Source organism: Phasianus colchicus, chromosome 2 (assembly GCF_987193195.1).
Source record: "Phasianus colchicus chromosome 2, bPhaCol1.hap1.1, whole genome shotgun sequence".
NCBI classification, from domain to species: domain Eukaryota; kingdom Metazoa; phylum Chordata; class Aves; order Galliformes; family Phasianidae; genus Phasianus; species Phasianus colchicus.
In genome coordinates, this window is record NC_143437.1 from 35,240,967 (window position 1) to 35,529,324 (window position 288,358).

The following is a 288,358-nucleotide window of genomic DNA, read 5'->3' on the forward strand; positions in this document are numbered from 1 at the left end:
AAAGAGCTGCAAAAGACAAAAATTACATTCAGAAATATTCGTCACTTCTGGGAGAAATTGAAGCAAATTCTTAAACATACTTGACAACATTTTTGGGGTTAATAGTCAGTGCTTGGTTGCATTTTGATGTGTTTTGGAAGTGACAATTTAGCTGGAAAATATCAATGGCGAACTATTGATATAATCAACTGAAGAGAGTACGCACATCTTTGAAATCAATCCTGTTATATTGTGCCAGAATGCAATTAGCTGAGGCAGTCATTTTATCTTCTTTTCTTACCCAATTCATGAATTCCCAACTTAGTAACAAGTTGGATATTTCATCTAGAATTTAAGAAGTAAAATTAATAACTCCTTGGCAAATAACAGTGATGATGTTATGAGCACAAACAATCCAAAAATAGGTGCAAAATAAAGCTATCAGGTGTTGGGAACATTAGAGTACATATTGACTGGCTTTGTGCACATAAATTTCCATTTCCAATCTCCATTCCAGTGTGGTGGTTTTACAGTGATGTGCAGCTAAGCTCTACCACACCACTTTCAATCCTCCTCCTCAAAACATACAGGGAGAGAAAATATGATTATAAAAGGGCTCACAAGTTGAGATAAGACAGGGAGATCCCGACCAATTACTATCCCAGGCAAAACAGAGTCAGCATAGGGAAATTAATATAATTTATTGCCTATTGCTAGCAGACTAGAGAAGTGAGAAATTAAAAGCAAAATAAAAACACATTCTTCCCCATCCAAGTACTTTTACCTCCTTTCCCCAAACAGCAATGGGGAACAGGGAATGGGGGTTGCAATCAATCTGTAGGGCTGCAATCATTCTGCAAAACTTTGTCATCTGCTACTCTTTCATTGTTACTCTTTGCTCTTGGTCCATCTTGGAATCTCAGCCACAGGATGCATTCCTTCCTGAGTTGATCCTGCATGGGCTTCCAATAGGTTGCAGCTCTCCAAGCACTGCTCCAATTTGCATCTGTGACACAGGGCCCATCTTTCATTTGCAAATTGTACACAGGATGCAGTTCTCCCAGGCCTTCTGCTCCATGGGCTGTAATTCCAGCCCAGGGTCTGATCCTTTGGAATCTCTGTGGGCTATGGCCTCCTTCAGATCACATCCATCCAGCACCTTGTGCTCCTCCATGGTCAGAACATGGAGATCTGCTCTACCTTATGCACCATGGGCTGTAGTGGGACAGTCCGCTTTGCCATGGGACTCCATGGGTTGCAGGGGACTCCTACTCCATGCACGAAGCCCCTCCTGTCCTCCTTCCACACTAATCTTTATGTTTCTCTCACATTTCTCATTCTTCTCACCCAGCTGCTGCTCTCATAAAGGTGCTATCAGGACTGCTGATTGGCTTGGTTCGGCCAGTGGTGAATGACTTTTGGAGCCATCTAGAACTGGCTCTTATCTGACACAGGGCCACTTCTGGGCTCTTCCCACAGAGGCTAACCCTGCAGCCCTCTGCTACCAAAACCCTGGCACATAAGGCCAATACATCCAGCAATTAATATACTTTCAAATGTCTGACCTTGACCCTTGATTGACTTTACTAGTAGCGACACAGTGGATATATCTTAATGTTCAGACTTAACTGGGAGTAGCAGGTCTTGTTACTTTCAGGCTTGCTGATTTTCTGCCTTACCACAGGATTTCATCAGTCAGCTTATATCATCTGAAAGGGAGCCAGTAAGAATACTGATAACATTGCATATAACTCTCTCCTGTGGTGACAACACCTGTTTACTTTTCCATCCCTGCTGGCACTGTATTTTCCACTTTTAGATGCTATTAAGTGAGCACTCTGTACCAAACCATTTTGTGACACTGAACTGACTTCTCTGATATATCTGGCATATCTTTCCTCGTGCAGGGTTTAGTCCAAGAGAGTGTTTTCCAATGGAGCAGACAGTGAGTTGATAGATCTTTTTCTTTCCCTACTTATCTATTCACAACAAAGTGATGAGCTCTGTGTAATTGAAGAGTACTAGGTGAAGATGATGTTGTAGACCTGCTGAAAAGATTTTAGTGAACTCAGAACTGAAATAAATTCACTAGGAGTGGATAAACAAGGACAGAAGGAAAAACAATTGTCACAGCTTAAAAAAACAAGTGTTTCTTTAGGATATGCATAGGAAACAGTCGATTATTTTTTTCCCAACTTACACTCTCCTGAAGTGCAAAGTTGTAAATAGAATGAAATGTTTTCAGTGAATCTTTTTGCCCCTCTTTGTTTATTTGCGCTCATTAGCCCACTGTGAAATTGTTCATATTAGTGAATATTTTCAGTTGGTATGTCTGCAAAGATATGGGTGCAGTCTAGCAGTTTCTTTTTTTTTCTTTCCCTGCGTCACGTCACCAACATTAAACTTATTGTTAATATTGTCACTGAAGAAGCACTGCATATATAAAATATCCTCTGGCAACAGTGTCAACAAGAAGTTAATAGATATAGAAATTTAATTTCCTTATTACTGAAACTCATGAAGGCACAGGTACATCCATGGTAAGGAGAAAGCAGTTGTCACTTTCAAATTGAATCATGCGAGTCTGGACAGAACTTTTGTCTCCGGGAGTATTCATTTTGTTTGTACTCACAGACCTGCAGATTTACTTTATATTATTCTATCTGCTAAATATTTTCTGCTTTTAACTGCACAGGCCAATCTATGCTCCTTGAATCCACTCTAGAAATATTATTCTCTAGAATTAGTATGATCAGAAATGCACTTTCATAATTTGAATAGTATCAAAATTGAAGTCTCAAATTTAAAGTTCAGTAGAGTTAAAAAAAAAAAATGATGCTCAGAATAGAAATTTTGTGCATGCATGCTTGCTTTATCAACTAGTACCATTCGTTTCATGATATTACAATAACTATGAACTCAGAACTACATTGAATGATGTAGTTATTGTATAGTTATTTCATAACAGTCCAGCCTTGGTCTAGGACAAAGAGGTCTTTGAAACCATACGACTGAACATACACAGGACAATTGATTTCTCAATGTAACTTCAATTCGCAAAACTTCAGTTCAAACTGGTGTTTGTAGTAGAATTCAGATGTACAAAAAACACAATTTTTGAGTGTTCAAATATTTTCATTTCTTTTAATATGGATTTTTTTTGTATAAAAGCATAAGTGTGTTGACATAATAAGAGAAATTAAACTGAGAAATAAATAAAATGCAAAGCATTAGTGTTAGTGTTTTCGACTCCACAGCAAATACTTTTAGCAGTGACCTTTTCTCAAACACATTATTGATCCTGTCTGCTCTAAAGACATTAAGAATTTTTTTCTTAGATTTTGACTGGGACAGATTGTTATCTCTTCATAATTCTGATGAAGGATGAAAATTACAGGAAATTCATTACTAAATGCTACATAAATGTTTGATTATGGAATATGAGAATATGATGATCGTGCCCTGTTACAGTGTGAATATTTTTGTAAGAATGTGGGAATCTTGTGAATGTCCTTTGGCTAATTTAGCTATCCATTAATTCTTCTGTTAGCTACTTGAACTCCCTAACAACGTTTGTTCTCAACTATGCAAAGGAAATTTCTGATTATCTTTTGTTGATTTTTTTTCCCTAAAATTTTAATATATGTGTCTGTGATATTGCTTTTGTTAAGCTGCTGTTTTAAGTGGATGAACTGACTAGGATGATACTGAGAGTATGTCTTTCAAACTTGCAGTGATGAGCATCAAGTCAGTACATCATCTGTCTACTTTCAGAAACAGGATTACAAATTCTTGTGTTACCTTTTTTGCTTTCCAAATGGCTGCAAACATGATTATTAGCTGAGGTCTACTGAGAGTTTTGACATTTTTTGTAGTGGGACAAGAGGAGTAAAATTCTCACAAGAAAAAAGCTGGCTGAAATGCTTATTCTTTGCACAACATTTCCTCTATAGTATGTGCTATTTCTTCTGTAAATACCAATTAGAATGAAACATATTCTACCGCTTGGTGAACACACTGGAGTGGGAATGACAACCAGCCAAAATCTGACTGATATGTTTACTATGATAGATGAGCTATTTGAAACAAATGTTAGATTCTCCATAATTGTATTGACTCTTATTCAATTTATTCAGAAAGCTAAAAGGTATCAAAAGGCTATTTAGTTTTTTAATTACGTGGATTAGTAACAATCTCATTAGTATCTAGGTGTGTAAACTTCTACTTGCCAAAGAAATAATTCACAAATTCCTTCAAGTGAGGTAGGTCAATACAAATGTACAAGTTATAGAATTACTTGATGCTGGGTATGGGAAGTATAAACAGTGTTTTGTCCTAATACCAAATCTGAGGTAGCAAATGACATGTGGGAATTAAATGAGTTAATTGATAATGAGTTACAATGGAAAGTGTGTTGATTGTATAGAATGAAGAATAAAGATATATTTTTTTTTCTCCTACATTTTAAGAATCTTTTTGCCTGGTGCATTTATTTCTGCCATTTCCAGCACCTCCCAGTAGTCTGATTATGCTTGAGTGCTTAGGTATTGTCAAGGGAGGGCTCTTTTATTCCTGTAGTACAGAAATATTGTTCTTGATAATTTTAAAAAGTGTTTTACATATTAAAAATCTAAAGTATTTTAAACCTGAAAGCTAAATATATGTTATTAAGCTGTTTAAAAGATGACTACCTATGATATACTTCTAGTTTCACACTCTTGTGTGTCATAATATGAAATAATGCCTACTTGCCATGAATCTCCCACCTACTTGCTGTTAATATTTTGAGTAAACTTTTCTTTTTAAAATACATTTCCTTTTGAAATTGATCTAGTTTTTTACAAGTAATTGATCAGCAACATACATGATGAAAGCCCTCCTGAGTATTTCTGTGATTGCTCTTGATGCGTTGTTCTGTTGTTATGCATTTGTAGGTTAATAAGAGAAGATGTTGAATTCCAGAAATGACAAATCTTGCACAAAGAGTAACCTATTTTTCACTCTGTTCAAGCTACACTTCTTTTCTACTTGGTCTCTAGAAAAAGTAATCTGCAAATAAATTAGATGCAAAAGAAGGGCTAGATAAAATATTTAATGCGGCTTCTGTAGAGAATTCATATTGGAAAGAAATGGGCTAATATGAATCCTTTCTCAGGGTTTTCTGTGGTATGGAGTGAAAGCTGAAGCTGTTTAGCTACTCTTTACTCACCGTTGCATTAAATCAAGAAATAAATAATTAATGTGATTTTCTCTTTAGAGTGAAACATGGTGATTACAAAAGGAAAAATATCACTAAAATGCTGTGAGAAGATTTTGAGTTCTAATGAATGTTACAGAGAATATGTGTCAGGAATAGGAGTTATGGCATAGTAGCTACAAATTATTTGGCAAAAAAAAATCTAAGGTTCTCAGTGAAATGATCTTAAAAGGGATGCAGACAAAAGTGGGACAATACGGTACTGTTATGTGTTTCTGCTTCTAGAGTTCTAAGTGAAATACATTTTAATCAGTGCATGATTGTTTGTGGGGAATCATAGAATTGTAGGAGTTGGAAGGGACCTCTGGTGATCTCATCCAACTCCTCTGCTAAAGTAGGTTCTCTGTAGAAGGTTACATATGAAAGCGTCCAGGATGGTCTTGAATATCTCCAGAGGATACTCCACAACCTCTCTGGGCAGCCTGTTCCAGTGCTATGTGACCTTCACATAGTAAAAATTGTTTTCCTCATGTTCATATGGATCTTCCTATGTTCCAGTTTGTGCCCACTGTTCCTAGTTCTGTTGCTGTTGAAAAAAGCCTGTCCCCATCCACTTGACTCCCACCAGATATTTATAAGCACTGATAAGATCACCCTTCAGTCTTCTCTTTACCTGGCTGAAGAGTCCCAGATCTGTTTGGATTTCCTCATAAGGAAGATGCTCCAGGCCCTTAATCAACTTTGTAGTCTTCCAATAGACTCTTTCAAGAAGTTCTTCCTTGAACTGAGAAGCCCATAACTGGAGTCAGCACTCCAGATATGGCCTCACCGGGGCAGAGTAGAGGAGGAGAAAAACTTCCCTCAATCTACTGGCCACTCTCTTTTTAATGCACCCAAGGATACACTTTTAATGCACCCCACTGGCATTCTTGGCCACAGAGCCACACTACTGGCTTATGGAAAGGCACAGATAATCCAGAGCAAACGAACCATAAGACACAGCTAGTTTTTATTTCAGAAACCAATAGGACCAGATTCTGTTTCTACAGTAGTCAGTAGCTTTTAGTGGAAACAAGCATATTTCAAGTACACGTGTTCCAAGTATAACAGATTAATGCAGAATTTTGCTTAGTTGCAAAGTAGGTTGTTTTTAAAAAAATCTGTGGCAAAAATTACTTATGTGAGCATGCTAGCTTTCCATGCTGCTGCATTATTGCACCTCTATAAGACAAATATCTAAATTGTCTTTAGGCCATATATGTATTATGTATATGCATATAAATACATAAATATATATACTGTTTCTTTAGTGAGACAATTTTTTAGTAAATGCTATGATTTAACAGGCAAAAATTGCATTAAATTTACGTTCATTTATAATATTGCTCATGCATATTAATTTTTATGAAGATCTTGATTGTTCAGATCATTAAATGACTAATGCTAGTAATTGATTTTTATTATTGTTGTTATTTTAATTGCAGTTCCTTGGAGTAAACATTGCTAAAACATCTTAAATTAGTAAAGTCTGACTTAAATACACTGTAAATGAGAGTTTATCTGTGAAAATACTGAACATTACTTGGAACATATTCTTTTCCCTTATACGTTCATGATAAATGTAGGTGTATGTTAGTATAACATAAATGAACAGTACAATTCAAAATAGTTCTTGCAGTTTTATTAAATTGTAGGCATGTTTGCAAGTACAAAATCATGAGTATTGTGTTGATGAACCATTAAGAGGGTAGGCTAATAAGTCTTCACACTTTAAGCTATTTTGATCAGTCCAATTGCCCTTACAGTTTTGAATCAAAGCATTTGAAGTTGAGTACTGCCAAAGTCACGGGCAGAATCAATATTTTATCAATGTTATGTCTTAGTATATATGAGATAATCTCTTGGTTTTATAGAATATCAAGTTTTATTTATCGTGGTGTCTTCTCAAAAATATTTTTCCCAAACTTTTTCTGAGTTAACTAATCTTGTGATTTTGATGAGGTAAAAAAGTGTGATTCATGAAGCGCTTTTTCTCTGTCCCTGTTTTGAAAGTAAATTCAATTAACTTTTCATGCTGAAATGACAGTGTGTGATTGAGATTATATAGTGCTACATATTTGTAGTGCATTATCAACTTTCTTCTCTCTGATGCAGCTATTTCATTTCTAGTTAGTATGACATTCAGCTACTGTTTCTACTCTAAACAGTATTTAGAGATTTTCTTGGAAGGGACTTTTGGAGGACAGTATAAACCTCCTGCTTATAGCAGAGTAACTGTGCAGTCAGAGCAGCTCTGACCCTAGTGAAAATGAGTTTTGAATATTTCCAGGTACAGAGCCTTTCTGGACAGACAATTCATGTTTGACCCCATTTCTTTAGAGGATTATTTTTCTTTTGTTTGGAATATCCCTTTCTGAAACTTGGGAATGTTATTTCTCTTTACTGTGCAGTTCTGTGAAGATACTGTTTTTTTTTTTTGTTTTTGTTTTTGTTTTTTTGCTGCATTTTCTACCATAGCCATTCACTAGGTAGTTGAAAACTACAATTAGATATCCCCCTTCTTGTCTGAACATACGAAGCTCCTCCCTTAGCTTCTTACCAGTAAGTCATGATATCAATTTCTTCAGCTCCCCAACTATCATATTTGCAGTCCACTGGACTCGTTCTAGTTTGTATCTTTCTGAGATGTTGAGGAGCCCACAGCTAGACACACTGCACTCAAAAGTGTGTGATGTCCACTTACTGAGTAGTGCGTTTTCCAAAAGCGTAGAGCAAATGGAAAAGTAATCTTCCCTTATTGTTACCATCAATAGCAATTTAAACTTCCCAAACTAAACTAACAAAATAGTATTATTTGGTGAAGATGTTCTTTCTTCATTGACTTTTGAAGATTAGATAGCTAGGCTAGACTGGACACATTAGAGATAGCTGCATTTAAAATTATCTAAATGTAATTTGTGTGCTGCTAAGATTTGCAATGGCTACTACTGTTTTCGTTTCCAAGACAAAGATATTAAGAAGTTAGGACTTATCTCTTTAAAAGACAACATACATTCTCCTGTCGTCCTGCAAAATCTGTGGTAGCATCCTGCAAAAGCTGTGGTATGCAGAGCAACTATTATCTTCTTAGCCTAAGGCAATGGATACTAGGAAAATTGCATTTTCATTCCAGAGTCCCCAGCTTATAAAACCACTCAGCCCTTTTCTCATCCCATCTGAATCAGTATGGGTTTGTTTGAGAGCTTACTACCCTGTCCATCTAGCATTCCTTACTCTTCCATTTGAGAAGGGAAGGCAGGGTGGTAAATAAGCAGAGAACTGTTGTTTTGACAGGTAATTCCGTAATACTTCGAATCCACTATGAAGAGTTGAGAGCTGTGGTGAGGAAGAGAAATGCTGTTGAGTCTGAATTTTACTGAGGCTGATTATCCCTTTTGGCAGAAATGTCTAAGAATCTGTGATTTTGCGTATGTATTTGCTAGACATAGAAGTACACAAAATTCTTAAAAAATAATACAGAAACTCTGTCACTCATATAATTTTCAGTTGTAATAAAACACGTATTTCTTCTGTGTTCATATTTCAATTGCTCCAGATTTTATTGATACATTTGTTTATTGCAGGCGTACAAAATCTGTATTTAGCACTGATCTAAAGTGGAAAGAGGAGAAATATTGACTTAAAAAAAAGAAACTCAGATTGCCTTAGAAGATGGATTTTTAGCACTTAAATCTAGTGGAAGAATGTTCTGTGTAGTCACACTTCAAAAAATGTCTAAAATTATATACCTATTACAACTTTGTTGGGGAACTGGTATATATACTATTGCTGAATATATATATATGCTAATATACTCAATTTTCTGCTATTTCCATTCTGTCTTTCCTCCCAAACAGAAAGGTAGAAAGTAAAGTTCTGCTTGTATTGTTTTTTGGCTGAGATAGAGTTAATTTCCTTCATAGTAATTCATATGGTGCTATATTTCAGATCTGTGATGAAGAGCTGTTGATAACACACCGGTGTTTATGCTGTCGATGAACAGTATTTATTCAGAGTCAAGTTTTTTTCTGCTTCTCACACTGCTCTACAAGCAAATAGGAAAGGAGTGCACAAGAGGTTGGCAGGGAACACAGCAGGGACAGTTGACCCCAGGTGGCCAAAAAGATATTCCACACCATATCATATCAAGTTCAGGCATAAAGCTAAGGTGCAGGAAAAGAAGAGGGGAGAATATCCACAGTCATAGTGTTTGTCTTCCCAAGTAACTGTTACATGAGATGAAGCTGTGCTTTACTGGAAATGGCTAAACATCTTCCTGGTAATGGGAAGTAGTGAAGGAATTCTTTATTTTGTTCTGCCTTCAAGCACAGCTTTTGCTTTACATAATAAGCAGTCTTTACTTCAACCCACAAACATTCTCACCATTACTTTTCTCATTTTCTTCCTCATCCCACTGGAGGAGAGTAAATGAGCAGTTGTGTGGTGTTTAGCTGCCTGCAGAGGCTGAGCATTGGTAGAAAAGGTGAGTTCTCTGAGAAAAAAATCTTTCACAACCACTCTATAAAAATATTGGTAGGTCTTATTTTATTCTTAGTTTCCACCAGAAATACACTTTGTTTCTGTAGGATTATTAATTAGATTAGTATAATTTGTCGCTGCTTTTACTTCTTGATTCCTTTTTTGGCATAAGTCCATTAGTGATACTAAAAGGTCCCATTTTATCTAAAAACTAGGTTTGTGTTCTAAAGCAATGTCAAACTGTATTATGAGGATGGTTAGTATTTCAAATGTTGACTTGCTGATAGCCACAGAATTTGTACCTAGCTGAGTCAGGCCTCTTAACAAATGAAGATCTGTAACTAACGCAGTGTAGTATTGCTATACTAACTTCACTTTAAATGTGACTTTTCTCCATTATTTAAGCAGTCATCTGTAGCTCTTATTTTTTTCCTATTAGAAGCTGCTCTAGCACAACAGCCTAGTACAGTGACCTCATTTCACCTTACCTTTAAGATGAATTCCACAGTTAAGAATATAGAAAGAGGAGCATAACACATAGGATTGAAATAAAAAGTAAGTATTCATCAGCAGATGTAGTAGGAAGAGACTTTTTTTAGCATTTCCTTCCCTGGGGGGTGTTCTTGTTATGAGAATATGATCAGCATAGTCATGTAGTCTGCTAGGATGGTGTTGGGCTGTATGAAATGATCTTTGTTTCTAGTTTCTAGAGGATAGGTTATCCTCTCACCTCTAATTGGTAGGCTTATTTGCAGCCCCAGAAAAGGACCAAATAATGCTTAGGTATGGAGCTTAAAAGGCCAACTCATTTCTGCATTTAGCCACCAAGCACAGGAATCCTGCAGAAAAAATCTGTCTGGTTATTGGCTTTTCTCTCTTCCATGGATAAACACAGCTTCAGCTCCACCCTGTTAGTTTTTGAGAACATTGAATTCCCTGAAAAAAAAGAAAGCAGTTAAAGAAGCAGGATATTCTCAGCTGTTAGCTTCCTGCTGAGAAGACTGAGGCCTTTTGGAAAGAACACTCATGGCATTAGCTCAGGAAGTATCTAAAATCCTTACAATGAAGAAAGAGAACAAACAGAAGCAAATATTGAAAAGCATATTTTCACAAAGATATCTTCCAGTCTGCAGATGAGATACAATGAAAGCTAAATTTAGTTTATATATGTAATACATATTTCATTTTATTACTCATTTTTATTACTCTTCCATATTTCTGCAATTGAGTAGCATCTGTAAAAACAAAACAACAACAAAAATCAGATAATGGCTGGTCTGAGAACTATGTGGTTTAGACAGACATTGCTTCTTTTTCAGTTTGTAATATCTGACAGGTCTACCATGATTTTGTTTTTCACACCTACATAGGTATTTTTAGTCAATAGCTAATTAGTAATGTGAGTAATTAACAGTGATAGCTAATTCCCCTCAGATTTCAATAGGTATTTTCTGTAGATTTTTAAAATTTTATAAATCACTGTTTTTGGTTTTTTTTCCCCCTTTGTTAAAACTCTGGAAGCTATATTTTAAATCATAGCTTGGATAAAAATTAAAAACATCACTTAACTCTTATTCTTGTAAGGAATAAAGGAAAGGAATGAAAAGAAGATATTATTTATGTATAGATTATAGCCATTTAGGTTTTCCAGGGAAGGAAACAGAATCATCTGTACTGAAACATACATCTTTCTTATTCTTGCCCAACACTGTCTTAAGAATTGTTCAGAATCTTCTTCTCAACACCATAGCTAGTGAGAATGAATTCTTCAGTCCCTAAACCAAACTTGTGTCATAGGAGACAGGAGATAATATCACATTTCAGTATTAAAGGGAAAAAAAACCCACAATTCTAAAACCTCCAGCTTTTATGAGTTTCCTTAACTGTGCATCTGATATCACTGAACATGTCTATTGACTTACTGTTTTCTTGTGCTATCCTTAGGTCTGTCCTGACAGACCATTTAAAAATACTGTGTGTTTAGTGGACAAAATGCCAGGGAGATTAATTACAAACTGCCCACTTGAAATAAAAGAAAAACTGCTTTGAACCTTCCACTTCTTCTAGAAACCTAAAAACTGTTTCTTCCTCATCATGTTAATCTAAAATGTGACAGAATTGATCTAAATACAGGGTTGACAATAGATTTCAAATGAAAAAAAAAACAACAACAGGCAGTAATCAAAAATTCTGTTTGAAGGTACTGGCTCAACTCCGTTTTACTTTGTGGGAGAAAAGATTTCTATCCTCTTTTTCTTTGAATGCAGATATCAAGAGCTATATTTATATCTTCTGCTGAATCAAATTAAGTAGAAACAAAGAAAATGTTCTCTACTTCATCAGAACTCTTTATTTGAGTTTTCTCTTCAAAACCTATCACTGTCATGTCCTCTGATGGTATACCTCACACTAGAAGTATTTTATGCTTTTCTCTATCTTTTAAAGAGAAGCTGGAATCTCTTATAAGGGGTATTGCCATCTTAAAAAAAAAAAAAAAAAAAATCAGTATTTTTTTTCCAATGTGTAAAATTAGTCTTAATTCCATATAGTGCCTATTGCTGTTGAAACATGGATGACCAAAGGAAAGAATGCATCACTCATATTCAGTATGGTTGACTATCTGTGTTTGCTAGTTTGTGTATTTCAGGTATTTCTTAGGGACACACAAGATTGAAGGAGTGTTATACTTTAATAGAAATATAGGGACATATGCCTTTTTAAAAAAGTAAGTAGATGAAGTATGCCAATATTTTCATGGTGAACTCAGAAAAAGAAGATTGTGTAGGCAGGGGTACAAATGCTGTGGCAAAAAGATAAATGGAGATACTTGCAGTAAATGGGAATGTATTGAGGAACTTCTAGGAGAAAAGGATGAAGTTCTGAAGACAAAAAGAGTAATAACGAGTATGAGGCCAGAAAATTGGTCTGTCTGGATCTCTGATGGGAACTGTGGAGGATGAATTTTATCTCCCTGAGATGTTTGCATGTGTTCTTATGCATTTGAATCTCTCTGATTGCCATGTAGAACGTGGTATCTGTGGACATATGACCTTTTGCCACATCTTCCTCAGAACAGGACAGTCAATCTCTAATACCAAACTTGCATGTCAAACTACTACAATTTTAATCCATTTCATTTCTACTACATAGAAGAGTGAGGGTCTCTGATACTGCTTTACTTTCTCAAAACACTGTTTGGGTGATGATTCTAGTGTGAATCATCACAGTTACTTTCTGTAAATATGGCATGATCTTCTGTTAGAGTATATTCCAGAACACAGCTAAAATATTAAAAAAAAAAAAAAAAAAAGGAGGCAGTATTTCTAATCCTGACCTCATTATAATTTGTTTTCCCTGCTACTCAGCTCCATTGTACATTACCCTTTCATTGATCCTGGCTTTCTCAGAGAAGTTAAGGTGTTCTCAGCTTTGAAGGACAAAAGTAATTAGTTAAGACAACTAAAGTTGTTGAGAAGAAAAGGCAAATAAATTGGCAACATAATGAAAGATAAATTTCACTGCTGATAAATCCATCACAATCCATGCTAGATACTATTTGTAGATATTCATAGAATTGTAGAATCATAGAATGGCTTGAGTTGGAAGGGACTTTAAAGACTGTCTACTTCCAACCCTCTGGCGTAGGCAGTTGCCACACATTAGATCAGGCTGCCCAGGGCTCTATCCAACCTGTCTTTGAATGTCTTCAGGGATGGGGCATCTACAACTTCTCTGGGCAACCTGCTCCATCCAGTGCCTCATCGCCCTCTGAGTACATTGCCCCCTGACATCTAACCTAAATCTCTCCTCTTAGTTTAAATCCATTCCTCCTTGTCATATCACTATCAGATTCATGTAAAATTTTCTTCTTCCTACTTATAAGCTCTCTTCAAGTACTGGAAGACTGTAACAAGGTCTCCCAAAGACTCCTCTTTCCTGAGCAAAACAAGTCCAGCTCCCTCAACCCTTCTTCATAAGAGAGGTACTCCAGCCCTCTGATCGTCCTTGTGGCCTTCCTCTAGACCTGCTCCAACAGCTCTGCATTTCTCTTGTCCTGAGAGCCTCAGGGTTGGATGCAGTACTCCAGATGGAACCTCACAAGGACAGCATAGAGGGAGACAATCACCTCCCTGAACTTGCTGGCCACCCCTCTTTTGATGCAGCCCAAGATGCTATTGTCCTGGGCTGCAAGCGCACAGTGCTGGCTCACATTGAGCTTTTTGTCCAATACTCCCACATCCTTCTCTACAGGGCTGCTCTCAATGAGTTCTTCCCTCTCTCCCTCCAGTCTGTACACATATCTGGCACTGCCCTGATACAAGTAAAACACCTTTAACTTGGCCTCATTGAATCTCATTAGGTTCAAGTGGGTCCATTTTCCAAGCCTTTCCAGGTCCTTCTGGGTGGCATCGCTTCCTTCTATTGTGTCAGCTGCACCATTCAGCTTGGTGTCTTCAGCAAACTTGCTGAGAGTGCATTTGATCCCTGTCTGTATAAGGAATAAAGATGTTCTAGGGCACTGGTCCCAAGATGGGGACACCACTCATTACTGTCCACAATTTGGACATAAAGTTATTGACCAAAGGCATCTGGCTGTGACCATCCAACCAATTTTTTATCCACTGAATAGTCCAACCTTCAAATCCCTAACACTCCAATGTAGAGGTAAGGATGTGGTACAGGACCATATCACAAGTGGTATGCATAAGTTCAGATGACATCTGTTGCCCATACTTTGTCTACTAATGCTGTCACTCCATTGTGGAAGGCAATCAGACTGTTCAGACATGATCTGCCCTCTGTATAGCCATGCTGGCTGTCTTGGATCACTTTCTTCTCTCACTTGTGTTGCAACTTATCTTCCAGGAGGTTCTGCTTCATAATCTTCCCAGGCACAAACGTAAGGCAGCGTTAAATGACAATATACTTAAGTATATACACAGAGATGCTTGCTTCCCAGAGAATTGAAGAATACAGCATCAGCTACTGAAGCAAAGATTTATATTTAGAATAAAACAAAAACAATCCTGAAACTCATTAATCAGTAAATCTGCTTAAGAAATTGTGTGTGTCATCATGTGCAATATCATATGAAGTTTTAAAAAAAAGACAAAATGCAGTAGGAATTTCATTTTTATCCTGGGAAATATAAAAAATCTGAGCTGCTTAGTGTAGAGTAATGATTAATAAAGAAAATACTGTAAAAAGTAAAAACGATAAACATTGTAGGATGGCATTTTATTGCGCGGAAATGAAAATATTCTTCATTTTAATGAAAATGAGCAATGAGGAAAAGTAAATGTATAGCAGAAGGTATAAGTCATGATTGTAGAGGTGCACACTACTGTGAAGAATTGTGTAAGTAGACATGGAATGGACATGTGGCTTTGATTTTTCAGATTGAGATTAGTGCCAGTTGAACATCACAGCAAGCTGTTTTGGCATTAGTATTGCATTTTATCCTTGGTAAATTCATGAAGGAGCCTGAGACCTAGCTTACTGCCTACTTTGTAGATAAAGTTAGTATAGGAAAAATGTCCTCTTATAGACAAAGGTGCAAGCTCTGATGCATTCACTGCGTACCCTGACACATGGGTGGTGAGTCTTGGAATAGTCAACAATGAGACAAGAATTGTTTGTTGTCAAAGAGTAGACAGAGAGGTAGATCATCAAAGGAGAAAGCAGCTAACACGAGCAGCCACAAGGTTTTGTAAAGTGATTGCCACGTTGTTTTCATCTGCATGTAAGAAAGACATTTTATGGTAAATGGACATGCCTACTTTTTTATAATGCCTTTAGTCCATGCAGCAGAATCAAGAATAGAGTTATTTTTCTTCCCTGCATCACAAATGCTCAAAGATTACTCCATAACAACCAAATATCCCATGAATTTCCCCGCCTGCCTTTTTCTGAATAGTTCTCAAAGTCTTTGAAGTGTTCTTATTTGTCAGGAGAGGATGTGAAGATTAATTAATCATAATATTAAATACCTGTTCCTCACTTTACCCTTTTCCATGTCACCTTGTACATCCCCTCTTTTTTCAATCCATTGCATCTTGACTCTCACTGAGAGCTGTCCCCCAATCTCTTCTGTTTTTAATCTCATCTAGCCTTTGTCATGTAATACAGTGTCTTAACCTTGGTTGTGCATCCACAAAACAGAACAGTTCAGTGTGCTAACAAAGCAAAGACATAACGTAACTGAATTCATTCATTCATTTGTGTGAAAGCCATAGGGAACTTCTGTTACTCTCTCTCCTCTTAGCACTGTTCTTAGGACTTCATTTGGATGCAATTGATTTGGTTCAAACCTATTATTTCTCCATAGCCTTTCAGGAACATAACACCCATCAGCTAACTAAGCCATACTGCCTTACCAAAGTAGTTTGCTTTGTTTGTCTTTGTTTTTTAGAGGAGTATAACGGACTTGCTCTTAATCACAGTTAAGTCAGTAGCACAGATAGCTCAGAACCAAGAAGTCTTGGCAATAGCTACATATAAACATCAGGTTATATTTTCTCCTAGGTATAAACCGAGACTCCAAACAGGGCCTCAGCTGTGAGACCACACTCCTCCATAGTAAGTGCTGATCCTGCGCTATAGAACAAACTCCCCCTCCACATATTCCCCATACTTTGCAAACATTAACTAATTAGTTAATCTGAGGTCCCACTTAAAACCTAGATCCTTTTTTTAGAATCTGATTTAAAGCTAATTAATTAAGATGAGTTTCTGGCTTATTAAGCTCTTCATAATAAGGACATTATTTTGATTAGTCTGATGCTGCTCTCTCTCTTTCTGATTTTTTTACTCTGAATTCAGCATAATCCTCGATGAAAGAGTAAAAATTGCTTGTTGACAATCACAGATGATAAGAGCAGCAGGGAACAGGTTTGCACTCATCAAACTGGTACAGCAATTGTGTTTCCCCAGACTCTTTCAAAATATCATTAAATGCAAGACTAAGAACAGAAGTTCACAATATTTAGACACAAAAGTTCATAGATTCAGATGAAGGTTTTAGAATTTCTCTTCTGCCAAACATCATGCATGTCTTATTGCTCCATATGATGTAATTACTTCTTTTTTTCCCAATTCTTATAGGATCTATGGACCTTCTCTCCTCCTTCGCCTACATTCCATCCTGGCATAAAACTTGTAACTCTTAGCTCTTTTTATTTCTTCAGACTAATAGACATAATTAAATTATACTCTTGGCAATTTTTCATAAGACATTTGGGGTTTATTGTTTCTGTTTTCTGAGTTGAAAAGAGTAAAAACATTTGCAAAAATGCTTATCTATTTTTTCCATCTTAATCAGCTGATCCAAAAAATACAGCTCTTCTCCATCCAAACTATAACTGACATATTCTCTGCCAATGCAGAAACCATCATGGATTTTGGAAAGAGTGATATGACAGTTTTTTTCCCTAATCTAGTTACAATCTTAGTAATTCCAAACAGATCTACACAGTGAAATAAATTGGAACAGGGAAAGATCTCTGTATGTAAAGCCAAATTAGATGGGCTTAAGTCCATATCACTTTCGTCTGGTTCCTCCTAAAGCAGAGTAACACTTGGCCAAGGTGTTCTATTTTTTATTCACAGAATCACAGAATTGCCAGGGTTGGAAGGGACCTCAAGGATCATGAATCTCCAACCCCCCTGCCACATGCAGGGCCAATTCCTGTGGCACTAAAATATAATTCCATGTTCAAACAGTGAAATATTGTGAGGGATGTTCCACCAGAACATTGTTTTTATCACCTGGTACAGATTTTGTTTATCTCATGCTCAGAAGTGCTCTGGGTGCTGAGGATGCAGTGGTGGATAACTACGAAGGGTGGAAACCCATACAGTCTTCTGCTTTTCTACAGTGTGATCCCTGCTATGAATTATCCCCAAATCAAGTAAGAATGCTTTTGAGAAAACTAATCTGTTCACGGTGAAGACAAAGCTTAGGGAAGGAAGAACAGCTAAGCATTACACACCGTTCTGATTCAAGCAAAGGTTCGATCTCTTTCATTTTAGCGTTGCAAACATCCTTGAAGTTTCTCTGCTAAGCAATTTCACAAACTCTTCAAAAAATAAAAGGTTGGTAACACTGTTGGTGGAATATGTTATAGTAAGGCTTTGCAAAAGAGGGCAGTCAAAATGCTGTCTTGGAACAAAGAAAAATAGTTGGAGCATAACAAGAAGTGTTTTACTTCTTTCGAAAGAGCATAAATCGAGGGCGGGATGCAGAGGGCTGAAGAGAGAGACAAAGGTAAATAGAGACAAAGGCCAAACAGACTGTATATGAGAGAAGCATGTGCTAATAAGAATACCAGAGGAAGAAAATCAGACAAAATGAATCAAGATGGGAGAAACGTGGAAAGAACCTATAAAAGGTCACAGCAAAGTATGGTCATGGCGTTGAATGAGGTTTTCAAAATGAGGAAGATGCGAACTGAGTTTGCAGGTGAGTGGGAAGGAAAAAAGAGCAGTTATAGGAGCAGTAATATAAGAGGAGCTCTAATGTTAGTTTTTAATAAAAATAATAAGAAATTTGTCTCAGACTTGAAATTATCTAATTGAAAATATTTCTTGTTAGCTATAGTTAGCTCTTGGACTCTTTTGGTCTCAGGACTCTGAAGTACCACATGTACTCTGATGGCTTTCTTCTTCTCTTATTGATTTACTTTGAATCAAATTCAAGCTGTACCTAATGTATGTGCTCTACTTGCATGCTGACAGTAGCATAAAACAGGAGTCACAGACAGTGTACACAAATAGTGTAACAAGAGTCTAAAAGCTGGAAGCTGTGGTCAGTTATAAAGCGAGGGTAGAAATATTGTCTTTTACCACAAGCATCAAACAATCAAGTTGGAAATGACTCAGGCTGGAGCTCTCTCATTCAACTTGGAGATGTCCACCAATTGGTAGCTCTGCTGCTCCTCAGAATCAGCCTCTAGTCCCTCCAGTTGTTGCTGCAGAGTTTTAACATCTTTGTTTTAACATCGTTGAAGTTTTTCAGAAACCTGAAACATCTGACATCTTAAGCAAATGACAACAAAGATTCCAACAAAGAGAAACTCCAAAGTGAGGATGCAAGGATGATTCAGGGTAAACACACTGCTTTCAAAAATAATGCTGAAGTCCTTACCTTAGTATATTCTTAGGGAAATGCTGCCCAGCACAGGAAATTTGCAGCATCAAAAAATGGCTTGGATTATTTCTTGCTATATATATGACTTTATGACAATGTCTTCTGTCAGAATTAGTATCTCTTTTTTCCAGGCTTTTAATTTGTTTTTCATGGTCTTACATGTTTATATTTTTGTTTGCAATTGTCTACTCCAAGAAGCAGTATTTCTGAGATTTTGAGCTTGCTAGATCATACTATTGTGTGAAATCAAATCCTTCTCCTCCTCTTTTTTTCTCCTAAAATTTCAACTTAACAATGAATCAAGAAAAAAGTGAAAAAGATACTCCCCTGCATGATAACTTAACAAATGTGTACATTTAAGACAATTATCTGTGGCTCTGTCTTTAGATCTCAGATTACTCAAGGTTGCATTAAATACAAACAGACATCAGGTTAATTCCTGACATCAAAAACTCTTTCTTCATTAAAAGTTTCTCTATGCATCACAGAATCACAGAATCACAGAATGGCCCAGGTTGGAAGGGACCTCAAGGATCATGAATCTCCAACCCCCCTGCCACATGCAGGGCCACCAACCTCCACATTTAATGGTAGGCCAGGATGCCCAGGGCCCCATCCAATCTGGCCTTGAACACTTCCAGGGACGGGGCATCCACAGCCTCTCTGGGCAGCCTGTTCCAGTACCTCACCACTCTCACAGTAAAGAACTTAAAGTGAAAGCCGTGTTTCTGCCTGGTTACACAGGCAGATGTATTTACATACATGTATTTTAAGATGAGCTTGAATTCTTGTTCAGATGTAACTGGGAGAAGAGTTGTAGAAGGAGAAGTGCTTCTCCTGCTGTTACTCTCAGGAAGTGACATAGCTGTGAGATGTCATCACAGGCTGCTACACCACCCTATGTTCTAATCCTTGGCTTGTCTTACTTGTTTATCTGTTCTGGAAATCCCTATTAATCCACAGCAGCAGTCTGTACCAAATAGCAGTCATCCTATTTGTATTCCTTTGCTCGAAGAAAATAATTTTTAAATCCCTCGAAGTTCCTGAGAAATTTTCAGAAAATTGGAATGGAGATAAATGGATGTGGAACTGGCTGTTTGGCTGTAACACAAAACTCCTCGGTGTAGTCCTCATACTGATATCGGGATATAACCCATGACTGCTTTTGCTGTACTGGTGATTTAAGAACTGGGAAGAATTCAGGTTTTATGAGAAAGAGTCCATTACAGAAGAGTAGCAGACGGCTGTTTCTGAAGTGATTGGAGGCCAGAAGGTGGTATCTCACATTTGGCAGGGCAGGGGCCTCATGAGCCCAGGCCTACAATCACAACCATAACTCTAAGTCCTAGGCACTAGCATCTGGATTCAGATGGTCACTTCATTCTCTTTAATGCAATATGTCAATCACAGGTAGGAGAGATCCCTATCCTCCATCTCCTTTCCAAATTATTATTGGAAAGAGGCACATACACTGTTCTTTTGTAGGTTATGTGGGAAGATGTCTATAGTGTACTAGAGATATGTTCCTGTAGGACATCTTTCATTTCAGTTTCACTCAAAAACTCTCTTGCAGCTGCTCTATGGTGTGAACCAAAGTATGATACATATTGATAAACAGGAGATTAACTTCAAAAGCACACTCTTGAGCAAAACTGAAATGCTGGGTAAGCTGAGAAGGACTTCATAAATGCCACTGAATTCACATGGTGAATGAATGAATGTGAAGATGTGATATAGGCAATTGAACGCAGGATAGAGCATACACTTTAATCCAGACAAGGAGGCTCAAGAGCCTCCAAAAGAGAAGCTGACTACCATGATATAAATCTTTGTCAGTTGTAGTAGATATTCCTGAGCATTTCCTGTATTGGCGTCTGACAGACCCTGCTCACACCCCTGGAGTTTCATTTTTCCCTCGGTTGCACTGAAAATGCTTTAATCATACTTGTGATTGCCTTCTTAAGTGAAAAGGGGAAAAAGGAGCATAAATGACTGTTTTCATTTATTGTTTTTTAAATTAGGTTTATCTACAACACAAGCTTAATGGATTGAGTTGAGATTTATTATGAGTAAACATTAAGTATAAATAAATCTTAATTTTTAAATAAAGTATATGAGTGAATGGGAGTATTACTGTTAGTATAATTCCTTTGGATATAATGTGTAGAATTGAAATCTGGCTGTGGAAAGCTTCTCTGTTTTGTCTTTTCAGTTTGAGCCCTTGAAACAAACAGCTTTTCTTAAAAGCATCTCTGCTGGCTGGTTTCTGTTGATTGTGCATTCTACTAATACAGCAAAACTTTACCTTGATACACAAAGATTGAGCCTACTTACGACTTTCAGCTTCATAGACTCAGGGGGCAGTGAACTGGAGAAGTAATTTGAAGTATGCTGAGTTTGTTGAAGGATATGATTGTATAACTAAACCAACTGGCAAAACTAATTAAGAATGGTGTGTTGGAGGCCGTAAAGTGCTGAGTTGGAGAGTTCTTTGCCTTAAGAACGGTCATGTCCAATTAGGTTTATCTGAATGTGTTGCTTTCTCTTCTTTTTTATATCAGTATAAAGACAGCGTAATTCAGATTTAAAGATAGGTTGAACACTGACTTAAAGGCTTGATGAACAATGTGGAATACAATGTGCATGATCACTGTTATCTTGTAGAGTTTTTTGCAGAATTATTTACAGGCCATGACCAGCTATACAGGAAGGGACTTGTTAAGGCTCGAAAGTGATCTATGGAGAAGAGGGGGAGCAGGGAGTGGTTCAGAAAATACAGTGAGCATTCCTGCTTCATGTGCAAAGAGCATTTATACAAAAGGAAAGGAAGAGGACACATCTTGTAATTAGAGAATTCTTTGTTTTAAGTTTTGGAAAGACAAACATTCTTTGTTTTAGCTTAGATTCATTCTCATAAAAAATAAATCTCACAAGATCCATGGTATAATTTTCAATGCCCATATCCTACAAGGCTTGTTAACTGAGTCTATTAGGCCATCTAGTTCTTCTCTAGATCTTTTAGCTTTTTATCTTGTGCATACCATGGCTATGTTATTAATAAGACTGAAGGAGGATCGTAATCTACATAGGTTGCTCAGAAAGTATTGCCTTCTGTTTATTTACATGGAAACTACAACGGGTACAAAGAGCACATGGCTTGTCATTCATGTTGCTTTCATCACTGCTGAAATGCACTACCCACTGCCTCACTACACTCACATCCACTGTTTGGTCTCCAGAAACATGTAGCAATCCTCAGTGAATGTCAATTTTCCTCAGGGAGGATTTCAATAACACACTTTTGTTTCATACGCACTTCTATGTCAGATGCCATTTTGTCAGACAGTCCTCTGCTGCTATCTGACACACAGCAACAGCATGCAGTGGAATATTGGTGGGAAAATTCAGCTGCCAGTGTCTGCCATACCACCAACATCTGCCTCTGACATCTAAGGCCAACATAATAAAACAGGAGACATTACTTTCAGATCAGCCCTTGCACAGCATACATTGAGGCACTGCCTAAAATAAAATCATTCATCCAGTCCTACGATGAACTAGATGCACTTAATTATATGTGGAAGGATGCCAAAGAGTTTGTAGTCTGTATTCTATTTTCAGACTGCTTTTGCTTAAACACAAATACCTTGTCAATGGTGGAGTTTCTCCTACCTTTCCTTTTTAGATGACACTGCAGGGACAGTCTAAACTGTCTTTAGGTTAATGTCAACTTTTTCCCTTCTGTGATTTTTTTGTTTTGTTTTGTTTGGAGTTATTCTGAGGTGACATCCTAATCTGTTTAGGATATAAACAAATACCGTGGAATTAAGCTTTAATTTTTAAATGTACTCAGACGTGTTTCTGACTCTTCAGATCAACTTTTCAGAGTTTGTAATGCACAGATTATGACCACAAATAAATTCTTTCCATGGACATAGTTATAATATCATCATAGAACTCAAGGAAAGACTGTACTAGATATATTAGAAGTAATTCTTGGAAATTAGCTAAAATGTTAGTTAAAATTCTGTTGACTCAAATCATAGCCATTCATCACGTTGTTTAAATTTTCTGTTAGTAAAAAAAATAATTTAATTCCCTTTTCCATTTCATTTAATGTGTATCAAAATCCTGAATACACAGAATTTATGATTTCTGCACATAGCTGTTTATATCAGCCAAATCTAAATTCCCTTTCTGTTGTATAATCTTTCTGAGATTCTAATTCATTAAGATTTTAATTACATACACATGGCACTCCAAAAAATTACTGTGAAAATATATAATCTTTACTTAATTTTTAAGCCCAGAGAAAAAATTATGTCACTATGTTTTGGTAAGGTCATTAATACAGAAGACAAAGCTTAATCATAGCCTTTTCAAATACCAAATCAAAATTTGATGCACTGCTGAGCAGTATCTACTGAGAACATTAAGAAACAACTTTATAGAGTTGTCATAGAAACTCTTTTATGAAACTTTAATATAATATTGCAATTTTAATTTCTTTTTGCTTTGAAAAGTAAGTATTTACGTAACTGTATTCCACCTGGAAGCTTCAAAGCCTGCTTTTAGGTGAAGTATCAAATAAGAGGCAAAAAGCATTTCTTTCTGAGTTTATGTTTTATTTGTTGATTTTTGTTTCACGTCTTCATTAATCTAAGATCAAATTTCTTACTGACCAAATGTGCTTGTTATGAAAATCGTAGTAACTGACATAAGTAAAGTTAAAATAAAGTCGAACTTTATTTCATAGATATGCCATTTAAAAGACTTAAACACCTTTCATTTCGCTAGCATCAGTGATTTTTTGGATTCTTTCCTTTTCAGATTGCTTTGACAAATTAAAAAAGCCTCTGTTTGCCGCTTAATGAAGAATGATAGCCCTCTGTATGTGTTCCATATTATGTTAAAAACCTTTTGACATGACTGCATTGAATTGCCAGAAAAACTTAGTAGTTTACTGTAACTTCTAAAACCTTTATTTTGTAAGAATTTTCTAATGCTAAAAGGCCCATTCTACTTATTTTGTGCATGCAGGAATTTCCAATTAGATTAAAGGAAATTACTGAGTAAGTTTAGGAGCATGTAGATTTTCAGTAAGTCTTGAAAAGCCAATGCTACTAATTATTTATATTTTGCAAACAGAAAATGTATCTTCTATCAAGATGCCTAAATTTATAACTGAGTACTTACAGTGTAGTAACAGGCAGACCCAGAATTCTCCTCTGCATTGTATGAGTCACCTGAAGGGCAACTATGAAAATCCAGACTAACTACTTCTATCTGTAAAAAATAGTGGTAGGGAAAGCCAGTACAACAGGGAGCATATGTGTTGAATATGTTTTGGTTTTATTTATTTATTTATTTATTTATTTATTTATTTATTTATTTATTTATTTATTTATTTTCCCCCTTTAGAATCAGATACAATGCCTTATACTACTTGGATAAGTTAAAACTTTGTCTGAATGCAATCCTCGTGTCTTTAATAGTGACACAGATACTGCTTTTGTACTGCTCCCTAACATAGCATGTCATAATCCTGTAGATGTTAAATTTGTTTTTCACAATAACTTAAAGTGTTCTCTTTCAAGAGGTAGGCTTGCCAATACAAATTTCTCTTCTTCAGAGCCACGTTCATCATATGCAAGACTGAGATTGATTTTTATAGTTCCTGAACTGCTGCTGGTTATCAGTTGAACATTCTGGCTGCTAGGTATAATCTGATCTGATAGTTGTATTTAGAAGACATTTCTTCTACCCAGTCCAAAATCAGCTTAAAAAAAACCCATCTTTTTTAGGTATTACAGAAATCAATAAAGCTAATTGATATGATCACTAAATCATTCATGTTTGTGGGAACTTGATTATCTCCAAGTTAAAACTCAGCAGTTCATTAGTGTTGGATTGAGAGCCAATTGTTCACTTTTTTTTTTCTTTATCTCTCTTCTACTTGGCTCAGAGAATTAAATTTAGATTAGGCATTACCTGTACACAGACAAAAAAAGTTCCTCTTTGGTCAGACTTTCCTTTATTCTTCCCCTGTTCTTGGATCTATATAGACTAATACTATGGAGTAGCTTCTTCAGTTTTCAAGCAGGCAGTTTTAGATTTAACCAACGCACCATTTTACTTTACGAAACAAATTATACGGTTTGAGTCCAAAGGGTTAGTTAGGTATAGAGTTGCCATATGGTATTCTGTGAACAATTGTATCTATCATATGTACAACTGTAGCACAATTAGACTTTAATAGCAATTTGTATTCATGAACCATAGTAGTAGGAATATAGGAAGAACAAAAATAATTTCCTCCTGATTATGAGATGTACACAACTAAGTGATAACAGACCCAAATCATCATTGATTTGTTTTGTTCTTTATGTTAACAGTTCAGACAGGTTAAAATGATTTTGTTTATTGTGTTTGTAACCTGAAGTCTACAGGAATTCTCACATAAAACTACTTTCCAAATCCTGGCCAGAATGATCAAAATGCTACTTTATATATATATATACTTATAGTATATACCTGGGTATTCTGATAGATATAGGCTTGCTTAAACTTTCCTAGAAGGAAAATAAATAAATAAATAGATTAAGTAATACTTTTATACTGAGGCAAGTACCATCTGAATTCATTCAAGTCTATTCCTAGAAAAAAAAATGCATCTAGTTCTGATGAGATGCTGTGGTTTCTTTCAGTTCCGTCTTTCTGTTATGCTAAAATGTGTTTTTTGTTTCTTTCCTCATCTGACATTCTTTAGTTTTAGAAGATTGTTTCATCAATTATGTTTTTTGTAGCACAGGCACACTGAAATATTGTTAATTGTCATGGTATAAAATTTCTGCTCTCCTTATTGTTCACTGATGATGTTTCATAAATGTGAATGAATTAAAGCCATTACAGGGCCTTTGGGCTTGCCAGTTACTTCTTGTACTTGTAGACACATTTCACCAACAGCGATATTTATTTTGTATGTCCACGTCTTTGCAGAATTTAATTTAAAAAATAACTGTACATGCTACTTTTTTTAGCATATACTGAGTGATGCCAATTCTACCAGTGATGTCTTTCTTCCCATATGTATCATTCATAACTTTGTTGTGTTCCTCATCATTATGAACAGAATATTCTGTAGTAAAATAGTTTCCCCCTTTACTACTGTCCATCTTCTCCATAAGTACAGGAAGACTCACTGGGGCATCAAAGAACTGGCTAAATGTTAGCATGAAAGACTCTCATTAATATGGGTCAGTGGCCCTGCATTCTACAAATTATTTTCTAGGCAGTACTTCTTGATTGTGACCTATGTTTTCTGAGTGAAAAAGTAAATGCCTGCTAAAGTGCTCCAAGCATTATGTATTTTAGCTATTGGAAATATGTCATTTTGTGTTTGATGTTGTCTAACTTTATCTTTCAGCCTTTGAATATTCTTTTGCTTTCATCTACTGGACTAATTATGTTGTTTACAAAATACTTTTCAGAATGCTTATGTACTGTGTAATCAAGTTATTTTTGAGCAAGCTGAAATGATCAAATCCATAGAATCCCTCTGTAACTCTTCAGCTTTCTGGAGTAGGGTTTCTTGGACTGTGGATCAGAGAAGTGGGACCTTAGAACAACCTACCAACCCTATTGATGACAACAAACCAAACTGGCTGTATAAGAGAATTTACAGAATTAAAAGAGACATCCACGACATTTGCTTCCAGACAGTGAGGCACTGATCTATTCTTATTTCCGTACTCAACAGTATGGACTTGTGAACACGAGGTTGAAACTGTATTCTAGCCTTAGCTACCAATATATAGAGGTGACTAAAGACTCTGTCCTGCTAACCAAATGGATTGTCATTGTATCAAAAGTCTACCTTCATTTTCTACCATATTCTTTTCTTGTCATAAAAAGCAAGTCAAAAATAAAAATCTGAAGTAGACTAGGGCCAGAATTTAATTCTGTTACGGGAGAATCCAAATCAAAACAATTGATCTGATTTCACTAGAGCCAGCTGGAACTGTGCTTGAGGATCTTTTATCTAAGTTACCAATACATTTCAAAACCTGTAACTGAGCTTCAGTCTTTTGTGCAGTGTAAAAATTGTTTTGATATATTCACTTTACTTTTAGTCAAATTGCACTACTTCAACAAGTCTTGCTGATAATTCTATCTGCTAACCTTATGACCTGATCAATCAAAAAGATGTCTATTTAGTTTGACAGAAGTTATTTCTTCTAGCCTATGTGATAAGAATGACATTGCTGTACTAACCACATAGGATTTTTTTTTCTTTATAATATTTGTAGGCAGTGGGAATTTAAATTAACGAATGATAAATAAATTAATGTCTTTTTTGTGAAGCCACTTTTTCTCCTATCCTCTGACGTTCATCACCCTAAAACAAGTCTTTAGTGTTCTAAAATAACTAAGAGTGCTAAAATCCTAATTAAAACACATTTTCTTTGAAGACACTTAAACGTGCAGAGGAGTTGAAGATTACACTGTTCCATAGACCAGTTTCTCAGGTATGTTTAAAAGATTTTTATTTTCATGTTTCAGTTTTTATCAATGCATAGCTATTCATCTATTGTTATGCAATCATTTTACATAGATTTTAAAATAACTAATTCAGCATATTAAGAGAAAAAAATGTGTAGAATTTCTTCAAATTTTACACACCCTGAAACTACAAATTTTTCATTGTTCTCCTTACATGCACCATACAAGCATACATTTTTACAGTATGAGGATGGCATCTTTGCTGAGTAAAATGATTATCAATGAAACAAAAAAAGCATTAAAGGAACTGAGATCACATACATGTGAACTCTGGAGAGCATCATCTGTCACTGTTGTGACATTTTAATGAATTACTTAAGATAATTGATGCAATTAAAACATCCAAGCCTGATATTTTCTGTAAGGGTAATCTTCAGTTTAAAAATATCTAATGTAATTGTGTCATTTTTGATGAAGGACAAGTGTTAGATTATGCAAGTACTTTGAGGTCAAGCAGAGACTGAGGTTTCCTCAGAAAATTTAGTAATAGAATTCTTGATAATTTTTAAAACAAAAAGATTCTAGGCATACAGGTGTTACTAAGGAATCATAATTTAGATGATGCTGTGTTTCTGGTTTTGGGCAGTTGGGTGTGGATAGGGTGCCTCTTATTCTTACATGAATTATAAGGCCCCACACTGAGTTCTCCACTTAGGTCTTTTATTGAAATCAATTAAGCTCAAAACCTGGTCTAGTTCGTAGCTTTTGTGAACATGTAAATACAGTCTCTTTCACGTATTATACTGCAGTCTATAGAGAACGCTAGTATGAATGAGGGAAATAGACTTCATTTAGAACTCTAAGCTTGTGTGATTTTAGGCTTTTTTAAACATACTTTTCATGTTTTCAGTGACAATGTTGAACAAGAGAAAAGATCTCATGCTGACTGAAATCTGGTAAATTCTGACTGATGCCAGCCAAGATTTTGCAGTTTAATGAATTAAACTGCTGGATCACATTTAGAAAGCAAAGCATTAATATTCTGATAAGGTTATCCTTTCCTCCAAAATTTCTATTACTTATTTTCCATCATGCAATTATGGATCAATTAATTCTTAACACTTTTTAATACATCAGTGCTTTGTAATGATTTTAATTTAGCAAAGAGGAGGTGCAATCCATTACACATAATTAACATCGCTGCTATGAATACACCATGGCCAGTGCTGAGGAGGTCATTTAGATTACAGCAACAGCCTCTAATCATTGCTTGGCACTCAGCTCTCCTGGGCATGTATGAACTGCAATTGCATTTTTGAATCCCTCAGTATGCTTCTCAACAATTCTGCAGGCAGCATTGGATTAGATTTTGGAAAAAGTACTCTTGTTCTACAGACATTAAAGTTGTAGTTGTAATATTTGGCAATTTGTACTGCCTTAATGTCAAACAAGAAGAATTATGTGAACAAGAAGATTTCCAGCTCTAAAGCAAAATCGTAAGCTCTGAATAACTTCTAACACATTTTCTACAAAAGTGGTGGACCAAATTCAGCTGTGTGTAGTCTAAACTTCACTAACATAAGGAGGATTCACACTGCTTAGACTGGGCCTGAATGTCATGCAACATCATATTTTCCCTATCTCAACTATTTCTCGCTCCAATTTACAGAAGAGAGAGGAGGTTCTTTGATTTATGTATACCTGGCATGAGATTAAGAAACAGTGGTTCAAATGTTGGTCTGACCAGTTTATTTCAAATCTTAATCAGGGAGATGGGGAAGGGGAGAAGGGCGATAGAAAAGACAGGAAATAGAAGCAAGGAGTCTTTGTAGGAAGCAAGGGGGAGATAATCACCACCATGGATCCAGCGTGGCTCATAATTCAGTCACTGATCTTCAGTAGTGGTGGGTCACTGGGCATTGTTTTGTTGACGACGACAACCCCAAAGTGGTCAAGTGTGATGGCTCAAATCCAAAGTGGTTGAGTCAGCTCTCCTTGGAGTGGCAGCTTCTGGCTGTGAGATCTCAGCAGAAACTCCTTTGTTCCCATCTTCCGGGCCTTACCAGTAGATAAGAGGGAGCAGAGATATCCACCTGCAACCTGTTTTTCACAGGACACGATGGATCATTCCCCAGTTTTCCCATACCAAGCTGGAGCTATTTAGTCACAGGCCAGATCTTCCGCCAATAAACACTCCTTAGCACTCTCTTCTGGAGGCAAATAGCTCTGGAGGAAGATGCTTTCAAATGCTTGCAAAGTGATGTTGACGGTAGCAGACATCACTTGCCTCCTGAATAAATCAGTTAGAGACTTATCACAAGAAATACCTCAGGAAGCAAGCTTTGAGCCAAAAAAAAAAAAACAGGATTCTCACAATCTAAAATGTTATTTTTCAAAAAGTAGGTGTGGCTGTAGTTTGAGAAAGGTGTGTTCAAACTGTACAAGCCCTATGGGAATTTAAGTACTATGTTATAGCAGGTTGGTAGAATTCACAGTATAAGTCATGTCCTGATTTCAGGAGTATGAAGAGTAGATATCAGCATCATGTTTGAAGCCATGAAATTTGAAAAATACGCGTAAACATTTTTTCACCACCAAAAACAAAGTAAAATCTTCAGGTGGACAGCACTGAACTTTCTTATCAAACATATATTGTATCTGATAGTGAGGGGACAAGGGGGAATGGTTTTAAACTGAGACAGGGGAGGTTTAGGTTAGATATTAGGAGGAAGTTTTTCACACAGAGGGTGGTGACACATTGGAACAGGTTGCCCAAGGAGGTTGTGGATGCCCCATCCCTGGAGGCATTCAAGGCCAGGCTGGATGTGGCTCTGGGCAGCCTGGTCTGGTGGTTGGTGACCCTGAACATAGCAGGGGATTGAAAAAAAGATGATCACTGTGGTCCTTTTCAATCCAGGCCATTCTATGATTCTAAGTAGCCCTAAAAGCAATGCGTCCTATTTATATACATGGAAACTACAAAGCACAGTAATGCTAGTTGATAGAGCAAATTCTCTAGAGCTACCAAGCACTATTCTCCAATGTAGTCACAGTCATTAGCTATGCATTTTCAACAGCAAGGAACAAGAGCCTGCATGCTGAGCTTGGAAAAATCTGTCTGGCATCCAGGCTTGTCATTCATGTTGCTTTCATTACTGCTGAAAGGCACCACCCACTGCCTCACTATGCTCACATCCACTGTTTGGTCTCCAGAAACATTTAGCAAGCCTTGATGAATGTCAGTTTTCTGCAGGGAGGGTTTCAGTGACATACCTTTGTTTCATACGCACTTCTATGTCAGATGCCATTTTGTTAGGCTGCCCTCTGCTCCTCCCTATCACACAATAGTAGCATGCAATGGAATACTGGTGGGAAAATTCAGCCGCCAACATCTGCCTCTGACATCAAAGGCTAACATAATAAAACAGGAGGCATTGCTTTTGGAGCAAACCTTCTACTTTGTTTTAGTGCATCTATATTTAGAAATGCTGCTATCCTCATTATTTCATTTAGCATATTGTGCCAATATTTTGGCATGAAAATGTACTCATAAATACCACTTAAAATAAAAACGTCACATGCTTACAGCCACCAAAAATCAAAGTCATTGTCTCGCTCCATGTTTCTGTACTCTTTGATATTGTGTAGCACAGGGATATGAAACTGATTAAAAAACAAAGTCTCAAAATATGAGCTATCACACTGCAATGTATAGTATTCGTCATTACTGCTTTATACAAGAGATGTTGAGCAGTATGGCTTGTTCATTAGCTCTGAGTTGTGCAACACTCAAGTCCAGCGTTTGCCTCGTTTTCATAGGTACTTACAGCTTATAATGAAGTCTGTGTAGTCTTGCATTTGCTATACTGTTCTGTGAATCATGCCAGCAGCTTTCAATAAGGTTAGTCATTAAAAGGAGAATGGTGATATGATGTTTATTTTTTGATAAATGATAAATGAACTTCAGTGTAAGTAGAAATATATTCCTGCCACTGCATGATTCTAACAATTAATAACAAATTTAGCCAAAGAAAACGATATTCTATAGCAACAACAAAAAACAACAAAGAAACTCATCAATGTACATACATATATACCTATGTGTATTTCCTCTAGCCCCAGTGTACACTCTGCTTGTCAATCCACCACCATAGCATACTATCTCTACCATTTAAGCATTTTCCTTCAAGGTCAGTATTTCTAGTCCAGAGTCATAGACATTTCCCCTAGCTTCCACTGTGCATTCCTGCTCTCTCTGCAAACTGAGACCTGCAGCTCAACTCCTTAAGCCTCTTGCAGGAGTAATCCTTTTAGCTTCTTAAAGGAGCTGTTCTGGACCTACAACTTCAGTTATCACTGTAGTCATGAACAGTTTGTAAAGTTCTGGTCTTTACAACGACTCTGATTCTCACATTGCCTGAAAGTATGTTTTGTAGGCAGGGAAAGAAGCCAACAGTTTGATTTACCCACATCACTGAGATTGCAGCCTTTCATTCCCTGGGGAATTGGTTTGCTACTGTTTCTTCAACAGTTCCAGTCACTGCTCCATAGAGCATGTTTCTGACAGAAGGGGAATGTGATACATACCTGTATTGCTCTTCCCTTTTTCAGACAGCTCTGTTATGATGCCAACTGAAGCAACAGGAGTAGAATTCACATTCTCATTTTTCCCTTTTGCAGGTACGCAATGCAAATGTTGGTCTTGCTTCCAAATATGCTGCCAGCTGCCAAGGGAAACGTTTCCTTCAAACAGATGAAAAGCCTTTCAGAAATTGGCATTATTTTAATTGTGGGTCACTTGCTTATGTATAATTCTAACCAGACAGGAAATTCATATTATTACTAGAAGCATTAACTTTTGAAAATCATACAGATATATTCTGGCTGCTCTCTTTTTTCTTTTTTAAGAGGTATTGTATAAAGAAAAAAATATATAATCTGTAAAGCATTAAAAGAGTGAAAAATATTTTTTATATTTATGAAAAAAAAAATTTGATACATATTGCCAAGTGGGACCCACCATAAATTGAATTGGTATTTATCTTATTGATGATCTCTTATTTGTCAAAGTTCTTTGACAGTATTAGAAGTATCTTATTATAAGAATACAACAAAATTTATGGTTTACACTATGATTTTTATTTTTTTTTCAAAATGCTGGTATCCCAGCTGCACACTGGAATGCCTTCAAGCCAAAATGTACAGATTCTGAGTTAAGACTCTACCAGGACTCTAACAGGAAAAAGATGACATATTTTCTCTTAATGTCCAGGTCAGACTCCTCTCTGCTTCTTCTTCCTTTCTTCTGTGTTTGCCTTTTGTTTTACCACCACTACTGTCTGGGTGATGGTCCAGTTTCATTGACTGCTATGAATTAATCTCTGGTGGCCATCTCAGTTGTGTCTCCATGGAAATTTCTTGTTTACAGGCAAGAAAACAGTTCTAGTACTTTTACACCTCTAACCTGCCAGTATTTTCCTGATGCATCCAGAAATTATTCCAGTTTCTTAGAAACCATCAGGATCAATTTGTGCTTCTGAGGGCTGTGATTACAAGGACTTCATGAAAGGTGTTGACTCTTCCCACATGACATTGCAAGTGAACTACACAGCCATGAGATCTCGTTGGTGCATTTCAGAAATCTGAAGCATGTGTGAAAAGCTGCTGGCTCACTGGCTTTTCAACCACATTCTAGTCCAGCTTCAAGCTGTAGCATCCCACTGTTCCTTCTCAGTCTCTAATTGAGATTATGTCTTTGTTGGCCTTTGTTTTCCTACCTGGTTTCTGTTTTCCTATTAATTTCCCCATGGAGCCCTGTTCATCGTCTCCCTGTTGGTCTCAGTCTAATTACTCCTAACATAACACAGATGGCTCTCTCCTTGATCACCATCATACTTGTTACTAAATCCAATGGCATAGAATGGTGCTCTTGAAGCAGAAGGATATTATGATGGCCTGTGAACCTCATTTCCAAACTGTCAGATGTGGTGAGATTAAGATGACTGGCTGTAACTTTTGAACAAGAAATACACACCTATGTTCTCAGGTGGGCTATGCATCTTATACTGCAGACTCTTTGACAGTTAAAGAATTTTAGCTACATGACTCTGACTATCTAACGTGGAGATGGAGCCAGAACCATAGGTCTGGAAGGAGTACGTGGGATGAGTTTTGAACTGAAACGTATCTGCAAAATTGTTTTCACTTCCTGAAAATTAGACATGAAATGCGTTTGAACACTGGGAGGTAACAAATAAAATAATATACTTGTCAATAATTGGTGAAAGAGAAAGATGAACTACTGAATACCCTAGAGCTACGCATAAAGTTACTGGCTAAATTTAATCATCCAAATTAGGAAGTTAGTGTGGAATTCAGCTCACCCAACTTCAGACATTTTTAACGTATGCTGTAGGCATATACAATTAAGCAAGCTGCTTGAGGCTCCTTTTTAAGGTCAATGGGAGAAACAGAAAGTGATTCATTAGGCCTGTTTTAGACAGTCTTTTTAGAAAGAGATTTACTTCCTATTTCTCCCACTGTTTTAAAAGAAGAGCCTCAAGAGACCAGCTCTTCATACCTGGTTTTGCTCAGTTAAATCTCACTTCCCTGTATAGTAACTATTCACTACGCAAAACAAAGGAGGTAGGTCCTGTGAAGTGTCCTCTTGCTCACTACTGTCCACACAAGAAAAGTAAAGACTCCATTAAGTATTTAAGTTAGATATTTGCAAATTACACATAGTTAATTCTACTTTAATCATTTTCATGATTTATATTGATGACAATCCAAGAAGCAGGTATGTATTTTATGCTAACTAAGTTGGCCAAACATATAGATACTGTTTAGATTACTTACAAGTAGAAAAGGCTTGCTAAAACAAAACAAAACCAACAAAAAACTATATGGTTTGGCAAACAGAATTCAAGGAATAGAAACTTTGGCCACTTTAATGATTTTATCACAAGTATTAATAACTTTGACCAGAGCAGAACAGTGACTTAGATATTTTCATAGTTATTCTGTTTTTTCTTTAAATAGACAAAATTCATTCAGGTCCCAGAGTGAAGGAATTGAAATCTGTTTCAATTCATGTCTTTGGATTCTCATCACGGATTTTCTTAAAACAGAAAAAAGAATTTCAGTGGTGCTACTAATAAGAAATTAAGTGCAACCTATTACTTGAAAGTACACCCCATCTGTATGGGAACTGTTGAGTCATGGCCTGAACCACTGATTGAGCACCTGGGGAAAGAACCAGTAAGCCCTGGGAGCACAGGTGAAGGCAATTCAGCTGTGTGACCAGAAGGGGTGGAGCCTGGCTGCACCTCTCTTAGACCTCATTTAAGGGCTGACTGCCACTGGGGAAGGATCTCTTTCTGGAAATCTCTTCTCTGTGGAGTCTTTCCTGTGAACCTAGATCTTTGGAGTGAGCATTACAGGTGAGCATTCCTTCCCTGTTTGCTTCTTTTCCCATTTTTGTTGTGATGATCTTTCCAGCTATAATGCCAACTGTAACACTGCTGTGGTGCTGAAGATTAATAAATGAGAGTTCAATTAAAGAGGAAAAAACAAGACAGAAAAAAAAGTTTAAAAACAACAACAGTGTAGAACAGGGAAAAAATGGCAGTGCGTTTGTTGTTAATAAGTGCTACAATGTTTAATTGAATTTCAAGTAGTTAGAGTTAGTAGGCTTGAAACTAGGTGATGTATGCTTCTGGAACACAACTTGCCTAGGAAGATAATGACCCAATAAGAGAAGAAAGTTTTTAAGCTTGTGGAATAGCAATGTGTATTTAAAAATCAGATTTTCCCAATTTAAGGACTGCTCCACTCCAATAGATTTATTCCAGTTATAGAGTGAGTTCCCTCTTCCAAGAGAGCCAAAGCCATGTGCTCTTGGATATAATACAAAGCAAACACAGAAATCTCTGGAAAGACTCTGGAAATGGCATTTGGAAGTTATTTTGATGGCTTCCAGAATTATGGAATGTTCTAGCTTTCTAGATGAGTAAGTGTAAGTTGTAATGTCCTTCTCTGACAGTCAGTGAACACACTTCTTTGTGAAGGTAAGCAAAAAGGTGTCTGGCATACCATGTTGAAAAACAGGATGAATCTTGAAGTAGAGATTTGAACTTATTCCAGTTTGCTCATTATTAAGTTATACTGCTCTCCTACTGTTTACAGTGATTGGTTTTTCGTTTTCATTTTTTTAAAATGAGGAGGTAAAATTACTGTGTTGCTTTTTGGTTTTCTAAGAAAAGTGTATGGATTATTTCCAGACTTTGTCATAAAAAATACATATATACTTGCATTTGTCTTCATATTCTTCTGGATAACTTTTCAAATATCTTAAAGAAAAGAACATTATATGATATCAGTAGTCCCAGAAGTTTCAAATAAAACTTCTGTATTTCAGGGAAGGTTAAGGTTGAAGGCAGATCACACAAGCTCCATGTGTAGCTGGGCATATCTTTCGTATCTTTGAGGTCAGCCAAAGTTTTACACAGTCTCTTAGGAGGAAAGAAAATTTTCTTGTTTAAGTTTAAGAATTACAATTGAAAGATATGAATGTAAAGTCATATTTGTATCTTAAAGCGGTATGGGTTTCTAGTAGAAAATTATTAAGATTAAATAAAAAAAGTAGTAAATCCTCTATCTTTCTCTAAGATTCTAGGTGTGAAGAAGATATTTTATTAAGGGCTACCAGGAAAGAATGAAATCTAAGCTTATGGCAAATATAGCTGCTCTGCTGTATACATAGAAAAATGTGCCCATTATTTAAAAAAAAAAAAAAAAAAAACACCAACTCTCCCATTTTTGTGAATTTAAAGTACTCTGGGAAGGTCAGAGTCATCATCATGAACTTGAACTTGTAAAAGAAGATGAAAGCTGGCAAGTCTATAATGAGATTGAAACTTTGATTGATGTTCTTCAGTGGAGTAGGAATCATGATTTTATAATGCTATAGAGTGATATTTTTTTGTAGTTATTTATACAAAGGTGATGGAATTGGGATTTGTTTATATTTAGTATCTCCCTTTGATGCTTTGAATTGTTGTCTTATTCTACTGGCTGTGAAGTCTTCTAGATTAAATGAGACGCATAAATTAGAATACAAGGGAGGCTGGGGTTTTCTCCCGACAAAAAGTACTTTGAACTAAAACAGTCTAAATCTAGGTCAGTGCCTGAAAAGAATCTGTCAGCACTCCATGTAGCTTCTAACAGTTATCAGCAATAAGTGTAAAAGCTTGACCTACAAATCCACAGCTCAGCCTCCAGCTGTGACCGTGGTGAAACCACTTACAGGCTGTAGCTACTTCTTGATGGATCCATTTTGATTGCATCTTCCAGTTGGAGAGTAAAACCACATAAAACAAGTGATTCAACAAGCTTAAGAAACATTTTTGGTTTTGTTCTCTAAAGCAGACTTATTGCTATTTATCATTTGTATATAAATTTTTAACACATAGCAGTTATTTTACAACATGAGTTACAATTACTTACAGTTATCCAATAGAACTACCCAATTTATTTTCTTGTTAGGGATAAGTATAAAAAAGAAAATCAGTATCATTAGAGTAAAATCTAATTTCATCCTTTACTTTTGCATAATAATCCCATTTTATATATTCAATTTTTTTCTAGATGTACATATTAATAGCATTCATAGAAGTCAGATAAATATTTTAAATGTCTATTTAACCTTTGATAGAATCCATAAAAATGATTCTATACCTGACTTCATAAGATCCATTTGAGTGCAAGCTTTAGAAGAATATCAATCCTACTTTTAGAAGAATATAAATTCTAACTGCTGGCTCATATTCTATGATAGTCACTTTGACTATCTCACTATCATATACATTGCCTCTTCCAGTCTGAATTCTGCAAACTTCAGATTTCAGCAGCTGATCTGAATTCTGGCATCTCTAAAATACCTTTCATTCTCTTTATGATCTTAACAAGCTTGACATTTGCATCAGTGTGTTTCCCTCTGCGTCCTTTGGCCTGGCTGAAGGCCTTGCTCAGGACAGATAACACTGGCCTGCTAAATAGTGTGACTATTGCTAATTGTCCTACCCTATAAATAGTGAGCAGCTCAAGATCCCCTTGAGCTCTAATCCTCACAACAAGACTACATGTGACCTCCCCACAATATTTAGAAGGAATTCAAGGTTGACTATAGTTTCAGCATGAATTATGGAGAATAGTTATTGGAGGTAACATACAGGGATGTCTGCCTCTTAAAAGGAAATACAGTATTGAGGAAACATCAGCGTGGAATGTGGTGAATATGCAAGGAGTTTGTTCTGTGATATTTCCTTAGGTGACATAAGATCTGTAAATCTTAGATTGTTAGCAATTCCAAGGGAGCTTGGTATGCTGACTCTGAGAGATAATGGGAGGGTGGAGCAGGGCGCAAACAATGCAGCCAGGCTCTGTGATAACATCACAGGGGTGGGAACCTGATGGTACTATAGTACTGTTTAACATCACAGAAGTCATCTTGAGTTAGCAGCTCTTCAATTTTCTGTTGCACCCGTCTGTGGCAGGTGGGGTGGAAATTCACGATCCTCGGGGTCCCTTCCAGACACAGGCCATTCTGTGATCTCTAGTGTGCATTGTTTCAAAAGTCACTTCCCAATTCTCACCTTTATATTCAAATTTGCAGACCACTGCAGCACAGTTAATTGTGGGTTAGAAGATCAAGACATGACAAAGGCATGAGTTGAAGGATAGAAAGTGTGTTACAGAAAGAAAGGGCGTGGTTTGCTGAAATACACCTTGTTTCTGTAAGCACAAAGTCAGGATACATGTCTCACTTATATTATCATTATGTAACTAGGGTCTTTTTTTTCTCATGAAGAAAATACTTCCAGTCCTCATATACTGTTTACAAACATGCATGTATATACTTTAACAAATATACACAAACTCCTTATGATCTGCTTTTTCTGTGTTTTTTTTGTTTTGTTTTTAACTGACTGAATTCAAAGAGAACAAGGAAAATAATACACTGCTCTGTCATGTTCAGAACTCTCTTCATGCATGTTGTCTTGTGATGGTTGTCTTCTGGTTTTCTCTTCCTAATTTTGATAGGATTAAAATTCTACAGTGATGCTACAAGATGAAAATAGAGAAAGAAAAAAGATTGTAGAAGAAAATCTAAGAATGTTCTTACCAAACAGTATATCAGGTATCATTCAAACGTTTTACCTGAGCATAGTTGGAAAAAAAAAAATGATATGCATAACTTGTTGTTAGCAGGTCATAATGTAGTAATAAAAGAATCTTAATTTTCTCTCTGTTAAGTCTTAATTTCTGAAATCTACCCTCAAATTTGCCTTTGTTCCTGCAATTTTCACAGCACTCTTTTTACTCTTCACTTTTCCTTGTTCGTGCAGTGACAGGAAAAGAATGAAGATGCTCTATTTATTACTTTTTTTTGGAAAAAGCTGTGGAAACATTTTTCTTATCATTCTTCTTTTTGGCCCTCCAGCCATGCTCAAATTTATTGAACATGCCTCTTTTGAGGATCAAATGCTATAACTCAGGCATTTCTGTGATTAAAGTGCCTCTTCTTTCTCTGCGACTTTGGTCCTGGAAATAAATTGTAACATTTTGTTTCCCTTCATTCTAAACTTCATTTCTGATACTGCATCCCAGTCTTGCTAGCTGATAAGAAACGAAGCAGGCAGATTGCAGATGCGGTGGGTACCAACAGAAGACTCCTGATTGTAGGTTTTTGTAAATCTTATATCTGCTTCTGTGCAGTACTGCTGGTGGTCATCTCAGATGAAAGTTCAAAGCAAATTCAGTGTGTTCGCCCCAAAATGGAAACTAAAATACAATGAGAAAAATCTTCCTGTATGCCAAAGAGCAGACTAGATGACCTTGATTCACAGACATTTATTCATTCTTATGTGTGCTGAGGGGAAAAAAATCAAAATCTGTTAAGTAAGGACTATTGTTAATAATTGTTGAGAACATTTCTATATTAATTATCTTGGGCAAAGAACAATATATTGGAAATAATTTGTAATAGATTCATTTATGATAGATTTGTACCTGCATCTTAAATCAAAATAATGGTACATATTTTGTTGCAATCGCATTGAAGTAAATGGCATTATGCTATGGATAAAAATGATATATTCTTTTGTCCCTCATTTCAGACAGTGCTATTAAGTCTTAGTAGTATCAGTCTGCAGGATTTCACCTGAATTGAAATGATTAATGTAAAGTTCTTTCAAGCTACTTCTCCTGACTCTAGAAACACTCACTAGTTCAGTCTAGTAATAGCACAGTTTTTAACATGGATTTATGTGTTGTTTTTCCTGAGTGTGTTACTATTTATTTTACTAATAATAGTCGCAGTCACAAAACTCTATTGTGACAGATGTGGTAAAAACTTAGTCAGCTACACAAGATCAAAGAGTGAAGCTGCTTCAAAGTGCTAAAATGCCTCTCTCAGCTATGATGCCTTTTACTTTTTCTGGCATTCTTCAATGAAATAGATTACAAAAAGAGGTTGGTAGAAATACAAAGATTAGACTTGAACTATTTTTGCATCTGTAAACAGAGGGTAGCTGAAGTCAGAGGAAACTATTAATAAACTTGAGAGTTATGAGGCTGCTTACTACTTTTGTGTAAAGATATGGAAGTCTTGCATGACTAAAAAAATCTGGCCTCCATTACAGAATCTTACAAACCAGCACTGTGCATAGGAATAACAAGAAGCTTTCCACTTAATCCCCAGATTGATTCCATTATATGTTGTCTTGCTCTGTATGTCATTATTAGATCGATGGGGCACTAACCCAAAAAGACAGCTTGGGTTTTTATCTGAATTTACTCCAGTATGACTTAAGCCTGATAAAGAATTAATATCCCCTATGGAGTTCTTAAAGATTACTAAGTTACCAAACGGAGGAGATCAGATGTAGTAGTAAAACTGGCATCAAAAAAACAGGAACAACTCTGCTAATACAGTCAAACTCCTTTCTTGCTTGTTTGCTTTTCCCCCTTTCCTTCTTTCCTTTTCTTCATTCTTTCCCCCTTTCCTCCTTTCTTTCTTTCTGCTATATGGTTAAAACTCTTTTGAATTCACATGAGATGAAAATTAGGATTTGCATGCTTTTACTGCAGATACTACTAATGTGAACATGCACATATACAATGCCTTTGGTAATCAAATTGATTAATTATATTGATTTAATTTAATGTTATAGTTATTCAACAGATTCTTTTACCATGTCTCCTAAAAATGTAGGGAAGATAAATTCAAGGACCAGAATATTGGTGTTAGTTAACCTATGACATTTCTCATTTAAATACAGGTTTGAAGGCTTTCCTTCCTAACAGAAGTTACCACTAAGACTGCCAGTATTGTGGCTATTATTTCCTCTAAGGAAAAAGCTTGGAAGTACAACATATAATGATAATTGCTGTACTTTCTCTAGGTAAAGCACTTCTTAAAATGTTCACACTATGGATGAAACTTAGGTGTTAGACTGCTGATACTTTTGCACCCTGATGTTTGCTTGTTTTTTCTGTCAAAAAGCACAATTCTTCTGTTTTAAGTGGCTTCTGCCAGCTGCATTGCTTTGCAGCCAGCAGCTCATAAAGCATTTGTGTCCCATACAGAGTAGTAAAAAGAATTATCTTTTTTTAAAAATTAATTTCATTATCGCTTAATTTTTCTCCAGGGAACTAAAGCTGTTGTCTATGCACTAGGTACATACAGGTACAGTATGCTTTGCTGGGATGGTAATAGAGGGAAAGGTAAGGAACTGCATAAATCTTTCAGAATCATGTGACCAGAAACACATGTTTGGCAATAAAAGTGTGGCTATGGACTTAACAGCAGTCTCTGCTTTCACTTCTATGTCAGTTTATCTTCTGTAGGTGTGAAAAATGGCATTGTTTTTTTTTTTTCAGGTTTTTTTGGTTGGTTGTTTTTTTATTGGTACAGAAATATCACAGTGAATTAGTTATCTTTTGCCAGTTATAAGAAGTGATGTGATAGTTGTAGTTCTCATGGTTATCCACTCTGCTTTCCCTATGGCTAGGAATGACAGTTTCCTCTGGTGTTAAATCAGCTATACTGGATAGAAAATAAAAGCAGAAGAAAAGAGGGGGAAGATGTGATGTTTATGTTATCTGTCCTAGGGGAGGTAGTTTTTGTTTTATATATGTTTAGAGAATTGTAAGAGTTAAATCACAATTCCAGAAACTCACAGGAAGCACAGACGTATTCTTTCAGAAACATAAGAGAAGTGCCTAGAAGAACATAAAATAGTTTGTGAAATGTTCAACTACCTTCAGTTTGAATAATAAATATTTCTGACAATTCTTATGTGTTACTTCCTGACAATATGAGAAGTACATTGATATTCAAAAATCACATCTTTGAAAACTTCAAGGCAGTAAGAAATAGGCAGTAAGTAGCTGTTTATACCAGTCTCCATAAAAATAGAACTGTGCTCAGTTCTTCAAGGGAGGTCCTCTGCTTATGGACTGGAGAAGAATATTGTTAATCAAATCTGAAAAAATGTGGAGATTGATGCAGGGAAAGGTTGGCCTATATGATCTTGTATATCCTTTCCAACCTTGTGATTGTATCATTTTCTCCCATTTTTTTCTACCCGGTGTAATGAGTAGTCCTTTGCAATCACAGGCAAAAATGGTTAAGAAAACTTCAGTTAAAATCTGAACTGTTCTGAGTTGCTCTTTTTAAGAATAATTTGTGTATTAGGAACCAAGAGCAAACGAGACCTTTCACCCAAAAATAGATTGCTTACATCTTGTTTATTCCAACATGCATGTAGTTGTGCATTTGTATTATAAAAACTATATAGGGGGGTTTCTTCAACTACAGTTGAAGGTGACAGCAATCGCATTGCAGTGTGGTAATCAGTAACTAATTATCAATAGTAACCAGTAGACCACCTTCTTAAACATTTTTGTGGATTTGATTAAACCTAATAAGAGTAGCATTTCTAAGAAACTAAAGGAAACTGCAAAGAAACATCTGTGTATTTTTATTTCATTATGACTTTGAAATACACTTTAATTGCTTGATTAGGAATTCATATATTACAATCTAGAAATGATCACATGCTATTGCAAGTTCTAACTCTTTAGGAAGCTCAACTTCTGCAGAAAAACCTTTCTCCTTTCTGTCTGTAAAATGAAGATGAATGAAGAGAGGAAGTACAAAATACCACTTTGCAGGACTGCCAGCAATCTGACATTTCTTCAGAGAATTTTCACTTAGAGTTTTTGCCCTCTTTTGTCCTGTGAATCTATGTCCTACTTCCTCTTTTGCATCTTCAGGGAACAAAAAGGCTCCAAAAATGAGATGAGATCTTGGATGTACGTGGCAAGACTTGTGTTTTAAAATTAATGGGATCCACAGAGAGGAAAGCGCCACAGGCAGCAAAAGGCCATTTGCTTTCCTCTTGCAGGAGGAAAAGTGCAGCAGCACATTTTCTTTTTATGCTGTTGTTCTTCTCTCTTTCTTTCTTGGTCCCACTCCTCTGTGGTAGACCTTAAGGACAATAGGCAGAACATTGATCCAGTGTGCTGGAGAAAACACCAGAAGTTCAAGAAGGATGTCTAGTTCATGCATAGCTGTGAACCCATCTATAGCACTGTAAGGAATTGCAGCACACAGATTTTTGACTAGTTATTTACTGCTGCAGAAGAATCTTTCCTCTCATTCCTACAAAATGTTTTTAATTATGCCACATCTGTTTACTCCAGTCTAATAAAATTCTTTAGAAAAGAACCAAACCACCAGAAACTAGCTTAGATCTTAATAGGCAGAGGAGTATCTATTATATCATTTAACTTATGTGAAGATAAAGAAACTGAAGCCCAGAGGAAACTGCCTTAGAACTGCTGAGCACCAAGCACCTGTAGTTATCTAGGGATCTTTCTGTCAAAGTACTTACTGAAAAACCCCTTGCAATTTAACAGAAGCCCAAGCGCATACATTTTCGCAAGATCCATTTCCATTGATAAAAGTAATAAGGTTATTCCTGTCCCAAGCAGCCTGAGGACTTTGTTAACAAGATATTTCCCAGCTTTTCTGTTTAGTAATGCAGTTCTTACAGGGTTTCATCTCTATTTTCAGACTCTTTCCTGTTGTGTTTTCAGTGTCTTTTTATCTCTGATACCAAATGTCTAATTGGTGCCAAGCATAAGATTGACAAATGTTTGCATTTCTAAAGCTGGCTCTCTAACAAGCCCTGTATGTTTTTATCACACTATACAAAACTATGGAAACTATGAACTAGAAGAGTAACAGTATTGTTTCTCATTTCTAAAACAGACACTCTGGAAAACTGTAGGTTATTCTTTAGAACTGCTATTTATACCCTAATTTGTAAGATGAGCAAGAAGCTTAGGAAGTCTGTGTACTCTCCAGAAGAAAAAATCTTTTGTAATATTATAGGTAAATTCAATCATTTTTAAAAAGTGAATCATGCTGTACCTCCCCTCTCAAAACAACCAAAACACAGAATTATCTTTAAATTTGATGTCTATAGCTGCTTCTTTTTTTCTAAAGCTATGGGCTGCAGATAGGTCATATTTTCAGGGTTTCTTCTAGAAACATCCTTTACTGTCCTTCTTCCTCCAGATGTGCAACATAGGAAATTCTTTCTTGTTTTCAGAAGCTCTTTTGGATTGGGTTATTTGCTTGTTTGTTCCTCTTTTAATTGAATATTTGTGAAAGTCACTAGATCTTCCAAATTGTTTTGGGGTTAACCCGTTGTATTTATCAATCATCTATCAAGGGGGTCGTGCAGTAAAGACATGACAGAATATGTCTAAGGAAGAAGCTTGTAATTGACATAGAGTCTGCAGTAATATTCTAGGAATTGAGAACAGGCCATTCCAGGTTGTTTTTTAATTAATTGAAGTTTTCATATTTTATTTTCTAAACTATATGCTGAAGGATACTTCTAATTAAGAGAGTTGAGTAGAACAGCTGCCTTACAAGATAAATGGACAGCCTTCTATTTTTCAATTAGATCTTGTAAATATCCATTACTTCTTGACGTTTCTGTGTAATTTGACCCAAAGTTAGTAGAAAATACTTCATATCTTAATCTATTTTTTCCCATGAGGAATTATTTAGACTTTCTGAATGAGTAAAGCCAATAACAGGTTTAAGTATATTAGAAGTGGATATACTTCTATGTGCTTAGTAAGTTTATTTAGGATCAGTTTTCAGAACTCTCCTCTTTGAGTAAGACAGGAAAATGTGTTTTGTTTTTTCAGAGTTTTGTCTGTTTACCAACTTCAGAACTTCTCAGAACTTATCTTTAGACGTGTGCGGCCATTTTACTAGGAACCTGTGGCAGAATACCAGAGTTTGATTTTTGGAGTAGTGAAATAAAGGACTTCAAGTTCATAATTAATTGTTATCTAATCAATCTTTTTCTTTCTGCGAAGGCAATCTTGGAATTTTTGTTGGATCAAGTGGCTACTTCTACATAATAATTGTTCTAAATTGGTCCCTCTATCTACCTGCTACTCCTTTTGAACTGTCATAAGGCTATGGAACTGGGTGGGGTCCACCCAAGAGTACTGAAGGAGCTGGCAGAAGTGATTGCTAAGCTGCTTCCCATTACTTATCAGCAGTCCTGGTCAACCAGGGAGGTCCCAGACAACTGGAGACTTGCTAATCTGACACCCTTCTACGAAAAGTTTTGGAAGGAGAATCTGAGTATCTACAGGTCTATCAGCCTCATCTCGATATCAGGAAAGATTATGGAGCAGATCGTCCTGAGTGCAATCGTGCAGCATGTGTGGGGCAATCAGGGGAGTAGGCCTAGTCAGCATAAGTTCATGAAAGGCAGGTCCTGCTTGACGAAGCTGATCTCCTTCTATGACCAGGTGACCCATTTAGTGGATGAGGAAAAGGCTGTTGATGTAATCTACCTAGACCTCATAAAGCCTTTGATATTGTCTCTCAGTTTTCTCCTGGAGAAGCTGACATCCTGTGTCTTGGACAGACATATTCTTCATTGTATGGAAAAACTAGCTGTGTGTCCAGGCCCAGAAAATGGTGGTGAATGGAGTTAAATCCAGATGGCAACTGGGCATGAGCACCGTTCCCTAAGGGTCAGTACTGGAGCTAGTCCTGTTCAATATCTTTACTGACTATCAGGATGAGGGAAATGAGTGCACCCTCACAAAGTTTGCAGATGGTGCCAAGTTGGGGGGAGGTGTTGATATGCCATGGAAGAGGAGGGCCCTACAGAGGGATCTGAGGGATATGGATAGGCTGGATCAATGGGTGGAGTCCAATTGTATGAGTTTTAACAAATCCAAGTGCTGAGTCACGAGCTTTGCTCACAACAGCCCCTTGCATTGCTACAGGCTTGGGGCAGAGTGACTGGAAAGCTGCAGAAGAAAAGGATCTAGGGGTGTTAATTGACAGCTGGCTGAATATGAGCCAATGGTGTGCCCACTGACCAAGAAGGCCAATAACATCCTGGATTGCATCAGAAATACTGCATCCAGCAAGGTGATCATCTCTCTGTGTTCAGCACTGGTGAAGCCACGTCTTGAGTACTGTTTTCAGTTTTGGGCCTCTCACTTCAAGAAAGACATTCAGGCCCTGGAACATCTTCAGAGAAGGAATACAAAGCTGTGAAGGGTCTGGAACACAGATCTTATGGGGCTGGCTGAAGGAATTGAGATTGTTTAGCCTAGAGGAGGCTCATGGGAAACCTTATTGCCCTCTACAATTCCCTGTAAGGAGGTTGTGGCAAAGTGGGATTCAGCCTCTTCTCCTGAATAACTAGCAATAGAATGAGAGAGAATAGCTTTAAGTTGTGGCAGAGTGTTCAGGTTGGATTTTAGCACAAATTTCTTCTCAGATGGAATGATGTATTGGGAGCAGACTGTTTCAGGGAGGTGGTGGAATCACCAACATTGGAGGTTTTCAACAAAAGGGTAGATGTGACTTGGTTTAGTGGGCATGGTGGTGTTGAATTGATGGTTGTACTAGATGATCTTAGAGGTCTTTTCTAACATAATGATTCCATGATTCTATGATTGAACATATAATGAAATTTCATGCATTCCCTGTATTTTCCATATAGTTCTAGATATGTTCCCCAGGATACTACTTCTGCATGCTTTCCTACATTGTCTAGGTTAGCCATTTCTCTCTACTCAATTCTATGTTCTCTTCATCCCAAACATCTCAACTTTTTTTTCTGAAGAAGTATCTAAAGAAAATAACATAGAATTTTTCCTCCTACCAGCATCCCAAGCATCCTTTTCATGTTCTTTCTCACCTGGTTTCTTCTTGGCAGTACTGAAGACATATTAGAGGAGATACAGTGTTCTGCTATACCTGTCAGCTGTTGTTCGAGTCTTTGTGGATACTCTCCTTTTAAATGTCAGCTCCTCTGAAAAGTTAACACCATCAGAGTTAATGTCATGATATCTCAGGTTATGGGGACTCCGTAGTCAGGAGATTGCTGCCTACTAAACTTTTCTTAAAAATAATAGGGTATGTGAGAATCTGAGACAATATCAAGAACTTCATTATTTTTGTGTGTGATTTTATTACCATTATTTTAGTAACCTATCTCAAAATCATTTTATTGAATGAGCTCTCTTTGAGGCTTTTACAACTCAATTTAGAGGAAAAAACTCGTTCTTTGCTTGCGTTAATTTTTCATTGTTGCTAATTCTTTGCTACTGCGTTACTCATTTTATAACTGAGACTATTTTAACTTCTATTGTCCAGAGCAAGAGAAAATGCAAGCTGTACTACAACAGAAACGAATGATTAAAAATTGTACTGTATTAGAAAGATAAGTCAATTTCCCAATCTGTTCAGGCAACAGTACCTGGGTTAGTTTGTCCTGAATGTAAACTTCCTTGCAGCAAATTCCTGCCCATATCATTGTTTTTCCATGTTGTGGATGTGTCTGGGTACATCCCACTGCTTTTTCAGATGAGGTGCATGACATGTTTTTCCTATTTGGTTGTTTCAGTTCTACAGAGAACTTCTTTGGTAAGAACACTGAGTGTAATATGTCAGCTCCCAGTGACTTTGCACCTTTGTTTTGATAATTGTTGGTGAATAGCATGTTAGGCTGAGTTAGAGTTTAAGGTTCACCAACCCTATCACTTAAGTAAAGGTGCAAACCTTTGCTGAAAACATGCAGTTGCATCTAGATCTTAGTTCCTCTGTGTCGGCAGGGGGAGAAGAATGATTTGTTATAGCTAACAGTAGGCTACGAGCAATATGAACTGTGCCAGAAAGACATAGTGAACAGAAAGGTCATTTCAGCCCTCCAGAATGGTCTCATATGTAACTATGAGTGATGGAGAAGACAGGGAGAATGCCAGGAAGTGCCCAGGCAAAGGTAATCCAATACAAGAAAAAAAACAGAAGAACAACTTTTAAACAATTATGCCAGATTTGGAAAATTCTGAGACGCCTACCCAAAAATTATAAGAACAGATTACTAATATAAAAATACTGTTCTAAATGTTAGAATAACATTTAATGTTTGGTAACTGTGATACTGCCATAATTCGAAACTGTTTATCGTGCTTTTTTCTGTTTTGAACTGCTTTACAGCATATGCTATAAGAAGAAACTAAATAGGTTGACTGCTTTGCTAGATTTGCAAGATATGTTCATTATTAATAACCTAGTCTTTGAAAAAATTATTCTATGAAGAATTGTTCAAAATGGATACCCTTAACATATTCTTAAATATGCTGGTTGGTGCTACTGCATCACCAGTACAGAAATAGACACTAAATTCTTGAAGATTTTCATCCTTTTTAGCTGACAGAACTAAAGTATATGAAACAAGTTTGAAAGATGCACTTCTATTCTAGAATAAAATGTAAGTAATGAGCGTCTTATCTTGAGCTGTGGACCCCTCACCATGTCAGACTGAATAAGACTGATATTAGTATGAATAGACAAATACACAGTAGGCATACAATTAAATACTGTCATTCTCCCCATCCTCTTTGTTCACTCCAAGTCTCTTTTACCTCTCAATCCAATTGACAGATTTCATCATGTCACTCCATCCTCATCCTCTTTGTTTGCCACTCCTGTACTCTGTCATTCATAGGGTATTACTTGATACAGTCCCTCTGATCACACTAGCTAAGACTGAGATTATACTGTTTTTTGCTTCTATAATGGTCCAGCCTGAGAGTACTGCATTTGGCTTAGGTTAGAGTCACAGGAAAAGATTACGAATTTTATGGACATTGTTCTTTAAGACATTTGAACCAACAGTAGAAACTTAGGTTTGATTATAGCCCCAAAACTGGATGTACTGAATTCAAAAACAGAAGCATCTGTCTTGTCTAAAAGTTTTTTGTCTCTTCTGATCAAAAATACTTGCCTAGATTCCTAGAAAGCCAGTTCTACTTAACTTCTACTTCTCATTTCCCATTTCTAACCTTTCTTTCCCTTTTGAATTGCCTCTTGTGTCTTTTATATTTTATGGCTTATTATAAGCCGGAAAGTCTTTTCTAGTTCTGGTTCCCAAACCATGCTTAGTCTGTGATACAACTACAGAATTTCTTGGAATTTTGAGTGAGTTCTCTGAAGTGTTTAATGAGCATACTGTAGAAATTAGAAGTATAATATGGTCAATTCTGGATGGATTTTTACAGGAAGTGAGAAAGCAAATTCCTGATACAAAATCAGTGCCCTGTGAATTCCGTTTATCTTCCAAAGTCTGAGTCATATTAAAGCTTTTTAAAAATATTTGTAAAGTGCATTGCACAATCTGTTTTCCTAATCTTGTCATAAAAAATGTTTTAGCTGTGGTGCTAAGGGTTACAGTAAGTAATAAATGAAAAAGAATGTGAAAGCAAAATGAAAAATTTTAGCCTAAATTACTAAATTAAGAACATTGTCCAATAAGGAGAATTTTGTTTGGCAGCCTTAGTAAAGAGACGTACTTTGCCTTATTTGATGAATTCATTGAGAAGATAAGGAAAAAGCAATTAATACAGTATATCAAAACTTCAATTATGCTTAGATTCCATCTCTCATATTGTTCAGGTAACCAGACTAGAGAGAGAGTGAGCTGTGTCAGTTGTTTCAGTTTCTTTCTATTATCTTTCTATGATTGTTCCCTATTTTTTTTCCAGGGAAGGTGCATATTCCTTGTACAGCAGATGTACACAAGAAGTTTGCTTGTCTTATGTTCTCGCAATAATTATCTTCTCAAAAACATAACTAATAAATAAAATAGAACAGGGGCCCAACTGATTGAAAGAGTATACTTGGAAAAGCAGATACAAATATTCTGATGTAAATTTCAGTGGAGTTATCAAGTATCTAAGTGGTCTCCCTTATGCTCAGTCCTGCCACATATTTCCTTTCATATCAGTAATTATGGGGTGTCAATAACTATCACCAAGCTTGTGGAAGACTTGATTTTTTTTATTGCTGTAGAAGACAGGATTAGTATTCAAAATGAGTTTGACTTGGAGAAGTATTTTTGAAATGAATAAACTCAAGTTAATAAGGCTTTGCATTTCAACAAAAGAATCACAAGTCCACGCACAAAATGTAGCTGGTGACTGAGTGTGCTCCCATCCTGCAGAGGTTAATAGGCACTTCATAGGAAATCACAAGTGGAATGTAAGCCAACGAAGTGGTTCTATTGTAAACAGTGAATCTCTGTCTTTGCTAAAGAAAAAGAAGAGCTGCATACGAGTAACAAAATAAAAATCTGGTTGGACACTGCAGTATCTCAGCTGGAGTACTATGACTGTCTTTTTCACTGTTATTAGACAGTCTAACAACTGAAGTAACTAAAGAAGAAAACAATAAGAACATAGTGTTTAGAGGACACACACCTTCAGGAAAACAAAACAACTAAAATCCCAAAAAACTAAAATCAGTGTCCCTCTGAAGAGGGAACTAAGAGCAATGATAAGGAGACATGTAACCAGACTTCAAACATGGAAGGAGTATTATGCGAAGGACAATGACCAGTTATTCATTAATTGCTGTTAAGCAGTTACTAAAATAATAATTTATAGCAAAGAAGATGCTAATAAGCTAGTAAAGTATAGGGACTGTAAAGAGTAAATCACAGGAGCTGTGGAATCTTCCTCACTAAAGGAAGAGTGGAAAATTTGTGTTAAGCTGAATCTGAGGGCTTGTTTGGTTTCATTAGATGATAATGTAGATAATTGTTTAAGGTCTTTTCTGCCCCCAGCTTTGATTCTTTGCAATTTCACAGGAACCCCGAGACCTCTGCAGCATTGTTGTGACTTGTTTGCTTCTTCCACCATGCCTCTGAAGTTTCCTTCAGATATTTGTGGTCCAGACATCGATCTGATACAATTTAGTTATACCTTCCAAATACTGATACATTTTACTGTGTAGATCTTGTCTACATTGAGGAACGATCAAAATTGCAAATATTTTCTGCATTTCTGCATGAAAATTCTTACTGACAGAAGAAAGCAAAATATGTAGATGAAACATTTATCTCATATATGCTTATCTTCAAAGCAGTGTTTCAGTGAATTGTTTGCTGTACATTTGTTTAATCTAATCCTTGTGCAGTGTAGGAAGGGAGCATATTCACCACAATCAGTTTTCAGGAGAGAGGAATGCAGTATATCTTGAACACTCAAAGCAATTTCTAGGCTGTGTAGATATTCAACTTTTTACAATGTGGAATATTGATTATTTCTATTTCTCAGTCCCACAAAAAGTTGGAACTTTTTATTTCTAGAGTACAGTGTTTCATGACTGCACTTCTTCCATTACCTGTTTACTGTTCCAGGGATTTAGGAGAAGTTTTCCAATTTTCTACATTACAAGAAGCCTTTGTTTAAGCCACTGAGTGTATTCATTAGGAAACTCACTCTTCCCTTGGAAAACATTTGATGTGGATTTTATTAGAATGAAACAGATTTTGCACAGTCTGCAGAGCTGAACAACAAAAACAGCAACAACAACAAATTAAGATCAGCGTTGTTCATGTTGAAGCATATCTCAAGACATAGAGGTAATTGTGTGGATCTATGGTAGCGCTGCCTGTTGCAGCATGCAAGGACCTAACTTTGATACAATGGAAGAACACCTTGGAGGAATGTGTATGCCCGTGATCCCTCATTCATCTAAGTGAGAATACTGCTAAGCGAGGATGAGCTAAGATTATTTCTCTAAAGCTGTGGCTCTGAAGGCAAAATGCATTATGTTTAATTGCTTCCATCTCACCACAGGAATTAATACTGGTTTGTGAAAGTAAGACTATCCTAAGTTGTGAGGAGCCCACAGATTAATTCTTTCAGAACTGTAGCCAGCAGTGATCAAGCAAAGTGTTCGATCACCTGACTTCCACACAACTGCAGGTCAAAAAGCTTATTGCACATCAATATGGGAAAAAGAGTACATCCTTCAAGCTCCCCATTTCTCTGAAATGTGAAATAGTGTATACAAACATCAATCTTCAAAGCAGCTCTGCTGTTCTTGGTGGAAACTATATATCACAGACAGAAGTTCAGCTTTGGCTCTTAGCCCCGAATACAGCAAGCAACACTGCTGAAGTGATCTATACCAGGTGAAAAACTAGCAATGATATGTCCCTAGCATTACAATGCTTCGTTTTTAGTGTATGTATTATACTGAATAATATTGTTAAAAACCTGGTTCCCTGATAGTGTAGTTATTTTGTGAATCTCAGATTAAAACCAACAACAACAACAAACAAAACACAAAACCAAGGGATTTTCTGTCCCTCATAATGAAAGAAAAGGCTTGAAAATATCACATCAAGCATTTGTAAAACTCCAGAATAAAAAGTCCCCATTTATATCCCTTTAAATAGAAAATGTTGTGCTTTTTAAGCTAGTCTTACAATTTCTTGTCAATCTTCTCAAGGCTTATGAACTTTTGGGGATGACCCTTCCCACTGTTGAGTGAGCTAGCAAGAAAAGAATTATGCAATTCCCTGATTTACAGTTAGATCTGTCAATGAGTTCCAAGATTTGCATCTGTTCTATTCCATGAAATAGTTTGTCTCGGTAGAAATGCTCTAGCCTTCTAACAGTAAATCCTTTGCGCTGAGAATGTGCTTCACTTATTTTATTTTCAGTGTTGTTGAGGTAGGTGCATTTTCCTGATATCTGAACACTATTGTGTATTTGTTTTTTCTGCCTTTGGTTGTTACATTGCTGGCTTTTTATCATCCTTTTATGTGTTTCTTTTTCTGTTAGAATTTGGTACTGTTAGTTATTCCTTCCCACCTCTTTTCCATCTTATAAATAGCACTGCACGCATCCTGAATTTTTTTCCTATACCTTACTACTCCATCACTTTGTGTTGCTTTGTTTTCAGACTTCTTAGTGAAATAGTATAAAGGCTGTAAAAATAATTGAGCACCTGAAGAAGTTAATACAATGGTAAAAATTGTGTAACGAACATTAGTTCACTGGAGCACATGCTAATTTGACAGCGTATCTGTGGTATTTCCAGAACCCTCACTGCTATGATAGTAAAGCCCTTGCAGAGGAAGAGTGTGAACTCTTTTTCTACAAAAGAAGTGGCTCCAAAACTTCACCTGTGGTGTTTAATGATTAACACAAATGCACTGGTAGATCTGGCTAAATAGTGGAATGAGTACCAAGAGGCCATATCTCAATCTTTAGTTTTTCTTTAGGCTATTTAATAGCCTTGGCATGTCATGTGCATTCTTTGTATCTCGAATTATACCTGCTAAAAGTGGAAAAACATTTGTCCTTTTCTCTTTAAAAATGTCTGTCTTGTTCCTTTGGGTAGAGAACTTGAGAGACAGAGAATGTCACTAAGAGTACATCTGTGTAATGCCTTGCATAGAATCCCAAGGTCTCTGTCACAGTAACTTTGAATATAACAGTGGCTTTTAATTCATTTATATTGCACCTGTGCTATAATGTATGCTCATTACTGATGTGTACTTACCTTCCATAAAGCTTATCATATATATACAATCCCTACAGGCCAGTCATACTTCATATGAGGTACACATACTGGTAAGGACATGGTTCCTGTAAGTTGACCATTCTAAATCCTAGAATCCTAAGCTGCTGTAGCTCTCCTTCACCTTTCCTGAAAAAATATTGCCCTCCCATTCTGCTCTTCAGTACATAGCTGGTTTGAATGAAAGCCTATCACCCTAATTGCTGTTGGGTCAGCTAGATCAGAATAAATAGATAAGCATGAAGTTATAGAACTCATAGTGCCTATTGTCTCATGTCTTATTTCACCCACTTTTAGGTGCATTCACACCAGTAAACATCTTTCTGGTCACATAAGTCTGATATTTGTAACATATATCTTTTGGAGGAAAAAATCACTTCAGCTTTTTGTGATTTCACTTTCTATTCGTTCTCAGTGGGAAATATTCCAGTAAATAATGACCCTTACACCTGTATTTCATTGGAATCCAGCCTCCAGACTCTTTAAAACTCTTAACTGCAAAATGTTTTAAGACAACTGTATCTACAGTAGCAGTGCGAAACAGATAAAGATGAATTACTTTGTTGTCTAAGCTTTATTGCAAATATAAAAAAAAATTGTGTTAAAGCTTATGCTTCTGTAGCTTGCAGCGTTATGTTATTGATCAGGAAGCTTTGAGCTAATTTCCTAAAGGCAGTTAGAATTTAGGACATCTTTCTTTTGTTCAAGAAATATAGAAATTTCTTCAAATAATTGCTATCCTATGAAATTAGGTAGAAATACTGAAGAATAATTTGGAGGTACAAAATGTTCTGTTTAAGAGATTTCCAATTAATTTGAAGTATATTCTTTGGTATAGTAGAAACAAGATATTCTAGAAGAAGTCTTACATGTAAGAGATCTCTTTAGATACTTCCTAATGTAATACTACTTCTACTACAAATTTTCCTTAGTAAGAAGAAATGTATACTATAGATGAATTATATATACATAGATCATATATAAAAGATGAAAGAAAAAAGTCTCCATAGTGTTTTATTCTTTTTTGGAACATGCTTCTTCCTTTTTCCTGTCTTAATGTGTTATGAGAACATATCTGAGGAGTATTTGAGAATGCTAAACTTAGAGCACCTTCTTTCTCTATATGACCCTACCAATCCAGCCACAGAAAGCATTCCCAAATGTTCCCTTCCCCTTGTTGTTCTTCCACTCACCCACTAAGTGGATTCTTTTTTCTTTTTTTTTTTACATTATTTGCTGTTTATGTAGCAACATTCATAAAAGGTTCAATTTTTCTCTCCTCACTCCAAACACTTAATATTGTGTAGATGTAGAAAATATATCCCTTGTTATCAACCATAATTTATGTATGTGTTGAAAATAAAAATGAGAAGCATTCCATTGTCCCTGGAGATTGCTCCTTCTGCTTGTGCGTATCCCTCACCTGCCGTGCTTTCTGTTTCAGTTCATTAGAAAAAAAGCATTCCTTAAAAATACTTTATTTTTCCTCTGCTGACTAACAAACCCCTGGAACAATTTAAACTACTCACTTCAGAGTATGAGCACTCAAGAGCTTAGATCTTATCAGCAGTCTGCCTATTGCACTTAGCTGTACCAACAAGATAAACTCAGCATGAAGAGCCCAAGCTGAGACAGGCATGAACTTACCTGCCTGATAAACAAAGAGAAAGCCAGTGTCCTTCACACAAGTGTAAAGGGTCTCATTCCCGACACTGCTTGCTGCAGATTTATTTAAAGAAATGTAGGCTAAATTCTGTCCCCTGGATACAGTTATTTTTGTCTCTTGACTCTGATGGGGACAGAGAGGTGTAAAGAAGGACAGAATTTGGCCCCATTATTATGTGCCACTAATGAATGTTATTTTAAGATGCAAGATGAAACTTGTCTGGACAAGACTATTAAGGCCCACCTCTGAAAAAGAAGGGAGGGATGAAAGGGAGGTGAAAGAGTGGAGGCAGAGTTGGCCTTGAGAGGAAAATTATCATATGTTCTGTCACTATCCCTGGTGAAAGTGAGGGCATCCCAATCCACACTGATGTGTTCAGCGCATGATGAACCGAAAGGATCAGCTTTAATTGTGTGAAGATAAAAAGGATGGTATGGGAGATTAATTCTAGCCCTGGAGTTCTAGTTAAATTGTAAATTTTTTAAATGACGTTTAGAGTATAATTGTATATTTCAAATGGGAGATAGGCTAGTTGATATTTTTATTTGCCTTCTAAAGGAAATAAAGCTTATATAACTATACCGATTGTCTGTCAGTCCCAAACCAATGTGTTCTGAAACACATGACTGACTTCAACTATGTCTGACAGAGGGGAGAGTGATGCCCAGATGTTCCTACCTGGTGGTTGTCAGGTTTTGTGAAAACTGGCAGTTACAAATAGAGGAAAGAGTTTGGGCTTAAAGTTTGAGACAAGAGACACAGAATAATTTACTAGCTGGATTCATAAAGACATGGAGGCCTGAAACATAATAACAATATTTCCATGTTATTTCTGAGATAGGTGTCTGATGTGTTCATAACCTCAACTCTGAAGCTCCAAATTTTTGCTGTAACCTTAGCCTGACCCTACAATTATGTATTTATGACTTCAAAAACTGAAGATATGTTCTGTCCAAAGGCTGCACGTTATGTCACATGGGGCTTGGGAAAACAACAATATGGAAGTTACCTGTAACTAAAAGCACTCCATGTATACAAGTCCAGCTTTTTTCTTTTTTTTTTTCTGTTTCTCATGTAGTGAATTTTACTATTCTGACCTTGTGGATGGCAGCATAGGAGATCACACTATGGGCAAAATCTTCTCCCCTATGGTTCTTCTTTCCTGTGAGACCCACATTTCAGTTATTGCCAGATGCTTCCAGCTAGCAGAAATGCATTGCAAAGCTTTCAGCACAGAGGACACAGACCACTACAATGGATATTTTTCTTTGTACACTACTAGAATTCAGAGAGCCAAGCAGGAGTTGGCAATCCTAATGTTGTTTGAAAGGCTTGTAGCTCAAGTTAGGTTGTGCCAATGTTATAGAAGATGTTACAGAGATCCTTCTCTCCCCAAGCTGAGTCTTGTTGGCAGTCCCTAGGTGAAAAGGCAAGTTCAGCTGGGGCATTACCTTTTTGCCTGGCTGCCAAGAGCAGTGCTGCTGGTGGCTGACACAGCCCTTTGCCTGAGCACCAGGTGAAGCCTGTAGGCAATCACTGCCTGCTGCTCTGAGCAGGTGTAGGACATTAAAGTGGGCCAGGGTTTGTGCACTGTCTAGATCTGCAGCACGGATGTAGTGAGTCTAGTGCTTTGTGAAGAGGTCTTGAAGATATTACAGGTATTATTTTTTAAGAAAATACATCTAGATGTATGATATTTGCTGATTATTGATCTAATGTGTATGTAATGTATTGTATATGTGGCGTATTGCTTGAGTCACTTATCTAAAAATTCATTAGAAAGCTATAGCACAGGGAGTAACCTCTTAAAACTTGTCTGGGCATGACTTCTGGGGGGAAAGATCGTGGTGGTTTTTGTCTGTGGTATTTTAATTATATATTATACACTTACTAATCCTATCTGAAAAGTTTCTACCCATATCTCGATTCTTCTCATTGGCCTGAGTGAACACTAACCCTACAACGTATTGGTATAAAAGATGGAGAGCTCTGTAAGCTGTCTTGAAGGTATTTCTCTGAGTCTTGATGTTAAGGGGGGTGAAGAACTGGAGAAAATGGCAGTGTAAGCCACAATAAAGTAAAATAACATTACCCTCTTCTTGATTTGCATCTGTTGCTAGTGATGTAAATACAACATTTGTTTTCAGTCAGCCTTGCTGCTATAGTCACCTGGCTATAGAAGCAAAGGGCTTTCACAGGAGCAGGTGTTTGATAATTCTGGATAACGCATGAAAGAAAGACAGCAGCTGAATCTACCTCATACAGCCAATTGGAATGGCTGACCCACTACAGAGCTGATTGAATTTTAATGAGTTGAATTATCTCTGAGTTAAGCTGCATGCTATGCTTTTGGTCTGAATAACTTTGTTTATTGCATAGTTCCAAAGTAGAAATAAACTGGAAAGGAAAATCTGGAAAACAGCTCAAATTGAATTAACTGCTATGTATTAACTGAGATTCAGTATGCCTGAGCAAAATGTTAATGAAAGCACAAAAATGTAGCCATTCGACTAAGTTTTCCCACTAAAAATCTTTCCCGCTTAGGTTTAGGAAACAAAGGCTCAGGAAGTATAATGACTTGAATGCACTTGTTCTGTGTTTCTTTTTATCTCTAATTCCAAATCAGAAAAATACTGGGGTAATACAAATGTCAGTAATAGTAGCAGGAAGGCACATGGATAAAAGAGTTGGGTGCCAACTAAGAAAATATTTTGAAATATTCAAACTTACTTCATAGCCTAGGGATTAAAACAACATCAGCACTCCATTTTGTGACTGTTCTAGATAGGTAGAAGGAAGCTTATCTGGCAGATGAGGTTGTTGCTGGTAGAATAGCTAGGAAGATGAGATAAATTAATCTTACACAAAAAAACAAAGCCTGCATACTAAAATACATAGAGGAGTCTGACAGTGTATTGTCTTGAAGTACAGCGGCATATTGATTCTGATCTGTCACAGAGTGACCTATTAAAGGATGGGAAGGAAAGCAGGTGGCAGTTGCAGAGTGCTAATAACTTGTTTGCAAATCGTTGCACTCACCATAACCAAGAAAGCCGGAGGAACAAAAAAAGCGTTAGAGTGCTTTATATACTGATATAAAAATATTTCCTATGCAAATAACAGCATAACACAGGCTGTTCTTCTTTACAGCATACTTCTGTAAGAACTTCACACAGATATTTGTAGAACCTCCAAGTTGCCTGGATCCTTTTGTTTGCTTGGTTTGTTTCTTTATTTACTGAACATTTGAATGCATTCCTGTCCTTTGGTAATAGGTGCATCTGTGCCCATATAAATTTCTTAAGCGGGCATCAGCAGATAAAGCTTAGTTCAGAATGCTTTGAATCAGAATAGTCTCAAATTAAGATACTACTGCAGCTCTGACTTGCTGTATGTTGAATTTTAGATCCTTTAAGGGCATCTGGCATGCAGTGCTCAGGTGGACTTGATTTTTGCTCCAGGTGTCATGAAAACGCATTGATGGCCTTTTGAAGAGAAGGTTCTCTCTAGTTTTCTGTTGGAGCTGGGGAAAACCTGCAAGTCCTTTATAGTGGTAAAAATTATTTGTCTATAGCGGAAATGACTCTGTTTATAACTATCTTGTTCTTTCCATTCACGCAGAAGTAGGCTTTTCTCCAGCTGAAGTGGTAAGCTCAGGGCTCTTCTCCAGTGTTCTCATCCAACGATATGAATGATCAGCTTTAGCATGCAGAGGTTACTCTCAGTTAACTAGATGCAAGTGTAGACTTTTGAGTTCAGCTTTATCTGAATGACTGCATCAGTTCACTTCTCTGGCAAGCTGCAAATTGTCTACCAGCAAACAATCACCAAACTGAGTTGAGCTGAGTTCCAAAATTATCTCTTGGTGCTGTACAAGGAAAGCTTTCACATCATGGCTTTGCAGACTGGGCAACTACTGATGTGGCTTTTCAAAGTGTGAAAAAGAAAGGTTGTAGTTTTCTTTGTTTGTTTTCTCCTCCTGAAACAAGTTTCAGCTAAATAGCAACACATAGTAACTTCTACAAAACGAGATGGCACCGGGCTGTAAAAGCTACCACAAAGCATTTTCTACGTTGAGACAAATGCCAGCGTCGGGGACGCAGGTGTGCAGGCAGGCCGGTGCTGCCCGGCCCACGGCAACGGCCTGACGGCGCTTCAAGGCGGGACCCGGGCACGGGGCTCGCGCCGTGCTCGCCTCAGCCTGCCTCGGGGCGAGGACCGCCAGCTGCGGCTCCGCCGGGTCCCGGGAAGCCCCGGGAGCTCCCGCCCAGGACCGGAGCGTTGCTGCCGGGGGGACCCGGCAGCCTAAGGGCCACGGGCGAGCAAAGGCTCGCAGAGAAGGAGCCTCTGCACTCCGGGAGGAGGGAGGCTGCGGCAGCCGGTCTCCGGGAGCCGCGCGGCTTTGTGCTCTCGCAGGCAGCCACCTTCGGGGAGGGAGGCGGGGAGGAGCTCAGCCCGGGCGGGCGGCGGCCCCTCCACTGCGCCAACCTGCAGGCGGCTGGAGGCTGCGGCCCCGCCCGGCCTCCGCCTGCACGGGGCCGCCCTCCTCGCGCCGCCGTCCCGCGCGGAGCAGCACGCAGCCGCTCCCCGCGGCAAAGGCGGCAGGCGGCGGCGGCGGCGGCAGGGAGCGCCTTCATACCCCTCGGTCTTCTCAGTCCTCTGCCTCGTCGTACCTGCAGCCTCTCCTCCGCCCCTCCTTCCTTCCTTGCTATTCTCCTCTTTCCCCTTCTCTTCACGTTTTGTGTGTTGTTCTTTTCTTATTGTTTTTGCTTTCCTCTTCTTTTTCCTCCCTTTTAATTTTTTTTCTTATCATTTATTTATTTATTTATTTAGTTATTTATTGGACCCTCTTCCTCTAGTGTCCCTTAATTTCCACTTTCTTCTAATTTTTTTCCTTGGACTGTGCCTTGTCATGTCAAGATGGAAGTCAGGCATGACTGGCTTTCCTCATCCCCCCATGAGGGCTTCGAGCAGATGAGGCTGAAGAGCAGACCCAGGGAGCCATCGCCGAGCCTCACGAGAGTAGGTGCGAACTTCTACAGCACCGTCAAGCAGCAGGACTACAGTGCCAGCGTCTGGCTGAGGAGGAAAGACAAACTGGAGCATGTAAGCCAGCTTCTATTTCCCTCCCTTCTTTCTTTCCTTCTAGACCTCTGTGTGGTTGCTCTAGTAGGCTATCTCTATCAGCTTGGGCTCCAGAAGAGAGGTCTTGCGCAAGTGGTTGAGCATGGCATTTCTCAAGTGCTAGAGAAAGGAGCTACTCAGAGGTCCCAGGCTGGTCGGTTCCGAGGTAAATAGGATGTCAGCGCTGTTCCCAACCGCATGGAAGTTTTTCCCTCAATGGAAATATTTGTGAATGTTCTTGGCTTATTTTTCTGTTCCTCCAAATGTAGGAGGAGAAACATTGGGATGGTGCAGATGGAGGTTGGAGCTTTTATCTTGCAGTGTTTATAGTGTAGTTCTATAATTGCCAAATGAAAATAGTTTTTTTCTTCTTTTTTTTTCTTTTAATTATTATGTGTTTGTGTGGCTTTTTCCCTCCTCCTCCTTCCTGCATAGGACCCTGAAAATGTCGGTCTGTATGGAGTAGAGATTTCTTTCAAGGCATCTTTTTTTGCAGCGACAATACATGACTTAATTAAGTGCGTTTGAAACCATAGTTGAACTGATGCTGTGGGTAGCTGTAGTGAATATTTTATGAGAATTTAAGGTGTTTCTAAGTATTCCTGCCTCATGTGATATTTGAAAGCATTTTTCATGTTACTTCTGACAGGAAGGAAACGGATTGAGATGGCATGTATACTGTCTAAGAGTTTTCTGAGTAGCTTATTAGATTAATTCCATTGTTACAGTGTAATGTACAGTACAATCAGAACGTGAAAGTGGCTGCATGTGTACAGGGATGCAAAAGAATGTGGATGGGTTTGCATAATGCAACAATGTCATCCTTTATATTGGTGAATAACTTGTAATCAGTCACATTGACTTCAAGAGGCGCAGAAAAATATTTCCTGTGACACAGCTACCTGAAGTCTCTTTAGGTAGAAATGTTCTTATTACAAGGGTAAATTGATTTATTATATGAAAATCCTAAATGGCATGGTATAGTCCTTTAAAGACAAAACCTGAAAAAAACCTCAATCGAGTGGTTGATAGAGTATCACACCCACCCCTCCCCCCCACCTCCACCCCTCCCCCCCCGTCTACCCACCAACCTGCAGAATATCTTATCCTTGTTAGTGAAATCTTAAATTTGAGTTGTTTATGCTTCTGGGGAAATGAAGAGAACTGATAAACTGTTGGAAATAACACATTTCAAATTTTGACAAAGATATTGAATCCTATCTGCCTTCCCACACACGTTTTTGTGATTTTTTTCTCATGCTAACAACAGTGCTTCACAGTAGTAAGCTTGTAAGGAGAGCATTCTCCCATTGTGAATCAAGAAAGGCCAGTGCATTATCTCAGCACAGCTGATGGCTAAAACACAGGACACACAGCAGTCTGACCTCTGGCTTTTGTGGCAGGATTTTGCTGTGTGTGTCTACATGTTGATATGTATCAGCAAATGACTGATTATTCATCTGAGGTGGTGATGAATGATCTGTTAAGTTTCGTAGCTAAATACTGTTCTGGTAGCTGAATATTTGCATGTTCAAATATCTGCATTTGAAATCAAATAGGTGTTAGCTTGCTTGAGGATGACCAAGTGCTAAACCATTATTTTGGGAGGCATTTTTTTTTTTTCATTGGGATCTTTGGATATTTAGTCACAGCAATTATCTTGAATAACCCTGCAGCATTAGTGTGTGAAAAGCTTTTTCTGCTATCACTTGAATATGAATGCATGTTCTTCTGGGGATTTCCCTCTCATTTGATTCAGTTATTTTTATTCCCAGACCATACTTGAACCATGGAAAAAAATATATTTATAACATTAATATTTCTCTCTTTCAATGAAGTATTTCATTGGCACTTATTGTGAGTACCCTGCAGTGTGTTAGATGTGCCAACTTCAAATATGTGAAAATATTATTGTGGTTTAAAGTAACTACATTAGCCCTGTGTGTTGTAATAGACAAGGTATTGGGTATGTTCCATTAATGAATGTGAATAAAACGTGTGTTAATTTTTAGATTGCATTTTGCTTTTACACTTTTCTTGCAAGGTTATTTTCTATTTCAGATAAATCTTCAAGAGCTTCAGTGTTTTACTGCCAAAGAAATTACTTTCTACATCCCGCTCTTCCAGCCCAGAAGACAAACCTATTAATTAGAGTTGCATTGCTTTGAATGGTGTAGGCATTGATGGATGATAGCTTATGGCCAGTATTGGATGATGATGTTGTACAAACTTCAAGGTAGATGGCAGTCATGAAAAACTCTTCACTGTAGCCCCTCGCCCTCCTATGCTTTCCTTGAGCTAATTACACTATTTGATACCTACAAAAAAATCAATATGCAAGGAGTGAGCATTCACGTGGGCACCTGTGTTTTGAAAGTACGTCATAAATTAGGTGCTCTGTGATGGAGGGTATAGGCAAAAGAAGTTGCATATAGTTATAGTGAATACAGGTATTCTGTAAGCCTTGTGAAAAGATTTTTTTTTTTGTTTGTTTCATTGGAATTCTCTTAAATTGACCTCGTTGTGGTTGTAATAGGGATAAAATTATGCCGGTATATTTTGAATGCTATTTCCAGTAAATTCTGGTAGACCGCAGTAGATAAAATGTATTGATTTTCGTTAAAGTGAGTGGCATGACTTATTCATGTGTGACATTTATGAATTCATATATAGTTTGAGGGACCGAAAAACATTTTCTAAAGTCGGTTTTCAAATGTGTACATAATATGAAAAACCTCAAATGCACAGTTTACTTCTGGATTGCAAAACAAAGTTGGGGGTTTTGGTGTTGCTTCTTTTAAATGGGTCTAAATTTGAAGAGTGTAGTGAAGAGGTTCATAATTCAACTGTTGCCATAGCTTTTTAAATGCTAAAAGCCAAGAAGAAGTTGAGATGCACAAATATGATACAATTTCTTTAAGCTGTTTTTATTATTGACTGACTGTGGAAGTCAAAAGGTGAAATGTATTGCTGGCATCTTGCTAACTGTTTTTACATCAAATGACCTTCATACAATGTTTCATCACTGGTTGGTTTTTCATATGGGTTATCTTTACTGCAGATAAGAATAATGCAATCCATACCACACAGGTTCTGAGCCCAGCTAGATGGTTTTCTCCTATGAACTCAAATGATATCTTTAAGATTTTATAGGACTGCTTTAATGTGTTTAAAGACACACCAGTGAGCAGGTCTTCTGAGGCCTCTGTATACCTCTGTTGTAGCTAAATTTATATGTTAACAGAGAAAATAGAGGTCTGAGGAACTTTGCAGGTGTGACCACAGTGATGCTGCAGATGTTTGACTGGTATTCCTGCAGAGCTCAGGTTGTTTAAATTCATAGGTCTGCTTCAGCTGGTTCCAAATGCCTTTGGTGAAGTTATTTGTTTGCTACTGGAAATAACAGGAGTAGAAACTGTTATATGAAAAGCTCTTTTTGTATAGCATTTCTTTTGTTTGTCTCTGGTGTTGTCTTTTTAATCAGATGTGACTTGGGTAAGAGGGAGAGAACATGATAGAGAGGAATAATGACTAACAAGCTTTTAGCTGGTGGGAGTTACCTAGATCTAATTTAATTTGCAGCTGTTCTCAGCCATATCTGCGCAGTAATGATAAATATTGGACAGCTGCTTTCGTAGGAGTTCAGCAAAAAAGATTTTAGGTACCTTCACTTGTAAAAGAGAACATAACTAATAACATTAAAAAAGAGATTTCTTAAATCTAGCACAGATACGCTCCATGCATATAGTCTTTTCTTTTTACAAATACAGATACAACTTCTCAAATATTAGCAATCTTCCTTTAAACTTTTAAAGTTACTTGGTTACTCAATTGTTTAAAAAAAAAAAAAAATCTTGCGTTTTTTTGAATCAGATTCAAAATTTGGGTTGGGAGACCTGGCATTAGAGGAGTTGTACCTTCTTGGACATGCTCAATCTATTACCTTTAATATAGTCATAATGAGGAAAATTTTTTGATAGGTCTTGCATCATCTCTTGTTTTTACATAAGTTCTAATCAAGTGCAAAGGCAATGCTGGGATTTTCAGATTCAGATAAGTGCTCTTTTGCTAGGGGAATTGTCTGGACCAGTTGGTGCTGTGCAGTTGATCAGCACACTGCTGTTCCTTTGGATGCGTTATTGTTTGTGGAGGAAGGAGGTGATAAGGTAGAGGGAGGGCAATGCTGTATGGCAACAAAGGCAGATATCCAGCAGCACTGTGAATTCTCTTAGACCTAGCATGTCTGTAGTACTTCTCAGAGCCTTGTGACCAAAGCAAAAATGAAACGTGTTCCAAGGATGGTGGAAGATACCATTTGCATAATAATATGTAAACAGAGAAGGTGAATGTAGCTTAATGCACTCCTGTTACTTGGTTTACAACTCGAAGTGAAGCCAAGTCACTTTAACACATGGGAGGAAATTAAAAAGAATCTGAATTGGAATTCAGAAAACTATTCCACAAACTTCCAAAAAAAGCCTCTGTCTTGCTGTGAATGCAAACTCATCGGAGTTTTCTTGGAGTTCTTTTTTTGGGAAGGTGAGGGTTGGGGGGGAGTTTGTAAATTAGGTAGCTTTCATTAGGAAAGAATAAATAATGGAATAATACTTCCTGGTATCCAATGTTCCTTACATGAAGCTGCATGAATAGAGACCATTCATAGGAGTCAGAGGTGTTGGTTTAGAAGCTTTTCATGGTAGATTAGAATTCCAAATACTTACTGGTCTTAGAGATTGATATCTATATTTAGATTTTATCATTAAAGTCAGAAGATCAAACTCCATTACCTAGCGTGATTTTTTTTTTTTTTTTTTTTTTTTTTTGGCTCTTTCTCTACAAAAAGCTGACATTTGGAGTCGCCTGGCTGTACCAGTGTCATTAGCATGTGTTGAGGTCCCTGCTGAAGTAGCAGCACAGGGTTAGCTTCCCTGCTGTCAGGTGGACTGGAGAGGTTCATCTGTACAAACGTTTTTTTTTCTTTGCAGGCATAGACTTTTTTTTTTAAGAGAAAAAGAAACATTCTGAGAAGCACGGAGAAGGGGAGATAAAGATGCATGAACATACTAAGTAGTTTTAGGGTAGAAAATGTGAAAAGAGTTTAAATTCCCCATGCTACTTGAAAAATAGAGTGGTGGATTTACAGAGGAAAGAATTGACTTGAGTAGTTACCATACATAAACATAATTTAGTGTTCTAAAGTGTTCTAAAGACTGAAAATATGATACCTAGTAATTCATTTTTCTGTTGTGGTGAGTTGACCTTGGCTGGTTGTTAGATGCCCACCGAGGTGCTTTCCAGTCCACATCTCTCCTTCAACATGAAAGGGAAAAAATAAGATTAGGATGGGTTAAAATGAAGACAGGGAGTTCACTTAGCAGATTTAGACAAAGCAAACTCAGGGGTAATTAATTTGTTGCCAATTAAGAATAGAGTAGGATAGTGAGAAAAAAATCTAACCACCTTGTATCTCTCTCTTTCATGCTGTTGACTTTGCTCATTCATTCTTCCTTCACATGCTTTTCCACCCACTGGCAGTGGGGGGTAGGATCTCTGTCCAGTGTGTAACACTACCTCTGCTGTTACTTCCTCCTCATGCTTTTCCCCTGCTCAGAAGGAATGTATCCCCCTTGCTCCCGTGGGATACATTCCTTCAGGGAAAGAGGCATGAGAAGGTGTTACTAGACTATGTGACCTGTATGCCTAAGTTTTCAGGATGAGGAATAATGAATATGTACCTAGATGCCACCTTATCTGGTGCAGATGCAGTTGAACCACTTATTGAGAATTGAGGCCATCCCATATTCAGGTGTTTCAGAAGAAGCAAGTTAGCCTGCTGTTCTCTCAAAGAGAGCTAAAGAGTGAGTTTATTGTGACTGTGACTGTCTTATTGTGGTTTAGTAGGCAAGAGGGCCGCTCAGGTGAAAGTGAAAAAATATGTGCAAGGAGTTAGAACTTCTGGTTCAGAAGGAGAACGAGGGAATTGATGCCACTCTGATACAACTGATGAATTAATTTAATCTGTCATCTTTTATTACAATTTTGTTTTATTACAATTTTGTTCCTGTTTTTTGGATGCATATCTATCAAAACTTGCTTTGACTGTTTTTTTTCTTGTTTAGTACTCACAATTCTTTGAGTTTTTATAAATATAGATTTTTATAAATAAAGAATTAGAGTGTTTTTATGGTGTTTTGGATAATTTTTTTTATCACTGGGTTGAGTAATTTCACTGTATAGGTAATGTCTTGCCTTGGACAGAGAAATATCAAAGGTGTTTTTAGCATTGCTTCATTGACTTGTTCTTTCAACACAACCACAAATAAGCCTATTCTCCCATTTCTCTAGATGCAGTATTCAGTGTTTATAGATGAATGCAGTTGTACACTACTAATTCTTATTAAAACCAAGAATTTCAAAAAGCATAGCTACTACTGTTTCTGCCTGCATGATGTCAACATCATCAGCAGCTTGTTTTACAAATTATTTGATTGTTGTAGTTCAAATTATAGTCTTTCTGCTTTAATTTTGTTGCTATTCGTATTTCGCTATTTACAGTTACAATAAAATGTTTAATAGGATAAAAAAAAAAGAGCTAATGTTTTTGAGAATTGCTGCTAATAAAGCAAAGAGTGATTCAGATAATTCCTACCGTTCTGATAAATTAGGCTGGATTTCCCCAAGGCATTTTATGCCACTTGGAACAGAACCAAATGTGGAGCAGTGCTGAGAAGAGGATTTTGTCAGTGATTGATTGTAAGGCTATCAGTCTCAAGTTTAACTTTCATGACTGTGTTGATACCAAAGTAAAGGCAAATTTACTTGCTAACGGTTCTGTGAATGTTAGTATTTGTTGTAAAAAGCCTACCAGAATGAAAAATATGATTTTTTTTTTTTTTTTTTGATGCATGTGAGAGTTAGCAATGTCTCCAGTATGGTGTCTCAGTAGGGCTCTCAGCATTACAGAAATTGTGCTGCTGCTCATTAAGTTCTTTGTCTGATCCTTCTTAGGCAGGGGTTTGTTTTGTTTTCTTTTGTTTTGTTTTTTAGTAAGGTATTACATATGCTGAACCAAATTCAGGCATTACTTCAATTGAGGCTACCTACTAAACTTTGAGAATGATGTCAAAGACAACAGAGATTTGAACCCTACTTTCTCAATGCTGTTTGTGCACTTCTGCTTAGTTTTGTCCCAGAGCCATGGTAAGGTCTCCATTGACTTTGCTGTTACAGATTTGAGTTGTATATCAGCTCCTTGAGAGAAGACTATGGATCAGCTCAGCAATGACAAGCTTAGGGCAATAAAATGAAAGTGCTCTTGAAGAATGTGAAGCAGATAAAGGAGAAGTCTGGCTTAAGCTAGTTGCCGGGTAACTTACATAGAACAATTCCCTGGTAGCGTGGGAGAAAGTCCATTAAAGGCTATGAAAAGGATGGGAGGTATGCTGATTGTAACAGATGAGATCTAAGAAATTGTAACGTTTATGAAAGTATGCAGGAAATGAGGTAAATGACAACTAGGTCAAAGTTTTCTTTAAGGTGTTTCAGAGTGGGGAATATGGAATGAAATCAAACAAGTGTATTTGAACTTTCTCTTAGCTGAAAGAACAGTCAATTAATGGATATTTAAGGGTAACTCAGAAAAACAAAATTACTTGTGAAATGTTTTCTTTGCTTCCCATTAGACTGTGTACTTCTGGTCCTAATTAGAAAGTATGGGTGAAAAAGTGTCCATCAGGCTTAAGAAATAATAATTAAAATGATCACTTTAATGATAACAGGAATCATCTTTCTGTATGTGTTATGTGCTCATTTATGTAGAGATACGTGGGTGTTTTAAGGACAGGGAATAAAAAAAAGAACGAAAAACTAACTATTGCCTCACAAACAACTGTGGAAAATGAATGAGGTGAGCAAAGGGTGTGTGATGTGACTGGTGGCTGTAACAAAGACTTGTCAAATTCTGCTAATTCTACGTGGTTGTTTACTTGAAGAGAACCAATGATCATGTATAAAGTTTTACTCCTGGAACACTAAGGAAAGAAATCAAGTGATCAGATGATCTATAGGAACTTAGAATTAGCATCTTTCCTGAGGCTTTCTTGTGACTGTGGACAGAAGCTGCCCTGTGGTTAGCTGTATGATTGGTGGTGATGATACAGCCCATGATATGCTGGGAAGATGAGTGGAATAGAACTAAGGTGGGCCTGACTGTCTGTCAGTTTGCTTTAGGACCTGAACAACTCTGAGAGTCTGTGCAGTGTGATGAATGAGTGTTTTTTGTCCCTGTAAATGGAAGTTGATGTTCATTTGTAAACTTGTGGTGCTCACTTTTACCTTTTGGAATGAAGTTCTTCAAAGGTTTTGAGCAAATGATTGGCTGAGGTAGCCATCATGTTTTTTTCCTTTCTTCTCCTAAATCAGAATCTCAGATAATTTCTTCCTGCTCATTAGATAATGTGTTACGACCTGTAATAATGCATTTAGCATAACTTCATCATTAGAGTTTATAGGACTTTCTACTGACCATAGTGGTCTTTTGATGCCTTACAGGAAAAGCTGTTTCTCTGGTTTTTCAACAGAATATGAAATGTATATGTAAATACATATTCTGGTAGGGTAGTGAGCTTCTCTTTCCCATAGAGATGGCTTCAGTCACAGTTTGAAGTATTTGCTACACTGTTTTATTTATTCATGTGTCTTTTCATGGAAAATCAGCATTCTTTATAAAGAGTCAGCCTGTACTGTTTGCTAGATAAAAAGTCATTTGCATTCAGGCTTGCAGTCCTGTAAGTGCTGCTTGAAACAACACTGTATGGAGTATCTTCTGTGCTTCCTCTGTTGCATCTGCAATTTCTACATCCCTAAGAAGATGCATCTTTAGAGTAACTTGTGTTGCATAACTGAAGACTTCGTTGTCACTCTGGTTGGTGCAGATGATTGGGATGTTTGAAGGAATCATAACTTAAAAATGGCTTAAAACAAGTGAACATAAAAGAATATTGATGAATGAAGCCCCAAAATTTAACATTATCTTAAAATTCTTTTGTAGTGATATATTTGTGGAATTGACTTTTGCCAAGTCTGCTATGCTGAAGGCTGGCACGTATTTGGGATGCTGTGAGCACAAAAAGATCATAAATATACCAAATGCTGTTTCAGGCCCCTATAGGGACTACGATTTATTGTTTGAACAGTGACATTTCTTTTGGGCATAAGGAGAAACAAAGTCACTTAAGTGTTTTTGAAAATGTTACCCCTTTAAACAATGCACTTGTCTTTGTAAACATGAGCTTTTGTCTCTGCAGGTTTTTCTTTCAGTTCCCTATTGGGCATGTGGCAGGCAGATAGCACCTAGCCCTTTGTATTGCTTTATTCCATTTCATGTGGTCTGAGTTTGGTTCTCCTGGTTCAGGTGTAGCAAACTCCTGCTGTGAAAAGCTGGAATATATCAGTCTCTGTTCTCTGGATGTATTGCATGTGGTCTTGACATGCATCAGCCTAAACCAGTTTATTTCTGCAACTATATGACAACTGAAACTTTAGACTGAAATCTCAATTTTTAAGTACGTATAGTTTTAAGTTTGTGTACTTTATTCACCTAGCCTGTGTTTGCTGAATCTGTTCCAAGCAATTTATTTGGCTTTAAGTAATTGTTGCTTCTTATCTAGTTTCAAAAAATCTGCTGTGTTGTACAACTATTTCCTGCTTTACTTTTCCAAGGATAGCATTACCTACTTAAACCAATTTACTTGTCCAAATCAAGACTGTTATTTTTACATCTGTAATTTACTTCTATAAAAAATATTTCTGTAATTCTGTCTCATTGCTTCTTCCATGAAGCTGATAATTACTTTTTTAATACCCTAATACATGTTTCAATTCCCCCTCTCCCTCCCTCCCTCTGACTTATCTGGCAAGTCCACAGCCCTAGTTTAGGTATTGCATGTCACTTCCCAGCTGGATTTTTTTGCGTAGAGCTCCCACTGAAGGTATGGTGAGTGAAATAACTTTGTAAGTTCTACATATATGCTCTATCACAAGGGTTATATCTAACTCTTGAACTGCAGGATAACGCTTTCTGAAGATCTTAAGTGACTTAAGCTCATAAATCCTGAGTTTGCACTTCTGAGAACCCTGAATTTACAGTGAAAATGGAAGGTTTGAGTTGTGTGCCAACCTTGTGAAAATCTAATAATTTAAAAGGCTACAATTGCATGAAGTTTTTGATACCAGTGTGGTTTTTGTTATGCCAACCAGCAGTGAGTTCTTCCAGAATCTTCTCTCCATGTAATTAAATGAAAGCTTGGATGTTTTCAGTGAGCGGAAATAAAAGCAACAGTACCATTGTACATTGAAAGGAACAAGAAAACTTGTTCTAAGTGTTATGGAATCTCTTTCCTGAGCAGGGGAACACACATTTCTTATTTTTCAGAGGTAGGTAACAGAGTGCTTCATTGAAGCTAGTTTGTGCAGATAGTAAATAGGATTTCTTCTGACCTGAGCAGCAGTCTGAAGCAGATATAGAAACGCTTGTGGGAGCAATACTGTATGTTAATACTTCATGATTTAGAAGCCACAGTTGCACAAGAAACACCTGAAGTATTTGAAATATCTAAGCTTTCTTAGGCTACCTCTGTACGTGATGATAGAAATATAGAAGCTCTTCTGAGTGTTTTGTTTTTGTTGACTTTCTTTTTTAATAAACACTTTCCTTAAATAGGGGGAGGGATACTTAGAATCATAGAATCACAAAGTTGGATCATCTAGTCCAACCATCCTCCCACCACCATTGCTACCACAAGCACTAAACCATATCTTGTAGCTCCTCATCCAGACACCTCTTGAACACTGCCAGGGACGGCAACTCCACCACCTCCCTGGGCAGCCATTCCAGTGCCTGACCACTCTCTGAGAGAAAAAGTTTTTCCTCATGTCCAACCTAAACCTCCTCTGGTGCAACTTGTGCCCATTTCCTCGGGTCCTGTTTGTTGCTTGTGGGAGAGGCCAAACCCCTCCTCATCACAGCCTCCCTTCAGGAAGTTGTACAGTGCAATGAGGTCTCCCCTGAGCTTCCTCTTCTCCAGACTAAACAATCTCAGCTCTTTCAGCTGCTCCTCATAAGACTTGTGCTCCAGGCCCCTCACCAGTTTCGTTGCCTGTCTCTGGACACGTTCCAGGGCCTCAATGTCTTTCTTGTAGTGAGGGGCCCAAAACTGAACACAGTACTCGAGGTGCAGCCTCACCAGTGCTGAGTACAGGGGGATGATCACCTTCCTGCTCCTGCTGGCCACTATTTCTAATGCAGGCCGGGATGCCGTTGGCCCTCTTGGCCGCTGGGCACACTGTTGGCTCTTGTTCAGCCGAGCATCAACCAACACCCCCAGGTCCCTTCTTAAAAAGGCAGAGATTCCTTCATAGTAAGAATAATTGGAGGACTACATTTGAGCTCTTGCTGTTATTTATGTATATTTTTAAAGACTTTCCCCACCAGCTGGTTGGGATTTTTGAAGTGTTTGTTTTTTTCAGTATTTGGAAGGTGAACATTTTTCATAAGTTGTTGCTTTGTTTTATTTCCTTTTATTCTGTTTGATATTAAATGTTCTCAGTTTACTTCTGGATGTTGTGAATTTTTGATTGCACATTTGGGTAATTACTTCAGGCTCTGAGCACAGAAGTTCCACCTTGAGTATAGTAGTTTGTTGAGGAGCCGGCTACTGCTGGGAATTTGATTATTGCCACCATTATTGCCTTACCAAAATATAATTCCAAATAACAGTTGTACGTCTAATTAGAGACTACATGATGATGTAATGTTAAAAACAACATAACCACTGGTATTGGAGAAGTTGTCTGTATTAGGGTGGTGATAGAAACATAGAAGCTCTTTTAGGGCCTCAGAAAAGAAAACATTAAATTGTCCAATTCAGCCAGTGAAAGCTGGGAGCAAATCTAAAAAGAACTGCTGTGAAAGAACTTAGGGCCAAAGTTTATTTTTCAGATACAAAAGCCAAACTTTAAATCTGTTATAGGGTATTAGCTTGGTATTTTTATGTGAGTAATTAGAGATAGGGTCATTGTCTTTGTTGTTGTTGTTCTTGGTATTTGCTTTTTTTTTTTTTTCCTGTTCTTTGGCATAGTCACTTTAAACTGTGATTTCACCTGAAGGCTCTGGCTGAAATGAAACTCTGTCATGAATGTCTACGTATAAACTCCCTCAACCTGCAGAACACACTTCTTAACTTCTTTTGATGCAGCCCTGGATATGGTTTGTTTTCTGGGCTATGAAGGCATATTGCTGGCTCATAGCTTGCCATCCACCAGTACGTCCAACTCCTTTTTGGCAGGGCTGTGTATTAGCAAGATATATTTATGTTTAAACATAATATGTTTAATATTTATGTTTATGTGGCTTTGTTTTTTTAGATGTAATAAAAGAACAGATATTTGAACCACTTATTCTGATTTTTGCCTGGGACATGTGGAGTCATTGGTTCATTTAACTAGCTTCTGTTAGATTTAAATAAGGAATATGGGAGCTACACAGACCACTTAAGAAATATGAAGTGTTTAGACTGAACATAGAGGCAATTCTTGTCTTTCAAATGCCAGAGTTATTGTAATTGAATTGTGCCAGAGTTCTAATGCAGTCCCACTTCAGTACACCAGTTCTTTGGTAGCTTTTATTTTTTTAAAATCCTTATTTACAAATCTGTGTGCAACTGGATACAAATAATGCTATGTCTTTATCTTATTTTATTTTTTAGAAACACACATGCAGAGAGCCATACTGTTGATTCTGAGATGGGCATGCTAGAACATTTGATGTAATTGTTTGCAAATATTCACTTGCACAAATATTTCTGGAACTTTTTTCCTAATGAAAAAAGAAAAGCTCACTCTAAATGTATGTATGATCATCACCTGAAAACAGGTAAAATGGATTATAAAGTTATATATTGATTTTTGATATGTAGCTGTCTCACCTGGTTTGTTTAAACATACTGATTCTGAAACATAGGGTTTTTGCTTTCTGCAGTCCTTATTCCAGGTAAATTGCAATCGATTCATGTTGGCACTCAAGTAGTTTTTATACTGCTTTGCGATTGGAAAACTACTTTGAAAATAAAATACAGTCTTGAAGATTCTAAGACAAGACTATAGAAATGAAATAACTATTGCTTATCCAATGCAGTCTTTCCAATCTCTTGAAGGATTATATGGGAGACAATCACAGAGTATTGCTAATGTTGAGATATGCAACATGTTCTGCTTTTCTCTTGTCCACAGAGTTAGTCATTGCACACAGAAGGCAACCATTTTCACTTCGTTATCCCCCCCATCCCTTAGTCAAGATAGCTCATGTTAATCAAGTTTGCTCTAGAGAAGGAAAGGGATGTAAATTCCTCCCTTCTACCTGTCCTTTAGTACATCTAGCTATTATATTCTCAGAATTAAACTAATTCTAATTAAACTGTTGCAATTTGTCTGCTATGCTGATGGAGAGACTTAGGGACTTATTTGAAAATAAGGGTTTTTTTGTAGTAGAGATAGGAATAACTAACAATAGAAGTGCTACTTTGATACTGAAGATTGTGACTGTTTCCTTATCTGCAAGGGGTTTCTTCTGCTGTAAGGTTAGCTTAGCATGATTACCTTGAAGGTCTTCTGGCTCCCTGAAAATGGCTACTCTGTCAAAGAGTGATGGAGCTGAGTGTGGGAAATAGTACTGAACTTTCATTTTGGATTTAGATGATCCAGTTCAGAAAACAAATATAAAGTTAGCCTAATGTAAATACATGTTTTAGGCATAGGCAGGAAATTTCTCAAGATGGTGTTTGACCTGCTATTCCTATTAAAGAGTAAAAACAGTGATTGTGTTCTCTATATGACCTTGGGAAAGATATCATACCCCTTCTGCAACTGGTTTCTCTGCTTGTGTGATGGGCTAAGAGCATAATTCAACTTTTTACATGAGCTGTGGGCATATGTCCAGCCAATATAATCTACCTATAGGCAAGTTGTCAACCATATGAATACTTTAGATAATGTAATGTTTTTCATAACAGAATTCCAAAGGGAATTGCATTATGGCAACTCTAGATGCAATTCTATGCGTGTCTTATCTGGTTCAGCAATGCCCAGCTTCCTGAGTTATGTGGTCTGCCACCTTCCTTATTTGCTGACTGTGATCATGTGGCCACAAACTGAGTTGACCAACTTATTGAATTTACAAGCAATTTTAATACTTTTCCTCCTTAATGAAATTGCTAACTTTCTTTTAGATAATTAATCAGACCCATTAATCATGCTGCTGCAAAGTGAGCCAAGTTTGTTGCAGAGAGAGAAGTAGTAATGTGAGAAGAAGAGCTCATCAGTAGCTTCTCTCTTTTGTTGGCTGCTATACTTTTGGGATAGTTGAAATTCAAAGCAAAAGAATATCTTTAGGGATGCATTTGACTTCATCACCTCTTACAGAGCATTCTTTCTAGAGCTCTGTCAGAGTAGGAACCCAGATGTCTGAGCCTGAGGTTGAAGGCTGTTGTGATACACAATCATATTTGAGTATAGATTATTTCAACTACCTGTAGATTTTTTTAATGTAAATATCAGCATAATCCAGTGATCTCTCAGAAAGTAAAATTCTGTTTACCCAAGATGAAAGAATTAAAGGAAAAATACTTTCCAAACTAACAGGAGAAAGTTATTTCTGTAGACCAGCCTTCTGCTTCCTAGATAAGGCTTGAATATGAAAAGGCCTAGATAAGTTCTTTAGAAAATGTCTTTGTTTCCATGAAAAATGTGTGGGCCTAGAACCTTGTGGACCTTGTGTTTTTTGAAAGGCAGTATTAATATGAGCAATCAGTAAGAAAATATTTTGGAGAACATTTATGTGACTTTAAGAAACCTCAGATAATTTTTGTCTTCAATCTTTTAATATAGTAATTCAGCTATTCTTTTCTGTAAGGAAGGGTGAAACTTTGAAACATGTTACTGGATTTTTTTTGATGAAATATGTACTACCAGTATAAATTCTAATTCTACTCACCAGCCATTTCATTTCCCCCCAAAATGCTTCTTATCTGGCTCCCTTTAGGGGTGCACTTCTTCACACAGACACGGACAATGCATGCATTGCAGTAATTATTTTATAGCATCTTCTACTCTTTTTGTATTCTGGGTGACCATGGCTTCCGAGAGTGACTTAGGAATCTTATCCTTGAATATTTGGAAAAGCAATACAGGATGTTGTTGGAGAAAGTGAAATGAAAAACCATCAGCAGATGTGGATCTGCTGGTACAATGAAAGTTCTGAAAAATGTTACCATGGTATATGGCCTTCATTGCATTAAATAGAAAAGATTATGTAGAAATGAAAAATGGTGAATTCAGCCAGCCTGATCTGCTGGATCTAACTGCTAAAAGCAATTTCATCCTGATTCTGAAAAGAAGTAGAATCCTCTGGAAACCGAAAAACCCAGATGCATCCTTTTTTTCTTTTTTTCTTTTTCCTTGCACTTGAGGGGGAAGAAAAAGGCTAACATCAAAACTATTCTCTGTTTTAATACCACAAAAAGTATTGAAAAAATTGAAAATATTGAGCACAGTCAAAATCTTGATTGTGGCTTCTGCTCTCAGAATACACGATGTAAAATACACTTGCTTTTGCTAGACATCTCCCATAGAAATACCCCAACAAAATAATAAAAAAGCAGAACAGAAGCCTAGAACGCTGGGACTGAAGAAGGAAAGAAACTCAAGGAAGCTTTGGGAAAAGAGTTCCTGCATATGAACTCACATTGCTGTCACAGAAGCAATTGTTTGTAAAGGACTACTTATCCAACATCCCTGTTCATGCAGGGACATCTGGAGCAGGCTGTTCAGGACCTGTTCCTGTTAGAATAAGTCTCCATCACATTTCTTGACTACCTGTGCCTGCGCTCGTTCACTCATACAGTAAAAAAGCTTTTTCTTAAGATTCAGATGGAGCCTCCTATATTTTAGTTTCTGTATCACACACTGCCACCTTAATCTTTATGGCCCTATGTCCATGTCATTCTTGTACAGAGGAGTTCAGAACTGAATGTCACACTTCAGATGTGACATCAGACAGCTGATTCTTCCCCTGTACTTAGCAACTTTTACCTGCTGGCAATGCCTTATCGGATACTATCCAGGACATGTTGCTGAATCATACTCAATTTGATGTCTACCAGGACTCCCAGATTGTTTTCTGCAAAGCTGCTTTCTAGCTGGATACTTTCCAACTTGTACTGCTACCTGGGCATGCTCAACCCCAGGTGAAGTACTTTGCACTTCTCCTTGTTGAGTAGCCTGAGATTTCTGTCAGCCCACCTCTCCAGCTTGTCAAAATTCTGGATAGCAGCAAGGTTCTCTGGTGTGTCAGCCACTGCACCCAGTTTTGCATATTCGCTGAGGCTATGCTCTGCCCTCTCATCCAGCTCTCTAATGAAACTGCTCAGCAGCACCAGCCTCAGTACTGACTCCTGACCTGTGCCACTAGTTATTGGTCTTCAACAGGATTTTTTTTTTGACCTTGATCATCACCCTCAGGGCCTTGCCCTTCAGTTGATTTTCATTTCACTTTCTTGTCTATTCATTCAGACTGTACTTCAATGCCTTCTTCATGAGAGTCTTTTTGAAGACAGTGTCTAAAGCCTTATTTAGCCCTTTTATCAGGCTCCCTCCTGATCTTTGCTGCTGTCTTGTGGGAAGTCAACTGCTTGGGGCATAGGTACAGCATCTCACTGAATGGTTGTTGAATGTTTCTGTGTACTGTTGCACTGAGAAAAATATTTAACGCTAATGTATTACAGTGAGTTTGAGGCTGGTTTATGCAGAATATCTCACAGTTCTGTGCTATTTGGTTGTTTCCATCCTCTGAAAGCTTTTATATACAACTTAGATACCATGCTGGGGTGAAAGGTACTTACCTTATCGGTACATGGTGAAGTCTGTCTGCCAGCCTGAGCAATTTGGCACTGGGAGAGCAGGGAATGTGCTGAAGAGGTCCAGCTCCATGTTGAGAGACTGTCACAGTTGGTACCCACATAGGTTTTGTTTACCTTCTCACCTCCTGTGTAAAATGAGACTTGCAGCTTATGATATGCATTAAATGATATATTCAGTGAAACTGGGCACATCATGGCCTGTGAAAGTTCAAGAACAAAATCATGTAAATGCTTGAATAAATCTGGAAAAATTACCAGCTCGATTTATTTTTCTTAGATAACTGGAGTAATTATTTAAACCAGCAGGCAGCCTTTGATAGATGGTTATTAGCTTCTTTGATTACACTTCTATGTATCTTTATAAAATACATTTTTAAAGTAAGATCATTGCCTCTATAGGCAAGCAATGTGATGAATACCTATAAACTGATATCTGTTGTAGTGGTGAAAGACTGCTGAATTAAAATATTACATGTAATAAGTGTCTTATGTAACTCTTTCTTGGAATTTAAAGGTTGCTTTGCTGGGAAATGTGGAAAAGAAAAACAGTGTAATAGTGTATATATACCTTTATTTTTTACAATGAGCTGCGTTTTGTAATTGAATCACTGGAAACTTGCCCACAAAATATGTAGTTCTCTTGAGTGAATCACAAAAAAGCAGAGCTGGAAGTTCATTGAAATGCACATATTCCATGCTTATACCCCTGGGCTGTTTTCACTGTATCTTAGTGTAATATATAACTGTGGATAATGTTACTTTTTAAGCATCAGGACAAACAAAAATAACATCTGCTGGTATGAAAACATTTAGAGCTTACTATACTGTCTTGCGTTTTCCAGAATTATTACTTTTAGCTAGTCTTTTTCACTATAGTTAATATTAAAAGTGGTGAAATAATATTTTTTTCATTACAAATTTACCAGGTCTGTGAGAGCTATTAATACTTAACAGCAACAACTTGGTTTTACTGTTGTGTCTTGAATAAGTTACTGAATTTCGGTTCAAAGAAAGTTCTGCCTTATATACAGATATAGCCTGTGCTATAATTGCATTAGGATTTTGAAGCAAAGTGGGTATGCACGTGTTTCTCATAATGTAAAGTCAAGTCTCACACACTGTTAATGTGTTTTTTTTTTCTGCTAATTTGTCTTACTTTCTCTGTCTTCTTGTGTCTGTTTATTTCTCCGGAACATAACCTGAAGCCATTGAAAGCTCTATTGTTTCTAATGAACTTGCAATAGAGGCTTTAAAATTTTCAGGGTTAGGGTTTGCAAGAAGAAATGTTGATGGCTTATGCAATGCTGGTTACTGTGAAGCTGTTGTTTTGAGGGTTTTAGGTCATGCTTCATTTAATAGACTATATTCAGCCTAGGTATTGATTTGCTAGTTAACCTGACATTGTTTAAAATATTGAGACTATTTCTTTATAAATGGATTGTAGTATTATATTGCAGTTACCAAAGGCTTTGCAGTTTAGAGTGTTTTCTTTTTTTTCTATTTAAAGATGAATGGGTAACCACGTACATACAGCGTACCTTTTTTCTTCTAGTAAAAACAAAAACTCTAGAATAATAGAAAGTCATGCTTCATCAGATGTGACATTTTTTTCCTGAAAATGAACACTATCTTCTATCAAAAATGTATTTTCCTGCAAATAGATCTTATAGTTTTAAGTACCTTAACACTTCTGTAATTGTGCATGCTGAAGGAAGCAAGTACTAGTTCCTGATATAGAGATATAGATATTTTTTAATAGCAAAGATTAACTGTTCTACCATCCTAGCCTCATTTCCTACTACCTACCTTGAGCTTGGGAGATGATTTAGAACCTGTCCAGGTTCTGCACTGCTTGTCATCAGGGAACCCAATGTTTTCAGTGCCTGTAGACTTAGAGTGCTGCAGAAAAGGCAGTCATTGTGCAGGAGCTAAGGGATTGTATAAATCAGACTTTACTCTGTCTGTTGTAATGGCTGCATTGCTACTCTTCAGCCAGTTAATAGTTGTTCATGTTTTTCAGAAAATTGGAATAATTGGGTCAACGTTCTTCAGTAAAATGCTTAGAAAGTATGTTTTTGTAACAAATGCATCTATATCTATATACATATCTATGTATATGTATTGTAATCCATCCATAATTGTATTATTTTATGTTTCAGCTCACCAGATTTGTTTTTTTAACTACTTGATTTCCAGCTGTGTAAAGGCACATACACAAGTTAAAACAAATTCTTTCTTTCTCAAAACGTTATTTCTCACTTATTAATGCCTTCAGATTATTTCAGGTTATAATCTTTATCTTTCTTCTTCTAATAGGTTCCTTATAGATTGTTCTAGCATGTTTTTTAATACGAATAAAAAACATGTGTATAATACAGACCTTAACATTCATTCTTGTGGATTCAGATTTAGCCTGTGTCATATGTCCAGTGTTAGGAAGGCTGCTCCAAAAGTAATGCCTCTTATTTTACTGTGTTGCCCCGCAATGTCAGAGGTGGATGTTGGTGGTATGGCAATAGAGGCTGAACCATCCTAGCCACTGTATTTCATTCTTTGGTTTGTCTTTTTTATTGTAAATATTGTAAAAAAAACTGGTCCCAGTTTTCATACGTCCCTGACACCAGAGTCTTCCTCAATGTCAAGTTTATTTTTCATACTTAATAACTGTGAGTGGTAGTTGATTCTGTGTAAGAAGCAAGACCCTGCAAAAATGAAAGTGAAAGTAGAATGAATAAGCCTCACTACAGATATGATCAGTGCACATGCAATGCCCCGACCAGCGCTTCATCCAAACCTATATTGTTTTGGGTTTTCCAGCCCCAGAAGAGATAAGTGATCTTATAACTTGCTGTCATTTTTGTTTTCTGTAGTATTAATGAATTAATCTGTCTTGGGAGTGTTTGTTTCCTACTTTGTGGTATCCGAAGAAGAATGGCGCTTCATCTCTGAGTGCAAGACAGAGATGGTTAAGAGACCTGCATGGTTGTGAAAGTATACTCTTGGAGCAAGCTAAAATACGAATTTAAGCATACCCATCTTATTGCCAGAGAAATACACTCTTCAGTAAAACAAAGTAGGCCTTACATTTGCATAATTTTAAAAATTCACTTCATGGAATTGAAGCTTTTGTCTGTTGACTAGGAAAGGATCTGTTGTTTTCCTACACAAATATGTTCAATTTTTTTCTCAAATCAAGTCTGAGATGAATGTTCTGTACAGTTCAGAGGACCCAGTAGAACTCTGAAAACAGCCTACTGAAAAACAGGCGCTCAGAAGATACCTAGATATAACTGCATTGGAAGTCTAACTTCCTTTTTCGAGGCTGCTTTTCATGAAGCAATCAACTTCTCTGCTTTGAGACCAAGACAATATCACATATACTGTGCAGTGTGGGGAGACGTGAAAAATTGTACTTTTCATAGTCATAGTCAGTTGCCTGGAAAAGCATAACATTCCTGAAAAACAGAATAATGCAGTCCTAGAGAAAGACAGTGTAGAAGAAGGTGTCAGCATCTACCTCCAGTTATTAATAGAGCAAACAGAATTCAAATATAATTTATCTAATAATAAACGGAAAATCAAGTGGTGCAAAACAAAACAGGAGAAAAAAAAAAATCAATTATTCAGGTCCTTGGTAAGAAATTTGGAACTCAGCCTAAGTTGATTCATGTTTTGAGTGGTTCCTGTAAACTGTTCCAACTATGCTGACAGGCATGGCTTTGCCTCCAGTTAGTGGTCAAATTATTTACGGCAATTTCCGGCTGTTGTAGTTTTGAGGAAATTATTCTACATATTCAGCAAGTTTTATTCTGTTAGCTAGATAAATGTTGTGTAATCCTTGTAAATAATGGAAATAGACTTCATGATCTCCCCTAGGAGAAGGATTAAAAAGGTAGAAAATATTTTATATTATATAGAAAGCGTTTTAGTTAATCTGTCAACTAAATCTGAGCACTGGATCTTTCAGATTCTTCAGTCAAGATCAAATGTCTGTCTCAGGAGATGATTCTTTTTGGGACGAGCCTCTCTGAGCTCTTAACCAATGAGGATGTAGCAAAGTACTGCAGTGTGGAAGCAGCTTCAACTTCTCAGTATTCTGATGTGCAAGTTGTAAATTCTTGGGCTCCTTGTGTGGGTTACTGGGATCTGTTTTTACTGAAGCTTGTTCAGATGAAGCTGAAAATAAAATTACAGCATTCACAAACATAACATTGAGAGCACAGATGGATACCACTCTTGATGTTTTGTGTACTCCTATATTTAGTAGTTGTAATTTTTGTGTGTTGATAGGGCAGAATCTTCTAGCACTTTACTTTTTTTTTAGTTCCTGATGAATTTTTCTTTTTTAGGGTTACTTTGTATAAGCAGGTGAATTTTTTTCCACATGCCTAGACTTGCAAAAGTCTTAAATGACATGGCTTATGTATGTTTGGCATGTAATATTTTACAGGTAATTTATTAGTCTTCAGATGATTTTTCCTTTCCCTCTACTTTGAGCCCAACTACTTCTTAACAGTGGAATTGAACTGCCTCTTCAGGAATGCACTAGATTTATGAGTCAGTAGAGAGAAGTGTGGTGCTGTGATTTAGTTTAATTTCAGACTGAGAGAATTGGCCATTGCTCTGCAGAATTTTGTGCATCACCTGGGGAATCATGTTCTTATCATTTTTCAGATAAGTAAATGGCATAAAGTTGTCTTTTGGGCGAAAGTATTGTTCTCATCACCCAAAGATACATTGAGTGAAGTAAGAGAGGTATGAGTACTCAAAGTAAGAGTTTAAGGCTTCTTTCGATAGTATGTGGGATTCTCTCTGTTGTTTGATCCTTAGTTTTTCAAAACAGACTTTCTTCCTGGTGGGTCAGACTGATACTCTTCAGTCTCAAGGTCATGTTTCTCAGTTGTATAAATAGAAGAAACACAATTGAAACTACTGGAGACTATGTGTTGAACCACTAAAGAATTTGGCTAAGAAGGATACGCATGCCTTAATTATGCCCAGGACTAGCTGGAGACAACTTAAAATCATCAGGTAATTAAGTCGTTAATGAACTTAAACTGTGCCTTCAGTTCAACTTGACCAGTAATAAATTCATTAAGTTTTTCATTACTCAGCATTAAATTTCTGAACAGTAGCTTTCAGCTACACTACAGAAATGTGGGTATTAATCTAAATTACTGTAAACGTCTGTTATTCCTTTCTACTTCCGTCAGTGCCTTACAATGACTCCATGCACCTGGTACATAGTAAATTCTTGTTCTATCTCATGCTTCAACACACATGCATAAATTTGCTATTCCATCACTATTCTGCTGCCCAGTCACTTCTTGCTAGCCTGCAAAGCATAGCCTTAAAAGCAGGCAGGTCATCTTTCATCTGGAAGATGTCTGTAGAAGTGAAGCTGGGTTTTTTTTTGTTTGTTTGTTTCTTCCACCCTACTGATCATTCTTTCCTATTCTTTTTTTCTTTACTGTAGCTGTTGATGTTATTTTACTGACTGACTCCAGGCATACAGTAGAAACATCAATGAGTAGAGCTGAGAATATTCATGTGTTAAGTTATAGCTGATTTTAGATCATCTACTTCTTGAGTATCTTTTGATTTAATATAACTCCTCAAGGGCTTCAGAGGAGACATTAACAATGCTAGGAAAGTAATGCCTCCTGATTTATTTTGCTGTCCCACAACATCAGAAGTGGATGGTTGTGATATGGCTATAAAGGTTGAACCTTCCCACCAGTATTCTGTTACGTGCTGTTGCTGTGCAACAGATGGCAGCAAAGGGGCAGTCTGACAGAATGGTTTCTGAAATAAAAGTGTGTACAAAGCAAATGGTGGAGTTGAATTCCTCCATGCAGAAAAAATGGTACCTGTTGACATTCACTGACGCTTGATGTGAATGCAGGGAGGTTGTGGGTGTTGTGTATCAGCAATGGTTACAGCAACATGAGAAACAAGCCACGTTCCAGAGAGCCATGCACAGCTGTCACACCATGAAATGAAGAACATCTCAATCAGGTCATCCATGTAAATTGGTGGATTACAATCAGGGAACTGTGGATGGAGCAAAATATTGGCTTCGATGCATGGAAAATGATGGTGGCAACATGGAAGTATTGTTGCAGAGCTTGCACCAAGCAGGTCCCACAAATGCTCACCCAGGAAGAGAAACAACAGTGTATGCAAGTTTGTCAGGACCTATCTAACCCATGCAAGGCTGAATGTAGCAGTTTCCTGGATTGCATAATTTCCAGTGGCAAGAAGTGGTGTCACTACTCTGAAATGGAGTTAAAACAGCAGTCCACTGAGTGTTGACATGTGAATTCCCCATAGAAGAAAAAGCTCAAGATGTAGCAGTGGATAAAGTCATGTGCACTGCCTTTTGGTATAGGAAAGGAGTGATCCTTCCAAATTTCCTGGACAAACTATCAACTCTGACCACTACATTTTGATGCTGACTAAGCTGAAGGCTCAAACTTCCAGAACTAGGCCAGAGAAGGCGGCTGTCTTTTTCTTGCAACATAGTAACTCCAGGCTCTATATCAGTTTGAAGATCATATTGCCAATCTTGGCTGGACTGTTGTATCACACCCACCATATTGTCCAGATATGGAGCCCTCTAAGTTTCGTTGGTTTGGACCAGTGAAAAATGGACTGCGTGGACAACTTTTTCCTAGCAGCAATGTCATTATAGCAGCTGTGAAACAATGCGTCGCCTGTGCTAGTACTTTATAAGGCTCTTGTTCATTGCTAGCAAAAATACATAGGTAATGGCAATGACTATGTTGAAAAATAGTGTTTTATAGCTGAGAATTTGCTCTAGCAAATAGCGTTATCTACTTTAGTTTCTGTGGAAATAAATAGGAGGCATTACTTTCAGAGCGTAGCGGCATTCTCTCATGTTAAGACTTTGCAAGTGTATGAAGCTGTTCAGGTTGTTGTCCTCTTCTTTTCTCCTGGGATTACAGTCAGCTTTGCTGCAAAAGAGGCGTTCTGGGTCCAGCTGGGATGTAGTCAGCCTTCATAGGACAGAGTGATGCAGTGTTTTGGATTTGTGGCTACACGCATGTTGATATTGCACTAATGTTTTTTGGCTGTTGCTGAACAGTGCTTGGACCTCATAAAGGCCTTTTTTGTTTCTCATTGCCACCCACAGCAAGAAGCCTGAGGTGGGAAAGAGGTTTTTAGGAGTGATACAGCTGGTACAGCTTACCCAAATTGGTCGGAGGGATGGATTTTCCTTGCCATACAACACTGCACTCAGTGATTGAAGTTAGATTGGAGTGATTGGAGTCAGAAGAAGAAGGGGGAAGAGGGGATTGAATTCTGTGGTGGATGCCTGTAGACTAGCTGGCAATCAATCTGTTAGAGTTGGTGAGTGATTTCCTGTGTCCCTTGCTGTCTTTTTCTTCTCCACCTGCTAAATTGTCTCTGTTCAATTCATGAGTTTGTTTGCTTCTTCCCATTCTCTCTCTTGTCACATCAATGGGGAGAAGTGAGCAAGCAGCTATATGGATGCTTGTCTGCTGTCTGAGCTTGTTGCATCACGAAAGTTTATCTAAGTGTAATGTATATAGTTCATATATTTATGATGTATAATAAAGAACATATATATTTGTAAACAAGCAGTGTTGCTCTCTGGACATCTGTTTTGTGGGTCTGTTAGGTCAAATTTAGGTGCATCACAGCAGATTGTTGGTCTTATTTGAAGGTATATGTACTTTAAAACTTGGACTGGCAGTTCTGCATATCAGTTCTGTTCATCTCAGAGTGAGATAACCCAACTCTTTCTCAGCTTTTTTATTTTTAAACTCGTCAGTTTGCAGAGTTTATTGTGAGACCCTTGTCTTCACGTTTCCAAAGGTAGGAGCCTCAAACTACTTGACAAAAAATACTCCACTTTGATATGCTTCTTTAAACAAACTTTTTTTTCTTTTTAAAGACTGGTAGAATGAATGAAGGATCTTTCCTGTTAATCTCACTGGATTTTGCTACAGTTAGTTTAGGGCAAAGCCTCAAGTGAATACTGACGTGCAGAAAATCAAACCCTATAGCCTGTAAGGATATAGAGATATACTCCGTCTGTCTTTAGAAAAACAGCCCATCCCTTACGTCTTTTTTTTTTTTTTTTTTCCAACGTAGATAGATAGGACTTGCAGTAAAGAATTTAGTTCAGAAGCTCATGCAGTTTTTCAAAAGCCTTTGAAAGATCTTGTCACTAAAATCAACTCATCCTTATTGTACTTTCTTTCACACTTAGTTGCATGAGGGACAGATTATCATCTGCTTCTATCACCAGTTTTTCAGATGTGCTGTCATTTTCAGAGGCTGTTTCTGCTCAGTTGTCTGGCTGCTTGCTGTGACTTTTCCCAGTGTACTATCCAGTCTGTTGTTTTGATAAAAGTTTTGGTAATTCTCTAATTACTTTTTCAGACATTTTCTCAGAATATCAAGAAAGCCTTTGGAGTATGAGAGTGTTTGTCCTTGCTATTGTTTACTATTTTGAGTGTCCTTGTTAATCTCAGCTTTAATACTGAAAATTCTTATTTAGTGAGCTCTTGAATATTTCCCACTTTCTTGACTTTTTTGTACATATATTGCAGTGTACCTGCGGAATCATATATGGATACTTGATAGCATCTTTTTACTATTTCTCTTTGTTTTTCACGGTTAATGAATGGAAACTCTTCTGTGATGTCTAAGGCTTCTTCGGTATGTCCCCATGCACTTCACATTACTGCCTATTAGGATTAATTTGGGGCTAAATCCCACCAAATTTCTCTAAGCCAATTGCTTCATCCTCATTGTATCTTCATAGTCTTTCTCACAGGGCTTGTGCTGGATAGACTTGACAGCTCATGGGATGGTAGTCCAGATGCTCCTTAGTGCTGCTGTTCTTGTTCCATGGCAATGGGAATTTTTTTATGTCATTCAGAACCGTGTGGGTCCATCTCCTGCTCAGCCTGTACTATAGATACATATTGCTTACACCTACGCTTCTCAAGATTTCACAAATCTCTAGCAGTCTTTTGCCTGCTGACAGCCTCTGTTCATTTGGAGGGCTTTAATAAGCTCTGCCAACTTCACGTAGCATTCTAGTGTCTGGTACCTGAACAAATGCTGGTCCTGCTCGGTTGCTTTTCAGTTCTTTCTTACCAACTGTCCACTTCCAGCTTGTGAGGTTAACATGTTGATTTTTAAAGTAGGCTGTAGTTGTCATTGAGCTAGTTATGCTGGATCAGTTTGGGTACTTTCCTGATTCTGTTGCTTCAGATCGCGCCACCTGATCTGTCAAGTACTTTATTATCACCATGGGATGACTCTTGATCATCCAGTGCTTTCCTGAGCCTTCTCTTGCTGATGTGATGTTGCAGTAGTACCTTGCTGTGCTTGTTTCCTCTAGGGCTTTCAAGAGCTCTCTCTTTGTAGCATGCACCTCTGTAACAGGCACCTGCATTCTGAAGGCTGTGCTGCAGGAACGTCTTGATCGTGGATGTAGGTAATCCTCACTGTTGTAGCCCTGAGCTCACACCGAACTGAAGATCTCCTTGGTGCAGTTCAGTTTCTCCATTTCTCTCAGATTGTTCTCAGCTCATTGGCACCAACTTTGATCTTTCTGCCATTTTCCTCTTCTATCCCAGTTTGACACTGGCATAAGCAGAGTACTGCAGCACGATTAAATGTCTTCTGCAACCCAGGAAAATCACATTATATGTAACTTCTCATGGAAACAAAACTGAATTACATCAACATAAGGTAATGCTGTTACATAGGAGACCAAGTACTAATGTATGTGTAATGATTAGCTGCATTAAAAATCAGCTGCTCTTCAACGTATACATTATGTAAGCTTTTTGTATAAAAATGTTTAATTAAGTACTCACTAGCATATACTGCAATCGTTCTTGCTAAGCTTAATTAAGTTAATTCAAGTGCTTATTATAAAGCAATGAGAGCCTTGCGTGGCTGCCGCCCGCTCAGGCGGCGGAGCGGGGGCCCGCAGTGCTGCACCTCCCTCTCGTGGTGGAAGGCGGCGGACAGCGGGAGCCGCCTCGGAAACGAAGGCTGTGCTCGTCTGTGTCGGCACTGAGACTTTTCTTTCCTGCAGGGAACATGGGCGAGTGTTTCTTTGGGAACGGAAGTTAATGGAGGGAATACTGCTCCGTTAACTGTTTTTCTCAGTGCTGGAAATTATTTGCTTATAGATAAGGTGTCGCACTGCTAACAATTTCAGTATTTAAAGGCTGTGTGCTATATTCACTAACAAAGAAGAAAGATTATAAAGATTATTTGTTTTTTCTTTTGATTAAACAAATTAGGATCAGACTCTTTATATCTTTTTGTTTGTTTGCTTAAACAGCTTAAACAATTTGCAGAAACAGCTTTTGAATTAATTTGTGATGGTAAGATGCTTAAAACATAGAATGATAGATTACCCTGCACAGGAAGGGACCCACAAGAAGCACTGAGTCTGACCCTGGCTCTGCACAGCACCATCCAAAATCCAAACTCAGTGTCTGAGAGCAGTATTGCAACACTCCCTAAGCTCAGGCACTTGGGGCCATGCCCACTGCCCAGGGCAGCCCGTTCCATGCCCACTGTGCTCTGGTGCAGACCCTATTGCCAACCTGCACTGCCCATCCATTGACACAGCTCCATGCTGTTTCCTCAGGCCCTAATTTCTTTAAACAGGACTCCTTAAACGTCCATTTCTTGCTCTAGACCACACCTACAGTGATGCGCTAATTTCAGTAGTTGGAGACTTCTGGTTGGAGTTGTTTGGCTGTGGCATGTATAGAAAAAGCTTCCTCCCCTCTGCTGGTGACAGAAGGTGGAAGCTGCCCACCCTCTCAGTGTATCTCCTGTGCCTCCCTCACAGCTGTCTCTACAGGGAGCTGTAGAGGCTGGTCTGCAATTGGGCTGCTCCAGGTGTTGCAGGAGCAGTGGGTGGCCTAGGCTGCGCCTTGGGGACAGCTGACCTAGTAACTGCTTTCTGATATGGGCTTGTGTGAGCAGGTGTTCTTGTGGGCGTGGGAGAGATGGGTTTAACTTTGTTCTGAAACTGTTATCTAGCATTAATGTTAAGGCAATAGAGAGGCCTAGGTTTGTGCACAGCAGGAGCTGGGAATGCCTTGCACAGCCCTCTCTCTGTGATGGTTGGCTGAGGCAGGGAATCTAGCTGTTGTTTCACTGAAGATGATTCCTTAGGCACTGAATCAGTGTTCCACAGCAAAAAAAGAGAGCATCGTTTCCAGGCAGCTGGACTCTGGGAGGCAGCACTCATATGTTTTTGCAGCTGTATCTGATGGATGCAAACAACTTTATTTTAAGAAAGAAATTTACTGAACGCAATGGCAGTTCTTTTGCAGCTGCTCTTACCCTTAACTCATGATTTCAGATCTTCCCAAAATAAGCAAAGTTTGTGAAAACTCATTTTTGTCTGTATGTTGATACTACCCTATTAAATATCAGATGCTGGCTTTGGACAGGGTTGTTTCCTGTATTGTGAGTTGGCATGTCAGTTCAGGGCTGAACAAGTCTTGTCGTGGAGAGAGCTAAATTTTTACAGCCACGTTTCATCCTTTGGTGGTGTTAATCGGGCTTTGCTGTTCTGTAAATGTTCTTACTCCTGTGTTCAATGCAGCTGAAAAACCAGTCTGAATCATGACGGCCAAAGACTGCAACAAACTGCTGGGATGTTAGGGCTTATCTTGATGTAATGGGCCTAGTGAAGACGCTTAAGCAAACAGAGAAGGTGCTACCTGAAATGCAGTCTGGAATTTGTTGCATGCAAATAATATCGTGGTAAAAGAAAAAAAATGTAGAAATATGGTTCTTGCTCCCACAGAACACGAGTTTTGTGGATCTGGTCATCTACCAGGCTTCTATGGAGACACAAAAAGCAAAGATGTTTACTGCCATATCAATTTTTCAGTCTTGAGTATGCATTCCTCTGCCATCTTGGTACAGTTGAGACTCTTTCTCTGTGCTTGAAGCCTTTTAACAATTATATTTTCAAGACTGTCTGACCAAGACAGGCTAAACTAGGCTTGAATTTTAAGCCTGAAGAGAATGTCTAAAGATTTTGAAACAACTTACTCTGTTCCATCTTGATTTGCTGTTTTCCCATTCCTGATTGAATGGAATATACGTAAAATGAGAGAGTGCATTTTGCTATTCTATATCAATCCCAATTATCATGATGGTTTTAAACCTTTTCTGTGTGATGTTTCGGAAAAGGAATAGAGAAAGAAGTGCATATTTTCTGAAATATTAAATTATTTAAAATTTCAAAGTCCTTTTTTTTCATTTTTTCTCTTGTGTAGGTGCTTTTGAAGTTTTGGACTTGGTTTGTTTTGTGATGTTTGGACTTCATGCAGACAAACAACCTAGTTTACCTTTGTACTGTAAAGCCAAGTAATTGCTCATGCATTTGTCTTAATAAATATTAGAACTATGATTTATCTTTAGCCATTCATAGCAAGATTTCTATAGATCTTTTCATTATTTATTACAATCTATAGGGAGAGATTATGCTTATGTAATGCTGGGGATAATTTGGTCAGGCTTACACAGAGTGTGCCAAGAAAACTGTAACTGTGTCCTCTCTTTGGCTTTGCAGCATCTCAACCAAATCCAAAATGACTCAACAGTTCTGTATTTAATTTTTTCTAGGACTTTTCCTTAATTGAAAAATTGAGATGCTTTGTTTTTCCCATCCTGTCTTAATGCAGCAATCAAATGCCAAAATAAAAGAAATTCCACCAGGGTAGGAACTCTTTGATCAGTTGCTTTGTTTGGTACCTCTTAATTCAGCTGTTCAGTTGTTGCAGATTGAAGGCTCTAGTGTGAAGTTTTTAGTGCTGCAAAGAACATGAAGGCAGAAGCAGATTTGATAACACTGGTTATGTTCATCACAATTGTCAGATTACTTTTCATCCAACTTCGGGTTGTCAGTAAGTTTCGTTCTGAACTCTTTGATCATTTAGATCATTCAAGGATACCCTTGTGTCATTGATAACATTATTGCTTAAGAACTGCTATGTGTTTTTACCACATGGGCTGCTAGCTGTATTTCTACAGGTGCTAGAAGAATGTGACCAGATGCCTTTGAGAGATTTATTCTGACTTTTGAAATGGCTTCTAAAGCATGGGGTTCCTGATGATAGTCTGCCAAGTGGAGTCGAGCCTGCCTGCATTCGCAGGACAAGGCTGTAGGCATTCAGCAAACGGTTAATGGTTTGAGTTAAGGGCTTTCACCCAGACTTGGGGAGGAATATGATTTCTTCTTATAAAGAAGATAAATTGTAGACCTGTCCAGAAGACATATGCAAGAACTTCAACTTTAAGACTTGTAAAAGCTGAGGTTCAAATTTAAACTATAGCAATTACATCAATATATTATGTCTACCATGTGGACTCTCCTTTTTCTCAGTATGTATGTTGGAAGGAGTAAGGAAAAAGGTGATCTATTGAAGCAAGAAGTCAACATAAGTATTTTTTTATGCTCTATAGTTGTATTGATAACACTTGTTGAGTTTAGGAGATGATATTTGTAAGTTTGTAAGGTGTGTATTTTAATTATGAGAATGTAGTGCCAGAATTCACTCTGAAATCTGTCTTTATTCAGTTAATGCTTAACTACTTAGCAGTATAATGGAGGTATCCTGGCTGCATTGACTGAGAGGCAAACTTGAAAACTGTGAGTTTTGCATAGAGTCATATCACACTGCTCCATACAGACTTACTGCAGAGACACACAGAGACAAGTGTTGGCTACATATCTTAATATTTGGCATTTGATCCCTATCCCAGTATGTATCTTGTGTTAATGTAAGGGTTTCAGAAATTTCTGAAAAGGATGTTGGGAAAAAATTGCACTTTATAGAATCATGGATTCATTTACACTGGAAAGGACCTTGAAGATCATCAAGTCCAACTACCCACCAAACGGTACAGTTGACCAGAAAGCCACGTTCCTAAGTGCCATGTCCATACATCTCTTATATACCTCCAGTGATGGTGAGTCCACCACCTCCCTGGGCAGCCCCTTCAATTCCGAACCATCCCTTAGCGAAGAAATTCTTCCTGATACCCAATTCAAGCCTCCCTTGTGCAACTTTATTCCATTGCCTTGCACTCTATCAAGACTAGGAAGATAACTGAAAATATTCCGATGAAAAAGTTTTTATTAAAAATCCACTGTATCCTGATTACTTTCAGTTGAATTTCTCACAGAATTGCCTGTTAGGTCTCAGTGTTACTGTAGTAGAGTCCACTGCAGTCTGACTCGTGTCTCCCTATGAGTCGTTTGCTGTTGCTGCCTGAGTTCTGGGGTAGCACTGGGTGTTTCCCAGGGCAGCTGCTGCTCTTTCCATGCTGTTGAAACTCCTCATGACATAGTTTCTGTGGACAGCTTTCTGGTCAAATAACAAATGAGCGCACTGTTCTGATTTCCTTTAACCTTTCAGCTGTCTTGGACACCATGGCCTGTTTTCCTCCTGAAATGTTCTGTTTTCCCAAATTTTTCCCACTTCTTTTCTTAATCAGTCTTTCAGTGCTTCTTTCCACTCCATCTTCCTGCATTTCAAAGGGATTGAACTTTATTTATTTGTACCAAATGTTCACATCTGTAAATGTACATCAAATTAATTTTTATAAAAAGATTTGCAAATAAATGTATTTCAGATGTTTCTTCTTCACCTTGAACTCAAGAAAACTGCTTGCAGCTGTCAAGCTTAGGTATCTAGCTGAGCATATTTCTGTATTGGTGCTTCCTTCTGAAAAACATCCTCATCTTGCCATGATGTCCATAACATATGTATCATTTTTTATACTATGATCTTCCTACGTGCAAAAATAGTTTTCAATCTTACTGATACCTAAATGTTATTCCTAGATGTAATTTTAAAATAAATTCATTGTTGTTGAAGTATTAAGTCCATGTCAAACTAGGCATTGTTTGATTTGGTTCCATCTCTCTTCCATTCCTTAATCTGTTCTTTGATGCTAATAAACTTCATGGAATCAGGTCTTTCTTCCCTTTGTATCACGCCTAGCACAGCATCTTTGACAGTTGCTGGGCACACTAGGATCATTACAATATGAATTAAGTAATTAATCTTAATCGCAGCATTGCAGAGAGATTTTCTGTGGTGTATGTTTTTGAGGGAGATGGGGTCGTAAGCATGTAGTAGAAGTTTCTACAGATCATTTCATCTCTTTGGACCTCATCACCTTGACTTCACTAAAAAAGATTGTGTTATAAAAAGTCCAACAAATAACAAACACATTGCAAATAATCTTTATGAATCCAAAGGGCCATTTGGCTACCTCACAAAACACTGTGTGCTTTGGCAAAGTTAGGAGCTTTGGCTTAGGAAGATCCATGTTTGGAATAACAGGGTGTGTTGCAAGTCAAGATTCAGGTATCTTGGCAGAGATGTATGCAAAATCTGGCACGAAGCCTGTCTGCACTGTGCCTAGCTGTAGCAAGCACTGAAATCCCTTGTGAACAATATATGAATCTCATTTTGAAGGGGAGGAAAAAAAAAAAAAAAGAGGAGGAGGGAAGAGGGAGCTGGGGTTTATTTTAACATTTAGTGGATATAAAAAAAAAAAACAAGTGTCAAGAAGCAAAACATTTTCATGAAGCATTCGCTGTGAAAATCCTGCAACTTCTTATTGCAAACCTCTTTATTGCTTGGATTGGCTGATTTCCAGAGCATCAAGGCTAGGAATTGAGGGACTGAAATATAATCAGTGGTGATACATTTTAACCACATAAAACATTCTCTGCTTCCAAAGCCTCCGGTGTCTCTAGTAAGCAGTGCAACAGCTCCTTGCTGGGAGACTCCAGGGACGTGGAAAATACTGGATCAGAATGGTAAGAAGCGCTTTACTTTTCACCAGCTTTAGATTATTACTTTGAAAAGAATGCTTGAAAGGTGATTAAATTAGTAGGGAAACAGATTTTAAGCCAAAACCAATGTGTGTATGCTACAGAGGCATCCTCAGTGTTTTGCTGAAAGAGATCAGCAAAGCAAGTTGGTGACAAATATCTTTGGCATTGACTATATTGTGCAGCTAATGTAAAATCTTTTAAAATTGGGATGGACTGCTGACTAGAACTTGATGTAAAATGTGAGCTTGTCTGTCTGCTCATTCCAGTGCAAAAGGACAGCTGTATGGGCTTTTAATATAATCTCACATTAATAAAAACTGACAGAGATCTTATACATAAAAAATATAAATAAATCGATGGTGGTTGCTTATGCAAATTGCATGTTTCTATGTTCTCTTTTTAGATGGTGCTTTTTTTGTTTGGTTTTTGTTTTTTAAGGAGCAGAGATGCTAAGTATGTACCTTCTACTTTCAGGGAGCTAGGAAGTTTTTATTTTTCTGTGTTTTTAATCTGTGAAAACCTATTGGTCACATTACATATGCGAGGGGGAATAATGAAGGAAAACTTTCTGGGGTAGTGCTTTTATGCTTTGTAACAATTTGAATACTAAAATAATAAAAATAGAATATAAAACACATTAATGTAGAATCTGAAATTACTGTCAGTGCTAGTTCTATTAATAGTTAAAGCAATAAAGATGCTGAAGATACAATAAAATACTTTTATTAGCAGGTGTTTTTTAGGTATTAAAGAATTGATGGGTGGAAACGCAAATCTGGGGAGCGTTTACTCCCAAGACTCATTGTTAAGACTGAGTATGGTGCATATTTCAATTAAAAAGAAAAAACAAACAAACCAACAACAGCAAGGAAACAAAAAGCTCCCACCAATCTCCTATATAGGAACTCAGCCATTCACTTTAAGTGCATACTGAAGTCCAGGAATGCATTGATTATGAAGTTATATTACATCAGAGTGAAAGGAAATCAAATTACTAAAGTCAGAACAATACTGAAATATGCTTCCTTGACAGCCCAGCTGATGTATGGGAAATTATTCTCTTTGTGATTCAAATGGGAGAAAATAGTTTTAAAACAGCAACTATGAGAGTTTGAAAAGCGTATAGCAGATGGGAGAAGGTCTGATTTGGTATTGTTTGTCTGTCTCCTTTGTTTATTGTTGCTCAGCAGTACAAGGACTAGAATTCTAGAAGTAAAACTATCCCCGAATGCTGTCTGATCTGTTCCTATTCTGAGTGGTTTCACTGCATAGCAAGAAATAATATTGAAGTACAGTAGATAGAGAAATGTTGTCTTGACCTATATGCTCCGTGTTATGACTGTAAACACACTTAATATATTAAAGACTTATGTTGCCGTTCTCATCATATGCTATGGATTAGGAAATCAATAGTTGAATGGAAACCAGGCTGTAAGCTTCTTGGAAAGGTATTAAGTATAAACTTAAGTACTGTGAAATGCTACTACTATTTCCTTGACAAAAATGCTCACTGTTGAATATCTATTAAGTACTGATATTCATTAATTGAGGAGACTTTATAATAATGTCATTTACTCTCAGTTAGCAATGTGCTCTTGGTTTATACAGCTTTGTATCTAAACTTCGGTACATGAACAGGCTGTCTTTTCCTATTGAAAGCTCAGAACTTGACAAACAACAAATGAGGTTATACGTTTTTCCAGGTGTGTGATTTCTCTTAAAACAAATCAAAGAAAATCCTCTCTTCTAGAAATAAAACCATTCATATACTGCATGTATTTGTTCTTGATAAAGTTTAATCCGCAGTAAATTTGCTTTGTGTCCTGCTTGACATGGGTTAGTTAGGTAATTATTGCAGGCAGTTCAAAAGGGATTGTTCTTTTGGTTGAGATTGCATGGGAAAAGATCTTTCATGTTTGTTGTTCCTGGGGCAAGAGGGACTGGGGGGGGGGCAATAAGGGAAAAAAAAAATAATTCTCCCCATTCCACCTGAGAAGAATTCTCCATAGGATTCAGCTGCATAAGGAATGGCACATGTAGTTCAAATGGCAGTCTCTTATCATTTCAGCATGATAGGATTTGTTTCAGAGTGTAAATTAGTGGTCCTATGTTAGTATTGCAAACTATCTAATGGAGACCCAGGTTTAATCACTCAAAGTCTTTATTTCTAATAACAGCAACAATAACAAGTAACATACAAGCCTTACTTGAAAAATTGGGAGGACATAAGCATAACTATTGGAGTAACTTCTAATGAAGCATGATTTAAGATTAGTAGAAGAGATGCTGGGTACAGAGAGGATTGTTTAAAAACAAAGTAATTCAATAATTGGGTACAGTGTTCATCCAGATGAATTTAGGTTAAATACATCTTTTAAATCTCAGTGACTAAGCAGAAGTCCTGCCTGAAAATATAACCCTGTATTTTAAGAGCATTGCTATAAACATTTGAACTATGTTTCACGTACAGGGGATTGAGGGAATATAATTGCTTTCTGTCTCCATGAGCTTGACTTCACACTTGGTAATATCCTTAGAGTTTTTCAGTGTTAGTTTCTTGCTTTGTTCTCCTGCCACTTTCTTGGCCAAAAAATTTACTTTGTGCATTCAGAAGTGGTCATGCTGACACTCATAATACTGCTGCTGAATAGATTTAGTCAAAAATCTTAGTACATTACAGCTTTGGTGAATGACAGATTGTGTGTGTGCTTAGTGCTAGCTGATATGCCTCAATTAACTCTTGGCACAGTTTTATTCAGGTGATGTGCTGTAGCTGTGTAACAGGCTCTTTAACACACCAGCAAGTCTGTGCACCAAATGTAGGATGAAGTTCATACTTTGCTCCATAAATACTGCTTGCGTAGAGGAGGAAGAAGAAAACAACTATGATGTTTAATTGAAACATAATGCTGAAATATGTGCAGGTATATGTTTGAGTTTATTCCTAATGAAAAGAGTCTCTGTTTTGAAATTTCAGCATCCATATTTATGAAGTCTGAATAGTTTCAGTGAACAAAATATGACAGCAAACAAGGTTTATGCAAGGACTTCTAAACTAGAATAATTATTTTTGTTGGTGGTGGTGGATTTTTTTTAAATTTACTTTACTTATATTTCAGTATCAATATACAGATCAGGTTTAGCTCACTGAAACCTGTGTTTTAAACTGTGCCATTAGAGAGGCAGTACAACATAAAATGCTTTCAGGAAGTTATAAATTATTTGCTGTGGTTTACATAATGTATTAGCATGTCTGCTGCAGGGTTTTATTCCTTCATCTGTGTGATATACAAAGAAATTATTAGGAAGGGATGCTTTTAGCCTTAGTCTGTCCTGATGGCAAAAGGGAAGGCAGGGGAAAATGAAAGCAGGGGAAAAGGTCAGTCTGGTCTCAGCATGAAATAATTAATGGCAGCAGCTTTCTGAGAAATAGAGCTATAGTGAGCCAGATAATTTGTATTTTTCTTCACTTGGTGATGTTCATGTTAGAGCATTCACGCTATTTTGAAATATCAAGACAAAACTGTATGTTAGGACTGTCATAGCAACATGACGTTTTACTGCACGTAATTGCTTGTATATGTCATGATCATATTGAGAATACTGCAAAAAATTATGATTAAGAGTTCTACATAAATAAAAAGGCTGAGAGGAGGCAAGTGTACTGATGCCTCTATCCCAATTGATAATGTAGAGATGTAAAATAAGTCAATCAGGGAGTTGTGCACTGAAGGGTGTGCTGCTGGTGCTTGTAATAAGGAGTGTGATCTGGTCAGAACTTAGACTGTTTAGTGTGTGATGTTGGGAGATGCGCTTGCACAGTTTGACCGGATTTCCAGGTTTAGTAATGGGAAGCTTTCTACTTGAGCTCTCCTGATCTTGTCTGTTATTTTCAGTCTACTGTATATTTCAGCAGTTAAGGACACTTTATTTAAATGTGTTTTCCAATGTAGCTGTGTCACCTGGGGATACAGCTACATAGTCAGCTCTCTTTTATCATTTAATAATGAAGTGGAGGACTCTGAGACAAGTGTCAGGAACTGTGCCAGAAGCTCCACTTCCTCTCTGTTCACCAAGATACACTCCAGGTATATGACTAAAGTTTTTGGATCCGTGAAGATTTTGGAATGAGGAAATCTCTGGTGTAGGTCTTTATTCAGTTGAACAGGATAGACAGATAAGTGTGTGAAACCCATACCTCTTCTACCTCCATTTCTAGTAGGGTAATAGTCAAGGCTTAAACTCGATAGCGCTAACCTTTTGGATAGGTCAGAGGTATTCTCAGATTGTGTGTTTCAGTTCTTTCTCTCCATTATTCACTGAGATGTGGCTTTTTTTGGTGGCTTTTGTATAATTTCCTCTCTATCACAGGGTACAAGGGAGATCGTGTATTTAAGGCTACCAGGCTAGCAGCTGCTGATGTGTTTTTTTTGTATACGTTTGCATATCCAATAACAGGGAGAACTCCTGTTTTGGCAGTATAGTGGGCATTAATTTGACCATGTGATAACAGAGATTTATTTAGGAAAAATGGCAAGGAGAAAGATGCTGTAGGACTGCACCTCTCACTTTACTTTATTCCTGTCAATACTTCTGACAGTTTTTGTTCCTTCATGTCCAGAAAGAAGAATCTTTGTAATATCATATAGATTTTATCAGCATTCATTCTGGAGAGAAAGTTTTGGAACTGTATACATTTGTTTTCAGCCAAACACGCTGTTTCAGCTACCGAGTTTTGAATAAACAAAGAAATACTTTGCAGACCTCTGATTCGCTCAGGTAAAAATAAATAATATTCAATTGACTGAAACCAGCCTGCAAAACCTAGCCCAGAAAAAAGAAATGCTTCCAATCTTTTTTTTTTTTTTTCCCTCTTTCATTGAGGAAATAGAAGGGAGTAATTTTAGAAATGCTGAAAAAGTGCTATGTGATGAAAAGCTCCTATAAGTCAATTAGCCTTTCTTAGGTTCTTTACTTACTGTACAAAACCTATTGCATGCATGAACTGCTGAAATTTTCTTTTCTCTTTGTATGATTGTCAAAAGTGATAGGTATGGTTAAAAAGAAACCTTTTTCTGTGCTAGTGTTCATTCCACTGTTACAGAGGATCAATCACAAAAGCAGCAGTTGCATCTAATAATTCTTCCAGTACAGCACAGGTGGAAAGAAAATTGGTTTCTTTATACATGCAAAGCATGAGAAAATGAGTTCTATGTGAGGGATGAATACAACACACTAGGAATACTACAAGCAGTGTGTATTGGAGTCTCTGCTGTCATCTGTTTTAGATGGTTTTGAAGATCCTTGTACTTAGCTGCTTCCTCTCTGTACGCATTGGCTGCTTGTGTACTGTTTCTTTTGTCCCTTGCTGTTGATGTGGTCCTGAAGTGCCAAGAAGTGACAGCAAGTTTCATCTTCTCCACCTGTGAGATGAGTATTATTATACCTGAGTATTTAGGTATTTCACTTTACACAAAGATTGGTGCTACAGCCTAATAGGACATAAGTATAGTTCAGTGCTTGGGAAAAGTTAACAAATCTAAAGCATACCAGAGTAAATGTGAGTTCTACTGTGTTTTTAGAACCTCCTAAAGTCATGATAAATGCGAACAATCTAATTGAAGAAACCATTTATGATGCTGTAAAATAAGAAAGAACATGCAATTTCTTATCTGTGTTGTAGAAGGAAGGTTATTACATGACACTTTAGAACTTACTGAAACAAAACCACATGCTTGTAATATCTGTGGGACTTTTTGGTTTGTTTGTATGTCACAAGTTCCTCAAATGCAATACCTCTCAAATTTGCTGAAGTTGCCTTCACAGTTTAAAGTCTCTTTTTAAGAAAGCAAAATGTGGAAATATTTGTAGAAGAATCCTGAGGATGAACAAACGTTAAAAACAAAACAAAACACCAAAAACCCCACAACTGCTAGTGAATGTTTATTTAGAATGACCTGAATGGTCTTAGCACTTTTAGCAGCTGTATTAATTCCCTCATGCAAAGTTATGGAAGTAATGCATATGCTGTGGATCATTTTAGTGGTCCAAAAACAGTGAAATATTTGCTCAGATCTTTGTCAGTTCTTCTGCTGGAGGGGAAGCACTTACATCCTTCCCATAGATGATGGAGAGCGAGTAGGAGGGCTTTTTCAGGAACAACATAATTAAATGCACATATGTAAAAGATACCTGCAAGATGTTGCCGGAGACGGTGCTTAATTGGGATGGATAATTATAGGGTGAAAAACTACTTCTCTGGAGTGATAGCATATGTTATTAATTTACCAGTAGTGTAAAGGTTTTTTGAATAGTTTCCTATTTGTAATGTATTCTTTTTTTTTCTAATGTCTGCCTCTTTAGAAAGTAATTTTAGATCAAAATGTGTTACTGACTTGCTATATGGAAATTTTAATAGAGAACTAATGTAAGCCATTATTGTCATGCTTTGTTTCATTGCTTAGAAATGTTTTGCTTATGTAGAAATATGGGAACAATGAAAGCTTTCTGAAGACAAGGTTGGTTGTTTTTTCCCCTCTCTGTACTGTACTTTAATTTGTGTATGTGGTTGTTGCTTCTATGAGATCACACCCATGCTTCTTTTTTAAAAACAAAATCCTTCAGAATAGATCACAATAATAACTCACCTGCTGTGAAATATTGTGTTACTTAGAAAATAATTCAAAGGTGACTCAGACATTAGATATGAAAACAAAGTCAGTTCCTTGGGGCTTAATCTTGCAAATGCTTGCTACCACATGTAGTGTGTTATGACTTTCCTGGAATTAACCACGTCCTAAACACAAAAAATATTCCAATTCCCACTACTCCTCCATTTTCTGTGGGAAGAGCTTCAGTGGATCTTGTTTAAGCTTTCTTCAAACAAAGCTGTAAGCATAAGATGTGGTGACATTTGTTTGTAAGACCAGACAGCTTAGCCACACCTGGAAACTTCAGCAGAAGCGCAGGCAGTAGGCTGTGCTCTCAGTGTTGCCCAAAGAAGCCTTCAGCCCGAAGTGGCCCTGTCTCTCCTGAGAATGCTTTGAGCATACGTGGTGAATAGAAAATGATGCAGCGATTAGTTTTGGGAAGGTTTCATTGGTGTTATCAAATGGTTTTCCTCAACTGCTATTAAAAACACAACAAACAGTGCAACCCATACATTGCATCTGAAATATAAGAGCTAGCCCACTGTTCTCGGTTTTAAAAGACAGGCTCTTTCCGGCCTGCTTTACTGTAAAGTTTACTACTGAGTAAGAGCTACCTTAGGATGTTCCACCTCTCTTCTTGCTCCACTAAGGCAATGTATTACTGTATTTGGATGTGCAGCTGAGTGTTTTTGCCAGTACAGCTTTGATTTGCTATCAAGTGTTGCACAGAAAACATAAATTCGTCCCAGATAGCATCTCAGCAATTCGGAAAAAGTACGTGGATTCAGTATGCATTTATTGCCGAGAAATCCCAACCACAGCCATGAGGCCATATTTCTGTCGGGCTTGAGAGCATTCATAAAGTAATCCTGTACAACTTCTTTTAAAGTGGGTGCTGTTGGTTTTAATGAAATGAAATCTGTATCTGAACATGGCAAATGCTATGCATCTATATATGGAGATCCTATCCTGAACCTACGCAGGCCTCCTGTATTTTCAATAGAACCATAGAATTGAGTTGAAAGAGATCTTAAAGACCATCCAGTTCCAATGTCCCTGCTGTGGGAAGGGTTGTCACCCACGAGATCAGTAGGGGCATTTATTTTTTCAGTTGTATGCTCTCAGGCTGTGTTGTATAAATGTGTTTATATCTTTTTAAATCAAAAGTGTTATTTTTGAATGGACAGTGTTCTCTAGGGAAGTAGACACAAGACGTAGAATACTGTACTTTACTACCTTTAGGGCCTGACACTGTGCTGCACTGAGATGCATATCATTTTACTGTGGTATAAACACTCTTCTGTCTTAAATTCTAAAATAGTTGTTTCCTGGAGGAGGCTTGGAGTACACACTGATGTACCTGACAGTTAATTAAAATTCAGCGTTGTTTGTTCTTTCTTAAATTGGTGGAGAAAAACTTTTAGGAAACACCACAGAGAATAGTGTTCTGAAGATTTCATATTATTTTGAAAGATGAAAATTCCCATGTCTCTGTTCTTTAAAAAGTTGAAAAGTAATTCAGACAAAGCCTGTCATTTTTGTGTGTGTGTACATATTTAGAGTGAGTATTCTCTCCCTTCTCTCTCTCACTCAAAAATAAAGGAGTGAATTGCAGAGAATACTTCTTATTTTCTTATTTTTCCAGCAAATTATTTGCTGAATCCTAATTGGTAAATTACATGCACACATAACTTTTTCTACACCTGGACAAATTCCAGTCATTTCATTAAGCTACTCCAGGAATTTGCTGGTATTTCATACAAACCTGAAAAAAAGCATGCATAATAGATTTTGTTTGTAAGCAGTATGTAATAGCTGATTAGCTAGTTAATGCTATTTTGCTTCACATGCATACAGTGTCCTACATATTAAAAAAGAAAAAAAAAAAAAGTATTAAAATAAGTTTTAAGCCACAATTAGGTCTCCAGATGTCTGATTCCTTGGTTTAGAAAGCTGCACTAGAGCTTATCTATTCCTGAAATAAAAATGATTTACAATCCAAAACCTCTTTCATGCTTGCCCATCTGCCAGGGTGCTCATTTCATTCTTCATGTGGTAAATAAAATTTCAGAATAATTCTTTAAGTCATTGCTGAAGAACTCATTACAGAGATCTCATGCTTGCTAATGCTGACAGACAGAAGGCAAAAAAGACTGACAGTGTATGTGGAGCACCCATACTAGTCTTGCAAGGCAGGAAGTCCAAAAGGGTGAGGACTTAGGCGTAGTTCAGTGGACTTATGCAGAATTCTAACTGCTTGACGTGTGTCATTTCCCTCTTGTTCCTTTCAGGAAGTGCAGATACATATTCAGGGGAATGAGAGAGGAAATTTTCCAAGACTTCTTTTTGAGTTTGTGCCATTAGTTGTCTCTTCTAAGTCAGACACTAGGATTTTAATGTCTCCTTTCACGTTACACACTCTAATACTGCAGGCTACATTTGCACCTGTGTTTAGGTACTCAGACATAGCTAGTCTTACTGTCTGAATTTAGTATTACCTTTTTCATATTTTTTGAAAGGTCACTTCTGCTTACAGATTGTAAGTGCTGAAGCACTGGCATGTTGGGCCCTTTCTATACTTCACACTGAAATAACAGCTGTAAAAAAGGGATCTTACTGCCTTCAATCTTCCCAAAATGGTAGTCTGATGCTCCTGTAGCTCAGGAGACACACTGTTAATCAAAACAACTGCAGCTCAAAAAACCTGGAAGTTGGGTAACTTTTAAGTGTCTAAATGTAAGATTTAATTTTATGCAGGTAGATTTCATCATTTTGTCCTTGGTTGCCCAGGAAACCAGTTAATTACTATGCATTTGCTTCAGCACTCTGCATGCAGCTTTTAAAATATTTTATTGTAATTTTTCTTTTATTTTGTCTTGAGCTAGTGTTTGTAGAAAGTGGTGGCTTGACAGCTCTGGCAAATGAAATAGTCTGCCTGCCCACGGAATATGTGCTCCCTAGACAGTGGCAGTCCAAACTTCCTCATGCTGTTTCGTCAGTGTGAAACAACTTTTCTGGAAGGGGAGGGGAGGACTTGGAGAAGGAGGTAGGGTTCTGGAGCCATCAAGTCTTTGCCCTTAAAACGTGTAAGTGTTATCAGAAAATGGCCCATGTCTCTCTTTCAGTGTGTAAAACAGAGCAGCTAAAAATTGGATGAATTCAAACTCTGGAAAACTATCTCCAATCTTTAAATCATTGTTAAGCTCACAACCGTGATTCTAATGCTGTATTGCAGTTAACACTGACAGCAGATATCTCCCCAAAAAAGCAGATTTTTCCTTGCTCAGAGCTGAGAGAAGAGGATTTCCAGGGAATTCTGGTGTTGAAGACTTCAGCAAAAACATCCTTGCAAATTAGAAGTAGAAATGGGAAATCTGGGGAGTTAGTCTAAAACATTAAAATTGCAGCCTTCCCTTTTCTTTAGCGATGATGTTTGTTGAGGTAGATGTATAATATGAATTCTGACGGCTACAAATCACTTAGCATTCCTAGAAAATCATCTGGCATCCTTGTTTTCAGCAAAGAATTGTGCATTTGCTTCTCAAGTTGTATAAAGATCTTTTGTTTCAGTTAGTTAGTAGTCTGAAAATAATGGAAGACCATTGGCAGAATCATTCTGCTCATCTCTAGTGACCACTGTGAATTTGCAAGTGTTCAAAGAAACATTACAAGCCAATAAGAACGGAGTACATCCATAATGTCTTCTAATTTCATAAATGCGTGCTCCAGCATGGCTGAAAATTAAAATATAGAATGAACATTCAAAATCTTCCAGCTCCAAGCATCTGACTTTAACAGCTACAATGGTTTGTAATCACTTTTGTTCAGTGCAGCTTCTGTAATTAGGAAAGAGGTTTTCCAGGAAGCTGTCAAGACCATCTCTATTCAAGCTATGCTTCTAAGGCAGCTTAAGTGACCTAGTCCAGGCTGCATACTGCTTTCCTGCCTCTGTCTCTGAAGCCCCATCCCTTTCTTCTAGACAGTCACTTGTAGTGAATCAGATTAGGAAGTTGTTTTCTTAAAAATTAACCAGAAGTTTTAAACTTTATGGAGTGAAAGACATTGTCTTCTGCACAGTAGAATTTTGCATGCTTTGATTTGGGGACCAATCTTTGGTTTGGCCTTTTTAACAGCAAGAGTATGCAAAGCATAAATGTGAAGGCAATATGTTAAGAAAGAAAAGAGAACACTGGAAGTTATTCTCTGGCCACTAAAGTCACTTGGATCTTTAGTTCTCTGAATGTTGTTTTGAATTACTGAATCATCTCTCATAGATTTGTGGGTTTTTTTTTTTAAATCTGATTATAGTTCCAAGTTCATTGCTTAAGTTCAGACTAAAAGCTATAAATTCTGTTGTTTTTCCTCCTGTAGACTGTATAATACAAAGATGCATATGTTATCGATGCTCTAAATTTATGAACCTTTTCGGTATTTCAATTCAAGATTCATTGCTGCTTTTAGTGTTACTCTAAGAAATTCATAATGCATTAATGTAACTCTAATTGAGCTATCAGTATTGGTCTCCTACATGTTATATCTTTAAATGAAGAGAAGCAGGAAGAATGCTTAGAAGAAAATGACAAATCTCTCATTCATCTTCTGAATTGGAATATATTCCTCCTACCTGAAGAATCAATATTATAGAAGGCAAGGAGTGCTTTATTTTGCTTTATTCATGTATATTAGGGCTTCTTCAGTTTCAGAAACTAGCAATCCAGTAAAAAATTCCATAATGGGTTTGCATTTGTAGGTGTAAGGAATGTGGGTCTGTTGCGGAGATGTTAAAATGTGTTCATAAATTAGGAGTGAGGTCCTATTCTGTCAGACTGTGGAACTTTCCATTTTTGATAATTCTAGTTAACTTTGTTTTACTGGTATGAATTGACTTTGTTATTTTTTTGTTTGTTTGAATCTATATTTAGCTTTCTATTTTAATAACTCTAGTTCTTACACAACTAGTTCTGTGGTCCTTAGATCATGTAAACTCTGATTTAATCACAGAATTGATGTAGACTCTGTATTTTTACTGCTAGGTGGTTTGCCCCCTGCAAATATTCCTCAAACCTGAACAGAACAGAAGGAGGCTTCTCTATAGAACATGAGAGAGAACATTAAGTTCTGGGAGAGGAAGAACTCTGTTAAGACTGGTCAAAGATATATCCAGGAATGGCCCAGTTGCAGTATGTCTCCTTTGTGTTGGCTGTACGAGATGCATTTTGCCTGGCTCATTTAACTGTGATGTGGTGGTGACAATTATCTTCTCTACGTGGCTTATTAGTTGTTATTCTGTTTAGTGGGGCTGGTAGAACATTTTCATTCATCGTAATGACAATTAACGTAGCAACTTTTATGCCAATTGTTCCATTAAAGTCAATGAATCCTGCTTCATTTTCTGATACTGAGTGTATAATGCTCTTGTTTCATGAGAGCTGTACCAAATTTTTGGTAATTACTGCAACTCAAAGAGCTTGAAACCTATCCTTTTTACTTATTTTTCAGTTGTGATGAGTATCTCTAACTATAATCACAGTCTATTCAAAACAGTAAAAAACAACTTAAGGTGCCTATTAAAGGCAAAAGGGAGATAATTCTGAAGACTAGACTTCTCTGGTGATTGTGAGGATAAATTTATCCTCCATTATTATTTGTGAAAGAGCAGCAGGCTATCTGTATAGCAAAAATACAGAGTACTTCTGTGTAGTTGTTGCAGTCATTAAGATTCATTTGTCTTACTGCTTGCATTTGTATAAAATATATACTTATGAAATCACACAAATCAGTATACATAAGGGCTGATCTTAAGTTAGACAGGCATTACATTTTCTTAGTAACTCCAATTATTAAAATAAAATGCAAATAGATAAACAAAATGCTGTCTTCATGAATCTAGTGTACTTGTTTTCTGGGAGCTGTGCCTTGGTGCAGACCATATCTCAGTATTTAGGACTAAGCAGCTCCAAAGTCTTGTACAGTAACACAGAAAAAATATATGTTTCTAGGCTAGAACCAATACATTACTATCTGTGTTTAAATTGATAGGATTACTGTTTTTTGATAGGGTGAATCAGATAATGTTACATCGTTTTAAATACTGCTAATGGTAGCTTTATTTTTCTTTTTTTTTTTTTGGCCAGTTCTCTAAATTCATGTAGATGCTCTTTGTATGTAGCTGTCACTGTCGTTTTTATTGGTGTCATTAATTTTAGTAAATCAATTAATAAACCCTTCTGTCATAAATCCAGCTACCAATGGCTTTACATTTTTTAAGTTTTCTATAAAGGAGTCTTAGTCTTCCTTCTCTTCCTATTTTATGGATAAAACTTACTTAACTGTCCAAGGGTTGATTTTTATTTTTCATAAGTAATACATTTCCTTTGTAATGGTGACTAAATAAAGCTGGCAGGTAAATGTTAATTGTTACTCTACAGTTATACACAAGAAAGAAACCTTGTAAAAGTCCTTCAGAACAGATACTTCAGTCAACATCTCCAGGATAAGCTGAGAGTTCAGAGTAAAAAAGCCTAGGAACTTGTTATGTGTACAGAGTGTACATGTGATTTCTGAAATTGGTAAGTTCAAGGTAGTTCAGGTAAATGTGCAATTTACTGTGATTTACAAGCATCTGAATGGCATGACTTTGATATTTTTAAGTTATGTAGATACAAAATCTGTTTGTATGGTCACTCTTTACTATGCACGTAAACTGTACTAATGTTTTATCTGAAACAGAAGTGAAAACTCAGACTTCCTAAGCAGGTGCAGCTAAGAGCTCTGTCTCTTGTGGCAGTCCATGCAATACAGTGCACAAGTTCACAAGGTGCACCCTAAGAGTTGTGATCAGTTAGGCCATCCTTTGATGCAGATTTTGAGGCATTAATAACAGTGATAAAATTTGTTTCCTCATTTTCCAGGACTGTATGTGCCTCTCCATGTAAGATGTAGACTGCTTTTTTTTTCTGTGGGTGCCATTGATTAATGTGCCAGGGTGGGCCCAAGGGCTTCCTGGAGATATAGGGTCCTATAGGAGCAGAAACTTCCCAAGGTGGCTGTCGGGGACCTGTCAGCCACAAAAGCCAATCATACCCTGGGGTGCACCAGGCCCAGCACTGCCAGTGGGGCAAGGGAAGGGGCTGTCCCTCACTGCTCTGTGCTGTGTGGCCTCAACTGGAGTTTTGGATGTGTTTTTGAGTGCCACGATACGAGGAGTTAAAACTATGAGAGAGCATCCAAGGGAGGGCTACAAAGATGGTGAAGGGCAAGACGTACAAAAACTGACTGTGGCCCCTTGGTTTATTCAGCCCAGAGCAAAAGAGCTGAGGGGAGGCCCCATAGTGACCTACAGCTCCTCATGGGGAGCAGAGGGGCAGCACTGAGCTCTGCTGTCTGGTGACAGTGACAGGGCCTGAGGGAATGGCATGGAGCTGTGTCGGGGAGGAGCAGGGATTAGATTATTTACCAGAGCATGGTCAGGCTCTGCCACAGTGCAGTGGTCATGGCCCCAAGCCACTGGGGTTCATGGAGTAGTCAATGCTCTCAGACAATGTGTGCATGTTGGGTGTTCTTGTGAACAAGGTTGATCGATCCTTGCGGGTCCCTTCCAACTCGGGATATTTTATGTTTCTGTTGATTGCACTTCTTACATTTTCTTCGGATCTCTTCCTGTAGCTCTGCAGTTTTTGAGATTAGTGGATCTGAACTGCATGTGGCTTTCAGGTTGTGGGCATGTTGAGAATTTATTCATTAATGTAAGGACTTTTCTTTGATGTTTTGTTTCTTTTCCAGTAATTCAGTTGACCTCTGACTTCTGGACACTTAGTTAATTTTTTCCATAACACTACTTAGTATAACTGTAATCTTAGTCATAGATTGTGCTACTCAGCCTTGAGATAAATACAGTTGGAAGAACCATATGTACTTTAGTGTGCTATGTCATATGTAGCTGCATCATTTTCTGCTACCGTGCAGTCACTCCATATAAGGAGATCCTTCTGCCATTCCTAGCCTTTGGTTGCCTTCCTTACTAATACGAGATTAACACCGTATCATCAGCTGTCTGCCTACTGGAAAAGAAATCGTAATTTAACTAAGAAAATGAACAATGAAAGCAGTAATTAATGTTTATTCAAAAAAAGCTTGTTAATATTGGAGGTGGAAGTCTTAAAATTATTAACTTCTTTCTGTATGAGACTCTAATAATTTACTGGTGTGATTTCATGGATAATTTCTGTGGAGTTTGGGGGCTTTGTTTAAGATGAGGGAGATACTGAGATTGGTTATAGCCAAATAGCACTTTAAAAAAGTTGTACAATGTTTATCTTGGTTCCCAATCTTCAGAACTCTCTGAATTAAGGTAAATCTAAATCCGTGTCCATTTTTTTTGGACTGAGATTGAATCCCAGCCTCTGAAGGAGTTTGAGGGAGGATGTTGAAATGAAAGAGTCCTGGTATTTAAAGTCTCCATGCTATTTACGTGTACCTGCTATGTATTTTTAATCTAAATTTATCTGAAATATTAAATAATAGAATTCAAACAAGATTAGTGGTTTTAGAAATTTCTTACAGCAGGGGTTAAGCTCAGTGTAGTGTTAAAAGAGGAGAAAAAAGCTCTCTGGTCGTTCATAAACAGAGCTGTGGAAAAAGTACTTCAAGTAGCCTAAGTGAGAGAGGTCTTCCTGGCAGTCAGTATGTTGTGTTTTAATACTTGCCTGGCATTTTGGAATGAAGTGCCACACTTTCTTAGCTTTTTGTAAGGTATCTTGGGTGGACTAAGCTATAATAAGAGCAGTAATAAGCTATTTGCTATGGCTGATGGGGCAAACTGAAATAATTGACAGTTTCAGAACACTAAATAGAAATGAAGACAATTTAAAATGATAGATGGATATTGCTGCTTCTGCTCCTTCCTTTTTCGTCACCTTTTCATAATCTTAAGGGACTTTGATGTTTTCTGATACTTCTGACAACAGTTAAAAGGTTTTTGTAGAACATACTGAAATCTTTCTGACTTTTTGAGTGAAGGTGTTGAGGCATGCTGCAAAGTCTAAATGCACCTTTTTTTTTTTGCCAGTGCAAAGACATCTTTTCAAAGATGAGGCAGGAAACCAACTGAAACTGAGGGAGGATCAGTGAGTAGGAAACAAGAAGATAACACGATCACAGAAGCAGCAGCAAAATATGCTGCCATCATTATATAAGAAGACTGGACTTTACTCCTTGTTTTATTCTAAAAGAGAAGAAAAAAAAAAAAAAAGATTAAAGGAATTTGAGCATAGCTTCATTATGGAAGAGATTTCTGCATATGAGATTTACCATGGCAGGATTCTCTCTTCATTCACTGTGTGCTCCAGTATCAAGGACACTGAGCAGACACCAGTGCTGTAGTTATTCGTGATAGTGCTAGCACACTCACCCTGATTAGCCTTGTGGATGCAAAGGTGAGTCTTTAGGTCTTTGCCAGATCTGCCTCTGAAGCAAAATACCATTTTCAGGGTAACTCAGTATAAAATATCAGTAATATTTTTGTGGTATTTATCTTTTCCCATTTTTAAAAGCAGTTCTTTAAATTCCTCTTATTATTATGTCACTCTTCTTGGGTGAGCTCCAACTTCAGTTTTTGTTTCTTGTCTCCTTTCACCCCGTAGACTTGCCTCATCCTGGTCTGTAGATCTGTCTTCTCTCAGATTTGCTAAAAGGGCAGTTCAGATCCTGAAACATTACATCAACAGGACCTTATTTTATTGGCTGCATGTACTTTAGAAAAATAATAAAGATTTTTAGAAAAATATTTTTTAGCATCACTGGCTATTACAGAGAGCACACTATCTGCAAACTCAGTTTTAATCACCTTGTACAATATGTCAAGATTGCTGTTGAGAAAAGTGGCCTTAAAGAATTTCTGCAACCTCATCAGCCTTGGCCGCTTCAGAAATGCCATAATTTAGTGAGCATTAAGTCAGTTCGATGGCACTGGTGTTGCCTTGTAGCTGTTCCAGCTTGCAGTAATACTGGAGCATGGCTGTTTCCTTCCCCTGTCTTGTCACAGTAGTGTAGCCTACTTTACCTACACATTAGATAACCTACTTGATTGATAGTTTTGCTGGCTCTAAGATAGGATAGAGAGATTGGAGGCAGGAGGAGGTATGGCATTGCTTTCTGAGAAGGATACTATCCAAACCATTCTCTAGATTAGGTAGTCTGTGCTGTGCTTACCTGAGGCAAAATAAGTGGAAGACAACAGCAAACTTTTTTGTGCTGTATTTTGTTGTTTTTGTGCGTATGTAGATCTCACAGATAGTCAATAAGTTTACCCGGGTGCTTTCTTTTATCTGGCTGTGTGAAGAATTGGGATAGTCTAACAGAGGACAGAGCACTGGGAATTTCTCATGTTGAGCCAAAAATGTTGAGATGCTTTTTGTCAAAGTGCCCAAACAGTCATTTACAGTCTCTGAGTCTGCTCTTATATAGTAAAAAGACAAATTTCCAGAGTTGCCATCTACAAAGTAATTTGCACAGCTACAAAACATCAGCAAGTGACAGTATTAATTTCTGCAAATACGGCATATAGTTACAGTGTCCTTGGAGCAATCTCTGGATAAGCACAGTGTTATTTATTGAGTTTATAAGTTGCTAGGTAATTTTCTTCTGTTTGAACTGCAGTAGCTAGATGGAGACCGATACTCTTTTTCCCTTTGTGTTTAAAAACAAACTTTCTATGCTTAATCTAATCTATGCTGAGAACTCAAACTGCATTTCATTTTGCAATTAAGAAAGAACTTTCAAGATTTTTGTGAGTATAAATCTGTGCTCAGAACAGTTTTCTTCAGTTGGTAGTATCCTCTATGATGCCTTTATTGCAAACAATTTAATTTCTTCTTCTCTTAAATATTCCCAGTGAAGTTTGCTGTCAAAACAAAACTTGGGAAAAATATTGGACTGCTCAGTAGGATGAAAGGTGATAATGTTGAGTGATACTCTCTGGCATGCAGTTATTCTCACTGGAACTTTCTCTGATACGTCATCACTTGTATTGGTGTGGCTCAATATGCTTCCTCTCCTTGCAGGGACATTGAAACATCAGTGAGATACATGTATCTACTGCTTCAAATTACTGCGCGACAGGATTTGTGATTTTGTATTCAGTGTTCATCTTCGTCTCTAAGTTTTTTGGGTTTTTTTTTGCCTTTATTGAAATTCTATGCAACAAAACTGAGAATAATAAAGTAGAACTTAAAAAAAAAAAAATGCATTTTATATTTTGTTTTAAACTATTTGTAATAGAAAGATGAAGGTATTCAATAGTTTTTCCACTCAGGTGCCATGAAAACTGAGGATGAGTTGAGGAAAGGAGTGGTCCAGTGGACAAAACAGCTGCAGGGCAAACAATGTTTGGCTGTGTGGTAGTCAGCTCTGTGTTGTCTGAATTTTCAGTGACTTTGGTGCAAACAAGAAGGACAAAATAGATAATATAAGAAGCTGAGCTAACATTATTTTTATGTATGCCCTGTCAGTTAGGATGTTGATTGATTGATTATCCTTTGTATAAGGTTATGGAAATTGTGAGAAGGTAACTGTGAGAACAGTGAATTGTGTTGCTGTTTGCTGTAGCCAGGAAGAAGGAAAAGGTAAATATATCTGGAATAGTGGAATAGTGGGTATCTAGAGGACATCCAGGTACTTTTGCCAGTTTTCTTGACTCTTTTTTTTTTTTTCCTCCACATTAAAGATGTGTTTCTCCATAGGTTTAGGGAAAGTTCTGTTTCTCTAATAGGCTGTATGGAGAACAATGTAATGGATCTCGTACAGAAAGAAGAAACAGAAAGGAATAGAAGACTGAAGATCTATACCTATTTGTTTCTTGACATTTTTTCTTGGTTCACATTGTCTATTATAAATTATATCCATTGTAAATGTTCAGCTTTTTTCTTTTGCTGTGATTCAGGGAGAGCCTTTCTAATCAATTATTAATAATGGCTAGCAACAGACATTGCAGTTACTAAAAATCTTACCTACCTGCTTTGCTAGGGTGTGCTTTCATTTTAAAAATGCAAACACAAATGAAACAAAAATCAAGAGATAAAACCATTAGAACTGAAATACTCCTTTTACATGGAAAGTATGAATAAAGCGAAGCCCCTTGGTGAGTCCCTTTAAGGAGATCCAAGGTGCTCTCTTGAGATGGAAGCTGAGACTTCCAGTCTGGCTTTCTTCAAGTCAGAGCTTTGCATGTAGAGTAAGTGATGATGCACTTCGTGACACCCCACTCTTCTGTCCCCTGTTCAGTGTAAAAAGAGTCAGAATCGCTGACAAGTGTCAGGTGAATGAGAAAGATAGGGAATGCTAAGGAGAAAGATTTTTGCCTCCTATTCCTTTTTCACAGAAATTCAAGGATCTTGACATACTGAATTTTTTCAGGGAAGTGGGCAGGCAAGGAGTGTTCTGGATCAAATATCTGTTTCGGTCTTCCAAAAATAATAGTAAGAGCCAGGTTTTTGTATGGAATTTTGAGTTCCTGGAAGCCAAATTCGAAACAATAGTCCAGTCATTACCCATTGTTATAATATTTTCCATCCAGTAAAGAAATTATCCATCAAGTAGAATTGTTTAAGATACAAAGAGTTATAAATACTGTCATTTAATTGGAGCACAGAATTTTATAAGATAAAAGCCTTGGTAGCTAATTTACCTCTCAAGTTTGTCATAACAAAGAAAGCATGGATCAGATACACATAATCTCTATGATTAACTAGTTTACCTTTATCCCTCTGATTAGCTATGGATTGTAAGCCTCTTTTTATTTTCCTTTATCTCTCTTTAAAGTAGGGCATAATTCTTATTATGAATGTCACACTGGTTGTGTTCTCTGTGACAGTGGAATTAACTTGCTTGGCTGAGTGGCAAATCCACTCAAAGCGTTGCTAAAAATTCAGAATGAGCTAAAAATAAATGCTTCCCCTGTGAGATAATCTCATTTTTTGAACTTGTGTCAATATATAATTTAGGGAAAAGTTTTATTAATTATATTTTATCTCATCTGAATGAAAGTGATTTTTTTCTTCTTCTTCTTTTTTTTTTTTCTCTAATTTAATGTTTTCGTAACACGTCCCCCTGAATCAGTCTAATACATGTTGTTCTGTCAGCAGGATTCTGGCCCAAACGAGGGAGGACTGCAGCAACTATTCGACAGCTTTAGCTCTTCAGGAAAGACTCTAAAGGACCAAATTTTACCAGCCAAAAGGGTTCTAAATTTTAGCATCAACCTTGTTGCGCTACTTACGTATGTTTCAGTTCAAGGGCAACCTGTTTAGATGGTAACATCTTTGGACTAGAAGTTGAAGGAGTACAGTGAATATTTTTTTCCAACTTGTTTTTTTCTCTTTTTCATTCCCTTCAGTGTACTTCATAACCTTTCTTTCTTTGGTCATCCCAAAAACTTAATTTAGTACTGTTGCCATCAGTTTTTGCTTCTGGGGTTTTATGCTGTGTTTCTGGTTTTTTGTTTATCTTTTAATTTGGTCTGTCTTTTCTGAAGGTACTTCATCTTCCACTATGTAAAGAAGTGCTCATCAAGAAAGAAATTAATTATAGCTTTCTCTAAAGCAGCAATTTTTATTTGCAATATTCCTGAGGTAGTAATGGGGTTGATGACATTATGGTAAGATTAGTTACCTACAGGCTTCAGGTTTAGAGATGTGTTAATTGTTATTATGATATAGAAATAATATGTACGGTGGTGGTGTTTTGTGTTTTTTAACTAATGAGTATTAATATATTCTGAGTTGGTTGTTCAGGCCATGCTGATTGTTGAATACACTTCTTTTTTCCTTTCAGGAGACACTGAATTTGGGTAGGCTGTACTTAGGGTATATGCTGGCCTTTTTCTGTCTTTCCTGAACTACAGTGCTGTCTTGCATTGTTACAAAGATTAAGTCAGTGTATCCTGGATAGATGTCAGGACCCTGTTTCAGGAAAATGACACGTGAACATTTGACTGTCCCCTCTCTTGTGCCAGGTCTGGTCAACATAATGCATTAGAGGTTAGATGCTCATGTGCTGGAAACACTTTTAACTTAGAGCTCCTATTCTGTATGTTAATAGCTTTCTGTATGGAGGAGGTTCAGAAAAGTCGTATTTAAAGCCTTAGAATTCTTCCAAAGTAATTTCCAGTTTTTCTTTTTCTAGTAATGTGTCTGTCATTGTGCTGAATGTCTGACCTACTCGATCAAACATTTGTCCAGTAAGCAGTAGAACCACCACAGCTACTTTGCTGGAGGTGCGTGCTCAGGGTCCCACACCCTGCGGGATGATTCTTCTCATCCCTGGCTGCATAGTGCTAAGGCATGTATGCACTCAAAGATGAAACTTTCAGCCATCCTTCCCTTAATAGAGGCAGTATTTTGGGTACAGGATTTCATAAAACATTTGAGATAATTACATTTCTATAGATCTTTCTTTCAAATACAGATTGAAAAGATACTGGGCAGACAGTGTGACTTCATATACATTTTGTTTGCTTGGAAAGCATTGAAATTAAAGAATGTTTTTTGGAGAATTAATTTTCAATGGTGACTATATGAGTAAAAGGTGATACTGATGATTTTTCTCTTAACTCTCTCCATGCAGTATTAAAAGGTGAACAAAATACGCATACTTGAAGTAGAGATAGGGATTTTTTTGTCTTGTATGCAGTACAAACATTACGGAAAGACATAGAAATGCAAGCCAGTACTGAAGTGTGGCATGATTGATTCATTTTCATGTTGCACTTCACTATTATCAGTGGGTCCTTCCATGAAAAAATGAAGTAATATAAGAGCAAAGAAAATATGTCCTAATGCTCTGGCCACTTGCATATCTAGTCCTGTACAATGTGTTTAACAGTGACAATAGCATGTCACCCAGCTTCTGGATTAGAGGGTGCATCCTTGCCTGTTTCGTCTAGCGTCTTCTGTGGACGTGTTGCTGAAAGCATTGCGTAATTCCTTTCTAAACCTGCTGCTTGTGTTTGCTTTCACAGACTTCTGTGGTAATATGTTCCAGATGCTCAGTCCCACTTGATCCGTCTGAAACTTAATGCCTTCTATTTTCAGTAACATTCCCCATTCTGGTGTTGTGGAGAAGGACCTGGGGGTCTTGGTAGACGAAAAACTTAACATGAGCCAGCAGTGTGCCCTTGTGGCTCGGAAGGCAAATGGGATCCTGGGCTCCATCAGAAGAGGGGTGGCCAGCAGGGACAGAGAGGTGATTGTTCCCCTCTACTCTGCTCTTGTGAGGCCCCATCTGGAATACTGCGTCCAGGTCTGGAGCCTCCAGTACAAGAAAGACAGGGAGCTGTTGGAGAGGGTCCAGAGGAGGGACACAAAGATGATCAGGGAACTGGAGCACCTCCCCTATGAGGACAGGCTGAGGGAGCTGGGCTTGTTCAGCCTGGAGAAAAGAAGGCTGCGGGGTGACCTCATTGCAGCCTTTAAGTACCTAAAGGGAGCCTACAAAGAGGAGGGGAATCAACTCTTTGAAAGGGTGAGTGACAGCAGGACAAGGGGAAATGGTTTCAAGCTGAGGGAAGGGAGATTTAGGTTGGACGTCAGGGGGAAATTCTTTACAGAGAGAGTGGTGAGGTACTGGAACAGGCTGCCCAGACAGGTTGTGGATGCCCCGTCCCTGGAGGTGTTCAAAGCTAGATTGGATGGGGCCCTGGGCAGTCTGGTCTAGCATTAGGTGGAATGGTTGGTGGCCCTGCATGTGGCAGGGGGGTTGGAGATTCATGATCCTTGAGGTCCCTTCCAACCCTGGCAATTCTGTGATTCTGTGATTCTGTTGTGATATTTGGTGAATAAAGCTTTAGCTTCACTGTACCCAATGTTCTGATGGATTTTCTTCTTGCCGAAGTACAGAGCCCCACCTGTTTTGGCTTTCTCTCCCTAGAGTGTCTGTTCCAGCCTATAATAATTTTGATTGTCTATTTTTTTCCTAGTGTTTTCTAAGTTCCTGTATCAGTGCAATGGTTTGCATGTACCTACTTGTTGCTCTTTTTTCTTCCTTAATTGATTTTTAACATTTTTCAATGTATTTTTTAAATTATCAAGAATATTTTGAAATTTCAATCTATCCTTCCAACATGCTTTCAGTTTGCCCCGATTTTTTGATTGAAAGCTTTAGTAAGTAATATATCCTTTCTATTTCACAATTTAGATTGTTGATAAAGATGTGAACAAAAACAGACATGTAGCACATTCATGTTAATCCCATCTAAAGGGTCCTCCCATCTTTTTTCAATGAGCATGAAATTCCATCCAGCTTTACATGTCTCCTGTAATAATCTGAACACAGTTCCTCGGGTTTGCAAGAAAGTTTTACTAAAGGGCAAAGTATTTTATTCTTAGCTTCTCCAGCAGGATAGCACGGCTTACGACTAGGAAAGTTGGAATTGATTGATGTGACTTTTTCATGACAAAACTATTATTCAATCCAATTTCTTATTTCCCAGTTATTTACATGTAATGCCTTCATTACTTGTTCAAGTATTCTCTAGAAATGGAAGTTGGAATAACTAGTTTATTTGTAAACTTCCATTACTTTGTCCATATTTTTGTCTTAAATTTAAAACTATTTTTGCAGTCTTCTGATATTTCACTCACGTTCATGATTTTGCAGAGCAGTGTGCTTAAAATTCTCTCTCTACCTCATCCAGATACAAATATCTTGATCTCTTAAGATCTCTTTTTTCTTATCTGAAAAAAATCAATAAAATCTTATTTCACCTTAAACGTACAAGGATAAAGCTCCCTGGGCCCAACTAATTTGAAAATATGTAACATATCCTACTACTCTCGTATCAGTGCCTTCCTGGTTATATTAAATAGAGACTGAAGTGTGAAAGATATTTATACTAGCTGTAAGATTGAAGACTGATATTTCTGCTGCATGTGAATTCCAGATTAATGTGAAGCAGTTTTTGTATAACACTTTAATAGATGCATATAATGATCTTAAGAGTCAAGGAAGGTGATTTCTAATCCCTGAAGTCCATTTGCATACTACCTTTGGCAAATCGCAGAATCACAAGGTTGGAAAGGATCTACAAGATCACCTAGTCAAACTGTCCTCCCATTACCATTGCTACCACAAGCACTAAACCATATCTCGTAGTTCTTCATCCAGACACCTCTTGAACACTGCCAGGGACGGCGATTCCACCACCTCTCTGGGCAGCCATTCCAGTGCCTGACCACTCTCTGAGAGAAAATGTTTTTCCTTATATCTAATCTAAATCTCCTCTGGTGCAACTTGTGCCCATTTCCTCCGGTCCTGTTTGTTGCCTGAGGGAGAGGCCAAACCCCTCCTCATCACAGCCTCCCTTCAGGAAGTTGTACAGTGCAATGAGGTCTCCCCTGAGCTTCCTCTTCTCCAGACTAAACAATCCCAGCTCTTTCGGCTGCTCCTCATAAGACTTGTGCTCCAGACCCCTCACCAGTTTCGTTGCCTGTCTCTGGACACGTTCCAGGGCCTCAATGTCTTTCCTGTAATGAGGGGCCCAAAACTGAACACAGTACTCGAGGTGCGGCCTCACCAGTGCTGAGTACAGGGGGATGATCACCTCCCTGCTCCTGCTGGCCACTATTTCTAATGCAGGCCAGGATGCCGTTGGCCCTCTTGGCTGCTGGGCACACTGTTGGCTCGTGTTCAGCCGAGCATCAACCAACACCCCCAGGTCCCTTCTTAAAAAGGCAGAGATTCCTTCGTAGTAAGAATAATTGGAGGGCTATATTTGAGCTCTTGCTGTTATTTATTTATATACATTTTTAAAGATTTTCCCCACCAACTGGCTGGGATTTTTAAAGAGTTTCAGACACACTACAGGGAAGAGCAGGCTACTGATATGACACAACATGTGAAAACCTCTTTCAGAGCCTCTGTGGTTCTTACAAGCAGACATGACCTCTGTATTAGTATGCTATGTAAATCTTGCCTCCTTTGTTCTTCAAATAGACATAAAAATAAAGCATTATTTCAAAGCCATGACATGTTTGGTTGTTATGTACTCAATTCCCTCAGTAGATGCAACGTGGTGATGTCATGGCTCTTATTTGGGGAGATGAGGTCTTTTGTTTTGTTTTGTTTTGTTTTTTTGTACTGTGCTGAGGGAAAAGTAAATTCCTCTTTACATTTACTGAGTTAGAAATACCTATTATTTGTGATGAAAGTGAAAGCTTTATGGGCCATTGAAAAGTTCTTACCAGGCTTTGCGCAATGGGTATGCAGTGAAAGTGGATGGCTTCTTTTAGCTCTCATTTGAAATTCTGCTTGGATAGCACTGGCTCTGATGCAATCTTAACTGACACAGACTATCATTTTTCTTAATAATAAATAAACAGATAATGTCCTTCTCTGATGAAAATCTTCTCTGAATGGTGTTGCACTGCATACTCATTTTGTGCCGGTTTTGTTCTTTTTCTTACTCTCTACCTAGGGGTATAACAGCATGAAAGTACCATGCTTTATATTAGTAAATGCGGTGTTTTGATGGATTTCTTTTAAACATTGGTATTAGGTTGGATGAGGCAGGTGAAAGAAACATATTTTGCTCATGAAAGTGGAAAGTAACAGCATTTTTGATGGTCCTTATTTCTGTGGGAGTTTCTTTCCCTGTCTTTCACAAGCTCTGAAAAAATCTGTCATGCAAGAGTTTATGGGTTCATGCCGGAATGGTTTCCACACTTGTCAAGAGAGAAACTCTCAGTCATCCTTGTCACACATCCTTGACCATGTCTGTGGTCAACCTAACGGATGCTCTGGGCCCAGACTTTGTAGCACCCCAGAGCAGGAAAGAATGAAATACTCTCTTCTCTGTTTTCAACATGTATGAGAAGTATAAACGTCATGTTGCAGCATCAGTAAGGTACTAACACGTGAGTAGGTTACCTGAAGAGGCTGTTGGATCTCTTTTAACTGGAAATTCTTAGGGACAGGTTAGATAAATATCTCTTAAAGTAGTATTTGCATAAATTAATCATATTTATGAAGAGGTAGACTATATAGGCTTTAGAGGTTTCTCTCTAATCTGTATTCCTTAACCAAGTGTTGAAGTCTAAAAGACAAAGGGGTTTTAGGCATTTACTGATTGAAGCAGAAGGAGAGAGTTCACAAGCTCAGATCCCAGTTGCCAAGCCGAGGCAAAGCAATGTCACATCAAGCAGTTTTCCCAAGCATGTGGACTCAAGCCCAAACAGCAAATCTAACAGATTCCTTCTAATGGCTCTATGGTGTGAGCTTTTCTATTTTGAATTAATTTCTTTTAGTAAGCCTGCTGTTACTCACACATGCATGCACATGTGGATAGTGGAATAGAATAGAGTCATGGACTGTTCTGATCTGCTTTAATTAGAAAAAGCCTATTATAAAATTGCCTGCAGTTTTGACTTTAGCGATGGAAATTAAGATTTACTATCACTGTCAAAAGAAAAGCTCAGGAGACACGTTTGATGCCAGCAGCTATTTTTCATTCTTTGTTTTATAATATTAGCATCAATTTGAAGATAAGCAGTATTTAAATATTCATTTTTAATCTAATATATATGTTCCAATGTTGTCAAAAATCACCACTCAGCGAGAGTAATTTCAACTGTAAAAGCATTCAAAATCTCCTTTACTATTGTATAATGTTGTGGTGGTTTTTTTCTGATCTTTACCCAGCCTTTCAGATCTGTGATTAAATGTTTGGGATTAGGAAAGTAGTAACTTGGGATTTTTACTTTTTCAAAAAGTGAATATTTTGTGTTATCCTTCATTCAAAGAAAAAAGTACAGTTTTTGGAGTTTGATAAGGTTCTTTATAGTGTGGGTGAATTTTATAGGTCCTATATGCTACAATTCAACATGCTGGTGAGCTGGGACATTAAAAAAATAAATAAATAAATAAAAAATTGAAACAACTAATCTGTTATTATATTCAAACAGAAATTTTTTTATTCTAGTTTTTTAGCTTGGTCTTATTCACCATTAACAGTTAATATTCAACATTAACGGTTAAATTGATGCTGTTCATACTGAGAAGCAGTCAAACCGCAGAGTTTGTAAAATGTACACACTCAGAACTGAAATAATGGAGATTTAAGCTTTTTACAAATTCAGGCTACAACACTGAAGTCTAGAGGCCTTGAGTATATTCCCTGAATTGATGTGAAATGGGATTTAAGGTAGATCAGGAGGATTATTTTGGCCTCCCACTTTCTTTATTCCTGGAATATCACTACCTGAAAATTGCTACCGTAAAATTTCCTGGTGTTGATGGAACATTAGTTGTCAGGCTCACCTGCTTTTTTTTTTTCTTCTTCTTATGATATCATGTTAAATATTCTGTAGTTTTTTACATACCTTTTGGCCTTTAAGCAAGACTTTCAGGGGCATTTGGTGACTCCTTTTAACACAGCATCCCTTGCTGCCTTAGTCTGGCTGGCCCAGCCTTGAAGGCTGATATGTTCCTATCTGTTCCAGTCCCTGGGATGCTCTCTGGTTGTTTGCTTGCTTGCTTGTGCAGACACCCAGCAAGAAGGTGGGAGTCAATGGGTGAAGCAGTGTTGTATCTAGGATAGTAGCTAGGATGTCTGTTGTGTCTATTTTGTCAATCTTTGTCCAAAATATGGGCTCATGACTGTTCCCAGTGAGCAGGATTACTGCAGTTAACCTGTGATTAGAGTGAAAGGAGCATTAAGGCCACGAGCTGTCCTGGCTGACTTCCACTGCCCTCAGGGCTAGAGAGTAAGCCCTGGCTTTGCTTGGCTTACTGCCATGGGAGTAGCTCTGCTGTCTTGCTGCCATGGTGATAAACCCAGCACTTGGAAGAAGCTGCAGCAGTTTCTGCAAATACTCTTGGGGAATTGTAACAAACTGCATGAGACAAAGGTCATCGTAGCAAGAGGTTAGATGTCCTGATGAGGAGAGGACATAAAGCAGTGTCCCAGCTCTGAATGCCTCTTTGGCACTTCTTAGTTTTTCTCACTACTATGACGAGGCAGTATTTTAACATTTCTCTGTTAAATCCTACTGTGCACATGGCTACAGCTCTGGTTAGATTTAGAAGCAACTATATTTGGGTGCTCAAAACCAGAGCTGTATATATGTTGCCACGATTATACCTAGCAGAAAAGTAAGTACATATTGCATTTATTTCAGGAGTAGGCTTTGTAAATGCTTGAAGAGGGTTTTCTTATGCTACGTTCTTACAAGATTTTAGATAATATATTGGCACAGATTTAAATATGTATTTGGAAGTTATAAAAATGTTTAACGTGCATTGTATTTAGAGCACACGTATAACCTAAATATATTCAGTGTTAGGTAAAGGGATACATTTCTCACTGAATTTTGGAAAATTTGTTTCTGTCTCACTGAGGAAGTTGTTTTACTGTGTTACCAATGAGCATTTCATTTCTGTCTGTAAGAACATCTGATTTGTTCTGAAAAGTGTGAATGTGGTTCTCCTGGGATGCACACTCAATTGGAAGCTTTGGAAAATCACTTCAAAAAAAAAAAAAAAGAAAAGAAAAGAAAAAGAAAAAAAAGGTGCGCCTTTTCTTTATGCCTATGTGGCACCCTGAAATTTATTACCTCTTAAATGCCAAAAAAGCATGGAAATATTGTGAAGTTGTTTTTCAGGAAGAAATATTAGGTTGCACTTCCTCTGTTTCCTATTTCTTTGTAAAGCTTTTTTTGAATAAAAGTTCATGTTGAACTTTCAGTTGATAGAAATTAAGAAAATAACTATGGTAACATATTGGAGTTTTTTTAATTATTATTTAAATATGTTTGGGATTGTGTGAATTTTCTTTAGTAGAAAAATGCACAGTATATTTGAACAGTAGGTTTCAGATTAAGTAATCTTTCTTTTCATGCAGCTGTGTAAATTTCATGTCAGGAAATTCTTTAGGTTTCACATTTATCTAGGGCTGTACTCGTATCCATTTAGTGCTGCAAGATTTCATATTGTAGAGTAAGGAGCTGCTATGCTGTGTTTTGCCAGCAATCTCCAATTGTTTTGTTGACTCCTATTTAGCGATTGTGAATTTCCTTTCTTTGCATCCTGAGTGCTGCAGGGCAAGGACTGGTCAAAGTGTCTCAGTTACTTCAACAATTTTTACAATGTCAGTTGCTTTGTGTAGCAATAAAAAAGAACTTTGCTCTTCATTCTTGCAATGACATGTTTTATTTCAGCCAAACACAACAAAACTCTCAAGATTCTGAGTGCCATCCTGAAGTGTGTATTGTGTTGTGATGTGCAATCAGAAAGTATACAGTTAATGTGAGAATCATTATTTAAATGCATAATGCTTTTTTTTAAATGCTTTTCTTGTGGTGCCAACAGAAGGCAAGTTTAAATTATGAATATTATATATGACATGAATTATTTAGTAATGCCTGAGAGATATAAACTACATCTGAAGATGATAACCTCAAGGATGGCTTTGAGGATATTTTCATCCTGAGGTGTGTTTCATATTTACAGCTATGGCAGTAAGGTCTACGAAGGTTTCTAGATTTTTATTCAAAAGCTTTAGAGTCTCAACTCATTGACTGGAATGTGCTCGCTCTGTTAAAACTTTTTTAATCTTAATCTCTTTCAGTCCCAGCAAAGATGCATTGTGATCTTTGCACTGGTATGCTGCTTTGCAATTCTCGTTGCACTGATATTTTCGGCAGTGGATATTATGGGAGAAGATGAGGATGGACTCTCGGAGAAGAACTGTCAAAATAACTGTCGGTAAGAGGTAACAAACAAAACTTCTCTTTTGGGGTGGATGAGAACATATATGTACTATGTAATGTATGCCATAATTTGCTGGTGTAATTGGTAAGAGAAATACATAAGATCCAGTGAAATGGTTTCTTGCTTTGAATTTCTTGTTTTAGAGGTTTGTTTGACAAAATACAACACGCTCTTCATGAAGTTGTATTTTGTGGTATGTTTTGAGCAAGGTCTTCCTGTTAGTTCAGTTATTTTGTGTTCCTGAGTCAAAATGTATTGCATTCCAATAAGTGAGGCCTGAGGTAGCTCACTCCACTCTCAATTTTCTGCATCTGTCTTTCATCAAGACTTTTTTTTTCTTTCAGGGAAGGTCACTGATTGCTTTTGACCTGAGACTGCTCCTTTTATATAACCCATTACTGCTCTTGCACACACCTAATATATGCGGTGTCTTACCCAGGAACTTTGAGAAAAATAGGGATACACACAGAAAGACTAGAGTATTGTCTGTGTTGAGGCTTATGGGAGATCTTATCATCTTATCACTCTCTACAACTCTGTGAGGTTGTAGCAAGATGGGGGTTGGCCTCTTCTCCCTTGTAACAGTTGTGGCCTCAAGTTGTGCCAGGGGAGGTTCAGATTGGATTTTAGGGAAAATTTGTTCTCAGTAAGAGTGCTGACCCCACAGGACGTGCAGAATCTACTCCGCTACTGTGGGAAGCTGGAGGTTGTTTATATTTATTAGAATAATCTAATGAAATTTTATTGTTTGTTGGAGCCTTTTCTCATCATTTCTGCAAGTTGTAGATATGGTGTGTGACCTCTTTGGGAACAGAAACCTGTTCACACCATGCTTTCATTTTTCTAGCACTGGCTTTGTTGTTGTTTTGGTTTTTTTTTTTCCTTGTAAAATGACTTGGCCTGTTCACTTTGTAGTACACTCACAGTTCTGGATGGCCTTCTAATACTTGTCTGAATTTTCTGGAGTTCAGTTAGCTTTTTCTTTCAGGGTCTGAGGTATTCTCTACTGTGAGTTGTTGCCTTCCAAAATTTTTGAAGACAACTGTATGTGTCACCTCTACACCCACTCCTCTATGTGGGAATCTTTGACAGAACTAGGTCAGATGAGGGGAAAGTCTTTCTGCTCAGTTGCTTCAGTGCACTGCACATGACTTCAGTTATAGACCATGTTTTCCTTGTAGATTCATAATCTAATAGTTCCCAATTTTGTCCCTAGGCTTAGCCATGAAAGACCTTGATCTTCTCTTTGTACTTTTCAAATGGAAAAAAAATAAAAAATTAAGAGTGGGAACAGTGTACAGTGTCATGGTAAACTGGGATATTGTTTTTTTCCATGACTAAGGGAACAAATGCTTTTTATGGGACACAGCAATCTCCCTTTCCAAAAATGCTCATCTTTGCTCAGTTCTTTGTTGGTTGGCATATGTAATTCTTGTCTCTCTTGGACTGTGAAAGTGAAATCTGGGAGTAAAACTTCACACTGATGTTAACCATTAGAGTTGGTGAAACTGTTCTGCATTTACAGTGATAAGTGATCTCAGCTCTATTTTAAGATGCCTTTCACAGAGAGATTCAAGTGCATGATCTAGCTACTAATACTTGAACCATAACACTGCGTATAAACCATCTCTAATAACAGCTATTGCAATATCAAAGTGCTGGTAGCTGCTACCTACTAACATTGAATCCTCCTTTGCATGATGGAAGTCAGGCTCCTTTATGTGTTAGATATACTGCAGACTTAACTGAAGTGCTGTGAGATCAATTGCTGTGTGGCGTATATTTAGTACTTGGGGTAAGCACTTTTAATAAGTAAGACAAGAATTATTGAATTCTTATATTTCTGCTGTGTGAGGACTTTGAAATTCAGGAACAGGCGCTTACATTTGCAGGATGTGCTGAGACAGTTGGCAATAGAATGTCATTTTTTAAGATGAAACTGTTATCAAATACAAGTTTTATGCCTGTGAGTCTAGATTTATTTTTATTTGTGAATAAATATGGGAATTTTGATGGGAAATATGCCATTGAATTGACAAGAACTTCGATGATGGTTTGTTAAACTCTTCCTTCTACTGAAAATCAACTCCATTTCGGTGTTTGGATTCTAAAGGAAAATATATTTAAAATAGAACTGTGGTCTAGAATAGTTCTATAACTGGAAATAAAAAAAGGCAGAGAGAGATAGAAAACTGAAAGAAGTAAAAGGAAGCCATTTTTAGAAAACCATTTTTTTTTCTAGGCTGAGACAGAAATCGTTATACTTTAAGCAGTATTTTCCAGTAAGCTCTCTATATAATCTTTCTGTTACTATGATTGTATTGTTGTTCATGAATATGAATAAAACCTTTCTGATGAGATTACTGTAGCTCAACATGAGGTCCTCGTTTGTTAATTATTAAACTCCTGGTACATAATGAATGCTTACTGGATTTGTTGTCAAAAAAGACCTTCCTGTTTACCATTGTATTTATTTTTCTTGGAAACTTTGTAACAAAAACTTGGCGGGAACGTGGAAAAGCAGAATTCATTACACGTCTTTGCTAATTGCTGAAGGATTTGTTGCCATCTATTTAAGTGGGCACATAGGAAATATTTTTGTTTCTTTAAAAATTACTATGCTTGGACTATTAATTATGATTTGTAAACTTCTTGCTAAAAAGCTCAGTCTTTAATCAAGAACTCTAAAAAGCATTTTGCCTTACAGGCCGTTTGTGTCTCTCACAATGTGAAGTCAGGTGCCTGGAGGCTACAAACCATTTTCCATTTTGTTAGTTACAGAGGCACGCAAACAATTCAATATATTCAATAATACCCAGTATTCAAAAAGAACTTGAATATTCAGTATTTAACTAAGAAATGAATGAAATTCTTTCCCCCCCTTTTTTTTCTTTTCGTACAGAATTAGGTTTTTTTAAGCTTGCTTACAGGAGTGCAGAAATTGGTACCTTAGAAGAAATTACAACTCTGTCCTAGTAGTTAAGGGCAGATGGTAGGGCAAATACATGTACCGTAAAAATTACTGTCTTCTACTGACATAGTACTATTCAAAATTAGAGTTGGGTGAAGGTGGGCAAAGATCTGTGAAATTTATTTGGCAAAAAAATTTTGGGCTTTAGAATTGAAATTAGAATCTGAGTTCTGAGTGTGAACTGGAAAACTTTATTGGTTTAGATGAAATAAAGTCTCTCATATAACACTCGTACCATGAGTCACATATGGAGAAACTGGTTTACTGAAAGTAGTTGTTGTATCCTTTAAAAAATTATTTTTATTTTTATGGTTGGATGAGGTCAGTTAAGAGGCATCTTTTCAGTACAGAGAATGCTGTGCATTCCTGGCTTGGTTCCACTAAATTTGATTTTAGAATATCAGGCTTAACAAAATACAAATGGCTTTTGACCCTTTCTATTAAAAGCGGTGTCAACTGATTGACATTTAAGGATTAAAAAAATTACAAATAGTAACGATTGTGAAAAACACTGTTTTTGCAGTTTGTGCTTAGAACGGGATGCAAATAATTCTCTTGGGATGTCTACCATAATATTGTTGGACGGGTACTGATAGATGAGACTGGTTAAGAGCACATGCTTAGCAGTCTGGGAACTTTGCCTGTCTTGTCCTGGGTCCATTAGACACTGCATCTATAAGATTAAATTATTGTAATTTGAAAATAGTACCTTTTTATGGCTGATTTGATTTGAATAAATCTTGGGTAACCTCTGACATAAGTCAAGACTTACTTGGTTTTTACTGGTTTGGTGATCTCTAAAAATCAAAGTGTGGAAAACAGAAGAAATTACATCTGACAAAATAAGCTGCTATCTGAGATGTTAGAACCAAGGTCTTTTTTGTCTGTGACCAGGAATTCAAGCATTCAGTAAACCTCTTCTGCCTGTTGCTGCTGGCAGACATTCAAGGGGTCCGACAGAACTTGCACGCTGTCTTAATTCTCCTTGTCTTGCCAGCCTTCCAGTGCCCATGGAAGCAGTTGCAGCAGAAAACATAAATCTTTCTGTGGCCTGGAGTCTCTCTCTGGGGGCCAAGGAGGGGCAAGGTGAAAAAGGAAGTAATGATGGATACTTTGTATGGTTCCCAGCTACAGTTTAGGATGTAGAAAGATTGTTGTCAGGACGATACTTTTTTTCCTTCTGTTTCCTCCCCTCCTCCTTTTCCTAGTGGTGGTTTGGGATTTTTCTTGTTTTGTGCATTTTAGCTTTTCTAGATTTCTGAGGTAAGTTCTTAGTGGCAAATCACAGAATCACAGAATGGCCAGGGTTGGAAGGGACATCAAGGATCATGAATCTCCAACACCCCTGCCATATGCAGGGCCACCAACCTCCCCATTTAATACCAGACCAGGCTGCTCAGGGCCTCATCCATCCTGGCTGCCTGGTTTTGTGTGTGTTCAAGGTTGATTCTGGCTTAGATTCTGCTTCAGTGATGCTGTTTTGCTATTTTAATTGATTATCTTTTCCTCAGAGTAGTAATGAAGGTACTTGAGCTCTTGTTTGGATTTGCACTGAAGGAACTTGCCTTTAGGTAAAATGTGAATGGGAAAGCGTAGGTGGTTCCTTTGGTGTTTATAGGAAGGCATTGACTAATTCTGCCTACAGCAAGCAATAATGAGCCTAAGGTTGTGCTTCCATTTGCTTTGGCAATTGTTTGGATTGTCTTGGATAAGGATTTGTATCCTTCATAATTTCAGTATCCTGTAGAGGAGCTGAATCTTCCCTTTTAAGTGCTAAGCTTTAGACCTCAACAGAGCTCAGTGCTGAGATCCAGAGATTAAATCTAGTTATACACAATGCACTTTTGTATTAATCAGTTACGTGTTGCATGTGTTGCTTTCAGATGTACCTATTATTCTTGGATTGTGAGAGAGGATCCAAAATTGATTTTATTTTGTATTGCTTTATAGGCCTTTTCTTCAACTCTTCTCTGCTACTTCACTCAGTAGGGTTTTGTGGCACTTAAGTGAGCATACAGCAGCCACATGCTTACATAGCATGGAAATGCTTACATACCTTGGAAATGCTTTGCCCCTGGCTGGTTGTGGGGGAGATTTTCTCTGTGCTGCGTGGGTTCTGAATATAGCAAGGTTTATATTGACCGATTTCTATTTAATAAACAAATTATGACAGGCATAATAACTTAATGCCTCAACAGAACAAGATGCTCAGATTTTGAAAACAAGCCTGTTAAAGAGCAGCTGAAGATTTCTATTTACAAAACACTTATGGCACTTGGCATAAGAATGCCTTCTGTCAACACGATGGCTGTTGTCTTCCTGTGTTGGGGTGATGGAGAGAATGAGCTATAAAACCACTTTTTTTTTTAATGATCCATATTCTCAGACATTTTAATTTTTATTTTTGCCTGAAAACAACTTTACTATTGAAGTTTCTGTGGCTGGATGGTGCAGAGAACTTCCTTGTAAGGGCGTTTAGTGAATTGGACCAGGGAGGGAATTCAGTAATTAAAAAAACTTTCACCAGAGGAAACTCTTACCTTTTCTTTCCTTTTTTTTTTCTTACCTTTTCTTTCCTTTTTTTTTTTGTTTGTTTTTGTTTTTGTTTTTTTTTTTCCCTATTGTATTCTGTGGAAAAGATACTCTATCTTCAGGTCCTCAGTATCCATACGGAATAATTTTTTTTTTCCTTTGTTCCTTTGCCAATACCAAAAGAGAATCAATTTGTTTTGCATTTACTTTCAGCTATAAAGAATGCTTTCACAAATTAAAAGATGAGTGCCAAAACTCATGAACATGTTCTGTTTAGATATTATTCCACTGCGTTACTGCCAAAAGATGGTCCAGCATTAATTACATTGTGTGGATGAGTTTGGGCTTCAATTCATTTAGTCCAAATTCACAAACCATTTTTCCACTCTTTTTTTCAGATAAATCTAATGTTTTTTTCTATGTTCTGACAGTGTACCAGAGGCTCCTTAAGCCAGCATTTTTACTGTTATGCTAAGCATTGCTTATGGTGTAACACAGAGGTTGATGCGTTTTGTATTCTTGGAATTAATGTATTTAAGTATTCATTTGTTTCTTGTTTCATGACCCAGAGTTTGTGAAGTTACTTTTGAGAAAATATTACAACCTTTGCAGAAATCAAATTCCAGTTATTTCATGGATCCTGAGTGATGTAAATGGGATAAAAAGACAATTCTTTTACCAGGTAGCCTCTTCTGGTCTGGTGGGGATCTCCTCTATAATCAAATCTTTCTTTATCTTTTTTCCTTCTTAACTTAATGTGTGCAGAAAACTCAGATGATTTCTTCCCAGCAAGACTCATAAAATTCTCAAGGTCATTTTCTTTACCAGACTGTAAGCCTGCTTTAAACAAAGTTATTAAATCTGGAATTATTGGTCATTCTCCTGATCTTGAAGACTTATTTGCCACACAACAGAGAGGTTTTTATTCTGTCTGCTGAGAATAGAAATCCAACTTAATAATGCTCCCTGATAAATATTTCTTCCTTTCCTCTGTGGAAAAAACATTAAAAGGGACTAAATTTTCCATCAAAATGCCTGAATTCATGCTCAATTTCAGGGTGACTTCAGCTCAGGCTAACTTTGTATCAGACGATAGCAAGCACCTCATCTAGTGACACTATTTGTTTTTAATTTCTACTCTGCACTCAGAGCAGTATTTTAAAAGGTACTTACTGTCCTGTCAGCTTACATTAGATATGTTGAGATCTGTGTCTAGTCTTTCTGTGCTACTGTGAGTGTGATTTGATATTCTTCAACAGTTCAAGTGAGATATGCTAGTCACTGTCTTTGGTGCTCCACCCAGTGCATGGATAGATGCTCTCTGCCCATAGTGCCAGGGCAGCATCAATTATGAATAAGCAGCCAGGGTGCTGGTTGGAGCCCCATCAGCATCCTAGAGATATTGGTACTGTTTTGTTGGGTAAGCTGGAGCTGACAGCATCTTATTCAGCGGCATGCAGCACACTTTGTCATCTGTAGCACTGAAGCTGAAGTAGATGAATAAAAGTATACTATTTCGTGGTCATGGAAAGCTATATTTGATACCTGAAGATTCAAACCAAACAAATGATGATTTTTTGTAAAGACAGCAGAATAATATATGCATACGCAACTAAAGGGAAGAGGGTGTATATCCTTCTGCACTAGAGAGGTGTTTCTGAAGGAAATCATTGCATGTCCCACATGCATTGCATTGCAATGCATGACATCAAGCACAAGGGATGGCAAAGGAAACTCAGGCTTCTCACCCTAGGGTACACCCAGCATCAACTGTCATAGAATCATAGAATCATTATGGAAAAAACCTCTAAGATCATCTAGTCCCACCTACCATTTCCTTCAGTGGCACATCATCCATGGATAGGCCATGCAGTCTATTCCTGGAATGCCCTGTCTTCCTCAGGGGCAGACCTAGAGCTCCTACATACAGATGCAGGCATATCTCTGCAGCAGCAAGCTCCCATTCACCAAAGCTCACTGAAATGGATGCGTTCCTGCTACTGAATGCTGAAGTGCAAACCTAGAGCTTTGATTTTTGTTCAAACACTGTTAAAATTTCATCAAGCTTTCTTGGTTCATTTGTATCGATTTGACAGTGCATGTTCTGCAGCTCATTACAGATGACTGTGGAGAGTAGATGTTTAGTGTAATAAAGGGTACTGTGGCACTCTGGAGGTGAAGTATTTTGAGTAGTGGAGGCTGAAGTGCTGGACTACTAGAATTATCTCATGCATGGAACTGGGGCTACTGGGCTCAAGAGCTTCCCCATCTGGGAGTTCTATGGACATACATCATATGTTATCCTAAAGATATCCTGAACACCTTCCAGTTTTTGGCAAAGACAAGTTTCCACAGCCTGGAGCCAGACTATTGCTATGGCATCTTATGGGAATGGTCTGGGAAAACGGCAGGGATGTAACCTCTAGAAGGTAGCATCAGGCTACCTTTTTTGTTGTTGCCAGTCACTCATTTGTCAAAAGAGTTCTTCAGGACTGACTAGAAAGGAGAATACTGTGAAAACAGGGAATGTCAGAGCTGTGCTTGAGAAACAATACAAGTATTTGGTGTAAACAGCCAAGTGATTCCGTTAGAACTACTGATTGTTCTGGCTGTGTCATGCTTGTAACACTTCAGGATATTTTCGTGTTTTCAGGGCTTTTGATTTTGGTTTGGGAGTTGGAATGTTGCTATTAAAAATATAATGTTGGACAAAGTAACTATGAATAACTGTTCATGCTTTCTAGTAAAATCTAAAAGAGATAATTGTGGTTGTTTGTTTGTTTGTTTTACTTTAAGTGCATCAGACCAAAATACTCTTCCAGTAGAAATGTAAGAATTAATTTATCAAGGTACATAGCCTGTCTCTGTTATGGAAAGAGGCCCCTTTATTCTCTTCATCTTGACTATATTTTTTTGTTTTTTTCTTTGCCTGCTTTTTTTCCCAAATTTTAACCAGATGTAATTTTCATCATTTACAATTCTGTATGGACTGAACTAATTTACTCTTTAAAAATATATGTATTTTATTTTAAAGCAGAAATATAAATAGATACTTAGATGCAGCAGATAATAGTTAAATCTATTTTAATGCTCCTCAGATCTCCTGGAAATTTCTGTAGACTGTTGCCTTTGTAATTTGAGTGCTGGGAATGTCCTTTGGGAATGAATGCTTTGAGTACTTTATTCTTTTCATCTGTGGATTTTTATTACCTTTTCTACCTACAGTATATCTGCTGAATTTGCAGTGCAGATTTCAAATAGTTGCTGACTAGAGGTTTTACCTTGGGTTTTCCTTCATTCTTTTGCTATGTAGTTTTGTTTGTTATTGTTGGGCGAGAAGGGCATTAACTAAACTTAAGGTACTGTTAGATCATAGAATACAATATCAAAGAATATCCTTTTGTTTCTCTTTTTGAAAAGCGAGCTCTTACTTAAAAGGTTCTAATTAAATTACCACCACCAATATGAAACCGCATTAATTTATCGGAAAAATAATGTCTTTATTCTTGACTGTTTTCTACAGCTAAGAGCTAACACATCTGTCCATTCCAAGTCATACTAAGAAAAGCAGGTGTTATCTTTTGGAAGATGCACAGGCCGAAAGAAAAGATAACAGACACATTCTGCCTAAGTGATACATAATGAGACCGATACAGCGCTGGGGCCGATACTTTTTAATATCCTCATCAATTTTATCAACAGTGCGGTTGAGTGTACCCTCAGCAAGTTTGCTGATGACACCAAGCTGTGGGGTGCAGTTGACATGCTTGAGGGATGGAATGCCATTGAGAGGGACCTAGGCAGGCTTGAGCAGTGGGTCCAGGAGAACCTCAGAAGGTTCAACAAATCCAAGTGCAAGGTCTTGCACCTGGATTGTGGCAACATCCACTACCAATACAAGCTGGAGGATGAAAGGATTGAGCACAGCCCCTCTGAAAACAACTTGAGGGTACTGGTGGATGGCAAGCAGGACATGAGCCAGCAATGTGCCCTTGCAGCCCAGAAAGCCGACCATAACCTGGGCTGCATCAAAAGAAGTTTGACCAGCAGGATGAGGGAGGTGATCCTGCCTCTCTGCACTGTTGAGACTTCACCTGGTGTATTTGCATCCAGATGTGGAGTTCTCAGTACAGGAGAGACATGAGTGTGTCCAGAGGAGGGCCACAAGAATGATCCAAGGGATGGAACATCTCTCCTTCAAGGACCAACTGAGAGAGCTGGAACTGTTCAGCCTGAAGAAGAAAAGTCTTTGAGGTGACCTAAGAGCGACCTTTCAGTATCTGATGGGGATAGATTCTTTAGCAGGATAAGGGGAAATGGTTTCAAACTTAAAGAGAGCAGATTTAGGTTGAGTATGAGGAAAAAGTCTAACACAGTGAGAGTGCTGAGACACTGGAAGAGGTTGCCTAGAGAGGCAGTGGATGCCTCGTCCTTGCAGAAATTCAAGGTCAGGCTGGACTGGACTCTGAGCAGCCTGATCTAGCTATGGGATGTCCCTTGCAGGGGAGCTGGACAAAATGATCCCTTCCAACTCTAAGGATTCTGTGATAATTATTCAGACAAATTAATATTACTATTCACTGTTAAAAAATGTTCAGAGATTATCAGGGTTCTGTGGAAGAAAGTAAAAAGACAATGCACATTTCACTATTAAAGAAAAACAGATCCCTGTAATATTTACTTGCAGTATTCAGGCGTTGTTAAAAGGATTTTATACTTACACAGTCCCAGCTGAGAATAGAAGTAAAATAAAAGCATCTCACTTAGTAATTCATACATATGATAGCAGGTATTTAATTGTTATTTGTTCACCTTTTAAGAGCCTCAGTAAAGGTGATGTGTTAGGATCTGTTTCTGTGTTTCACAGATGGGTGAACAGTCATTGGGTTTCTGCTCTAAGAAGCTCAATAGCTGTAGCCCAGCTTATTAAAGATACATAACAGCCATACAGAACTCTGACTTTCCTTACGTTAACTCTAAATCAGAGTAGTAAGAGATTTCAGAAAGTTCTGGTTTGAATGTGAACATTTTCTGTGATAAGTGGTGGTATGCTAAATTATTAATACTTTGTGGAATCCTTTGGTGTATTTTGAGGTGTTACTGCTCTGTAAAACTAGTTTTCTTCTGGCTTACACACTGATAGAATTTTGCCATGTAGTAAGTTTTCTCTTTGCTTTCTTATTTTTACAGCTGTTTCCTTTCCTGATCCTTGATAGACTTCTTTAACCTTGCTTTCCTTCTCTTTCACTTCCTTGTCATTTAGAATTGGTGTCATGAGGTTCTGACAGCATGCTTGCTTTTCCATTAGGATTTTCTGTACAGCCTTTCTTTGGTCTTTCTCCCATCCCCTAGTGGTTTAGCAAGTGGCATAAATTTCATTCCTTGGAACTTCTACAGGATTCTTCCTACACACATTCATATTCCCTATCTCAAGTCATATCCCTATCTAAGAAAGTCTGTATTCAGAGAGAGAGTGTCTCGGGGATAAACATGTGTTGGCCACAGTGCTGCAAAAATCAAACAAATCCACAATTTTATGTATTAATATAACTGAGAGAAAAAATTGGCTAATTAGTTAAGATATGTTTTGGTGCGGTTATTAAATATTTGTTGCATTAAATAGTTAATCCAGTGAATATACTTATGTGATCTCAATTTTATTAGGCTTGAATCAAAATGCTTATCATAGGAGAATTACTTCTATGCATAAGTCCATTTTTTTCTGACTGCAATTAGTAGACTTTAATAAAGTGTACTGAAAGAGCAACAGTGGACTCTTCTTGGTATGGCAAAGGGAAATTTTTTGCAGGGAGAAATACAGGGCAACGTTAAACCAAAAGAAAGCACATAGGAGGAGTGCTTCTCCGCTCTTAGCTGACGGAACCAGGATTTACTTCACTAGCTGTATTGCTGGACTTAATCCCCCCACTGAAAGTTAGTGCCCACACACTGAATGGTTCCTCTGAGCTCGTGGTGTTGCAATCTCCTTGTGCCAGCTGCATCAGCATGTAGCTCTCGTTGAGACCGCGTGTGCTGACAGCTCCTGGCACTTCTGCTACCTCCTTGCCCTGGCAGGTTCCTCCTCTTGCTGATGTGTTTAGGTAGTGTCCTTAGAAGAAGCATTTTGAAGTCAGACGTGCTGCCGTCCCCTCCTCCACTCCAAGTAGAACCTTGGGACACCATACTTCTCTGATTTTGCTCTTGCATGCTGTTAGACAATAAAGATTTTAAGGCCTGTAGACCAAATGCAGTTTATGGGAATTGAAGCTGCAGTTAGATATGCTTTTGCTCTTTCATTAGTTCTTACAGAAAGCTGCTGCTTTTGTTCAAATCAACTGAGAAATAAGGATTTTAATGTTCCTTGCTACAAAGAGGCAATGGATCATAAATGTCCTTGTTTTGGCATGCTCATTGCAGGTAAAATCCGCTGTTTGGATTTTCTGTGGAGTGTAAAGACTGATCAGGTTAGCTGCTTCCTCCTGCCTCAGCATCCTTGGGCACTTGTCTCCCAGCAGTATGCTGTAAGAATCTGCTGACCATCTCTCAATTCTCCTCACACAGCTGCAAAACCCATTAAAATATTTCAGTGCTGACAGGCTGAAACACTGTAAAAATGTAAATTTTCTTCTGCTGAAGGGCAAGATGCCAAGAAATGCTTTCTAAAATATTTCACTGCTGAGTAAGGATTTAGGGGAGTTTTGGGATGGGATACAATTTCAAGCAGTGGGAGAGAAGCTTATGCAATCAGTAAGACCCACCAGTATTTTTCAGTCACTTCAGGACCTTGGCACAGAGTACTTGTTGTCTGTACCTTTTTCTTTTAATAGAAAAGAGGCTAAGAGGTGATCTTCCGCTCTGTTGGTGCACAAAGGAAGGGCTTCTTTGTAGGCTCCAAAATGGCACCATCTTCCCTGCTTAAGTACTGTACGTAAAAGCTCTATATAACAGCAGGGTGGGAGGGTCAGCTTTCATTCAGCAGAGATTTTAACTGCATGTGGGCACTGATGTCCTGTAGAACAGTGTCCAAGGGAAAGGCTCAGGGCTGTGCCCTTGACTGTCCGTGGGGTGCAGAGCTGGAGAGATTCTGTCTTTTTGCTTAAACCCATTAATCGTTGAATTACATTCATTAAATTTAATGAGTATAAGAGTATTTTCTGGTGCAAAAGAATGGTGAATACTTTATCTAGAATTGGGAACAGGCTTTGACCTTTGATCAGAAAATTTAAAAATTTTCTTTCATCTCTCAGCTGAAATTATCATCTGTCCCACATATTATATTTTAAGGCTGTTTCCAAGGATGCTATTTTCTTCTCTTAACCAGGGGCAGAAAAAGAATGGAGTAGTTGATAATATCTCTGCTTTTTTCATACTATAACAATATGCTTCCTAAAGCAAGGTAATTTCATCTTCATAGCCCTCCTTTGCCCCATATGGCATGGTCACCTATATTAAACTGCTGTATTTGTTTTGCTTAGTTTCAGCTTAGCTTTCAGGTTTTTATTAGATAATTTGTGGTGCAGACAAATAGGATTGGTCCTTTGCAGTTCAATGTGTTAACATCTCTGTGAATTGTCACTAGCACTTACAGAATGTTTTGCACAAGTATAAATTATAAGACAAAATAATACTTCTTCAACAGAGACTTTTTCATAACTACTGAAGCGCAAACAAATACTTCATGAACATTACTTTATTCAGCAACAACAAGGAACAGCAGCTCTTTCTGGTCAAGTTTCCATAGTGAGCTCCACAGTGTAACCCACCAGTTTGCAATTAATACAATCTTGTCTAATTTTTGTGTTGGCACCCATGAAAGAGTTGGGAACATGTATTTGGAGATTCTTATAGCATATTCTGAGAAAAATCTGGGTCATACTCTGTTATTCAATGTAATATATGAGAGCGGAATCTAACAAAAGTAGCAGGAATTGTAGCTTCCCACGAAAGAATGTATCCTAAAAATTCTGGAAGGACTTTTAATTCTTCTTAAGAGGCTCAGCAGCACTGGCACAACTTACAAAAGATTTGTATTTCTGTTTACATTTTGAGATCTCAGCAAGCAAAGACTGGTTTGCATTGCATTTTCATTTATTTATTTTTGTAGTCCTGTGTTAATACTCAACAGCCTATCAGCTGGATAAACTCTCCTGTAGCGAGCTTGATCCTCAACCTATATCTGAGAAATCATGCTGCGAGGTTAAGGTAATTATCAATGGAGCTGGCTGAAAATCAGGTTTATGTATTATGGTACTAATATTATATGCATTATATTACGTGTTGACCTAACGCATCTGTGGACTAATAAAAATGTATATAAATAAGTGTTATAATAAAAAATACATTTCTCTGCTTTTTCTACCTGCCTCAGTTATGTTGACATAGTATGCCATGAGATAGATAGACCTTGTGTAGAAATTCTTGAAAAGAATTTTTTGTAGGGTTTTTAATTGGAAACTTAGAATTTCTCTAGTTTCTTGTTTCTCTAGTATCTGGCAATAAACTGGAACTTTACTAGTGTCCTAACTCATAAATTTTGACTTTTTGTTGTTTCTAGTTATAACTGAAGTGATTTTATTTGGAATATCAATGACATTAAAAACTTTTACTCAAGCCCAAACAATAAAATGTTTCCTTTTATTTTCTTTGGGAGCTACAGAAATGTGATATTTAATTAGTAGCAAAGATCAAAGAGCAACTACTTGTTTTCTAAATGCTGCCTTCTATTTGAAACTCAATTACTTTGTATTTGAAGTCAGGAGGATGTTTTGGTAAAAATCAGTTTCTTGCTGCATCCTCTCTCTCCTGTGTTCTCCAGCTCCAGCAATCCATCATGATGATGGTATGGAACTTTTTTTTTTCCTTCCAGGTTTCAGTTAATGAGAATTCACTGAACTTGTACTTCACGTGGCAATGAAAAATGGACATTTTCTTTTGACATATCATTTAAAGCTTAATAGACTCTATACCTCTCACCATCTTCGGAGGCAAGAATGCTGATTGGCCTTTTATTAATAACAACTACAGTATGGGATGGTCTTCCTAAACATTAGGAAGATAGGAGTACAAGATACCAGGAGGTACAGTGAAAAGCTTTAGATATTGCACCTTAATCCCCAGGAAATACTCTGTTTCTGTGCTACCAGTGCTACCGTCTTCATTCAAGTTCAGAAACAGTAGTAAAACTTTAAGATCTTCTTTCTGTGGTTTTTTTTTTTCCTTATGAAAAATATTCTTATCTGTCCCATGGCTCACTGCCAGCATTTTAGACGGCCAATGCATTCTGGAAGACCATCGCATTGCATGCTTGGTGGTCAGCTGAGAATACCTGATTTCATGAGATGAAACAGAAATGAGAATTGTCCATCTCTGCAGCAGGAAGAGAAAAATCTGAGGAAAGATTCTTTCCTTTTTTTGGGATGGAGTGTGTTTCCAGCTTTTTTGGTTTTGTTTGTTTCTTTTTAAATCTATGAAGGCTTTCTTCTGTTGCTTTTAGCAGCTGCAGGCTGCAGCTGCAACTGCTTAAAAGGCAAAGCTCTGCCCAGCTCCCCCTGGCTTGTGATGCTAGGCCCACACTAGTACTGAATTTAAATGGCAAAGATGGCAATAGCAGGAGTGGAGGATAGAGTTACTGAATTTTCTGTCACTTTGCTAAGTGAAATAATGATCATCGTTTATGTCAGCCTTTGCACCCTTCAGTTTTACCATCAAGCATTTTGCTTATTTGTAAAACTGTTGCCGTCTTTTTCTTAAAGTGCTTCTCAAATCTCCCCTCAGCAGTTGAATCTATGTGAGACAGGAGTCTGACTGCAGGCAAGCTGGCAGCAAGCTGTTTGCTATTGGGACCAGCAACAAGTTGGGGCATTCTGTCCCCATCTTCACCCTTTTCTTGTTTTTAAATTTCTCTGGTGGAGCACTGTTACCTCTTTGGAGGATGGATTACCATTTTTGAGATTTAGTGTAGGAACCTACTGATTTGGAAGTTGAAAATGCTGCTACAAGATTATGCGGGAGTAGTTTCTGCTTGGTCATCTGGTGACTGCTGGTACTCTTGCATTTATAGAGGTTCTGTCTCACAAATAAGGTTGTTTTTTGTTTTTTTTTTCCTCCCAAAAACTTACATCAATTTAAATAATTAGGATTTTTTCAGGTAATATGATGACAGCAAAAAGTATATTCTTAGTAACAAGATTTATCTCATTAAGAACAAAGTTCAGTTTAATCTAAAATATATTTGGTATGCAAAGCATTTATGATATGTTGTAGACTACTTGAAGTCTGTATGTGGGCTGGAAGGAGTGATTATGTTTCATTAACCCTTTGCTGTGCTTTTAAAAGACATTTCACTTCCAATGGACAAAAACAATTTGATGTAATAGAACATTTAAACTAGTGAAATAGTCTTAGGAATTTGAAGTCAACCTTGAAAAAAAGTGATTCTCATTAGAAATGCTGTTATTTTTTGCAGATCTGCTAACTAGAAGCAAAACATTTTGATTAACTCTTGGCAACATTTGGCTGAAAATATGCAGTAGTTTTATTTTCTTTAGTGAAGTAGGTTCATTCATGATCTTCTTGTTCCTACTAGCACAATAAAAACACAATAAAAATATTAACCAATCAATAATTCATTGTATACAAGCAAGACAGCAAATGCAGCCTTGATATCTCAGAAGAGAATTTACCTAAGTGAAAACTGGAAGAAACAATAACAACAACAAAACATTCCTTAACTTGTTCAAAGTGTGCAGTTTTGGACAGGATTGAAAGGGATTTGTCAGTCATACGCTGTTTCGTCAGCAAGGCTTTGTAAAATGTTCAGTTATTTTTAAAATGTTTTTTTTTTTTCCCCCCAATAACAGCTGAGTTTATTTTCCTAATCTTTATTTTTGCTGTTTGGTATCATTTAGTCATTTGATATATGTTTAAAAGGAAGCCTGAAATCATCAAAAGCATTTGGTTTTCGTAAATGGCCCCATGTCTGTTGAGAAGACAGTGGTGCATTTTTTCATCTTTCATATGCTTTAAAGCAGAACTAATTTTTTACATGAGATCATATTGATATGGCTCACTGATAGCATTTTATTGCTAATTTTTTTTTTTAATTTCAGTAACTAAAATGCCAGAGCAAAATAATGGATAATTTTTTCATGTTCTCCTTATTTAATGTAGATAGGTTTACTCTTAGAATGTGATTCTCATGTATTCTAGTATTCCAGTTCCAGGAATTGGAACTAGGATGGGAGAGTTGGCTTGAGTTTATCTCTAAATCATAAGCAGTGAAAGAAGTGTTATTATTTTAAGTGACAAATGCGTGACTTCCACCAAAGCTCTCAAAATGGTGATGACTGTGCATTTGTTAAATACTGAACAAAAGTTCAGCAATAATGAAGAAGATAGGGAAGAAGTACTGCCTAGAAGAAGACATGCTTTGCATAAATGTAAAGGAGTGTTAAAAATTAGCAGTTGATGCTGAAAACTATTGCTTTATGTAGGGAACAGGGGAGAGTTCATTAAAATTTAAAAACAAAACAAACCCCTAGAAACCAAAAGCTTTTAATTTTTAATTTCAATTTGCCACAAACCTCATTTCTGTTGTTTTATTTCTTATTGTAGTTTAAGTGTCATAGCTTTAAAAACACAAATAAAACAACAGGACTGTAAATAATATCTGGAATTCATTTGATGAAATGAGCTAACATCCTGATTCATCTTCATTCAGTCTTGCTAAACAACCCAATGTTTCAATTGTGTCAAAGGATAAAATTATTGGGATTTCTTTTAGTATTCACACGCTAATAATGAATTTAATACATAGCAGAATTCATTCATAATTGTCTCCACACTGCTTTAATTTGTTTATTCTGAGGTTTTGAAGTATTTTTGCACTATAAAGTCCAGTGCTCGCTACAGTGTGGATATCCTGTTTCATTTTGGAGTACTGTTATGGATGTACTTATTTACAATCAGAGATGTTTGGTGTCCGTCCCAGTTGTGTCTAGAAGAAGCAACTTTCTTGTCACTTAGGACCATCAGTATTTTGTTTTAGTCTGGAGTCTATTTTCTGTTGAAAGCATGCTATATATATTTGAAAGCAGTTTTCAGGCAGAATGTGCCCCACTGTATCAAGCTGTTCACTGTTCTGGTATCTTGACTCTGCATCTCGTATTTTTCTGCTTTCAGCTTGTTTTCACTGACACTACACAGAAGGGAGTAACAGGAATAAGCCAAATCCATTTCCAAGTATCAGTATCTAAAAAGTCTGTCCTAAACTTCAAAGGCTGAATATATCGTGGTGTTTTGGGAACATACCTTTGGCCTCTGAAGAACTGCTTACATACCTTCTGCCTGTTTGAACAGCTGTTACTTTCATCTCAGACCTCTCCTGCTTGTGCTCCTTTTTTTTTTATACCCTCTGTTAGAATTTATCCTTCTGTAATTTTGTTTTCATTTACTACTCAGGGAATCCCTTTGAATATCATGGTGTCTTTCAATTTCTTCTCCCAGGGTTTCCCAGATTATTTTCCAGTCATGTGCTTTGAAGATTAACATTTATTTTACTGTGTATTTAGATAAGGTGTAGAAAATCTTTGCTGTTATAAGCAGACTTGTCTTAAAAACCATATTTTTCTGGTTGTATACACCAAGTGAAATGATGAGTCTATTCACCCCACTGGTATTAGAAACTGGATGATAGGAGAGGGATATACAGACCAAAAAATAAGAATGATTTAAATTTTTTTACCTGCGTGCTCTAAATACCTGTAATGGCTTTGTTGTTATCTAAACTATGTTTTCTTAGCCAAATTAGATTTCCGGGTGCTAACTTAATATATGTTAGAGTTCTTTTAGAAATGCATTTATAACATAAGCAAGTATTGATCATGCAAGTATTCATCACAAAAATCAAGTCAAAAGACAGCTTAATAAAGATAGGGTCAATAGAATAGGAATTGCCTGGTCAAAATAAAAGTCTTGAGTGGTTTATTTCTCATCTGTGCAGTACTCATAAAAGCAGAGGAAACACTATTCAGCAAAGACCTGATCTTAATTCTTTAAAAGAAGTTACTGGAACATTGTTATAATATTCCCCAGGCACAGGAGTAATTTCTGACCTTAATATAGTTTAGCAAAATTAAAAGTCAATCTGTCTTTCAGTCTAGATTTTGTCTGTGGCTGCTCTCTGTGTCCAGGAAATTCTTCATCGTGTAGTTATTCTAGAGCTAGAATAGACCAGGCAATATGCTTATGTTGTCATTATCACCATCATGATGTTGTTTAAAATTATTTTGAGTACTTTCAATTGCTTTTGCTAGCTCTGTACTCTCACCTTATCTCACTGTAACTTTTACTTCTCTTTGTGTTCTAACATGAAAATTAGGCAGAAATTGGGAGCTGAAAGACAGAAAATAATCCATAAAAAATGAGTTTTTAAAAAAAGCGTTGAAGTGATAATGAAAAATTAACCACATTTTTAGAAGTCTATCTCAAACCTGAAATACTCTGCAAGGCTGCAGAGTAGCCATGTTCTAGCCATGTTCCCCTTCAGCAAACATCGGTTTCACATCAGAATGTTTCTCTGGGAAACCCTTGAACTGGCAGATGTACTCAAACTGAGCCAAGTGGTAGTCACAGACCTGAGGTTGCACGCACATCCAGGTGAGTAGGTGCCTGCTGCCTCTATGAAGAGCACAAGAGCTGGGCAGCTTTCCTTTGTATCTGTCCTTTCAGAAAGGTACTTTAATCGTTATACGAAGGGACTAGGTCAGGGTAAGGATGTGTTTTGTGCCATCTGACAACTGTGGGTCAGAAGCAGTGTGAGGTTCATAAGGCCGACAGAATGAGTAGGAGCTTAAAGGGAGAGTGTGTCTTTATTTTGCTGTTGCTATTTTTTAATTTTTATTATTGAGGCGCCGTGGGGACTTGCAGTACATGTTAAGCATGCTTGAATGGCTTCTTCCTACGTTGCTTTTGATCATCTATAACCATTTAAGCAAGTCTGTTAAGAACTTGCAGGTTTTAGGTCTCACAAGTTAAAGCACTTGTGGTTCATCTACATACTGATTATTCTTTTTGTTATGTGCATAAACTCATGAGATACAAAAGCTGTGCCGGAATTAACTAAAGTTGAGCATTAATGAGATCAAACAGACAGTTAATGGGTTTGAGAAGTGAACTACTGTAGAATCCCTTATGTATAGGCTTTTTGGATGCTATTTAAAATGATTAAGCTACAGCTAAGTTCTGTTCCAACTGAACTGTTAGGAATTTTATTATTGACTTCGGGGAGGCTAGTGTTTAATTTGTTTTACTTCACCACAATCCACCATCTGCCTTATCAAGCAAGGGACTCATGGGGATTCTTGGAAATGCAGTTTCCATTAAAAAAAAAAAAAAAATGGGCATGGGAAGGGTAAGAACATCATCAATTTTGTGAGGTGTCTTTGTCTGTCAGTGGATGAATATGAGAGGTGACCTGATATTTTATCTCCTTTCCCATACCCATTGTCATTAATATAAAACGTTTTGTAGACTTGCCCCTATTTCAGTAACTGTCGCTTTGTTTTAAAGATGCTGCACATCGCATTGATCAAATACTGTCTTTATTGACGACCACTGGGGCCAAGGGCCAGAGACTCACTGGGTGATTTTTGTCCTGTCCCAGCATCTCTATTGATTGGCATGGTTTGCTTAAAGGGAAGTAGAACATAGGAATTCTGCTTTCAGTAAGGTATGGGTTTTGGTTTTATGTTTTTTTTTTCTTTTGTTGGATTTGCCAGATTTGGGGGGACAGATGGGGAGGAAGATGACATTTTGAAACATTTACACAGCTATTGTCAATTATAACTTGAGTATCACACAGTACTACACAGAAGTAAAGTCCTCTGCGCCTTCTCATCCCTGAGGTTTCATTGCTGTTGGGAACAGAGGAGATCTGAAATCCTCATGTCTTTCTCCTTCTGTAACATTAGGCAGAAAAAGGAGTTTTGATAGGCTAAGTACTAGATTATAAAGTGAAAGAACTTAATTTTAATCTAATAAGCAAGTTAGCTGTAGTAACCTTCATTAGATGTATAAAACATCACAGGAGATATGCTAGAGTGGGTGGAACTACTGAGAAGATTGGCAATTCCAACCTCAAAGTATTGCTGGGTTTTTCATCAAATGTTTCTATCTTGCAGTGGGGAAGTAAAATTTTAGCCATGCACACCTGTCAGATAATCCTTGCTTTTCTATAAGCCTAGGTATGTCATTTACCATTATATGCTATCACACACAGTTTACGATTACTATTCTGTATCAGAATAAGGAAAGAACAGTAGTTTAGCTGGTGTGGGTACTGCAGGTAGCTTAGACAAACCAACCTGTACTTGTGTTAAGTCAAAAAATACAAGGGCAGAAAATACTGGATATGGAAAAAAATGAAATCACTTGGAGATTTTTTGCAGGGAAAAAGAACTTGAGTGACTAAATTTTCCCCCTATTTTGGATCTTGATAAGATACCAATCACTTAGTATAAATTAAGCTAATAGTGTTTCCATATAGTTAAACCTTTGTTCATGCAGAGATTTCCAGCAGCAAATTTCCAAATCCTTTTATAAGCACAGCGGCTGAACTGGAGTCTATTAGAAAATATGTTTGCTTTACTAATTAGTATTCCTACTGATTTTTCTTTGAAATAAGCTCTACTTTTGGTTTTATGCATCCAACTTTCATGTTTTATAGGTATTGGTCTGCAATTGTTTAATTAACCATTTCCATATCTCTAATTCGCTATAGCAAGCAAGTTTTTACATTTGTGTTGCATTTTTTAACTACTCATTATAATGCATGATTAAGTCAAGTAAAATTCTTTTCATCTGTTGTGATGAGGTCCTGCTCTCTTTGGGATAGGTTACTTGGAGTTTTATGCTTTGCTGAGTGGTGTTTGTAGGTCAACACATCCTCTATTTAAAAAGAAAATAGTTATTAGAGCCTGTAATTTTGATTTCAATGTTATATAATTCCTTAGCACACAGATGTTGGAAAGTGGGATAAAAATAACCCTTGATTTTTTAAAAGATTTTCTCAGATTAAAATATTGCCTATGATAATGCATCTGACTATTTTAACAAGGTGATGCAGAGAGTCTATTCTGTATCACTCAGCAAATCGTTTCATGGATGTTAAACTATCACAAGCAAAGATAACAGTGGATACTGCGAAGTAATGACCAGGAAAAGTACCACAAGTGTTTTTCAGTAGTCTGTGATCCTCAAGATCAACACTATTTAATATTTTTTAACTAATGTTTTTTGCTAAAAAAAAAAAAAAAAAAGAGTGAGAACCACTGTCAGTATTAGAAAAGAACCTGGTAATTCTGCGAAGGAGTCAAGGAGTATTGGAGGAAAGAAAAAGATGATCCTTATGGTTTTGGAGTTCTAGAAAACTTAAAAAGCGTAATATTCAAAAGTGCAAAATCATTCATTTGCAGACAGAAAACAAGAATGAGTGCTACAAATGAAGAACTGCGGAAGCCTTGGTGATAGAGTGGGATGTTTTATTTTCTCATTAGCATAGACTGTTTAATTTTCTTGGATTCTTGTTCATTTTAAATCAGTGAAAAAAATATCAGTAGACCTTATCATAGATGCTTTATTTCTGAGTTAGTAATTTCTTTTTTGTTTTTTTTTTCATTTTAAATAGTTTTCCTATTGCTTTTAAAGAGCATAGTAGTGATTTAAGGAAATGGCTCTGAGTTTTTTGTCATTTATTTAGAGATAGTGTTCTACCTGCAAATGTTTTTGTGGATTGCAGTTTGCAAATTTTACTTGTATAAATGTTAAAATAATCTTGAGAAGTTGTTGGACCACATTCAAGAAATCGCAAATGCTTGTTTCAATCATATAAAGACATGACACATTTTGTATTCGTGGCTTAGTAAGAAGCTGTTTCATCAGTTTTATTCAGCTGAAGCTCTGGTTAATGCCACTGTCATTCATCAAGAGCGAGCAGAAACTGGAAAGAATATGTGCTGTACATTTACCTTCAGAGGATTATGATCACCTGTACAAATTCAGCTGGCAGCTCATTAGTAGTGGCATCCTGCAGGGTTTATCAATACTGGGACCAGAATGTTTAATAAGTTCATTAATGTCCTGTGCAGTAGAACAGAGTAATTCTCAGCAAGTCCTGTGAGGGAGTCTGACAGATTGGAGAAGTGGGAAAATGCAGCATCCTGCACTTAGTTTGAAATAACCCTGTAAAACTGCTTTGAAGGCAATTTTACGGAAAGAATCTGAGAGTCTTCATAAGACAACAAGCTAAATGTCGGAGGCAGCTACAAACTGGTTTTCATCAGCAAAAGTACAACCAGCAATGCAAGAGGAACGATTCTTCCCATCTGTTAAGCACTCCTGAGGTCTCACTTGAAGTCCTGTGTCCAGCCTGAAGTTCAGAAAAATGCTGACATGCTGGAGGAAATCCAACAGGTCACTAGAGTGGTTAGAGAGTCAAGTGTGGTAGGCACAAGAGAAGAGGCTGAGAGAATGGCAGAAGAAGAGAGATCTTACTGTTTTCTGTGACTGTCATTTAGTTGATTATAAGAGTGCTCGGCTCTTCATGAGGGCGCCCTGTGATAGAATGAGATGCAGTGGATACAACTTGAAGCATAGGAAACTCCTGTCAAGTACAGAGGTTGTGTTTTCTCATTGTGGGAGAGGTCAAATATCAAAAGAGGCACCCAGAAGGGGCTTTGGATTCTCCATCCTTGGAGATATTTGATGCTTCAGCAGACAACATGCTAAGGAAGCTGAGCTGGGTGGAACAATGCTGAGCTGAAGGTTGGACTACATGACCTCCAATGGTTCCTGTAAGCCTGAATTATTTGGTGATAGCGTTTGCTGTTTTGTTTACTGATGTCCAGATCAGAGCTTCTTATTTCCGGTGATGTTCTTTCTTACATTTATGAGAGTTCTTTGTGCTCACTTCTTGTAGGGGTTTCTGCCTTCCATAGGGTTCAGTATGGCATAGGTGATTCTTTGTTTTGACAGTTTTTAGCGTTTTCACTAAGGGTTACTTCTGTGTCTTTCAGTAGGATTTTTTTTTTTTTCCTGCAGATCCACATCATGATACAACTTTACAATTTCTTATCAGTGATTGGGTTAACTCCTTAAAATTGCTCTTCACAGACTTCCTATACTTTGACCTTGTTTTTGTCCTCTCTGCTTCACAGCATTTCTCGTGTTTCATTTTTTCCGTGGAGCTTATCACTGCTCAGGTTCTGTGGTAGTCTTGGATGAATTGAAAATAAGATAAAATATCATCAGAGGCAATATTCAGAGAAATATAGCTACCTTAGTTTTCTGCTATTCTGCTAGAAAGTGTTCACAGTTTCAGAAAAGAGTTGTTAAAAAGATTTTCTTAAGTTTGTTTCACGTTTCAGCATTCATCTGGCATTTAATTTGTCTGTTTATTGTTAACTTCTTTTTTCTTTGTTTCACTTATTAACTTTGTAATCTAGCAGTCATGCAGAAGCAGGGAATGACAGAGTTCTGTTTTAATCAGTTTTCTAACTAGGTATGAGAACTAAACACCAACTGATTATAGAGCCTCCTAAAGATACATTTCCCTGTGGACATCATTAGAATTGACTTTGAACCAGAAGATTATATGATCTGGAAGCAGAAAATAAATGTAGGTAATATAAAAATAACCTTTCCTCTGACTGAAAATGGGAGAACTTTTTCAAATTTGTGAGGTTATAAGGGATCTTAAATATCTTTTCATTTCTCATGGGGATATACATGCCATTTTGATCAACAGTTTGATTGTAGTCACTTCTAGGCAATAGTCCAAATATAATTTGAGTTTTCCATTGTTACAATATTTGATGTGAGCAATTCCATAGGAAACTGTAATAAAAGAAGACAGAATTGCTTAGAATTTCAATCTAGAAGTGCAAAGGAATTATTAATGTCAGTTTGATGGATAAATTTTAACCTGAATTACTATGTATAAGTGTTGTCACTGGTGTTCAGTAAGGCTGAACTCATGCGGAGTAGTTGCTAGCAAAAAAAAAAAAGGATCTTCTATGAATTAGAAGCATATTTAATAAAAAAGCAATAAAGGCACTTGGCCATGGAAAGTGAAAGCTAAGAAGGAAAATGATTGTAATCCTTGAAGGTATCATAGGGGAGAGGAATTCCAGGGTGGAAGATGGGCTACTGAAGATACAGGATAGAGCAGTAAAGGATAGAATATGAGACAATTTCTGCTTGTGAGAGAAGCAAGATAATAGACAAGTTTGAAAAGTGGAAGTAAAAACCCTTCCTGGTCCCAATATCTTTTCTTCATTCTGAATAATTTAGGAATAAAAGTATATGAAAAAAATGCCTGAAGTAGCAGGGATGTGGATGCTTGATTTCCCAGGAAACCTTATCCATTTCAGATAGGAACTTAATTCTGTAACATTGTCCGTAGCTTGCTATATTGCCATGTAAGCTGTGTATACATGTGGTAAACACGCTTCTAAATTAAGTTATCTGTTTTTCCTGTTTATTACAACCAAGTAACCTGTGCCAAACTTTCAAAGAATCACTATCACTAGAAATAATAATCAGAAATCTTAGTTGATAGATCAGTGCTTGTTGTTACTGGGAAACTGCCAAGATAATAATAAACCCTCTTAAAAAAAAAAAAAAAGCCAAATTAGATATTATTCTTCTAATAATATGAGGAGTGATGACAGTTTAAGCATTAACACTTAGAAGTCTGTCCCTGAATATCAAATTTTATAGACCCACATTACTTTTTGCTACTGCAGAGATTACTAGGATTTTTCTGCAGATGGGTCCCACTGATGCTGGTGTAACAAGGAACTACTTGAACTACTGAAGAGCTTTCAGTCTGCACAGACAAACTGGGGGGTAGTGGAGGTGCTGAACAGAACACATGCAGAACAGTCTTGCAGATTTCATATCAGCACTGATTTCTGCCAGGGAACTCATTTGGAAGAGATTTAATGAGCAGAAAGCTACAAGGAACAAACCAAAGAGTAATAAAGAGGTAATTTAGCACGTAATACTCAGGAAAAAAAAAAAAGAGTCAAGGCAAAGGAGAATGCAGAGGAATGGAAATGGAGAAGAACTAAAGCAAAAGATGGTGAAAGAAAATTCGGCACATGGATGGAGAAAGCTGTTCTGTGTAAAGAATGCAGAGAGAGAAGCATGGAGGAGCTAGCTTTAGGAAGACTAATGATCCCACAAAAGGACTTTGAACCCACTCTCTGGTTGCTTCCTAATGTTTTCTCAAGAGCAGAGTAAGAAAATCTCCCAAGGGAGAATAGTTCATTCAAAGTGATGCATTTTGAGCACTGGCCAGGAGAGTTCATTTCATTGTGTAAAACATAGCTGTGAGAGAAATTCTTTGTTCTCTGTCACTTAATGCTTCACAATGCACTGGAACAAATGTTCAAGCATCTAGAAAAAGCTGAGGGGGGGGGGGGAATGATAAGAAACAAGGGAAATTAAAAGCAAGGTTCTGGTAGTCATAGAGAAGGCTTTATGGGAGAAATTTGTTGCTCTCCTGCAGTTTTGTTGAGCAGATGTGAGCTTTTGAGTTGCTGTTGTGACCCCAGACAAATGTCAGTCATTTGCAAACACTGATTTGGCATCCTTCATGTGTTTTGTGTGTTTTTTTTGTTTTGTTTTTTGGTTTTTGTTTTTTGTTTTTTTAATTTTATGTAACATTACAATGAAAACTGTTTTTCCTGCATTGTCTTTAAAACACTGTTGTGAAATCATGCTCTTAATAGAAGTTGTTCTGACATGGTAAGGTGCTGCAGAGTTTTGCAACATCTTTTAGACATGAAGAGGGCAGGGGTATGTCAGAGCCAAATTTTAGTACTTCTTGTCACAGTTAGTGCATACTGTTACAATAGCCTAATGAAAATGTTTTAAAGCCCAAATGTATATGAGGAACAGATGGCAATTTCTACTCTTAGTTTGTGTCCACTAAATGAATTTTAGATGTATTCCCAAAGCTTATTTCTGTTATGCATGAAGAAAGCCATGAACAGAACATTTGACCTCTGTATTGATGTGCTTTCTCATATGTGAAATTCAGCTACAGTCTCTGATGAAATGAATGATGATTAGCGTCTAGAGATAATGTTGTTTTCTTTGACAAAAGTGTCACTGTTGCATTTGAGAAATACTCAAAAATATTCAAATATTTCCCAGGAAACCTTATCCATTTCAGGTAGGAACTTAATTACATAACATTGTCTGTAGCTTTGAGTATGTATAATTTTTGAGTATTTCAAACAAGCAATTGTTCAGTGAAGCAAAAGTCAGTAGGAATTATTCAATTGAAATAGGATGCAAACCAAAATTATAACAATAAGCAAAGAATTACATGGCTAGATAATAGAGTATTATTGCATAATTGCCACTCCTATTGATTATTAATTTTGTAATGTCCCATCAGTATGTGGAAAGAGTCAGATGAACGTTGTACTGATATGGTTCAACTGTTGTCTTTTTTATATCTTTACTGGCCTTATCAGTCAATCCAAGCACATTTTTGTGTTATGTTGAATAGTAAATGTATTTTTCTGGGTTCTCAACCATAAGGTTAGTTTTTAATTTGTAGTGCATTTCAATTCTGATTACTTTTGAGACAAAACAGAGGATCTTCAAGAGCTGCTGACACAGGCTGGATTGAGATACTGATGATCTGGTGCTCATCAGTTCTTAAAGGATTCCCATTGAAGAGAAATAATTAAGTAGGACACCAAAATACCACCTAAAATACATTTAATTAAAAGTTATTTACATTTTTGAACCTTAGATGATTTGTGTTCATATATAACAGGACTTTCATTTGAAAATAACATCTGTGATGTGTTATATCTTGTGTCACTTAAGGGGAGCTGAAACAGCAGGATTTTTTTTGTGGGGGGAGGAGGGGGATGGTGGCGGTGGGGTACATTCATTCTTATGATAGTAGTATGGGAGAGAGGCAATCATCTTTTTCTTGCATAATGATCTATAGGGTTGTCCAAAGAGAAGATATATTCCTGGAATGCTATTAGTTATTTTTTCTTGAGAGTCAAGTCTAATCTTAAACTTTTGAAAATCAATGTTGTTTCACTGAGGTAACCACTAAGAATTTGGACCTTAAGATGATGGATGCATTGCCCTTGTCTAAGTGCTGTATTTGGCATTGTACACATTGTGGTGAGTGGGCACAAAAGCAGCTGTGTGGGAATAGCAGTAATGAAATGGTCTCCTAATTGCTTATGGAAAGTATAAAAAGGCTTAGTGGTGAGATGTGAAAATACAAATGGGGAATAGCCTGCATTAATTCCTTCTGCAGACCAATAGGAAAAATTGGAAGGGGACTAATGCAGAGAAGGCACAGACTATGAAAGGGGAAGCTAGAAGGCTGCTACTAGTTTTAGGTATTAGCTGAAGCTCCTATGGATGGAGTTCAGTGAACACTTGAAGTTGGCAGGGCTATTTTTTCCCACTCTTGTCCCACAGCTGCTTCCTGCAGCTGTATGTTAAAGAGAACTGAGCAACCCGTTTGGCTGAAGGGAGAGCTGTGTGTTCTGAATCCAGTCACAGACTATAGTCACAGAACTTAGACCATGGGTGAGAAGGTCTGTCAAACCCTTTGCAATGGATACAGGACAGCTTAGCCATCTCTAGCTACATGTTTACTAAGCAAATTGCCTCTGTATCTTGCATTCATGCTGTAAAATGTTGTGGTCTTTTCTTGTGTCAAAATGCCCTCGTGGCACCCACACTGGCTCAAGTATGATTTGGAACCCACATATGTGATGAAGTGCAGAAGCTCAGGAGCGTGGTATATGGCTCCTTGGCTTGAAGTGGCTGGGAGAAACATTGTTTTGCTGCATTAGCCTGTGTAGCTATGGCTCCATTTCCTTATATGCTTGAACATGGTAGTCAGGTGGTCCTGTTCAGCGGCACGCTAACAACTGTTAAACCATTGCCCTTGTACCCCTCTTAGTTGCAGTTGTTATATGTAGGGAAAGAAAATTTAGGAAATACCATTAGAGCATCTAGTTAAATGTACTCTGTCCTCATTTTTCTTCTTTTTACGTTCATATCTTGTGTATTGTTACTGTTATCTTCAGAGTGATTTCCAGCCAGGTTCTGTATGAAGACAGTCAGGAGATGAAGAATATTCCTTCAAAACAAAGACTGGTGTTGTGATCCCTAGAATTCCAGCACAGTTTGATTTCTTAAAGTGAGAATTGTTAATATGCTCATTGCAGTGTTTTATCACTGATTGCATATAATTTAAAAAATGTGTATTCATTAGGGAAGCACTTATAGCAGCTTTTTAATTTAAGCATCGCACTAGACTGCTCTCCTGAATACTCAGAAATGTTCAGGTAAAGCTCTAAATCTATGCTGTATGTTTGCAGAATCTTTAACACAAATCTGAGCACGTCTGTGTTTAGTGCAGATCTAAATCAAAGAATCCTTTTAAGCTGCCCTTCCAAGTCCTTACCACCAACTGTAATGGAACAGCCAAATGTATTGATAAACTGTGCCAACATCTCCTTTAGTTTTATTTATTTTTTAGGACGCTTCTTCTCTGAGAGAGTTTGTTCTGTGCGATTTTGAAATAGTAGTTATACTTCTTCTAGGTTATTTCTTATTCCTTTCCAGAAATAAGAACTGCAGCTGTTCTTCTGTTGAGCTAAAGAGAAGAAAGATGGTCTTGACAAATGTTACAGCTGAGTAGCTATGAGGAAGAACTGTGGCAGGATCGATTCAGTGTAGGAGGGAGTAGAAGGCATGAAGGTGCTGATCTAGTGAAATCCTCAGCTGAAAGGAGTGGTGTCAGAAAGATAGTGGGTTTTGAATGGTTACTAAGACTGTTGAGATATAACCAAGAGGGAGCTGGAATTCTGTGAGGAGTTGTGGTCCTTCAGGGCAGGGTTTGTTGGTTCTGGAGCTTCTGGATTAAGAAAGCAATAAGGGTTACATGTGGATATGTTTGCCTAGGTTCTTGGTTTAAGAGATTGACTCATGCTCTTTTCCTTCTTTATTTTGTTTATTTTATTCTTCTCCTGTCTCAATTATTTAAGCCTTCAGACAACAGCATGCTTTATCTTTCGTTTCTTTATTATCTCATACAAACGGTTGAGTGTGTTTTTAAACTTTTTCCCTTTAATGGGTAAATTCAGATGTCACTCAGGTGCTTTAGACCTGGATGTTCTCTTGCATATGACTCTGGATAGAGACTAACTGGAGCTCATTTTAAGCAAAGCTATAAATATTTGTTAATATACTAAGCTTATTGAAGCATATAGCTTCTGCCTACTTTCACAGTGCTAGTGCTCTTTCTACTCTAATTAACTCAGATCCTAAACCATTTCCTTTTGAGGAGAAGAAAATAAGATATGAGATCAGAAATGAATCTTGTTTTCTGACTTACAGATTATCAGAGAAAAAGGAGAATCCTCAACATGGGACAGAATTCAATTTTAATTTCTAAATGTGAGTCATGTAGCTGAACTCAGAAGTGTCTTATTTTAGAGGTCAAATTCTGTTCCTTTGTAGGCATTAAATACTGCTATACTGCTTACCACATTTCTGTTCACTTAGAGGAGCCTAAATCTTAGCTCTGACCTTTCTCTCCCTCTGTGACATCACAGAAATCATACACATTACTTTCAGGTTTCTCAGTCGGCTAGAGGTAGTTTTGAGAACATTCAGCTCTATTACTGAAGGGACTAGGTTATGTTGGCATTAATCAGGTGAAATATAAAGCACCAAGAAATCAGAGAGAGGAGAGATATCTAACAGGTGTAAGGTTATCTGCTAATGACTTTTGAGCATAGGTGAAATCTATTTTAATCACCATGTTACATTTGTTCTGTTTTGCTTTGTCAATATGCCACTTTTGCAGACTAAATGATGTCACCAGGTTTGATGTTCCTTGAGGTCTGCAAATAACCTTTTCTCTTGGAAATTTTTGTTTATGCATTCAAAAAAGCCTTCTGTGGGTCATACTGGAACAAAGCAGATCTAAGTTCAGTTTTTATTGATGAAATTGGAGCTTTTGAACTCAAATTTTTATCATGCAAGTTAAACAAAACTCTTCTTGACTAAGCACAGGAACTTTGCTGCCCGAGGAGGAGAGAAGATTGTGAAGACAAAAATAACTTACTTTACAAACAGGGTTGGTGATTTGCTTGTTTATGTTTTTGTTCAATTGTTTCCTTTTTGTTGTTGTTGTCTTTTTTTTTTTTTTTTTAATTCTGAGCTTGGTGTTGAATTTTTTGAATGGGCACTGGAATGTGTTGTGGTGGTTTGGGTTATTTGGTTACAGGTTGGGTTTCTGGTTTTTGTGTTTTTGTTTTGTTTTGCGTAATCAGTTCATTATTAAAAGGAAATGTCTGAAATCTGAGGACAATGTTTTAACTATTGCCCTGGATAGATTAAGTGTATTTTGTCTGCCAAAGAACACAAAGTACTTTTAAGTTGCTTAAACAAAAGGTTATGAAATATAGGAACAGATACTGAACTGAATAATAAGAGCTGCACAGTCAAGTCCCTCAGCTAGTCCTAGTGCTGCAGTGTGTTGAATTGCAGACTGAAAAACTGAAGGTCATCTCTTTCTAAAGAGCAAATCCAGTCCAAAAGAAGCAAGCACCTTGCATCAGATAGAGGCCCTTTGAATAAAGGGATGAATTTCCTTCTGCCTAGCAAATCTGCCATAGTGCTTTCTATGAATATGTAAATGGTTTTAACCTGTGGAATGGGAGAAAAGACTCAACTTTTTTTCATATCTTCATGGTATCAGTACTTGTGTATGTGAAGTAGAGGCCAACATCCACAGCAATATTTATACTACATTCCATGGAATTGCTACCAGCTGCTTGTGGAATCTGGGTATAGAATGTATATACATTATACCGTAGTGTGTTCTCCTATTTCACACCTAATGAGGTCAAGTCAGTATGGCAGAAATAAGCATTTATGTGTTTGGCTGGATCAAGGCCCTAATCTCAAAAGTAATGTTAAGTGTCTTGATCTTGGAAGTACTTAAGCTATTCAAAACCTGCCTGAACAACCTGCTGAAGTTGACCCAGCTTTGAGGGATGAACTAGATGATTCCCTGTGATTCTTTAACAGTCTTACCTTTTTGTAAAATTACAGATCGACAAAGATGGGGAGAACTGAATGCTTTGCCATGAGGCAGCATGCCAGTACAGTCTATACGAAATAGCTCTGCAAGTCACTGGAAGTGATCTGGACTTATTTGATCCTATTAGACATTTTGCGGGCTCTTGTCTATTTGTTTACATAAATCACTGTGAGTGTCAGGCAATGCTGAGAAATTTTGGTCAGCTCTTTTATTAGGAAATGATTTGCACTTCTAAATTTTTGCTTAATCAGAGCAAAATTTGATGGATTATTTTTGGAATAATTACTTGATATGTAAAATGTCTTTGGAGAATATTTAAAGTAATTTTTTCTTGTATTCATGTGTGATTGGGTGGACAATGGAAGAGGCCCTAAAAGACATGGATTAATTTAGCATCTTTGCTACTCAATTGTTGGTGGTGGTTTATTATGCCCTTGTAGAAATCGCTTTACCTTCTATGCCTTGTTTTCTTTCTCTTTAGATAGTAGATGAGTATCTTTGTTGTATTAAAAGAGCTCTGGGACTCTTTTAATTTTACTGGGGCTCTTAGCAATGTTAAATATTCCAAAAGAAGCAAACTAGATTTTTAAGGGATCCATATAAAGTTTAATAAGTTCTGTAAGAATATTAAGTGCAGCAGAAATGTATGTATAAACCTTGGGTGTTGGTCTAAAATAGTTTATTTTTTAAAGTATAGAATTGCTAATAGGCACAAAAGGGTAGTTTATTTTTAGAGGACTAGTTATTCTGAAAGTTTATGAATGGGGTAGTTAGAATATTTTAGAATAAAGTATACATGAAGACATTAAAAAAACAAGTTGTATTTTTAACTCCTTACCGTTAATTTGTTGATGTTACGATTATGTTACTGTAATGCTGTTAAGTTTAATGTTTATCATCACTAACGTAGTATGTTCAACTGTGTTGTGGAATATCTCGTCAGTAATTGTAGTTCAGCAATGTGTATGCTCTTTGAGTTGTTTTAGGGAATAAGAAAACATCTGAAGCTAATGAAAGGAAGAGCTGTACCTGTTTTTTTTTTTTTGTTAGTTTGGTTTTGCCAGGCAGGAAGAATAAGCATGTGATAATAACCACATTCTCACAATACTTAACCCATCCTGCCCCCTAGTATTAAAGAGTACTGAACTTCGGTGTTCTTATGTCTTTGCTTCAAACATGTTAGATTTTCTGAAATAGCTGTAAAATTTCCCATGTAAGATTGTGGGATCTGTAATAGAAGATACAGAACTATTCTTTTTTTTTTCATGGGCAGAAAGTGCCCGGTTCTCTTTTATATTAGATATTTATATTGATTATTTGCTAACAAAACAAAACATTACAAACATTTATATTGCCAAATTTGATTATTATGATAAGAAGTAGTATAGAAACAGTCTTGGAAATACTTGTTATACTTGACTGCAATGAAACGAAGCCCTTGTTACAGCTTTCCTAAATCTGATTTGTTTGAGGCGCATTAGAAGAGGCACTTAAAAAAGCGCAACTTGTGTAAGTTGATAATTTCATCTGTTTACCTAAAGACACTCTTCTCACTTGTGATTATTTTTAATGTTCCTCTATTGAGTGAAGTGAGGAGCCTTACCTGCTGTAATTTAAGGAATTCAAGCATGCTGAATGAAACAAAATTTCCTTGAAACGAGGAGGCATATTTGAAACTGTCAGTTTACTATGAAGTTTGTTTAGCTTCTTGGATGCATGTGAATGTATGTAATTTGCAAGCACTTTGAATAATATTGACAGTAAGGAGCCTTTCAAAAGAACAGGAAATTAAAAAAAAAAAAAAAAAAAAAAAAAAAAGCATAACCATCCTCCTTTCCTTATCCACAGGATCCCAGTCAAAACCTTATGTAGGTAAAAAAAAAAAAAAAAAGAAAAGAAACAAAAAAACAACAGCACAACTAGGCAGCTTAGAGGAAAATTCTTATAGATGCTTTTTTTATAACAAAATGTCAGCTGTAATGCAGAAATAAGAGAATATCAGGGAGTATGCACATTACCATATTGCTTAGAGAAAAGAGAGACATTAAATGCAAGGATGAGGAATTGCAAAGAATTAAGAGATTGTTTTATGCTTCCCATCTTCTCCTTATGGACTGGTTCCATCATGTTATGAGAATTAAGCTTTTCTGTGTTTATGCTGATGTTTTAGGGCTTTAAAAGCTTAAATTGCTTTATTGCCTTAGCATTAGGTCATCTCCATGTTTTATTGTTTTGGGAAGTGAAGAGCGTGGCAGTTGGCAACTTCAGAATGAGTTGTGAGATAACTGACTGCTGAAAGCTTCTGGGAACTGATGTTGAACCACAGGCCCAAACCTGGCATTTTTTACAGTTGGAGACTTTTTTATAAAGAAAAGCACTCATATTAAGCGGTTATTTTTTCCTTATCTATTCTCAGGGTTGCTCTTGTGGAAAATATTCCTGAAGGGATCAACTATTCAGACAGTGCACCATCCCACTTGTCTCTTTTCCAAGGCTGGATGAATTTGCTTAATATGGCTGAAAAGTCTGTTGACATAGTATCTTCCCAGTGGGACCTCAATCACAGTCATCCATCAGCATGCCAGGTATGTTCTAGACTAAAAAAAAGATGGGACTTTAACAATCTGTTTTTGTTGTTTGTGAATTGTTTAGAGCTGCAGCCCTTCTCTGTAGAAAACTTAATTGTTTGGGTAGTTTAAAAAACAAACAAACATTTTCTTATGAGGATTGTCCTGCCAAGATATTAGTTTTCTGAGAGTGGTGGCACAGTGGACTAGAGAACACACTCAACACATTTGTATCACTTTCCTCTTAGGAAAGGATATCATTGTATAATCTTAAGAAACTTGCAAAATTGTAACTATTCAAACACATCTGTAATTTGGGAATATCCATAAAACTATATACTTATTTTCTACTTGGTGCAACTGATCAGGTAAAAGAGTATGTGGATTAGTTCTGCAGCCAAACTGATGTGTAAAATTACACTTACAAATTATCTGATAGCAAAAGTATCAGATGATTCTTAATATCTTTTCAAAATGAATCTGAAGGGTGATGAGTTAGGGCTTGTGCAATAAAATACAGTAGGAAAAATCATAAACCACCAGATGAAGCAAGTATGCATTACAGTGATGCTGTGCCAACAAATATATTATTCTTGATAGCAGTCACCTCAGAAAATGGGGAAAGGGCAGATTTCCACTTAGTGTTACCCTGTCAAACTAAGATATCGAAGAAGTGATGGGCTGAGAATATCTTTTTTAATAATGGATTGTTTGCTGGAAAAAGCCACTCAGCTGGAATGGACTTCAGTCAAAATCACAATAAACATAAGGAATCTACAATACTATACTATGTCACAAACTTTTCACTTTCCTCTCTAGTTTGGATGATATGTGCAGTAAAAAATGCCTTAAGTTAAGTGGTGGACAGTGACTGGTATTGTCAGCAACCAAAGATGGTGCTTCAAACTGCCTATGTTTTCAGACGATGAACTGAATGGTACTTCTTTTTAGAGAGGCTGTTGCCTGGCTGAAAGGCATACATTCACTTTCTTCAGAATCTACTCTATGTCCATTTAAATGTGTGAAAACCTGAGCTGAGCATTCAAATGGAAAATTTAGCACAAACCCTTCCTTTTATAATGCTTATAAATATTGGAGTAGAGTTCTTGAATAAATTCATTGAATATCAAAATATTGAGGCTTTTCACAATGTAATTATGCAGCTAAGCTTTATTTAAATTCATTGCCTAAGAAACTTCAAACCCATGTTCTGTCATTCAAGCAGATGAATTCACAGAGAATGCCTTAGATGTTTTCAAGATGTGCATGAATTGGTATGTGCATGAATCTTTAAAAAAAAAATTTGTCTGAAAAAATTCAACATGTCATTTGCTTTAAAACCAGCAGAGCCTAACAAATCCCAAACAGAGAGTAAAAATAGCAAACTGGAAATTGGGATTTCAGTAGTTGAGCATCAATTCCATTTACTGTTCCACATTTTCATGCAAAGAACTGTAAGATGTTGCTGAGTGTCAGAACAGGGAAAAGGAAGAAGAGACACATAAGTGAATTTGCTTCTTCATCCTTAAATGCACTGTTTAAGCCAAAAAAAATGTAGCATGTTTTTAGTAATATTCTATTTTAGATTTCTATATAGAATACATAGTAGTCTTACAAAAGTAATTACTTCTGTTTAAAATGTGATTAATATTCCAGTCATTCCCTCAATTGTACAGCAGTGCGAGCTGAACAGCTGATAGATTTTTCTGTCAAGCTTGTCTATTCATCCTTAAACACTGTGCTGCTATTGGCCAATCTAATTGCTAAAGAAATTGACAAAGAGGCAGGGATTCTTAGCAAATTGCTGCCTTAGAGAGTGTGCACAAAGCTTAGTGAGTGAAAAATAGGGAAGGAAACCTGTATCATTGCATCTGCTTTTTAAGGTCATAAAATGGAAGAGAAATGACAGTGAAGCTTCAGTAATTGTTATCCGGTAGTGTTCAAAAGTCAGATATCCTTGGGTCTTTACAAATTTGGATTCAGGGAAATTTATTCTCACATAATAGAAATATTATGCAGGGACTGTTGCAAAACTTCTAGGTACTGTAGTGGTTATAGTTGAGGAAGTTCTAGTTGTTCCCTAAATGATGCTGCTTTTATCAGAAACTGAGAACACAACCATTTTCTTTAGGGACTCACAACCTGCTGTATTACAATTTTCATTTTGTGAATGGTAAGATGTATTACAAAGCAAGTTTCTTTATGTGACCAGTTTCAAAGACATTGATTTTTGGAGGAGAATAGCTGAGTAGGCTAGATTGCTTTTCCTTAACTGCAGGAACTAGCCATGTTCTTTGTGTATGTGTATTTATGGGCACGCATGAATCTATGTGTGTATGTCGTACAAAAACCAAGTGGTTCTGACTTCATCTCTATTTCCCTACCTGTTGTGCTGTTCTCAGATGGCTTGATGGGAGAAGTCTCCCACTCCACCTGAATATCGTATGTAAGCCAGCTGTCCAGCTTGGTAATGAAATCTCTGAAGGTGAAAAGTGTGTCATTTGCAGACATGTGTCATACAAGGGTCTTACGTGATTTGTTTGATAGAACAAATGTTTGTGCCAGAGATTAGTTATCCACCCTTTACAATTATTAAAAAATGTTAGTAAGTACACAGAGGATGAGAACATCTGTAAACCTAGCAGCTGCCAGCAGAAATTGACTACAGCCAGCTACAGAAATTTCAGTGTATTTTCTTTCTAATACTTCCAAAGCCATTTCTCCCTGTCAGATGGTGGCATTTTCCTGATACGGCTGATACAAAATGAGACATAAAAACTTTCTCTTTTTAATTTCTATAATGAAAGCATTTTTTTGGACTCTGCGCTTCTAAAAGTTGGTTGGAGTCTACACTAGCTATTTTGCTAGAAAAACACGAGGAGAGCATTTTGAGTTTCTCTGTTTTGCATTAAATAGCAGAAGTTAGATTTAGGGTTCTTTATTTACCATATTGGTTTCTGCCAGCATGCTGTGCTTGTCACTGATGTTTTACAGATATGCCTTAACAATTGATGGTAGGGCAACTTGTTAAAACTGTAAGTAGAATTATAAATTCAGAAGAAAATTCTGGAAGTAACTGGTTTTATTTCTGTTGAAATAAAAAGTTAAGCATTATCTAAATTGTAGATATCTAAGCTTTTGAGGGGAACAGTAATTCACTTTTAGAAAACTTCAGTAAATGCATTTTTTGGTTTTTATCTTCCCTGTTTTATTTTTAATGAGGAATGCAGGCTGACAAAGGTAACAGTAAGCAAAGGAAATCATCCAGGCTGGAATCAGTCTGCCTAGGAAGAGTTAAGAAACTTCTTTGTGGGGAATTTCAGAGTTTTTTGGTAGTTGTAACTTTTTTTTTAATTTTGTTCACCAGCTTGCTGTGGCATGTTGGGACTGCTGTTTGAGATGGATGGTAGCCTAAAGCTGTTTGTTTGTTTGTTATATACTTTTTACAGCTTATTTTGTCTTTTTCAGTAGATTTCCTGACACAGCGTTGTGAAAATATAAGATAATATTTTATCAGGAGAGTTGTTTTCTTAATGTTATTGTATGCTAAAATGCAAAAAAAAACAGTGAAAGTAGCGTGCTGCATTTCCATGGCATTTGGCTTGTTACTATTTCTCAGTCCTCACAATCTAACTGTATAAGAGTGATTCAGATGGATGTAGTGGCACAGCAGCCTCATATTGTCTCACAGAGAAAGTGTGGTCTATATGACAGGATGAGGGTTTGTATTTAACAGAAGCATTTCAAATGTGCTGACAACAGTGACAAAAATCTTCAGACCTTCTGTCCTGTCTCTTTTCTTTTTCATAGAACAAAACAGTAAAATTGCAAGTGAATGTGTCAGAAAGTATAGAAACTGAGTTTCAAATTAATATTAATGGGAAAAGAAGGCCAGGTACTTCAACAGTGAGAAAGAATTTCTTATGTCCTACTTTACTAAAACAGCTTGTGTATTTCTCATAGTTGTTTAGAATGCCTAGACTTAAGCCTTGGTGAGGATTCTAATATCTGGTGAGGAATTATGCAGCAAGAGATATAAATGAAGGACTTATTTCCAGTTCTGATGCTGGATGATATTTTTTTGTTTTCATGTAGAAACACAGATGTTTGTGGTTAGTGCAGTCCTAGTCTTAGCCACACTTCATGATTCTGTAACAATTGCTACTTAGAGATGTTTATATGTTTTTATCAGTCTGAAGTTTCACTATGTGTGAACATATTTGGACAAAAAAGGACATGATAAACACATAGCTTCTGATGTTCCTGATGGGAAAACAGATGTATTTTCAGAGAAGATGTCTTAATTGAATCACTCCAAATGATGTATTCACCCCTTGGGTGGGCCACTCAGCTGTCAGAGTAGCCAGGGTGCCGCACTGGACACATCAGCACATGCTAAGATCAGGTAAAACAGGTCAAGGTACAGGCTGGAAACAGTGCAGTTTGTTGTGGACCCCAGATGTGATTGCAGTCTAGCAGCACTAGTCTGCAGCAATTACAGGAGAGACCCTCTGGGGGATCCAGGGCACCAAGGAATGCTGCTCAGTAGCAGGGTGCTGCTGTCCAGGGGTTTCACTGGAGCTGCTGCATAATTCTGTATGCAGCACCCAACCCCTGCACACTATTATCTCTTTAATTCTTAACTCTGGTAACATCTGCCTTCTTTAATAAATAAATCCTTCCAACTAACATCCTTCACAAATAAATTAAACTAAAAAGATGAGAAAGATCTTTTTAGCTTTGTGACTAATGGGAATGTCTGATTTGCATAGCAGTTCAACAAGGGCTTTTAGGTATGTAAGATAAAATGTGGGTGCTATTTCTTCCAAACAAGAACACCTAGTCATCTCAAAAGTGCTGAGTCTAATAAGTATTCAGATCTTCATGTAGAGCATGCTTTTACTGTTATGTTCTCTTGCTTTCATTGCTGCAGCATCTTGTTGACTGCTAAATTCCTGGAAGCCCTGGGTTGAGCAGGGAGCTATGCTGTGGATTTGAGCCATCAAACAGGCACTAATAGCAGATCTGTGTTTCCACTACAGTCTCTGGCTGCTCTGTAATTTTGAGAAAGCTAGTTTGTAGGAGGCTAGGTATTCTTATTTTGCCATATACATTTGGAAGTGAATCTTAGGAAATGTCTGTACTGTAGACAAATGAAGAGCTAATTTCTGTGACTGCTGAAATCCCAGCAAGGTTCAATTGGACTTCACAGGGCAAAGAGACTTCCCATTGGCTGCTGTTTCGTGGTGTGGTGAGGAAAGAGGGCTTCTGAATTAAACATTCACTCTGTAGAAGTCAACTTTTTCTTTTATTTTTGGACATGGAAAAATATGACTTGATTGGAGATTTTTATTTTTCATGGGAAACAATTGCCTTAATTGCCTTAATCTTGGTTTCTGTAACATGTATGAGGTTCCCTTTTTGTATTCTTTGTTAGAAATAGTGCTTACATAGTAAAAATCATGCATAATAACAGGGAAAATTACATAAAATAAATGTAGATTATTGTCTTTCTGTCTGGTATAGCTCTTCTAAACACGAGCATGTGACTACATGAAAGTTTTTTGCACTATATTTGGAACCACTTAAAAAAACAACAAATAATCAATACAAAAGTGTGTGATGAAGTCTTTTCCATGCACTTTTTATGCTGATTTAACATAACGTAATTGGTTAAAAGAAACCTAATATAAAAATACATTCATGCAGCATCAAGAACTAGACACTTCACTCTCTGTGTGTTGCTTGTCGTCATCAGTGATACTGCACAGCCTGGGAAAAGCAAAAGGCAAGTTTGGCCTTCAGAACAGTAACTTGCTAACCTTCAGTGTAGCTTTAACCATATTTAGGAAGTTACTTACTCACCCACTGTAGTAGGTATGCATATGACATGAATCTTTGATGATATGCCATTTAAACAATACACTGCTTCACCACTTTCGCTTTCCTTTACTGTTCTTTCCAGGGTCAACGTCTTTTTGAAAAATTGCTTGAACTGGCATCCCGAAATATTGAGATAAAACTAGTGAGTGACATACTGCCTGTGGAATCAAAAGTATTAAATGACCTGAAATCAAAGGGTAAGACCAATGTCTTTATGTTGTTATGCCTCTGACTGCTATGTAATGTTCATTTTACTTTAAAGCCAGATGACATGTGAACTGCAAACTACTGTTGAGCTGCGTTGTCCTATGAGCCTTGAGTTTTCTTTGATTCATAGTTATTAAAAGTCTGAAACTCTTACTGTGGCTGGAGTAGATATTTGCCATTTGCACTGGTTAAAAAGGCGATGCGGTGTTTACATAGATGTTTAAATGCACTATAGCCGTACTAATGGTAGGCAGTGCTACCTGAGAAATTGCTGCTATACTCTGTGGGACAAGGTAGTTTCCTCTTTAAAGCAATAACAAAATAATTTATTAAAACATGTCTATGCTACTGATGATTCTGAAGTACAGGAAAGTACTTTTAGTCGGATTTGGCCAACTGACACCGGTTTCTGCGTTATGTGTGTGCCTACTTTCCTAAGGATTGTTTTGAAATTCAAAATCCCTGTTCAAAGAAGAGGTACGCACTGAAGCTACATGACTTCCTTTATGTAAAACTGTCTAAAAAAATAATAAAATTGAAGAGAATTTAAGAAATGCTAAAAGGATCTCTTAAGAATTTTGACAACCTCACACACATTTCTCTTGAATAAAAATACCTTTATTTAGATATTCTGATGAAAGCATTATTTCAATGGTAGGATAAATTTTAAAAGGAATAGGTAATCTGTATATCCTGATAATCATCATTTCTGAGACAGGTTACTTTAATATATGGATCAGAAAGAGAATTCTAAAAAAAAAAAAACAAGTTAAGTGTTTACTACTTGTGCCAACACCCTAACATATCATTGCATGATAAAGAATAAAGAACATCCTTTTCCAGCCAGAATTAATCTTTGTTTAAATTCCTTATAATCTCCTGACTGGGAAAATAAAACAAAAAATTACTAGTGGAAGTCCTGTTTCACTAAGTGGACTGCCAAGACTGGCATGTTTTTGAGGACTGATGTGTTATTTCAATGTGATCATTGTGGAGACTTGTCACTTCATGACATTGCCTGTTCCAGGACTTTGATTATTTTTACTGCATGACTAAAGGTGATACTGATTCTGAGGCTACATTAGCTTTGACAGACATCTGTGAAATAAGGAATCATATTTTTCTGATGTGTTGAAAAAATAAATGTCTATTATAATATCAACACCAATGAAACTGTCTATTAAAAAAGTCATTTCATTCACCTGTGATTCTGGTGTCCCAAGCTGCACTGAGTCAAATGCAATTAAAGGTAGGGCCTGTGCATTTATGTTGTTGTACCTCACAATTGATATTTTAATTATAATTTATTTAGAATACCAAATATAAAAAAAAATCCCCTTTCCAAGAAAGATGAGCAAAAATTTTAACTGGGAAAGGAAACCATTTGTCATTAACATTTATGTCAGTTTGTGGGAATTAATTAGATCCGTTAACTTGCTGAGCAAGCAAATAAAACATAAGCTTTTACTATTTTATTAGTTTCAGCTTCCCTTATGACTAATTCAGATTCCTGAGACAGGAAATTTTAGAGTATTCAAATGAAGGGATCAATATAATTGAGTGCTCTGAGCTACTCTGAGAATCAGAGTAACTTTTATGTAGTAATTCTTGTGAGTTTTGTTGCCATCCTCTTAGATCCCTGTTCTACTTTTGGCCTTTTCTGAAGATCAATATTGTAAATTCCTGCTTTTCTCAGTATGGATGCTTTTCCTCATTCTGTATTTTAGTTTATTTCTTCAAATTCTTGAATTTTTCTTAAAATTTCTTAATGATGATGAAATGATTGCCAGCTCTGTTGCCTTACATTTATATTGGTTTGTTGTTTTTTATTCCCAGGAACTTGTTAATCTTTATTTGGTTCTGCATTCCTAAGAGACAACTTAGGTTTGACATGCCACTTTCAATTAGAAGGTCAGACTTAATTGTTTATCTGAATTGGGCAGAGGAGGGTCTGAGTACTGTTTCATGCTTCACCAACCTATAAACTCAGCTGATTGTTCCTAAACAGCAAATGTTCATGTAGCCCGGGCTACAAGCAGTAGTGAGGAGAGAAAGCACTTACATAGCTTGTTTGACTTTGGGAGTTTTGCACATTCCAGAGCCTGCCTTCCCCTTGCTAGGTAAGCATAGACTATCATCTTCTTTCTAAAGGAGATTTTGTGAAATAGTCAGACCATTTCTGCATACTAGAATTGTGAAATATCCTGAGTTGGTAGGGACCCACAAGGATCTTTCCTGGTTTCACAAATGACGACCTGGAATTCAAACCTTATTTCTGTGAGCAATGTCCAAATGCTTCTTGAACTCCAACAGACTTTGGGGACATGACCACTGCCCTGGGCAGTCCGTTCCATGCTCACCAACCTCTAGTGCAGAACCTGTCCCTAACCCCCATTGCCTCCCCCCTGATGCAGCTCCATGCCGTTCCCTCGGGCCCTGTCGCTGTCACACAGAGAAGAGCTCAGCGCTGCCCCTCCGCTCCCTGTGAGGAGCTGCAGCTGCCATCAGGCCTCTCCTCAGCTCCTCTGCTCTGAGCACACCCAGGGACCTCAGCAGTTCCTCATACATCCTGCCCTATAGACCCTTTATCATCTTTGTAGCCCTCTTTTGGATGCTCTCTGACAGGTTTCTGTCCTTCTTGTATTGTGACACCTAAAACTACCGGCAGTGCTCAAGGTGAAACCACAGCAGTGCAGAGCAGAATGGGACTGGCAGACTGTCCTAGTGAACACAAGATATAGTTGCTATTACACAGGTTGTGGAAGAGCCTTGTCTTTCTTTTCACCAGTCTGGATGATCAGCACCCATGAGCTGTGCTCCTACTCCATGCAGGCTGGTTCCTGGGGTCAGAATGAGTGTTAACTTGGGTATCATCAACCACAGGCTGTGCCTGTTCAAATAGTACCTGAGAACCTTTAAGTATGGTGCAGTCAGGGCTTCCCAAACATCACCTGCATTTTCTTAGCCCAGGGAGTCTCCCTCACTGTGCATCTTCAGGAAGAGTGCCCTTTTTGACTTCAGTAGCCAATGTAAAAGCCAAAGTTACTGCTTGATGAGCTAAATTTGATCATTCATGATCATTTTTTGGTTTGGTTTGGTTTGGTATTTTTTTTTTTTTTTTGTACTAAGAACCATAATATTTAACAGCATTACTGCATCTCAGCCCAGATATTGGGACTACAGCTAAAAGCCAGCTTACTCTATCAGGTATTTCATTTCTGTGGACAGGTATGAATGGTGCCTCCTCACTCCATTTCTGATGTACTGCAGAAAGTAGCTCTGATAGATCTTTCCATCCTAGGGGGCATCTTAGAGTCCTCCTTACCCATCCTTCCTATCCCTACTGTTTGACAGAGGAGAAAGTTGAACTCTGACTTCAGATTTGAGCTGATGGGGTAAGACAAAGCTCAGTTTACATGGACAGAAGAGCAGAACAGAAGTGTTGTAGAGTAAAATAAAGTGAATAATTTACAGAACAGTGAGCATGTTTGTACAGATATCTGAGCTACCAGTGAACCTGCAGGTTTTGTCAGCACTTTAGATCTTTTCCTTGCCATGTCTTTGCTATCCTGACTGACCTGAGCTAGCTATAGAAAATGGTAGCTTGATTCCAGAAGCAGCACAGCAAACGCACTGTGAGGCATGAACTGATTTACTCAGCCAACACTCCTTGAGCTGCGGCAGTAGGAACCTCTGAGTGCTACAGTAGTATACATTTGCTAATAATTGTTGCACTACAGGAGTGTTATTTAGTTGCAAAATTAGCCATTCGATAGTGAGGAAATACTAGCTCCAGAACATGTATCTATGATAGACTTTAATTACATTATCTGATGCTATATTTTACATGAAATACCTAACTGGTACTTGGTGTAATCTTACCATGTTAGTTAATAAGAAGATTTTTCCATTGTATGAAATGAGAATACATCAAACATTTAATGCCTGAGGGAGAAGATGCTCATTCAGGGCATATTATCTCTGTTGATAATGGGTAGAATCTTTTTTTATCTCGTATTTAATGTATGTCTCCAGGCTTTCTTTATTGCACATCTGCCAGATCCTGCACTGCATACAGAATGATTTATTTCCTCATAGGATTTTCCGTAGTGCTTCTTGCTGTGGTATCTGAGTGCTCTGCAAATACAGTTTTAATGAATTTCTTCTTACAGAATCACTGTTAGGCAGGTCAGTTGCTGCTTCTCTCTCACAGGGACACCTGGCAATTATTAATTCCAGTACTGGCACCAAAAGCTAGATACAAGCATTTGTTTTTTATAATCATAATTGTAAATATGTATGTTCATTTTTTTAAAAAGCGACAGCAAACATGAGTGTGTTTTCCCAACTCTAACACTGTCAAATTTATCACTAAACATATAACTTATGATGCTATTTTTATAGGACCTTTAATAATAGGCAGACTTATGGTGAATTCTTGATTCTCTTTAGTTAAAGCTGTTATTCATTTTCTCACTTACATATACAAATACTATGCATGTATGTGACTGTGTTATGAAAGGTAGGCCTGCCTCCAGGTAAATTTGGCTCACTGTGTAAACAAACACTTTATCCTTCCTGTGCTGTGACAGTACCTTATTAATGCTTGTTTTCAAGGTTATTGCTTTAGCCTTTTCTCAGCAGTCTTGGTTTACTAGATTGAAACATTTCTCGTAACCCTCCCATTCCTTGCACATAATTATGTACCAGTCTTTGTGCCTCAGTAACATCTGAATGGTATTGTTTTCAATTAGCAGGTTGCTGTATCATTTCTTACATGCACAGAATCTAAGTTCTATGCTAATTACAATATTATTTTAGCTGACAGTATTAACACTTTTTAAGGCACGCCAATGCATTTCCTTCAATTTGTAGGCTTTATTCTTTTTTTTCCTTTTCCCCAGTATTCCTGTTTCATAAATCATTTTTCATATATTTGCAAGGAATGCTTTTTATCAGTGCTTGAGATAGCAGATATGGAAAGAGGACTCTGTCCCTTTCACAGATAAGATTTAAAAAAACAAAATCATCTAATTTAACCTACAGGATTTTAGTGCTGAAACTGAAGAATCATATGAAGTCTCTGTTAAATATGGCAGGATCTAATCATAACATGATACTCTGACTTACTGAGTAGTTTGTGAACATTTGTTTAGGGTTAGATGCAACCAAATTAGAAAAGCAGACAAAATATATTACTGTAGAGAGACAAATAAATTAGTAGAAAGTGGAGCACTGTAAGCTTTTTGAGCTTTTATTTGTACACTTTGCATTGCAAACACTAGCAGTTGCCATTCCATGACAAATCAAATCTGTCTGGGCAGCTGAGTGATCCCAAGCTGCTCTTTGCCATCCCTACCATATGTTGCCCCTCCCTGCCTCCTTCTTTGCATCAGTGCTCATATGGCAAAACAGTCCAGGAGGCTGGTTGGCTGGTCTACAGACTGATTTTTTTTTAACTTTTTTTTTAAACTGGCAGAATTCTAATTTGCATTTGATTTCTGTTACTCAGTGTGTTATCTCACAGTTTATATACAAAATAAGGATAGGAAACATGTAGAGCAATTGACAGTGAAGGCAGAACCACTGGAACTTGGTTTAGATGGACTTGATCTGCAAGTTCATTTAATGCTTAGGAATTATTAGTGTTTTAGAAGGTTTTTTTCTTTACCCTTGTTTTAATGAAATTGTTCCCCAGCAGACACCAGTAGTAAATATTTGTGTTTATTGATTGTGTAAGTTAAATATGTATATATCATACATACATGTGTTTAAAACCATATTCTGTCTGCTTTTGTTGGCACGCTTAAGGCCTAGAATGGTTTTAGAGCTGTCAGGCTTTTGGAACATTAGTTCCTATCTTCTACCACATTCACGTTCCTTTTCTTTATGTCAAGGTGTGAGTGAATGGGAAGATGATTTCATACTTTTAACATGTTATAGAAAGACTGAAAAACTTGTGTTTTGTTATGGAAAGATGGAGAACATTTGAGAATCTCAGTTCAGTTTCTCCTTAGGAAACATGCTGGCAGTTAGGCACTATATTTTAACCTAGAGCCTTTGTGTAATACAAGTCCTAGGAATGTGGAGTCCTCCATTTGGGAGAAAACTACTTCTTTGGAAAAGGCAAACCCACCAGTTAGCAAGGGCACCTTTTGATAAGTTTAAGTTGACATAAAATATGCTTGGAGGGAGAGGGGAGCTGGGTGAATTTGCAGTTTTCTGTAGGCAGGTGGTTGGATAAAGCATTATTAAATATAAATTTCAGCCTAGAATATTTAGTTTCAGTATTAGAAAAAAACTGTTGCAAACCAGTGGACAGTGGAATTTGAGCAGATTATGAAAGAGAAACCATGGGAGATATTAAGAAAGTAGGCAGGCCTCTATGAGTGCAGTCTCGTGTTTCTCTCTGGTGTGTAGGATAGGTCTAGGCTCATTTAAAGGATTGTTTTAATAGTTGCATTATATAGAAGAATAACCTAAACTTATATATTTAAGTAATTCCTTCTTCATGTGAAGATCATGCTGGGAATCATTGTAAAAAACAGTGTGAAGGCTAAAAGAAGAATACACTTCATTCAGTGGGAAACTAGAAATGATGCTAATGGATTTTTGGTGCATGGGAGTGTAAAGAGTGCTTTTAAAAGCTGAAACCCAGCTGATGGCTATATCTAAGGTATTGAATGGAGTTGTAGCCCTACTGTTTTCTCATCAGTCAGTCTTTCCTAGGCCAGGTTCTGTAAGATTGTGAAAGGACGGGTGTAAGAGACAAAGTCCATCTCTTAAAATTCAGAGGTACCAAAAATAGACTCATTTCATCTTTGTTTTTTTCAGGAATAAGTAAGTAGGATCCTTTAAGTGGATCAAGGATGAGTTCCCCTGAAGGAAGCAATTTGGATCTGAATTTCACATAATTCAGTTTCACATCAGACATTTGAATATTTACCTAACATCTGGACACACTAATATGCAGAAACTCCTGTTTAGCTGTTCTGGGGGGGGGAACACCTTTCTATTTAGGCACTTCTTTGACTCATTTTATGTTACTAAGTATACACACATCCACTGAAGTGTTCAGCATTGGTTTTATGCCTAAATCCCATAAGGACTCATAAGAAATGTTTCTCATTTGTTTCAGCTGGGGAGCTAGATCCTGCAATATAAGGTAAGCCAAGCCATGTCCAACTTCATTAATCATGACTGAAAAGAGAGGGCAGGTAAAATTTTTGTTACATCTTAGAGATGCATATAGATGGACAAATGTTTTTGACACAGAACATCTGCCTGAATTATGGAAGAATAGGTTCAAAATCCTGATCCATCTAGAAGTTTTTAAATTTTCAGTTTGAAAGAGAGTGACCTACCTCACCAGGCATGTGACAGAAATCAGATTAAGCCAGTACTGAAGATCCTTAACCTCATAAAATAGGGAGTGTGATCACAAAGGTTTGGAAAATGTAGAAGATATTCTTTCTGTAGAGGATCTGTTTGGGTCCTTGATATTTAAGTTCTAACAGTTTGCAGAAATTTTTGACATTTCTGCCTTCATTTGAACGTGATGTTTATTTGGGATAGAAGAAACCTGCTGTGTAGTCCTTGCTCTGCTTTATTTCTCCTGCTAACCTCACATATTTTGAAAGAAACTTGGAAGAATTATTTTAAGCTTCTGGTTACAGGACAGGATTTTGAAACTTGGTCAGAGAATGGATCCTTCTGTGCAGTTCTGAATGAGTTGTTGATGTAAATGGCATAGTTTCTATTGTCATCATCTACTGTCTAGTTTAGATGTCTTAGTTCAAAAACATAAGGTGCTGTAGTCCAGCTTTTGTTTAATGTTCTATGGGAAACAATGCCTACTCTGGGATTAAAACTTCATCAGATGCACAAATATCCTCAAAATAGTCACCATAGTAGACTGCTGTGCAAAACAGCTTATTTTCTTTTATGGATCTGAAACCCACCAATTTTAAGAAGATTTAGGCATGGTCTGCCCTAAAGAGTGATCTAACAATAGAAAATTAGTAGTGTGAGACTGTTACGACAATAATTTATAAAGAAAAAAAAATCTTTAAATTCTAGAGGCAATCATGGCCTTGGCTTGTACTGGCTTGTTTTCAAGAGAGAGAGAGGGGGAAAAGGTTTATTTAAGCTAAAACCTCTTGGTGTCCACAGAAACCAGATATGCAAGTGGCAAAGTCTAGTTTTAAATTCTATGACATTTGTGTCTATAGATTTAGAAATGAGTGATCTTTAAGGGCTTTTCCAACCTGAGTGATTCTATGAAGGTAAAGCATGTGTAATGTGCAGTTTGGCATTATATAATATCACTCATTTGTTTTCCAGTATCTGTAGCTGTTGTTTAAAAGAACCATAGTAGTAATACATCTGACTTGATAAATTAAGATTATATTCACTCTAAGGCATTTCTAACATGCTAGATGTTTAGTAGAAAAAATGTCATAATTCTTCTGCTTTAAAATCTTTAATTGAAAAAGTCTTTTACAGTTGATGGATCAGTATTTTTGTATGTATTTGCAGTTTGCAAATTTATTTGCATTTAAGTCTGCTACTAATGCATGTGCATTCATGGATTTGGTGGAAATGGGTGTGCTTGTGTTTTGCAAGTTTCAGAACAGTTACAAGTGTTGATAATCCAGCCATTTTGTGAACAATTTCTTTTGTTCAGTGATAAGTACTCAGGTCCAACAAAGCAGGTTCACACCACAGAAAATATCTCCAAATCTTGTTTGATAATTTGCATGGTTGGTTTTTGTATGACAATAGTGGTTTGAATCACTGACACTTTTTGGCACGGAGAAACCAATAACAGATGGCATTAGACAAAATTAGTTATGACATTTCTATAACATATAGATTGCATGCAAGTTCCTACCTACTGTTATTGGAAGAGCTGGTAAGAGCTGCCAGGACTGTAGAGCTCAGAAAAGATTTGTTAGGTAGCTGTGCTCCCCTTGTGGAAGTGTTGGTACCCTGTGCTCTCTCTTAGTTGCAAAAACACTAGTGCTATCTCATCCCAAAAAGTGATGATAGCCAATGATGTTTTATGTAGGGATCCAAAGAAAGCAGTATGTTTTATCTCTGAATTTTGTCTGCTCATCTAGATCACAGATATTTCTTGTCCACTTTAAACTTGACTGACTTCTTAGAACTGTACTGTTACTGCTGACTTACCATAGAATCACAGAATGTCTTGGGTTGGAAAGGACCTTAAAGATCATAGAGTTCCGACCCTCCTGCTGTGGGCAAGGTTGTTACCCATCAGATCAGGCTGACCAGGGCCCCATCCAACCTTTTTGTACATTTCATATATTAATTTTTAAAGTAACCTTATATTTCTACAGTGCTAAGGTGTTTTATAAATTTTTATACAGCCTAGTGGTTGGAAATGAAATTACATTAAGCTTAGTCTGAAGTACTTCATCTGGAAGTAAAGATCTCAGAATAATATCTCTACATTACTCTCCATCATTTCCATCTCTCTTTGCCCATTCTTACAATCTGATTATCTCTAAAGCAGACACTTGTGAAGAGAGTACATTCAGCATATTTTCTGTCTTTCAGACAGAATATTAAGTGTATACAGTTTATAGTATATAGAACAAATATTAACATCTAGTGCAGGAATTTATAGTCACTTCCATCGCTCAAAGTGAAACAGATTTCTGTTCCTGATGATTTTAATCTAAGGAGCCATGTATACATATAAAGTGATGTGAAAAATACCAGCGAAGTTACAGGACAACGTAATACCTATATTAAGGTTCAAAATTATGTCAGCAGTGTGTTATTAAGATTACAGTGTCTTTCAAAAATAACACTTTTCATGCAAATGGTCACTGAGCAACTTTTTCCAGCTGTAAGGTAATAGAAACAAACTGGAGGTATATTGTTTGCCTTGGTGGAATAATCAGTACTACGTGCTCATGCAAGGAGCATAATGGAAATAAGTAGAGTAAAATATTCTTACCCTTTATATTCTTTTGGCAATCTGTAGTTTCCAAACTCCCCTGTTATGGAATTTAGAAATCTGACATTTTGTTTGATCTTTCAGCAAATACTTTTGAATCTGCCTTTTTGTCATCCACAGACCCACTACCCACAATAGCAACGTTCTGCAGCTTCAGTATCCATTGTTCCTTGAAATCTTTTTTACTTATTTATTTCAACAATTAGCTTATCTAAGTGTATTCCCTTTCATTTTCTATCTTCTTTCCTTTCTGTTTTCTAAAATCTTTTGATCTCTTGAACACAAATATGCTTATGGAAGGATGCAATTTAAAAACTAATATTCTTTTTTAGCCTGGTTTATAACTGTATTTGCATCATCACTTGGGAGAGATGCGTTTTGGTAATATTTTATGTTAATTTTGAACTTCTATTAAAATGTTTTTGAATATTACCACGAGATCAGTACAGATTTTTCTCTTTAGTCTTTGATTTCTTTGTAGCATACATTCTTGGAATATGAAGGCCTTCTTCCTGAAATTAAGTATCACCAGAAGGGGCTTGAGAGATGGAAGCGTTGGCATTACAAAGATAGTGAGATTAAGTATAGAGTGGTCATCCTTACAGGGTCTTTTTGATAGTTGCAGCTTGAATTGGTGCTATGTATTCCTCAAAATAAATTAAGAGCTGATACTCTTGCATTCCCTAATATGATAAACAGTAATTTATGGTACAAAAAGACGCGTTCTTTGCATCATGTCTTTTTATGCCATTAAACTGTTTATAGCTATGATGTCAGTTGAATATGACACTCTTCTTCCCACTGGACCCTATCAAATTTAATGTGCAGGGGTATTTATGATGATGTAAGCATTTGTATAGTATTTTATCTTGCTATCATTTTCATTGTATAGTCTCATCTTTTGCTTCATAAGCACTGATCAAGATTTAATCTGTAGACAAACTTTTTCTTTTTTCTATGGTGTTAATGCTGAAATAGATATGCTTCATTAATATTCAAGAATAAACTTTCATAGTTATCAGAGAGGAGGAATAGCTTAGTTCCCATTTTACATATGAAAAAATGACACAGATAAGTGCCAAGACATCCTCTTATTTTGATGCCAGTTTGTGACATGCACAATCTGTGGGATTTTTTTTGTTTTGTTTTTAGTTGTGTTCAAAGGGCATTTAGGTGTTGTACTGAGGGACATGGTTTAGAGGAAATTATTGGTGGTAGGTGGACAGCTGGACTGGATGATCTTGGAGGCCTTTTCCAACCTTGGTGATTCTGTGATTCTAAAGATATTTATGATTGTGTAGCACTCAGTGTGCATCGGTGTCATTGTGAATAAAATTAGACCCCAAGGGCTCAAATCAGTTCTTTGAAATATGAAATTTGCAGCTGCCCTGTGTTGCTTTCTCTCATACAGAGCGACTCTGTGGAACATCAACTGTGGGATCTGAAAATTCTCGGTACTTTGAAACAGCTTAAAATATGAGGCTATTCTTTTTTCTCTTGAAACCTAGCCTTATTTGCTCCATTTTGCTTTTCATAACAAATGAGAGAGGTCCTTCAGCAGCAGACTGCTTTATTCCAAGGCCCTCTCCAGCAGAACTGTTTCCTGTGCTTTGTGTGACCTTCTAAACTGCTGTCAGTTTGACCTTTCATTGAATCTAGTTGATTTTTCTGTTCTATCTTTTCTCTTACACTCTAATCACTCAGGCTTCCCTTCCAGGTAGCTGCTTCAGGTGAGCTGCTGAAATAATGTCACTTTCTCCTGCAGTTTAGAGTGAGATTTGAAGGGATTGGCATCAAGTCTGTGATGTGATTGTTGGGACTAGAAGTGTGTGCTATCTTCTGACTTCACTTTCATAGGGATTCCAGTGTAAGGAAAATTCTACATACCTGGTTGTTGAAGGTGTCATGAGGGAGTAACACTGGATCTTTATTCTCATCCTTCACAGTTGCTGATGTTTACAAAGAAGAAATGAGGTGATACCTGTTGTCTAGTCCTTCAGGACACTAAGTTCCTCTGTGATTTCAGTGTGCTGTTCCTTAATTTTTGACTGCACAGCCCATGTGCCCTTCACTCAATTAATGACAGAATCTGTGGAGTTGCGACTTCCTTTTATTTTGCTTTCTAAGTTTCAAATAGGCTGCTCAGATAAAAGTCAAGTTGTGTTAAAAAGCTGCTAACTGACAAACTATTGATTTGTGTCCCCTATGTATTTCCTCAGAGACAAAGCATTTTTTCCTTACATACTTTCTGTTTTTCCTCAGTGCACTGTGTGGATTTTTCTACTTACAGCCAACAGCTGGGGAATCGTACAGCTGTCCCTTTAAAATGTCTTCATTTTAGTGTATGAACCACCCCTGCAGCCAAAGCAGAATGCTGAAGCCTTCAGAAATGCATCCAGTCTGGTCAGAGGCAATAGTAAATCATGTGTGAGACACTTGAGCCACCTACAGCAGAGCTGCAGAGTCTATTCTGCATACTTACTTCTATTAAAGAAGAAACTATAGGAAGTGCTTTGTTCTTTTAAAAACCTTAGACCCAGCTTCAGATGTTTTTTTGGACTAAGAAAGCAATAAAACACACCCACAGTCCTAATCTGCAACAACTGCCAGTAATCTGACTACCTTAGAATTGTACGTCCTCAGTTAACACTTGCAGGAGCTCTAGCAAATCCAATAAAAAATTAGGACCAAACTGGGTACCCCAAAACTGTGAATATTCTTAAAACTCCAAGAAAAAATAATTCTTTCCTTTCCATAAACTTTTCTGTTGAGGCTTGTAAAATGCATCATGCTACTTATGTACTTGGAGAATAAGATATGTTCCTCAAGTGAATGAATAACTGAATAAATGGAGCAGTGATGAGTGGGCAAGGTGAGAGTGAAATGATGAACTAAGGCTGAAGTGGGAGAGTGTGAAGGATGATGTTGGGAGGAAAGTAGTGGGGCAGATGGAATAAAAGGTAGATCTATGAGAATCATTCTATGATTTAATGAGAAATTAACCAGATGAAAGAGGACAGGAACAGAAAACTGAGTAATCTATTTAGGAAAACATCAGAAAAGAATGCTGGTAAGAGGCCAGGCACGTTCTTGGTGGACTTGTGACAAGGTAGATGAAAGTATAATTGGAATTCTTATAGCAGTAATCTGGGGAAAAAAAATAGAAAAGTTAAAGGCTGACTTGGCAGGATGATAGAATGGGATCAAAGGAAAGAGTTAGGGAAAGATGCTGAGAGAGAAGTGAGTAGAAAAAGGAAATGTCTGTGCCACTGACAGACCCAGGTTAGTGCTGGCTGTGCCTCTGTTTTCCTTAAATGGCTGTGGCTACATCATCCTGGGTTTTTGTAGCTTTGATAATACTTGAGAGCTGCTCAGAGCATCAGTTAGTGCAAGTGCAGGAAAAAAAAAAATGGATTCTATTTTGAAGGTATTGTTAACAAAAAATAAAAAAGCAGCATCTTAGAACTGAAGAACACTGCCTTTTGTGCCAGTGTTCTCTGTCCTCATCTTTTTGCATGTCCTACAGTACACTTTATCACCTAGATTTGAGATTTCTCCTCGATGGAAAGGAAATCAACATTAGCCAAAGCAGAACTGCAGATGTCTGAAGAGCACATTTTGGGTTATTAGTAGTCAACATTTAGAAGTGACTGATGATAATATTGAAAGATTTAGAATATGTAATATCAGAATGAAATAATGTTGCTTTAAAAAAAAAAAAAAAAAGAGGGAAATAGTTGCTTTTTTTTTTAAGGGATTGAACCCTGAAATATTCATTCTTAGAGGGTTCTGATTCTCATTTCTTGTGTAAGATGAAAAAATGTCCCTGAATTCTAGAATGTTTAATCTAGGAAATATATAAAGGAGTCTAGTTCTTCATAATGCTAATCCAAGTAAAGGATCTTTGAAAATGGAAAGTGCATGAGCTTACTAATCTCTGTTATATTTAAAATAGCTTTCTTTTCTAGTAAAAACTCATGCATTTATAATTAGGCAAAGAAAAAAAGTCACAATCTAGCTTTAGTAAATGCTTTTATTGATAGTATAATAGTCTTCCTTTAAGTGATAATATGCTTTGTCGCCTGAATCAGCTAAGTAAGAAAATTATTTTTCCCAATCTGTAAAGCAATCACTTTTATAGCTTCATCTAGTAAATGAGCAGCGCACTCTCCAATAATGGAAGGCCAAAAAAATGTGGAAATTAAAACTATAGATATATATTCTATCAAACTTTGTTGTACAGTAGTTATCTTACAGACTCTGTCTGCTTTCTTCTGGAAAACGTGGCATATAAAATTCTAAAATAACAGATGAAATTCTTACCTAAGGATTTTAGAAGACAAAATAGGAAGAAAGGAAAGAACCATTGCAGTGCAAATGATTAAGAAAACAAAATAACAAAAAAACTCTTCAAACGTATGGTATTATAAATGATCTCTTAACCCTTCTCTGCACTGTCATACATGGCATGGTTTGCCCACTTTGTATTAAAATGGACCTCTGGTGTTTTGTTCAGTGAATCAGAAATGTTATTTAGTTGCTGTGAGTAGGTTTTACAAGGAAATGTTGTCAGGCCTCTCTTTCATCCCTCCTGTGCCATGGAAAGAAACATCTTGGGTTTTTGTCAGGTTTTCTGCTGAATAAATCAAAGGGCACAGCAGTCAGTGTAAAATGCATTCACATGGGTGAGAACTGTAATGCTGTGATGCTGAACTCTGTCTAGAGCAATGTACTTAGCTGAGAAATTGGTATTTTGATTACACGGACAAGCAACAAAGGCCGACATTTGAAATCTTGGAAACCACTGTTATGGTGTATTTGGATAAATGTTGCCTTGGGAACTAACTAGCTCCCAAGATGTCACTGCAGTTAAACAAGCAATTGAAATAAATTAATTCTGACCTTTCCTTTGTTCTCGAGAATCTGTTGTTCCGCGTACTGTGAGCAAACTCTGCACACACGTGCATCCCCTGATGAGTCTTCTCTGGATCTCCTATGTCAATCTGATCCATTGTGTAAGCATGCGGGAAATGTCATCGCAATCAAATACCAGAACTGCCCTCATATCTACTTTGTGTGATGAAAGTGGTTATGCGAGGTGAAAGGCAAACGTACTGGGAAATGGCAGCGTGAATGCATCTGGTTTTGAGAGGAACTGAGACTTTGCTCACACGGACATATGTTTAAATGGCAGCACTGTTAGAAAGCAGTTCCTGCATCTTGCTGCAGCCAACCATGAGCCACTCATTCCCATCCTTGTGCTGTGCCTTCACTTGTGTCAGATAAATTGTTCACAGCTACATGGTGAATTGGGTCTGGTAGAATTATTCTTCTTTTTTTTTTATTGTTATATACTTATTTTTTTTAACCTAATCTGTTTTCTGATCCAGTGCATCCTTTGGATGCCCAAAAAGTGACTCGGCACAGCTGAGGTGGTGTTGGAAGGAAGGAGTCACTGAAAATGAGATATGTTCTATTACTGTTAATTTAAAAAAGCAGGATCAAGCTTTTGGGGCTGCATTGGTTATAGAACCATAGAATCATGGTTCACGTAAATTATTTTATTCACTAAATAGGTGCAAAACAAAACAAAACAAGACTGGTGAACATGGATCTTTGCTGTTCCTGATCACACAGGCCTGAGCCTAGCAGCATGTTATGGTCTGTCAAGGGAAGCAGCTAAGGAGCTGGCTGGGTGCCTGGAGAGGGGGCTGGGAAGGCAACTGGCAGTGACAAAGGCCTCTCTGCTCACGCCTGTATCTCTGCAAGGGGATCCCTGACTGTAGCCCATCTGCTCAGGGAAGAGCTCTCCTAGCAGCCTCCAAGCTACAGCCAGGCTTGGACACATGAGCTGGCTGGGGAGTGTGCCAGCAGAGCTGTGTGCTTTCTGTGTGTTCTCTCTGAACCACTCACACCACAGCCCTAGGCCTGTGAGCCCATCCAGTTCAATTCCAGGGGCTACTGCAGGCAGCCACATTTCTCCAGTGATGCACTGGAGGGGCCTGTGGGATGCAGCTGGTGATTCCTTTTCCATGTGCTGAACCTCTCTAAGCTGCCCTTGTATCAGGAACTACAATATGATGTAAAGTAAGGCAGCAAGCAATCCAGTAATTTTCCACTATAAGGTCTCAAACAGAAGCAGACCCATTTACTGCACTGATATTGTTTAGAGAAGCTGTGTGTAGAGAAGCATGTAGCTTACTGTACATACATCAGCAGAGAGTGGGAATTTCACTCAGAAAGAAGACGTTTTTGCCTGGAAGGCAGTTTAAGACAGGCAATATAAGGTCAAGGTGTTGTGAACACTAGCTGTAATAAGTAGACTCTCTTGGTTTTATTGGCCTTGTACTAGAACATAATTTCTTTGTGTAACAATTATTTCATTTTTGTATGTATGTGGTAGTTGCATATGGAGCTGCTAAAGAAAAAATGTATGTTTGATGTTGTATTGTTTTAATTACTATGGGTTTAAACTGGTGAAAAGCACATAATTCCAGAATGTCAGGATCAGTCCTGGTTGTTTGCAATAAGGAGGGGTATGTGTGAGAGAAACAGGGGAGTATGTAAGCAAAACAGCTGATTTGCACTGAAGGTATCGCCATCAGAGACTTCCCTAAAAGTCCATGAGTGTTCTCTCTGTAATATAAGTCTGAATCATTAATCCTTCTGCAACCAGGCAGACTTTAAAATTACATTTCAAATCCAATATTCCATAAAGAGCAAGAAATAGTAGATAGTCTATTTTGCCTTTTAATCATTCAGAGGCAAAAACAACTTTGTGTTGTCAAGTTGTGCATTCCTCTGCTTTTGTACTTGTCCTCCTCTGAGCGCTGGCAGGTCACACTAATGGAGCTTCTGGAATAACTCCAGAGGTTTTGCAGTCAGTTAGGAAGAAAGCAGAAAAGTTCCTGGGGAGCTGATCCTCTGCCGGGGTCTCTCGTGTCTGTACACTACAGGGCAGCTACTCTGCCACTTGGCAGGGTATGGAAAATTCTGGATTTCTGTCTCAGTAGAATGAAACTGATTTTTATTTATAGGTACTTTGTCTTGTAGCTGAAAGCAAGTAAGTAAAATGGAAGCATCTGTTGCATAATGTAAGGAAGTGTTCACTTTGAAAATATATACATCTACATAGATGTGTGTACACACGTTCATATTTCCTAGTGAGCAAGTTGTATTTAAAAAAATAAGTTTGAGGTCTAGGGGTAATAAAGGATCTTTTGTTGAGCTTTGAGTTGCACATTAACAGCATCGCAGCTGCTCTGAAAAATCAAAATAGCTGAAGGAGGGCAGCTGCTCCCTGGCACAACAGCGGCACAGTGCATAATATGTAATGCCTCCTACCTGCATGTGAGTGCTCAAGCACCCCTGTGCTCAAGTGTAGTGTGCCTTGTGAGCTTGATTTCCTGGTATGGACTGGGTAAGCCCACTCTTGGCTCCAGCTTGAGGCCACTGTCCAAAATATATGGATCAAAATGAATCTTTGTGTGCCAAATGGCTGTCAGCAGCAGTGCAAAGCAAATTAGCCATAGCTCAAACCCTTAGATTCCTTTTGAAAGGTCATGTTACTTGGAATGTTTGCTTGGGAATACATAGAATTAGAAGAGGAAAACAACAGCGCCATGAGCAAAGGGTGTGCAACATGGTGATGAGTGAAGGGATGGCAAGATGGGTAAGCCGAGGAGAGCAGCTGGTCCTGCTGTGGTCAGCATGGTGTGACATATGGGGAGCAGTGGCTGGGGGATGCACGGTGGATTGGATGTAGGGCAGGAACATTTGCCAGGTTCCAACCACAAGTATTCCGGAGAGCCATAAGCAGCATTGCTTTCCCTGGCCAGGCTCATCTAGTGTACTAGAGCTTCCTTTTATCCTGCTCTCCCTTCCCTGTTGGGAGCTCTCACCAATTCCCCCACATCCTCAGACTACCAACAGCTGGTGCAGCCACCCCTTCCCACCACCTGCATAGCCCTGTGTCACAGGCCCTGTTCCCTTGAGATGGGGAAGAAGGGGCATTAAAAAGTCCCCATTTACAGCTCTCTTCTGTCTAGCAGTTGTACCCAGCCTGCCTCCCACCCTGTTGTCCTGGGGCTCTGCACCACACACTGTCCCAACATGTGCTGTCAGGTTGCATATCTCTGTTCTTCCTGCCATCTTTTTATTGCTGCGCAGTTTCCTTCTGTCATGGCCAATGAGGTGAGGGCTCTTGGGCCTTCATCACCACTCTGCCTGTGGTGAGTCACCCCTCACTGTTGCTGTAAGTCTTCCCAGGTCTGCTCTCTTCTTGATCCCATAGATCTTTCCCCTTTCCCTTCTTTTCTTTGGTTTTAAAAACATCACAGTGAGAGTAAGAAAGTTGTGAAGACGGAAGGCCAATTTTAGCCACAGTACAAGCAACACAGCTTCTGTTCCATGGGCATTATGTTTGCTGGCTCCAGGGCAGCCTAGTCTGGTACTGGCACTGCTGAGAATTTGCATGTTTGCTTTCAAGGCAGCTGAGATAACAGCAGTCTAAACAGTTGCTCTTTCTGGTTATTTTATAAAAACAATTTACTGTGTCCACTGGAGTGTTGATTTGGCTCAGTGACACTGCCTTTGTACCAGGACAGCCTGGTGCTATTCCAGGCTGCATGCAGATGTAGGATCTAAAGTCTCTGTTCACCCCTTCCAGTTGTGGCATAAACAAGGCTGAGGGGCAGCCCTGTGCACCCTGTCCTGCTGCAGCCTGCCTCACAGAAAGCCTAGGTGTTCAAGGGCAGGGTCCTCTCTCTGCACCCCAACCTGATTCAGTCACTGCTCTGCCCTGGGGTGCAGAACCTTTAGGCCTAGAAGAGAAAGTGGTCAGAGAAATGCCTGCCACTTAAAGCATGCTTTGATACGTACAGTGTTTTCTTCCTTCAGGAAAGGGGCACTCCGGACCAGCCCTTACAGTGCACAATTTCATGAGAAATCCACTTGAGTTCTGAGTGACAGCACTGTTTTTCTCTAAGCTCTCATCTTGCACTTTAATGTTTAGTGAACCAAAATTGTTAGATTTATTTTCTAAGAGTCTGGTATCTATGGTAGCAATCAAACCTACAAATTGTGCCTTCTAGTTGAACTCAGTAGACCCAGCTTTGTGTAATTGAAGCTGCGGTATGATAAAGAGTTCTGTTATGGCTTCACGTATTGATCAGTCCAATTTAATTTCCTCGTGGGACCTGGGCTGTGCTAGGGATGATGGATTGTGTTGAAAGCCCGATAAGCGTATTTTAACAAAACATCTCAAGGGCTTCTAGAACAGAGGCAATTATCAATACTGATGCATGTTTCCTTTCATCAAAAGTTAAGGGCTCATTAATAGGCTGTACAGCAGCTGCTGTTGCAACACATGACTTTTTTTTATTAACTTGGAGATACTGTTTCCTCAACCTTGTAAGTGGGCTGTTTCCTGGAGGAAAATAAATTGGGTTCCAGGTTTTGTTTTTAATTGTATGTGTGCTAGCAGTATCTTCTGCACTGCTGTACTCACTATTTTGGTAATTGAAACCTACTTTATATTTTAGGGTTATAGTCTTGTCCCAGTGATCATACCAGTATGTGAACTGCTACTTAGGTCCTATAGCCAGAATTCTGTGTTGGGTTACTGATCATGGCTACTGTTTTTAATCTTCATGTTGTTGGTAAAATAGTTTACTGCTGTGGATTTGGCAATCAGCATTTTTGTTCAGCACTGAATATTTTAAAAAGATTTTTATTTTAGGCTCTCGGTTATAAGAAGGAAGACCGTTGTTTCTGTTGACAGTGTTACCTTTCCTATATAAAAATGCTAACACTTCATTTATAAGCTATTTGCTGTAGGTGGGCTGTGGGTGTTAAATTCAAACTTGTTTAATGCTGTGAATAGGATGTAAGAAAATACGATTGAAGTGAACTGTTATGTTAAACTTGATTTTTAAGCAGTTTTCAGACATGCAGCTATAAGTTCAGTGCTTTCCAGAATTGTTTGCCTTAGCTAGTAGAAGGAGTTGCCTTTATTTATTCATCAGAAAACAATCTAATCCATTTAATGCCCCTATAATGATTTCACGTTTCTTTCCCATTTCACACACGTTATCTCATTAATTAGCATAATTCTACTCATTAACACATGGATTGAAAGCAGTAATGTTCAAAGGGGTAATGCTTTCTTTCCAGCCTTTCCTTTGCTTTCATTGAAGAATGTGGATGGGTGATACCTAGAAAAAACTGGAAGCATAGTTGGCTAGAGCCAAGCATATATAAGTGTAGAGGCCACGAGGCATGTTCCTTTTCTTGCTCAAAGTCCTGCGTTGTGAGTTTGGTGCTTCACCATATTTGATTTTTTTTTTCTCTTCCTGGTGCCTGAACTTAGAATCATTCATTCAAGTGAGATTTACAATTTTCAAAATAAAAACAAGGAATACTTAGCACTGGTATTTACAGCTTAAAATTGAGAATATTTCTTAGTCAGAAATAAGAAGTTAAAAATATATTTATTTTTCCCCTAAGTATCCTGGAGTTTTTAAAGTTGTAATTTCTTTCTGGACATTATGGAAATGCATGGTACTGATGGTCACAGGAATGCTTATTGGGAAGTGGCTGGCACTGTTACTGGAAAGCTCTCTCAGTCTACTCTTCATCAGTTAGTCTCATATTAGTTGTCACACTGGGTTACTGTAAATTACCTTTGACAATAATTAATTTAGATCAATCACCTAATCTTAAAAATAAACATCACTGAAAAAAACTAATCTCACTGAAAAAACATGACAATAACAATCCCTTGAACTTACCTAAGATTAAATATATTTTGGATTTAGTGCTGCAAACAGACTGACGGGGCTGATCCAGGCATTTTCACTCGTGATGGAGCCAACATGCTTTTACCTCTTCATGTGCAGCTTCTTTGATTTCAGTGGCCCATGATCCTAATAAAAACCATTGCCATTCAGATCAGTAGGTTCAGCATCACAGCTGAGCAGCACGAAGCAGTTTAAGTGTACTTCAGGCCTCTGTTCCCTTCCTCACTCCCCCATTTTCCCCATGCCTGTTCCATGTGGCAGCCCACTGTATGCTGTGCTCTCAAAGCATTGCACAGAGCAAAGGAGCTGAGTTTGCTTTTCAGGAAGGGGTTTTTTTTTATTTCAGAGGTCATTGTGATACGTAGCAGGTTTGAGTTACAGAATAGATCTTTAAAAATAAACTGGTTTTAGGAACATACAGAAAAAAAGCAATTACATGATTTTAAATGGGAGATAAATAAGCAAAGAGGATGTTCCCTTTACCTTTTTTTTTCCCCCTAAATTATATGTTAAATACGTGTTAATGAAGTCTGATGTTGTGGGATAGTGACGCTCTACGCTTGATTTTAAGCCTTAATAACATGTTTAACTATGTCCCTCAGTAGTTTTGATAGCTGAGACCACAGATTGTGAAGTTTCTTCATTTTAATGCTTGCAACTTCTATTCTTTTAAACAATAATATTAATTGTTGTGTCCCTAAATTTCTAGGAGCTGAAGTGCTATATATGAACATGTCAGCATATAATGAAGGACGCCTTCAGTCATCTTTCTGGATTGTTGATAAACAGCATGTGTACATTGGAAGTGCAAGCCTGGACTGGAGATCATTGGGACAGGTAATTCTATGTAACCCTACAGCCTTTGAGCATATAATACTGTTGAGGCCAACAAGTGGAGATGTATTGCTGTTTCTGATTTGCTGGCAGAGGTCTGCTACAGTTTTGATGACTTCTGCATTGACAAAAGTGTACTACTATAAACAGTAATTCTCTGAATCAAAGCATCTATCAGTTTCTATCAAAAAATCGAACAGTTATGCTTTGGGATTGGTTGTTGTTGTTTCTTTGCTTGTTTTTTAAAGGGATTGCCTTTTACTGATTTCTGTGATGATGTTGTTTGAAGGTTGTAATTTCTGGTTTTCCAATTAAAAACAAAGAGTAAGCCTCATCAACCATCAGGTCTGAGGTATTACAATCTGCTGCTATGAAGAAATAATCGATCAGTAATGTCATTTGTCTTTTTGTAGGTATCTGTAGCTTTTTTTTCCCCCTCAGATGTCTCAGGAATGTAGAAGACTATAATACTGTAATGGAGCATAAATGACCCTGTGAAATCGTCATTGTTATATTTAGGGAGTGGAACCTGTACTTATTGTATGGCACAACAGAGAGAAAAGGAAGCATTCTAGGTTGATAGTTATTAATTTCTTTTTTAAAAGTATTTTCTTACTGTGAGCAGGAACATGAAAAACTCATAATTTTGATAACTGTAAGGGATTTTGTAAAGAAGGCGGTGTGTTCAGTATGAAGCTTTTAAGATCTTCTTACAGGATCAGTCTTCTCAGAGTGAAGTAAATCTTTGCTCGTGTAACATACCTACCTTAAACTGGATGCTATTTTAGTATTTTGAATATGATTCCTCATTGTCTTTTTTGCATATGTTTGGAAATTTTGTTGCTCTTACTGTCATATACCGGTATATTTTTATATGTGGTGATAAGACAAAGCCCAGAGGAATATTTGTACAGAGAAAAAATAAGTACTTCTTGAAAGTTGTTGTTAAAGAAAATATGCTTTCAATTAGCTGAGAAATGTATGCTGGGGTTTTAGAAGAGCCTAAGGACATGAGATGCTTGGCTTCTGTTGACGTTAGGTATGAATATCCACTTTCCTTACCTCAGAGTTATACTTCAATACATCAGAATAACTGTCAAAAAGATGTAATATGCAGTCCTAAAATAATAATCTGTCCTGAACTTTCCACTTAAGAGGCAAAACAAGCACAGGTTTCTTCCATTTTATTATGAATGCTTTCCTCAAGGAGAACATTCTGGCATGTGCATAGGGCCCAGTGTCACAATGAGCCAAGTTATGAATAGGGAGACTCAGCTCCCACTGGTTTTCATTATCAGAGTCTTCATATAGCTATGTCTGAGGGATCAGGCCCCACTTTCCTTCTCTTCAAGAGCCTCAAAGTATACACACCAAGTATAACTGGGAAATAGAGGATAAGGGAGTATCATCCAGAGCCACGTATTCGTGCTGTTGGCAGCAGGGTAGAACTCCTGCATTTCTGCAGTGAAAGCAGGGAACTCTCTGAAGATGTCACTACATATTTACTGTTCCATCCTGGCTTTACCTACAAGGAAGGGGCTGTGAAAAGGCAGACTGGGCTGTTGATTACTCACATATGGTCTTTTTAAAAACTCATCGGACTTACAGAGTAACACAACTGAGGATACTGAATCAGCAAACCACCTGGGCCAGTTTCACTAGACCCTGATAGCAAATCACAGGATAAAGTAGGTCTGTGCTATTCTGGAAACATATGGTACTTTGGCCAATCAAGCACAGCAGTCATCTTCTCACTCAAAAGAAACATTCCATGAGAGTCAGTGACAGTGTCACTAGCAGCAGCTCTATTCAGCAGCACAGTTTAAGTGTAAATTATTTGAGTGCATTCAGACTCGCATTTCATAATATCTGAAATGCAATGAAAAGCTTAAGATTTTAGTTGTGCACGGTTGTCATATCTTTTTTGAATGCCTCCCCTTGTATTTTCTACATGCATAATTTACTGCTTTCTCCCTACTCAGACTCTGCATACACTCAGGCCACTGCACCGCACTATTCATTTAGGAGCACGTGCTCCACTGATGCAGTGGTAGTGCTGGAGATGGTCACTTTTAATTCTGTACCAAATACAAGTAGGTGGCTGTTAGCTTTGCTCACCTGACCTGTGCAAAGGCATCTCCAATCCTATCAGACATGAGGCTGGTGCAATGCTGTACAACCAAGTGAAGTTTCTGTGTTCATCTTGCTGTGATTAACAAAAAAAGGTGCAAGCCTCTGCAATTGGTTTGGAGTTTAAAAGGTGTCTGGTAATTAGTTACAAGGTATGTGTTGATAAATGAATATTAGCAGAATATAACTTCAGTTACTAACTGAGTCTGAATTAGTGACAGGCCAGTTCTAAGGGAAAGCCTTAGTGGAAAAACTAACAGAAACACAATGCAACCATGAAACTGCAAGGTAGGCTGCTCACTGAGTTTATTCAGGCTGTATATTTAGATTTGTTTTTCCAAGTGTACAAATCAAGTTCAAGTACAAATCAAGAGAAGAAGAATACAGATTTCCATATTTACAGACTTTACACAAAGGAGCAGATTCTCAGAACCGTGTAGGATACTAACAAGATGAAATGGGGTGAGCTAGCCCTTTTAACATGACATTTACAATCTGCATATGACATACTTCTTTCTCCAAGAAATCAAAATTTTTTTCCAAGTATTTCTGTCTTTACCTAGGTAGTTATTTACAGATTTTCTCACTGCTGTATCCTGCTCAATTCAAACACCAACAGTCTTGCCTTCAGCATGGAAGGAGGTGGTGTTTATTGCAGAATTACATATGTGAAACTGCAGCAAAGAAACTGTTCTAGCTTGATTTTTATTTATTTATTTGTTTGTTTGTCATAGAGGAGAGTAACTATTTGAAGATCTGATTAACTCAAACTGGAGCTGTGGGTTAACAATTTCATGCCATCGGGATTGTAATGTAGTCCATAATATCTCCACATCTCCTTCCTTTGGCAAATGCTTTTTCCCTGGAAGCACCATGTGCTCAGGCAGCTAGTGTGACTGCATTTGTATTCAGATCAAGTTACAAGCCAAGGGTTGCAAAGGTAATCTGCAGCAGAGCTCAGAATGGAGCCTGACAGCTTCACAGCCTTCTGAGCTTGAGCAAGTTTTGTACACTGGCAAATATGTTGGGCTACAGTCCCAGAATCTTTACCCTTCTTACCTCTTGCTTGCTAGGGTGCTGGAAGTGTAGAAACAGTCGTTAAATGCTCTGTACTGTAATGTCACACATCTCAGCACAACAGAATATTTATGCAGGGTTACTGTGGTAGATATAACTTGATTGTATTGTTGTAGTTCTGTCCCTATCTGTTACAGCATTATACTTTTCTTGCGAATCTGAATCTAAAGCTGAAATAATTATTTAACTTCCAATAGCTTCTCTAAAATCAGCAGCAGGATTTACATGTACAAAGGTGTCAGATTTCCTTTTACAACAGTAGTGGAGAATTCTTCTCTGCATTTATAAGCCTGACGCTAGAAATCAATCTCATATGAGGCTGGCTAAGTTTCGCTGCTATTTTCCTGACTTTCCATTGCTGACAAGAAGCAGTGCTAGTATTTCCTTTAAAAGCAGTGTTTCTGCTTCAGGAAGAGATATTCTCATATACTATGTATATATCACTTATGGATTAACATTTGTAGTTGCATATATCCTTGTGCTTTTGCCATTTAAAACTTACCTGAATCTGAGCTTTAACACTGCTGACAAAACTGAACACACAGGCTATGTTATATATTATTTCTGTGTAAAACTGTGTTTCAAGTGAGTTGCAAGTTTTCCAAAACTGTAATCATTTTGGCTGAAAACATCTATGCCAGCTATCTGCTTTTGTCTGAAGTCAAAACCCTGCAGGCAAGTGAAAAACAGTGTTTAGCCTTTCTGAAAAAAAAAAAGGAATTTACAGAAATGAACGTTTTCTTACTCAAAGTGGAGTGTTTTGATCTTTTCTTTGAACAGGTCTAGATTTTGTCAGGATATATCTTTTCCTGCTGTTAACAATATATGCCAAGTACTACTCAATCACATAATCTATTCAAAGTTTGCCATTTGTTGATGCCTAACAGTAATTCTTCAGAAGTCCTTTCCTGTCTGTCTCATTTCATTCCCCGAGCTTTTGTGGTTACATACCTCAGCTTGGGGACACTGATAGACCCAAAGAGTTCTGCAGTGCCACTGAGGTGCAGAGGTGTAATGGGAGGAGATAAGACCAGAAAGGAGAAGGCAAGTGGTTGGCTGTACTGCTCTGGATGCCCTGATCAAGTAACTTAACGGGTCCCTAAAGGGACATGGGTTCGGTCGGGATGCTCTGAAAAAAGCACCAGCAAGACAGAAAGCCAGCTATGGAGGGGGATGAGGAACCTGCAGGAGACTGTCACTGCAAGATAATGAGACTGGGGAGGTGTAGGAAGGAAGGAAGGAAGATGCTGAATAACAATGATCCCAGGGAAAACTGAAATTAGCTATGTGAGGAAGCCAGGCAGATTACTGCAGGACAGTTTTGCTGAAGAGAAAAGATGGGAGACTGCACAGGTGTTGAGAGAATTGCAAAATCAGTTAGGAGGTGAGAAATTGTATGGTGATGTGCTAGGAAAATACAAGTGAGGGTTGTTGAGCAGAATAGGGACAAGAGGCTGGGAACTGAGACTGAGAAATGAGTTTCAGTCAAAAGACAAAGTCAGCGGGTGCAGCGTGGAGGTCTGCAATGGGAACTGGTGGGTGAGGACTGGGAGCCAAGGGCTTAGAAAGTCTCTGCCTCTTCTTGTTCAGGCTCTGGTTTGTATCATTACCGTTATCATTTACGTGCTTAACTAAAACATTAAAAGCACTGCAAAATTAGTGTCATCAGTAAGCTCCTATTATTGTTTTTCCTAATTGTAGTATTCTGTTTGAATGGAAAATATACCTTCTACAGCCCTCTGAGCTGCTGAAAATGCCTGTCAAACACTGAGTTTTGTCCAGTAGCTCTTTCTGCGTTTTTTGTTGTTTTCTTTTAAATTTTGCTCTAGTGAACCATTCTTTCTGAACAGGGATATAAACTGTTATGCTACTAATGATTGCTTCTTTAAAAATTTTCCAATCTCCTTTTGGAACTGTAGCAGTAAAATAGTCTTTTCACTGACCTAGATTCTTTCTTGAACATTTTTTAAACTGATAAAATGGTGCAAAGACTACAAACTACTCTTTCATCAAGCTGGTATACCTGGAAGAATTATATAAAGGCAGTCACTCATTCTTTGTGGTGTCATTTGCCCTTTAAAATGTGATTTAGGAGAGACACTAGAAGAGGTAGATTGTAAAGAAAAAAAAATTAATTACATTTTGAACTTTGTATCTCATATGAGAGATCTATGTGATCATCTGTACAACTTCCATCTTCTGCTTCACTGACATATTTGTTAATTGCTGCAACTGGTGAAGCATCTTCCTAGTGTTGCCAGGCTCTCACCTAAGAAGTTAGTCTTGCAACCTTTTGAACAACCCAAGCAACATCTTTGGGCCACAGTTGGGCAACCCACTTAAGGATGTACTTAAGGCAGTGACACACAGAAGTCTACTGTTAGTCAGCAAAATGTGTACATCCCTGCTAAAATGTCTGGTTAAGAAGGGTTAAAATTGCACAGATTGACTCCATCAGCTGCTGCCTGTGATTTGCACGAGTAACAGTAAAAGGAGCAATGATGCCATATTCTGCTTTACGGTTAATCAACCAGGTAGCTTATTAATGTACCTAAAATAAATTATCATCCATAATAGCAGTGCAGAGCAAGAGCTTACAAAAAATGCCATGTCTCATTTTTTCCATGGCTTCCTCAAATAATTTTAGTGAAACCTGAAAATGCTTTTTGCTCCTTAATTCTCTAAAGGACCATGTTTGTAATACAAACAGAACTGTTAATCAGCTCAAAATACACTTCTGAAAGCTCTTCATGCTAACAGCATTTTTGGAAAAGTTTTATTATTCACACACGAGTAGCTGAATTCAGTGGGCAAACAACTGTAATGGGTTAGCTGAACCATTTCAGAAAAACATGTTTGTATGTGATTATCAGCCCTTGGAAAATGTATTATGGAAAATTATTGAAATGAGTAAAAATTAATCCAGTTGTCTTCCTGGAAGTGGAATCACGTTAATATTAACTACTCATGTTGTAGGCTAACAATAGCTCAAGCTGTGACTTCTAGCAAGTGGCAGGTAATCCAAGCGTATGTGTGCAGTTAATGTCCACATGTGAACTACTGAGCTCTCAACAAGGCTGCTGCCTGTTCCTTCCCTGTGACTGGTAGACTGGTTGTGTTGTGAACACCTGGACCACTATACAAGTGTGACATATCCAAAGTCCTCCAGTTATTAACAAGATTGAAGTCAGGACCATCATCTGGGAGGTCGCTCCTGTGTTGCACTTCAAACTGTTTAAACTGAGGAAAAAAGTGCATCTTGGCATGCCAGAAAAGGTAGGGGTGCTGGGAGAAAAGTTCTTGGGGAAAAAAAAGCAGTAAGCCTGAAAATAAAGTTAAGTTCTTGGCTGGAGAAAGGATCCTAGAAGTAGGAGAAGGTCCTGGAGATCAGGGATCCATGAGGAGATGGAGGCTGGTGATGTCCCACGGAATTTGGCTGGCAACAACTGGGAGGTGTGAATGTGAGCAGCCACAAAGTAGGGATGGCACCAACTTTCTGATCCAGCATCCCAGACCAGCAGCCACCTCCCTGAAGGGATGGGAGGCGGCCCAAGGTGGACAGCAAGGAAGTGTGCTTGCAAAAATTCAGCAGCTAGAAAAGACGCCTCTTATCTGTTCTTAGACAAACCCCAGTATTCTCTGTCGGTGGTCTTTTACTCTCTCTCTCAATACTCTTCTTCTCCTTTGGGGTTATAAGTTAGAAATTGCTGATTATATCTGCGTAATCAAAGCTAATCAGAAAAATGGATAAACTGTCCCAGCTCTACTAGGACACAAGCAGTGACTTACTCTATCTGAGGGGCTTGGTTTTTATTCACTGCCTTTGAGATATTAAATAAATTGTGCAAGAGGGCAAAAATATGGTGATGTTAATTTCTAAAGTACAGAAGAGTTGTAGTGATTATGAATTACGAGTTACATTTAAATAATAACAAATAAGTTGCTTAATTCATTTATTCCATTAATAATTTATTCAAAACAACAGTCAAATTAGCTGTGTGAGATGACAGAGAGCTGACTTAATTATTCTGAAAAAGTTTATTAAGCGTCTGTAGCTGGAGTAGATAAGCAAGGTTATGCTTTTTACAAAAAAACATGAATAATCTAGTGCATGCTTACAGAAAACGTATGCTGGATTCTTATTTTTTCTGAAATTAAGAACACTACACCTCTTATGAAGACAAAATATAAATTTTTTGTGTGTGTCAATTTTAAGCAAAAATTGCTGGGTAGTATTTTGCCTTAGTATGATCTAGATTTTGAACTCAGCTGTACAAAGGCTTGCAACAGGATGGGTGCAGGAGCACTTATTTATTTCTCAGGCCCTCTCCCTTATAACATAGAAAAAAGGAGAAAAGCAGTAGCTAGATTGCTTCTCTACCTTATTCTCCTCCTCTTGTTGCCTGTGACAAATGACCTTTGATAAAACCTAACCTCTTTTTCTTTCTGGTCTCTTTGAGATGGCAAAAATTGGAAGAAAAAATATGGTGTCTCATATATGAAGAACTGCATCTAACTGCAGTTTGGGGACAATTTGGGATTGTGGGAATATTGGTTGTGCAACGCTCTGATTGCTCAAGGTGTAAAATCAATGAGACCAATCCATCCAGTTCTTTACTCAAAAGTCTCATCCCAGTTATATGAGGAGGACTATTTCTGTCACAGCTTGGTCTTGCTGATCTTCATCCCATTCGCTTCAGCCCGTCAATCCCAACTTGTTCAGATCCCTCTGTAAGGTCTTCCTCCCTCTAGGCAGATCCACACTTCCGCAACTTGGTGTCACCTGCAAACTTAATGAGAGTGCATTCAATGCCTTCATGCAAATCATCAAGAAATACATTCAATGGGCCAGACCCCAGTACCAACGGAAACACCACTCATGACCAGTTGCTAGCTAGATTTAACTCCATTTGCTACCACTCTCTGGGCCTGGCCATCCAGCCAGTTCTTTGCCCAGCAAAGAATGTACCTGTCCAAGCCATGGGCTGCCAGCTTCTCTGGGACAATAATGTGGGAGACAGCATCAAAGGCTTCGCTGAAGTCTAGGCAGACTATGTCAACAGCCTTTCCCATATCCACCAAGAAAATCACCTGACATAGAAAGAGATGAGGTTGGTCAGACTGGATCAGCATTTCATGAACCCATGCTGGCTGGGCCTGATCCTTTGACACAGGAAACAAGAGTTTCCTGAAACTTGGGATGCTCTTGAATGCTCCTAGGAGCATATACAGTTTATAAGGCTTTTCTTTTTCTCTCAGATAAGAGGAATAATTATTTTCTCAAACTGCATCCTTAAAAACTGTAGTTTCTATTTACTCGTGCCATCTATGTTATCCTTCCATTAGAACAATATATGTATTTAACTTCTTTACACTTTAAAGTACATCATGATGATTTTATTATTACTGCTCTCCAAAAATCATGCTATTAGCACAGCCACCTCTCCAAACTTATCGCTGAGGCAGGATCTGTACATTTGCAATTTCTAGTAATGACAGCTGCATCTTATCTTTACAGAACTGCACAGAGCAAGAAGCATGCTATCATCGGTCAGTCATTTTTTTTTTTAACTTTTATCTAAATTAGTCTCTTGAAGTTATGTAACAGTGCATCTGGTCCTTCTGAGATAAGATACTTTGTCTGACACTTAGTGGAATTGCGTCTTTTCACTCTAACAAACATTACGCTGTGTTTCCACTGATAGAATGCTGTTTCTTGTATTAACTACAGTTTTGTCCCTAATGTGCATTTTAGACAATATATCCAATCCCTACTGTCATCTCCTAATAATTTGCTTAATTTTCTTACTGTCCCAGAGGTGTCTTATTGCCATTAGTAAATCAGGCATAGTCTCAAGTGCTGAACAACTTAAAACCGCTTCTGCAACTTCATTATCCAGCAAAGTTCAAGCTAGCTCAGACAGGTAAGTGTTATACTGAAAGCAGTGTAGCAGACTACCTGTATACTCCATCTACTAAATTCATATTTCATGTTATCCCTCACATTTGGCAGAGAATATCTGCTTCTACTAAGTTTGTATATATTATTAACTCCGTGATCCAATCGTGAAAATACTCATGCTGCTAGTCTGATTGACTTCAATGGGATTATTTCCAAAACTAGCCCATATTATAAAGATTAAAATGTAACCTAGATCTCAAAGCATATGTGGATGAGTCAAGATGTGAAGAAAACATATGTGAGTAGGTGTTACACAGCTGTACTGACAATTAAATACCTTTTTTGTGCTTTTAGTTCTCATAGCATAGAAAGCAAACTGGATTATCAAAACTCTGCTGTGATGTTGTTACAGTTCATCCTTCAGAGGATGCCTGGAAGTACATTATTTTTGCTCAGTCTTTTGGCCACGGTCCTTTTCTTTAACCAAATCTGTAACAGTTTAATGAGTGCTGTTTCTCCAAAATATCAGCTTTTCTTTACTCCTTTCTTCCTTTCTTTTTCTTTGGAGAGTGGGTGGCAGGAGATATGTTGTTCTTAGAAATGCACAGAATAGACAACGTGCCTTTGTCATGGTGCAGTGTTTGTATGTTTGGAAGTCTAACTGAGACAGGCCACTTTTTTCTGTTACATTCAGTAGATGAGGAAAGCCAGCGTTCCCTGTTACTTACTTGGCTTGAAATTTTTTATCTCGCCATTCAGTATTTACAAACAAATCTCAGTGAAGCAAATGGGCTGTTGTGTCTCTCGCTAGCATTGATGTACACTGCAAACAAACAGAAGACTGATTAAAGCTGGATGGAAATATGGGTAATGTGACTACTAGTGTTTTGTGCTTTTTGTTGCTGCTGGCACTGTTTTTGGTTCCTCCTTAGTTCTGTGGATTTCTGTTTTTGCGATCAAGTGAGTGAAAATAGCCTAGGGCTGTGTATTTCCCTTGCACTTAAAGCGAAGACGACTTCCCATGACAAATCAGCTTTGCTAGTTTCTCAAGGTGCAGAGCCAATCCCAAACTACAACATGTTAGGAAGGTATTCCCTGTTAGTATAGTTCTAATGCCATGTCCATTCTTACATGTATCATCTGCATGATGCACTCAGGGTAAAACAGGGCAAACTCTATCTTGCTGCATAGTTTTATTTGATTTCTGTTGACTCAAAGAATTTGCTCATCATTCTCTCAGACCTTTGAAATTAGATATCTATTTTGATCTTTTTTTTTTTCATTTACTGTGAAAGTTCCATAGAAGAGGTTTGCCTACCATTGGAGTAATCAATAATAAATTGGTTAAATCAATAAATAATAGGTCTACATAACAAAATAATGGAACATCCTGTTTGAACAGTCGTTTCTTTCCAAGGCAGCACAGGATATTCTTGTAAGAGAATCACCACAGTCCAAAGAAAAATCAAAAGAAAATTAGAACCATTCTTTCTCATAATTGTTTGCTTGCTTTTTCATACTTGCCATCTAATCACTACATTTTAAAATAACCAAGAATTATAGAAAATAAAAGTCACTGGTGAGGATGATGAGAAGGGTGTCCAAACAAGCCTGTATAAGAGCTGTATGCAGTGAACAGTAGAAGAGAATGTCCAAAACTGGGTTTTGGGTTTGCTTTGAGTTTATAGATCCTCCAACCAAATACATTTGCAAGTGTGAGTCCTGTGGTTTCATTTGTCTTGTGTTAATTAAGAAACCCTGAAATAGCAAGACGTGCTGAGATGGTAATGTGCATTACTGCAGGTATTGCACTAGAAGGCTGTGTGATTTCTGCACTGGTTTGGTGGTAGAGTCTTAAATAAGTAAACTTAAGTGGACAGAAGAAAGGCTGTAAATTCTATATATGTTGAGCTGAAAGAGAACTTGATCATTAAAATACAGCTGAATCCCTGAGGAGGAGGTACTGCACCACAGCCTGTTCTGTCATCTCCCACAAGAACATGCTGGCAACTAATCTTGGTCAGTAATGTTAATGAATGGAGGCAGATTCCTCTCAGAGGAATTTAGCTATTAGCATACCCCATCAGATCAGTCTTGTTCAACTAAACAATTAAAATAACAGCATTAAAATAATCATGACAGTATATTCCCAGTATGTCAGTGGTTCCATCCATGCATACGTACTTTGATACTGCACAGATAGTTCCCTTCTAGATAAATATCTTCATTCAGAATTGCCTCAGCTCCTAAAAGTTCCCTGGTGCAGCAGCCCAGTCATCTCTTACTTTTACAATGGAGGCCTTTCAAGGAAAACTGGATTTAATATTGGTCTGTGAAAAAGATATATGGTACATCAGGCTAAAAGACAAGGCTATAAATCTCCGTAAGTACGGCAAAGAAGGACAATCATTTCAGTCATTCTCTGAAAGGAATAATGAGTCTACAGTTCAGTATAAAATCTCATCTTTCTATATACACAAGTCATCGAGCAGAACAAAACAGATTCTGACAAAGTATTCTTTCCATATGAATGTGCAGAATTAATAGCACCTCTAAACGTTTTCAGATTTTGACACTGTCTTCATAAGCATTAAAGCCTGGTTTGGAAGTCATCTTGCATTCACCTTTATTAACTTTGCCAAGTAAACAGCAGTCTCCAAAGCAGTGAGATCATCAGTGTTTGCATGGAAGTGCTCAGTGGCAAACTTATTCACTTGATGAAGATATATGGGAAGGTAGCATATGCCAACAGAAATGTGAGATACATCTTTAGAAAATTTCAGGAGTATTCCTCTGTTAGGCAATCGATACAGTGACTGATAGGCATTTCCTCTGAAGTTAATGGCATGGTAGATTTCTATGATTGGGTAGAAGATCATTCTGTATGTAGCTCTGCCACATGGGTATAGAAAATATGCACCAGGTATATGCACCATATATATATATATATATATACATATATATATAACAGTTTCATAATGTACATTCTGCTTTTTAACATACAGTGTATTGAAAATATTTTTCATCATCTTTGTGACTGATATTTTAATACCTTCAACTCTCTATGTGCCATAACAAAAAACTGAGTTTAAAAAGAAATTATAGGAGAAAAATATTATCTATTTTCAGATTGAAAGAGATTGCTAATGCTGTATTTGAATTAACATATTTTCAAGTGTGTTTTTAGGTGTTTCTTTCCTTTTCCTATAAAGTTAGTGATGACTGCTCACTACTGTGGTTGGAAATGGCATCAAATATTACGTTTAATGCCAAGTTTTTTTCACTAGAGAATGTAATAGGGCCACATCATTACAGAAGTGACAGCTTCCATGTCAAAGAAGCCAGAAACCTACGACTTAAAAGAATAGGAACAAAAAGCAAGTATGGATTTCTAAAACACATTTTTGTATAGTATAGGCTAGCCATTATCCTGGGGCTGCCTATGTAATGCCTATGTAATATTTAACTATATTACTTTACTTATCTAAGCTGGTTGGATTTCTAGCTTCCCTTAAGGCCCTATACATTTCATTTAATCAAGATTAAAAAAAAAACAAAAAAGAAAAAAAAAAAAAAAACCAAACAAACCCTTTGGCCCTCACTGCCTGTGATCAGGTAGATCAGGTAGCATGGGAAGGCTGAACAGTTGCAGCAGTAATTCATATGCAATGTCACTGTCCCAGTTTCTATCCACAGCATGCCTGCCACCAATCTATATTCAGTTTGTAAAATGAAAACCCACTGTGTGTGTCAGTAGTGTTATAAATAATGCATCCAATTAGTCAGCTATGTGCTGCTGCATTTCCCTGAAGCTCATGAATCTGAAAGCCCTGAAGAAACTGTGCTTTGATAGAAAAAGTTTACACACAAATAGTGCCTTTATTCTGAGGTCAGTCCTTTGTGCTCTCCTCCATGCGCTGTGCAGCAGAAGATGTAGGGAGGCTGCCCCTTGCAGCACTGCTAAGGGTGAGAAGAAATGCTCAGAGCTCATGCTGTGATTTCCAGCTGCGTGAGGAGGATGCAAGATAAGGGCTGACGGAGGGCGATACGGGCTCTGATGCGTCAGAAGGAGGCAGCGGCATGTATGCGCATGTGTGTGGTAAAGGAGATTCCAGGGCCTTCCAGAAGCTGGCAGGATCCTTCAGATCACCTTTTAATTTTGCTGCAGTTCCAGTAAGGTAGTGAATCGTTTGATTTCATAGGAGTGACATGGGTACTGAATGTCACGCATCTTGTCAGCAGTGAAATGATGGGCAGCACCATGTGCTCCTTTCCTTCCTAAGCAGCCCTTTTCTTTAATAGAATGAACAAAAACTGTGTTTGAAAAGAGAAATGGAACCAAGTTACGAAATCTAATTAATGTGAATTCTGCAGTAAAGAAATAAATCAAGCTTGATTCCGGAGAAATGGTTTCTTGCAGTTTCTTGTTTGCTTTTTCCCTGAAGAGACATTTGTGCTTGCTTTGAGGGGGTTATGAAACTGTAAACTGAAAAGTCATTTGATAATGATAAATTAGGCTGTGATTATGCCAAGTGATATTAATTATGCTGATAGAGATTATAGCAGGAAATTTTTAACTGATTCTCTTCTGCCTTCAGGCTTGCTCTGACAGGCAGTGAAGTGTTGCTGTGTTTGGTTTGCTAGTGGAAGCACCAGCGGAGTTAATAAAGCCCGAACTTCCACTCAGTGCTGTGTTGGGTTCCATGGGAACGTCACCACACAGTGGCCTGTGATTTAAACAAATTTGATTTGTATTGTTTGAAAAAGTGCATTTATTTTTGATCAATTCCATACCAATGAGCAGATAGCTGAAAAACAAGGACTATTTTTGTTGATGCTGTTTTCTAATGTGCCAAGGACATGGGGGATTTCTTGTTTTCTACTTTGAAGATACGTGGGTATCTCTTCCGCACAAAGCTCTTCTCACACCGTGCCATGAGGTAGAAAGTCCCTTCATTGGCATTTCTAGCTTCCTCTGCCTCTCTGCAGCAATATCTGTCAGCAGAAATGAAATGCTGAACCAAATTATCAGCTCTGGAATTATCTGCCTTATTGTGGCAGCCTTTTACTATTAGGAAATAAAAGCAAAAATAACACATGAAGTTGTAACTTCTCTGACACTTCTAATCTGTGAAAGCCACGGACTGAGATCTATCAAATGTACTTTCTAGAGGTGAGAATTAAAGACCAGCAAACTGACAGAGGCTGCCAATTCAGTTGTACTCTAGCAGAGTACAGCTAGTCCATTTTGATGTCCCTTCTTGTCGTTTGATGAGAGCATGGCGTGGCTTTGTACCGACGTTCAATGCAAATGCAATGTGCCCCGTGCATCGACTGCATGACCTCTCCTCAGTCACGTGTTCAGGCTTATTTTCAGCACAGTGGCTTGAATGACAGTTTTCCATTTTCAGTGATGGGATCTAGTTTCCAGCTCAGGTTGAGACTGTATTTTGATGTCAAATGGAAGGGATTTTTTTCTACTTTAGTAGAAACTCTGCCTGCCAATTATGTTCAAGTTGCTTAAAACCAAGATGATAGAGAATTAACCTTTGACTTTGAGTGATAACAGTGTTTATGGAAGGTTGAAAGCAGTGAAAAAAAACAACCCAGAAAACTTAGCAATTTGAAGAGTACCATGAGTACCATGGCAAAGAATATACGAAACCATGTAAGGAGTGCTGGCTGAGCCTCAGGGCCCAGTGCTTGTCACTGAAGGGAGCAACCAAGGAGGAGAAAACACTGGGACTGACAAGGAACAAAAAAAATGAAACTGGGAAGAGCTACTGGACTGGGCTATGGTAGGGGCACAGATGAGACTGTACGAATTTAGAAAGCTAATTCTGTATGAAAAAAAAATAAGGCATTATTTACACAGAATTCTTCTAATACAGTGTCAGTATGTCAAACTAAACAAAGCTGCCAAACTGCAGAAATGCTAGAAAAGATGCCTGTGTAACCTTACCCTACTTTGTACATAGGTACTGCAATAATGTTTACTGACATATTTGGTTTTTCCCAACATTTCTAATTCTTCCAGATGTGCAGTGGGTTACCCATACTAAATCAACAGCATTTTGCTTTTCGTTACTGAACAAGCTTTAGTGCACGCTACTGAAACTTCTACAGAAAGGTGGGTCATTTAATGCTTTTGGGAGCTTATATTGTCTTACATATCTCAGTACTGTTTTCTTCTTTATTGTAATAGTCTGGAAAACCATGAGCTTAGGAGGAAAGACTCTTCATGTGCAAAGATTTTAAAACTTTTCTTGTCAGTGCCACAGTGATACAGGTCACCCCCAGTTTGCTCGTACAGTAAAGAACACTCAACCTGAATAAATACACTATTACCCAGGTTTTAGGGGTTGAGCTGTACTTCTCTGAATTAACTCTTGACTTATATCTCTTATGTGACTTTCTTATTGTTCATTAACTATTTTTAATATAAATTTGGATCTTGCAGAAACACAAACATCCTGTTCTCAGTAACATTTAAATACCATATTTGCACACAAATACTACAGAAGCCTGGGATTCTGTTTATCCATCTTGTGACTCAGTGCTTTAAGGTCTGCAAAAGTGTAAACCCTTCCAACAGGTATTGTTTAGACTTTTTAACTGTTGTTTTATGCAGTGTATTTTGTTACCACATAAGAAACCACATAGGACAAATGAGTCCCGAAGGACAAGGTGATACAATTGATAACTCCTATGTTAATTAGACAAATACGGAATGTAGGCAAGGCACCAGGGAGGTCTATGAACAGGTCTTGCAAAGTGATACATTGGAGAATGGTTGAGAGTTTAATTCTATGAATTTCTGAATACCATTTCTTCAATAAAATTGCCCACAGAAGACAGCAGCAATAATTTCATTGTAATGGTTAATCACAGCATTTAATGCTTGAATTCCTAAATGATCATCACATTTTCAAAGTAACAGGGAACATAGATAAGAAAATTTATTTTGCCTGTTGACAATTTTTAACATCCAAAGAACTTATGTCAGGTAGCTGATGTGAGACAGAGTTTTACTCACTTTCTGAGAATGTAGTGTTTTACTACTTGTATTAATCTTTTCTATTTAGTATTTTCCAACAGTACTATAGGTCTCGTTCTTATCTGCATGGAAGGGAAAATTGGAACTCAGAGCAGAAGCAGGGCTATGCTGGATTTAGATTTCACTGAATTTTCTCTCTTGTTTCTAACACAACAAAGCTGTGAAGCCTCTGCACTGTATTAAGAGCCAAGCATGGCAGCAGTATTCTGGCTCTGGATGCACAGGGTTTGGTTGCAGGTTCTAGCGAAGTGTTAGCTGAGGTTTGTGCTTTGCTGTTTTGGTGAGCTCTAATGCCTGCATGTGTTCTGCGAGACAGGTGAGGAAGTGCTGCAGCCTGCGCAGCCTCTTCAGAGTCAGGTTGTGTTTTTGTTGTACATCAAAGTGACAGCCACCCGAGTGGGGTCTGTTACACCTAATGAATTTGTGATGAGTGCTACTCCTGTAATCCCATTAGAGACAAGCCTGCTACAACACTCCTGTCAAACACCATGGTACCAAGAAACGCTTCTCTCTATCTCAGATCTCCCAGCTTTCCTTCCCCTGGGGATGGTCATCCTGCACTAGGGCTGCAGGGCACCCAGCACATCCTTCCTGTCCCTCTCAGCGGGTTTGGTGAGGGCTGTGGAACAGCGGTGTGAAAGCAGCCATAGAGTGATGATGCTGTGTGTGACTGGAGAGTCACTGAGCACTGTCTGCTGCCAGATGGAAACAGGAGGGAGATGGGAGGGGTGTCACATGAGGCTGATAACTGAGTGAAAAGGAACCCAGTGTCTGGAGCCCAGGCTGACCACCTATCTATAGCACGTTATGAGAAGGTCCTGAATTTACCACTGAAAATATCTGCAGCCTGCTGCATGGTGGTAATTAATACTGTCTGTTATTTTCCTTCAGAAGCTACAGAAATTCTGAGGATCTTTTAAACCTTAGTAATTGACAGATCACATTTCTTGTTACTCCACTGCCCTAGTGTTGTCATTCTGCTTTTGCTCAGTCGTACATTTGGAAATTGCTCATTAAAACCCCCCACAGACCTGAAAAGATAATGAAATACATTTTCAAACACAGACAAAGGGCAGACAGGAGGCAAACACATGCAGCCCTATACATAATGGTCTGCTGAGTAAATTTAGAGTTCAACAACAGACTCCCTGTAGTTATTCCAGTGCTTCCCTAGCACAGGCAATGGATGGCGCCTGCAGATTGTCTGAGCTTTCAGGCAAATGGCAGCTGGTGCCTCAGGAGAGCTGCACAGCATTTTCAGGATCGGATGATCAGACTTCAGACAGAGCAATCATTAAACATTTTTTTAAGAAATTAATAAGGAATTTTCTAAAGCCTCCTGCTCTGCTCACACAAGTCAGATACTACAAGCTGTGAACCAGATTGTGCCACTCTTATGTAGGTCAGATAGTACCTTGCCTACACAAGGGGGCTGTTTCCTAGAGTGTATCCCAAGATAAATATAGAACACACTGTCTGGTCTGTGCACTCTGGGCTACGGAGACAACATGCCCTAACCCCATCGTCCACAAGTTTCTAAAAAGCCTTATTGTTTCTCACATTATGGAACTTGAGTGTTATAAATCCACAACCCTTTTGTTTTAGATTATCTTCCCTTGTTTTCTCATTTTGTAAGCAACACCTACAAATGTGTAAGAGCAAAGAACAAGCAAAAATTTCTATTACTGAAATCTTGTTTACAGTCCAGTCTAGTAAGTTATTCTTCCTCTTGTCACAAAAATCAGTTTTTCTAATTAGAAATACTTAATTTTCTAACTTTCTATTACTTTTTGCAGCGTAATTGTCTTCTGTAGTTAGACCATCATCATACAGGGCCACTGTCATTTTTCCTTGAGTCTTTGTAACCATTCACTTCTCTGGTGATTTAAGAAAGCACTTCCTGGCAAGAAATATAGATGTTCATTTGTTAGTCTTTAATAGATACTCTGTACAAATGGAAATGGTGTGAGCAATAACAAGGGTAGCCCACTCTGTTGTTTTTATTCTTTGAAAAGGACACTTATGGTGGCTCTTAAATAAGGAAAGAGAGGACACAAAATTCCCTGTTCCCAGATGCCAATGTATGCTTTGAAAATATCAACTAAAATATCACAACTTTTTTTCAGATTTTCCTATCTCAGTATTTCAGTTCCATTTTGAGGCATTCAAATTTGTGACTTTCATTCAGATTTATCTTCCATAGACTTTGATTTCTTGAGACCTTCTTCGCTTTAATTTTTCACTGGTATTGTCATTATTAAGTTAAAAGTTGCTTTTAAAACTTGGACTGAAGAAATACTTCCTTTGCCTTATAAGCTCTAGACCTGGAGGAATTTACCGTATCAGATACCTTGGATGATGCTTAGCTGCAGGTTTCAGTCAGTGGAAGTCAGGGAGCAACACTCAGATTTTGATTCTTTCAATATAAATGTTTTTTCTGCCTCTCCTGTGAGACTATTGAGAGAAAAAAAAAAAGTCTGTAATAAAAAACAGCAGCTCTCAAACTGAAGGGAAATTATTTTCCCTTATCTAGATGACATACAACTTCATACTAAATCTGTCACTAGCACATCCTTGCAACCCACTCTCAGAAGTGCCTCCAGGATGACAGGCTTTGTGATTAACTGGGAAAAAAGCAGTCTCTCATCAACTCAGTATGTGAGTAAAAACAGGCTCTGTGTAGAAGATGCTTCTGAAGCAGAAGCATCACGTTTTAGTCTCCAAACCTACTTAAGGCTGTTCTGCAACAACAATGGGGCTGCGGTTTCTGTGAATTTTTTTTGTGCTGTTTTCCTTTCAAGGTGACTTGAACTAGACTGTATCAAGCCCACAGACCAACATTTAACCTCATCTTCTAAGGAAATGTGCTCTGCACAGTAAGCATATGAGTTGCTGTCTGCCCTTTTCCGGTAACTTTCAAGCTACTTTCCAAGTTCAGGCAACTCTGAACTGAATTCCATAAAGCTTAATGAAAACAGGCAGCTGGAAAAAGAAAGTAATTCTTATGCCAGAGGAAAAGTAGGAGTCCGGTCTGTATCACGTACCGGCGAGCATGTGTGGGGAGACTTCTTATCATGACTTATCATTATTTCTTATCATCCCTGCTTCCCAGAAGCAGGGAAAGCTTTGATCACTGTGTGCCTCCAGAGGGGACAACTGCACGATGCAGTACTGTGGGCAGCCGGGTTCATTACTGCAGGGTGAACCTGGAGTGGTGTCACTGAAGCCCATGTGCCAGGCAAGGTCTGGCTGCAGCCTGCTGTTTGGGCACAGCGAGCACTGTGGAGCACATGCAAGGTGGGTTGTAAAAATGGCAGAGGCACAAAGCGGGTAGTACAGCAGGCTGCTTCCTCATCTCTGTAGGTAAGGAAGTGCAGAGGCAGAAGGGCAATGCTTTGGTTTGCAGAGAGGGAGAAAGCACGCTTCTCTGAAGAGAGCTGCTCACACAGATGCAAGGCTGACAGCCTCTGGTTTGCTGATTGGTCGCTATTTTATCCTTCTGCTTAGTGGAGGGATAAAGTGGAATAGTAATAGTGGAACTCAAAAGTGAAAGGAAACCTGTAACCACATAATTATGTAGGAATCAGCTAAGAGCCATGAAAAGCCGATTAAGCTGTATTATGCAGATACATGTAACTGAATATTATTAGTGAGTCCTCTGCAATTACGTGCCTGGCAATTAAGGGAGCAGCATTTGCAGTGCTCGGTGAAAACAGAGATAATGTACAGTTTAAAATGTTTGGAGACAAACAGTGCGCAGAGGTCAGAGACAGCCTAAAACTAAAAACAGGAGCATCTTCAAAGATAGCGGCACCCAGGGGAAAAAAAGAGATGTTACTCCAAACAGACTGGCTCAGATGCTGGGCACAGCTTGGAATAATTTGTATTTATCATCAAAATGAATTTACTGTCTTATGAATAAGATGCTGCAGTGCAATAAGCAGTCTGTGTTTTTCAACTACCCACAAATTGCTAGCTGTACAGGTTAATGGAGGAGTATCTTATTTTTCTCCGAATTAAATGAAAAAAGTTCATAGTAATATTAAGACTTAGGCAATAGCAATTCTGGGTAATCTTGGCTAAAGCAATTTGGTAAATATTTGGGAATGAGGTTGTTAAGAGTTGTATATTCTGATGTATGTGGTACTTCCAACTCAGGGACTTGAAGACAGTGCCAACCATCGTACTTCCTTCACACTGCAATGTTGGGATCTGCTGTTTCCCACCACTGGAAGGGAGCAAAGGTTCGGCTCTATTCTTTTGTATTCCTCTGCTCACTCTTGCAGTGTTTCTTATCTGCAGACAAAACTGTGCAGGAACAATCTCCAAGATAACTGTGTGTGTCTCAAGCGTTCACACAGGCTCTACAAAAACATACACTCCTCTCAGAAACTGCCTGATGTGACTGTGGTGAGCTCATCTGAAGGAATGCAACCAGTGAGGAATTTGTTGTGTCACTGAAAGCATGAGCATGCAGGAGAACTCACATCCTCCCTATTTTCTTCATCATGTCAGGAAGACTTTTGGGACATGCTACCAAGAGAGTGGGCTTGCAGAAAAAAAGCATCGGTCCTTTAAATATTTGTTCTACATGTTGATTTTCAACAGGAACATGCAGATTGGCTTGGTTTTTGAAGATGGCTGAAGTAATGTGAAATGTAGATAAGAGGTCAATAGCTTTTGTGCCCACAGCAGTGCTTTCCTGAGCCTAGTGTGTAAAGAAACAAAAGGTAGAGAGAGGCTGTGTCGTTACACTTTGATTTCAAAATCCAGAATCCAAAGAAATAACTTGTAAGTGGAATATATATATAAAAGTTCAACGACAGAAATACTGGGTATGTGTAATCAATCAGATCTCTGCCAAACCAAGACTTCAGGATAATCACGAGATGTGCCTTCACTTATATGGAGTATGAAGACTGTTAAAGCATTTGATTGTCTCATACTACTTACATTTGCTTCAGCTATTTTCCCTCATCTTTACATGTGAGAACAGTGATGCTTTCAAAGTGCTTAACTGTCTCTGTTTTCACATGCAACAAAACTGATGTCCAGAAATTTGGAGTCTGTTGGTGAGGTACCACAACAATGGTAGTGCTAAGAATCAAATGTTTTTGTGTCTTAACTGTGTATTCCACATTCTGGATCATACTGCGCGTAATACACCCAGCTACTGAGAGTATGAAGGATCTGTTTTGTTCATGCATTTATTAGAAGCTGAAGATTCGTATTTCTTCTTCAGCAGGCAGATAACTTAAGCTTTTTGCTTTCAGCTTTTCTGAGAGTCAGAGAAGACAATTTATTTCTGATGTAAGAAGCTGTCACCACTAGCACTGTGTGCTCCTGTCACTCAGCAGAAAGGAGGCCTTCTCTGTAAACAAGAAAAAAAAAAAAGGAAAAAAAAAAAGACCCATCCCAGCTGAATTATAACTCTTGGGCAACAGCTGCAAGAAAAAAGGTGCCTGTGACAAATGGACATCAGCTCTCAAGTTGTGTCCATCTCTCAGGCGTGGGGTACCGTCAGGAACGTGGCTGCGACACAGCTATGCATACAAAACTTGTTACAACTTCAGCCTGCTTTTGACTTTGAAAATTTAGCTCATGCATTTTCCTTTAACAGAGTACTGTTCATGAGTGTTCCTGTAGCTGAGAATAATACCACTGAGTCCAAGGTATGCCTCTGGAAGTCACATTTAAAAAATGTTTACATTCTTGCTGCTTATTTCCACAGATCCCTCAGCCAAAACACCACTAATAACAAGAACTTTTAATTTCACAGATGAAAGAACTTGGTGTCATCGTGTACAACTGCAGCTGCCTGGTCCTGGATTTACAAAGGATATTTGCCCTGTACAGTTCATTAAAATACAAGAATAAAATACCTCCAAGTTGGTCTAAGAGACTCTACGGGGTGTACGATACTCAAAACAAACTGACGCTGCAGCTGAATGAGACAAAATCAGAAGCTTTTGTGTCGGTAAGTTCTGAAATGAATTGCAGAGAGGGAGGGAAGGGGAAAGGATTATTTAATATGTAAACTACAGTGCCTCTTTACTGAAACAGAGGTGTTCAACAGTTCTCTGGATGAAGTCCAACACATGGCTGTGTTCTCCCTGACAGATAGCAGATGGTTTTATTTCCACAGTTCAGTACTTTGGCTTTTATATCTTCTATTTTATTTTCTAATGTTTTGTGGCTCTTTGAAAGCACCTGAATCTGTCTTCAGGAAAGCACATAAACCCTTTAGAAATTAACAGGACTACTGATGGAAATTACCATTAATATGAACTTATGTGGTGTAATTTAAGCTGGTAAGTAAGCACTTCTTTCAACTGACCCTAAGAGAAGAAAATGTGTATTACTGCTATGTACTTAGCTGCAAGCAGCTATTAACGCTGAGATGAGACTTGTGCAGATGACTGGAAACACAGATATAGAGATAAGACCACTATAGCTGTTATCTGTACCTCACTCTGTTGTCTGGGAAAGTGGTTATTTCAGTAGTTGAAAGGTTTTAAGAAAGTTTTATCTTTTCCTGTGCTGCAAAAGAAACTAATCACAGTATATTTTTACATTTTGATTTCTGTGAAATTGTTCTTATCTGCAATTTGCCATGACTGAAAACTGGTGCAGAATATGAGCAATATTCTTATTCTTTCCTCTGTAATTTTCACCACTTTTCTTCTTTCATCTAGAAAATGGTAGGGCTGACCTTCAAATTAGCTGATTTACTTAAAATGGTGGATACAAGGTGAATAGCTTGGAGTAAATGAATTCTTAATCAGGCATCCAAAATGTTGTATTATAAACTTAATGTCAGAGCTTGAATTTTTGTACATGATATTTATAAGGATCTTCGCTCTTCCCTTGAGACGTTCATGCTTCTGTAGAACATATCTACTTTTATTTTTAAATCATATTTTCAAACATCTAAAATTCAAGTAGCATTCCCTGTGGATTCACTGCCTGTGTGTTTGTATTTTTAATGGGAAGAAATGGAACACTCATCCTTTTCAGAAGTGATGTAGCAAAACTGGAAAAAAGTACACAGATTGATACAGATATTGAAGGATCTTTCCTTTTGGACATTATTACATGAGTAAAATAAAACAGCCTTCATAATAGGAATAGACTGAAGATTTTAAGAGTTATTTTCCATTCTACATGAAGCAAGGGGCTGTTTTATAGCCAGCTAAGTCTAAAGCAACATGAAGTACGTAGCACTCAATTTTTATGAGCTACTAGCACTAGATGTTGATGCAGATGAGTAGTTAAATGGGAAAGGATTTACCTTCACCTGCTGGGAGCCAAGAAAGTTCAGGTGTCCAAGATTTTCAGACTTCTACAGTCACTGGAGAGACAGAGAGCTGTTCTGGAGTGAAACAAGTGATAATCTGAAGTGCCTAAGGCAGCCAGAACTAACAGTCTTCTGAGGAGACATATACTTCTATTGATTCTGGACAGTCTTAAGGACTGGCTCAAATAAGGAGAACTGACTTTAAGACAGCTGAGGAGCTGCAAAATGAATTCTACCTGAAGTCGTTGCTGTTATTAAAATTATGTGAACTCCTACTCTCTTCTTAGCAATCTGTAAGAAACTAAGAAATGCTGCTGGAAGCCTTTCCTAGAGGGGGCACACAGTCATGTGGCAAAGGCCATCCTTAAGGGGACCATTAATTCTAGAGCTCTTACAAGAACTATTCTTCTGCAGCTTGCAGAACATGCAATTCTTCCCTGTGATCTGCATTCTCTTTTTCTGTGGACAAAAAGGCCCTTATCTTGGAATTCCACTTCAGAAAACAAACAGAAAGGAGTTACAGTAGTCAGAAGCTTAGATCAGTAAGTCCAACTCTGGGAACTACCTGAATTTGTAGTCACAGCCTGTTTCGTTACTAGGTTATCCATCGTAAGAAAAATAACTTTTCTTCTGTGTGAGCAGGCTGCAAAGCAGACCTGAATTTAACTGAGCTACTTCCACATGCATTGTTCTGAGATATTGTTCTGGTGCAATAGCAAAAGTCTGCTCACAAGCTGTTAAAATTTTTTAGATCTGAATTTGCTCCCATGTATCTTCTCTGGGGCAAGAAGAGCAAATCAGGGACATTCTTTATGACACTCACTGTCTATCACCAGCAAGTCATCCACTTTGAAACGGTCAGAGGCCTTGCTGGTATGAAGGGAGATGATGCCCATCACACTGCACTCAGGAAACACTTCTTCATTAGAAGAATGGGTATCCCCATTTCAGTGTAGTGCCTGTCTCTGTGCTTCCTTTCTCCTCAGTTAGGAAGATATAGGTGAGGGTAAGAGTTATACTATTGTTTTGTTTTGATCTACAAAGTTTGCTTGGTATGGTGAGGAAATTCTATCAATAGATTCAGTTCTTTCTTCCAGAAAACATGACTTTTCAATACATTTCTCACCTACTAAAAAAATTCTCAAAAATTCGGCAGCTGGGTATCGGCATGCCCATCTGAAAGGCTGCCCTGGAGTTTTGTGGGTTTGGTGGAACCAAGTGTTACTACCTTGGCTATTCCTAAATTACCAAAAAGAACAGTCTGTAAGAGGCTGGGAGCTCACTTCCTCATTGCTGCCCTTCTCATGGGGCCTGCTTGTGCTTGCTGCACGGATGTATCACACAGTGCTTGCTGTCTTGACAAAGTACTATCAACACTGAGGAAAGCACTAAAATACCCACGATGACCAGAGGTCAGCCATACCAAGAGGTACCAAATGGAAGGCTAAAAAAAAAAAGAAAAAGGACATTTAAAATGAGTGTTACAGGGAGAACAGAGGTTTTTCTTCTAAGTATCTTTGACTTCCTAGTCTTTTTAATGAAGGCATCTGAAAATGACAATGTGTAACAATTCCTTTGTTGTTCTGTGTGACTTACAACTTCTCTGCAAGAAAATATTGAGCATAAGAACAGTGCAACAGCCTCTTTAAATTTCAGATGATATAAATTATGTTTAACAAATTCATTTTACACCTTTTCTTGAGTCTAGACTTATTCCTTGAAAACGTATTTCACTTTCAACCTTTATGCTATATAAAACAACAAGTATAACACTAAGTCACTGAACTTTCCTTCTTATAGTCAGGAGTCATTGCTGTAATGTTTCTTAGCAACAAGATCATCTTCCAGACTGGTTGAAAAAACACATGTTCTGTTTGGTTTTCTTAGTATTCAAGAATGCATCTGGAATACTGGTCTTACAATTTTGCTACTGTTAATTTTCTAACATTTTCCTAACTTCCTTATTTGTAAGAAGCCTTTTCACACCAATCAGTGACTAAGGCACTACCATCACTGTACACAGAAAGGGAAGGGAAAAAAAAACAACACCCCTAAAGAAAAAATAGACATGTAGCCTCGATGCCAGCCGAGCAGAAAACAAAGGAGAGATGGCACAGCAGCAGGAAAGCAGTGCATTGGCAAAACCAGCACTGCAGGAACTGGTACTTGCTCTAATTCTACAAATGCCTTTAGCAACTCCTGCTCACAGGCGCCATGAGCAGTTTAACAGATAGCTCCACCTCTTCTCTGCTGGGCAGAAGAGCAGTAGGCCCTGGCCTTTGTTGCAGGGGGGTGACTCTAGCAGGCTGTCACCTTCTGCATCTCCACACACAGACCAGAAAAGCTGAAATCCAGGCTTGCTACTTAACAGCTCAGTACCAGGTAAAACCTGAAGCCAGGTTTTAAAGATAAGCTTCTTGCAAAACTGCAGCATCTCCCTGCAACAGTGATTGAGTAAATGGTAACTTTATGGTCATTTAAAATGAGTAACATAACAGACTACTTTCTGGTAGTAAGTTATAGATTAGGTTCACAGATTTTACTCTATCTAACAGTAACCAGTCCTTGGACTCCACAACAGATTTATATGAAATGTAACACCTTCAGCGAGAGCTTCAGAGAGGACAGTTTTCAAGCTTGTGCTGTCTATATTTTACCCAGCTGTATCTACCTGACAATGTTTTCAAGGAAAAAATAAGCCTTGAAAATTACTTTGTATGTTTCAGTATTCCAGCAGGACGGGTAAAGTTAACAGTCTCTACTGAAATTCAGAATATTGCTTACTACCTTAAGACATGTGAAGGGAGAAGAAAAGAATCTGTCCTTCTATTTTAAATGCAATATTTGAATTTTGCCTTCACAGAATTCACCTAAACTCTTCTGCCCAAAGGACAGAGTCCTGGATATTGAAGCTATATACAATGTTATCGATGATGCCAAACAGTTTGTATACATAGCTGTCATGGACTACTTGCCGATCGTCATTGACACAAATGCTAAACGGTGAGTGTCCATGTGCAGGGCTAGCATGCTATCACGATGCCATAAGGTCTGCTGGAGATCATGAACCCACAGGAGATTAGTTGCTATGTGGACCAATTTCTTGGGGCCCAATTCTGCTCTTATTGAAATCAGTGAGAGTTCTGCCATTGACTTAAATGGGAGCAGAATTGGGACCTAAGAAGACATTTCCAGTTCAGGGTCCTAAGCTTTGGATCTGCCTATCAAAGGAACTCAGAACTTGTTTAGTCAGACCATCTGCAAGTGACTGAGACCCAGGAGTACAAGAACCTACATTTCCACGAATCCTGTTCCTTACACTGTTATATCCACTGCTTTGATACTATAACTACACAGCTATTCAACAGGAGAGAGAGTGTATGTGCATGCAGGAGAGACAACGTGCTGAGTTCCCATGAAGCATGGGAGATGTCAGTTTTATGGAAATACACAGATACATTAAAAGTCTTTCCAAATTCAGCATAGATCACATTTTAAGTTAAGTTGTATCATAACTGATAGGAGAAATGCTAAAAACAAAATCAAATCATTTTTAAACACAGTTTGTGTGAACCGTTAAAAAGTACCTATCACCCCAAACTGGAGCCACAATTTTATAAAACCATTCTACTCAGAAAACAAGTATCCAGTGATCCCTCAGAAACAGCTCCTATGAACAGAGCATCTCGTTAAGCTTGCTGTTCTACCCACACACTTTGATCACCATTAGGCCAAATGTACTTTTTTCCAGTTTTGTATGAAGATATGTTTTGTTCAACATGTTCAGAAAAAAAAAAAAAAAAAAAGTTTGGCTAATATACTGTGTAAACCATTTCAAATCCAGAAGAGGGTTTTTCAGATAAACTCATTACATACAGCTTCTCTCATGTCAATGGAATCCTGAGTACTGCAAGCTGCAGGAACTTCAATCTCACATCATCTATCCATCTGATCTCTCCTTAGATTGGAAAGGGTCTACATATGCAGAACTGCTGCAGTGTTGCACATGATGTTACTTTCTGTATTCCTCCCTTCTTTGTTCTCGTGCCTAAATAATCCAGAAATCTCTTGGATTCAGGCAGATCCAAGAAAGCCACCTGTGGTTTGCAACATTTTCTTTAGCACTCTGGCTTTGTATTCAAGGCATTGCCACAGCTTCCCTACCTGGTCAGCTTCCATTTTTTCACTTTTTTATTTTCTAGCATTACAGAAATCAGATTTTATTAGGTTGAATGTCTTGACACTGCTAGAACAAAAGTGTATTCTCTTTGTCTAATTTTCCTTGTCTTGATGTGCTTTCATCTTGGGAACACAAAGCTTGAACTAATGACAACAGGTATCTCTCTCACCAGCTGTAAGAATAGCACCATGGAGGCCAGCATCCTGTTTGTGACAGAAATTATCAGGAAAAAGCAGCATCCTCCTTTAACAATCCATCTCCTTCTGCTATTAAAGGATGTAGACACTATGCACAGCAGCAGCTCTCCTTTTCAAAGATGAACTTAACACAAGGTCTCTATTCCTCTCCCTGTAAGAGAGGGAGGAGGAGGGAGAGCATGGCAAAGATTTCATTGTCCCTGTTCCCTTACACCTGCAACCAGCAGAAAATCCTTCCTGTTCCTCTGCCTGGGCTAGGTAAGCAGCACCCTCTAGCTGTAGTACTCACTACAGGCAGTGATGCAGGAGCAACTGGCGCAGCTATGGGCCAACACAGCTCAACTATCCCCACCTGCACTGCTCCATGCCATGGCAGGGCAGAGTGACATGGAACAGGATGCTGGCTGATCTTCTCAGTGACAACTCTTGCAGATGAGATGAGAGCAGCACTCCTTAAGCAGGAAATTAAATTCACATGTGTTTATGGTGTCTTCTATGCTTGGCTGCCTAAAAATTTTTTTTTCTTTTTTTTTTAATCCACAGATATTGGCCATTTCTAGATGGGAAGATAAGAGAAGCGTTAGTTTTACGAAGTATTAAAGTACGACTCCTCATAAGTTTCTCAAGAGACACAGATCCCCTTACTTTCAACTTTGTTTCATCTCTCAAAGCTATCTGCACTGAAGTTCCAAGCTGTAGTTTGAAAGTTGTAAGTATAAACAGTATTCCTTCTTTGAAACCTATTTATTCTCCCCGCCCTGTCCTGAAAAAAATGAAGAAAATTTCACAACAGAGAAGTGGTCTTCATTAGTACCAAAGCCTTTGAATGCCATTAAAGAACACAGGAAGTGGATGAGGGCTGCCCTGAAAGTAATGCCTCCTATGTTACTATGTTGGCCCACAACATCAGAGGCAGATGGTGGTGGTACTGCAGCAGAGGCTGAACCTTCCCACCGATATTCCATTACATGTTGTAGCTGTGTGGCAGATGGCAGCAGAGAAGGACTCTGACACAGTGGCATCTGACATGGAAAAGCATATGAAGCAAGGGTGTTGGATTCAATTCCTCCATGCAGAAAAAATGGCACCCACTGACATTCACCAATGTTTGCTGAATGTTGATGGAGATCAAACAGTGGACTGGTGCAGATTTTTACAAGTGCAGCATGCAGGCTCTTGTTCACCACTGGCAAAAATGCACAGCTAAGCTAATGGTGGTGACTGTGTTGAAAAACTGTTCGTAGATGAGAATTCGTTTTATCAACTGGTATTACTGTGCTCTTTGTGCCTATTGTAGTTCCCATGGAAATAAGTAATAGACATTACTTTTGGAGCAGCCTACATAATATAGTAAACTAAATTTATTCCTAGTAGTAACAGACATTGAAATTAAGAGAGAAAAACAGAATGATGCCAAAAGGCAGTCTGTGTGGGGGACAGCTTGCATAAAACACTGCATCTGGTCTTTCACAGCAAAGCTAACCAAGGCAACTGGAGCCTTATGGCTGGTAAATGTGACAGCACGAATGTCTTTTAGTCTGGATTTGTGCAACCTTACTGTTCAACTGCTTATGCACAGCTTTTTGTTTATTAATTACAAAGTACAAGAAAAAATAATGGCCACCCAGAGACGGGAGGGTGTCCAATCCATGGAGGTGCTCAAAGCCAGGTTGGCTGGGGCCCTGGGCAGCCCAACCTGGTGGAGGGCAGCCCTGCTCACAGCACAGGGCTGGGGCTGGGCGGGCTTTGAGTTCCCTTCCAACCAAAACTATTCTATGACTCCATGAATTACAGAAAAAAAAAAAAAAAAAAGTACTGTTTGTGTTTTGCATGTTATGTGGGATCTATTATATGTATCTAAAAATAGAGATTTTTGCTATAAAAGGCACTGTTATTTCTTAAGTGAGAAGCAGCATAAAGTGTATTTTGGAGACCAACAAAACATATACAAATGACATGGCTTAAGCCACTTCTATTTTCATTAACTTCTAACTTGTTCCGTCTTTAGCACGAAAATTCTATATATGTTTTATTGAAGTGAAGTGGCACCAAATGCTGTACATACTTGTACCTATTTCCATCTACTCAGAATAGGTAAAATCTTTAGCACAAAATTTATTCTGTGAAGAGCTGAATGATAGGAGAAAAAAAAAAAGATTCCTAGACATCTCTTCTAGTTAGATATCCTAGCCAGAGTATGTGTAGTTAAAACAGAAATATAACAATCTCCAAAAAAAGCTCCAGGCACAGCACAGCTCAGTTACCTCTGCAGTGTGGACCAGACGTGCTGCACTGTTCAAGTCCCTTCCTTGACAAAAACAAAAGAAAAACGAATTTGGTGTGAGTAATAGCCTAGGGCTCAGAGTTTGCTGGTAACCATTTGATTTTAGCTGAACTGTACCTCAGGCTTCACCACGACATGTATCTGATTCACAAAACATGAGAGATGAGCACTGTTTTTCTTAAAATGTATATCCTTTGTATTCATCTGTTCTAACTAGGATCAAAGCGTAATAATGCATGTGCATGGGGGAAGGGAACACAAAACTCTACAGAAACTACTGTCATGTGCAGACATGTACAGTATAGGCTTATATAGAAGAATGCTGCAATTTTAAGAGAAACTTAAATTACAGGCTGATTGAAAATGTACTTAAACCACTAACCAATGCTAATGTCTTAATAGTATTCTGACCAAAATCATACCCTCCCATCTTCTGTTCTCTTGGGAATAGCATACCTGAGTCCTACACAACGTGCATTTAGGGACTTTTTCCCATTAAATTCTGCTCCCTTGACTTGTTTTTTAATTCTTCTGGAAAGAGCAACAAAGCCTGGGGGGTTCCACCAGGGTGCCCATGGCTTGGCTTGCTACAGCTGCAGAGCACACTGCAGTTTTTTGCCAAAGGCAGCAGCCCAAGGTATTCGGTCACCTTGGAGCAGGCAGCACAGATGTAATTTTTCCATTAGAGAAGAACCTCCTGGCTTCCTGTGGCTGCTGACCAGACTAGTGCAAGTTTTGGTACAAACACCCAGTTAAAAACCAGGGCTCTGCAAACCTGCTGTATGCAGCAGTGCCCTTAGCAAGAACAACAAGCAGTCATTTTGCAGTCTGATGGGGACATCAGTAAGGCAGCAGACTGCAAGACAATTTCCCTGTTGCAAACACTGAATTTCAACAGCATTCTCTGTCTAGAAACAATTTTTTATCTTTTGCCACAAAACTTCCTGACATTGCTTTGAGTGTGTAAACTCAATGCACATACTGTGGGGAAAAAAACAAAACCAAAAAAAAACCAGGAAGAATTCATGAGGAAGAAGCTTTGCTTAGGGACAAAAAAGGAGCACATAGCTCCTTTTACACCAAGGTAAGCTGCCACCAAACTGCTGCTCCTTCAGGCACCTCTGTCCCGCTCCCCACATTGTACCAAATGTGATTGTGAAAGTAAAGCTTGAATCATAAAGAGTGAAGCCCAGGTGAAGAGTTTGCTGGTGTGCCTCTCTGACCTGTCATTAAGTACTGTACTTAAGTTTCACATGCTTGATATTCTGAGTACATCCTACAATGCAAGAATGCATGCTCTAACACTCAAAGGAGCTTTAGAAGAGACCCAGTACTGTTGGTTACTATGCTAAACACAGGCAGGTGCATGCTTTCTGAAGCTTCACTGAAAGTAACTAGATGTGATACAAGAGAACTAGAGCCTAGGAAGGAAAGCTGTGGAGTAGAATACAGATCTACAGCACCAACTGTCTGCTAAGGTAAGGGGCAGGAAAAAACAGAACCTTTCAACGATTTTCCAGAAACATCAAAATAGAGCTGCCCTATGAGTCAAAAAAATGTTGTGCATTAACTATGAAACTTTTACTCTTAAGCACCAATTTTATTTTAAAGTTTCAAACTCCTAAAATAAGGATGGAAACAATGAATGAAATCCTAGCAAAAGGTGTTGTTATTAACATAGTTTTTCTGCTGAAGGTAGGCTAAGAGAATGCTAATCTAGCTACTTAATGCTGGTGATGGTGTGCTTGCTTAGCTAAGGCAAATTTCTGTATTCTGTTTGTGAGCACAGATGTAGCTCCCTGCTGGTATCTATACTGACAAGGAATGACTTGTCAGCTGTTGCAGGAGAACACATTACGTATTCAGTCATCCTATCTTTTCCTGCCTGAAGCTGAAATTTTCTCTTGTGCAAGCATATACAAACAGGAAACTAGCATACAATTTCTCAGTTTGCACATCTGTTGAACATATCTCAGTTTGACAATTCTAAGCTGGTACGATGATTGTGTTTGGCTATTTTTGTGTCAAGATGCATAATTTTTTGTTAAGTATCATAACCCTGGGAAAAGAGCTTGTAATGTTTTGGTTCCTGGCATTGAATACTTCCCCCACGCACAATTTCTAGACTAGTTCCTACAACAAAAGTTAGTTATGCAGTGGTTTGCTTTATCTTCCAAATCACTGGGAAGAGTTAATGCAAATACCCTTGAAGGACACCTTATGGCTGCTAACCATCTCTGTTCCTGTTTTATTGTGCAAAGAAAGAGCTGTTCTTCTGACTTTATCCACAAACATGAGGCATTTCAGAATGATTCAGATCCATCTCCTACTTGCTAAGTACACACTTTCTGTTGTGGGTGCATGCTTGTGTAGGGATTCCTCAGGCAATCAGAGCAGAGGCAACATACAACTGGTTACCTTCATCAATAACGTATTGTGAATTACACTTCTTTTGAGATTCTACACCATCACATCAAAGTTTCCAAGTCATGCAGTAAATATTTGATTTCTACTTCCCTATGTTAATCTCCATTTCTATTTTTGGAATCTGTGTCTAGCTATTAGCTTCCTTCATAAAAAAACAATACATGGTATTGTACTGAAAATCTCATTTTTGTCTGGCACTAAACCAAGTAAGGAAAACATACAGCTCCTCAAAACAAATCAGACAATCGCTTTCTGGGTAAAACAGATGCATTTTTCTCTTGTCTGGTAAATTTCTATCTTTGCCTATCAGATTTTTCGTGAAGTGTTTCTGAGATCAGCAGGTTTCCTTCTGGAAACTATGCAACATCTAAGGTAAAAATATGAATTCAACTTGTTGGCGTACCTGGAAATGTGTATCCTGAAGCAACCTTCAAATGCCAGGATTCCTTGATGAAAAGGGAAATGAGCTCAAGTTTCTGGCTCTCATTATGCAGAAGACAACAATTTTGCACTGCTTTTTTTGCTGTTCATTTCACAGCCATTATTATGCAGCATTTTGTCACATCTAATATGCAGTAGCCATCTACTTTGTATGCTTCACAATGCAAAGGAATACTAAGTACCACAGTGAGAATTCAGTATGTAATACAACGTGCAGTGTTCTATTAAAGCTAATGCTTGCCTGTGAACTTGAGCTGTTCTACAGCACAAACTTGTTTTCAATAAGAAGTAGAAGAGCAAACTATTTTGTTTTAATCCATGACAGAATGGTTCCTATTAACCTTAACTTCATTTTTTTTATGGCAGAAATTCTTTGACCTTGAGGAAGAGAGCGCGTGCTTTCTCAAAGATCAGAAGAACACTTCACTTCCAAAACTAAACCGTAACAAATACATGGTGACTGATGGAGCTGCATACATTGGTAAGCAACCATCTCTCCAGCCATTCTAACTTGTAGCCATCAAGCTTGAATTAACACCCATTTATAAACAAGGAATCTACAGCTGATTTACTCATTAATTAAATTACTGGTCTAATTTCTTTGGGAACCTGAATGAAGATAGCTTTGAATTTCTTATTTAAAACCTCTTAAATTTCTTTTTTCCTATGAATCGGTTTCTCAAAAGTAGTATGATGTTTTCAGAATTTAAAAAACAGACAGAAAATACGAATACAATAATTCATGAAATAGGAATAAATATGACTAACATACTGTTTCCACAATCAACAAAGGTGGATTGCTCTTCATTTCCCACATCACAGAATCATAGAGTGGTTTGGGCTGGAAGGGACCTTTAAGGTCACTTAGTTCCAGCCCCCCCTGCTATAAAGCAGGGACACCTACCCCAGACCAGGCTGCTCAAAGCTCCATCCAGACTGGTCATAAACACTTCTGGACCTCCCACACTCCCTCCTGGCAACCTGCTCCAGTGTCTGACCGCCCTCACAGTAAAGAATTTCTTCCTAATATCTAGTCTAAATCTACTGTCTTTCAGTTTTAAATCATTTCCCCTTGTCCTGTTGCTACCTGCCCTTATAAAAAGTTCTTCCCTAGCTTTCCTGTAGGCCATTAAAATACACTATGATACATGATTACTAAACTGATAGTCAATTCTACTAAATACTGTACACCCAGCTGTCATCCTCCCCTTCTGACACCTCATTCCATTTAACTATACTGACATCTCAGACATTCTCTTTCTTTTCATCATTAGATATATGTCTAATTGGTATTTTGGGTTGAAGGTACACTTAAATACTAAGTCTCTGCATGGCACCTAGAAAATTTCACTATCAAATGCTCACTATATGCATGATAAAAACTATCTTTAACAAAATAATAAAACTGATAGAGATGTGCTTCAGCTGCAGGACCAAAAACAGCTACTGAATTAAAAATTAAGTAACAAGATTTCTGAAGGGTATGCACTGATGCACACAATGTGCACACACAGCCTTCTCAATCTATCCAATTCTTACTTTTCACTTCAAATAGCTGAACTTACCCTCTTCTCCCCTCCCAAACATTGTATGAGCTTCCTATTCATCTTTTCTACTCCATTTTAAATTCTTTCCAATACCCAAGTAAAATTTCAGTGCCTTGTAGCATGGGTTCTAAGCCTTTTGGTGGGATTTAGTTTTCTTTTAGTCTTTTCCATATCTGTATTTTCATTGCTACAGATACACACACACATATACACACACAAACACACACAGATTTACAGACAAAGAAATATACAACTAAATCTGTGCCACAGTAATGTTAATGACCTGATATATCCTTTCCTTGAAAGCACTGGAAGAATGATTCCTCACAATGAGGTGTCAATTTTCCATTCTTGACAATTTCAGAATTCTTAACATTTCTTATTGAAGCAGCTAAAATAACTCCCAAGAAAGGATGTAAGTTTCTCAGACACCTCAGAACTTTGCATGTGCATCTTTAGACAGACTTTTTTAAAATATGGCCTCTAATAACTGCATTTCTCTCCAAAATACTCCATCTGATCTAAATGTAGATCTTAAGGATTTATGGGTTCTAGTGAAATAGTTGGATTACCTGTTTTCCATTAATGCAGCTATCCTCTCTGCTATCACCAAGATCTGTGATACTCTGTAGCATTACCTTAGACTTTGACAAAGGTGGTAAGAACTGGAATAAAACATAAAATCCTGTTTTAGTTTTCAGAAGTAGTCGTCAATGGGTAACCTAAAGATGCTTTGGTTCACCATTATGGAGCAACCACTATCTATCACATCAGCTTGCTTATAAGACCCAAACATATTTTAATTCTTGGCACTGAAAAGGTTGATCTCACACACACGCATACATTATATATGAAAAGCAAGAGCAAATTAATTTTGAATAAATAACTTGTTCTCACTTGTTGTGTATTCCTGCCTTTACTCGTAGGTAATTTTGATTGGGTAGGAAATGCTTTTACGCAGAACGCTGGAGCAGGCCTCGTTATCAACCAAGCAGACGCGGGGAACAGCACAAGCATCATAAAGCAACTCAAGGCTGTTTTTGAAAGAGACTGGTATTCACATTATGCCAAAAGTTTACAACCAACAAAAATGCCAAACTGCTTTAATCACAAACTCAGTAAAGCAACATCAAATAAGACTGCCATGAGCAATGTGAACTAGAGAGACTATTTTACTGTTTAGTATGGCAATGAAGAATTAAACTGGGGTGTAGCCCTCTTTCATATTTACAGATAAAAGACTTCAGCAAAAAAAAAAAAAAGTTTGGTTCGGGGGGGGATTGTTTTTAGGAAAAAGCACACTTATATAAAAATTGTCTAAAATATATCTCTGTTGATTTGGAACTTTCAAGGTTTGTTACTTCTGACACTGAATGTCATTTCTGCTTTCATGTTAATTTTTATGTTCCTCATTTGAACTTAACTGAAACAGAAGAATTGACTCATGCTGTTTTAAGAATTTCCCTAATTGCCATCCAGGCTAGAACAAACCCTTGGCAGAACTGAGATCCTGGCTATGAAATGGCATTCTAAGATCAGTTACTGTTGATGTACAAGTAGTGGTAGGTTTACTGTATTAGAAAAGACTGCAGAATAAGGATATATTCACCTAAATAATTCCCTCTAAATAAACATCCGGTCATACAAGTTTTTCCTAGTTTTCAGCATTTAGTGTGAGCATCACTCTTGTGTATTTTCTATATAGCCTTAAATTACATTTGAGTTCTGTAACTGGTAACTTACTCATCTCTAAAGGGACAAGGGTTTTGAGGGATTAAGATTGACCCAATCAAATTCATTAGAATCCCTGGAACCTCTCAGTTAAATCAATCTTCATTAATATAACGTGGATTTCTTTCAACGTAACTGTTATTTATAATTACAATAGTATATAACAATGTAAATCTCTTCAGTAAAAGCAAAGATCAAGGATTGATTTTTCTTGCAATCCCAAGAAAGAATTTTACTGAGATATTCATCAAGTGCAGATCAGCAGTTGCTTGCTGACTCATTTTTAGATAACTATATGTATACAATTTTTTAAAAATTTTTTTTAGGATACTAAAAGGTTCTGCAAAAAATGCAAAAATTGTTTAATTTCATACTTTTTTTTCCCTTCATATCAATAAAAAAATGCGAAATGGCATTTTTTTTCTTAAATGTCATCCATATAGATGAATATATCAGTCTACAGAAATGAGATGCTTTCATTTAGGCCCCAGTTTCAGCTGGCATTAATGGTGTCCCTCTACAACCATGACGCAGCTGCACTAAGATGCAACTGTTCTGTAAAAGTGTGAATTTCCTCTTTAAAAAAAGACTTAATGTGTTACAACGATTTTCTCCAGCCCCATAATAGCTTAGTTTCTTAACGAAAATCCCCATCTTCTGCTGAAGGAATCTAGCTGCAAAAGCAAACTGCGTTCTTCATTTTGTTGAAAACGTACTGTATTCAAAATGCAGACTGTTCTTACCATGCTGAAGATTACAGAAGGGACAATCTGAATGAAAGTTGTGCATTAACTGCAAAGAAGTGTCTCAAAGGATTACTTTCACCTTAAGAACAAATTAATTAAAAAGACACCCTGACTCAGAATGCAGGTTTCATTTACAAGCTTTAAAGAAAAAAAAAAAAAAAACTGTTATCTTGAAGTAAGCACAGTTTTTGAATCAGCACCTTTTTAGAATTTCCTAATGTCATTTTCTGACAGTTGCCCACTGGAGAGAGAGGAACACACCATGAAACTAGTTGTGACTGACAAAAGCACGCTTCTCATAAACACTGTTTGTTTTGCCATTTCCCAGTTGTACATCACCTTACTGAAATTAATTCTATTAATTGTCAACTTTTACAGAAAAAACTGTGCGGAGCTCTAATGCTCAAGAACATTTTGTAACATTCAGGCAAACCGTGCAATTTATTAGCCTTCACATATGCAGAGAAGAGCATATACTCTGACACTCATTTAAGAAACAAAGAAAAGTAATTTGAAGAGAGAAAAGTTACCTGAGTTGCTTTGAAGGAAAAGTCTTTGCGAAGAAAAACTTTCGTATTTCCTTCTTCTGTATATAACTTCAGCATATGTATAGCAGGCATGGTAGAGATCCCCAGCACTTAATTAACAGTGTTTTTTCTATTATTATTAAATAAAGATTAGTCCAGATTCATCTCTGGTGAAACTCTTACCACTCAGCTAAGTTATATCACCAATGAATTTTGTCTTCTGAGTCAAAGGGGAAAAAAAAAAAAAATCAAAAACATTTTAAAAAGCAGGTTGCAATACTTGTAAATTTTCTGAGAGATTAAGTCCCCATGGATGGGTAATCTTAAAGCTCAAGATAAATTTAATACTGAGTCTTCAGAAAAAGGGAAAAGAAAACCTACACAGAACCCCTTCTCCCCACTGTCCAGAGCTGGTAGCTGTAGCACCTGATGGCAATAATATTCAAGAAAAATTCATGTAGTATTTTCTCCCTCACATTATGTACACTAACAATGTCTTAAGTTTTTGAAATGGCGTTTTGTACATGTAATGAACAATCTCAGTGAAAGAGACATTTGTCAAATCTGTCTCTTCTGATTTAGCATTTAGTGATGAGACAACTGAGTTACCACTGACCTTTTATTCAGTATACCAAATGAATGATTCAAATGTAGTAGTTTCATCGGACAGATCCTAGGGAAATACAATCCTGAGCATTAACTGGGTCCATCTGTTTACAAATACATTCTTACTGACTTGATGAACAAATTCTGATGCTTCAATGACCCCCACCAAATGTAGTAGTATATTCTGTTTTTATGATGGAAGGGGTCTGGTTTTCTCTGAGCAACTCTAATGCAAAATAGTGTCAGCCATCCCACAGCCAGACTGGCAGGCTCAAGTTTCATTTGGTATAAAGCACAGGTTGGTGGTTAATAGCTGTTTGGAATGACAGCAGCTCCAAAGCAGCACAGAAGGCTTTGGTCTGTTACATTAGCCAGAAGACAAAGTGCATCCTCGGACTTCAGCAAGTAAGAAATTAAGGAGAAAACAAACAGACAAAAAAAAAAAAAAAAAAAAAAAAAAGTCATACAAACATTACTCTTTTTATAGCTGTTGCAGCCAATTATTTGTTTCTGGCTAGCGTTGTTCCTGCTTAACTAGATTTGCCACAGCAGCCTCAACTGTGGCTTCAGCTCCTTCTGCCAATGTAGATAATTCTTTAACAAATCTATTTCACATTAAGTTAGCAGAGATCTGTCTAGGCCAGTTACCTCTTGCTTCAGCTCTTCTGAATATCACCACTGCACAATCTCCAAACCTACAGGAATGTCCATTCAGTAGTGTCTCACAGACCTCAGAGACATAATCCGAAAGATGCACTTTCTCTATTCCCCTTCTAGCTGGCATTGGTAACTCTGTCATATTACAAGCAATTTCCTAAAGAGAATAGCTTTATTCTTAAGGAATACAGACTGTAATTGTTGTTTGCTGCATTGACTAGTGCCTTACTCATAGTTTTTGTTTAACTGTTCTTCAAGCGGAGTCCTGCTAAGATCTTGTATCTGGTTCTGAGGCATACAGCAAGCCTCCTAAGCAAGACAACTACACATTGTGATGTTTACAGGTTAGTACCTGACATTAAAGTCACAAAAAGACAAAAACTGTATATGCGATCTTGGTCCAAATGTCAAGATGTAATTCCAAGAATTTTTATCCCAGCCCAGTTTTAAAACTGAATTCCGCAAACTACTCCTGCATTTGTTATCAACTAACCCACAAAACAATCAAAGCAGTGCATGCTGCTGAAGTATAAAAACAAGTAAGTGAAATCAAAATTCTCCCAACACGTGGCTGACAGCAAAACTTCACAGCAGGAATTCATTTAAAGTACAGGGGGAAGTCCAACACAGTGGTTATTTCACAAGTCTCACATGTTACAGCTCAAATAGTTTTGGGCAGGACACTGCTTTTTTTCTGCCTCTCGCATGTAATCTTATTTATCATGCTACAAACCAGGGACCAAATAGTTAGTTACTGGGGGCTTGGTTGTTGGGGATCTGTTTGGGTGTATCAAAGAAAGATGTTCTTCTGTTTTTGATACCAGTGAAAAAAATGCAAAAGACTGGGCACTTACTTAACTATTGCCCTGAACAAGTATCTACAGCTACTCTTTCTTTCTAGTCCTTCTTTCCAAAGACCAGTAAAGCACATATTACATGCCACCACACAATGGCTACAGCTGTATCCTGACTAGAAAAGATTTAAGTAAGTTTCTGTCTTATTTACTTTTTTTTGTAAGTAATGCATCTTTGAACTGAATTGGCTGGCCTTGCTTTGCAATGTTTTACAAAAGTCAGGGCCCAGTATTCCTTCTAATAAACTCAGACTGTGAACACAGCTGAGGGGAAAGCCTGAAAATGACTAAAAATGCTCAGAATTCTACTCTTAAGAGATAAGAGAAAGATGATGCAAAGAGTGGTCTTTGCATTCTACTAACCATCTAAATTCTTTCTACTACTTCACTGAGTATTGCATACATAAAAACTGTTACCTACCGTTTCATCCTAATCCAAGGAGAAATCCAGACAGAATTTCTATGTTGGTTTTTTGGGTGTTTTTTTTGTGACTTTACTGTGTACTTCCTGAAAACAGCACAGACTTCCAATAAGATGGTAAAAACATCAGCTGGCTATACCAGATTTTCAAATTGAAGTCCTTTACAAATATCTTCCTCTTGAGCATCATGTACTTGACTCCTGAGAATGGCCTTAGAGAGAGTTGTAAGCTACCATTTTGGACTTCAAAATTAACCCTTTATTTCAATACAAAAATATCAGCTACACCTATTGTATGTTTACAGATGGTAACTTTTGACACTGTTTTACTTCCACTTCTATCCTTTCTATACATATGTACTCACATTTGCTCACTTGACCAATTTAATCTACTGTTAAGAGAATGAATCCTTGGTGTATTTTAAGTTCATAGTGACACCTTCTGAGTTGAATACACCATTGAACATGTTCCACTTACAACACCACACACTATAGTAGCTCAGCAGTTACTTTACACAGAATGCTTTTTTCACCTGTAATTTTTCCACTACAAATACTGCTGAATATTACTTAGATATTTCTCAGTGTTGAATCAGGTAGCTTTTGCATCATTACTTCTCACAGATGCCTTAGAAGCTTGCCGAACTAGCATGTAGAAGAGAGAGACCTCATACAAAACAGTTTAGACAATGAAAGGAACTCACATGCTTTACAATGTGCGGATGCTGGAGTCAGCAGGTGAACTCTAGTCTTGTAATAGTCACGGAGCTGCATGTCTGAACACATTAAGCTTCCCTTTAAGAAGAAAATAAGGTTAATGGCTGACTGAAGTTACAGAATAAAAGAGAATATGGCAAAACAGTTCACTATTGTAGCATTCCAGGGGATTATTTAGTGCTCATACTGAAAAGTTTTACGTTACATGGCCACAAATGTGTATAACGTAGAGTATCTGCATCATGAACACATACTGGACATTATATCTTACAAAGTAATTCATAGCAGTCCCATCCTCAAACAGGTTTACATGCTATCTGGGTAGAAAGGAAGGAAAAATAGCCACAGAGTCAAAGCAACTTGAATCAGACTGGATTAACAGACTGGATGCTGTCCTAAAGGCTCTGGGCTAAGTTCTTGTTTTGTTTCTTTCCCTGCAAAATCCTGCATTTCTTAGGCACCTGCCGTTCTCTTCTTCAGGAGAGTTCCCTGAACAATTCTGGAAATGATTATTTCCAGAATGAGAAGGAAAACTTCAACAATTACAAAATTTATTTGCATAACAGAAAGCAAAGAAATCAGCATGAATAAGAGACCACTGAATTCTCCTTAGCGGGTACTGAGAAGTAAAGCAATATTAGAAATAGAACCTTTTCTGGTACGTTACACTTCTTTAGTGCTATATAAACAAAGGACTTCAACATAGCAAACACCTCCAGACATAGTATCATATGTCATATTTCAGTATGTTCTCACATAGTACAAATACAGTCAAGTTGGGCAGATACCATTCTGAACTAACAAACCAGTGAAAGCACAAGCATCAGCTCAAACATGACTACTCAAGTATATATATGTATAATTATTATTTTTTTTAAACCATTTAAAGCATTTAAACAAAAATGCTACCTAGATAAAGTTTCCAACTCAGAAGCTGGAAATACGTTTTCAAATTGTAACCTTAAGGAGATTCCTGGGATCTTCATGGGGAAATAACTTCATTTTAAAGATTAAAGGCACACAACATTATATGTAGCACTGTCTGAACAAGACAGTATGTAACGCATATAATGAGAAACTCTTGAAATGGAAGTGTGTGGAGCCACAGTTTAATGAGTGACTTGCTAACAAAATTTTCCTAGTAAGATTTCCTTCTATCACTCCACTTTATTCCTCATTTGCAACTCCTCAAGCGATAGTGTACCTGTATTTTTGGGTTTTTTTTTGAAACTTGAGAACCCTAAGAGAAAAGCAGGATGCTTCTGGAAGCAACAACTGTTTCTTTCTAAAGGTTGAGGAGCCGATATCACTTGCCCTCTCACTGTTTCCTTCTCCTTCAGCAGCACATTCCAGGTTTTCCACTTGTGACTGCCCAAGGAGCAAAGGAAAAGAACACTTCTACTTACCTGCTTCATATGAAAACCATGGGCCGCTCAGCAAGCTTTTGCCCTTTCAGAGAGCCCTTACCTAAAATAATACTAGGGAAAGCATAATAAAGGAACATAAAGACACGAGGAAGGTATGTTCACCTGGAGAAATATACATACAGAAAGGTGGGAGGGGAAATAAAGAACGGAAGAAAAAAAATCTGGCAAGTTTTAAATGATGTAGAGGTTCTGCTGAAAGCCTTCTTATAGCCTCATTTTGTTCTAAATTTTTTTTTACTTTTTTATTTTTTTTTATACCATGCAGCCAGATTTTAATGACTGAAATTTGCTGTTAAGTACAATAAGGAGAGAGGATCCTTGTCTTTAGGAACTGAATTCATTTCTTCACTTTGAGAGAAAGGTGAAAGAGGCAGGTAAGAGTGGAAAGTATACTTTTTCTTCTTTCCAAGGAATAGTTCAGTGGTTTGTATAGGCAAAAATAATAAGGTTTCTAGAAAATGCAAAGGTCCTACCCATCCAGATTCTATTCATACTCAAAAGGTGACACATACCTGTGGGAACTTGGGGCTCACAACAAAGTACAATCTGTTCCACTTCCAGGAGAGCACCATACTAAAAGCAGCTGGAGCACCTGCTTCTAGCCATCTGCAAGTGCTTTAAATAAACTCCCAGGCAAGACTGAAGGCATTTTCCCTGTGGAAAGAACAAAGAATGGCAGATTTAGCGAGAAACATAAAGAACCTAATGCAAATATTAAAATGCCTAAGAAGTCAGGATCAAAATAAGCACATTCTCATTTTTGCCAATATTAAAAAAAAAAAACCAACAAAAACAAGAACTGGAAGAGGACTGGGAGGCCAGCACAGTACCCCAGATTAATAAAATTAACATTTCAAAATAAGCAAGCCATTAGATTTGTGGACAGTCCCCACATGTAAACTGCTGCTCTGAATACTAAGAGAGTGAAGAGTCTGTGCACCTATAGCTTTGATGCACTGCCCAAAGTTTTGGCACTAGAGGTCTGATGGTCCACCTGTGAAAGTTTATAGCTTAGAAGTAGGCAAAAAAAGGTTTCTATGTGTATTTATACAAATGTTTATACATTTATACCCTACTGCCAGGGTATAGTCACTTAAAAAAAAAAAACAGGTCACTTCTGACAGACCTCTGACGTCAACAAAGAAATCTCAAGTCTGCAGAAAGCAGAAAAAAAATATTTACAGCAGCACACCAACTAGAATACACTTTAAACCCATTTTCCAATTGACAGGTAGCTAATACAATAAAGAGTTCAGAATGCCCCCACATCCATCTCAGATTCCAAATGTCCTGACGTGGAGTTGAGGCTCCACACACACACAAACGCTCAGAGCTACATCCTCATAGGAGAAATGGGTACATCAGAAGAGCTAGAAACATCTCTAGTTCAGTGACTGTTTCACTGTTGTCCTATTGCAAGGCTGATAGGAAACAGCACATCCCTGACTGGGAAGGGCTGCATGTCCTCTTCTAGGAAACAAGAATAGAATATGCACGCAGAGACTATAGATAACAAACTACAGAAGTAAACTGTCCACAGCATAGAAATACATTAACATAACAGATTCCAATAGCACAAACCAAAGCCGTCTACTCATCTTTTCACTCCCACATACATGTGTGCCAAAGCTTATTTTAAAAAAAAAAACAAAGGGCAATGCTAATCTTTCAAATAAACACTACAGGGAGGATTACACTTTCCTTTCCCTCCCCCCCAGCTACCATTGCCCCCAGTTCTTCCTGTTCTCTTTCCACACCTTTTTTCCATCAGACAGTGTTTCTGCTACCTCCTCCTCTGCCTCTTGTCTGGCTTTCCCACCCCCCCCATTATTGAGCTGTTATTTCTTACATGCTGTTTATGCAGGACTCCTTTGCTATTTTGTACAAAGCGATGAATCCCTGCAGCTTGCATCTGGGATGCTGTGACATCCTCCATCATTACCTCTGCTAGCTTTACCTGAAGTGCCAAGAGAAAGGAGATAGATGTACATGTTGTTTAAAGAAAACATTTTTATTTTAGTTTTACTACACACAAAGACAAGGAAAGCAGAATAAAATACCTGAAAAGAGGAAGGGTTTTAGTTCATAACCTTCACTCCAGTTTAACCTTGGTCAAGGCCTGTTATCAGCATCAAAGCTCACACAACTTTACCACAAAGCTTTGCCTCCAAACCTGTTGCTCACTGCTGTCCTGAGTCCCACACCAGGTGAAGCTGCCAAGCTGTGCAGATCAAGCAAGGCAAAACTACGCACAGCAGCAAGCTCCACAGCCCCCACTTTCCCCAACAGATTCCCTGCAGCCATAGAAAGGTCTAACCTAGGTACTGTCATCTTGCAATAGATGACGAACAGTTCAAGCTCACCATTATATATGCAAACACTGCCTTCAAGAAAGTAAATGGAAAAAAAGAAAATTTCCCTGTGGGTGTGATTTTGGCACTGCATTCTATTATATTTCCCTACACAAGCTGAGAGTAACAGGAGTCTTTCATCAAGTTTGCAGGGCAGAGAGGACATGTACTATACAAGTTTATTACTATGCCTCCTCTATCAAATAGAAAAATCTGTCTAAACTTATTTTGAAAACTGCATGGCCAGCTTATGCAGTAGTTAGATACGTGGCAAGGTTGCAGTATTACTCTCTAAGGAGAATACAGTAAATGTGCTTATATATTTTGTTAATTCAAGCATCGTGTGGTCTCCAAGCTCTTCTATGAGAAGTATGGATAACTCCTCATCATGCCTTCCTATTTCAGAACACAGTATTTATCACAGATGTGTACAATACAGTGGCATAGCTTAGGCCTGTTATATAGGTCAGTACCTGCAATGCACATGAGAACATAGTCTGCCTCCGCAAAGGAGAGTGGCTGCAAAATCTATTTTGGATAACCCAATTTGTATTTAAGGAAATCAACGTGTGGTCATTTTTAGAACTGTGAATAAGGCAACTGCTGCATGCTTATATATTTGATAAGTTTTATTATAATATATCCTTATATGAATGCCTATGCAGTGTAAATGCTTTAATATAAGATACTGAATTTTTTTTACACCTTATTTTCTAAACGACACTACATTTTACCACGTTTATCCATTTTCTGTGTTGTTACAAAGCGCAAGCAAGAAGACACACGATTTTAATAACTCACACAGCAGCTCTTCAAATCCATTATAAAAACATGTTCTTATATAAAGACTTTTAACTTGGCAAGAAATGTGCTTCCTTTCTACAATGGGCTTGGTTCATAGCAATACCTGGGCAATGGACATGTACTTAGTAGGAAAAAAAAAAATCAGAGTCTGTAAATGGGGTTATTAACTCTGATGTAAACCAGTACGTTCATACGTTTTGATACCTTTGGAAACATAACTCATCTGCCTTTATTAAGGAAACAGCTGACCTGTCCTGATTCAATCTGAAAGCAAACACTCTTGTTTAAAAACTGCAAACTGAGCAGTTGTGTTTTATTTTATTATGTTTTCCTCTTTTTAAACAACTTCCTTATGATCTCACCACAATGAGTTGTGGTATCTATCTGTGAACTGGGCCCACTGTTTACAGCATTAGTCTATGTAACCAACATTCAATGTACTTAACTGAATGAGCAGATTCATTCTTTGGAACTAAGAACAACTGACTTTGGTTTGGCCAGAGAGCAGGGAAGCTGTGGCCTGGTAAAGGATGGGTGCTGCTGTACCGGGCCATGTTGCACATAAGGAAATCACTGGCTGAAAGACTGATGGCTAACAGAGCATCATCAGCGTTTGGAAGTGGGTTATACTGCACTGCTGCAAACCAAGTTACCAATGATATAACACTACTTCAAGAAAAAATAAAAAGCATTAAAGATATGTAGATATTTATTTTAATGCTGCAACACCATAGCTATCGTTTTTCACTGCTCTGATATCCAAGGATTCCTAGTACTACATGAATGAATTTCATCTGCTTTGTTTTTTAGTTTCGGTATTTTCATTCAAAGCAAAGTAACTCCTAAGTAACTCCTATTTCTTTGTACTGCACTGAAATAAAAGAAATCCTGTTTCAGTATGTGATGCTTTTCCTACTTTCTTTTGGTTGTGCTTCAGTCAGCAGTTGTGCCTCTGAGCACAGCCCAGCCCAGCTCCCAGCCCTGGGCACAGATGGAGGCACACACAGACAAGATTTCCATCGAGGCTGTGTGCTGCCACAGCAACAGCAACACAGGTCTGCTCACCCCTGTTCTAAGCTTCAGATACTTAAGGCTATGCCTGAATCATGTTTCTAGGCACATCAGGCCCTCTGTCACTTATGTCCACACTGAACAAACTCTCAGTCTGTAAGGCAGCTCTGCTGACTATATCAACACCAGTAAGTCAAGCAGTAGCACAGTACAAGCTTGATCCATCTCCCTGCTGGCCCACAGCTTGCTCTCTACCAGACAGTGCCTCAGCTAAGCACAGCTGGCTGCAGCTGCCCTGGGAAAGAAGAGAAAAAGCACAGATTGGACAGCTGGTATCAATCTGTGCAACCCAGCCACACAGCCAAGGAACTGCTCTTGGCCGCCTCTCTCATACCCCCAACACTGCACCACCCAAATCTGAACCTAAACAGCAAATCTTGCTGTCAGGCAAAAGTGCAGCCTTCTACAGGACGTCCTTTACCTACGAGCATTCCAGACCAGCAGGGAACTCTGCCTCCTCATTTCCAATTCTTCCCCAACTAACCAGGTCCAGTTGCTATTGAAACCATAAACTATCCCATTATTCCACCCACAAATAACAGCACTTATTAGAAAAGAATTATAACAACAGGAAAAAAAAATCTGCTGAGCTCTTTGCTTCTCTGTAATGTTTTTGTTGTTGTTGTTGTTTTTTAAGTTCTAGAAGAAACAAATAAAACTGTCTAATGTGAGCCCTGCCAAAAATCAAGGCCATAGAGCCTCACTCTGCACTTCAAGCCCCAACCTTTTCTTGGGGTTATAGCTGCTTAGACCAGCAGGAGGCTAATTACAAAGGAGGAAGAAATAAACATTTTATATAGGGTAATGAAATGGAAGCACCTGAAGATGCTGCAGCAAATTACCGGAATAGCTGAGCTTATCAGATGGTACCAATAAAGGAGACAAGCTCAGATTCTTATCTTTCTTCCGTGCTTTACACCTCAAAGTAGCTGGTTCAGTAACAGCACAGTGGGTACAACTTCTGTGTTACGTCATAATTATTCTTGCACAGAAATAACAGCCTACAAAAGCAGTGACATTTGATACAGGCAAGTATCATTAAGTGTGAAAATGTACATCAGATTTTCATGCTTGGAAATTTGCATAAAAGAACAATTTCTTCTCCCTTGTTTATTACTTTCACTGGTTATTAAAGAACAAAACTTGTTGGCCTACTGCATATTAGCCTCCCTCCTTGCACCCACCCTCTGATGCTTTCAGTTCTAATACTCCACCTCTGGCTATTTTCCTCAATCCCAGAATAGTTTGTTCTAGGATACAGCCAGAAATGACAGCACAGCCTGAATCAACGGCCCAGAATTTTATTTGCAGCTCTAATTCAATATAAAGTAAGGCTATCAACCTCCCATTAGATCTCAAAGAGCAAGAAAGCATTTGAAAAATTAATGCACAAAAGGAAAACAATCTGTACTATATGATAGTTCAGGTCCCCTCACATCCTAAAAACTGGATTATGAAAATAAGAATGGTAGTAACAGGAATTCTCTACCCGAAGACCTTGTTTCTCTGCTTAGGAGGGGAAAGCTTTTTCCACAAAGGGATGCATCTCTGGGCCAAGCAGTCCACCATAAGGAACAGAAGGGATATAACCTAGTAAGGTAGGGCACTGATTCCTGAAGATGTTGACATTTCAAACTCAATTTTGCAGCTCCTCTCAAATGAAGAGTCCTCTCTAACCTCTGATTAATTCTGAGTCCCAATACTCACTACTTATTGAGTGCCATAAGTGTACAAGTCACACACTGCAGTGCAAGAACCCAGCAAGCAATGGCACATTTAACAGAGGAAAAGCAACAGCAAATTAGCTATGGTATGCTTCTGGACTTGTGCTGATATACTTTAAGTTATACAATCACCTCCCTTTTTCTTTAATGCACTGGTTTTAGAATGGTACACTTTTTAAAGGGGCAGATGGACATAACACACTCATACTGTGCTGTGACAGACTTCTGAACTGCGCATACTTCATGTTGTTGCCCCAACACCGAACTGGTGCACCTAAAGAGAACTCCTCTGAAGATAGCCCAGGTTTTAAGCTGTCTCCACAGCCTAGTAATCCAGGTCAATGGAAATGTATTATGGACTTCAACAGGAGAGCCAGAAAGACACACATCATGGATGTTTGGCTCATTACAATAAAACTTTTGAAGCACATCACTCCCGCAGTCAATGGTTGAACAGTCCCTTCAACATGATGCACACAACTGGTCTCAGTACCAGAAGGTCATATGCTAGCCTCTACTCTGTATCCTTCCAGTGATTATAGCCAGAATCAATCAGCAGAATACTAAGTCATCAAATAGGTTTTTACTGCTGGTGTAACACAGTACTCCCAAAGACTACGTTCAGCTGACAAAATATTAATGCTGGACTTTCAAGGGACTTATGAGCTACCAGAAAGGTGACATCTTGTGCAGCAAAACGAGCTAAGCAAGTTCATTTTAAATGCTTATAAATGCTTAAAGCATCTCAACACACATAGAACTGTCATACTGCTAAAGCTATGCACTGCTTATGTTACAGAACTGCTCATATAAACTCATTTCTGACCAAAAGCACCACTTAAACCAATGTGGTAACTGCAGGGAGAAAAGGATCAACAAATTCATTCCAATTCATCCTGATACAGCATTTAGAGTTGAAATCACAACTTTCATGAATGGCCCATTCAAATTGGGCAGCAGCTCTGTTAGCAGTGCAGCCAGTACTTACAGACAACTAACGCAGCAAAACCTATGGCTGAGCATTTTCCAGTCCAAGGTACAAACCTGATCCCTTTCCATTTGACAAAAAGGTCTTTGGTCTACATGCACAGAAAATTGAGAGGGGGGAGGCTGGTGGAACTGACTAAAGAAAATGGACACAGGCAATAAAAACAGCATTCCAATTTGTGTCTACCGTCCTGTAAATTTCACATCACATTTTTTTTCCAAATATCAAACTGACAGCAGGATCACCATTGTTTTCTTGATCATCTGACTTGGAGAAAAACATTCTAAGTTACTGCAATATGATGCAGCCGGATACTATAACTTAACATTTAATAAAGGACAAAACACTTCATACTTCATAAGGTACTGGCTTACCTTAACAGTCACGTGAAAAGATGGCAATAACCACAAGAAAGCATGCTTTACAGGAATATCTCTTTAAAAAGACTGTTGTTACTGTGAATCGAATGTAAAAAGATATATTGGAACAATCTAAAAGCCAAACATGACAACAATCAAAATGGCAAAATTGTGATCTTCAGCATAAAGTCCATATTGTCAGGACTGCACATTGCTGCCTTTGGCATTACCATGGACAGACAAATCACACTAATAACAAATGCCAGGATGAGCAGTTCAAGTAAGACAGAACTTGTTCCACTGCCATTTTAGTGAAGAAGAAAGAGAAAAGCCAGCTCCTTCAAGCTATATATACTCTATTATACTACTTATTTGCAATTCCACCTACTTTTGTTAGCTTGTTCTGAATTTGGTTAGATGAGTAATGAGCAGGATGGGTTTACTACCATTATGGCTTCTGGAACACATACAGGAATTGAGCTGGAATGATATTAATAGCTAAGTGATTAATTAGACAATCAGAAGCTCCCATCTGGAAAAAGCCTTTATCTAAATATGCTGCCTGGTTCCTCTGGGTTTTCACCCCACCTGACACTGCACACCTGTTATACACAACAGCGTCTCCTTAAGAATAAAGGCAGACTTCAACAAACACAAGACTTGAAGAGGGAAGTGCTCAGAGCAGGCCCCAACACCACTGGTGTTTTCACAGGACCCACAGATGCTCACATGTGATGAAGGCAATTCTCTGCAAGGACCAGAAAGGCTTCACTTGCCAGAGTCAGGTGTACAGTACAGTCCTAGACGGATGCTTAAGAGTAACCAGACATTGTGGAAAAGGGCTCCATGAGATATAGGCTGCAGTCTGAACAATGGCCAAAAGATTAGTTTGCTGCATTTGCTGGAGCCTCATTCGGCAAATTTGCAGTGTCCTGAAGAGAAGTGCAGGACAGCACCAGCACACTCAAGGCAAACCACCCTGCAGTCGGAGCGCCTGGGAATGCAATCTCCACCAAGCGACATCTCCTTGTAAGCTCAGTATCGCTCTGTCTCAGTTATTGACCCTATTTCTTCAGGACCTGACTTCATACATACCACATCTGTAAGTAGGCCAGTATGATCCTGTGGCTAGTGATTTATTAGCAAAAATTAACATATTAACAACTTTTGGCTCAGCTGAGGTCAAATCAAAGATCTTTGGAGGATCTGTGAATCAAAACAAGCCCCAGTCCCCAAGTGACCCAGATGAGCGCACAGCAACTCAAATCCTCACTGAAACTGTCTAACGTTCAGCTACATTAGGAACTGTTGGCTCTGAAGTGTAACACTTTAGAGATTGCCAAGTATTAGAATTGTCACAGCTCAAAGGAGCAATAGCCCACACATCAGGAGTACCTGATGATAAAAGTCTGAGTAAATCCATTGTATATCTTTAAATATCTGTGCCAATTCTGAGCTACAGTAGGTCACAAAAAGCCTAAGATAGATCCATAGGGCAAGGTGTAGGAGGAGTGGCTGAGGTCCCTGGATGTGCTCAGCCCAGAGCAAAGAAGCTGAGGGGAGGCCTCATGGCAGCTGCTGCTCCTAACAGGGAACAGAGGGGCATGGCTGAGCTCTGCTCTGTGACAGACAGGGCCCAAGGGAACGGCATGGTGCTATCAGGGGAGGGGCAGGTTGTGTACTGTGAAAAGGCTCTTCCACATAGGAGAACAAGGGAGACATGGCATCACGTCTGCCAGAGTTCAAGGACTGTTTGAACAATACTCTCAGACACTGGGTTTGAATTTTGGATGGTCCAGAGTGGAGCTGCAAGTTGGACTTGATCATCCATAGGCTCATTCCAACTGTGGATACTCTGTGATCATATAATCATAGAACCATGAGAGTTAAATAGGACCCTTAAAGGCCACCTAGTCCAACTCCCTGCAACGAACAGGGACACCTACAGCTACATCAGGTTGCTCAGTCACAACCAGCCAGACTCTCAATGTCTCCAAGGACTGAGCATCCAGCACCTCTCAGCCTGTCCTCGTAGAGGAGGTGTTCCATTCCCTTGGGCCTGTTGGAGTGTGTCCAGAGGAGCGCCACAAAAATGATCCATGTCATTCCTGTACTGAGGAATGTACATCCACATCTGGATGCAGTACTCTAGGTGAGGTCGCACCAGCAGAGAGGGGCAGACTCACCTCCCTCATCCTGCTGGCCACACATCTTTTGATGCAACCCAGGATACGGGCTGCAAGGGTACATTGCTGACTCATGTCTAATTTGCCATCTGCCAGTACCCCCAGGTTCTTTTTGGCAGGGCTGTGCTCTATCCTTACAACCCCCAGCTTGTACTGACAGTAGGGTTGCCATGACCCAAGTGCAAGATCTTGCACTTTGATTTGTTGAACCTCCTGAGGTTCACCTGGACCCACTGCTCAGGCATGACTGGGTCTCTCTTTATGGCATGCCTCTTCCTTGGTGTAGCAGACACTAAGCTGTTGACTACACCACACAGCTTAATGTAATCCACAAAGTTGCTGAGGGTGCACTCAATCCTTCTGCTAATGTCACTGATACAGATAGTAAAGAATATCCCAGTGCTGACCTAAGGGACATCACTTGTCACTGATCTCCATCCAAACACAGGGCGACTGACCACCATTCTCTGGGTACGGTCCTACAATTCTATCATTTCTTCTCCAGTGCAAACAGTGCAGCCTAGTATGCTGAAGTACTTAGGTACATCCAGGAGCATAAAAATATTCTTCCATGTTTTACATCACTATGAATCCCACTTAAGGGATTCATCTCATTTCCACTTCTGCTCTTTTAACAGCAATAGGTACCAATTTTCTGCCAACTGATTGTCTAGACTTAAGCACCCTTGACATACTATTTGCTCTTCTGCTTTGCTCCGAGGGAGACAATGACTATCTCCCTCCCACTCAGAGCACCAATGCAAATCCTGCAAGAACTGCTAAGACACTTTTAAATTACTCTTCTTCCCCCCCCCATCCTCCTGCTTGGAGTAACAGTGGAAAATAGTAAGGAGCTTGACATAAAGAAACGTGCCACCTTGAAACAGATGACATTATAACCAAGCCTGGCAACACCTATATTCATATTGCCTCATCTTTTTTAATGTCTGAGCTTAAGGGATGAAAAATCTACTCAGCAACTCTGCACATTATTTTTCAGCACCTACACTGAGCAGCTCAACTATCAGCAACATCCATGCGCAGGCCCACTGTCAGGGCTAGAGCTGGTAACAGAATCTTTGTAAGTGCTGTCTCAAAGTTTTACACTAGCTAGTTCCCAAAATAACAGGCAGTAGCAACAAGACAGTGAAGACCTGTTTCAAACTGAGACATTTTCAGATCATATTTACCATGCTACGGAAGACTACCAGGCTGAATACATCTACATACATCTGTGTGTGTATACACACGTGTGTGTGTACATATATACATATATATACACATACACACACAACAGAAGAAAATAAGGCTGAAAAGTAGTCCATGTGGCATCAGTCCTTGGCCTTTTGCATGCTCTCATGAAACTGCTTCATCATCTCAACTGATCCCCAAACCCACAAAAAAAACAAAACAAAGCAACACCAGTTTCATAAAATGACTATTTGAAATAACAGGATAACCTGGTCTCTGAGTTCTTCAACAATTCTCAAAACATTGTGCAAAACTTGGTAACTTAATATACACCACAGTCTTGCCTCATACAGCATACTTAAGGTTCTCCCCTATTTTGTGATGTACAGCAACCAAGTCAGGCAGCACAGAAATTGCCCAGAATCAAAGAACATGGGACTCCAGAAGTAAGTAAGAGAGTCAACAATGAAAAAAAACAGGATTTTCAGTTTCCTAGCATATGGTAGTTTAGTGGAAATGCAAAGTCACAGTCTGAGACAGTGACTGAGCTGGGGCCAACCCAGGGGAGCTCAACTGCATGCAATCCACCTGAGCGATCAGAAGGAGTGGAGCCAGGATCCACCCCCTTCCCACAGTTCATTTAAGGGTTGGCAATGGAGCTGTGGGCATCTTTTCCTAGAGATTCCCACCTACCTGAGGCCATCCAAAAATAAGCAGCTCTCTTCCTTCATTTCAGCATCCATGGCTGCTGTATTTGGGCTCATTGTCATTTGCTGTACCCAAAGACTTTGCTAGCCTGCTATTATTATCCCATTACAGCATTACAGGCAGCATCTCTACTGTATGGCAGCCACACTCCTATCATAATGCGAGCTTCCAGGAATGCATCTGTGCTATTACATAGTAAGAGCAACTGGTACCTTTCAGGTACTTATCCCACATTCACATTCATTTACTCACTTCAGCTTCATGCAGAGATCTGATTCTCCTACTTAAATTGTTAAATATTATGTAGAAACTTGGGGATGGCAGAACAACTGTTTTAATTTCATATATAAATGTACTTCTTCCTGGGCATCAGCAATACATTACTAATTCTTCTGTGACAACTGAAGGGCAAAATGCCAGGTTGAACTGCTTTTGAATAATGACAAAAGAAGACTGAATCACCTGCAAAGAGCAAAACGTTCAGTTTAGCTACCAACTAGATCATTACCACTGGATCCCAGCAGTGCATCAGAAGAGAGCAGCACACGTTCCTACCTCTGGAAATCACTATGACTTGCCTGTTTTTCCTCAGTCCACAACTACCATTAAGTGAGAAAATAATCACAGGCACCACACTGAAGTTTGGCAACAGCGATCTACACTTTTCCTGTGCAGAGATCAGTTCCTGACTCTAGTACAAAGACTGATGCAGTTTCTTGCTCTTAAAATTGAAGTGCTATGTTGGTTCAATGTTTGTAAAACTACTGCATTGGTAAAATGAAGGAAGCAAAACTAGCAACACCAGATATAAACTCAGTTACAGGAAATTAGCATTAGGAGCCTAGATGACTTAACTGAGGCACATCTAGGCCACTGGCTGCATGCATCCCAGTCCAACCTCACCCTGCATCAACCTAGTGGCAGCTCTTCCCCGTCAAGCAGCCTGGCTCAGCCCCAGGCACACACCCATCACTCAGCAACAACCAAACATCAGTGTGCTATTAACACTGTCTGAACTGAAATCAGGAGAAGGGCAGAGTGCAGTGCAGTAGTAACTCAAGTTATGCAAATAAATTTGAGCATTTTGATAGCTTGGATAAGCACAGTCATGTGAACAGTGAAAAACATACAGCCTTCCTTTCAGTTTTTCTCAAATTCCATAAAGGAATTTGACAATAGGTTTCAAGATTGGAAAAAAAAAAAAAAAAACACTTTTTTTTTTTTATTTGCGACTCCACTTTCAGTTTTCAAAATAAATTGCCTCCAAATTTTCAAATGGGATGTACAGAGCTGCCATCAGACATTCAACTCAACAATGTGACTGTCTCTCTTCGCCAGATTTTACAAGCCTCCTCTTACCAGTGAGAAACATCTCTTGCTTAACAGTCATGCCTTATTCCTGTAATTGCTGTCAGGCAGTACATACATTTCTAAACAATATTTTCAAGGATGAAGCACAGGAAGAGTAAATTTCATCAAAAACCCCCAAAAATGCCTTCAGAGCTCACTAAGAACCACAGCCATTGCCAGTGAACCAGACTGATGCATCAGTTTCACAGAAACAAAGTCACATATCTTACTGGTGCTATGGTGTGGTTGCTCTTTTTTAAATGTTTTAGTATTTTTTTTTTAATGTTAAAAAACAAAATAGGCTTTGTTACTTATATACAATAACTATATTATATACTTCATATGTGGCCTAAGTAAATTCCTCTTTGTTCAGCTGGCCCAGGCCAGCCAAAAGGTTGGACACCCATGCTCTACTATAAGGGATCCAATAACTTCAGTTAAAACAACGTTCATTTCTATCCTATGTTCAGTTGCACAGAAATCTGCAATACTCTTGAAACTATTTTCTGTCCTAAACAACCTCCCAATGCAGCACCTATTGTACCGCAAGCACACTCAGATTACACCACTAAGCAAGCAGCTCACTCCCAAGGTTTTGTTTTTTACGATCTGCTGTGCCAAATGAGCACAAATTACCAAAGCTCTGAGGGAAACAAAAGCACCTTGAGGCATCTGCTGCCTATGTCCCACAGCCTGGACAAAAAATAACACACACCAACAGAAACCAGGCCCCATTTAGCTCTGCACCATGGATGGAAACCAACACACCAACCTGCCAAACCCGGCCCGCCGCAGCCTTACCTTACACGTGGCTCTGGAAGCTTCCGCAGCCCCGCTGACACGCGGCACAGCACGTCCCACCCTGCTCGCGGCCAGCCGCCATCTTGTGCAGCCGCCCCGGCGCTGCCCACCAGGTGGGTGCTGAAATGGCGGCCGGCACCGTCTTTGTCACACGCGAGTGTTTTGCAGTCGCCGTTATACAGTTCTGGGAAAAAGGAATGCTTTGTTTTGTCTTTTGTTTTCTTCTCCTGTCTAAAGATACATGTTCTCACAAGCTATTGAAAAATGGCTTTTCTAGCAGAAACGTACAGTGGAAACAGAATGACTCATCCTGCAGCAGGGTTACTTGCCAGGTATGCACATCTCAATACTATGTCTATTCAGTGAAAAAGCTTCGGATTTGAAATACAATTGTAAACAAAGGAGAAAAATAAACCAGAACTTCAGAGCTGTTTAATCTTCCAAGGAAAATGAAAGTGGTCATTTAGAGTCATAAAATCATTTGAGTTAAAGAGGACCCTTAAAGGCCATCTAGTCCAACTCCTCTGCAATGAACTGGGACGCTTACAGCTACATCAGGTTGCTCGGAGTCCTGTTCAGCCTGATCTTCAATATCTCCAAAGATGGCGCACCCACAATTGAACAATCTGTTTTAGTGCCCCACCACACTCACTGTAAAAGACCTCTCTCTTATATCCAGTCTAGATCTCCCCTCCTTTAGTTTGAAACCATTTCCTCTTGTCCCACTACCACAAACCATGCTAAAGAGTCTGTCTCCTTCCTTCTTACAGCTCCTCTTTAGATACTGAAAGGCAGCTCTCAGGTCTCCCCAGAGTTCCAGCTCTCTCAGTCAGACCTCATAGGGAAGGTGTTCCATTCTCTTGGATCATTCTTGTGGCCCTCCTCTGGACACACTCCAACAGGCCCATGTCATTCCTGTACTGAGGAATGTACATCCACATCTGGATGCAGTACTCCAGGCAAGGTCGCACCAGCACAGAGGGGCAGACTCACCTCCCTCATCCTGCTGGCCACACTTCTTTTGATGCAACCCAGGATACAGGCTGCAAGGGCACATTGCTGACTCATGTCTAATTTGCCATCTGCCAGTACCCCCAGGAACTTGCACTTGGATTTGTTGAACCTCCTGAGGTTCACCTGGGCCCACTGCTCAAGCCTGACTGGGTCTCTCTGAATGACACCTCATAAAGCATGTCAAGCACACCACACAGCTTGACTTTCACACTCCCATTGTGTGTAACTGGGAAGTACAACGCTAGGTACAGTTCTTTTGCTCCAAGGACTCTTGCAGTATGAAGCAACATTTGGCTTCTCTGCTGTCCCCTTCACAAGAAACAGCAGCATCAATTTCTCTACAGGATCAATACCTTTGTTTCTGAAAGGGATATACTCATTTTTAAGTTATCTGGGAAAGAACAAATGCAGCTTCACTGCAGGGATTTAATTTTAGAACTCTTTTCAGCCCCTAGATGAGTTCAGGTTATAGCTCTGGGCAACAGATTAATTCAGGGGAAAGAAAGTGTAACAAAAAGCTGATGTTGGTGAGAGCTGTTTCAACAGGCGGGAGGCTCTAGAGTAACAAAGGTGAAAGGTGAACAAAGCACAGGAAAAATACTTAAGGGAAAAGTCTTTTGTTGGCCAAGATAGCATCATATATCATTTGCGGCTAAACATCTGTGCCCTGTAATCAGTCCCAGTGACATGGGGGATAAAATCATCAGCCTGGAAGAGGTCTAACAGGTATAACTAAAGGTTATCTAAAGCATCATTCTCTTACAATATAATAATAAAAAAAAGATGATTCTGTGAAAAATACAATCAAAAGCAAGTCTCTGTAATTCATATGTGCAGGGTCAGAATTCATGACTCCTTCCTTTACCATAACAGCTTCGACAGATACTAAAGAGTATTTGTTTCATTAAGTAGAAAGTTTGGCCTGAATTTTTAAACTCCTTTAGTGACTCTAATCACTTTTTGTTTCTGCCTCTGTTGACTTGGGGTCATGACTCTACTTAAATTCAGTGTGTATTACTTCTAGGTAATATTAAAATCTGCACAGAGCATGTCTCAATTCAGAGAATGAGGACTGCAAAAACTGGTAAATCATTACACATTGGTACTGACTACTAGGTCGAGCTTTGCTATCCTATTTATCTGTCAGAAAACATGGGATTGGAGTCTTGATGGCAGGTCTGTACTATGCAAGAACATACACTGAGCTCAATGCCCTCCTTACTGTGTCTTATGAATAAAGCCCAGAAGCCCTGAATGCTTATGCTTTATTTAGCATTCAAAATTGCTACTAATTTGCAAATTTGGAGAATTAAAGTTGAGATTGTGCTGTTTCTTAATTGTAGAGCAAAATTCTATTAGACATCCAGCAGACACATATTTCATCCTTCTCAAGCATCTGAAATAGCCATTTGGTTTGGGATGTATGTATGCATGTCTAACACAGGGCAAAATGAGGGTCTCTTCCATTATGAAATTTTGAATGGAACTTAGCACATTTAAAAGAACAGAGCTGCTCAGGTTTTTATGGCAGTAGATCTTTTCATTTAACCTTTTGGGTTTTATACAGTATTTCTGTGCACACAGATGCAGGGAGATCCACAGATGGTCACAGTGCTTCTGTGATATAAGCCACTGCCAGCAGAAAAATGAGTTGTCAGAGAGGGTTCACACCAAATGTATGCTGTGTTATATGTGACTCTCTCCAGATGATCCTAATGGTCATGGAAATGAGTTCTGCTTCGCATATACCACAAGAGCTGCTAACTGAAGGCCTCTAAAATGGGCCTATTAGGAAAGATGGAAATAATGAGATGTTGTGCTATTATTATTTTTTTTTTTTAAGCTCATTAAAATGGAACAGCTGTTGTTTAACAGCTAACTGCAAGAAGTGAATACCAAAAGTAACAGATACTGCAGTTAAGGCTGACTACCTGCCCTTTATCCAAGTAATTTGCATATCATACAGTCAAAGATTGGTATTTTTGCATGCTTGTTTCCTAATGACAGGTACAGCTGCTGCTAAGAAGATAACAAATGCATCACACTAAGGGTCCCAAAAGATTGCCTTCTTTCCCATCTTGGTGAAGAATGAACACAAACCTGATCTATCTTCATAATACACAGACTTGGAAGTCAAGACATAACTGGAAAGCAAAAGATGTGATTTGAGACTCCTCAAGCAAAGACTTACAGGAACCAAACCTAGGTCTCCTTTCTTGCTAATGCTCTGGACAACAGGTTCTTAATTACAATGTTGGGGGGAAAGGCAGCATTACCCTTCCAGCCCATTATTAACGAGCAGTTAGAGCTGTGTTCTGCACAAAGCTACGTGTACTTGGTGCAATGGGAGCATCCTTTGTAGACCAGCCTTCTAAAGAGCAAGAGCACCTAGTTTGAGATGTTTGCAAGTGTACAGCAATGACTGAACTATTATTCCCTAATGAAACCTGGGAGCCTGAGGCACAAACACACACAAAAAAAAAAAAATCTGAGAGAACTTCCTAGGTGTTTTCAAAGTTGATGTGCTAGACATTCTGAGAATCTTATTCTTGCAGCAAACTGCTTCTACAACTAAAAAACTATATGGGTTGTAAAACCTTTGTCCCTTCAACCCTCAACGTTGCCCTAGTGATTATGTGAGAACTGTTTCAAGGCACATAAAACAGCTTAGTTTAAACTCTGCTAATTTAATAGTTGAACTCAGAGGTATAACTAAACTTCTAAGCTTCTAGAGTTACTTCTGGCAACAAGTAGTAGCACACAAATACAACTTCTTCCTACCCTAATCCTTTGGAAGATTTTACCCTACTGTTTGCCAGTACTGCCCAAATGAAGTAGGGAAGCATGCTAAAGACATAAGTACATGTAAGTAATGTTACAACAGTAACATTCCCAAATTCTGGAAAAATATGTTTACTAGTTTACAGGAGACATCTGTATACTAGGCCATCCACTATACTTCACAATAGTCAACTTTATTTAAGGAAAAATCTCCAAGGTCCTTTGCTAGGACTCAAAAACCTTAACCAGAGGTTGAAAATTTTAAGAAAAATAGCACTAATAAAAGCAGTCTCACACACTGCCATATGTTAACACTGACTGTTAGCTAAAGATAGGACAAGTAAATGTCTTTGATTAATCACTTTGCCCCTGCATGGCCGCAAACCAAAAGTGAACAAGGTATACATTCATCATTCACTATGATCAAAAAATGAGGAGCCCATCTACTAGTGTCTTGGCATACTCAAAATACCTTTACTTGGGCAAGAGCTAGGTATATAGTAGATACTAGAGTTCTTAGGGAATAAACATTCTAGAGCAAAAAAATCTCAGTTTTATTTCTGTACATATATTCTTTCCTCATGAGCAAGATATAGCCATGCCTTCAATAATCTTACAACAAATACCATTATGAGTTAAAGAGTTTTTTGGATCTGTTCAACATCAGATCTGCAGAAGTAATTCAGCAAGTCTCTTAACGTCTGTGAGAACGGAAGGATTTAAAAGTAGCTATAGGGACAATGTAGCCATGTCACAGAAGTATAGACAGTCCAGGCGAGATGCTATGGAAGTATTTTCTTGATCATTTCAACCTTAATAAGGTTGTCATTAAGCTACCTGTTAGCCTTCCTGAAACAATGAATCTCATCAACCTGAAGCATTCAGCATGACAAGTCACTAAAGCATGTTTCCTATGGGATTTGCAAGAAATTTCAGACCAAGAAAGTAGCACAGTCAGCACAAGTTTCTTTTTAAGAACTATCACCTTCACAACCAAAGTTAACACATCCACTACAGAACTGAAACAATTTTTTTCAGCATATACTTCGTGTAAACTTATGTACTGTAGGCTTCACGTGTCAAGAATAAGATTCAAAGCCTAGTCTTTTAGTCTGAAGCCCCTGCAGGGCACGTTAGACTATTCAGTCACATTTTCGTAATCAGGTTAATGCCTCCCAGTACTCTGTGCCACCCAGGTCACCACCAGTGTGATTCTCAAGGGACACATGAATGTAAAAGGATATACCAAAATAGGAAAAATAAGGTATTACAGAGGTGTTCAAAGCAAAACAATTCCTTCCCCAAGGATCATGTAAAAAAAACAAAAAACAAACAAACAAAAATATATCTTTTATGTCAGCATATCCTTTAAGTTCCAAGCCATATTTGTATAGTAGATACTGAAAAGACAGGAGAACTTGAATGCATGTTTTTGAAGGTGCTTGCATGAAACAAAACTTTGAACATTTTTCCAGCTAACATACATTCATTTAAAAGCAGAAAAGACAGTAGTCAATCAGTTAAAAGTTGCCTTCCCAAACTGCTGTCTGAAATGAGATCCAGCATGACATGCCCAACTGCAGAGGAACTTCCAGTCTATTCATTGCTGTGTAAGTAGCACGTACAAGGAATGGGGCACAAACCAGTCTCCAACCTGCAACAGTTGGGCATTCAAAACAAACAATAAAAAAACCCACAGCACCTAAACATCCAGGTTGCCTAAAAATCACACATCCCTAACAATGAAAATAACTAAAAGTAGAAAAATGCAACACTCACATTTAGGGTTTTTCCTCCCAGTTTGTTATTGACTATGACTATGACAGTTTGTTATTGACTATTGACTATGGAATAGAGTCACAGAATACCTGGAGGGATTATCAAATCCAGCACCTGGCACCATATATGACCATCCAACATTCAAACCCTATGTCTGTGAACACTGTGCAAACATTCCTTGAATTACAGCAGGCTCAGTGCAGTGACCACTGTCCTGGGCAGCCTGTGCCAGTGCCTGACCACCCTCTGGTGCAGAGCTTGTCCCTAACCCTCACTGCCCTCCTCTGACACAGCTCCCTGCTGTTCCCTTGGGCCTTGTCACTGTCACAGAGAGCAGAGCTCTGTGCTGCTTCTTTGCTTCCTGTGAGGAGCTGCAGCTGTCCTGAAGTTTTCCCTCAGCTCCTCTGCTCTGGGCTGAGCACACCCAGGGACCTCAGCCACTCCTCATACACCTTGCCCTACAGACCCTTCATTATATGCTTTCTCTACATAGTTAAAAGTGTGGAAAAATAACTACAATACGTCCATCGCCTTGTTCTGAGAGAGCAAGAGCAATGACAAAGCCATGTGCCTATTCATTTTCTTGTGTGGAAGGCAGTTTTTGCTCTCAAGAAGCAATCTCAAACACAGGTGATCGGGTCTCTTTCTATTTTTGACTCTGTTAGTCCTTGGGGAAGCAGGTTGTTAAGCAACCTGCTGCACTTAATGCAGAATAACCATGCAAGCTTCATTTACCCTGTCATGACACAACAACTTCAGTTTTTTACTCCAGAGGGAGAAGCTTACAGCAGTAACAGCCTGCGTGTGCATAGTGTAGGATGTATACTGTCACACATAGTGGCAAATATTAGGCAGTAAGAAGTGAAAAATCTCTAAAAATTGCTTCTATTTCATACAAACATTGCTGCTAGCTGACAATATGATTGTATTCTGTCTGCGCTACTCTGGCTGTGATACAGCATGTCTTCTAGCCCTGTGGACTCATTTGTCCCAAGTTATTTGAACTACCTCATCTGTTAAAAGCAAATCCCAGCAGATGGCATTATGTTACAAGGAAATATTACTCAGGGTACTTGCTTTCTTCTCAGCTCTGCAAGTCCAGACTTGAACTTCTCTGTGTTTGGGCGTAACTTTTCCCTCTTGTACCTGTGGTTTTTCCAATCCAATCATGTAGTCGTCGTATTTCAGCTGGGTGGAAGTGCGAAGGTACAAAGCCAGCTTTATGGGCCTTTATGGGCCTTTTATCTTTGTACTTGTTGCTGAATTTTGAAATCCCTTACCTCCCTGTGCTCTCTGAGGCCAAAATAATCTTGATGTCAGCACTGGCACTGCAGATGACAGGCTGGTAATAGCTGTTTGTCTTTCCTGTTATGCTGTAGTCTGTCTTTTGTAGGAGCCAGATGCTCAGGCAGTAATAGCTTCAGTGCTGAAATACCTCTGAATTCAGTTGCTGGTGAAACATTAAAGGTTTAAGCACTGTTACATGAGCAAGTTGTCCATAGCTGACTGAGAAATAACTTAGAACAGAGCCAGATTACGGGGCTCCCAGACGTGATAAATAATAAGTGAGGATTGCAGGTACAGCAGTCCCATTCAAGCGTGGCAACTGCTAGCAACAGTCCATCCTCAACTGCCCTGTTCTCCCTTTTCCCCAGTTTCTTCCCGTTCTAGTTTTTATTTGTCTTGAGAACTTCTGTATAGCTGTGCCTGAGGTTAGAGATCATACTGAGATCATACTGTGCAGATGGAGCAAAGCACCGCAGTGTGCCAGGCTACAGGTGAGTTTGCAACAGTTCTTAGCTCAGTCCATGCTCCTGTATGGTTCTGAATCCTGCTGTGCTATTGTGCCCAAGAATAAGAAGCTACATTTACTATTAAGAAAAGTGGAAAGCAGTGTCTGTTCAGGGCCAAGTACAGACCAGAAAATCTGCCAGCGTGAGTGGTAATTCCTTCATCTTTAGTGTTGGAGCTACTGACCATAAAAAAAACTAGATCCCTGGAGTGCATGTAGTCAGGTAAAATCAGTTAGGAATAGGCATCAGTGAAGACCCAAAATAATTGGAGCCACTTAAAAAGGTAGCTATTTGAGTGAAATCAATCCATCCAGCTCTGGAAGAGGTATGGAAGCAATGAGATCAAGTTAATTCTGCCTCACTAGACAGAACTACAGGCTGTGCTTTGCTTGGTACCGTTAGATTGCACACACAGCTGCATTAATGCATTTTTACATTTAAGAGCCCTTATTTGATATGTCACTGTTTCCTGTTTAACTGCCAGAAGACTGCTTTTTTTTTTTTTTCTCTCTCTCTTTTTAATTGCATGTGATCCTAGCTGTTGATAATTCCTCTCTCTGACATGAGCAAGAGTTCTTCTATTACTCTATTGTTCCCAAGAGAGCTGGCATTTCAATAACATTTCCTTAGCATTTCCTATCACCTAGATATCACCAATGCATATTTAGTCTTTTTTGGTGCGCATAAAGCAGTATTACTACTTACAGTGATTACTACACTGCTGCACTAGCACTACCACATAGGAATGCTGCAATACCTCTCTTTTTGCCGAGGACGCACTTGGCAATGCTACGAAGCAGAAACTAGCCAGACATTTTGACAAAGAAATCCATTTCACGCTGCCCCGCAGGCAGACCGTTGACTATCTTGTGCCATCTGCTGGCAGCACTGCAAATTGCGCTTCCCAAGAAAAGCAACGAATTCCTCTTACCTGGAGTGTAGAGCTCGGGTACCCACGGTAAAGGAAGAAAATCCTGATAGCGCAGATTAGAAGGATGTGCTGAGATGGATGAGCTGCTCAAGGCAGCTTGCTCCCAGCAGAGCTCTCATCCAACGGAGCTCATTCACCTCATTGTCTGCACTGTGGACTGCAGCTTTTTGCCAGGCCCTTAGTTGAGGAAACAGTAAAACCACAGTTTACTAGGGGCTGTGCAGATTTTGGCAGATTCCTGTCAAGCTCACAACTGCATCTATGCTATGTCCCCCAGAACTTCTCATTCTAAGGCATGAGGGTATGAAATCTGTGGAGCTGTGCTTAGCTGGTAGTAATTGTACAGAACAATGCGGTACATTAGCTAATGAGCTTGTCTTGGCTATGTCAGCTGCAACCTATCAGATGGATAATCTGTTGACTGCAGGTGTGCCTACAGGTAATTGGGTACCTTGAGAACCAGAGTTGAAGCAAAATGCTTTTGTTAAGTTGCTAGATGTAGAGCTGGAGAAGTATTGTGGTGTGGCAAGGAAACTTTTCCACTGAACTGAAGAGCAGTATGAAAAGAACTCTTCCTCTGGTTAAATTCATACATCCTCAATAACTGCTGCTTTCAACCCCTCTTTTTTTTGTGTGTGTGTGTATGTATGTATGTGTGTTAATTAGAGGGCTGCTCCAAGTCAGGATTTATTTCAGATCACCTCTATCCAAAATTGGTGCACTATATCTTATTTATATGTCACAAATCAACATCTGAAATGGATAAATAAACATGGGTATATTATTAGCAAGAATTGATATATTAGGACTTGGTCCAGAACCCACTGAAATTGGAATCTTTCCCTAGGTATTTAAAGAAAACAGTTGTGTAGAAAAAAAAAAAATTAATCAAGATTAAGCGTAACATCTACTCAGTGTCTGTGACATGCTCTATCACTGAACTATTTCCTAACTAATTAGCAAGTTCCAACTCAGTGTGAATAAGGCAGATAGAGAGTTGTTAATGAAGCCTCTTTCCTTCTCTCCAAGCTGTAAGCTGGTAAGGAATACAGCCTGCTGGTTCTTCATACCAGAAGGGCAGAATCATAGAATTGCATCAGAGAAAATTCAGATGTTTCCTTCCTTCTTCTTATAGTCAATTTTTGGCAAAGACATAAGGTTATGAGTAACTACAAGGGAATAGGTACCAATAGCTGTGGCCAAGGAGCATAAGGCAAGATTAATACAGAGAAGCAATTTCCAAATGCTAGAAGCAACTTCCCAGCCAACCTGATGCCATGTCTTCCTTTCTGATGTGTGACTGACTAGTCTGAGCTTTAAGTAGTACCAGAAAACAAAATTTGTAGGATGTAAGAAAAAGCAATGCCAGAGGAAGGGCCCTGAGTTTCTGCTAACCTAACAAAAGGTAAGTTCACCAACTGAGAGGTAGGGAAAGTTCTGAAACAATAAGGTCAACTACTCTTTTTTAAAATGGTGTTTTGTACAGAAAATTTTGCCTGACATTCCTCCCTTCCCACCCACTAGCACACATGCGTACATAGTCTGAAAACCCTCTGCCCTTGTCATGCCTGGTTAGATGTTAGGGTTAACATCTTTGTATCCTCTTCTGTGTCAGGCTGCACCACAGCTCTTATCTTCCCTAAAATACTTCTTCTTGAAAGCTGTAGGTGGGCACATCACAGTCAGCCAGAGTGCTTTTCTTTCCTTACTTACATTGTCTCCCAGCTCACACAAAGAAGCTGGTAGGACGAAGAGAGGGAAGAGCAAAATTGTAAGTGATTGACTTTGCTTTTTACCTTGTCCTTCAGCTCACCTCTTGCCTTCTATTACATCTTCTGTTTCTCACCAAATCTGCTGATAGGCACGTAAGAGGCTAACACTGAATATCTTGTCACACTCAGAGACAATGCTGAAGGTTAGGGTGATTCCTATGTTTGCCCACAATAAAGAAGTTATCTGTTCTAGAATCACATATGTCTCTTTATGCTTCTTGCATCTGCTTGTATCCCCAAAAGGGCATCATTTCAGCAAAATTCTGTAGGTCAGCAGAAGAGGGAAAAAAAGTCCTTATTCTCTTACTGAAGTTTCTGCTTGATAAGATCTCTGGAGCAAGGACTATATTTTTTATTGCCTGACTGGAAGTGGCCTTGATTTCTGAGGCATCCGTAGACACTAACAGAGAACAAATATTGAACGTCAGCAGCCTTACAGCTGTGGGAAGCAAGAAGCAGCTGGTGTTCATCTCACACAACGGTTCTGAAACTTGTCCTCTGACTAAATATAAAAATTGTTGGCAGATGGTGGTTGACAGTGAACAATCTCAGGAAATTCATATATTAGTTGAATTTAACATAATGCTAGAGAAATTCAGTGAAGGTGACCAGTCTTTCAAACTCAGAGCACCAGGTAGTTATCTTCATGATGCGTCTTGCTTAGCTACTTTATGTCTGTTTTGTATCTCTCTAGCTTTATTTCACTGACTAGAGCAAAATAAAATGTCTGACTCTCCTTGTCCTAGTTTTGGCTGGGCTAGAGTTATTATTTTTCCTAGTGGCTGGTACAATGCTGTTTTGGATTTAGGAGAAAAATAACATGGGTAACACACTGATGTTTTAGTTGTTACTGAGCACTGCTTACACAGAGTCAAGGTCTTTTCTGTTTCTCACACGGTCCTGCCAGCAGGATATCGTGGGGGCACAAGGAGCTCAGAGGGAACTGAACTTGGACAGCTGACATGAGCTGGCCAAAGAGACAGTCCACATGAACAATAAAACTGGGAGAGTTGGCTGCAGGGGACTAGCTGGTTATTGGTTGGTGAGTAGTGAGCAGTTGCTTTGCACATCACGTCTTTGGTAAATACATATGTATACTGTATATATCAATATATATAGTAGTCATCATTACTATTATTTTTCCTTTTCTTAGTAAATAATTTTGATGTCAGCCCACAGGTTCTACATTTTTATTTCAACTTGCTCCTGCGTTTCGCTGCTGGAGGGGGTGAACAAATGGCTACACGTTGCTGAGCTGCCTTCCAGGGTAAACCATAACACTGCTCTGTGGAGAGATTTCTAAGAGGAGCAGCTAACTGGACAAGAACAATAAAATAGCTTACTCATTTCCAGCAGCTTCTAAAACTGTAGGCTATTTCAGAGCACATCATGCTAGGAGTCAAATAGAAGTAACAACTGTCTGTTTAAGTTTTGTGTTGTTGGCAGCCCTTTTTCCTCATAGTGCATTGGTTGCTCTGAGCCTCCAACCGGTGGCAGCTGAGTCATAGGCAGCTTATGGGTTTTCAGCTTCAATTCAGCTCCACAGGATCACCAGGACTTAGGTGATCTTGCTGCTGTGGAAGAAAGTGAAATTACACAGCTGTGGGCATCGTTAAGCCAATCAGAAATCTGCCTCTTCTTCAGATTCTTGCTGCAGTGTACCACTCCCAGGTGGTGTGCTCTCTCTCTCACCTGCGGACAGTTAGCCTTCCCAGGGAGGTTTAACAGCTGCAGGGAGCTGGGCCAGGCCGGGAGGCGGTCTGAATATGTTCAGGGTTACATTGTATTTGTTAACATAAGATTAGTATGGGAATTCTAGTGCTGTGGTCCTGTGGAGGCCAAGCAAGCCAAGTACAGGGACACTGCAGTCTCTGTGGCACCAACAGACAGCGAGCACAGGAGAAAGGAGGCCATGTGGGCAAACAGGGCAGATACAGCCACACAGGACACAGAATAAGGGCTGGGAGGGGTGGTCCCTGGGTGCCTCTGCCTCATGCTGTGAACCACCCTGAGTGATTGTGGGCAATGGCAATAGCACTGGTTGGGCCCAAGAGCCTCTGGTGCTGGAAAGACTGTTGAAGCAGACAGCCGTTAATCTGCAGCCAGTAGTGCTCGCAGCTCCCTGGCTCTGAAAGGTTCTGTGCAGGTGGTAGTTTCCACAGAGGCCGAGTCTTCTTCCTCGAGCACTGTGCTGCTCCTGTAAAGGTAACCAGGCTGCACAGCCCCATGCTGTCTTTGGCTGGGCCCAGGCCACTGCAGCTGCTAGGCCTTACTGGGGAAGGCTAGACTTTGTCCAAGCAATTTAAAAATTTGTCTCCAAAACTGTGGACTTGAGGAGGTTTCATAGCTGTATCTGACCCAGCCAGGCCCAAATGAAGGTCAGAAGCTGTGGTGGATTGTGGGCAGCGTTGCACAGCAGGGCTCCATTCTAGCAGGAAATTAACTGCCTCTGAAAGGCCCTGTGGCCGCAGCTGTTGGGTGGTGGGGTTATTCAAGAGGGTATCACCATGTGCTCCGTAATTCTTGTGGACCATTCACCTCTGGCTGCTGTCAAGGACTGTGCTAGAAGGGCCCTTGATCCCACTGTGAGCTAGCAGTATAATTAACCCTCTATGTCAGGACTAGTGCAAAGCAGCAAACAGCAGCAGGGTGGGGCATTTTATGAAGTGAATATTTAGGTCTTTTAAATATTCACAAGTGCTACTTAGCTGTAAATAAATTATATTTGATGTCCTCACACTATATGTGTGCAGTGGAATTGCCAGGCCACAGCCTGAAGCAATGGTTGAGCACCAGGTGAGAAGACATCTCCAACCCAGGAAGCTCAGGAGCAAGCCATGCATCTGAGTGACTGGAAGGGGTGGAACCTGGATCCATCTCTCCTCACTCTCATTTCAGGGTTAGTAGCAGAGGAAGCAGTATCTCTCTGGATAGAGTTTGTATTCCTCTCAAGCTGTTACTGATTTTGAGAAGGGGTGAGCTGATTTTTATTCTTAAAATAACTTGCTGTGAAGCTTAATACAAGTTTCTGTGCCAGAGTTGTGGCCTTGCTTAAGGAGCCAGAGAGGGGAACCTTGACTGCAAGAGGGTAAATGGCTGGGCAGCAGGGTTGTGGGTGATACGTAAACGATGAAAATGTCTTCGCAGTCTTCTGAGGTAGGATGGAAGGCCAGCTAAGGCTTTGACTCACTGATGTTTTCCCATTACAATTTACATATACTATTAACATTCAGTTCCTGGCAGAGAGATTGCTAACAGCAAAATATACTTGCTTTTTGGGTTCCAAACTGAAAAACTAATGCTTGCTTCTCAGAAAACAGTACATCACTAAATTATTTGCCCAACACATGAAAAACTCTAAGAACTGTTACAATAGTGGCCTTACAACAAAACATTTCTCTATTTTAGTAACTCTCAAAATTGCTGTCTCTGAACATCACTGTACTTATGACAGCATGTGGGTCAGCTGTTGAAAAAGGGAAGGAATTATGTGTGTTAAACCGTGTTGCAGAACTAGTGATCTGTGTTGTATTTGGCTTTTGTAACACATCCTGAAATCCTGGAAGCCTCATAAAATGACCCTTCCATGTAGAGCTAATGTTGAAATAAGGGTACTTAACTAAGATAATGTGTTTTGATATAACACATGAAATGGATTTTGCCTAGATGTTATAGGTAATCCAGGCCAAACTAGTCCATGCCATGGCAGCAACAGTCATGCTTGTATTTCAGGAAATCCACATTTTTCTCGGGAATTACCTTGGAATCCTCCTTGAACTGTTGCTAAGAATAAGACAAGAAACATTTATAACAGACCTTATAACTAAGCTAAGACGCCAAGCCAAAGATTTGCAAATGGAAATCTAATTAGAATTAATTAGAACATAAACAATTCCATAAGTTCATGGTTGTAATATTCTTGTGAACATATGAAAAAATAAGAAGTATTTTTAGTATTTTTGTAAGTCATGTACTCTTAAAACTTCTGCTGTCTTCATCTCTGATTAAGCCAGAGCACTGGTGAGTGATCTGTAAAATCTATATTGTAATATCATTTCAGATGGAAAAGATTTGTATACATAAGCTAGAAGTAGTAAGGTAATCTGTGCTGCTTATTTCCTAAGTCTGAAGCTCTATTTGCTGTTAGTTGGTTTTAAGGTGGAGGGAGAAAATACAAATTCATACAGTTTTTTTCTGTGTGCAAACAAGGACATCTTCAGGTATGTGAATATCATTGTTCTTTTTTAAAATCAGAGGACCTTGGGATTCATGACGCAAATAGTAATCTCTTGAATTTAAGGACTAACAAAATTACACAACTGCCATCATTGCTGTACGACAGGATATACACTGTCAAAACTGTTAGGCAGAATACATTTTTCATCAGTGTGATTGCTGTTATTTAAAGTCGATACTGACTCAGCTGGATTTGTAACTCTTTGGTTTGTCCAGCACTGATGGATAAGCACAGTCCGCAGGTTGCTGTGCATGGTAAAGAGCTGGTACTGAAGACTATTAATTTATGTAATACTTATATTACCACAGTCTTCAGTCATATGTGGGATTGTTAGAGTTGTCTTGTTTCAGATTTACCATAGTCAAAGCCCCTAAATTTTTGCTTTTTTATATTATGAGAACAGAGAAGTGATGCCCAAATTTTCTGGCCAAAAAATGTCTTCTAAAGGCAAAGGGAGAGATTAACATTCCCAAGATGACTGAAAAATTGGTGCCTGCAGACTTGCCTAGGTCAGACATTCCTATGACTATCAGGCTTCTTATGACTATCACATTTAGCACATACTGCACATATGTACATACATCCTGAATTTCCTCAGGAAGATGGTGGCTGGGAGTGTAATGCTAAATGTTAACAAACATTTTTTTATTGATGTACCTCTTGCTCCTTCATGGCCCACAGGAATGAAGGTACCAAGAGATGGTTACAGGCCAAAATAATTGTTCTAGTGAATCACACCTCACCCACAGGCCACAAGTTAAGCTTCCAGCACAGTGATTTGTCAGAGATGGACTGCATTCCTTTGCAGTCTATAAAGTGCTTGACACCTCTATGGTGAACACAGCAAAATTATGTATCCCCTGCACTCTTCACTGGTAATGGCACAAAGTGCACTAGTCTGCATCTGCTGGCAGGAGAAATTAAACGAATTGAACAGTGCTGACACAAAGCTTTTGGTCACCTGCAAGAATAACGGGGAATTTCATGCCTCTCTGAGCCTCCTTGACAGTCAATGAGCTCAGAAAGCTCTCCTACAACACGAAGACTGAGAAAGCAAATTTTGTGTCCTTTTCTGTGTTTGTGGTGGGATTTGTTTGACGGTGACAGTTACCTATAGAAAGTCTTTTAATAACAGGTAAGACTCTAGAGAGCAAAAGCTAAGATTGTGACAGCAAACCATATCATATCATCAAACAGCAGTTATGTCTTCTGCAAAACAAAAATTCTTTCTCTTCTACAGCCATATCTTAGTCTCCTTCAGCTGTTTTCACAGTTAACCAGGATTTCTTTGTCTCAAAACCACAAGCCTTTCTTCTTTCCTTTTTTTTTTTTTTTTTTTTTTCAGTTGAATTGCTGTGTCTGGGTTCCTGAGGCTGTTTTTTAAAATTCACAACCTTGGGGATTTTTTTTTTTCGTGGTTCATATTTGTTTAAAGGTTTTGGAGAAGCTGTCCCATTGATGGGAAGAAAATACTAAGTTTCTCATTACGCAGGAATTGCTAAAGTGGTGGCTGCACAATAGAAGATGAATACTTAATGGAGCAATACTAACAGCCAATGAAAAGAATGCAAAGACAAATGCAGAAGCCAGTAACAGGCTTCCTAGGGCAGGTGACCTGTCACAGCTTGATTATGTTGTAATTTTGAACGCAGAGAGAATCTGTAAATCCAGAAGTGGAAAAACAAACAAAACAAAAGAACACTCTTGGGAGAAAAGAAAGGAAAAAAACTGGATTTACTTCCAGCTTTTACTGAGAGCCTCACTCATCTTTGATTTAAGTATTAAATGAAACTTATCTAACCCGCATAATTTTTCTGCAGAAAAATCTGCATGAAGCTCTATCACCAGAAATGGAAATACACTCCCACAGTATGCTGCTCTAGGAAGACCATAGCTTGTCTCATTACATGCAGTGCTATCCTCACACATGCAATCAATTATTCAAATAATTTGTTGACAATTAATATAACTATTTCTAATAAAAAATGATTACAGTTAGGAATTATGTGATTACATCAAGATCTATGCATCCTAAATTCAGGAGGCACAACCTAGAAGGTGAAGAAACATCATTATTCAATTTATTCATTTTTACTAGTTAAAAGGAAGGTTCATTTATGTGATCCCTAAGAAGAGGATCACAGAACTTTTAAGAGAAAAATTACTGTCCTTACTACATTTGTTGCTGTTAGTAAAGTAGTAGAACCCCTTCAGTTATGGAGGAGAGAATTCAGCTTTTTTTTTTTTTTTAATAATCAGGAAGGATAAGAAGCATTTGAATTGTGTGATTGATGTGCAGAAAAAGTGCATATTTATGTTTACTTTCCACAAAATCATGTCTGTAGTGCTAAGTAGGCTACTCCTGAGAGAACATAGGCACTGGAATACAATCAGAAAATTCAAAATTAGTTTGGTTTTAATCCTTCTCAGAATGTTTGCCTTTCTTGCCATGCAAATTTATATTTCATCTTTCCTTCTATGATAGGCTCAACCAGGTACTTGATTTCTTGTCTTTATTAAAACCATTGCAGAGCTACTGGGTCTTATTCTGTGAAGCGGAGGCTGCTGTAGGCTGGAACTAACTGCTGATGTCAATTAATTCTGCAAGGAAGGTAAAAAAAAAAAAAAAAAAAAAAAAAGTCTGCAGGTCTTTGATCAAGACCAGTTTTGTTAGATATGTGTTTTTTAATGGCATTGCACATAAGACTGTATGATATGAAGGAGTGTTTCATCTAAACAAAACGCATCCTGTCAACCAGCAGTTTGCAGTATTGGGTAAAATCTAACTCATACTGAAAGCAGCAGAAAGTCACTGCTCATTTCATTAATGATTTGGAAGTGTCTTAGAAGAATTATTATGATTATTGTAGAAAAAATCCTGTCTAGATAAGCTTTAGTTAAGACTTAAATCACAAATATATTTCTGTTTTTAAATTTTATTTTAGAATGACATATCATATGACAGCCAAGTAGAAAAAAAATCACTTTCTATGCATTCACAAATATATAATCCTGTTTTAATTCATTTCAATTTTTATTTTAAGTTTGTTAGACTGACATAAAGTCCTTCAGGAAATACATGAAGATGGATGAGACCTACTGAAAAATCTTCTGCATTCTCTTTCGTCTGGAAGTCTTACCAGTGTATATGACTCCCTGATTGTGGTAGCTCATCTGTCTGCATTGAATGCATTTTCAAAAACATAATGCTTTTTCATTGCCAATAATAGTAACAAATCTGCTCTGATGCTGGAGTATCAGCAAGTGAAGAAAATTTCTCTACTAAAAGTTTTGATGTAATAGAAAATGTTGGCATGACCTCTACTGACAGAAAAGAAGTTCTCCTCAACGGTTTTTAATATGCAGAGAAATGAGAGTTCAGCTAAAAAGCTGCATATGCAGAAATGCCTCTCATTTACTCATGTTGACACAGCATCGGTTTCAGGAATTTCTGAAAATCTTAAAGTTAGCAAAGAACCTGAAGCACAGATTTTAAACTACAATCTAGAGATACCACCTCAAGCCCAAGTCATATCAGTACCACTTTCTTGTTTCTCACCTATAATGCAGCAACTGATATCTACCAGAATTAAACACGTCTCTGAAGTAAGGGAGGCTACAGAAATACCAACTGTTACTTATATTTGGCCAGTATTAAAGATAGGAGAGGCTTGCAAATGCTCCTGGGGCAGACTTCCAAATTCCTTAATATCAAACAGCCCAAACATAGCAAGGCGCTGCTCTAGTCCTGATGTAGTAACTGAAGATGTAACGTGTTCCCAAGTAACCCCAGTGAAACAGCCTGTACAAGAAGAACACAGCAGCAAGACAACAAAATCATATCCTCTTATTTTAAAGTCTTCCAATACTGTTGTTTCAGGAATTCTGAGATCATTGGCTAATGCTGAGAATAAGGATTATAAGAATATTTTACCACTTTCATCTATTAGCCCTATTGGAAAGAAAGTGAAAATTCCATTTAAGGAAAATGCTATGATAATTCATAATGGAGAAGTCTACATCCCTTACATAATAAGACATGAAACTTCATCAACAGGAATGGAAATACACAGTCAAGATCCGTTGCTCAGGAAGATCACAGTTTCTTTCATTACTTGCAGAATTATCCGTGAAAGGACAGAACAGGTAAGACTGCAAAGGATCTGAAGCAAAAAGAGCAACAAGAAAGCTCTTTTTTCGGGCTTTTTGAAGCCAGCACAAGTGCTGTGCTTGTGCTGGGGGTTGGCAGCTTGTGCGCAGACTGCTCAGCAAACAGGGGTAGAGCTGGCACTGCCCACCTTTCACCTTGATCCTTGGCAGCTAGGCTATGGACAGCCTTAGGGAGATCACACGTGGTTAGCAGTCTCACTACTCACTGAGAATAGGGAGGGGTAATCGGTGCATGAGCACAGCACATGCTGCCCATATGGTACTGCAGCAGGAAGTGGGTTTAGTGGCAGGGCATGTAAGTGCTGTCCCTCTTTGCTTGAGACCAGCTCTCTGGCAATCTCTGAGACACATGATCTCCAACAGACAGCGGGCTTGTCCCAAGAAGACTGTGGCGATCCCAGATAGAGGGCACTCTACTCCTTCACCTGGAAACCTTAGACGAGCGGAATAAACCCCCACCCAGTTCAAGAGGAAACAGTCAGAGACCTACTATTCCACCTGGACTGCCACAAGTCCCTGGGGCTGAATGAGATCCATCCAAGAGTACTGAGAGAACTGACAGAGGTGTTAGCCAAGCTGCTTTCCATTATCTATCAGCGTTCCTGGTCAACTGGAGATGTCCCAGAGGACTGGAGACTTGCCAGCGTGACTCCTATCTACAAGAAGGGTCATAAGGAGGATCTGGAGAACTGCAGGCCTGTCAGCCTGACCTTGGTGCCAGGGAAAGTTACGGAGCAGACTGTCTAGAGGGAGATCACGTGGCATTTGGGTGACATTTGTGGGGATCAGACATGGTTCGTGAAGGGCAGGTCCTGCTTGGCCAACTTGATCTCCTTCTATGATCTAGTGACTCTCCTGGTGGATGAGGGAAAGAATGTTGATGAAGTACACAAAACTTCAGCAAAGCCTTCAACACTGTCTCCCACAGCATTCTCCTGGAGAAGCTCGCAGCCCGTGGCTTAGACGGGTACACTCTTTGCTGGGGAAGGAGCTGGCTGGAGGGCCAGGCCCAGAGAGTGGTGGTGAATGGAGTTAAATCCAGCTGGCAACTGGTCATGAGTGGTGTTCCCCAGGTATCGGTGCAGGTCTTTGAGTTTCCATGGTTTAAAATTAAATAAAATTAGATAATGCTGAGAAGGCGTCTATCAGTATTTTTTAGTAAATGGTCAGGGTGAAAGCATTGCACTTATGTGAGCAGCAAAGTGCTATGTGGAGAATAATAAGTCCAAATTTAGTATAATCATAGAATCGCAAATGTTGGAAAAAACTTCCAAGATCATCCAGTCCAGCTGTCCACCTACCACCAATATTTCCCCACTCCCATGGGAGAAGTTGTTTCTAAAAACAGGTGATAAGTGCCAACATGATAATATCTTAAATTAACAGTGAAATTAAAGAGAAGAGAAAAAGGGCTACTGGCAGGAGATTAACTGAATTGACTGAATCCTGAATTAAATTAATTCCTCCTTACAGCACTGAAGTAGAGAAGAATCTAGAAATGAGCTATGAAAGAGACTTAGGCAGGAGGAAAACTCCTATTCAACATTCACTTTCAGGTAGTAAAGTTCTATTTTTCTTATTTCAGTTCCTCAAGAAGGCTGCTTTCCCATCTGAAGAACTACAAAATAGAAATGAGAGAGAAGCACAGCATAAAATAGACAAAGAACTAAGAAAGAAATCTGGTGGCGTTAAAGATATAAGAATACATCTCAAGAGGATAAATTCCAGTGAACTTAAAGAAGATTTTGGCAAAGCTTCTACATTTAAATGGAAGGTAACCACCAGGACAGAGAAATGGAAAAAAATGAGTCAAAGGACACTTTTGCCCATACAAAGGATGCTTAGTTCTCAGTATACAAATATACAGTGGTCATCAACTTGAAGTGATCATTATACATCATTAGTACTCACTTCAAAACTTTTGGGCTTTTTGAGCCCTTGTCATAAAACATTTTCTATTTGAGAACTTACAATGTTTATAAAGACTTAGAGCACCAATACATATTCATATCAGCTATGGAAAGTCAGGAAACTCTAACTCTATTTTTACAGATTACATTCTCTTGTTACATTCTGTCATTTCTGCAAGCTTTGTGTGAACATTCTGCAAAGGGTAGCACATCATGCTGAAGATAGCCTTTATCTTCAAATAAGTAAGATTTCAAATAAGTAACTTTTTCATATAGGGAGTGGGAAATCTCTGCTGTCTATACTTCACATCTGGTTGCACTAATGCCCTAGTGGAGCGCATCTTTTTTATGTGCATGTTAAAAGCTATTTTTGATAACTAATAATGTTGTATTAAATAATGCATAAATGCTCTGAAAGAACACACATATAAATTCATAGTATCTTAATAGAATGCTCATCAGAATTTCTATGTATTTCTTAGATGCAATTGTATCCCTTTCAACATCACACAGAGTAATCACAAAGCAAGTGAGTGTAGAAAATGAAATGAAAATATATGCATTTAAATTTTCCTCAAGTGTGAAATTAGTCAAACTACAAGATCGCAGCCTAGACCTGTTTTTACTAACACAATTAATCTACTGGCTTAGCAAAGGCACTTATTTTGGAATTTATCTTAAAAACTCAAATACTAATGTGAGTTCACATTAGTACTGATAGCAAGCGTGGCAGGTCCTTTTTAAGATCTTAGTACTATTTGCTACAATGTATGTATATACAATATACATACATACATACATATATATTATACATATTATATATACAATATAATGTATATGAAGTGCTAGGAGTGAGTCCACTACATGAGTAATGCCAGAATCTTCTCATGGACAGGAAGAAGTCTTGTTCTAAAACTGGTTTTTTGTTTTTTCTCCTGAATTGTCCAGATTTCCATAGATTAGGTCGTCTTACTCAGTTAAAAAAAAAACAGTCTAGTAAGAGTCATCAGAATTGATTAAAGTGAAATCAGTGCATATACATTAGATCCTTCTTGTTCAGCAGCAAGCTCAGCCACTTGAACCAAGTATGGCAAAGAGAAGAAAAAAAGAAGGGGAGTAATCAGAAAAAGCATATTCAACCTTGAGATGTAGCACTGCAAGAGACCATGAGAAAGGGAAATATAATTAGTCTATGTAGTGTGAAAGTTTAAAGAATACCAAGCATGATGCCCAATTATCTTTTAGGAAGAACACTGGACAAATTCTTTTCTTCAGCATACAGTATTGCAAGCAGGCCTAGACTCAGGACGAGTAGCTTTCAGAAAAGCCTCAAAGAGATTATTTCTCTTGACATCACTGGAAAAAAATGTAGCACTATATGGTATTCATAGAAAATATGTGGATCCTTTTGCTCTGGAATCCAACACTATTCAAATGACTGAGAACTCAGTCTTTAATTTTACTTTAAACAGCCTAATACAGAAAATAATATAAACTTTTGGCATACTACCTTAGCAGAAAATAGAATTCTTAGGGTTTAAACCTTAGCCTGATATGTTGTTTGTACTGTTTTCGAGTTTTCTTATGAAACTAGAGTACAAGAATAGGACATGCATTGTATTCTGAATGTGCCTACTGAAAGCCAAGCACTACACAGCTGCTAGCTGTGTGCAGATGGGGATACATCCCACTGGTATGCTCTCATTTTATGAAAGCAAAGTTAATAGGAAGATTGGAAGTAGCATTGAGTACAGAGTTTGGGTACTTTATTCAGCAAGCATAAATTGACAGATTTGTTTTGTATTGACAGATTTGTTTTGTATTTGTTATTTCTTTCTATTCATCATCTCTTTAGCACAGCATAATAAATCTGACAAGCTATCTTGTTTTCAATAGTAAACTTACCAGCAAATTTGGGAAAAAGTCTTGAAGGTTTTTGGTTTGTGGGTTTTATAAAAGGAAAAGGGAAAATTTTATCAGGACAGAAAATCAGATATTTGCCACCTTACAGGTTCCTCTACCCATCAGTGAATTTCTATGTTCACTGGCAGCAAGCTTCCTCACCACTGCCTTTTTAAAGTACAGTGCAAACTAAAGAAATGTGTAAAGTGTAAGCCCTATCCCACTAACGCTCCCAGCGGAGTACATTGTTTTCTACCCTGTTCTGTCCTCATTGCAACCTTCCTCCAGGCACCAGTCTGCATGTATGTGCCTCACAGCCCCAGTTTATCTTTGCAAAACTGAGTTCCCAGCTATAATTTTCCCACAAACACTCCACATCTGGCAAATAACATATAAGCTATATAGTACGAACAAAATAGCCAGTTCTCTCCAAAATTCATTCCTAGAAATAGGAATGAGTAGGTCCTCAAGCATCAGGTTTCTGGCACTATGCCAAGACCAACACCACATAAACAAATTTTATCTTCTGAAAAGTCAAGATTGTGTTTTCGTTCTTTCTTCTTGTTAGCAACTTTTTTATTTTTATTTGGCCATTAGATCAAATCCATCTGAACTGACAAGGCAGACACAAAAATAATCTATCTGGAGAGTGCAAGGTTTAAATGCTTGACATTTTTCAGTTAGCTCATTCTGCTTCACTGTATTGTTATTATTATTTCCATTTTATTGTAATAATACAAACACTTTCTCCAATCTATTTTTTGAGGTAGAAATCCTGATCTTTAGTTTTCTTGTCTTGAAGTGACAGGAATTACTGAATTATTCACCAATGTTCTTATATCAGGTGATTCCTGAAATTGTGTTCTTTGCAGTCAGAATTATTCAAGAAATAAAGCAGTAAAGTTTTACTTTTTCTCATTTCAGTTCCCCAAGAAGGCTGCTTCCCCATCTGAAGAATCACAAAGAAGAACTGAGAGAGTAGCGCAACAGAAAGAAGACAATGAACTAAGAAGGAAATTTGGTATTGTTAAAGATATAAGAATCCATCTCAAGAGGTTAAAATTTCCACGTGATTCAGTTGTTTATCTGCAGCAAAGTTAGCAATCAGTAACAAATTACTGTTTCTCTTTGATCTATTATCTCTTGTTCAGTCTGTAGGGTTCAAGTCACATTTTGTCAGCTAAACCTTAAACTAATGTCTACTGCTCCTTCCACGATCTTTGAGAAACTTTTATTGTCCTGAAGTGAAAACTACATTGATGTACACTCATGAAAATTCATGAAAACGTGCTATAACTTTTTGTGAAATATTTCAAGGCCAGATAAAGCAAAACTTTCCAGAGTATGTTAAAAGAGCACAGATATGAATTACTTCTCTTTTTTCCTTTCTGCCACTACCAAAATAAAGCATCTGGTGTAAAAAAAAAAAAAAAAAAAAAAAAAAAAGTAATAATTGTGTTGGCTGTCATTTTTCTTATTTTTTTCCCCAGTATATATGCCAAAGCATGTTCTTAGTTTTGTCAACGTTTCTCCATCTATCCACATTTTCATTTCTCAACACGTGTCCCAAAAATCAAGTACGATCAAATACTTAATGAAACACCTCATGTTTATTCTAGAGCTGTTTTACGCAGATACTTCCACTTGCCTGTCTGGTATTGAGAATTTTCAGATACCAACAGTGCTATGAGAAGTTCTCATTAACTTTAATTGTTACTGTCATTGCCTTTTCACTATTTTCTACTGCCACATCCTCCTCTTTGTAGATTATATTCAAGTTGTTGTTTTGTCATTTCTTCAGACTTCGTTCACTGTAATTAGAATTATTCAAGTAATAAAAAGATATTTTACCACTTCTAAATTATTGATCCTTACCTTTTTCTGGTCTGTGATCATTTCTTGAAAATTAGGTTTGTATATAGGTTAAAATACTGGAGTTAACCCATGATTGTTGATTCTTCCTGAAGCACATTTCACATACAAGTTCCCTTTTCCAAAGAGAATCTCTGCAAAATATTTTCTTTTATAAGCAAGACAAGGTTTATAAGAAGAGTAGGGTCTGTTAGCAAAATAACTAGTGTATTTAGAAAAATAGAGATGCACCATATTTCAACAGTAAATGCAAAGTGAGAACAATTTCTAAGGATATAAAAAAGTATGCATTACCCGGGCAATCCAGGATAAATAAAACATGGATTACATGTAGTGAAAGTAGTTGATGCTAGAAAAACATGGTAAGTAGGTTATTTCCAAAGGGACAAGTGACAGATATTGGAAGACTGTGAAAGGCAGAGATGGTGAGTGGGATTACAATGAATGATATGTGCCACATAAAAATGAAAATCCAGAAATTATAATGCAATGCAAAACCAATGCCAATTTTTTTTTTTTATCTGGCTTTTGGTATCAAACATAATTATTAATTTTTGCTGCTGGTTGTACGTTTCATCAAAATATTTAGTCTTAGTTCCAATTTCAAGATACCTAGAAGCTGATCACTCACATGATAATAATGTTGAAAATACTGACAGAAATGTATTTGAGGGAGTTCGGTGGGGAAAGGTGATTTAAGACTGCAAGGTGTTGTGTGGTTGTTTTTTGTTTTTTGTTTTTTCTTTTTAAGAGATTTGAAATTATCACTAAAATTCTGAAATATTTTTAGTAAATAAAAATGCTTGGATTTTGCCATCTTGAGACAGAAAGTGAGTTCAAAGCCTCATAAATCATAGGGAAAAAGTAGTACAGGAAAAAGAAAAATAACACATACATGACCAATGAAGATGCAGATATAACGTACTCTGTTCAGTATTAGACCTTTCACATTTTCAAATAAAATTCACGCTCTGTTAAGAATGATTTGCCTGTCTTCCAAGAGTGGCATAGCAGTTGCACAGAGACACCCACCAGGGATTTCTTTGCTTCCAGTAAACAAAGACCAACACTTTCTCTCCCTTATTCTCTTCTGCCTCTCAGAGGAGTCCAGTTAAAGAGCCTTTCCCACCATGCTATCTCTTGTTAGCTCCCAAATAAGATATTGTGTACATCAGTGGAAGGCTTTATAAATAAAAAATGATATTGCAGTAGAGGAACAAGCAAAGCCAGGAGTTAAGAATAGAAATCTGCTATACTTGAACAGGTAAGAGTTAAGGGAATGTGGGTGCCAAAACTATTTATAGTGCAGAGCCTCTGCTCCTGAAATAGAACTAATAAAAAAAGTGAAAGGAAGCTTCCTAAATTTTTTTATGTTGACAATTTATGTTCACAGGAAAGTATATAGTATATGAAGCATTTACAATTCATAAAATCAAGATTAACTCCAGCAATTTCTTAAATCAAATTGTTGGTACTTTGTAAATCAAAAATTTGTAATGTACCACAGTATCTATGTTTATGAATTCAACCACAAGTAACCCTGAGGCTAAAAGCACATGAATTACTTCCTAGACCACCATACTTAGGCAGCTACCAATGGTTCAAAATGAGGCATGAAGAAAGTTCTTCCATGTAGACAGTTACCTCTAATTAGCCACCCAGTTATTGATGCTGATGTTGACTACTTCATGGAGCCAAGAGCCAACATTTTGGCATTTTATGCCACAGCAGCTCACTGCTCTACATCTTGCCTCCAGCACAATGCAAGAACTCCCCATTTACATGTGTCTAGACATCCCTGCCTTTGTGACTGCTTTTCCCAAGGGCAACAAGGAGAGATGAGTTGGATTTGAAGGGCCACATTGTCCTCAGAATATATTACAAACACCACTGCATGCAAATATTCTAAGTGCAAATGAACACCATTACTGCCTTTTGCCTCAGGACGTTGGTATTTCTATAATGAAAGCTCTCGCCTTGCAATGCCACGTTAAGTCCCTGTGGTGATTAACTATTCTGTGGTGTTTAACTATTCTGAAGTGGTCAAATCCATGAGCAGAGTAGTAATTGTTTCAGGTGTCAATAGCCAGTCCCCAAAATACTTTCATTCAAATGATATATGGGAATCATTCACAACCCAGGCCTCTATGCTCTTCGGATACTCAAACTACAGTGGAGTCTGTGTCTGTCAGTATGCATGCACCCAGTACCTATCTGTGAGCAGCAGTGACCACAAGGGCTACTTTCTCCACTGCCGATCATGTTTTAACACATTGTTCATTTATCATTGTTGATTTTATTGTCACTTCTGATCTTAGAAAACTTCACCAGAAGAATGCTTGATTTCTGTGGCTCCTGCAGCTGTAGAAACCATGAACAGAAACGTGACCATTCATAGGGTTTTCTTGTTTGTCTTCACTGTGCAAACTGCCAGTTACCTACCTGTCAGCAGCTGACATCCAGTCTAAAGTTCAGAGGTGGAAGGGAAAGTCCTTTAATTCTCATTAGCAGTACTTGGAAGAACAAATGAGCTTTCCCTGGAAATCGCACTAATGTTATACTATATTCTTTTTTCATTTTGCTAATAACATTTGAAACTTGCACACTATAATATATAATAAACAAGACTTAAGTGGTTTGGTGAAGGAGAAGTATAGACCTTAGGAACTACCCGATAGAATCATAGAATTGCAAGGTTTGAAACAACCTGCAAGAACATCTAGTCCAACCATCCTCCCATTACCATTGCTACCACAAGCCTCTAAACCATATCTCGTAGCTCCTCATCCAGACACCTCTTGAACACTGCCAGGGATGGCAACTCTACCACCTCCCTGGGCAAACAGAATCTGATCTCATGTAAGAAGAGGCTGAAGACAGGAAGAAAATGTGATATCTATGGCTGCTGTTACACTTGATGTCATATTAGAAGCTCTAACCTTTTCTTCTGCCCCACACACTGTACAAATCTGTGAAACTGCCACATAGATTTTGCTGACTTAGAACCTATTTAGGCTTTGATGGTGTAAATTCCCTTCCAACCCCAGCGGTCAGATTTTTCATCTCTGGAACCATAGAACACATCCATTAAAGTCTAGTCTGACTTTCCCAGTGATTTAGGAAAAAAAACCATGTTAGGAGACACACTGGTAGTTTGAATGCAGATAATTGCCTTCTGCACTTCCCATTAACATCACTCATTATAATCAGCTGTCTTAATACATCTTTTTTGTCTATTGAAACTACAGATGTCAAGAATCATAGACATCCCAAATTTAGATGTCTGGATCCTAGCTGGAACTGGGGACAGCCAGGAAAGTGGGTTCCTGCTAACCAGAAACATGACACTTCCAGGACACTCCAGAAAGATAACCATCCCACTGGGCAGCTATCCTTAATAAACTGCACCTGAACATTAGGCTCCATCTCATTCATCCTGGGTAGTTTCAACTTGCATCTGACATGGTGTGTTGAGCAAAAATGGCTTGATGCTATATGTCTCTCACAGACTGTCATACAATCCTCTGCTAGGCAGAGCTGTCACAGCCCTAATTCCTACTGTCAACAGGAAGAAGAAAAGTATGACTTGTTTCATGATTGGAGCACAAATCAGTCTGGAGCACATTAGCATTTTTTTCCTATCTTCATGGAAGTGCAGTGACCACAGTGAATAAACTCCCAGTCTCTAAATGGCCATCTGTCTACAAGCCAAACAATCAAAAGTTCCCTGTAGGCTTGACAGTGCAAGGCTTTCTGTGCAGAGCCAGAGGTTAACTGAAGTTTTTGGAGTTTTGATTCCAGTCTGTCACAGTGCAGTTATAGTGTAAAAACAGTCCATATGAAAAACTACTGCTTTTCACTCTGCAGATGTGCTCCTTGTGTGTCTGAGTCAGAGCTGCCTATGTCATGGACACATCCCCACCCTCCCCAGCCACACCTTCCCCCCCCCCCCACCCCCCCACCCCCACAATTAGAGACTGTACCTGATGCCTAAATCAATCACTTTATCTGAAAGCTGCAGAATATCAGGGCATGCTATGGAAAGGCAGCCTACTTCTTGTTGCTTAATTTGATCATCTCATACTCATCCTTAGATATTTTAGTAATTTAAAAGCAAAAAAAAAAAAAAAAAAAAAAAAAAAAAAAAAAAGAAAGAAAGAAAAAAGACTGGGTGAAGTGACCATAGCGAGCCAGGAGCACTGCTGACATTTGTGCTTCATACATCAGTTCTCATATCAGAATGGAAGACCCTCTGACCAACAGGGGTGTAAATGAAACTAAGGGCTGAAGCAAAAAAGCAATTCATTGTAACCTGGTAACAGTGAATTTCGCTCTTGCATCTTTACTAGATGCAAGAACGCACTTCAGACTACTTGAACTCATTCATTATTCAAAACAATCTGACAAAAAGTGCCCTAGTTTGTAAAGTAAAAGTGTATGTGCACAAGTCATAGTGTGCATTTCTGTTTTTAAGGGAGAAATAGCCTCATCAAAATCAGTTTTCTATACAGAATATTCATAGGATAGCCCCAGTTCTAAGCATAGGAAATGACAGCATCTTCTTTGCTCTCTAGATTTAAGATATCAGTTATATTCCAAATCAGAAAAAAGTAGTATTTTGCTAATCCCTGCAATAAGGAATTTGACACCTTTTTCCTATAGATAGGTTGAAAATCTCACAAGAAAGATCCTCCAAAAGCAGCCAGAGTTCCATTACAGAGCCTTAACACAATGCAAACTTTTCCTGAAATAATTCAGAGTATTAAAAACAAAGCATTTTGTGGTAATGATTGCTGCACGGTGCCAGAGCTCTACAGACAGCTCACAGACAGTGGGCTGGGACAGGTCCTGACTGGCGAGCTGTCATTTCAGTTCTGGGAAACAAAAAGAGAGCCACACAAAAGTGGCAAGAAGCCCAGTTCCATGGGGGCTAGCGGTAAGAATATTTTCACTGGGAGTTACCAAAGTGCATGGGAAGCTCTGCTGGGCATGAAAGAGACGAGGAGATTTCACCTGACTGCACCCTGATGAGTGGGACTGTCCTACATTCAGGGCACTGAAACTCAGGTCACTGAAGATAATACAGGATGAAATACTTCTGCTTTCATTCAGTCAGTCAGAGGTTTGCTCCAGCACCTTCCCAGACCAAGGGTCCCATCACCACTGAGTACCTGTCTCAGCTTCATCCATCCCACCATTTTGATTTTCTGAACCCATCCCGCTGTATTGATTTTCTCAACACAGAGAAAGAGATATAAGGCTTGACTGAAGAAGAGGATCCAGACCAGGCAGTTGGCTCCATACCTCTTCTTCTGGTAGTCTGACTCAAGTCATTTTTTGATTAGTGACTCTCTCACCCCATTCCCTTTCCTGTGTGACATTAACACGATGCTAGACACTAAGTCACTACTCTGGAAACAGATGTTAAAAAGGCAAAATATCTAGTCATTTTCAGGCGGCTTGCCAGCATCCATCACCAAACGCATTTCAGAGACAACTGCTGAGAGCTGGATCAGAAAGCAGATTTCAAACCACATTACACATAAGAAACAAATACTATCCAGGAAACCATTTTACAGGTCTAAATTATAAATCACTGCTTGGAAGAATTTTTATTTTAGAGAAGCATTTGGGGAAATGCTTCATTTGACCACAGACAGCTGGATTGTTTAATCATTATGTATCATGTACATCCATAGCAACTTACTGAATCCACAGTGCATATCTGACTATGAGCCTTCAGAGAAAAAGAAGAAATGACATATACATCTCCATGTGAAAATATATACAAAAATACCTACTAACATATTTATGTATATTTGTATGTACACATACATGCACTGCCTGATGTGACACTACATCTCACTTTTTGTTAAAGAAATTACGACAGAATTTCTTGACTCAGTACGCTGAGAACACTGAAATTTCAAAGGCAAGAAGTTTTAAGTTAATAAACATTTCTTTTCAGCTGTTGCAGTTAACAGTTGCATGGAGCTAACGCTACATAAGAAACAAGGCTGACTAATTTGATTGTCCATACTACAAAGATCATACAGATGCATGCCACAGCAGTTACAAAGCTAACTTGACTTCCCAATAAGTTCTTAGTGATATATGCAAAAACACCTCTATATGTATTTCAGTAATAAAATATTCTACATATCATGATACTGCTCACACGAATAAATATAAAGGTAAAGCTATTTGCAGGAGAGGCACCTGATGAAATTTGTAAAGATATATTGAGCTAGAGAATGAGTAAGGAGAACAACCCTGAATATTCAGAAAGAAAAAGGCAATGTCTCCTTCTAGAGTCTGAGCACAGCCCTTTTGGAGCTATTTGGTTTGAAGGAAAAATCCCAAGCTGCAAACAGAGCCAGTTTTAAAGGTGAACACCTCTGGCTAATGAACCCCAGAGACTACAAGTCCTCTAGGCAGCAGCACAAAACATCCATGACACTGGTGCAGAGCCAGGTGTGCCTGTGAGGGGAGAGGAGTTACACTTGCAAGAAGGCTGCGGGGATGTAATGCTAACTTTGCCCACAACAACTGACAGACAGCTCCAGTGGACCCTGTCGTCCCCCTTTGAAATGTAGGACAAACATGTCTCCTGTGAAGGACTACTACCTTCTAAGTGCAGTTCAGCCTTATGTTTGAGAGATCCTCTTTAAAACAAGATGAAAATTTACACTCAATACTTGCCCTCTTTGTCAATATTTACACTCCACGGGAGGAGCTGCACAGTAGAAACCAGAGCTGCACTGTCCTATCCATTTGTTCTAGTAGTCTTCATCAGAGACAAGTTGATTAAAGTTATTAATGATTAAGGGAAGATCCACACCAGGAACTTAGTACTGAGCAGCTCATATCAGTGCCATGAGTTGTTTGATGCTAATGTAAGTCACCAACAGGAACCACAGCTGCCATCTATCCTATCTATCCATGTTTGTATTCGGGTTGAGGCTTTTACCATGTCTCAGATCTGCTTTACTTCAGCTGTCATTTAAAACATAGTTGATCAGTATTTCCTACGCAGGATCAGTTCTGGGAGCTTCACCTTACAGCCACACAGACACCTGGGCAAAGACTATGTTCCATTGCTGGCATACACTGCATGGCCTCAGCCACCAACATCAACAAGTGCTGCCTTCAGCTCTTGATTGCTACAGTGAGAAACCAGCACTGTATTGCATCTCAGGAAACTGTTTGTAAGAGGATAAAGAACCTGAAAGCAAATAGGTGATGAAAGCTTTCTGCTTTCAAAGCAGTTAGGTCTGCTCAGGAAGACAAAAGGCAGGACACCGGTACATGTTTTGCATAGTCAACAGCCTCCTCACATGCAGCATATTTCATTTGAGGTTAAGTACAATTCATTCCTTTGTAAAAATTGCCCACTATAACCACAGTACTCTGAAGGTCAGGAAGGATTGGCTTTCATCCCACACATATGTTTGTCACACATGCTAAAGACTCTGGATTGAACAACCAGCTCTCTTGCACTTTCATGTTCATAGGTCTGCCCTCAATTAATTGTCCCCCAACCCACCTACCTCTTAACATTCTGTTTCTCAGTGCTTTACTATAAGCCCATTTCCCACAGACAGACAGGACAGCTTTTTAGTCTAAGATATCCTGCATACTCTGTATAACTGAATTTAAAACAAAAGTACTCCATTTAAAGATGCAACATAAATAGGCTGGATGACATTGGCACAACTTGTTTTGAAGATTTAACTTGATAATACTAAGAAACTGAGCAAGCCTACATGTCATTAAGCAAAAGAAATTCTGCTGAAAATGGTTATGGCAGAATGGATCCCACTCCTAAAAGGCTGAGTTTCTTGGAGAGTGTTCACAGCACCGACTTCATATGCTTGAATTCTCCATATGGCCAATGGGAAGGGAAGGACTAGAGCAAAGCAGCTGAGAGCACATACACTGTACATATCCTGTGCAGGAACTTCTATCTCTGGCCACTGAACTATGCAGAACTCAAGGAGACAGGACTCTGAATTTAGTCCTCTTCAGTTGAATTCCTCAAATAGGCACTTTGGTATATCTGCTAATCCATACATTTGCGCTATGATTCCCAGTAATCCTGTACCAGTCAAACAACTTGTCAGCATTTTCATATTCAATAAATTCTTGGAATTCCTGTAGAATTTTGTGCTTGGCACAAGCAAATTAACCAAGACCTGTAACACATCTGTTGTGCAGCAAAGTACCTGATGTGGCTCAGGGGCTTGGCTGGTCTTTAAGATCACACAGTCCAGCAAGTAATGGGAATAGTAATCTAGAGGGCTTCCTTATCAGATCAAACTTCTCTCTCCCTTCCATCATTCAGTTTCCTATCATCTTATAAAATTCCCTTATAAAGTATGTTTAAGAAAAAGTGACTGATTGAATTTCTAAAGCAGGGACTCAATCTTTCCTTTATACTTTGAGGTGTTTTTTTTTCCTGTAGTTTTGCAGTTTGGACATAAACTTTAGATGTTTTTGCTGAAAACAATTTAAAGGGACTACAAATCCTGAGAGCCATCTTTTCTGAGAGCCTAATGTGGACATCTCAAACAGCACAGATTTTCATGAGGTGCAGAGTAATTCCTGATAGAGATCCAACCTCCTTAACATGCACTTAAAGGGGAAGTACCCAAGAAACCTGGCCTCTCCTGGAGATGCTGTACATCACTCTCCCAATGAACCATTCTTCCAACACTGCTCCAAAAGACAGTGAGGCTCTCCTGGCTCTTCTGTCCAGCATTCTAGCAGACTGATGACAAAACTGCCAGCTTTGCAGGGACACGCTAAGGATATTTTAAAAATCCTCTGCTTTCTGTCAGTTATAACACCCTTTCTGAAGGCTAAGATAGAAGCCAGTTTCTGCATCTACATCCCAAACCCCAGCAGCTACTTTTGACACCATATGACACACTCTTGGCAGGCTCCACAGGGAGGCCAGGAACAGGTTGGACACAAAGCCACTGACATCTCATCTAGAAACAACAGTTCAGCCATACTTGAGGGAAATCTTTAAAACATGGTATGCAAGGAAAACTTCTTCTACCCATTTTGTCTATCTTAAATAGACAAAGCATAATTTTTAAACCCATTTTTACAGAACACAAGGAACATCATATGGCACTGAATGACATGTTAGTGGGCATGGTGGTTGGACTAGATGACCTCAGTGTTCTTTTTCAACCTTAATAATTCTGTGATTTTATGGCACGCTGTTTTCTCTCACCAAAGCAGAAGTGCACAGTAATGTTACTAAAACCAGCAAGACAGAATGCAAATATGCTTCCACATTGAACAGAAGATACATTACCAGAAGATGGAAATCATGGTCCCAGAATTCCAGCCCATAACAGACGGCAAAAAAGTCAGATTTATTCAAACAGATGTTCGCTAAATTCTAATCAGAGCAAAATTTTGAGCATTTTCCCCTTCATTATGCCTTTGCATCAGCTGTTGCTGCTATGCATGTGAAGTGCCACCAATTCTTCATAACAGGCAAAGAGGCACAAGATCCCAAAAAAGCCAGTGGTCTAGCAGCAACACTCATTAACTAATCCTGGTCCACTGGAGAGCCTTGTTATCAGGACCCCTGAGCAGCATAATTCAGTGTGCTCCTTCGCTGCTAGCCATACAGCAGCAGCAACTACAGGTTATGATATTTCACAAAGGGAAATCCACTAACTGAAGCACTATACTCTACAGAAAAGCTAATTGCTTTGTCCACATGGGGGAGTATTTCCTCCTCAAAGGGAGGACCAAGAAATTCAGCTGGCAAGAGCAACATCAATTCTGTTTCTTCTGTAGGTAGAAAACATGGCGCATAGCATCTTAGAAATGATAATGAGAGAACAGATGGTAGGAAAGGACATCCTATGATGTTTTTCCCTTTTTAGCATCATTTTAGATGTCAAGCTCAACCCCTGAGGGAGAGAACACCAGTGAGCTACTGTACAGCTGGAGATAGAAAATCAGAGGTGCACATGCAAGGAATGTGACCAAGGCTGACCAGCCTATGTCACCTCTCCATTAGAATCTTCCGTTTGAGCAATTCTTGCAAAAAACATTGAGAATTGAGATCTCAAATTCTTCTCAAATTTAAATTGCTAAAATGGAAGCACTTACACGGTGAATAGCTTAAAAAGAACTGAGAATAATTCACTGTAATGCTGCCTGCTCAACTCTCTCAATATGGCTAAACATTTAATTAGTTAATTAATAAAAAGTAAGTTGAGAAAGGTCTCAAAATCTTTGAATGGAAGATATAACAGTCAAAAAATATATGCCTTATTAACAGGTGAGTTTGGACCATCAATCTGAGAAATGGGACTAAGCATCCTCTGAAACATGAGAACACTCCAACAAGTTTTCAGTAGAAAGACTCGTGAATTTGGAGAGAAAGCTACTTGCTGGCATGCAATTACTTCAGGATCATGAGAAAGAAGTAGTCTGTAGCTTTGCTTCTGTGACACAGGAGGAGGAATGAGCAGGTGAGGAGCTGTAGAAGAGGAGGCAAAAGATGCCCTGCACGTAGCTAGCTATGTTGAGGACGGCTCTCTTAAAAACCATTATACCGGGTGGCTGTGCCTGACCACTTCAGGGTTTTCCAAACCCCTCCTGACTCAAATATTCCATTTACACATATAGACAACCTTCATGAAAACATTTATTTAAGATAACTACACATAAATCTTCACAGACTTCCACAATGCAACAAATAAGCCTTCATTTTGCCAGCTCACATTTTTTCCCTCAAACATGCTGCATTTTTTTTTCTTCCTGTTCAGCTAGGCTGCTTAAATAAATAAATCTCTGTCCTTCCAGTGCTGCATAATTTGCATTTAAGTTCTTAGCCTACATATACCCGTTCTGAGCCTTCCGCAAGTAACTCCTCAGCCTCTCACTTATATATCAGCTTGTAATAAGGATTATTAATGCTGGATGGAATTTATAACCAGGGCAATGCTTCGTTTGCCATCCAAGCTGTGCTGCACTGGAATTAACTCGACACTTGCACGCTGACTGATGAAGGAATGCTAATATCACTTTATGGGGTACCAGGATGCTTTTTGCCACGTAACATGGAGTGAATCATTTCCAGTGGAGCGCAAATCCCTTCTAAATCAGTCCATGTTTTTCCATTTATTGAGTTTTTCTCTCAACTGACTCTGAACCCTGGGCACAGAGTGCACTCCAGAGGTTTCCAAAGCAGGAATGTCATGTGATTACAGACAGGGACCTCAGCTGAATGCTCTCAGCAGCTGGCAAAATCCTGGCCAGAGCCTCTTGGCATTTGCATATACTACTCAGGCTGGCAGCAGAGCATCCTAGTCCTCTGGTCAGCACAGGCAGCTCTTGATCTTCAGCTCCACAGCAGCTCCTGTACACACCTGAAAGCAGTACTGCAGTTCCTGCAGACACCTGCCTCTGAGCTTGTTTTGTGCCCTACAACACATCTGAAGATCCAAAAGCACTTGCAGAAGGGTGGAGAATTCCAATAATGTGAGGCAGAAGCCTTAGTATCTTTTACACTTATTTGTGTTGTTGCTACAGAGTTCAGAATAACTGAGCCATAGTGGGTCACAGCTAATACCATCCAAACTCTCATACACGCTACAGAAATATAATTTGGAATTTCTGCTTCAGAGCAGAAAAGGAGGAGCATTCACAAAGCTCGGAGAGAATTCCCCCATTGGAAGTGGTATTTGGCACTTCCCACTAGGAGAACACTAAGTTATAGGTCCACTGGATTGCAACTGGATGCACATTCACAGCCACACTTGACAGGTTAATATGCCTTTACAACATGCCAGGGCTAAGCCCTGTCTGAAGCAGTTTGTACCTGCTCAAGAAGTCTATACTTTCTTTATTCTTCTTGCAGGAGCTACTGGAAAGGAAATGTGATTTCTAACATGCAGCATTCAGCTGCTTGAAGGCATCTGGTCAGAAATTTTATAGCTTTTTAGAATTTTTGTGCAATCATACATAAAATATCAATGGTTGTCTGCTTGATCTACTTTTTTCCTCCTTTTGTTGTTGTTGTTGTTGAATTTCCAAAAAAGCAGATCGGTCCAGTCCTGTGATGATTTTAATCTGTTTGTGCTCCAAGACCGTAGAAGCAGTTGACTGCTGTACTGTACTCTTCCCCTTGAAATTGTGTTCAAACTACAGTATGCATTCCTTGCACCTCAGATTTTTGCAGCTGCTGAAATTCTTTCTGCCTCATTTTATCTTGCATGGGAAATTCAGATTTCAAGTTCTACAGAGCAGGCTTCTCTTTTTCTGAGCCGCTTTTTGGAACAAATTGCCCAGAGATGTGGTGGATGCCCTATGCATGGAGACATCCAAGGCCAGGCTGGATGGGGCTCTGAGCAACCTGATGTAGCTGTAGTTGTCCCTGTTTATTGCAGGGGAGTTGGACTGGATGGCCTTTTTAAGAGTCCCTTCCAACTCAAGCAATTCAGATTAAGAACAATTTGGGGAAATCTGCTTTCTCTAATTCTTCAGGCATTTCTCTAACACAGATAAAGACCTTTGTCAGAGCAACACCAGCATGAATAGAACAGTGCAGTCCAAGAGAAAAGATTGACATTAGAGCCCACTCTTCACCCTCATCCTGCATCTCTGAAAAATAACAAAATATACCAAAACACCAGGATGAAAAAGTTCAAGAGTCAAGGTTATCAGTGAAATGGCAGAAGCTCCCCTCACTTGGTCAGGAGGCAAAGCCTGCAGGCATTTGCTCAGTCACTGACTGACTCATTGCTGCCCTCCAGCAGCATCACTTCAGAGCTCAGCAACACTTCCAGGACAAATCAAGTTTTGCCCTTTCCTGGAAAGATTCTATTAGCTTATTTCAGGCTACTGCAGTTCTGTTTTTCATGGGACCTCCCTGGTGACCACTGAAATCAAAACTCTGCCTCACTTTTCTGACACCCTGTACCCTCTAACACAGGAAAAACAATTATCTGCCTGAAGCACCTTGATACTTTGAGACAGGTTTTTAACACCTTTGGATGGAATGGAACAAGGCAAAAAGCAAGCTCCTTCTTTGCAGCCTTTAAGCTAACTTCTTCTGAGCCAGACTCATAAATAAGTGGGTCTACGAGGCTGGGATCACTTTATTAGAGACAACAGATAGATCAACATTCAATTATACAGCTACAACCTGGAAAAGGCTATACAGTGGCAGTGACACAGGGTTCAATAATACAGGTCAACCTTTTTTTTTTTTTTTTTTTTTTTAAAGTCCATAGACTTTCAGGATTCCTCAAGTGCAGGTAAAAAAAAAAGAGAATAACAGTTACCTTTCATCCTTCTGTTTCTGCTTCAGTATGGCATTCTGAGAACTCCACTCACTGCACAGAATTGCTTCACTAGTTCAACAATTACATGCAAGTAAGAAAAACTTCCAAGGGAAAGGAGAGAAGGAACACATTCCACTTTCAAGTCTGAATCTGGATAATTAGATGCTAGTGTGAGCACAGGTGCTATGCAGACACGCAGATGACCTCCCATGCTCTCTGCTTCTTGATGATGAAACACAGGACACCTGCTAACAGTGCTCACTTTAAGCTGCAGTAGAAATTAGAGCCATAACTGAGAATGACACTGGAATTTCTCTTCTTCAGCTCCCCCTCTTACTCAGTTTTCTGTCAAACAGCTGCTTGTGAAGGACATCATCCCTCTGGAAACAAGGTGCTTGGTAGTTGTGTGGAACCAAGCCTGAGTGCTCCACATGTAGCTCGGCTATGAGCCCCAGAGCTCTTCTGCTCAGCTGGGGAGGCCTACCCTGGGGAGGGTCCCCTCAAGGAGCTGTGTTGGCAGCACTAAGCCTGCCTCAGCTCCCCTCCCAAGTCCCAAGCCCCAGGCTCAGCAGCTCCTCAAAGCTCCTTGTCCTCTCTGCACACTTCAGTTCATGGTGCCATTTGGGGAGCTGTGCTGTGATGGACACCTGCACTTTCAGGTGAAGAATGGACAGCTCAGCAGTGCTCCTGACCTCAGCCCTAGGTGGTACACTCTGGAAAGCAGCTGGAAATCAGGACGAATGCACACACATTTAAGTAAAGATGTTCCTACTCATCCTGCTGGTTGCTGGGTCATTAGGGCGTGTCCAGTGTTACACAACACTTTTGTTAAAAGTCCTTGAGGGTCCTTGAGGCTACAAACGTAATTCTATTTCTAAATGAGAGCTGAGATTCTCCTTCAATTGGAAAACTTTAGGAACAGAGAGTTGAGTCTAGCAGAACACTTTGCAAGACTGGCAGTAAGAGTACGCAAAGTGACAATCATTGGTTTTGTCTTAGAAAAGCAGCTGAGACCACTGCTTGCAGTAGCTCCCAGTTGCCTTTGGCATGGCAGATGGAATAGGTCAGGCACGTCCAACCTGTGGCCTGTGGGCCACATGCCCAACCCAGACCACCCTGCGCCCACCCTGCGCCATCATGGTGGCAGCTCTTCACCACTGAGCAGCCCAGTCTGGCCCTGGGTGTGCACCCATCACTCAGCAACAAGCAAACGTCAGTGTACAATTAGCACTGTCTGGGCTGAAACCAGGGCACGGGGAAGGAGGGTGCAGTGCAGTGATAACTCAAGTTATGCAAATAATTTCATGCATTATCATACATTGGCTAAACACAGTTCTGTGAACAGAAAAAATATGCTTTCTATTTTGCTAAAGGAATGTGAGAATATTCCAATATTTTGAGATTGAAAAAAAAAAAAATCAATGTTTTGGTATACTTGCAACTCCATTTTAGTCAACATAAATACATTTGCAAATTTGCAAATTTGTATGTACAGAATGTATAGAGCTGCCATCAGCATCAGCACACTCAACAATGCGATCATATCACTTCACCAGACTTTTATAAACCCCCTCTTACCAGAGAGAAACATCCCTTGCTTCACAGTCACACCTTATTCCTGTAATTGCTGTCAGGCAGTACATACCTTTGTGAGTGACTTTTTCGAGGATGAAGCACAGGAAGAGTAAATTTCATCAAAAATGTGACGAATGCCTTCAGAGCTCCTAAGAGCTGCAGCCACTGCCAGCAAACAAGGTCACATATGCCACCAGTGTTATGGTGGTGTTGCTCTCTTTTTTTGTTTTGTCTTGTTTCAATAAAAAATATTAAAGATTAAAAAAGTTGTTTTACTATCATGCATGAGCCATATTATATATTTTATGAGGGCCCTGAAAGTAATGCTTCATATTTTGTGATGGTGTCCCACAGTGTCAGAGGCAGACATCGGTGGTATGGCAGTAGAGGTTGAACCCTTCCCACCAATATTCCACTACGTGTTGTTGCTGTGTGACAGATGGCAGCAGAGGGGCAGTTTGACACAACGGTGTCTGATGTGGAAGTGTGTATGAAGCAAAGGTGTGAAACTGAACTCTTCCAATATGTGGAAAATGGCACCCACTGACATTCACTGATTCTTGTTGATGGAGAATGAAGAGTGGATGTGAGCACAGAGAGGTGCATTTCAGCAGCAGAGACAGTGGTCACCTCCACTGGGGCAGACTGTAAGGAGCACAGCATGCAGGCTCTTGTTCACCACTGGTGAAAATGCAGCTAGTGATGTGACTACGTTGAAAAATAGTGCTTCATAGCTGAGGACGTGCCCTAGGAAATAGTACGCTCTTCCAATCTGCTGCAGTTTCTGTGGAAATAAATAGTAGGCGTTCCCTCTGGTACAAAGTATGTCTGCACAGCCCAATGCAACTCCTCTTCACTCGGAGCAGCCCAGGCAAGGCGGAAGGTTGGGCACCGCTGGGATGGATGCTAAATTGATACTTTCAAGGCAGCTGCCGAGAGGCAGCAGGCAGCCCGCCCGCCGCGCAGCGCTGCTCAGCGGAGGGGCGGGCCGCGACGGGAGGGCCGGGGCCGGCAGCGGCCGCACCTCCATTCCGCGGGGCGGCGCCGGGCCGGGCCCATAAGAGGCGCGGGGCAGCGGTAGCCTCAGGCGGCGGGATGCAGGCGGGTCCCGGGGCGCAGGCGGTGCGGCCCTTCAAGCTGCGCAAGACTCTGGGTATGGGGCGGTGCGGTAGGCGGCGGCGCGGTGGAACGGGGCGGCGGGCGGCGCGCGGCGCGCGCGTAACGCTTGTGCTCTCTCCCGCGCAGCCACCCGGCGGGAGGAGGTGGCCGGAATCAGGGCCAAGTTCCCCACAAAGATCCCGGTAATTCGCCGCTCTGCGGGCGGAGGCTCCCGGCTTCTGCCTCGAGTCTTTTGAAAGGAGGGGGAAGAATGTCGCTGGGGCTTCTGAGTGACTCTAATTTAAACAGGTAATCGTTGAAAGATACCAGAAGGAGAAATACCTTCCCCTGTTGGACAAAACCAAGTTTCTGGTCCCCGAGGAGCTGACCATGACGCAGTTCATCACGATCATCAGGTAGGGGCCGCGCACTGCCGCTCCCCGGCACCGCCCGCGCCGGGCACGGGGCTGCGCGAGCTGGGACGGGAGAGCCCGAGGGAAGGAGCGCGGCGCTCCCGCGGCCCCTCTTCCCCCGCTTTGGAGAATAAGAGCGGCGCGAGGCGGCTGCTCCGCTCCCCTTCTGCCTGCTGAAGGTGGCTCTGGGCTGTGCTCTGCTTCTGGCTGCTGCTGCCCTGCTCCTGTTGCACCTACAGGCTACCCAGACTTGTGGCAGCTCCATCCCAGGTGTTCTTTACAAATACGCTGGCAAACAGATCTCCCAAAAGGGTTGCGTTCTGTGCCGGAGTGCTGGAGAACTGTAAGGCTTTCAGATGACAAAGTGTGTAGAAGCCATCTTTCTAGTTATTAACTTATGTAAAAGATACTTTTGTCTCTTGCAAGCCAGTCTTCATGTGTAAGTCTCTGAATGAGACTTTTCTGAGGGCAGGTAGACTTTAAGTGTAACAGACTGTGCTGAAATTCCCTATTATAGCTGTACTCAGCGCTTCCTGGGATGGACACCCACTAGCTCAGGCTCAGTAGCAGCTATGGTCCTGCAGGTTAAGCCCTTCCCCGGAGCAAGACTCCTGTTTCTGAGTACAGTTAACTTTCTGATGGAGATATTAAACTAAGCAATAATTTCATGCATAAACAATGTACAAGAAATGCTGCAACTATTCTGCTGAATGTATTTTGCAGGGTAAGGTTGAAACCTTCTTAAATTTGCTAATGCTTGGTCCTTTATTTCCTTTTCCATCTTCAATCAGAAGCAGGATGGCTCTGACTGCTACGCAAGCTTTCTACCTGCTGGTGAACAACAAAAGCCTAGCCAGTATGTCTTTGACCATGGCAGAAGTGTACAGGGACTACAAAGATGAAGATGGCTTTGTGTACATGACGTATGCTTCCCAGGAGATGTTTGGATGCTGCTCACTCACCCTAGGGAAAACTATGGAATGCCACCATAAAACCTAATGCTGGGGTCTATGTGCTGTGGCTAAGCCACTGTGCTATGAATCATGCCTGTGACATGAAACTCGGAGATGCTCCCTCCAATGTGAGCTCTTGAGCTCTGTACTGGGGAGTTATGACCCAAAAGCTGGCAGGACCAGCTCAAGGCAGAGATGGTGGTACACTTTTCCATGGATAATAATTTAGATGTATATTTTTATACTTGGAAGGCACTATGGGGTTTTTTGGAACTGCACCTCCACTTCTTTTTGCAATACCAGTCTTGTGATGTAACTGCTTTTTAAGGTGTTGCTTAAGAATAAAATAAAGAAGCTTTTAAGTACTAGGTTGAATGTCAGTTTTAATTTGGGAGAACGCTTTCTGGGAAAAGGTCCTGTAATAATTCTGGATTCTGGGCTCAAGGCCTCTGAAGTGAAGTGTTGCTTGCACAGCTACTCATTCAATTTTATAATGGGATAACAAAACTGAAGTTTGCTCACACAGGAGCAGACTCATATCTACAAGCAATTTATTAAGTGAAGTACCTGAGTGGCAGGGCTGTATCAGCCCTAGAATAGGGGTCAGTGCTCAGGAATCTGATCTTTCTATTGAATTCTGCTAGTCTGGTCTCTGTAGGTAAGACAGTCATATCGTTCACCTACAGGCACCTGCATGGCTCTTCTGCTGAATGACTTCAGTGAGCCTTGCCTCAAGCGTGGGCGCTTGTACTGTACCTTACAAAGGTATGTCAGCATCTCTGGAAAATGTCAAAACTGTCAGGTAGTGACATGCCGATACATTTAATGTACAAGCTTCCTGAAAATGAATTAGAAAAACTCTTGACAGGAGGTTCAGTCTGAAGTGCAGCACAAGTTGTCTTTCTCATATGTGAGGACTGTATAAGAAAGCTGTAAATGTTTTGATTATGCATAATCAGAATACCAGGTTATCTAAAAATCTGTTGCAGTGTGCAGTTAACCTTCAGAAGGCTCAGCTTAGGATGGTCAAATTGTTATATTTATTTGTTATATATACTACTGCATCATAATAGTTCTATTCAGTACTATATTGATTTGCAGGATGATTAATGTAGGAGTTGCTGGATTGAAGGAAGAAGCGTTGACAGTGTTTGAACTATGCACGTGCATCCCTTCCTTATGCAAGAGAGTTTTTCATAGTGGTTCTCCTGAACTTAAAGCTTTAAACATATCTGGGTTCAAGCCTCTAAACCTAAAAGCTACTGTATTCCCTGTAAGGGGCACCTGCATCACTGAAGGTGTTATTTGCCAGCTTGTAAAATATGGGGGGAGGGGTCAAGTACAAAGAAATTTTTGACCTGACCAACTCACTAGAAGTGGGCAGGCTATGTCAAAAGTATAGGTTATGAAAACACAAGCTTTGGGATATCAGAATCTGATACGTGGATAGAGTGCCATTATGCTCATAATGGAAACAGTTTCCATTTCAGAAACTGAATGCAAATAGTCATTTGTTAGAAGCCCTCAGGGAGGAGAGGACACCTGTTTGGCAGGAGCGCTGTACAAAGATGTCAAACAGCTGTGGGAACCTCGTGGTGGGGAGACAAGGGGGAGTCTTACCATGTTCAGGCTCTTGCCCAGCCTAAGAGCTTAGCTAATATTTTGCTTCATTGGCTCCTCTGTGTTTGTCTTCCTGTCTTGTGTGCTGCTTGGTACGTGAAGAGAAACGCGCTACAGACTCTTGGCTGGGGTAATTTCATGTCTGACAGCTGACTTCAGTTTGTAATGTAGTGGCTAAGGATTAAGCGTTGGTCCTTCCAGCTTTCATTGACGTTAGATTGTGTGCTGTCTAATGGGCTGAGTCAGAGATCTAGCAAAAAAAAAAAAAAGACATGGGAAGAAGGTCAGTTGCAGGTGAAGAGCATCATTATGAACCTGTTTAAACTGGCCAGTTGAACCCAGAGCTTAATCTCACGTGCCTGGTAAAGCTCTATCATTGGGTAATAGTACCAAGGCATACCCTTCTATCATGTGTCAAAGCAAGTAGGATTAATTATCAAAGACAATTTTCAAAGAGTTTTAAAAGTAATAAGCTGGGAATTAGATGCCCAAATAAATTGGTTAATCTGTTGGTGGAGTTGCCTTGGTGTGATAAGAAGCTCTGAATGGAACCTATTCTTTGAACTGTAGGGAACAGCAATTAAAAAAGAAGTAAACACAAAAACTTTGCTCTGATGACTGACATAAGCAATTGAGATAACCACAGCTGCTTCCAATGAGCTGCTGTTTGAAGAGCTAATATTTGTTTGAGCTACTACACATTGATTAGAGACAGGTACATAATTTTTGCAATGAAGGATACCACTGTAAGCTTGCAATAAATAAATTCTGTAGCACTCTCCTATCTAATGCCAGTGTAAAAAGAGAAGGCAGAGATAGTGTTCATGTTTGTAAAAGTGTATTAATTTATCAATTATATGGATTCTTGTTCTTTAATACCCAAAATCTGCATCAGAGGAAAGAAAGCAAGCTGAGGATACTTTGTTTTTGCCACAGGATATGACATAAAGCCTGGAAAGTGCTTGGTTCTCGGGCTCCAAATCTACATGCTCTGTGGAACTAACTTGTTAGGTTGGGTGTGCAGGCCTTGGCTCTTTGCAAGGTCAAACATTATATCTCATCTTCAAATGTGAAGCCAGTTTAATTGAAAGAGCACTGAACTTTAGTGTGGAACAAGGACTGAATCTGCCCTGTCTTTTGAGTCCTTTAAGGTTTTTTTTTTTTTCTGTTTGCTTGTTTTTTAATTTTTAAGTGAGTATTGTGTAAAATAGAGTACTGGGAGAGTTGTGAATCAACACAATTGGCCAAGTGGAATTATACAGAAATAACACCGGGGGAAAAAATATTAAGGTCTGTTTTCCTTAACTTCACCAAACCGCTTGGAAAGCCCTAGAGTTAATAACCACAGATATTACTAGTGATGTTGAAAGGGGAATACAAAAGTAGCTAGAATCAGGAGTTTTGCTGCACAAAATGATATTTTAATGAAATGTATCGCTTGCCTCTGTGATAGCGTAGAGACTGCTCTGTGAACAGGACAGTTTTCTTCTGAAAAAACCTGAGCAAGAGTTATGTGCATACTGTGGGGGCTGCAAGTACTCCGAATACTCATCAGGACAGCTGGCAGACACCATGATAGTAGTTCAGAAAACAACCATCTCTGGGCTTTGGTCAAAACAAAAAGAAAAGTAGTCTCACTAATGCACCTGAATTTCAAGTGGCCAGAAATCATAATTTTTTGTGTGCCTATTAGAACTAGAGATTCAGCTGTCAGTACTTTTCCATGTCACAGCTGACACCCTACAGCCATACACACAGCTACAAAATGCATACAATGCTTTATAGAGTACAAATTATCATTTGCTGCTGCAAAGTAAAGGTAACCTCAGCTTGGGCCTGGTGCAATGAGGATCAACAGGAGCTTTCCAATTGTTTGGATTTTAAAATTACTTTGGTTTGCGTGGATAGAACTAATGAATGAAATGGGATTATTAATCTTCTCTTTCAAGTATTGCTGACAGCAATTCTTGTGAATTTAGATGGGCTTTTTATTGTTTTTGCCTGCTGTTTACAAGTGGTGGTAGCTTCATGATAAAATTAAGATAGAACAAAACACACTAAATGACACACTATATCCTCCTCCTCTTCAAATTGGTTTGTTGTGGTTTTTTTGGGGGGGGCGGGGGGTGGGGAAGAGGGAGTTATGTATGGGACAGTAAATTTGGAAAGTCAAGTGAAATAATAAGACAGAAAATAACCTTCAGCATCAAGTTGTACTGCTGTTTTCCCCTGTTAAGAAAGCCCCTATAGAAACTATGGGGATAAAACCAAAAGACTTAATCAGGAGATAAACCTTTTTTAGAACAGTGCTTTGTAATGTATGTGCTATAGAGTGGAGAAGGAAGAGAAGATTTCTTTGGAAAACTCACAAGAGATTTCTGAAGGGTGACTGAGAAATAGGTTGTACTGTAAGATGAATTTCAATGCACAAAACATCTAATGCCATACACACATCCTCCAAGCATCACTGTACGAGAAATACATCTGGACACTTCTGCTATATATAAAGATATTTCATTCTTTTCATGAAGTTCTGAATCACAGAATATCCTGAGTTGGAAGGGACCCAGAAGTATCATCAAGTCCAAACTTTACCAAATTTTAGATTAGCAAAAAATAACCAAGTTCTACCTATAGAAATGTGCTAAATCGCTTTGGCTTTTTCTAAGATGCTTCTCAGTGGTTGCTGTGCACAGCTTTTTTCACTGATGCTTTTTTTTTTTTTGCTCCTTAAAAGCATAGTTTCATAGCAATTTGCTACTTGTCTGTATATAGTTCATAGCATGTGAAGGTGGGTGGGTTCTATAGTAATTAACAATCTGGCCCTAGCTCAGAGAAACATGAATATAATTCTAATGGAGGTGGCCATACAGTCATATTTGTGTCTGTCCCTGTCTCCTATTTTCCACATGTTGCCTATTTTGAATTTGACTGTGGCATTCCTATGACACACAACTGTTCAGCAGCAGTGTACTCTGGGCAGGTCTGAAGAAACCATAGCAAGTACTGGTGCTGGAACCTGAAGGGCAGTGCAGCAGGGCAGACCCTTCGGGAGGGAGGTGGGCAGTGTACCCTGTGGGTGTGTGCAGTTTCCAGAGCAGGCAGGAGGGGAGCCAGCAGGGGCTGCACAGGCCACTCAACGCTTACATCATGTCCCACAGAGGCTGCAAAGGACCTTTATGAGGCTGCTTATGATTTGTTGAAGGGTGGGCTTGGCCAGCAGTGTTTATTTCTGCAAATGCTGCAAGATCTTGACTTCGCTTTCTGTGTTTAATGGCATGGTAAGGTTCTTAATTGGGCCTTCTGCCCAATTCCATTTATGTCATAAAAGTGAGAAAGCTGTCAATTCCATAGTAAGAGCCAGGTTTATTGCCATTGATTGAGCTCCTTGATAGACCTGAAGCTCACTTCCAGTTCTCAAGAACAGAGCCAAGACTTTACAGTCTGTCAGATGGATTTGCAGGGAAATCTTTAGGTCAGCCAACCAGAGGGTGAGGAGAGGGGATGGAGTGGAGACAAGCGTTGAGGAATTGTATCACTGCTTCCACCCAAAGCAGCTGCAGCCATGTGTTCTTTACAAGCCTGCCAGTGACTGAATGGAAAGCCTGAGCCTCAGTGTGACATCACTCAAACAACTATTACACCCATTAGCTCAAAAAGAGAAGTTATGAGAAATAACATGCATGCACACACTTGTGGATATAGCCTTTTCCTGAATAAAATGATCTCTATCAATGGAAAAAAAAAAAGCATAGGAGAGTGCTGAAAGGAAGACATGGTGAGTACAGAAATTCTATTCTTAGTGCTGGCACTACTTCACAAGAAGACTTGGCCTTTGCTCTAAGAAACTAAAAACCTAATATCCAGTGATGGATATGGTCTCTGTCTGACCTTCCTTCCCCTAAAAAGCTGCATCTGTGGTTGCAAATTAAAAGTCAAATAGTGATATGAATGGTGTATTTGAATGCTGAGTGACTGAGGAAGCAGCTTTATGCATTAGTCATCAACAAAATAAAATAGTCATCTATAGGAAAAACAGCTGCTGTGCTACAGGTGAGGGGAGGATCACTGACTTAGTACAGACATATTTGTGCTGTCTAGACAGTCTGGGTAAGCCAATCGCTACAGGGGTTAGGAAGATAATTTTGCTATTCCAAACTGTATTGGCCTGCTTATAAACCTGTCAAAACTGTCAAGAGAGGCCTCAGGAGAAATACTCCATTTCCTAGCAGGCAGCTGTATTTGGTTTAACCCCCATCTCTTCCCAGCCATCCTCATGCTCACTGACTTCTGTTCCCATTTTTTTTTTTTTTTAATTTTTTGGAAAAGAATTAGGCCTTCTGTGCAGAACCCAGTACGGATTCCAAGATTGCTGAAAACTATAAATAACATACCCTCAGTTGCCATGTAACAAACTTGTATGAAAATTCACAGTTGTTCTGTTACTGTAATTCAACTGATGTTAGAATCACAAAATTTGGCTATGTCATGGTGTCTCTAGCAGATCTGGAGCAGGAGTTTAGATAGGATAACTGAGGCCATTACTGTCATTTTACTCCTCTCTCCCTTCCAGTGAATTTGGTTGAGACAGAAAAAGTGTCCAGTCTCTTCTTGAATAATAAGAACAGCTGTATGTTTTAGCACTGATCATCTAGGGGAACTGTTTTAGTGTCAGGGTTAATGTAGAAGGTTTATTTTGTACCTCAGCTCACCCAGCTGATTTTGCCACAGGAGGAGGATGCCTCACATGAGCTATTCCAACGCTGGGAGCCGGCAATCTTTAGAAAGGGGCTGGCTGGTCCAGAGGGAGCTCAAGAAATTGGGGTGGCATGAGGAACTGTTGCTGCTGCTATTGCTGGCTCTGGAAGATGATGCTGGGACCCTAAAGGAAAGTATCCTTTGGCTCTGTCATCCAAGACAGCTGGTCCATTAAGCTACTGTTGAGCATGATTATGCGTCCTGTGCTTCACAGAGCACCCTGTATAACTCAACAGATAAAGCATTTATCTGGAGTTGGGAGACCTTGTTAGGGTTACCCTTATGCCTGATGAGCCAGAGCCACATATTCCACACTTCACACTCTTGT

At 38.4% G+C, this 288,358-nt stretch overlaps 5 protein-coding genes across 16 annotated transcripts in view; 3 read left to right on the forward strand and 2 right to left on the reverse strand.

The window, feature by feature from the left end:
• Positions 1-16,251: 16,251 nt before the first annotated feature.
• Positions 16,252-221,392, forward strand: PLD5 (phospholipase D family member 5). 5 transcript variants are annotated; one of them, XM_090135361.1, is made up of 11 exons: positions 56,397-56,673; positions 59,936-60,121; positions 122,279-122,415; positions 156,511-156,679; positions 162,627-162,741; positions 184,248-184,375; positions 206,318-206,515; positions 210,699-210,838; positions 212,756-212,921; positions 217,731-217,845; positions 219,838-221,392. In XM_090135361.1, the coding sequence occupies exons 2-11, from the start codon at positions 59,936-59,938 to the stop codon at positions 220,071-220,073; spliced, it is 1,590 nt and encodes a 529-aa protein (XP_089991487.1). In that variant the 5' UTR covers positions 56,397-56,673; the 3' UTR covers positions 220,074-221,392. The 5 variants fall into 5 exon arrangements, with proteins under 5 accessions (XP_089991490.1, XP_089991487.1, XP_089991486.1 ...); XM_090135364.1 differs by lacking the exons at positions 56,397-56,673; positions 59,936-60,121 and adding an exon at positions 16,252-16,273; XM_090135360.1 differs by lacking the exon at positions 56,397-56,673 and having other exon boundaries at positions 59,613-60,121.
• Positions 186,701-241,478, reverse strand: LOC116228578 (uncharacterized). 7 transcript variants are annotated; one of them, XR_016464177.1, is made up of 10 exons: positions 240,131-241,478; positions 228,447-228,554; positions 227,110-227,251; positions 225,158-225,248; positions 221,919-222,135; positions 219,809-219,945; positions 219,484-219,576; positions 194,210-194,304; positions 192,549-192,670; positions 186,701-192,369 (listed from the first exon to the last, which is right to left on the reverse strand). XR_016464177.1 is itself a non-coding variant. In XM_090135367.1 (4 exons), exons 1-4 carry the CDS (start codon positions 222,006-222,008, stop codon positions 192,276-192,278), a joined length of 399 nt encoding a protein of 132 aa, XP_089991493.1. In that variant the 3' UTR covers positions 186,701-192,275. The 7 variants fall into 7 exon arrangements, 1 of the variants encoding a protein (XP_089991493.1); XR_016464178.1 differs by having other exon boundaries at positions 219,484-219,945; positions 221,386-222,135; XR_016464180.1 differs by lacking the exons at positions 219,809-219,945; positions 221,919-222,135.
• Positions 241,479-257,680: 16,202 nt separating this feature from the next.
• On the forward strand, positions 257,681-264,280 carry LOC116228553 (ligand-dependent nuclear receptor-interacting factor 1-like). Its single transcript, XM_031592470.2, is given in 5 exon segments — positions 257,681-257,699; positions 257,702-257,769; positions 257,771-258,583; positions 260,193-260,381; positions 263,344-264,280. Coding segments are annotated over 5 exon segments (1,263 nt in total). The 5' UTR covers positions 257,681-257,683; the 3' UTR covers positions 263,521-264,280.
• Positions 264,281-280,225: 15,945 nt separating this feature from the next.
• MAP1LC3C (microtubule associated protein 1 light chain 3 gamma) lies at positions 280,226-282,017 on the forward strand. Its single transcript, XM_031592458.2, has 4 exons — positions 280,226-280,341; positions 280,434-280,489; positions 280,596-280,702; positions 281,491-282,017. The coding sequence occupies exons 1-4, from the start codon at positions 280,284-280,286 to the stop codon at positions 281,696-281,698; spliced, it is 429 nt and encodes a 142-aa protein (XP_031448318.1). The 5' UTR covers positions 280,226-280,283; the 3' UTR covers positions 281,699-282,017.
• A 76-nt stretch (positions 282,018-282,093) lies between these two features.
• EXO1 (exonuclease 1) overlaps positions 282,094-288,358 on the reverse strand; it is a 43,428-nt gene continuing 37,163 nt past the window's right edge. For both annotated transcript variants that reach the window (XR_016464174.1, XR_016464173.1), the window contains one exon: positions 282,094-283,522. The gene's annotated coding sequence lies outside the window, so the exon portion shown is untranslated. The remainder of the gene's footprint in view (positions 283,523-288,358) is intronic.

Bases quoted from the DNA above. Each gene is read 5' to 3' on its own strand.
- PLD5 (XM_090135361.1), top strand. From the start codon at position 59,936: ATGGAAGTCAGGCATGACTGGCTTTCCTCATCCCCCCATGAGGGCTTC. The intron at 212,922-217,730 runs GTAAGTATAAAC...TTTTTATGGCAG, and splicing joins CAAGCTGTAGTTTGAAAGTT to AAATTCTTTGACCTTGAGGA. The intron at 217,846-219,837 runs GTAAGCAACCAT...CTTTACTCGTAG, and splicing joins TGATGGAGCTGCATACATTG to GTAATTTTGATTGGGTAGGA.
- LOC116228578 (XM_090135367.1), bottom strand. From the start codon at position 222,008: ATGCCTGCTATACATATGCTGAAGTTATATACAGAAGAAGGAAATACG. The intron at 219,577-221,918 runs GTAACTTTTCTC...GTTTTATTCCAG, and splicing joins TTTCCTTCAAAGCAACTCAG to TTCTTACCACCTTTGTCAAA. The intron at 192,370-192,548 runs GTACATTCTTTG...ACTCTCATTAAG, and splicing joins GCAGCCCATGGCTTGGACAG to TTTGCAGGTGACACCAAGTT.
- MAP1LC3C (XM_031592458.2), top strand. From the start codon at position 280,284: ATGCAGGCGGGTCCCGGGGCGCAGGCGGTGCGGCCCTTCAAGCTGCGC. The intron at 280,490-280,595 runs GTAATTCGCCGC...TAATTTAAACAG, and splicing joins AGTTCCCCACAAAGATCCCG to GTAATCGTTGAAAGATACCA. The intron at 280,703-281,490 runs GTAGGGGCCGCG...ATCTTCAATCAG, and splicing joins CAGTTCATCACGATCATCAG to AAGCAGGATGGCTCTGACTG.